Raw genomic sequence first — 288,358 nt, 5'->3', positions numbered from 1 at the left:
GCTATTCAATGTTCGTTGCTCACACTCCAAAACTAAAATAAACAACTCTTCAGAATGATTGAGGATTTAGTGGTGCCTCAGACCAATCAGACTCAGGGTACTCCTTCCCAAGGTCCCTGTGACACTACTCTATCTTCCGTTTTTATCACAAAGACAGATATGAGTATCACAGATAGGGGAAGACTCCTCTTTCTTTCTTCAATACCTTCCTAGGAAATGATCTTACTCCATCAGAAGGTTTCATCCTTTGTGGTAGGCACAGTCATCACCAGCGCCAGACCCTCTGGCTCTCTGTCAGAGTTCTACCCCACAGAGATTATAAGTCAGATTTACCTCTATTGGCTGACAATCTGGTTACTCAATTTCATTCCTTTACTCAAGGAACTGTACCAGATGTGTATAAATCTGCAATGACCAAAGCCTTGTTCAAAAGTCCACCCTTCCCAAGAACGTCCAGCCTATCGCTTTGCTATAACAATGTGTTGAATTTAATATACTACTCAAGCCAGCACTGGCTGTTTTCAGAGTAGGTGCCATCTACCAAAAGTGCCTGTGAGGTGTAACAGGCATGTGTGTCTGTTTTTTGGGCCTCCACGGATCTTAGTATTAAAGAAGGGACTACAGACCCTTCTGTAATAGACATCGCTCCAACACACATGCAGCCCAATCTCATGGGATGTTCCTTCATTTGCATGGGGGTATTGCCTCAGCACCTCTGCTATATGCAAAGAATCGGAGAGACGGGAGCGTTTTCACAAGAAGATCTTTTTCAATACTCCAGAATGCACATGTGAATCAGATGCACGCACTTTAAATAAGCCTGGATATACGAGTAAAGAAAAAAGACAAAAGAAACAAACAGACGCCATATAGCGATACCCAAGAGCTATACCGATAATGAACCTCCACCAAGAGTATCCTGTCAGAAAAGTCAATTGAACACTGTCCTACCTCATATCTACCTCACACTGACGAAGACCTTTTTTTAAAGTGATGGTCTAGTATCCACAAGGTCGAAACGTGTTTGCATCATTTATAGTGGATCAGAATTGAAAAAACAAACAAGGGACACTGTGTGACTCAGTTCAGTTCAGTTCAGTTCAAAAGCTTTATTCGGTTTGTAAAACAGACCATACAAGCGGAACACACATAAATGGCATATAAACTAACACAACAAAGTGACAAAAAAGGCATCAAGAACACGAGAGTTAAAAGTGATCAGGAGGAAGTCATGACATATATAATGGGATGGGGATACTTAAAAAGCATGGTTAGAGCAATATGGGGATTCAGCAGTACAAAGACATAGATTAAAAGGGGCCAAATTCATTTATAATACATGATATGTTCTTAAAACATTCAATATATGGCACAAGAATTAGTAGATATACTAGCGAAGCTAGATTAATGTACAGGCAGGAAACCAAAGTAAGGGAAGCGAGACGCAATCCAGAGTGTCATAACTATGGTTATCCTGGCAGCTGTCCATGAATAAAATGTACAGACAGGAAGCCACGGTAAAAGCGAAACACTATCTCAATTATCAAGAACCATGGCTCTCCTGGCAGCTGTACATTTTAATATAAATGTGGCAACAAAGAAGCAGATATTCATGTCTTCTAGGGAACTAAGTAGCCGTAATGCATTCCTCGTTGAACGAACCTTATGATTTAAAAAGATGGGCTTCAAATATATCACCCTGAGGAAATGGTAAAATTTACAAAACATTAAGAAATGACAGCAGCTTTGGCGGGAGGCATTGTCACAAGGGCATGCTAAATCCGATCTACAGTTCATCATAGGAAATGCAACAAGATGATGAACGATACCCAGTCGTAAGCGTGTCAGGACAAACCGGTGAGATTTCGGGTGACACCCAAGAGATAAGGTTGTAAGCCATCAAAAAGATTAAAATCCTGGTAAGACATCACAGTTTGCAACTTTCCTGACACCTTTGCTCGGCCTTCTTTCTTGTAGTTCAAAAACCTTTGTTTGATGTCTTTTTTTGGAATCGAAACCGCAGAAACAGGGTCAAGAAAAATGTCAAGCTGAAACAGAAGATAGAACCAATAGTGAATGTACTTAAGCCAGGTGATACGTGTAGAATAATCCAGCCTGAGACAGTCAAAAATAATCTCCTGGGTGAATTGGGTTTCGGACTTGGACCAAATTGAGCGCCAAAGCAGCAAGGGGCGCAGTGCAGCTAGATCCGAAATGAAGTCGATACTCACTTCTTCATGAATCAAGTCCACAGATGCAGAGGGTGGTACACATAACAATTTTCTGAGAAACTTATTTTCATCTTTCTGCACAATAGGACCAAAGCAATGCCCCCAGACTCCGGCACCATACAATATTGAGGGCACGCATTTTACATTATAGATATTCATCATGTCTTTAATGCTCCTCACCCCGAGTTTGGATGAAAATCTAAAGATACTATTAGATGATCTCTTTGTTTTTAAACTAATATTTTCAAACTCGGGGTTCCATGACCCACTATTGGCGAAAGTGATGCCTAGGTAGCAAAAGGTTTTTACTTGAACCATCCTGGCCTTGTCAATAAAAAAGCTGGAATGAATTTTCTTGGCTTTAGGCCCACAGGACATTACAAACGTTTTGGTTTTATTTACTAATAGCTTCCTGTTTGCAATAAACATCATAAAACTGTCAATGAGGCGTTGTAGGCCAATCTGCGTGCGGGACAATAACACAGCGTCATCCGCATATAATAAGATTGGCACAGGTTTACCTCCAATCAAGGGTGCATCAGCTGGGGTCTGCCTCAGTATAGAATCAATTTGATTAATAAAAAGGGAAAATAAAAGGGGGGCCAGAACACAACCCTGGCGAATGCCTCGTGAGACCTTGAAAAGGGAGGTACATTCGCCAAGGGAACCGTAACGCACCTTACATGACAGTCTCTCATATAACCTTGCCAGGAAATGTACAATTTCTTTTGGGGCTCCTGACTCTAGTAGGACCTGCCATAATATACTGTGGTCGACCAGATCGAACGCGCTACTCAGGTCAGCTAAACATAAAAACAAACTTCCCTCTTTGACTTCCGTGTATTTGTTAATTAATAAGTCTAAATTTACACACTGTTCAAGCAACCCCATACCTATTCTGAACCCGTATTGAACCTTCTTTAAAATGTCGTTATCATTTGCCCAGGTTTCTAACCTCATTAATATAATTCGTCTCATTACCTGAACAGAGGCGTCCAGTAAGGAGATGGGGCGATAATTGCCTGCCTCTGATTTACTGCCCTTTTTAAATATAGGAATTATGACTGATTGGCCCCATGATGGAGGTGGGCTACCCTCTGCAGCAGCATTGAAGACCCTCACTAAAATGGGTGCCCACAAATTCATTTCTGCTTTAAGGAGGTCTATAGGTACCCCATCGGGACCAGGGGCCTTCCCTCCTTTGCTGTCAGACAATCCTACATAGACCTCCTCCAATGTAATGCCTAGTGGTAGGGGCAACCAGGCTGAAACCTCCTGGGCGGGAATTTCTAGTGACTTCCCTTCCGGGTTAAAAATATCAGAAAAATGTTTAATCCATGTGTGGCTGGCTACATAAGAAGTGAGTTCTGGGATCCCCTCAGTGTTTAAAAAAGGACTGTTTATGGTCTCCCAATAAAGTTTGCTGTTATGGGTTTCCGCGGCTTGCTTAAGGTTATCCCAGGCTTCTTCTTGTTCACTGTGTGACTCAGTGTGTGACTCAGTGGGTAGTGCCAGATTATGTAGGCTCACCCTAATAAATCCCATAACCATTTCTGACCCCTAATAGGACCCCAAACATATAAAGTGCCTAGAAGGAAACAGTTCGGGTCAGGCAATAAAATAGTAGGACTCTTAAGAATCCTGAGGAACACATTTTGTTATTGATCATTTGATTGTTTTTGTGTATGTATTTAGATTGTGTACAAATTCGTCAATAATTGTTTATCAGATCCAGTAAAGTCTATGTTTGTATATACGTTGTGCATAATTGTGACATGAAACACTGTTGAGATCACTATATATTAGAAGCCGGGTTACCTAAGTTTTCAGAAAGCTTTGTCAAAGTAAAAGAAGTGAAAAGCTCAATCACAGAGTCAATAAAAGAGACATCTGTGTTTAAAATAAATTGCCTGATTCATGGTATCAGAGGTAAACCTTTTGTTAAAGTATTACAGATGTGGGCACAAAGGCAAAGAGGCCATCAGGAAGCGCACAGACTGTGTAACACATAGAGGTGGCACACCATCAAAAGGCCCCCCAAAGGTGCTCCTTAGAAGCAGCAAAAAGGGTCCTATTCATGCCCCAAGACACGCCCCCCCCTTTAGATGGGAGTAATCACTCACTCCACCCATCCGCAGAGGGCTCTCTGCCCCTCCTTCTTATGTATGATGGGTTGCCACCTGCACAGCGAAGGGTGAACTAGCTGCTTCAGTAATTTGGTGCTCCCGTGCAGGTATACATTTACATCTGTGCTGGGGACAGCACATTCACTGTAATAGAGCAAACCTGTAAATAGATGACCCGTGCACCCAGTGAATGGGGCGCCACAGCACAGACCCCGACAGAGCAGCGTGTGTGTGATATGGGTCCAGGCCACACTGCAGAGCTAGTTGAGACCTCAGTAGTGAGCGATCCATGCAGATTGATTGACAGCAGAGGAGTTGAAGCCCTGCTTTTGGACAGATTCAAAGTGGTGCCTAGACCATCAAGGCCATCAAATGTATTACTTGCTTACCTGATCAAGCACCATCAAAGAATTCTCTTCCTCAGAATAGATCATAAACCACATCTGTACAATGTGGTGTCCATCAGGGCACAGTGCTTTTGCTAATTTAATTCCATATCTATATGTTACTGCTTGCCCATTTCCTGCACAACATGGGCACACAGTTGTACATGTATGGTGATGACACCCAGCGATTAGTCAAGTCTCCATGTCTTAACCATGCCCACTGGCTCCAGCTCCAATATTGCCCCTCTGTTGATGGTAGTCCCACTCTGGATAGCAGCCAATGAGCTACAACTGAATCCCATCAGAACTGAGATCATTTTCGTCAGACAGTCACTTTCAAATGGATCTTGGATAGCTGGCCAGTGACCTGGGCTCACTCTCTCTCACTTCAAAAGCTTAAAAAATGTTCTTTCAACTATGGGACTTGTAGTCTTGATTTCAAAACAGTCCCAAAACTGAAAGAAAAAAAACCCTGGACTGGCGGAGTACATTGCAGATGGACCTGGGAAGTTTGCCAGCTATGCGTGATTTTTAATCTACAGTTTTATTTAATTAATAAACTACTACAGTAAAGAAAGATTTCCCTCTCGGGAGAAAGTAGATGCAGTTTTCAAAAGAGCCACAATGTCTGGTACATTTTGAGAGAAGTAACACGACTTCCTCCATCTCATCTTCCTGCAGAAAGCGCTGTGGATGTTTTAACTCTCAATGCGTGCAAATACCATGTATAGAACTCACGTCAACATGTCCAAAAGCACAGCAGGACATGAGGCCCACAGCCCCTCAGAGGTGCCACATCCTGTGTGCCTTTACTGGCCCCACACCTAAAACACGGTCTGCTGCTATTAGAGAAGCGGTGGCCACAAGTGATAGAACAGCGCCACCTTCTGGCTTCTAATGAGACAGCACGTGCGTCAGTCGAGCACTGGTGAACGGACTCTCCTTCTTTACCAGGTTTGTCTGTGTAATTATTTTAGGGCCGGTCCTAGGCTTTCTGAGGCCCCAGGCGAAAGGGAAGATGTGAGGCCCCTCTAATAGGGTGAACAACCGTCCGTAAATGTCACGGACAGTCCGTAATTTCGGCCGTCTGTCCGTTGTCCATGAAGGATTGTTTAACGGACGCCATTTGTCCGTAATTTTAACCTGCCACCGGTCGCCCCACCCTAATGCCTCCACAGCTTCCCCCCCACCTCCCTTCTTGACACCGAGGCTGTTCCAAAGCTCCTCAGACACTCAGCAGCATTGGAGCGTCACAGCGGGATGGCGACCCTCACACCTCCGGCCCTTGATGAGCTGCTAAGAGGTGCCTGAAGGTGACTGAGAGGGATGGGCTGCACCTTCAGGAGCAGGGGCATCAGATTGAGACGCAAACAGCCCTGAATGCTTCATGTCTCTGCAGTTTGTGTGAGACAAAAATGGCCAGACCTGCCAATGCTTGTTTCTTTTTGTTCACTGATCTGAGCTGTACAGATGTACACAAAAAACAGGAATCACAGAGAGAAACACCAAAGTCAAACTTTTGACTCTGCAGCTCAGCCTGGGCTCAGAGTTCGTATCTCCTGCAGGAGCACAGCGCCTCTTCTCAGGGTACTAGCAGGGGGGTCAGCGCCTCTTCTCAGGGCACCAGCGGAGGGGTCAGCGCCTCTTCTCAGGGTACTAGCAGGGGGTCAGCGCCTCTTCTCAGGGTACTAGCAGGGGGGTCAACGCCTCTTCTCAGGGTACTAGCAGGGGGGTCAGCGCCTCTTCTCAGGGTACTAGCAGGGGGGTCAGTGCATCTTCTCAGGGAACTAGCAGGGGGGTCAGCGCCTCATCTCAGAGTACTGGCAGGGGGGTCAGCGCCTCTTCTCAGGGTACTAGCAGGGGGGTCTCAGGGTACTAGCAGGGGGGTTAGTGCCTCTTCTCAGGGTAATAGCAGGGGGGTCAGCGCCTGTTCTCAGGGCACCAGCAGAGGGGTAAAAATAAAATGTAAATTGATACTTGTATAGCGCACTACTCACCCGCAAGGGTCTCAAGGCTCTTGTACGAATACCGCTGTGGAACCCATCCTGGCTTTCCCTGTGAGGTGTCCACTCCTGGGCACCCCCAAGGTGGAGGCCAGGCATACTTAGCATTGTGGGGGCCGTTGTGGAGATTAAGCAAGCTATTGCCCAGAGTTGCAGAGTGGGACTCCATGATTGGAATAGGCACCGAGGCGAGAATTATCAGGTCCGTGGAATTTTTGAGCCCAAGACCCGCCGAGGCGGGGAATTGAACCCTGGTCCCGGGCTAGACCTCTGCATCAGGGTCACACTTCTCCACTCTTCTCAGGGTACTAGCGGGGGGTCAGCGCCTCTTCTCAGGGTACTAGCAGGGTGGTCAGTGCCTCTTCTCAGGGTACTAGCAGGGGGTCAGCGCCTCTTCTCAGGGTACTAGCAGGGTGGTCAGCGCCTCTTCTCAGGGTACTAGCAGGGGGGTCAGCACCTCTTCTCAGGGTACTAGCGGGGGGTCAGCGCCTCTTCTCAGGGCACCAGCAGAGGGGTCAGCGCCTCTTCTCAGGGTACTAGCAGGGGGGTCAGCACCTCTTCTCAGGGTACTAGCAGGGGGGTCAGCTCCTCTTCTCAGGGTACTAGCAGGGGGGTCAGCACCTCTTCTCAGGGTACTAGCAGGGGGGGTCAGTGCCTCTTCTCAGGGTACTAGCAGGGGGGTCAGCACCTCTTCTCAGGGTACTAGCGGGGGGTCAGAGCCTCTTCTCAGGGCACCAGCAGAGGGGTCAGCACCTCTTCTCAGGGTACTAGCAGGGGGTCAGCGCCTCTTCTCAGGGTACTAGCGGGGGCGTTAGCGCCTCTTCTCAGGGTACTAGCAGGGAGGTCAGTGCCTCTTCTCAGGGTACTAGCAGGGGGGTCAGCGCCTCTCCTCAGGGTACTAGCAGGGTGGTCAGCGCCTCTTCTCAGGGTACTAGCAGGGGGTTCAGTGCCTCTTCTCAGGGTACTAGCAGGGGGGTCAGTGCCTCTTCTCAGGGTACTAGCAGGGGGGTCAGTGCCTCTTCTCAGGGCACCAGCGGAGGGGTCAGCGCCTCTTCTCAGGGTACTAGCAGGGGGTCAGCGCCTCTTCTCAGGGTACTAGCAGGGGGGTCAGCACCTCTTCTCAGGGTACTAGCAGGGGGGTCAGCACCTCTTCTCAGGGTACTAGCAGGGGGGTCAGCGCCTCTTCTCAGGGTACCAGCGGGGGGTCAGCGCCTCTTCTCAGGACACCAGCCGGGGGGTCAGCGCCTCTTCTCAGGGTACTAGCAGGGGGGTCATCGCCTCTTCTCAGGGTACTAGCAGGGGGGTCAGCACCTCTTCTCAGGGTACTAGCAGGGGGGTCAGCACCTCGTCTCAGGGTACTAGCAGGGGGGTCAGCGCCTCTTCTCAGGGTACTAGCAGGGGGGTCAGCGCCTCTTCTCAGGGTACTAGCAGGGGGGTCAGCGCCTCTTCTCAGGGTACTAGCGGGGGGTCAGCGCCTCTTCTCAGGACACCAGCCGGGGGGTCAGCGCCTCTTCCCAGGGTACTAGCAGGGGGGGTCAGCGCCTCTTCTCAGGGTACTAGCAGGGGGTCAGCACCTCTTCTCAGGGTACTAGCAGGGGGGTCAGCGCCTCGTCTCAGGGTACTAGCAGGGGGGTCAGCGCCTCTTCTCAGGACACCAGCCGGGGGGTCAGCGCCTCTTCTCAGGGTACTAGCAGGGGGGGTTAGCACCTCTTCTCAGGATACTAGCAGGGGGGTCAGCACCTCTTCTCAGGGTACTAGCAGGGGGTCAGCGCCTCGTCTCAGGGCCCCAAACATCCTAGAACCAGCCCTGATTACACCGAGGGAATGGAAAACAGGTGAGCAAACACACATGCAGACAGACACATGCTTTTCCGCAGGTGCAGCTATGATGACTGAAACCGGTAGGTTTCGGTGGCATTCGGTGAAGATATATATCCCTAACACAGACAGAGTACAAAACATGTTGGAAGTCCTTAAAGAACCATTCAAATTCTGGAGTAAAAAAAGAGAAACCAAAGTCAGCAGGCGCTGCTGTCGTGAAGATGCATGTATACGGGCCGGCTCTGGTCTCCACGAGCAATTACTTTGCATCTCTCCCTTCATGTCCCCTTACCCCTATAGGAACTGCATACCTTCTTCTCTGATTATTGGGTGGGAAACCATGTTGTTATCCCAAGTAGGGGTAGCTTGTTGTTAGAAAAGACCTGCAGAAAAAGCTACGCAGGCAACCAATCCAATTCTAACCAGTGCTGTGTTCTAAAGCAGACTCTGGGCCATGGGACACAAAATAAGAATTTTCTAAACTCTGAGACATTTTTACAGGGCTTTGCCAATGAACCCTAGAATTGAATGTGACATTCTGAACGCAGGATGGAGGGTGGCCCCAAAGTGTACTGCAGCACGTGGTCCCTAGGTTAGATGACAACACTGTCTATGCAGCACAAGGACACAAAAGCATGCAGCATACAACCACAATCCCATTAGGCACAAATTAGAAAGAAGGAGATGACTTCATTTATATTGGAATGGAGTGGATTTTGTTTGAGAAGGTGGGCAGACCGTACCCAGGGGAACAACGAAAAGGGCAATTATTCCTGCACTATAGAATCAGACACCACCAAATCTGCCTAGACTGGTGAGGGAGTCACCCATCTCTGTTGGTGGGAGTACAGATAGAGTGCACACAAGGTCCTGTAGATACAATCAGAGCCGTACTTTGATTAAAATTGAAGGTCACAGTCATGAGAGCAAGCAAGAGCTATTACCGCTATTAAACACAAATGTAGGTAGCCTCTATTTAATTACAAACAGTATCTTGAACGTTGCAAACGAAAAATGGGCAAACAACCTTATCAGGCAGACATCAAATTGCAGTGAAGACACAACCCCAGGACACTGAAAAGACACCTCAGTAAATGATGTGTGGAGTAGTCAAGCAAGAAGTAACCCGTGTCCTCACACGGGACTTCCAGGGCGAGAGGTCAGGCGATTGCTGCAGAGCCAGAGTTTGACTGCACCACCGGCAGTGGGCACACACAGGAGCAACTGCGGCGGGAAACGTTTTCGGACCCAGAGCCTTGACTGGGGGCAATAAATGAAAGGAGAGAGGAATCTCCGTTTACAAGTATCTGTAAAAAAATAAAAAAAGAGGCCTCACACTTTCAGAACTCTTTCATTCGCAATCATACCTTCTCTCACAAGTGGTGAGCCAGGAATGAAATGTCGAATGGCGGGGTGGGATGAGATCTGGCTGGCTTACTTTAAGGAAGGATTGGCAGCAGGCCCAGCAGCAGTGTGCAAGTATAGTATGTGCGTAGTGCAGGACAGGTACGGTACAGTATAGCAAGTAGTATGTAGTAGTATCTTGTATGTATTTATAATTTATTATAATATATTAGCAGGTACTGCGCACGTCACCACCACTAAGCTAGGTGGTGGGGTGGGTTGCGTGCGTGCGCAGACTAGTGACGGACTAGTTCCCTTCCTGCCTCTGTCTTTCTGCCTGGGGCCCTGCGCGAGCGCGAGAGTGCAGCACTGTGCTGTGCGCGCGCAGCGCTTCTGTTTCCATTACCATTTATTCCCCTCAACTGCGGGGCAGGCGGCGGGGCCCCCTGAGCGCGAGGCCCTGGGCAGCTGCCCATACCGCCCATGCCTAGGACCGGCCCTGGATTATTTGATAATAGGGCCGTCTAAGGGGTAGATAAATGTGTGTCTGTTTCTTTGTCAAATGTCGCCTTACGCACGTGCCGCCCCATAGGCCTCGTGCCGAGGACCACGTAACCAACAGCAGCGAGGGACGGGATGTACTGCGGCACCCCAGATACTCGCGAGACAGCTCAGCTGCAAAAAAAAAGAAGCAATCGAGGCATGTGTTTTTATTTCTGGTAGCATTTCTTATGTAAAGACCATTCAGGAAGTGGGTCAGGGCCATTCAAATGATAGAAACACATTATAGAAATGGACTTCAGTAACACTCTTTACCTAGGAAGCCCTGCACGGCTCCTGAAGAGACTACTGACAATACAAAAGGCAGCTGCAAAACCTGACCTCCCCAGATGGACTCACATCACCCTGCATCTGGCTCCGATCCAGAAGAGATGCCAGTTCAAGATGTTGACCCATGCATACCAAGCCCTGTATGACGAAGGACTGGCATACATCATCAAATGAATGACCTTCCACCAACCAACCAGACACCTGTAATCTGCCTCCCATTTCCTCACAGACACCCCCGGATCCCCCGATACAACAGCAGATGTCTCTCCTCTCTCACCTGAAGCCAAAGCCTGGAACGACCTTCCCCTGCATCTTAAGAACGCTGCATCGCTCTGGGAATTCAGCCAAACCTGAAGGTTCAACCCCGTGGTACCTAACCCGCCGAATGCCCATGTGGCACATCTTCCCTGACCTTTAGGTGAGTGGGGTTGATGCATGCTAAGACACTCCACATAGCGAGTGAAGCACCTTTTCACATGAGGTTTTTTACCCATAAGAAATGTATTGTAGTATTGTTGTTCCTCATGCAAGGCTGCTGTTATTTGTTATTTTTTAGATCTACTGCACTTATACACTGGTTTTAAAAAAATAGGCAGCACCATTTCACATACAGAGTTTTGGTGTGCTGCCCGCACTGCACGTTGCTACAACACGAGCATGTTGTATGTAAGCTAGTCGAATGTTCCATGTCACTAGCATGACACACTGTATGGAAATCTGGCACTGATCATATCTGTCTTTTAGATGGAATCTAATGCTATTGACTCTGTAATATTTTTCTTATTTCCAATCTAGGCATAGGATTATACCACAGAGGTAACTGACTCCCACACGTAAGGTGGTAGACACATGACAGTAGCATGTTGTTTGATTTATGTATTTTCTTTATCTACTATACCTGATAGGTCCTGATGAATCGCGGGTAATATCCCTACGCGAGAAACATGTTGACCAACTCCCCTCCTAAGCTCATCTAGGGCCAATACACCTAATTGGTTGGCACCAAGCGAGTTAGCTTCACGCTTTTAACTGCAGCGGGAAAACCCAGAATAAAATAGTTTCCGGCATTCCCACTACATTTTAATCACCCCCCAGGCTAGGGCACTAGCTGATACCGGACCTTCCACTTTTTCTAAGTGGTAAATAGTGTCCTCTTGATCAATTGATCACCCTCCCTTCTTTGAAATTAATTCAGGAGAGGACTCAAGACCTGGTTGTTCTAATGAACAGAACACTGCAAAGCAGCTAGCAACTTCAGCGCCTTGAGACCCTCATGGGTGATTTGCTATGCTTTGTAAATCCCTATTAACGTTATATATCATACCATAAATCTGCACCATCAGAATCTTAGGTACCATGAATCTGCAGAAATGAAGAACTGTTGGCAACTACATGCAATGCATAACTGGTGAAAAAACGATAGTACATTTGCCCTAAGTAAGTCAAACCAGTTCTTCATGTAGCCCACCCCCCAGATGAACGGCAGAGAAGGTCACGCGTTCGTGCAAGATTGCAGTTACTTTTTCTGCCTTTAGCCTTTGCTGCCCATTAGAAATCGGGACAAACTGGCTTCGGTGAACTCACTTGTGGTCTCTGCTGCACTCACGCAAGGCTGCTATCGATTCCAATGACAGTCAGAACACACAGATGCACAGATCAGGCCATTTTAAATATGAAGCGTTTATTGTCAAAAACTCATTACCTGTGGGTTCCACAGGTTAGAATTAGAGACCAGGCTGTAATACTGTGCTCATTCCTCAGTTCCAGGCTGCAGAGCATTTCAAGCTTTTACCACAGGCAAATGTTACCTGTATTACTTTGTGAACTTTATGAAGTGAAAAACCCACAGCCCAGTGTGAAAATGGCGCACAGAGTGTGGTGCTGATATGGGTGCATGAGCCAACTTGTGCCCAAGTGGATTGTACCATCCAATGCAGAAACACGGTCTAAGCATGGTTTATAGTCTCAAATATAGATGGACCCTTTGATACATACTGACTAACAATAATAATGTATTTTCCTATGTGTTCTAGCAAAAAATGTGCATGCATTCCTAGATTAGAACCTGGAACAATGAAATGAACAATACTCAGATACTGAAGCAGAAAAACTATCAAATGCAGCTCTTGAATTCACATAGCATTGAACAAAGAGGTTGGGTTTTAAGAGCACCTTTTGCTCAGAGTATAGTTTGTTTGAACCTATAACATACATAAGCATAGACTAATTTTTAGAAACCTTTGATAATGAAGAACTTAGCTTTCATTGCCAACTGGACAGACATGTGTAAGAGGTAATACATGTGTGGTAAACTGATGAATGACCCAGCATCTCTGACTGCAGCTGAAGCTGAGACCTGCTCTGTGGATAATTGTCTCGCTAATGGTCCTTGCTACGCAAACAAATGATGGACAGAATGCTGAATGAATCATACATTCACCCCCAGTCAAGGGATCTGGGTTAAATCCATTGTTCTTTTGCTATCCATGCCACCCCAGTTTAGACCCAGCCATATGGAAATCAGTCTTGACCCTGTGCCTCACGGGAACAGTCCAGACTGAACTACCAAGCCAGGTCCTCCCTGTACTGGAAACAAGCATCCTGGAACCGGTTTCAGGGTATGTCACCCTTCTTCAGCCAGGCTAGCTTGAATCCAGTGGCACAGTGAGCAAGGGACCCACGTCTGGGCATACCCATCCCACAAAGGGCGAAAAGTGCTATGCAAACAAATGATGGACGGAATGCTGAATGAATCTTACGTTCACCTCCCGTCAAGAGATCTGGGTCAAATCCATCGTTCTTTTGCTCACCATGCCACCCCAGTTTAGACCCAGCCATAAGCAAATCAGTCTTGACCCTGTGCCTCATGGGAACAGTGCAGCCCGAACTGCCAAGCCAGGTCCTCCCTGGACCAGACACAAGCATTCTGGGACCGGTTTCAGGGTAGTCACCCTTCTTCAGCCAGGCTAGCTTGAATCCAGTGGCACAGTGAGCAGGGGCCCACAACTGGGTATACCCATCCTGGCGGTTCTGCTTGTCCTAGCTCTGGTGGGATCTGGCATTTGGCATAAGTGAATAAGTTCACAAAAATATATCTTTCAGTAGATATTTTTTGCTGAATAAATGCAAAATAACCCCAAGATTATCGAATAATTTAATTTCCCTTATCAAGACCACAAGGTGAGTTTTTAATAAACTCAGCTTTACAGCTACGCAGCCTTCTCTTTGTCACAACCAACAGAACTATCAATCCTTTCCAGGACCCAAAACACAACTACACCCCACACACACAAACACAAATGCACGCACACACACACACACACACACCCACACCTGTGCACACACAGACCCATGCACATACGTATGCGAACACACTGACCCACACGCACACAGCACATGCATGCATGTTTGTGCACACCACTCCCACCATTCAATGTTGATCTACCTACCATCACCAGCACTGAACATATGTTTTACAGATAAGGAACAACAGTCCCTACTGAACCAATTTGTGCAAGGCTTGCCTTCACCGTTACCAGCAATGTTTAATAGCAGGCAGCAAGAAATGCTGCCATTAATCCAGTGGCCTAATGTAAAATGATACACCCAATAGAATGTTATGAGGGGCCTCCGAGAATGCCATATCCCACAAACACTCAAAGGCCCTAGACAGAATGGAGGCTTACTGATGCTAGGTCCCTCTTGTGTCCAAGGGTCTGCAGGGGCTTGGGTTACACCCCTGCACCAATCATTGATGTGCATGGATGTGTGTGACATTTAATAACAACCTTCCAGATAGGCTATTTGGAGAACAACACATAAATAAACACCTACTAATTCACTCAATCCTTTGTCCAGGGCTACAGTCATAAAATGTGGCATATCTTTGTAGACAGCTTCTACTTTTGTGTCAGCATCATATAATAAGCATTGGCAATGCCAATAGGTTTACCCTTAGAAGGTTGGTTAGATGGCTAATTTCTTTTTAGATTTTTAATCGCAAGAAAATGCCACAAAAATAAAAAAATAAAAAATTGAAGCCACCTCAAAGGGGTCACCATTGCTTGTATAAAACATTTTAAATTAAAAAATCATTCCTAAATGAGGTTGTTTTACTATTGATTTGTTTTTTTATTAAAAAAGCATTTCAGATGTGATATGCATTTTATTATTATTAATATGTGTAAAGGAGAAAAGAATAAATCACCAGCCAATCAAGCACTCATATCATAGGCAGCTCCGATGTTATGATGTCACCTAAAGACTTTATAACTTTGAAAAGAGACAGAAAATAAGGAGTCCATCAGATCTTCAGAAGCCACCATAATCCCCTAATGATGGCGGAGGTAAGGTTGGTTCCGTGGTTGGGATTCTAATGGTGTCTTTGGGGGGTTCTAGCAGGGCGCCCTTCCCCCTGGCCCACGGCTATGGGGCCCAGGGGCCACCTATGGTGCCCCCCTTAACATTGCTGCACTGTTTGGCAGGTATCATGAGGTACCTGCCATACGGTGCAGGGATGTTTAAAAACATCCATTTTACAATGGCAGCTGGTGCTGCGGGTCTTTTCCATCCGCCACACAAGCTGCCATTATAAAATGGATGTTTCCGACTGCCCTGTGGGCGGTCGCATCCAAATACTGAGGTTGGAACTGCCCACCTGAGTTTGGGCAGTTCCAGACCGCTACAGTGTGACAATCCCCCAACTCCGTAATGAGCCCCATAATGGTTATCTAAGTGGACATCCAAAGTGCAGGCAAAATAAATAGCCACTATCTAAAGATAATATAAAAATAACTAAAATGAAAAAGCACACTTGGAACCTGGTTTATCGCTGAAGCGAAAGGTACTATTTTGAGGTAGATGTGAATAAAGTGAATGGGTTTTGTGCAGTCACTCACCGAGAATCAACCCAGTGGGTGAAGTTGTCCTGACTGATCCATCCTGCATGCTGTTGTAGAGGGAAGCAAAGTGTGTGTGACAATTTAGTATAACAATGGATGAAGTCTGCTGACCAAACGCAGCCTCTATGTATCTGTATTAGGAATGGCATGTTTGGAAAAAACAGTGCTCTGGAAAACTATAACTATCTCACATGACAGACCTAAAACAGACATTGTCAAAGGCAGTAAGTCTGGCATTGGCTGCAAGCATTTTTGGTTTGTCAGTGCTTACTTTATCATGGCTATTGTAAAACGTTCTTTTTAAGGGAGGTGCCATGCTGTCTCCAAGATTAAAAAAAATAGCTAATACCGAAAATATGTTTTGTCTTAAAAATGCACACATTCACATAGAAGTCCGTTGTGTGTGGATGTACTCATTGTGAAAGAGCGGAATGATGTCATTCACAATTAAGTTAGCTTGTGGCTGAAGGGATTTGACCGATTGCCCCATGTTGTGTTTTGTAGTGGTGAGATGTCATCTGTGATGTCATTAGTGATGTTACTGACCATGTCATGAATGATGTAATATGTGACGTCTTCAGCAGTGCATTGCAGGGGCGGGAGTTATAGTTAGCTGAACTAACTATAACTGCGGAATTTCAAAGGTTTTGTACAAGTGAAATGTCCAACTACTTATAATGTCTCTGAAACCTATGTTTTTTTCAGTAAATTTCTAAGGTTTTTTAAATGCTAATTACTAACAAAGTACCTGAAACCTATGGTTTTTTCAATGAATTTCAATGGTTTTTTAAATGCTAATTTCTAACTATAAGGTCCCTGAAACCTATGTTTTTTTCAGTGAATTTCTAAGGTTTTTAAATGCTAATTTCTAACTATAACGTCCCTGAAACCTATGGTTTTTTCAGTGAATTTCAATGTATTTTTCAACGAAATTTTCTAATTATAATGTGCCTCATTCCTATGCTTTTTTCAGTAAATTTCTAAGGTTTTATAAATGCTACTTTCTAACAATAAAATCTTTATTAAGCCCCTTGAATCCTGAAGGTCCCTGGTGCCCAAGTAGCCCATCAGCTACCTCCAGTAGGCGCCACAGAGCTGCGTTGCAGAGACGCGTTAATACCTACACCACACACCTTTTTACACCACGCTGCAAACACAGCTTCTGGCGCACCGCTGCTCGGACGCTGAAGTCCACTTGTGTCCTGAGATCCTTTGGACACAAGAGGACCTCATCGCCCGACCAGCAGTGAACCAGAAGCCGTGTTTGCAGAGTGGTGTAAAAAGGGAGGTGGCCTTGGACCTCCTCTCTGCAACGCAGCTCTGTGGCACTTACTGGAGGTACCTCATGGGCTAGTTGGCCCCCAGGAACCCTCAGGATTCAAGGTGACTTAATCCCCCAATTTACAACGCTCCAGGGGGTGTGTTTGCACACTTGTAATATCTGGTCCCGCCCCTTCCCTGCACCACTGTGAAAAAGTGTCCCCTGGCACTTTGTAAGTTGGGGGGTTAAGTCCTCTTGAATGATGAGGGTCCCTGGGGCCTAATGAGGAAAAGCAGAGTTTACTCTGCGGCTTCCGCCCTGCCATAGCAAACAGCAGTGTCCCAGGGTGGGCACCCCAGGACACTGCAGGCGCTGGTCCTAGGGGGTGGTGGTTCCCAGGGCCATCATGGGCTCCAGGAGGGGGGCCGCGCACACCGGGTGTCCGCATTTGAATTCTAAATGCCCCAGGGAGGTGGTAGTCCCCGGTGCTCGTGCCCCTCCAAACAAAATCTTTATTACCGCCCTGGGGAGGTGGTGGTCCCCAGGGCTTCGGGGGCTCATGAGTCCTGCCCTTTTTTAATGAAGCCCTGGGCAGGTTGCAGTCCCCAGGGCAGCGTGGGGGGTGAGACCCCCTAAACATTATTTTCTAAATAAGCCCCAGGGAGGTGGCATTCCCCTGGGCTGCGGGGGGTGCATGCCCCGCACACATTCTGCTAAGCCCTGGGGAGGTGGCAGTCTCTGGGGCTCTGCTATTATTTTTTACCAACGTCCCTAGGACCTGGCCCACCTGGGAGCCTCATTAAAATGAAACGCGTGAGCCCGCGCTTCATTTTTAAAAAAATGAAAGCAGGATTCGCGACCCTGACAGGAATTCCACCAAAATAAAAAACAAAATGCTTTTTTTGCCCTGGAGGGTCATTGTGGGACCCCCTGAGCAGGCCAAAGGGGTCAGGGTGTTTCTATTCTGCCCCATTTTCTTGCTTTTTATCTTTGTTTTGCTTTTTTTGTGACTCGGTTCTACAGAGTCACAAGATGGCTGCCATCACTTCCTGGTTTAGAGTGTTGGCAGCCAATCACAGTGAAGCTGGTGCTTGGGAGGGTTTGCGAACCCACTGCTGTCCCAGATATCGAAACTTTTTCTTTTTCTAATTTCTCAGCAACTGAACGGATTTACACCATTTAACAAAAAGGGCTTTTTCTATACCAAGAGCTACCTTTTTGCCAAATTTGGTGTAATTCCATTTAGCAGTTCAGGCCGTAGCTTTGTCTAAAGTTTCCTATGGAAATTAACATGGGGGAAATGCATTTTGGAATCCCCTTTTTTCTCGGACCCCACTTGACAAATCACCTCAAAACTTTCAAGACAGGAGCTGACCGGAGCACCTCACTAGTTTTGAAAATGTCACAAATATTAGTCAACCGGAACAAAAATTATTGGGCAAAGAAAAAATGCTTTTTAAATAGAAACAAGGTCCTAACTATAACTACCTAAAGGCGACCACCAGTATGTAATATATATACATATTTATATATATATATATTCACTGAAAAAAAACATAACTTTCACACATGTTATAGTTAGGAATTAGCATTTAAAAAATCTTAGAAATTCACTGAAAAAACCATAGGTTTCACACATGTTATAGTTAGCTGGACATTTCACTCATCCAAAATCATTGAAATTCCCCCGTTATAGTTAGTTCAGCTAACTATAACTCGCGCGCCTGCAATGCACTGCTGATGACGTCACATATGACATGGTCAGTGACATCACTCATGACATCACTGATGACATCTCAACTAGTCAATTCACTAAATTGAATTGCTTGCAATCCGTCACCTCAAGTCCCACCCCCTCCCTGCACCACTCTGCAAACGCACCCCCTGGCGCGTTTGCAGAGGGGGAGGTAATTCCCCTTGAATACTGGGGGTTCGTGGGCGCCAACTAGCCCACCAGGTACCTCCAGTTAGCGCCACGGAGCTGCGTTGCAGAGTGTTGTAAAAAGAGGCGTGGCCTCATTACACCTCTCTGCAACGCAGCCCCCTGGTGCATACTGGAGGTTCTTGGTGGGCTAGTTGGCCCCCAGGGACCCCGAGTATGCAAGGGGAATTAGTTCCCCCTCTGCAAACGTGCCAGGGGGCTGCGTTGCAGAGAGGTGTAATGAGGACACGCCCCTTTTTACACCTGTCTGCAACGCAGCTCCCTGGCGCATACTGGAGGTTCCTGGTGGGCTAGTTGGCCCCCAGGGAACCCCTGTATGCAAGGGGACTTACAGCCAGATTCATCAACGAAAATTGCGATCGCAATAGCTGCGAATTAGCTATTGCGATCGCAATTAAAAGAAAAGCAATTCATGAACAAAAAACTTCCAAAATTGCGAACTCGCAAAAAATATATTGCGAATTCGCTAAACAAATCGCAGAATCTAGGTGGAACCCCTTTAGCGAATCGGAAATAGCGAGAAATTAAGGATTCTGCTAAATATTTTGCAAACTCGCTAAATAATCGCAAACGCAATTCATGAAATCTCGCAAATAGCGAAAAATGAGAAAATCGCTGTTTGCGACGCCCAATTTAAGGAGAACCCAAACCAGGTGGTAACCATGAAGTCAATACAAAAAAAAAAAAAAAAACTAGCCACAGGTGCAGGCCTGACCAAACACACTTAAGGAGACACAGTAGGAGCATGAGGACTCTCACAATGCCAGGACTCTACATGGTGGTCAGGCGGCAAAGGCTCCAGGCTACAGCAAGGAACAGACGCAGGATCCATGAGCGAATATTCCTACTGCGGATCACCCTTCTGGGCCAAACTGCGGAGCAAATCTACGCCATGTACCGCCTGAATGGGGCAATGATCACTAAGCTGATCCGGGACCTAGACCCCTTGATGCAGCACCCAACAAGGAGGACCAATGCCATGCCCACCCATGTCCAGGTCTTGTGCAGCCTGCACCTCCTGGCCTCCGGAAGCTTCCAGGGGGTAGTTGCCGTTGCAGGGGGATCTTGTAGTGTAGTTCCTATTATCCCAATCGGCTCTGCGCATTGGAATAATACCTTCAATAGTATAGGCCTAGACCAGACGTTAACTAGGTCTACTACTGTCGATATTAGACTTAAAGTTTTGGGTTTGCCAGCTAGCTCAGAGTTCACTAGAAACTTTCTCGAATAGGCAAGGAGGAGTTGAACCTCCCTGGATAGACAAGAAGGGATTTAGTTTCTGACAACCATAGAACATGACAACTTTGCTCTCCCCTAATCAAGAGTGTATCTCTAGAGTCGTGTGAAAACAAAAGATAATTTATTTTACTCAGTCAGTACGTGCATTCTTAGTCTCACCAGATTGTAGAGAAAAGGAAGAGACGGGCGTGTTCAATAAAAGATGGTATTTATTGATCAGTCTCTTTTCTCATACAAGAGAAATGGATCGATATTATTGCAATACTTATGGTTAAGTAAAGTGCATACAATAAAAGCAGAAGTATAAAATAATACTGTAAAAACATTTATATGGTTTCTAAGCCATATGAAGGTTTAAAATGAATAAAATAGATTACATACACATATATATTTGACTAATCGTACTCAACTGATGTTTCTAACTACGCCTACCCCGTGTACCTGACCTAAGCCTAATACGTGGGCGGGAATAGAAAGTAGCAGTTTAAGTTAAGTTTGTTTTGCCAAGTGACTGACTCAAGAATTCTCTGCGAGGGGTTATTCAGTTCTGTACCTGGAATTTAGGATGAATGAGGGATGGTATCTCTTGTCTCTGGTCTCGATATTCCAGGCTGCCTGCGAGGGCTACCCAGAAGCGCCGGAGCTGGATTTCTCGGCAGGAGAAAGGCAGCGTCTCGTTCTCAGCGCGTCAGGAAGGCGGGGCTGCGCCAGCGGGGTCTGCTCTGGGCTTCGGCAAGTCTGGCTGCTCCGATCTCGTCACCACCGCGTGTCTTTGCATAGGGCCATATCGGTAATATTTATACCTTTAAGGTGCCGAGATTGACGTAAGGATGGACATAGATACGTCAATAAGGATGTCATACGACCTGGTCGTTAGCACATTCTTTTGCTGAAGTTCTCGGTGAAATCAAAACAATGGCCGCAGGGTTTTTCCCAGGTTGTCATAGGGTTGATTTGTTTTGAGAACTCCGTATGCCTTATCAGGGGCTGGAGGAATATCGCTTGTCTAATTAGATGGCAAGCGTTATGACCTAATCAGATAACACGTTCCTGTGCCGTAGTGTGGCTTAATCAGATAACGGTTTCTGCATCATGGGGGTTTTCTGCATCATGGGATGGCTGCTAGTTAACTTGTTAACCAGAATAGGGTCAGGAATAGGGGGATCGATACAGAACCTATAGGAATACATCACACCCACTCCACGCTAACTATGGACATATTTACGAATCTAGGCATAGTAAAACATACTGTAGAGTATCGTGTATACCTTACCACCCCAAAATACATAAATGCATTTTGAAATTATCTAATATACGGAAAAAGGCAGTCACATGTATTATATGCACTCAAGCTGTAGAATAATGCTAAAGTAATCACGCATATCTATACATTATCACTAATTTGTATATGAGAATTTACACATGAAATGGCTCTTAATACAGAAAAAAGGTTCGAGACCATTCCATCACAGAATAAAATATTTATGAACATACCAGCGGGCAGATAATGTCTATAAAGTTTCTAAAAATAGAAATTTTAGTTCTCTAAGAATAGTTCTTACTTTAAGCAGAAGATAAGTGTCCCGAAAAATATGTAAAAAATACTTTGAGGCTGCTGAAAAAATTAGCTGTCCGTGAACTGGAGGGGAAATTGTTCATGTTACTTTATTATCAAAGTTGAAGGCCAAATTCAGGGTGTTGGGAACGCCGTGTGCTAGCTTGCTCAAAAGTCTCTATTACTGCTCTGGTGAGAACATCATATCATTTAGACTGTCGAAAAAGCTGTCAACAGCTTCCTGGGAGAGTTCCACTAACTCGGAAAAAGGTGTAACCATGCATTCATGCGCATGATCGTCTCCATTGACGTTTTGATTAGGATTGCTGACAGAAGGTCGTACCTGATCGATGCTGCTTTCATCTTGAACTTCACTACCCCTTAATCGTAGTGGTGAAGCTTCCACGAATGCCGTCATCAGGATTGGTAGCCGTTGAGGGCAGCACAAAGCATGAGCCTTTATTGGACTCAACAATGTCTCTGCATCCATTGGCGCATCCGATTGTAGCGTCAGACAGGTGTCCAACACGCATTCTTCTCCGCATAGCAAGCACCTTAATACAGGTAAAACACATCGATGCCACATTGGTCGAAATGATAGAAACCAAGTCATGTTCAGGTCTCTAAGCCGGGATAGTCCCAGGATTTTTGATATCCGGTCCCGGTATCCAATGGCTCGGATTGCTTCTTCCCTTGTCGCAGGTGTTTTGTCTGTGACACGGTTTGCCATAACGAAATATTAGGACCAAGAATAGGATTCCTGCAATTAGTCCCAAAATGAGGGGAAGTCCGCCAAAAATCGAATGGACGAAATCTGGAAAAATACCCAGTATGGCTTTGAATGGTGTTAATGCCATCGAAAATACTGTCTTAAATACTTTTGAGACTCCACTGGTATCAGAAATATTTAAGATTTCATTCAGGATTTCTGCGAAATGTATGGGGGAATTAGTTGATAACAATGAGTGAATCTCTGCAGTCGTCCTTGCGACTTGGAGATCATACGTTTCTTTTGATGACGTGAGCCTGGTCGGCGTCTGAAGAAGCACTGTTTTCATTCTGCTTAAAGTATCTATTCGAATAGAAGTAATTTTCAAGTTGGGCCATGCCCTTGCCTCCCTGTCTGGAAAGGAGCTGGGGAACAATGAGTGTCCACAGCACTTGACCTTCGCAGTCGTAGTTACGAGATAAGGAGTCCCGGGCATAAGACTACAACATCTGCGATCTACAATTAGAACGTAACTCCCATGATAGAGTCTTTGAAAGAATGGTTCTATCTCTGTTGCAGGTGCGCCTAGCTGGTGACATGAAAGGTTATTTGAGTTCCCTTCACAGGCTCCATGCAAACTAATTCCATTACACAGAAGTGTACCGCTTAGTAACATCGCACAATTATTGCCACTAAGAAACACTTTCTGTCCTTTATTACTGACACATGCATGTGAATAGGGCAAGTTCCATGTTGTTTTAATGTACCCTTTTCCCAATTTTTCGTACATGCCAGCCTGTATATATTTTTGGCAGTATTGAAACCTGAAGGTTGATATTGGAATATTAATTATCCCATGTATTATCCATTCACTGACAGGTCGTTCTGACATTGTCACTGGTAATCTTTCGAGTTTCTCAATGCTCAGGATTGTATAATCAGCACCCTTCTGTGCCATACTGATTTGTTTATCAGTAAGGTTAAAGATATTGAATAGTGACGTTGTGTTGATTAAACGCCAAGGCACATAGCCTGAACGCAGATTTTGTAACGTCCAGCCAAGCTGTACAATAGAACGCAATTGAGACTGACCGTATTGTAACAACAGTAAGTCTTGCGATAATATGTCGATTGGTGAAGACACAATGCTGTCCAAAGAAAAAATTCTGGAGGACAGAGTCATTAACCCATTGTCCACTACAGAAAGTGATTTTTCCAAATTAATACGGTCAATTTCCCGTATACTTTCTGCTGTTTCAATTTGAGTCACCTTCCAGGCCTCGTTGTAAGCTGCATATACAGAGGCTGCTATGAAACTTTTTTGACGCTGTTTGCGTGGTCCCATGATGAAATCACGCAAGTCAGCACCATCAGTAAGTAAAGTTAGGTGTTGCTTAATTTCTGCCAGTGTGGAAGTTTGTAGCCATTGAAGGCATAATTTGCCCACACTGTAGGTGGTTATTATCCCTGGGTGTTGTCTTTGGGAATATCTAGGGTCTGGCCTGGTCAATTTGAACCCCTGTGTTTTGTTCAGGAATCTGTCTTGACAGTTATTAGTATCTGTGGGCCAGATCAACCACTGTTTCCAATCAGGATGTGTTCTGTTTTGGTTTAATACATAGTTTACGTCTATCTCTTCATCTGTAGAGCTATTGCTGTTCATTGTTGGTTTTGGAATAGACGGTTTATTTAAGTCTTTGATTTTGGCTAGGCCAAGACAGGTAGTTTGTTGAACAGTGTCATTTAAAAATATAATTTGTTCTGGGATCATGCAGGCTCTAAACAAAGATTCTATACCTTGTACTTGCCATTCTTTTGTACCCCAAACACTTTTTACTTCAACATTTTTGTCCCAATAATCAAAACCAAAAGTATTCATTTGTTCAAAGAATGAGTCTGAATATATCAATTTCGTGTTTGTTATCATGGTTTGTGTCCCTGTCTTATTTGACAATTTGAAATAAAATGTTTCAGCATTACTTGTGTTAAAACCTGAAAAGTATGAATATTTGTCATAAAAGGTTCTTGAGCTTCCTTTTGGTGGGGTTGCACAATGTTCCCATTGATTATAATTTAAAACATTTCTAGGTTGTGCAGATCTATGTAGAAAATGGTTACCATAGTGGTTGTAACAGTACATACTATCATAATTTGTCAAACCCTGCAAATAATCATGTTTGGTAAATTTAGCAGACATCACTAGGTCAGACATCATATTATTTATACTTTCGAAGTCCCAATCATCAGCAAATGAGCTTGGTTTTACAAAGTCACTCAATGAGATCTTCATTTGGTGTGGATATTTCAGGATTTCAACCGGACCATAGATTTCGTAGTCAGTGTTGTCCCATGCTACCCCACCCGGTATAGGATTGGCTGTGAAGTTGACTGAAGAAAGTTCTCTTTTCTCGACGTGTGAAGATGTGTGTGGTTTGAGGATCAAGTTGATTTTCTGACTTGCTGTGTCCATTTTAGCATATTTTCCCTCAATGAAGCGTCCCAAAGTTAGTACCATGATGAGCCAAAGTATGAGGATAAATGCACCAAAACCCACCCAAAATTCGATCCATGGAGAAATCAGATATGTTTCTTTCAGTTGTTTAAAGAGTTCTTTAGCTTTATCTTTAAAGGTTTTTGTTGATGGCTGTGCTTTTGATTCACTGAAGCCTTCAGAGGAATCATCGAAGTTTATGAAGTAGCCGGATGCAGTTCTGTCAATTGTTCCAATTGCTTCAGGATTACTGTTTCTTGCATATTCGTTTGTTACTTCATTGTAGATTGGTGTGTCTCTGCTAAATGTTTTTATTTGGGTTTTCAGAGGTTTAAGTTCCATTGCATTGTTGCATAGTCCTTGTTGTTCTTCTGTGGGCGTTTCGAATGTGATTAGCCTCTTAGTTAGGACCTCTGTGTTGGTAGCAAACCTTGGTGTTCTGCTACTTATGGGGAGTCCACTTGGCCTACTGTTTGTTATCGGCCACATGATTGTGGTTTTACCAGGTCGATGGATACAACTCGGTTCTCCTTTTTACCAGCAAGCGGCGGTAGTACAACTGATCTTGTCCCGTTGATAGACAAGACAGGAACTGCTTTTCTGTAAGAAGGCCCAAATTCCTTCTTTACCGCGATCTTTTCTCTGACTAGATCCCCGACTTTTGGAATCCAGACAGGTCTTGCTGGGACAGGTGGTGGTTCTTCAGTGGTTGTTGGCTGCTGTTTCAACTTTATGTTGCTCAGGTCTTTTCTTGTTTTGTTTAAGTCCTGCAAAATAGCCAAACGGTCTTTGATATCAAAGCTTTTTTCCTTCACCACTGAAGTCTGACTGTCGAGGTCTAAGACTAACATCCTAGTTCCAAACAATAATTCGTACGGACTGAATCCCTTCAGAGAATTTCTTGGCAGGTTATTTAGACTACGTTGGACACTTATTAGATGTTTGACCCACCCAGCTCCCGAACCTAATATCCTTTCCGTTATAGATAGCTTTCTGCCTTGGTTTTTTCTTTACACCATCCCGTATCCCTCAGGAAGGAAGTGAGAAGAATCCCGCTGTGCTATGCTCATTTGGCCATGTTTCCACACAAGCTTGAGAGCTAAAGTGAAAACATCGCTCAAACGTAGCATGTTCCTAGCGTACATGCCATTTAGACTCGCAAATCTTTGTATAACAGTCCAGACGTCAGCCGAGTGCTGGGGATCTACATTATAAGTGGAAACTAGCCTGTATATGTTAATTGGACGCTTTGTTTTTTACTGTTTGTTCTTTCTGGAATGAAACGCCACGGTAGTAAACCGTTTCTCTCGCCACTGCGATCCCTGTTGCAGTTCGGGCATTTTTTTACAAAAATGTGATGCTGCAGGCTCATGCCTGGCCACCAGTACACTGATTGTAATTCTTCCAGAGAATCTTTTAGTTTGAGGTGTCCGAGACCCTCGCCCATATGTGCGTCTGCAATTAACAATGTTCTCCTGTCCATGTTTGGAATTACTCTATCCCCCACTCCAGGGATTCGAGCAAAAGGGACGGAGTTTGCATCGATTATGTATGTATAATTGAGTGGATAGTTGATCGGTAGTGCTGAGCAGTCGCCTTTTGATGACGTTTTCACCGCCAGCACTGTTTCACCGTCAATGTATTTTATTGTACGCTTTTTTCTGACTACGGAAGCCGATTTAGTTGCTGCCGCTGTGGCTGTCTCAGCCAATGAATTCCCTGCAACGTGAACGCCATCACGCTGATGACTCAGTGAGTGTGTCACGTGAGTCTTTGGTAGTTCTTTTTGTAACAGAACTATTTGTTCCCAGAGCAGTTTTTTCTTTATTGTTGCACCTGTGTCATCTTTGTAACCGTTTTGAATCCATGTCTGCAAATCGTTGTTATGATGATTTGATGCAGTAATATGAATCGGACACTATAAGTGTCGGGAATTCGCGATCCGCATTATCTAGCGCCATTTTCAATGCTAATATTTCAGTCTGTTGTTCTGAATTAGTTTCTACTGAGTGTGTCTTTGTTAATAGAGGTCTTAGTTTACCTCCGCGCCACACTTCTTTTGTAATCTCACATGTGGGGTTGTATGCTTGTTCTCCCCAAGCGGAGGGTTGAGCATGTCGGTCTGTATAGATTACACAAGCGTATTGTCGTAAGGGCAGAATGTCGATTGGCAGAGGGAATATTCTTTCATATTCTAGATTTTTCAATTCCTTTAATTCTTGATCAAAATAGTAGTATACTTTCTCCGTTGTAATTGAATTCACCCATTGTATCCATTCAGGATTCAATGCTGTTGTTGGTAAATTACATGGTGTTGTTAATGCCTCAAAGGCTGATTCTGCTGTTCTGACTGTGATATGTCTACCGTCAGCTTTGTCTTTTTCTCTAGCTATTGCGGTTTGAACTGCATGAACAATGTTTTCTTTAATACTGAACTTCTTTTCAGCTTCTGTGTACAAGTGTGATTTGAATGCAATTGGTACCTTTTCTCCCTCATTAGAGGTCAGGTATGTGAATCCGCATCTCCCTGGGATGACTCGAATCACAAGATTGCGTGTGTTATCACGTGTTTCTAATTTTGTTTTAATTAACATGTCTATTTGTAAGGATCTCAGAATTTCTGTGTGTATTTGAGTCCAATTGGTTCTTTTAAAATCTGGTTTTATTAGATCATAAAGATCATAAAGGGGTTTGACCCTTTCTGCGTAATTTGCAATGTATGTTCTTCCGAAATTTAGGAAGCCTAGAATTGACTGTAGGTTTTTAGTGTTCTAGGTGCTTGGAGTACGGCACATTTCTCTAGGAAATTGTCAGCCAGGCTTTTGCCTTCACCTGATAATTCATATCCTAAGAACAGGACTGTCAGATGGGCAATTCTGGATTTTTTAAAGTTGAATTTGTAACCCTCTGCTGTGAACCCAAGTATTATGGTGTTCACTCTCTTCAAGTGAGTATCCAAGTCATCATCTGTTAGGTATATGTCGTCAACATAAGATAATGCTTCGTCATCATAGGTTTGTAGTAATTCTGTTACTCTCGCTGAGAATACTCCCGGGCTGTTCTTGTAACCCTGGGCTAACCGACAGAATTGTTTTTGAGTGCCATTTATTGAGAACGCGGATAAATATCTGCTCTCTGGTGCTATGATTTGACAAAAGAATCCATTAGAGATGTCTAATGTTGTTTTGTATTTTTTGCGCACTATGTTATTCATTAGTGCAGCACTATGCGAGTTTTGCACTGCAAAAGTTTTGCAACATGAGTTAAGGTGTCGGTAATCCAAAACTAGACGATATGAATTGTCTGGTTTGGAGACCGGAAACAAAGGGTTGTTCATTTGTGAGGTGCAAGTTTCAATCACCCCCTGGTATTCTAATTGATCTAGGATTTCTTTTACCTGTTTTTTAGCTTCTTGCTTAATTGGGTACTGTCTTTGTGCAGTAGGTTGTGATTTTAACTGGATTTTGTGAGGAGGAGAGTCCTCATCCCATCCTACATGATTTTTATATAAAGCAGGAGCTTGAGCTACTGCCCACTTTCTAGCAAGTGTGTATTTTTTATGAATTGGGATATGATTTGAGGCAGGCATAATTATTTCTTCGCCATGAGGGCAGTCCCTGACAAACGCTGGTGGCCAGTCTTTTTCAGCTAGAAGGATGTCATAGCCCTTGGAGAGATTATCCCAAAATAGTCCCCTTATTTTTCTAGTCTTATCCCCTTCTATACGTAAAGTTATTTCATATATTTTGTGAGGTTTGCTAACTCTGGTGTCTGCAGTTTCCACTTGAAGATATTCATTCGTGTCCACTGTCTCCAGATGATTCATAAGGACTTTGCGAGCTATGCTCACTTCTGCTGCGCTGTCTAGCATTGTCTGAGCCCATTCTCCGTTTTTCAGTTGTGTCCTCAGTATTCTCGGCATTGTTAACTATTTTAATGCTGGCTACCTTCTTTTTTGGAAATTGTAATTTCTTTTTTAGATGAGCAGGTTCCTTGTCTTTGGACTTGGCGTGCTCTTCTCTTTGTTCTGATCGTCCTCTTCTTTCCGATTTCTGCGAGGAAGTCTGAAAAGATTGAGAGGGGCGTGTATCAATTTCTTGATATCTATCAGGTTTCTTTATATTATCCCTATTTCTAAGGTTATATCTTTTCCCAGAGGGATCACTTTGGGGTGACCTGCGTCCCTGGTTCGGAGATCTTTCTCTCCGCCGAGGAGACCTTCCTCTGGACTGGAATTTCTTTTCTTTAGGATTGGATTGTTTGTTTCCATCCCAGCTCTTTTTTTGTGATGTTGAATTATTATTAAAAAATATTTTTTCAGGACTTTCAATCAGTTGTGGTTTTACTGGTATACCACCTAAACTATCTCTACCTAGTTCCTCATAGGATTTTTCTATGATTCTGGCAATTTCAGCTGGTTGTTCTGCTATATCTATCTCTTTTAACCTCTGGCGGATCGCCACGTTTGCTGCTTCTCCCTTTATGTTGGCTAATAATATAGCCGAGACCTGCTTGAAGTCTTTCAGTAATTTCATACCAAGAGTTAAAGTGGGTTCTGGACCGTATTCGTCTTGAATTTGTTTTAGCACATCTGGTATTACCGAGATGGATGGAACACCATGTGTTTTTGTGTAAATGGAAGCAAAGACTGTACCCCAAGTGTCACAGTCCTCCACGTGTGGTGCGATTCCCATTGGAAGACAGATAGTCAGAATCCTGTGTTTTTCTAACGGGGTGGTGTCTGGAAACACCGCCTCTATTTGGGTGATTTTTTGTGCTAGCCAGAAAGGTATTTGTTCCCGTTTAGCTGGTACTTTACCTAGGCAGGACTGTATGTTCTGTGGTGTAATTTTATTTGTGTTCCCCTGTTGAGGGGTCAGCTGTGGAATTTTGATTGCTGGTTGGATTGTTGAAGTCCGCATCACATATTGGACTAATTGTCTATGTAATTTTATTAATTGTTTTAGCTGTGTTAAAAGCTCTGGTGCAGGCATTCTTTCGATGTCTGGATGTGGTGTGTATCCGGCTAGGACCGGCCACGTTGCTCCTGGTCTACCTAAGGGACCGAGCCTGGTGATGTGATTATTATGTTTTAGGGCGCCATTAAATAAGAGCAGGTGCTCTTGAAATTTAAGTGGTACTTCCACCTCCTCGAAAGGAGTGTACTCTTCAGGAGGTTCCTCTGTTTTGTAATAGTGGAAGTACTTTGTTACAGCATTTGCTGCTGGAAAGTTTATCCATGTGTAGAATACCTCTGTCTGCCGATATTCGTGTGCCTCAATTACGAATATGACTGTGCCATCTCTAGGTGCCAGTCCATTTTCTATAAGTTTTAAAGTTATAGATTTTCTTATGTTGACCGGGATGATTATTATATCCGGGTCTGCTTCCTGCATAGTAGTATCAGCTGCTATTCTAACTGTCTCTCTTTCATCATCACTGTCTACCATTTTTCCGACAGGAAGGTTATTTTTGTTTGTTTGCAGATCAGGTTTTTATGGAAACAAAGATTAGATGCACAATATTTTGGAACAGTGTATCTTTCAACGTTGACTAAACCAAGAACCATACATAGGAGTTTCCTCCTGCGAGGTTTGGCGGATATGACCTTTCACCCACTCCAGACGTCTTTGGAGTATTATGGGAAAAAAGGGGTCTGAGTGAAAAAGCACGACTGAGTTACTCTAAATGTCTTGCTTTAGTTTTATCGCCCTATCCAAACGCGTTGGGCGCCATGTAGTGTAGTTCCTATTATCCCAATAGGCTCTGCGCATTGGAATAATACCTTCATTAGTATAGGCCTAGACCAGACGTTAACTAGGTCTACTACTGTCGATATTAGACTTAAAGTTTTGGGTTTGCCAGCTAGCTCAGAGTTCACTAGAAACTTTCTCGAATAGGCATGGAGGAGTTGAACCTCCCTGGATAGACAAGAAGGGATTTAGTTTCTGACAACCATAGAACATGACAACTTTGCTCTCCCCTAATCAAGAGTGTATCTCTAGAGTCGTGTGAAAACAAAAGATAATTTATTTTACTCAGTCAGTACGTGCATTCTTAGTCTCACCAGATTGTAGAGAAAAGGAAGAGACGGGCGTGTTCAATAAAAGATGGTATTTATTGATCAGTCTCTTTTCTCATACAAGAGAAATGGATCGATATTATTGCAATACTTATGGTTAAGTAAAGTGCATACAATAAAAGCAGAAGTATAAAATAATACTGTAAAAACATTTATATGGTTTCTAAGCCATATGAAGGTTTAAAATGAATAAAATAGATTACATACACATATACATTTGACTAATCGTACTCAACTGATGTTTCTAACTACGCCTACCCCGTGTACCTGACCTAAGCCTAATACGTGGGCGGGAATAGAAAGTAGCAGTTTAAGTTAAGTTTGTTTAGCCAAGTGACTGACTCAAGAATTCTCTGCGAGGTGTTATTCAGTTCTGTACCTGGAATTTAGGATGAATGAGGGATGGTATCTCTCGTCTCTGGTCTCGATATTCCAGGCTGCCTGCGAGGGCTACCCAGAAGCGCCGGAGCTGGATTTCTCGGCAGGAGAAAGGCAGCGTCTCGTTCTCAGCGCGTCAGGAAGGCGGGGCTGCGCCAGCGGGGTCTGCTCTGCTCTGGGCTTCGGCAAGTCTGGCTGCTCCGATCTCGTCACCACCGCGTGTCTTTGCATAGGGCCATATCGGTAATATTTATACCTTTAAGGTGCCAAGATTGACGTAAGGATGGACATAGATACGTCAATAAGGATGTCATACGACCTGGTCGTTAGCACATTCTTTTGCTGAAGTTCTCGGTGAAATCAAAACAATGGCCGCAGGGTTTTTCCCAGGTTGTCATAGGTTTGATTTGTTTTGAGAACTCCGTATGCCTTATCAGGGGCTGGAGGAATATCGCTTGTCTAATTAGATGGCAAGCGTTATGACCTAATCAGATAACACGTTCCTGTGCCGTAGTGTGGCTTAATCAGATAACGGTTTCTGCATCATGGGGGTTTTCTGCATCATGGGATGGCTGCTAGTTAACTTGTTAACCAGAATAGGGTCAGGAATAGGGGGATCGATACAGAACCTATAGGAATACATCACAATCTCCCAGAGCACCATGTCCCGCTGCCTAAGGAGTTTCCTGGAGGCAATGCTGATCCGGCTACACCATCACATCACATTCCCGACCACCCAACAGGACTTGAATCAAACCAAGCTTGCTTTTTACAACATTGGGCAATTCCCACATGTAATCGGATGCATTGACTGTACCCACATCCACATCTGCCCACCTGCACAAACCGAATACATGTACCAGAACCGCAAGTCCTACCACTCCCTGAATATCCAGATGGCGTGCAACGCTAAGACCATCATCACGGATATAGTGGCACAATACCCGGGGAGCACACATGACTCCTTCATATTCCAGCACAGCAGCATGCACACACGATTGGCCAGGGGAGACTTTGGTGAAGGACACCTTCTAGGTAAGCACACATGCCTACCAAATAGTACATTGTGACCATGTAGCTGCGCATAACAGGCACTCACGCTCTGCTCCTTTCATTTAGGTGACAGCGCCTACGGTCTCCGTAGTACCTCCTTACCCCATACCTCAACCCTGCCACACCGCAGCAACGGCGTTACAATGCTGCAAACATCCGCACAAGAAATTGCATTGAGAGGACATTTGGGATTTTGAAGAGCGGATTCCGCATACTTCACAAGACTGGTGGGGCCCTCAAATACCAGCCTGAGGTCAGCTGCAGCATCGTGGCCGTGTGTGCAATACTCCACAACATTGCTACCAAGCGCAGGATACCTGTAGAGATCTCTGGCAGTGAGTCGGAAGGGGACAACCGCCCACCTGCACATGTGCGTCATGCACGCGGGGAGAAACCTGCTGAAGGACACCGGCGCCGCAACCAAATCACAATTAACTGTTTCTAGTGCACCCACTCCCCTCACCCAACACTTCACTCATGCATTACAATAGAAATAAAGACGTGAGTCAGATTAACTGGTACTGAATGAATATTATTGTTTTTTCACAATAATGTGGCATTTTTCCTACAGTTACATGAGAGCAGTATTGACTCATACATCCCCATGTATGTGAGGAGGGCATGATTGTTTCATCAGCATGGCCCTGCATGGTACACAATAAATTGTCAGCGGCGCCTCCGGGCAGACGCTCCAAGTTGCCTTTCCACCTCTTCCTCAGCATTTGCCTGTGAGGCAGCAGTGGGCCTGGTGCTGCGGCGGGGTACTGTCACCAGTGGCACCGACAGATTGCTGTGGCTTGAATTGCCCTCACTTGCGTCATCCCCCCCACCTGCCTGGCCATGGCCAGTCGCCTGCAGACTCTGCACTGTAGTGGTGACTTGCTCCAGTGCCCTAGCGACATCCTGGCAGCATTGCACCATTTGTATTTGCATGGCCAACGAGCGACGTGATAGTTGGGAGGTGGCATTCCCAATAATGTGGTTCGAGCGTGTGTACGCAGACAGGCGGGTCAGCAGCTGGCGGTGGTGGCGCCGGGTGACGTCCCGCTGGGTCAACATGGCCTGGGTGTTTTCCTCGACAGCCGCGGTCATCCTCTCCATTCTGTCAGACAGCTGTCCCACATTCTGGTAGTCTTGTGAAGCTGCAGGTGGATGGCTGCAAGGTGACGTGCCTGCTTTTGGTGTACGCGGAGCATACGTCGCTCAATTGACAGGCCAGGTACCCGCATATTCACCCCCCTGCCGGCGCGTGGTGTTGTGTCACGCGGTTCCCTCACCAGTCCGCTGGCCTGTGATCTCACAGTGGCTGTGCGCCTTGTTTGTTTCCATGCAGCAGCTGTAGTTGCCAGTGCCACTGGCATGGGTGTCACACGGGGTGGTTGTGGCGCGCCTGTTTTTGCTGGGGTGGCCCTGTCCACAAGGGCAGGTGGTGGTACTACTGCTGCTGCTGGTGCTGGCCCTGATGGTCCTGGTTGAGGGGAAGGATGGACGTCTCCCTCGGTGTCCTCAGGATTGTCGTCTATTGGCAGGGCCCCACTATCAGTGCTGGGTTCTTCAGCGCCACCTGTGATGGAAAGTGGACGTTGATTAATGACATGTATCTTGCACATGGAAGGTTGCTACATGCATGAAGGCTAGCATTCCCTGACTGTCTGTAGGATAGACTCTCACTGGACAGGTCTGGCTGTATGGGGCTAAATAGAAATTGTGGTCAGACTACATGTCCCACAATGCAATAGGGCTTTTCTGGTGTGCATGTGCTGCATGACTGGGGTTTCTAATGGGTAGCTCTGTGGTCATGGCCATTGTTAGGGGACAGGGTCGCAGTCGCATGGCACTTACCTTGGGATTCTTGGGTGCGTCGGGAGGAGTCCAGCCGGGTTACTCCCACGCATGCCTCAGGATTCAGGGTGTCCTCCACGAGGTCCTCCAGTGGGGTGTTGGGTGGTACGGTGGGCTCTACTCCTCCAGTTGCAACACGCTCCCCCAGCCTCTCTGCAATCCTTTCCTTGGCACGCCCTCTGAGGTCATACCACCTCTTCTTCAAGTCTTCTATGGAGCGCTGGGTCACTCCAACTGCATTTACTTTGGCGCAGATGCGCATCCAAATGCGCCTTTTCTCCGCCTCAGGCACCCTCCTTGAGTCCTTCCCAAAGAGCCGGTCATGGTGTTTGCTCACTCCCTCAATTAAGAATTCCAATTCTTGCTCAGAGAATTTAATTTTACGTTTCCTTCCTGTGGAACTGCTCCCAGCTGCTTCCTTGGACATTTTCTGCTGTGGGGTGTCTCCTGAATTTGAGCTGGAGGTGGTCTGGAGTGGAGCTCTGGCCAGTGCTGCTTCCACTTCAGACTCAGTATGCAGAATGAGGGAGGGAACTGCCTGCTTCCTGGTTGTGAGGTCATCACTGTGCTCAAAATGCGACTTCCCGTTTTTGCGATCTCGCAATTAGCGAGATCGCAATTTGCGATTTCGGTAATTGCGAGATAATAATAATAATCCACATTTGTATAGCCCACAATCACCCGTAAGGGTCTCTAGGCGCTGGGGGCCGTCGGGGAGATGAAGCGAGCTATTGCCCTGAGTCACATGGTGCTGGGCTAACCTGCCGCCGGAGCCGGGGATCGAACCCTGATCCCCAGATTCCAGCGTCAGTCGCCCTGGCCGCGGCGCCACACCTCTCTGGCGGGATCGCAATTTATTCTCAGAAAAAGGCCGATTCTGCGATTTATTTAGCGATTTGAGCAAAATCGCAAACAGCAATTGCGGCCGTTTGCGATTCGCTTTTTTGGGTCGCATTTGTTGATGAATCCCATTCTGCGAATTCTAAATTGCGATTTGGTATTTCTCACAATTTAAAATTCGGAAAATTTGGGTTTGATGAATCTGGGGGTTAATCCCCCAACTTAGAACACGCTATGAGGCGCATTTGCACAGTGGTGAAGGTAGGGGGCGGGGCATAAGGTAATATGTGTGCAAACGTGCCCTGTGTCACAATTTAAGTTGAGGAGTTAATTCCTCTTCAATCCAGAGGTCCCCTAGGGGCCAACTAGTCCAACAGGTACCTCCAGTAAGCGCCACAGAGCTGCGTTGCAGAGTGTTGTAAAAAGGGGGCATGCCCTCTGAACACCTCTCTGCAACTCAGCTCCATAGCGCATACTGGAGGTACTTGGTGGGCTAGTTGGCTCACAGGGGACCTCAGGATTGAAGATGAATTAATTCCCCAACCTAAAACGCGCCACAGGTCGTGTTTGCACACATGTCACCTCAGGCCCAGCCCCCTTCCTTCACTATTGAGCACAATATTCCTCTAAAATCAGCGGAACTACGAATTCCGATTTACTCACATGTTATCAGGAGAGATGTCAGTGCTGCATCTTTGAGCCCAGGACGGACCCTAAAAAGTAAATCTAAGCATACTTACCAGTAACTTGTAATTCCTTCCATAAGAATCTATTGTGTGGTTTTCACCATAAATGTTTCTGTCTATTTTTGAAACATACAAATATTCCTAAAATTAGCCGAACTACGAATTCCGATTTACTCACCTTTTATCAGGAGGGACCTCAGTGCTGCATCTTTCAGCCCACTAATGATCCTGAAAAGTAATTCTAACCGTACTTACAGTAACTTGAATTTCCTTCCATAGGCTAACATTGACTGGTTTCACTTGGAAATTCTTCTAAGTGTGGAGTTTTAGAACTTAAAATAATTCCTCTAAAATCAACCGAACTACGAATTTCGATTTACTCACCTGTTATCAGGAGAGACCTCAGTGCTGCATCTTTCAGCTCACTACTGATCCTGAAAAGTCATTTTAACCGTAATTACCAGTAACTTGAATTTCCTTCCATAGGATATCATTGCCTGCTAAATAAAATATATATAAATAAAAATAAATAAAAAAAAACCATAAATTATACAATTTCATTATTTTTTTTAACTTTTTTTTCCAATTTATAATAAAAATATGTAATAAAATTTAAACAATAAAATATCTAAAAATAAATACTTTAAAACAATGTAGTAAATCAGTATAAAAAAATATAACAATTAATACATTTAAAATTTATCATTTATAAAACCTTTGAAATTCACTGAAAAAACCTTAGGTTTCAGCCACGTTATAGTTAGGAATTAGCATTTAAAATACCTTAGAAATTCACTGAAAAAACCATAGGTTTCACACATGTTATAGTTAGCTGGACATTTCACTCATACAAAACCATTGAAATTCCCCCATTATAGTTAGTTCAGCTAACTATAACTTGTGATCGCGCAATGCACTGCTGATGACGTCACATATTATCACTCATGACATAGTCAGTGACATCACTGAAGACATCTGAAATGACATCACTGATGACATCACTGATGACATCATCCTTTAAAAAAAAAGGTATCCTCATTCGCCACCAACCTTTTTTCACACCCAGGATGTCTATACCATCCTTAACTATCCAGCCCTTGTAGGCAGCATAGAAGACATGAAATACTTTTGCCTACGGGTATCTTAACATACCTGGATGCTACTTTCAATGTGAGGTTCCTCTTTTTCTAGGCCAAAAAGAGGCCAATGATTATTTTCGCAATACTGCCACTTAGGGAAGCATCCAAATGAATCAAAGAGTGTAAGCGGCATAATCATAGGACTTCCCAGAAGAGGGGGAAAAAAAACGCTCACCAGATCCGGAGATCAGTCTGAAAGCCATTTTGTCAATATCAGATTCCAAAAGGCAATCCGCTTCCGGCTAACATCCCTTGCTCTATCTACTTTTATAGTCTTGCATAATGACGAAAGCCAATTAGAGTATGTTGGTGGGGACACATCTTTCCATTTCATACACATTTGCCTTGTAGCCAACAAAATTGCGTAGAAAAGTAATGATTTAGATGATCCCCGAGTTTGTGGTGAGAGGCCAAAATTAATCAAAGGAAATTCTATTTGAATCGCACACCCTATAGTTTCTGTCAAAAAATCTCAAATTTTCTTCCAATAAAGAGTGAGAGCGGGACACTCTTGAAACATGTGGACATCGGACGCTTCAGCTAAACCACACTTCCCACAGCAGACTGGTGCTCCTTTGGAAAACTTAGACAGTCTTTTGGGGAAGAAATATGCCCTATGGACTGTGAAATGATGATTCCTTTTCAACCACGCAGGTTTCACTATTTCATGCAACAGTTTACACGAATCCTGCCACAAAAGATCCCATTGTTGATTTGGCATACTCCCCCCATAGTTCCTCAGCTAGGGTGAAATCTCCGTCTACAGTCTCAAAGATATTCTGGTACCATAAAGACACCTCCTTCTTAATCACTGGTTTAGTAACCAGCTGCTGCTCCAGAATATTACAGACTCCTATAGAATGTTTCAGATATTTCTGTGTTTGGGCCCAACTTTCCAGTTGTAAATATTTAAATTTTGAAAGGCCTACTACCACCTTATCTTTTAGACCTTCCCAGGAGATAAGTGTACCTTCTGGTACCAAGTCTCCCCAGACCAATATTCCAGCTTCCTTAATGGGTCTTGTCAAAGCGTCCTTCATACATTCTGGGGTCCCGGGGGAGTCCCAGATAGGGGCCAAATTCAAAAAATAATTTAAACCCACTTCTTTTTTCACATTTGCCCATAACTTTACTAATCCCAAAAGAATTTCAATCTTATTTTCTTCCAAAACTTTGAATCTCCGAACTTAGAAAAAAAAACTCTTCCGGTAAGTTTGCACCCTTGATCATTGCCAGGAACATTTTGCCTGCTCCCATATTAAATGGCATTTTTAGAAGCATACGCAAATGTGACAATTGAAAAGCCCAGGCATAAAACTGCAGATCTGGTAGTGCCAATCCTTCCTTTTCTCTTCTCCGCCTCAACTTCTTCCATGCTATGCGAGTAGTTTTATATGCCAACACAAAATAATGTATTTCCTTCTGTAGCTTATCTATACCTTGCTTCCCAAAATGGAGGGGGATACAATTAAAAAGGAAAGTGACCTTAGGTAATACTGACATCTTTACATGATTTATTCTACCTACCAAAGTTAGCCGGTAATTGAGCCCAGTTATTACACTCAATCGCTACCTTGGCCATATTGACCTCAGTAATTTTATTATTATCCTGGACAATACTAATGCCCAGGTATCTTAGCTCTAAGCTGACTTGATGTTGAGTCCTTGCCATATTCCAAGACATTAGTTCCATCTTCTTTGCATTGATTTGATATCCTGAAACTTGGCCAAAATCTTTTGCCAAGGCAATCACAGTTGGAAATGCGGTAGACAGCTCAGTTGTGAAAACCAAAATATCTACCGCATAGAGGGATAGCTTTCTCTCCCACTCTCCATATGTGAGCTGAACTAACTATAACGGGTGAATTTCAAATGGTTTTGTATGAGTGAAATGTCCAGCTAACAATAACATGTGTGAAACCTATGGTTTTTTCAGTGAATATATATATATATAGTGGTGCTGAAAGAAAAAAGGGAGGTCCCAGTAAGCATTTTTGACAGAATTCTTTAAAATGGGCTACAGCAAAAACTGTTGAATGGAATTACACCAGAATCTGCAGGAAGCTAGATCGTGTTCCGCAGAATGTGCTTTTTGTAATTTGGTGTCAATTCATTCAATAGTTTTTGAGAAATTAAGGGAAAAAGAATATATATATTTGGACGGTTGGACTTGCAATTGTTTTAGAGATTCTTGCGGGAGTGCCAATTTAAAAATAGAGCATTCTGATTATCCCAGAGAGCTTTATTCCCCTTAGACCATCTCGCTCCCACAGGAATCAGACTCCTGCGAGAGCGTGCACGTTATTGAGTGCCAGGAACATGAGAAAAATGTAGCTGGCAGCCATTACAGGACTTGGGAACTTAGTCCCCTGTCCTGAGGTTCTAAAAAAATAAGGATATATGGAGCAGGGTAGGTATACCCTGACCTCATTGGCTCCATGAGAGAGGCCCAGAGGGACCACCACCTCTCCCCCCCTCCCCCTGGCAAATAACAAAAAAAACTCAGAAATGCTGTAATTGAAAAAAAGAAAAATGGTGGCCTGGGGAGGGGGCCAAGTGCTCCCCTCTCCCTGATAAAAAAAGTGGGGCCCCTGGTCCGAAATCAGTCTGGGGAGGGGGGCAGCGTAACCCACTCCCCATGAAAAGTGTTAGTGATGTCATCAATGATGTCATTTGAGATGTCATCAGTGATGTCATATAAAATGTCATTAACACAAACAAGAGGAACAGGGGCTTGGTAGGTCCAGCATACAGTCCGCTAATGAATATGGCAAGTGCTAAAGTATGCATTTCCATTCACAGTCCTCACTCTAGATCAGGAACTCCTTAGCCTTATTTACCCCTTTTCCCTTATTTTACTGCTCTCTCCCATACCACACACCCCATACTCCCAACCCCTCCCCATCTTAGGACCTGCTTACCTTTGTACTTGCCATATATAATGTCATAGAAAATGTCATGAGTGATGTCATGTGAGGTCATCCAAAACAATAACATGGAATCTGGTGGAGATCAATTGCAAAGTTACTTTTTCCACAGTGAAACATTAATTTACCACAAGGACATCAGCCTAAATCATATCAAACTGTTTATTCAATAGATTTCTGTGTAGTATTTACCACTTCACATACTAATTACATTCAAACACAATATCGCAAGCTTAAACACAATATATCAGGTCTTCAATCTTCCTTATAGTCTAACAAAATATGGTTGCACCCTTCACTTTGTGCAAAAAATGTTGATTTTCAGGTTTGTTTCTGAAAAATGGTGCTGAAGGGGCTGCTTGAAAAGACCCACTCTGGCATCACATTGTTGCCCAAAGTGCTCCAGCCTTCTCAGTGCAAGAACATTTCGGTGAAAACTCCCCTGTATAGTGGTGAGTACTACGCAATACATGGTTTGGGGGTCATTGTTGTCTCATTAGATTGGCAGTGCATACCCAAGGATTTAAATGACCCTTCAGTCTTTTAAAATAGGGGAAAACATAGTCAAGTTACAACTAATTTCCAAGTGCATAATATGTTAGACCTGGGTGTAATTCGCAGAGTTTTGCTACGTGGAACTCCGCAAAGTTCCGTGAGTGGCAGAGTACAGTGCAAACTGCAGTTTGTGCTGGTGTTCCTGCTGCTCAGGTAGAAATTCTACCCGAGCAGCAGCTAGCGCTCACAAACTTACCGTTCGCGAACTCGAACTTACCATTCGTGATTGCGAGCGGGGAAAAAACTCCGCTGCACATCGCGCAGCAGTGGTTTCTGAACTACGTGAGCTCCGCATAGTGTGGAGTACAGAAGACTGTGCAAACTCTGTGAACGGAGCGAAGTTCACCGCCCAGGCCTAATTATTATTAATGTATTGACCTAGCACCGAATCAGATGTATAGATTAATAAAGAATATAAATCTAATTGAAAGTATATGACTAGATTCCTTTGGTCAAAAGGAGAAAAACTATTCCATAGGTAAATACTAGCTCATATATATTAAAATAACAACAAGAAAATGCAGTAATTCTTCAAATCTTCCCATTAAAACCTTGTAATATTAATCACTCAGGTAAATAACTCATCTCCCATATATTCAAGTGTATATATAACAAGGAAGCTTTGTATTTATCCTCATTCAAGACCAGGCAATTAACATAAATACTTCTTGGGATGTGGATTCTGGTGGCGCTTTTAGCATTAAAAGGTCCGATTGATGGATCTTGCTATGTGTGAGTCTTTAAAGACTTGAGCCCTAAATTCATGTAAACCCAGAGAATTCACATGGAAATTCCACAAAGAAAAAAGTGGTATAACTTATGCCCAGGGCTGGAAATGACATGCTACTAGTGTCCCTGCAGGCCTCAACCAGTCCATAGCAAAACATTAACATGGTATGAAATGGGGATGAATCATATATTTCTTTGTACCACACTAAAATATTATTTTTTCACTGGGATAACAGCTTGCTTTATATTGAAAATGTTTATTTACTTTATTGCTGCATAGTAATCCTTACTCTTCTCAAATAATAGTATACCTGGAGCTTATACTGAAAGTAGATGAAGAAGAAATAACTGAGAAAAAGGAAAGAAATCACCATAAATCTGCACCCAAAAGTGAAATCTTAAAACAGAATCAATTTTGTTTCCAGTCTCCCTACAATTTTTAAGTACCGTCTATTTTTAGTACAATCCAAATAGGAGGTAGTCATTCAGTGGTGTCATATATAGATTGCAATCCTGCCACACGTTGTTTTAATTATGCGCCCATATAAATATTTCATTTTTGAAATTTGGATGACTCCTCCAAACGAAACAATTTATGTTTCAAAGTGGGTCAAAGAAATATATGATCTAGCTCCATTTCATACCATGTTAATATTTTCTAGTTTCATTCCCAGGTATAGTGGGATTATTTGGGCACACCCCATATGATTAGACTCAACAAGCCCAGAGGGAAGGTTGCATTGTATTTAAAATGATGGACATGAACTTAAAAACAATATTCCACAAATAAAACACCATTAACTCTAAAGTGTGAACTTTAATTTCACAATGACTTGCACAGTAACACAAAAATGGTAGTAGGTAATAACAATTAGGGGACATTGAATCAATAAATCATAATGTAATAAGTTAACCTTAATTGCTGTTGTCCATTTACATGTCAATGTCTCACGTTAGTGCCAGAATGCCTGTTTTCACGTTAAAATATTTGTTTTGCACAGTATTTTTGTCTCTTCTCAGCCTACTGCAGAGGCTGTAATTTTCCTGAAGTGTGTAGGCATTTTGTTATGTATTAGACACATGATAGCGAGTTTCTCACTGAGAGGAGAGGAGATGAAAGGAAGCACAACTCATGAAAAGAACTGTATGAGCCACAAGAATTGTTCAGAGTAACAGACCAAGGACATGATTGTGTAGACCATTGTGAATATGTAAGAAACTGGGGAGTTTACCTGCTCCCAGATTTTGCTGGAAACTGATTGGTTCACAAGAGTGGGAATGAGAGAATTGTTGCCATAAATGTTTTGATTAATTATACTAATGCGTGTCCCTCATATCAGTTAGCTTATCTTGCTGCCTACGCGCACTCACTAAGAGAAACCTTTGAGAACTTGCTGCAGTACTTAGGACACCTTACCTTGCTTGCAGAAATTGAATGCCCTTTTATTGCTAGACTATATTAATTTGGTTTAGGGACTTTCCTTTATGTAACACACTTGCTGAATACACTGCATTCTATTTGTAATTCTCACTAATGTACTATTTTGTATTATATTGAAATATTGACTTCTTGATTATTCGAGTCTGTAAATAATGACTGAAATTCAAATACTTATTGAAGTAATGATTTGATTTTAATTGATTTGCTAATAATCTTTCTAAACTCATACCAAATATCTGTTTGATTTCTGTGAAGTCCCAATTGGACTTCACTGTTCATGGTAACAGATGTAAATGAAAGCTCCTAACTACCGCTCCTTGTCGACTAACAAAATTCATATAACAAATGGCGAGGGTTATTTATTGATTTTACTCAGTTACTGAGATACAAGAATCCCTGATCCGACAAGTGGTAGCAGAGTGATGGTTAATGTCACAGGATAATAGGAGACAATTTGATTAATTTTCCCAAGTGTAGAATTTACCATGTCCCCAAAGTCCATGGCCTACTTTGAAGGGTGTAGATGTTCAGCTGTTTCAACGGCATTTGCTGTGGTGTAGGTATCAATAGGGCTGTGGGTCACAATTGTCTACGCTGAGTAAGTGGTATTGTGTTGAAGTTCTATGCCTTGTTTTCTGGTATTGTCTATAGTTTAATTGTGCAAATGTTCAAATGCGGTTGATGCTGAGCAGTTGAAGTTGTTATAGAGCTCGTCATAGCCCAAAAAATTATGATAGATAAGAGATATTGTGTTATTATTTGTCCTGGTTGTAGTTTGCAATCTCTCACTGTAGCAGAATTGCTATTACCGGTGTTAATATCAAGGTTTGGATTACCAGTTTCTCTGGATTAGGATCGTGAATCTCATTTCAACAATGAGGTCCCAAGAATGCTTTGTGTAGCATTACAGATCGAGCAGAGGTTACACTGTAGTTATCGACCAGAAACCTCTAGGATTGTTAAACAGCTAAATAGAACTATTAAGTCCAGATTGGCCAAAGTGTGTTCCTCCACATCACTGATTTGGCCTAATGCTTTGCCTTTGGTATTGATGAGCCTTCGAAGTACTACTGACAGGAAATCAGGGTTGTCCCCTCATGAGATTTTGATTGGACGTGCAATATGACTGCCTGTTGTACCTGCAAATGCACTTTTAAACATCACAGATGACATGATACTTGATTACTGCAAAGGATTGACTGATGTGGTGGGATCTTTTTCTCACCAGGTTGAAGCCACTACGCAAACTCTGTATCAGGAATAGTGCCATGACCTTAGTCCTGGCGACTGGGTGCTGATCAAGAAGCACATGCTGAAGACTCATCTGCAACTGAAATGGCAAGGCCCCTTTCATGTGATTCTCATCACGAACCCTGCTGTTAATTGTACCAGGGTACCAAACTGGGTGCAAGCATCACACATTCAGAGAATAAGAGGTCCATATGAAGAAATAGCGCTCCTTGACCAGAACCAAGAGAAACTAGTAGCAGAATCACCAGAAGCTGGACAAGAATACAAATTGGTACTGCAAGAGGCACAACAGCCTGAAGGAGAAAAGGGTGAAGAACAGCACGCAGTCTCACCAATGTACTTTCCTGTGGCATTGAAGTTTCTGGAGAAGAAGAAGAAGAAGAAGAAGAAGCAGAAGAAGAAGAAGAAGAAGAAGAAGAAGAAGAGACAAGATCAAGACCATAGTTGAGAGAACACCAGAACAAATATATGATCCAGGTTAAAGGACAATTACTGGATCAAGAATATTTCCTCACAATGCTGAATGGGCAAAAATAATGGTCGAAGCAAATAAGTGTGTCAGTTGAACTCATACCACCACCAACCACTGAGGAAACACAATTGTAGTGGTATAAGTGACACAAAAGAAGAAAATTAAGAGACACCAAGAAGATCAAAAAGAGCAAGAGTGCCTTGTAAGAGGTATTCTGCACATGAATGGGCATACTGCATTAATCAAGTGTTAAACACACCCATTACAGATTACTTGACCTGGGATCAGAACTGTTTAAACCCCCTATGACACCACACTAAAGAAAAAATTAAACAAGCAGTGAAAAAAATAAATTGGAGAAGAAACAAAATAATTGAGAAACATTGTTAAATGACAAATGTGCAGAGAGAATGAGGTTAACATTGACATTATTAAAAGAATAAAGGTTTCCTCAGTCCCAAGGTTGCTGTAGAAGCGTAGGGATAAGACGTTTAAAAGAAGGCGGAGGAGGGCTAGGGATGACTATATGAAGTCTGCTGCAACTAAAGCTAAATCGTCTAACTGCAAAAGAAAATACAGGAAACTGCTTAAAGGAAAGTCAGGTAACAGACTGTTTAATTATTGCTACTATATTTTTGTTTAATGTTCTGACTGTAGACAACCATGTGTTTACTAAACAGGGCTAGATGCCAGATCCTTCTGGGTATTACATTTTCAGAAGTAGTATTAGTAGTTCTAACAGTGTTATTAGTGATTTATCTCACACCAGAGAAAGAGAAGATCACTTCTACTGTGGTAAATAAATAAATAATACCTCTCTTTTTGAATGCATAAATGAATAACAGATAGCTCAATAAATAAGAGTCAAGATTCGAGGTAGTAGGAGTTTTGCAGGTTTAATACAGCATAAAGGACAGGAACAGGACAACCTGCACGGGAACAGAATGGCAAGCCCTGGCAGCGCTGCCGGGGTCAGGATCTGGACAAGAAGGCAAGGAAGGATAACTTTTTAATAACAGTACATGAGCATATATACATAGCGCAAACACATAGCATTACATTGCAATAGGCGTAGCAGTGGTGGAGCAATAGGCGTGACGCGTAGCAGTCGCGAAAGATAAGGGTGAAAAGAGGTGTAACAGGGCGTATACATAGACATGTGATGCAAACGTAACAGAATATGTCATGAATGGGGCGGAAACCATGGAGGGGGCTACCTGAGGAGCCGGGACCTCTAACCTGATGGTGCGCGCAAACTGGCAATGACGTATCACTAGGAGAAGCTGGGGGCTATGAACTCTGTGCTAGGAGCAGAGACTGAAGTCTGGAGAGTCAGGGCGACATGTACTTAAGCAGTATCTAGTATCTGATGTTTAGAGAACATGTTGATATAAACTAGAAGTCAGGAGGGGAAAGGCTAACAGACACTAAGACTGGAGCATGCATTATTCTACATGTAGTGCGTGATGAAGAATATTAAATGACCATTAAATGCAGTATTTCTCTTACATGGAGACGTAAAAGCTAGACAATGACGGAAACTATTGATGCGATTCAGTAGCTTAGGAATGCAGAGAAGGAGGACTGAACTGATAACTGGAATCATAACATACTCTTGGCAGACTCAGAGGCAGAGCCAGGCTGAACCGGGCACTGTGAGGCAGGAAGTAAGTGAAGGGTCGAGGATACAGGTGGGGGCTGTATCGCTCCTCAGCGAGGGCTTCAGGAGACAGGAGCTGAATCTGGTGTCCGGGCCCTTTTGAGGCCTAGAAACGGGGACTTTTCAATGTATTAACGTGCACACTGGGAAACGTGGCAACGTAGCTATACATAGGCCTAATATTCGTAGTATTCACGAGAACTGGAAATTGACATACTAGAGGTGGACACAACTATAATTGCGTCTTTAATCAAACATGGGGAATAACATATGCATATTAATCATGCACACATAACATATGATGGATGACACGTAGGGACACAGAACATGGCATAATTTACTTTTCCACATTCCCTCCTTGTCACTACGTTTCCATCAGGAAACATCAATATTCATGATACCATCTATCATTTCATACAGTATCATTTGCTCGTCTCGAATTTTCTTGGAACGGGATTTAGAACGGGACTTGGGACTAGGAGTTATACTAGGAATACAGGATGTAGCACAAATGCCGCAAATCGCAGGGCCACATTGTATACAGAGGCAGCAGCTGAATATGATCGCTACTGCAATACCTAGAAAGGACAAGACTTTCCATCCCCAGGCGGAAATTATACTCCAGAGCCAACCGGACCATGTCCAGGTGCCTGGATTTTGGTGTAACAGATGGGCAATTTTATGAAGTCTGGTTATAGCTGAATAAACAGACGGCGCGTTATTTGGAATGAAAATGCAGCAACTAGATCCGATGACTCTACATGCCCCGCCCCTATCGGCCAGTATGACGTCAAGGACGAGACGATTTTGCAAAACTACAAATCTCATAGCAGATTGCTCTTCGGTTAAGTTACCTAGAGCAGAGGCAGTCTCATTTACTACAGCTTCAAGGGTTCTTGTTAACCTACGGATTAGCTTACTATTCTGGATAGGTCCTATAAAGAAGAAGAAACCTCTATTGAAATCTGTATACTGTTCTAGAGCAGTTTCAGTATAATCGACAATTGGGGACTCGATCTCCCTTCTATGTCTAATGTGTACTAGATGTGTGTTTCTATGATAATCAGATGGGGCTAGGAAAACAGGTGGCAGTAGGAAGGCAATGTAACAGGTTCCCTCCCAATCGAGGGGCAGACGAACATATGCGGTCTGACCACAAATAAAATATGAATGACGTGAAGCTTTGAAAATAGATTTCCCACTGTCACTATACTTGACAATAGTAGTACAATCACTATGTCCTATATGTACGGAACCATTATTTCGGACACATAATTCGCCTTTGACTGGTAGCACTGAAATAGCAGGTAAGTCTGGAGTAGTATCAGACCGAACATTCAGGACCATGAAATTCGAAGAATAATTACCTAAATTATACACTTCATTTTCTAGATCTAACCCGGTTCTGTGGGGAAGACCTTGCTTGTCTGGAAAACATGTACTGTTAAGAAAAGACATATCTGTTGAGGATGACGTTAACGTGGACCATGCTCCACACGAACCATTATGTGAAAACGGATAAGGAAAGAGTGGCAGAACTCCCTTCGGTGTCTGGAAAGGGGGGAGTCGACCACATACCCAACAATTAGTGGCATTGCTGGTCTGGTGTGAATGATGTAACATGCGGATAAAAGAATTATTTCGCATAGCGAGGCGGTAAGAGAGTTCATGAGGAGGCAGATCACTAAACGTGTGCTCTGCTGTAACATTAGAAGACTTATTTTCATGAGAAACTGGAAAATACAGGTAAAATGCATAACTGGTGCAGGAAATCATAAGGCTGAGAAATAAAACGAAACTTAGAAAAACGATACATCGGATTGAGTTTTGACTAACTCTCTCACTATGGGGGTCTATTTTATACATGTCAGAAACAGTCTAACCGTTTCACCTAGGGGAGGACTTAGACAATCAAACTGGCTGACTTATTTTACTAGACCGGAGTTTCAACTTATACTCCTGTTGTGGAGTTTTCTCTAACAGGGAGGGTGCAGTATCATTGTTCTTTGCGGGACAGTCCTTAAGAATAGTACTTTGGCAATCCTTCAAATCCTGGGAAATGTTCTTTGAGACGGGTTTCAGTCCATAAAATTTCTTTACGTGCGAAAGGTGCACCCAGCCTTTGCGACCCTCCAACTTCACGGCTGTACGCGTGGCGAGGAGGACCTGTCGGGGCTCCTTCCAGCGTGGCTCCAGCGGACTTGAGCGATCAAAATTGCGAACTAAGACCATGGATCCGGGAACGATTTCATGCGGTGCCACCTCGGTATTGTCTGGAAATGCGGCGGCAACCTGTGAACGACAAGAGTTGAGGGCAGACATCAAGGAAGCTAGGTAATCTGTCAGCATATTACTTGAAACATCGGTACTACTTCGGGGTCTAGGAGTACCCCACAAGTTAGGGGGGCGGCCGAAAACGACCTCATACGGGGATAGACCTGATCTGGAATGTGCGACCATGCGCATATAGAACAAAGCGACTGGCAGAGCTACTAGCCAGTCCACACCTTTCTCTTTACAAACTTTGGCGATGCGGATTTTCAGGGTCTGATTATGTCTCTCTACGAGACCTGCTGCTTCAGGGTGGCGTACACAATGGAACTTCCACTGGTACCCTAACAAAAGGGAAACGTGCTTCATTAACTCAGATGAGAATGGCTGGCCGTTATCAGAATATACGACCCTAGGGAGTCCGTAACGGGGGAAGAACTCACGAACCAACTGCTTGGCAGTGGTCGCGGCTGTGTAATCTGGGACTGGATATGCTTCTGTCCACCTGGACAAAGCGCATACAACTACAAGGACATACTTGAAACCTCGACATCGCTCCATCTGAATGTAATCCATCTGGAGGACTTCAAAAGGGTGGTCAGGAGGTTGGAATCCACCTTGTTCCACCGGGACACTTTTACCTGGATTAAACTGACAACATATCATACAGGTACGGACTTTCTGCTTGGCTGCAGCTCGTAAATGCTTGTTAAACCAAATGTTCTGGATACTGTCTAACATTGCTTTTTCCCCTAAATGTGCTGGACTATGTGCGGTATTGATAATGACTTGAACCATAGAGTCGGGGAGAAACCATGTGGCTCTACCCTTCGTCACCCATCCTTGATCTGTCTGGACCCCTCCTTGTTCGGACCATTTCTTGATTTCATCGGGAGTAGCATGTAACTGGATATCTATGACATCCTGAGTAGGGTCCTTAACTGTCATACATGTAGTCGGATCTGGAGTGTGTGTCATATTAACTGGACTGTCTGGAGTCTGAGCTGTAAGCTTGGCTGTGCGATCTGCTAGATCGTTACCCTGGGAAATAATGTCAGTAACTTTCGTATGTGCTTTGCATTTCATGATAGCAATGGATGTCGGTAAGTGTATTGCATCTAACAGAGCTTGAATGTTGCAGCGTCTGATTTCTATGTGTGGCTGGAACAGTGTCAATTCATAACCTGTTAAACGTGCAATTGTCAAGTGCTGGGTTTGTGTTCGGTTTAGAAGAACTTCCACGGAGTGTGGAACTTGTACTGTCAGGGAGTGTCCTAATACTATGGAATCACTTTGTCTGATAGCTAGTGCTGTGGCTGCAACTGACTTGAGGCACGCAGGCAGAGCCTGGGCTACAGGATCTAATGTGCTCGAAAAATAAGCAAATGGCTTGTATTGTCCTGCTTGATCTTGTGTGAGAACAGATAATGCTGTACCTTCACGTTCTGTGACGAAAAGTGTAAAAGGCTTACTGTAGTTCGGTGTAGCTAGAACTGGAGCTTGGCATAAAGCTTTCTTTAACTCATTGAAACTAAGTGTATGTTCAGATGTCCAAGGGAGGACAGTCGGTGCGGCTGCCTCCTGTGTCGTTAACTGTATCAGTGGCTTGGCTAGAAATGCATACTGAGGAATCCATTGTCTGCAATAAGAAGTAAGGCCGATAAAAGCACGTACCTCCTTCTGGGTCTTGGGCTGAGGAAGACTCGCTATTAACTGGATACGGTCAGGTGTCAACTGCCTACCCCTCTTGGACAGTAAGTGTCCTAAGTATACCACTTGCTGGACACAGAATTGAAGCTTCGAAGGGGACACTTTGTGCCCCATCTCGGCTAGGAAATACAGAACCGTCAGTGACGCTCGCTCGCAGTCACGTTCAGAACGGGCTGTGATCAGTAGATCATCGACATACTGGAGCAGGGCAGTGTCAGTTGGCATGTGAACATTATCAAGTTGTCTCTTAAGTGCTTGACTGTAAATACTAGGACTTTCTGTGAAACCTTGAGGAGCTCGTGTGAACATATAGCTCCTTCCATTTAAACAGAATCCGAAAAGAAACTGGCTGTCTGGATGAATTGGAACACTGAAAAATGCGTTCTTGAGGTCGATTACAGTAAAGAACGTGGCTTCGGAATCAATGGCTGTTAATAGTGATGAAATGTCTGGGACAACTGGGTACTGAGGAATAATACATTTGTTAAGTTCTCGTAGGTCAATCACTAATCGATATACTGGGGGTGCATTTGGATCAGTACGTTTCATGACAGGAATGATCGGAGAATTGCATACATTGGAGTCAGTTTCTACAACTACTCCTTGAGCGATGAGCTCGTCAATAATTTTGGATAAGGCTGCTACAGCCTCAGGTGGCAATCTGTACTGTCTGATTCGTGGTAACACTACACCTGGCTTGAGAGTCACACGATGGGGTGTGATTTGCATGTACCCTACATCAGTTGGACCTTGCGCCCATAAATGCTGCGGAACATTGGACAATCTTGGATCAAAATCACGTAAAACATAGTGACCCTTAAAGTCACGTAGGAACAGTCGTATTCCCTCTGGGGAACAGCATATAACTGCACCTAACTCTTTCAGTGTTTTAATGCCTAATAGATTTTCTGGACATGACTTAGTAAGTAACAGATCAGTAGTACGGGACAATGGACCTACTTCTAGAGTAACTGGCTTTGATATTTCATTTACAATCGGTTTTCCTGAAAATCCAAGGGAAACATTTCTAGAGCCTGAGAGCGGAGCCCCTGGAACTTCGGCGTGACTAATTGTGGTCCTACTTGCCCCTGTATCAATCAAAAACTTTCTGTCTTTCCCTAATACTTGGCTATGAACATAGGGACCTTCTTGATCTACAGGTATCTCGATGAGAGGCAAGCCTACCTCCCTCTCTAGGCTGTTTCATGAATACTGCTGGTACTCTGGATACTCGGACTGTGCATACTGATACATTTGCTGTGTAACATGCTGTGTTGCAGCAATAGGCTGCGGTACTGTAACTGTCTGTGGTGCATTCTGTGGCTGAGGAGTCTGTGAAACTTGTTCTTGTCTAGGCGGACGTGGTCTTTCTTTAGTCTTACCGGTAGCTATGTTGTGTTTCAGAACTGCACACTCGTTTATAAAATGACCTGGCTGTTTACAATAATTGCAGTTCCCTTTAACGGGAGCTGCAGGATGACTGGCTTGATTCGGACCCCTCTTCTGACTGTCTTGAGGAACAGATTGTGCAACTAGTACTTTCATTTTCGTGTCTTTCATACGTTTTCTTTCGTGTTCTTGCTCTTCTCTGATTCTATTCTGGTGGTACTGGAGCATCTGTAACATCTGGGACGGGGTATTAGCTTGCCAGGTACTTTCGACTTTCAAAACTCGATTCTTAATTTGTGGACTTGAATTCTCGACTAATTTAGTAACAAAAAGGTGAGGGTATGACTCACTACTGGTCTTGAGGCCACTGTTGATGCTAAAACATTTCTCAAATCTAGAATAAAAATCACTAATGTCTTCATCTTGTTTCTGTTTACAGGCTGAGATTGCATCCCAGTCTTCCTTTTTTCGTTGTTAACAATCTGGGTAACACTTGAATCAATAATTCAGGTAATTCTTTACATTTATCTCCAAGACCGGTACCTGGTACTCGTATCTTATCTTCAGCTTCTAGAACTGCCCAATCTATCTTTTTCTCTCCCACCTCCCATTCTTTTTCCTTGAGCTTTTCATACACCCCTGCGGGCAACAGAACTTTTAACATTTTAATTATATCTGGATACGTGTATTCTCCCATACGGAGCATGTCTTTTAATTCTCGGTGGAACCCTGCTGGATCTTTATCATGACAAGGAATTAATGTTTTCATCTCTAAGAGTTCCATCTTTGTGATCGGAGTGTAAACAAACACTCGTTGCATTTCGCCACCCGTTCCTCTAACTGGGTGGACTTCTCGTAACGGGTTCTGTCTGTCTATGTAAAAGGGTTTACTTTCTGGGGGTGAGACATGAACAAAATGCGGGTTCAAAAACGTTCTATATTTGTGGCGCTGTTCTAGAATGACACTAATTAAATCGGTACCTAGACCTTTCCATCTATACTGGAGTAACTCGTTCAGGATATCATGCAACGGACCTGGATCAGAGTGCTGACCCTCATACAATGTAATGAGGTGCTGGATCATATACATACCCACCAGTCGTTGCTCGGCTGGGGGCAGTTTCAGAAACATTTGTGCCACTATTTCGTCTGGAAAAGTGGTAGAATCAGTAATCCATCGGACTGCTGATCGGGCTAGTTCTTGTTCATGCATAGTACTTAACTCACTGTAACCGATTCGTGATTTCAGAATGTGATCGGTAGCTTGAAACACTTGTTCTAGAGAACCTTGTTCTGGTGCTGGATGATGGAAAGTAGACTTGTGTTCTAGGCGCAAATGGCGATCTGGAAATCTAGGTTTTCCTACATACGCTATTCTGGCGGGATTCTCGTCGTCTACCTCTTCAGTATCAGAGTTACTTTCTTTCTCGCTTACTTGTGCAGCTTTACGCTGTTCGTGTAACTTTATTATTTCTTTACGGATTTTCTTGTACATACTCTCCATAGCACTGATGGTCTTGTGCTTACCCTCGGCTATATTATCACTCCACTTTGTCAGGATTTTCATTTCAGCCTGATCTTTGGACGGGTAATCTTGTTCTCTTATTAGACAATTGATCAGAAACTTTAATATCATAAGCTGGATCTCAGCTTTCCTTTGAGACATGGCTTCGCCAATGCTTTCTGGATCATCCCCTGTACGGATGAAACGATATATTCTGTCTAGATCTTCTTTCATATTCGGTAAGGTGACTAGATACTCGGCCACCTTTCTTACGCGTAATGAATATAAAACCATATTATCCTCGCCTGGGACTGGATCATAGCCGCATTCAGTAAGAGCTTTTCTTATTTCTGCAACAGACTGATGTCTGGGCGTACGCTGTGACGCTTGAGCATGTAATTCGACTGTCGTTAAACGCTTGTGTGGCGGCGGGGTCTGAGGAGGACCTCCCCCTGCGGCCCCTAAACTAGAATCGTCAACTGATACTCTTCGTACTAGTGTAGCGGGAAATTGAAATGCGGGCTGAACTGGTAGGGCGGGCTGGACCTGGGGGACCGTAACAGGTACTGCAAGGGGTACCCCGGTGTCTGGAGGAACGGGAAGTGCCTGATTTACAGGGACTGGCGGAGCGCGAACAGGATTTGCATATTCCGGGACTGTGTCGTCCAAATAGGACGAAATGAAAATATCAGCTGCGGTCGGTTTGTGACGTAGCTTGGTCGGAACTAATGGTGGCGGGAAATTACTGGATAGCTCCGGGGTCGCTTTTGGCAAACCCTCGGCAAGAAGAGGGTACATACCCTTAATAAGGGCATTCCTCTGTCTGTCTGACTGTTCGGCTTTAACTTGTTCACCTATCTCGATTAGTTCTTTTTCTTGGGCTCGCTCTTGGGATTCTCTGCTTAATTCTGACTTTCTGATTTCTTTTTCGGTTCTTTTATGAGCTTCTTTGCGCCATAACTCGATGGCATCTTTCTGTGACTGTCTGGCTTTCTTTTTCCATAATGCCTCTTCTACTCTCATGATGCACTCGGCATCCCACGTACCTGATACGGGCCATCTATACTTTTCTTCCAACTCTTTGGTATACTCTACCCATAAATCTAGATATAATATGGCACTTATGCCATGCTTCTGATACATAAAATGACCTGGACTGTCCCTAGGCGGGACAGGAACTGCTTCTTCTAACAAACCCTTTCTAGTTTTTAACTGACGTAATCTCGAAAAGAGAGACATTGTAAACTTGAATCGGAACACAATACAATAGACGAGGAACAATAACAATTGGGAGAACAATTCAGGCATACCACGACATTGGAAATACATTGAACAACATCATAACATAACAGTTCGGACAGAATATTACCTGGAATACTGAGAACAGAAACACAAGAATTTCTCGAGAACGGAACAGACTAGAGTTACTGGATGCACTGCTCAAACAGTACGGAACATACCGGTCCCATAAAGGGACGCATCAAGACCCGTGTCCACCTAGGTGAACACTTCGTTTGTGGGTCTGTGTACCACCAACCCACGGACCAGAGTCAATTTAGATTGACCCTGTCTAGATACTACCCCAGCGACGGTACTCACCGGGCAGCAAGAACGGAAGGCCTCGTATCGGACTGGACTGCTACGACGACGGACGACGAACTTCGGACTTCAGTTACGGGTGGACCTCCGGATACCTCGGACCTTGGACTCTCGGCTTGGGCTCTGGTCGGGACTCGCCGCGTTCCTCCACCGCCTCGTCTGGATGCTGGACCGCCTCCTCCGTCTCCTCCGTGGGCCTGAGGGATACTTGAAGCAGAAATATCTGCACGTGCACGGTATGGTTCCGTCACGGCTGCAGAGGGTCAGGGGGCCGGCGTGGCTTCACCGACGCGTGGGGAAAGGGCAAGTCCCTATTCGGGCGCCATTATGTGGTAAATAAATAAATAATACCTCTCTTTTTGAATGCATAAATGAATAACAGATAGCTCAATAAATAAGAGTCAAGATTCGAGGTAGTAGGAGTTTTGCAGGTTTAATACAGCATAAAGGACAGGAACAGGACAACCTGCACGGGAACAGAATGGCAAGCCCTGGCAGCGCTGCCGGGGTCAGGATCTGGACAAGAAGGCAAGGAAGGATAACTTTTTAATAACAGTACATGAGCATATATACATAGCGCAAACACATAGCATTACATTGCAATAGGCGTAGCAGTGGGTGGAGCAATAGGCGTGACGCGTAGCAGTCGCGAAAGATAAGGGTGAAAAGAGGTGTAACAGGGCGTATACATAGACATGTGATGCAAACGTAACAGAATATGTCATGAATGGGGCGGAAACCATGGAGGGGGCTACCTGAGGAGCCGGGACCTCTAACCTGATGGTGCGCGCAAACTGGCAATGACGTATCACTAGGAGAAGCTGGGGGCTATGAACTCTGTGCTAGGAGCAGAGACTGAAGTCTGGAGAGTCAGGGCGACATGTACTTAAGCAGTATCTAGTATCTGATGTTTAGAGAACATGTTGATATAAACTAGAAGTCAGGAGGGGAAAGGCTAACAGACACTAAGACTGGAGCATGCATTATTCTACATGTAGTGCGTGATGAAGAATATTAAATGACCATTAAATGCAGTATTTCTCTTACATGGAGACGTAAAAGCTAGACAATGACGGAAACTATTGATGCGATTCAGTAGCTTAGGAATGCAGAGAAGGAGGACTGAACTGATAACTGGAATCATAACATACTCTTGGCAGACTCAGAGGCAGAGCCAGGCTGAACCGGGCACTGTGAGGCAGGAAGTAAGTGAAGGGTCGAGGATACAGGTGGGGGCTGTATCGCTCCTCAGCGAGGGCTTCAGGAGACAGGAGCTGAATCTGGTGTCCGGGCCCTTTTGAGGCCTAGAAACGGGGACTTTTCAATGTATTAACGTGCACACTGGGAAACGTGGCAACGTAGCTATACATAGGCCTAATATTCGTAGTATTCACGAGAACTGGAAATTGACATACTAGAGGTGGACACAACTATAATTGCGTCTTTAATCAAACATGGGGAATAACATATGCATATTAATCATGCACACATAACATATGATGGATGACACGTAGGGACACAGAACCAAGCATAATTTACTTTTCCACATTACTATTGCTCCTATTACACCTGCACATACAGTAGATGAGGTGGAATGGAAGGCATCACCTGTGAGTCACATGAGCAAAGATTACTCAACAAACGTTTATTCTAGATTAGTTCAGGAATACACTCGGGCTATGATGCAAAAGACTGTTACGTCTGTGCGCATTTACCCTCATCGGCTGGAGAAGAGGTAACATGCCACCATATACATCATACGCAAACACATGAGGTATATTGCTTGGATTAGTTTGTACAAAGAGAAGAACAATTGATGGACAGAATGCAGAACAATGTCATATATTCAACCAAGTACAGAGACCTGGGCCTAAATCCACCGTTTTTTTGCTCACCATGCCATTCCAGTTTGTACCCAGCCATATGCAAATAAGTCTTGACCCTCTGACCAATGTGAACAGTCCAACCTGAACTGCCAGGCCAGGTCTGCCCTGGACTGGAAACAAGCATCCTAGGACTGGTTTCGGGCTTTCAGCCCTCTTCAGCCAGGATGCCTTTCAAAAGAAGAACCCAATGTAGAAAGTGATCAGTGGAAGTTAGTAATTGTGAGCTTACATATGAATTACGGGAGGTTCATGGCAAATCTTGCAAGAAGAATCAGTCATACCTGGAGTTTATTTTGTTTGTGGACAGGATGGCTATTTCCAATTGCTACCTGACTCAGAGAGTATTTGTTATTTAGCTTTGATGTTTCTAAACATGTATCCTATATAAAGTATAAATGAATTAACAATGACACCGTCACACTGACACACACTTCGTATAAGTGATGAAACCCAGTTAGCTGGAGACATTTTGGAGCTATCATCGCATCAGTGGGAGTTATCCTAAATGATGAGAAAATCAGAAAACGTTCAGTTGTTATTGATAAATTAGTAATTTGCCCTTCTGGAGCTTTACTGTTTGTTAATACTGAATACATGGCTACTAGATCTAGGGTTTGCAAAATTGCCTAGCATTACACATTGTACTTGCAGAGAAAGGCAGAGTCTGCGAGATATGAAATACCAGTATTGCTATTCATACATACCTGATGAGGGTAAGAAAATCATGGAATTCACAAAAAAATATTGCGGTCTTTAAACCTGAATTAGAACCATTAGAGACAAACAGTGTTTTAAAAGTTTAGCGAAAGGAGATTCTGCTGTTAGTAACTGGGTTGCAATTTATGGAGGAGTAAAATAAAAGTTCATTTAAATGTATAAAATTGTAGTAGGCAGCCATATTTATCCGTACTAGGCAACATTTCCCAGACAAGCTGACATGATTAAAAATGTTGAGTTCATATAACATTATATTTTCGTGAACTTCCCATGGACATGTATTTCTCAAAGAATGATAATTGCAGAAATGTTTTCATCTAATTCTGCAAATGTTTCTACTTACACAATGTTTTTTGATAAATATGAATAAGTATGCTATTTACAAAGGATAGATATATAAATTCCCTCATGGAAAAGTAGTTTTGAAAATGAAAGAGTTGCCAAATAAGACTAGAAGAAGCCACAGATTGATAAGAAAAAGTTGTTGCTTTCATAACTGTTGTGTAAAGTTATTGTGTTCCTGTGAGAAGATGAGGAGTAATCCTGTTCCTGTGAGAGCATCAAAAGTTGATTGACTGGCTGAAGAAATAAGACACTGCAAACTCAATTTATTTATTTAAAACATTTGTAAAGCGCGAACGAAGGCCCGGGGGCATCTCGGCGCTAGAGAACTGCTGTGTATAACCCAGGGAGGCAAGAAGTCCAAAAGTTAAAAGGGATCAGAGATTAAAAAGCCAAGTTTTAAGATTTTTTCGAAAAGACCAGAGGGAGGTGCTGGCCTTAATTGAATGTGGGAGTGTGTTCCACAATTTCGGTGCGGCTACTAGGAACCGCCTGTCGCCCCAATTAACAGTTTTGGTTCGGGGGACCACCAGATCAGATGAATTGGAGGAACGCAGGGGCATATTACCAACCAATAGAGATAATTTTTGTCTCTAACTTGTTTAGAGACAAAAATTATCGCAGCACATCGGCGATTTTTATCGCAGATAAACCTTGCTATTAGCAAGGTTTATCGCAAATGCGATAAAAAACGGCCGCAATGCATGAATATCGCTGAAAAGTCAGCGATATTCATGCATTATCGAGCAAATGCTCTTAGCCATGTTATCCACCTCCCATTGGTTAACATGGCTAAGAACTGCTCAGGGCAGGTGTTAGCTTTTGGAGATATTCGCGCTTAGCGCGAATATCTCCAAAAGTTGGTAATAGGAGATAGCGATGTTAGCGACTGTTTCCAGTCGCTAACATCTTGGCACGCCCACTTTGCATGTCATTAGTGATAAATATCACTGACATGCAAAGCGGGGCCCAAGATGGTCGCTATCTCCTATTAGCTGTCGCTAACTGGTGTTAGCGACAGCTTGGTAATAGGGAGATAATTTTATTTCCGCTTTCTTGGCTTTTAAAGCCAAAAAAGCAGAGATAAACCCCCTTGATAATATGCCCCGCAGTGTTCTCGAAGGGCAGTAGGGAGTTAAGTTTTGAGTGAAGAACACTGGTCCGGCATTATGTAAGGCCTTGTATGTCAAACACAGTGCCTTGAACTTTATCCTCTTTTTCACTGGGAGCCAGTGAAGTCGCCTTAGAGTTGGTGAGACCGATTGATATTTAGCGATTCGCCCTAGGAGCCTTGCAGCGGCATTCTGAACAGCCTGCATTTTAGCTAGCACTCTCTCCTGGGCACCTAGAAACAGGGCGTTACAATAATCTAGGGTAGAGAGAACCAGGGCGCTTACCAGTGTTTTTGCATGATGTTCAGGTAAAAAGGGCAGAATTTTTTTATAAGCCGGAGTTTGTAGAAGGCAGAGGAAGAGATCTGGTTGGCATGAGGCAGGAAGTTCAAACGATTGTCGAACAGTACACCCAGGTTCCTAACCTTGTCAACCGGGTCTGGAGGCTGGCCCATAGACGACGGCCACCATAAGGAGGACCAGTCTGGAGAAAGATTGCCGAATATTATGACCTCTGATTTTTCTGAGTTCAATTTTAGGCAATTATGGGCCATCCAATTGCCTATTGCCTGCATGCCTTGGTTAAGCACGTTGGCTTTTTGTGGCCCATCGTTCTTAACAGCTAGGATCAATTGGGTGTCATCTGCGTAGGACGTTAGGCTCATCCCAAATGCCCTGATGACTTTGGCAAGGTCCGACACATAAATGTTAAAAAGTGTCGGACTGAGGGATGAGCCCTGGGGAACTCCGCATGGTAATGACAATGGGGAGGACTCGAAAGGTCCCACAGTGACAACCTGGGTCCTGTTAGCCAGGAAGGAGGCAATAAGATTTTTAGCGTTGCCTCGGAAACCTATACTCTCGACACGGTCGACCAGAGTGGCATGATCAAATAATGGTAAAATGTGTTGTCTATAATAGTGTGTGTTTCTAGAGTAGGTTAACCCAGCCACTACCACATAATGTTGACACAGAACTCTATGCAAATTTCCTTTTTACCTGATCCACATTGCTCAGATGCTCTACTTAATTTCTTGAACCTCTCTTTATGAGAAGTTCTGCTTTTACTGACTTTTGATTTATATATTTGACTTTGATGACGAAGCTTTTTGCTTATGTTCTCTCTCTCTCTTGGTTAAGAACTCTTGAAGGTTCTGACTGACACCTTTCTGCCCATTCCTAGAGTATGGATTCTTTCCTTTATGGAACGCGCTTATTGCATTTAATGATTTTTAATTACTGTTTTTGAATAATGTCAAACAAATGATTGATATTGATGAATTTATATGCTGATGTTAATTAGGATGAGATACTAAAATATTTGATTACAAAAACCCTTTAACTCAAAACAAACTCCCATTATTGACTGATAATAGATTAGCTGCTCCCCTGCGGCCCCGCCCCCTTCCACCTAGGACCCTTCCCATTCGCCGCCCCGCTCCCGCCTCCCAGCTGCTCCTCCCTCGCTCCGCCCCCCTACTCTCCTCATATGGCAGAGTGGCAAACGCGCAGTGTTGACGCGCAGCGGGCGCGCCAAAGGTAAGCCCGTCCACGCCTGGACCGCGCCCAGGGCCCGAACCCCTGGCCCCCGCACACACCAGCCCCCCCGCCGGACCTACAACACCACCGAACTCAACGCACTCAACACCGGCTGAATCCCGGGACGCTACCGAGCCACCCCGAGACAAACCCACGGACCCTTCAGCTGCCACTCCTGCAAGTTCACCTGCATCCGGACCTGCACCTCACCCGCCAAGCTGAGCACCAGCAGCAACCACCTGAAGTGCATCCTGCTCAACACCCGCTCCGTCCACAGGCACGCCGTCAAACTCTGGAACCTCCTCGACACCACATCCCCAGACGTCGCATTCCTCACGGAAACCTGGATGAACGCCTCCTCTGCACCCGACATCGCCATCGCCATCCCGGACGGACACAAGATCACCCGGAGGGACCGCGGCAACCAAACTGGAGGAGGCATCGCCATCGTCCACAGGAACACCATCCGCATCACGACCAACACCAACGACACCCTAACAACCGCCGAACACCTGCACTTCCAGATCCACACCGACCCGAAGACCATCCTCAGAGGCACCCTCATCTACAGAACCCCGGGACCCCGCACACAATTCAGCGAAGACATCACCGACTTCATCACCCCGCACGCCCTCCCCTCCGCTGACTACATCCTCCTCGGGGACCTCAACTTCCACCTGGAGAGCAACAACGACCGCCACACCACCACCCTGCTGGACAACCTCGCCAACCTCGGTCTCAAGCAGCTGGTGACCACCCCCACCCACTACACCGGACACACACTCGACCCCGTCTTCTCATCCAGCAAGGACATCGTCTTCAGCCACGCCACCGGACTCCACTGGACGGACCACAGCTGCATCCACTTCAGCTTCAAAAGAACAACGGTCCACCACCACCAGCAACAGGGTGCACGCAGAAGCTGGAACAAGATCACAGCCGAACAGCTCGCCGCATCCCTGAGCCAGCACCCCCCCACCAGCTCAGCGAACCCCAGCCAGGCCGCCGATAACCTCACGAAGTGGATCAGCAGCTGCGCAGATGACCTCGCCCCACTGAGGACCCCACCTAGCAGACCCAGCAGCAAGAAAGCACCCTGGTTCACCGACAAACTCAAGAGCTCCAGGAAGCACTGCCGAGCCCTCGAGAGAACCTGGCGCAAAGACCTTACACACCAGACAACATAACCACCCTCAAGCTCGCCACCCGAAAACACCACCAACTGATCCACGCCACCAAGAAAACTGCATTCAAGGAACGACTGGACAACAACGCACACAACAGCAAGGAACTCTTCAACATCGTGAAAGAGCTCTCCAACCCCAACGCCGGAAACAACAACATCACCCCATCTCAAGCCCTCTGCAACTCCCTCGCCTCCTACTTCGCCGACATTCACAACAGCTTCAGCACTCAACCAAAGCTCCCCACGACCACACCTACACTCCCACCACCACCCTATGCGCCTGGACCCCGATCAGCACCGACGACACCATCCGCACGATGAACACCATCCACTCTGGATCTCCAACCGACCCCTGCCCCCACCACGTCTTCAACAAGGCCGACGCTGTCATCGCACCCCACCTGCGGGACATCATCAACACCTCCTTCGACACCGCTACCTTCCCTGAGAGCTGGAAGCACGCCGAACTCCGCGCTCTACTTAAGAAACCGTCAGCGGACCCCACCGAACTCAAAAACTACCGCCCCATCTCGCTCCTCCCGTTTCCGGCCAAAGTCATCGAGAAGAACGTCAACAAGCAGCTGGCCGCCTTCCTCGAGACGAATGGATTCCTCGACCTCTCGCAGTCTGGCTTCCGGGCCAACCACAGCACCGAGACCGCCCTCATTGCTGCCACCGATGACATCCGAGCCCTGCTCGACAACGGAGAAACAGCGGCCCTCATCGTCTTGGACCTCTCCGCGGCATTCGACACCCTCTGCCACCGCACCCTAGTGCAGCGCCTCAGCAACGTCGGAATCCAGGAGAAGGCACTGGAGTGGATCATCTCCTTCCTCGCCGGAAGGACACAGAGAGTCCGCCTTCCCCCGTTCAGATCAGAAGCCACCGAAGTCATCTGCGGCGTCCTTCAGGGCTCCTCGCTCAGCCCCACCCTCTTCAATGTCTACATGAGCCCCCTTGCGGCCATCGCACCCCAACACAACCTCAACATCATCTCCTACGCCAACGACACTCAGCTGATCCTCTCCCTCACCAACGACCCCGCCACCGCCAGAGCCAACCTACACGAAGGGATGAAAGACGTAGCCGAGTGGATGACGACCAGCCGCCTGAAACTGAACACAGACAAGACGGAAGTTCTCATCCTGGGCTCCTCTCCCTCCGCCTGGGACGACTCCTGGTGGCCCCCCGCCCTGGGCAGCGCACCCAAACCGACAGACCACGCACGCAACCTGGGCTTCATCTTGGACTCCTCCCTCTCCATGACCAGACAAGTCAACGCCGTCTCCTCGTCTTGCTTCAATATCCTGCGCATGCTACGCAAGATCTTCCGGTGGATCCCCACCGAGACCAGGAAGACGGTCACCCAGGCCCTCGTCACCAGCCGTCTGGACTACGGCAACACCCTCTACGCCGGAACCACCGCCAAGCTCCAGAGGAGACTCCAGCGGATCCAGAACGCCTCAGCAAGACTCATCCTCGGCATCCCCATGCACAGCCACATCTCCGGACACCTGAGAGACCTGAGATGGCTCCCGGTCATCAAAAGAATCACCTTCCGTCTCCTCACCCACGCCCACAAAGCCCCACACAACCAAGGACCAGGATACCTCAACAGCCGCCTCAACTTCTACACTCCCACCCGCCAGCTTCGATCGACCAGCCACGCCCTCGCCATTGTCCCCCGCATCCGAAGAGCCACAACAGGAGGAAGGTCCTTCTCCTACCTGGCCGCCAAGACTTGGAACTCCCTCCCAACCCACCTCCGCCTGACCCAAGACCACCTCGCCTTCAGGAAGCAGCTCAAGACCTGGGTGTTCGAGCAGTAGCGGACCCCCCCTCCCCAGCGCATTGAGACCCTCCGGGTGAGTAGTGCGCTATATAAATGCTTGATTGATTGATTGTGATGATTTATGTGAAGAACTGCTCCTGATTAATCTAATTCAACATCAATGATTCTTCGACCTACACAGTGGGGATTCCTCCCTGACCAGGTGACACTTTCTTTTGTGAATTGATACTTTAACTGAGATTCCCAACTTCAACAAACTATATTATATGTTTTATTAAAATACAATTACTTATCATCTCCCTTTTATTTTGCTCACAGTATCATGCTATAGCAACCAGTGAAGAGGTGACCGCACCCAAAAGGGCCAGACTAGCAATAAACACTGTTTTATCTTCTTTTCATCCACTTCCCCTTCCCCCTGCATACTGGCGCTGTCCAAGTTCTGGGTTTGGATGGAGGCAGTGGTTGGGTGGTTTAGGGAAGTATATTCTTGCTCCCACAGGATTGCACTACCAAAAGAAGAAAACTAAAGAACAGGTTAGTGACATAATGTTACAAATTAATTGCACAAAATGAAAAGACTCTTCTATTTCAGTGGATACTAATTTGGGGCCATTACCCGAAAGAAAAGATTTGGGGAAACTCCCTCTTTTAAAAACATCCTAAAAAAAACTGAGGACCTCAGAAGAAGAAATGTCCTGAACACATGCAACACACATGCAACCTCCACCCACCTTAAATATGAATCTAACAAACCCACTAAGTAAGTAGTTTGATCTTCTCCCTTCAATGGGCCAACAATCACAGTTGAAACTTCTTTCCAAGGATGATTAGGAAGCTTTCTGGGAATCATGGGTACTTGTCAGGGAGTCAAAATTAGTTCCACTTCAATATCCATACCAATCCACCAAAAATTGGCATGCAATAACTCTGGTCTTGAATCCCTTTAACCAAGGTGAGCTTAAGCCCAAACTCTACCCCCCCAAACATCGGAGAGAAACCAGTCTATTTCCTCTCAACAACATACTTCTGCCTGGAGACAGCTCTTCTTTTAATATAGACAATGGCTTGACTAACAGGCCAGCTTTATCAGGCTGAGAACGTTTTATAACATTCACCAAGTCCCAAGCTTTCCCAATTTCACTTCCACAGTTCCTCAGATAATGTTCCCAAAGTCACTTCTCACACATTGTCAGACCAACCATGCACTCTTAACTCTGTAGGTGCGTAGTTGAGTTTTTGCAGGGACGTTATGGACCAACTTCCCAGTACCCTACCTTCTAACTATTTTTTTTACTTCCACTTGAGCTATGCAATACGGTTCAGAGAGGAGGGCCGGATACTGGACGCTGGTGGGCTCTTGTTGTCGACCTGCGAGGCACCAATATTTAATTAACCAGGGTGTAACTGTTGACATTTTGGACACAGCTAGTTCTTCCTTCCCTTCCTAGTTAGTATACTATGGGGTAGATTTACAAGCCCCATGTGCCACTTTTGTGCCACTTTTCTCATGTTAAAAGTGACGCAAAAGTGGGGCAAGGGGCTTGTAAATCTGCCCCTATATTGGTTAACTTCCTACCTGTGCACTTGAACTGTTGGAGTTCAGTGTCCTAGTTGACTTGTGATGGTTCAATTTGCTCTCTATGTTGAGTTGTTTTAAGTGGGAACTGCTTTATAAGTGAGGTGTTCCTCAGTCTTCTCTTCTGCAGAAAACAAATAACAATGACTTCGAGAATCTAATACTACAAGATATTTTAAATACAATAATTGTCCTATGTCTGTTCTTTTAACTACACTTACTTTCCAAGTGTTCCCCTGATGTAGTCCATCACTAAGTATAAATAGACAAAGAAAAAGCAAAAGGAAAAAAACCAAACAAAAGCATTCTTCAATTTTACATGTGACATTAACAAGATGCAAGGTCTGGATTTGTTAACATATCCCTTATTGTGATAAACTCTGTGCTTCTTTGAAAAGCTTTGTTTCACTTTGATTGTCCAAAAATGCTTTTTTCCTGTGTGATAGAAAAAATGTACCAAAATTAGTTTTTACTATTTACATTAATACTCTAGCAGAAATAACTGTCTTGCGTTGGGCTCCAAAATAGATTAGGGGCCGATGTAGGTAAATCTAATTTACCGATTCATAAATACCGAATTTTACCGATTCGGTATTTATGATTCGGTAAATTAGATGTCGATAAAAAATCGGTAATTTTTACCGATTCGGTAGGATTCGGTATTTACTGATTCGGTAAAATTAACGATTCGGTAAAAATACCGAATATGTATGTTTTCCGCACCCCTACATAACAATGTCCAAATACCGGTCGGAAACGGCCGAAAATCGGTATTTTCGGCCGTTTCCAACCGGTATTCAGGCACCTACATCTGGCCCAAGTCACTTAACTTTCTTTCTTCTTTTCTCTACAGGATTAACAGCTGTCAAGAGCGGAAGAGCTGCAGTGAAGCCAAATGTTACTGGACGGAAAATCAGAGGCTGAAGAGATGCTGCGTCGGAATGCAGGTAAGCACCCTATACACAGTTTAGCCCTTTGCATCCGGTGGAAGACTAAGGGCCCGATGTAGGTAAATTGCATTTACCGATTCGTAAATACCGAATTTTACCGATTCGGAATTTACAAATCGGTAAATGCAATGTAGGTATATTTACCACATTTTTTACCGAATCTGTAACATTCGGTAATTACCTAATTGGTAAATACCGATTCGGTAAAATTACCGAATTTACAAGGGGGACAGGGTGTCACTTTGACACCCTGTTGCACCCCTGATTCAGGCTTGTGTGCCATGTGACACACATACATGCCCTCAGTGCCACATGGCACCGGTGTACATGCACAGATGTGCATGTACACAGAAATTCGTTATTTACCATGCAATAGTATTACATGGTAAATAACAAATTCTTAGGGGCCTGTGGCACTGTTTCCAGTGCCACCTACATATAGATTGACCCATTCGGTAAATATACCGATTCGGTATTTTACAGAATCGGTAAATTTACCGAATCGGTAAATTTACCGATTCTGTAAAATATAGACCCCCTACATCTCAATCACCATATACCAGTCGGTAGCGGCCAAAATCGGCTGTTACCAACCGGTATTTGGTGACCCACATCTGGCCCTAAGCACCTTCCTGGAAGTTGGGTGTGGCATTAAATAGTGATGCCACACCCAAGATGGCCGGTACGTCGATGCACGTTCTACTTTACATGACGTGTGGCGCTGCCTCGGTCCTTTCTCTTTACCTCTTGATCTCAGCTGTGGAACAGATGAGCAGCTGAGTTCGAAGCGAGTCACATTTTTTAAATTCTATTTCAGGACCGGAGGCTCCGATTATGCTTCTCATTTCTTTTCTAGAAATCTCAGCAGCCAATCAGAAAACAGTAAAAATAAAATAACACTACAATACCCATGAGCATACTGGGTATCACCTAACAACCATAGAGTAGCCCCTATAAAAGGTCCACAAGAGAATACCACATCCTCTTTCTTTGATGCTCCGCAGCCAGTTAAGTGCTTTCACACTATTACTTACTTGAATGTTTTTTTGGTGATCCTTGCATTCTGGATTAATTTTTGTGTGCCTTATCGCTCCAGTTTGCCGCGTGGCATCTGTGGCGCTTTGTTTGTCTTAGATTAGGCGCTCCGGCGTCTCGCTTCCATTCTCTTTCATTTCTGTCTGCCGTGTTACTCTTGCCTTAGTGTGGCATGTAAAGCGCATTGTTTTCTTTGGGCGCTCCGACGTCTCTGTTGGTCATTTGGTTTTGGGAGCGTGTGTTCACCTCCTGGGCTCCCTATCTGTGGAGCGGCAGTGCGGGGCTCGAAGACGCGCGTACTGTTAATGTGCTGTCCTCTTTCTAATGTGCATTGTGCACAGGCGGCCGCTCTACACATGCGCGGCGGCCATTTTCTTTATTTTTACCGACGTATTTGCCGATATTTCTTTCAAGAGCGCGGGAGCAGCGTAGCAATTGCTCTATTGCCCACAAGCCTGTCAAAGCCCTACCCTACGCCCAAAGGACCTAAATTACGGCTTTGGGCTGTATAATTTTGCATAGGCTTTGCCTAGAGTGGTTGTTGGCAAGCGCACCTTCCACGTTTAATTTGCATATATTTTCACAGTTCCTTTGTAGCTGTGTTGTTGGCTTGCCAGGGCTTTTCTCCACTCCCCCCTATATTCTGCCTGTGTCAGTTCCTTTATTTACACTGTTTCCTTCCTCCAGTGGGCAATATTTACACTTTTAGTGTTACCATGGATAAATATTATGATGAGGAGGAAGGTTTTTATGATGAAGGGGCCTCTAGGTCCATGGAGCAGGAATTGGTTGAGGCACTTGATGTGGGTGTCCAACATTCCGTTAATAAAGCGCTGGTCCGCGCTATTGAGCCTTTAAAGCGCCATTATGTTCATATGCTTTACAACAGGGCTGGCTGCCTTCTTCTTCTGGTCGTTCTTCCTCAACCTCTACAAAGGCTGCAAATCCTCATAAATCGGATTTTGCTAAATTTGCAAAGGCTTTATCTCCTGAGCATTCCTATGTTCAGTCCTCCAAAGATATTCTGGTTTCCCATTCTCGATATCGTGACAATGGGGACACTTCTTCTGACCATGATGTTTCTCCTCCTCCTGCAAAATAGGCTTGTAAAGAGAATTTGTTGATGCACCCTCTCACCCGCAACTCCTTACTTTTGACCCTAATGACATTGTGCATTCTAATTAATCTTCCTGGCTACCATCTGCAGAGGTAGCGGATTATGTCCAATCCCATATTTTCCAGCCTTTTCACAAGGATGTGAGGACACGTTCTGTATGTCCTCGGGCTGATTTGGCTGATAAATTGGTGGACACGCCTGAGGTAGACCCCTCCATGATAACCTATCTCAAGAAGTACGCTAAAGATCCAAAAAAGGGAATTGATAGAGCATGGAACTCTTGTCAAGACAAGTCAATAGCCTTGCTTGGTCCCCTCACAAAAAATTTGGAGCTGGGTTTTCGGGCTAAAGAATCCGCTTCCGCCATTGATACAGATGAATTGATTGGTTGGGCTCAGAGAGCCATATGTCATCTGGCTAACGCCAATTTTGCCATGTCCTGCGATCGCAGGCGTTCTGTTCTTTTGAAAAATATATCCAAAATTGGCAGAATTGTCCTTTTCTGAGTCTGGGCCGTTGGCTCAGGGTTTACTTTTTGGGCAACCTTTTCTCAAAGAATAAACCAAATTTGTTTCCACTTTCAGTGGACAGGATAAAGCTCAGTCCTCCCTTCGACAAGTTTTTCGCCCGGTTTTTGGACGGACCGGAAGATATAGGGGATGATCGTTTGGCCGCTGTTTTAACCGAGGCGCCCAGCGTGGCTCTCAGTCACATCGTGGAGGTTATCAGGACTCAGGATATAACAACAAATCCTCCTTCTACCCCACTCGCAAAGGTCGCAACCAGTTCAAGAAAGGACGTTATGGTGACAATCAAGGAGGTCATCATGATTTCTCAGCTTCAGGTGAGCTTGATCTCAGCTTCAGAAGTTTTGCTTGGGTGCAGGGTTCAGATTTTTCTCCCCAGTTGGCTACTAATCTTGAATGATGCATGGGTGTTGGACACTGTGAAGGATTACAAGATAGAGTTCTTCAGTCTTCCCATTCAGTCTCATCCTCGATCGCTCCTAGTTTTTTCCCTTCATGATCAGGCTGTAATTTCTGCATAAATATACTCTCTTCTAAAAAAGGGGGCCATAGTTGGACCACCCGTAATTTTCTTGGCTTCTCCAGCAACGGGGAGAGGGGTTGGCCTAACGGCTAAGGCGCTCGACCTCGGACCTGGGGAACTCGGTTCGAGTCTCGGTAACGACGCCAAAAACCCCCTGTGATTCTGGGCAAATCACTTAATCTCCCCGTTCCTAAAATGAAAGTGTGTCCTCATGTAACGTAACTGGTGCTATGTAAAGCGCTCTGATAACTGATTCGGTTCGGTTCTAGTTCGCGCTATATAAAACTCTGCAAAAAAAAAAAACGTCTTTCAGTTACAGAAAAAAGGGGGTGGTTCCAGACTAGTTCTCAACCTCCAGGACTTCAACGGGTGGGTTGTTTACCGACACTTCAAGATGGAGGGAATCCATCTTCTGTGGGACCTCCTTCAGGAAGGGGACTGGATGGTCCGTCTAGATCTGAAGGATGTGTATCTGTCGATTCCAATTTTCGGTCCTCATCGTCGGTTTCTGCAGTTCCCATGGCAGGGGGTCAGGTTCGAGTACAAAGTTCTCCCTTTCGGCCTCTTGTCAGCACCTTGGTGCTTCACGAAACTCCTGAGGCCTGTTGTGGAATCTCTGAGAGCCCAGGGTGTTTGTCTGATAATTTATTTTGACGACATTCTCATCATGGCTCGTTGCTCTCGCCTGTTAATGACTCATTTGGAGTGGTCAATAGATCTTTTACAGTCACTCGGATTTCTAGTGAATCCACAGAAGTCAGTTTTAATCCCTTTAAATCGATGGAATTCCTGGGTTTTCTAGTCATTTCCCTCACTTGCCAACTCCTCTTGCCCACTCAGAAGATCAGATCTATCAATAGGGAGTTGAGATTGATTTTACACAAACAGATTGTATCATTGAGGTCTGTAGCTCGGATAGTCGGCCTGCTAGATTCCTCGATCCAAGCTATATTTCCAGGTCCTCTCCATTACCGAGCACTTCAGCGACTCAAAATCCGTCATCTCCAGAAAGGCCTCAAATATTCAGATCAGATTCCTCTTTCGGAGGAGGCGAGTTGGGAGATGTTGTGGTGGTTAGAACACATGAAGTCTCCAAGATTTCAGCGATTGGAGGCTTTATCCTTGTGTATTCAGGTCCCTCACTTGCTTTTGGGGTCAGTGCCAGATCGATCTGTTCTCCTGTCGACTCAACAAGCAACTTCCAATGTTTTTCAGTTGGCGCCTGGATCTGGAAGCTTTGGCCACGGATGCACTTCTGCAGGACTGGCCGCCTCATCTGTGTTATGCCTTTTCCCCGTTTGTGATGATCCCCAGGGTCTCAGCAGGCACAAAGCATTATCAGTCGGAATTGATTCTGATCACTCCACTTTGGAGGGATCAGGCTTGGTTCCCGGTTCTTTTGGAGATGATTTGTGCAGTGCTGCTCCTTCTTCCCCAGCATTGGAATTTGTTGCTGGACCCTCTCAACAACCCGCATCCACTGATAGAGTCAGGTCAATTCCTTCTAGTTGCATGGCGGGTTTCGGGGATCGCTGGAAAATCCCAGGCCTTTCGCGAGACGCTACCAGATTTATCAGCGACGCTTGGGCTCCCAACACACACAAACGCTACTCCACAGCCTGGAAGCGATGGTGGAGTTGGTGTGATCAATGGGAGGTGGATCCCGCTTCAGCAGATATCTCTTTGATTCTTGCGTCGATTGCTTCTTCCGGTCTTGGTTATAGAATAGTTAATAATTTTCGATCTGCCATTTCTGCAGGCCACATAACGATCAATGACAAACCAGCTGGTGAGCACCCCTTGGTGTCCAAGTTACTCAGGGGTATTAGGTTGGTAATACCACCTCGCCCTAAATATGTTGATTTATGGGATATTTCCACTGTTTTGCGATTCATGGAGGCTTGGCCTTCCAATACTAATCAGTCCTGCGAACAGCTTTCGGAAAAACTAACTGTGTTATTATATGTCTGGTTTCTTGTAAGCGAGTTTCTGATATCTGTGCTCTGGATCTTGCAGGTCATAGATTTTCACTAGAAGGTGTCACTTTTGCTATCTCCAGATGCACTAAGTGTAATTCTGCCTCTGTTTCTTACCCGAGTTTTCCTAACAATCCAAAACTTTGTGTAGTACAATGTATCAAGGATTATGAGGTAAGTACTGCTGAGTTTCGACAGGATATGCATGTTCAATTGTTGATTGCTCTTTAAAAACCTTCTCGCCCTGTCACCCCGGCTACATTAGCAAGATGGGTGAGATGGCTCATGGGTGAGACTGGTATTGATGTTACAAAATTTGGTGCACATTCAGCTTGTGGAGCTATGGCTTCCAAAGCTTTTTCTATGGAAGTGAGTTTAATGGACATTATGAAGGCAGCTGATTGGTCAACTGATTCTATGTTTAAGACTTGTTATTATAAATCGATTGTGGATAATGCATCTGTATGGTGGCGCAGCTTTGAACAAGGATAATCGGAGCCTTCGGTCCTGACATAGAATTCAAAATTTGCGAACATACGTTACAAGAATTTTCAATTCTATTAAGGACACGGAGGCGAGGATTATCCCACCCATTTTTCTGTATTTCATATGGTTGTTTGCATTATCTGCCTTTGTTACATATGTATATTACATACTATGGACATTTTCCTTGTTGTTTCCCTCCCTTTCTACTGTATTTTCTCTGCCATGAGGGAACGGTGTATTACGACTCTATAATTCCTTGCAGGTTCAGATCCTAAGTGAGGTGCTTTACTCTGTCTCCATGGACTGTCTTATGGATACCTGCAGGTTCCGTTTTTTCTGAAGATGCAAGCATCAAGTCTTTTGTTGCCAGCCCGTTGGTCTGCTGTCCAGTGATCGAGCTGCTTTGTTTTTCAAAGTTTTTCACAAATGTTGGACTGTGTTCTTCACTTTAACTGTTATACTTACCAAAGAAAGACGATGTGATATTCTCTTATGGGGGTTACTCTATGGTTGTCAGGTGATACCCAGTATGCTCATGGGTTTTGTAGTGTTATTTTAATTTTTACTGTTTTCAGATTGGCTGCTGAGATTTCTAGTAAATAAATGAGAAGCATAATCTTCGCCTCCTGTCCTTAATAGAATTGAAAATTCTTGTCACGTATGTTTTTCAAATTTTGAACTGTTCTGTGCATTGTGCTCAAAGTTGAAAACCTTGCGTCTGCATGAAAGTTGTCAGTTGGCCTCATAATAAGTTGAGGACAAGTTTCAGAACGTTCTATTATTTAGAACAGCAAACAAACAATATGTTGAACTTCTTTACACTAAAACATGCATACAGATTATAATATAAAACAATGGTGCACTGTGCATATTTAGAACATACAAGAATACATTAATTATTACGGTAATACATAAATGCCGTTTGCTGGTTGCACAGGAATGGGGAGGGCTTTTTATGTATTCATAAGTCTGCAAGTAGCAGAAAAATTGTGACACACATCTACTTTTATTTACAATTAACTCATCTTGTATATCCTCCTCATCCAAATGAGATAGCAACTGAGACTGGCAATCTGCTTTAAAATTAGTTGTTCCTGGTAGGTATTTCACCACAAAGTTAAACTTCTGAAGTACAATTACCCATATTGTAATTCTTGAAAAGATGAAATCCATTCGTTCTTTATGAAGGCTTCCTTCAAAGGCTTATGACAAGTGCAAACCTTACATATGGTGCCCCAAACCAAATGTTTTAATTTTCTCAATGCCAAAAAATTGCAAGTTTTTCCCTCTCAATTACTGAGATATTTGACAATAGTGATTAGAGGTCAGAGAACATCCTCGGAGAAAGCTTTGATGAAGGACGAGGGCAAGACTTGGTCTTCATAAGAAGTGGCTTTAAGGGAGTTGAGTATGTTGACAGGATCTGTGAAAGGTTGAGGTTTGAAGAATGATTGTACAGAAAGGGGTCAGTTCGAAGAGTTGAAGCAGACTTGGTGCTGTCAATGTGATGCCAGATCATCTGTATTTTTTCAGTGAAGAAGAAGTTAATGGCATTGACTTTTTCTGGGTTTCGATGCAGCAAAGAACAGGTGGTGCGATGTGAGCTGTACAATGCAGTACAAAAGCAAAGTATGAAAAACAAGGAAAAGTTCAAACATTGGAGTAAATCCCTGTCTACGATTGTTTAGATATGAATTTATGTCAGAGCCCATGGATGCTTTCCTAGTAATGCCCTTCTGCCATCCATGGAATGCCCATTGATGCAAAGCACTTCAAAGCAAAAATAACTCTAGGCCAAAGTGTGGTAAACCCTACTGCTGAGAAGTGGAAGTACAGAAAATCAGACAAATGTCTATTAGGGAAGCATTCCAACAGTATCCTACACAAATGAAATGTGCGTGTAGCTAAGGGCAGTACAAAGATTATGTTAACATCACTGTCCTTGTGGTACAAAAGGAGATGCAGGTTCTCATATGTTCTTACCCAGGACTGCATTTCACTTTCTCACGATAACACCCAAAAGGTTGATAATGGAAGCCCTTAACCAAATTCGTAATACTTCCCATTTCCACTCAATGGATGTATGATGTTACATCACAAAATAATAAAATGCATACTTTTACAACATGGTTTTTACAACACATGCTATTACAACGAAAGCCATTACAATGCATGCACCATTACCATGTAATTTACTATTCTAACACCACTGGGTGCTTACCTCAGGGAAGGAGCTGGTCAGCGTTGTAATGGCATGCATTATAATAGCATGCGTTGTAATGGAACGTGCATTGTATGGGATGCATTGTAAAGGCATTGCGTTGTAATGCCTGCATTGTAATGGATGTCTCCCTATCTCAATATGTATTGACAAACGTTAAAAGATGCTATGGATGGTGATGTGAAAACGCGAAAAGTTCTGCTGATAAATACAGGTCTTCAATCTTTGTTTTATACAGGTGAATTTATGTTTAAATTAAATTTTGTAAAAGAGCAACAGAGTAATAGTACACCAGCAAAAGTACTGACAACATGATCTACAATATAGTGATAACAGGAAACAGTTTAATTTCTAGAAGCAGCCTTTAATCTGTGCCATTGAAAAAACATGAACTGGGGGAATCTGCTCTGGATTTTCCATTTAATTCTGAAATTTGCCCCTGATCGCGAAACCAGGCTCTGCCTGACTCACACTGCGGGCACTCTTGTAATTTTGAACCCTTCTGATATAAAAGGGAGTCTTGTGTAGCCAGGGCTACTCGCTATTTGTCAGGCCTACTGCAATTTTACACCCGACATGACATAAAACATGAAGATTCAAGGTGTGAAACATCAATTGCTTTAGTTCCTTTGATAGTTGTTCAGTGGTTTGTGGGCGGCTTGTCGTCATATGACACCTTCTATCTGAGGGCTGGTGGTTTCTAGTTCTTGTGCACAGTATAGAGAGCAGCGACAACGCCAAGCAGCTCTGCATGAAACCATTGAAAGCTCAGACCCTCTGTTCATGAGTCCAGTGTTATAAATTCAACTATGGAAGGCGAGGAGGGATACACAGCTCTGAAGCTCAAGGGGAGGAGGAAACCAGAGGACGAGGAGGGATACACAGCTCTGAAGCTCAAGGGGAGGAGGAAACCAGAGGACGAGGAGGGATACACAGCTCTGAAGCTCAAGGGGAGGAGGAAACCAGAGGACGAGGAGGGATACACAGCTCTGAAGCTCAAGGGGAGGAGGAAACCAGAGGACGAGGAGGGATACACAGCTCTGCAGGTCAAGGGGCAGTGGAAACCAGAGAACGAGGAGGGATACACAGCTCTGAAGCTCAAGGGGAGGAGGAAACCAGAGGACAGATTAGAAGATGTACTGAGAGGTGAGAACTCCCCTAATTCTGCCACCTTTCATTTTTTCTAACACATGTAAATATATTGCACCCGAAGGGACACTCAACATAATTTTTTTTACTCAGGGAAACCAACTTAAAACAGTAACTTCAATGGAGAGGAATGCATCAGGACCCTAGATTTCCAAAAGCATACCACGTTGTTGTGGTGCATTTTATGGCTTTGTAATATCTCTAATGGGCTACAAAACCTTCATAGCTATGGCAACTTCCACTCATGTTCTGGGTACTGCTATTGAATTTCCTGATATAGTGAACATCATCATTATGTGTCTTTAAATCAGAAGAACAATTTCTGCCTGTACCCGACCGTTAGTTTCTATGGTAGTGGTGTGAATCCTGTTGGTGCAGGACTACTCTTTGTTATGTATACTCATGTAACTGTAGTACAGTAATTAAATATAACCCTACACAAACACTGTAACTGAAGTGAGCAGAGGAAGAATATTTTCAATATGTTTAACATATATATTGCACTCTTACCTGGGCCCATTATCAAAGTAACAATGATGACAATGGTGTACACTTAGGCAGATGGGCATTTGCTCCATCACTACATCACCTCCCCCATGACGAGTGGGAACGTTTTTATATATAGAAGGTGTTATATGGTGATGAGCTACCCACAAACCACTCAAAACTATCAAAGGAAATCAAGCAATGCAAATTTCAGACCCTGAATATTAATGTCTTAAATTGTGTCAGGGGTACATTTGCAATAGGCCTTCTAGCAGGCAAGTAGCTTTTGCTACATAAGACTCACTATTGTATCAGAAGGGTTCAGAATGGCTGACGGCAAGAGTGCCTTTGGTGTAAGTAAAGCAGAGCCTAATTTTGAGTGACCTGGCGATGTGTTCACCTACTCTAAATCAGATGGCAAAACCTCATCTCTAAATAAGTCAGGTGGACCTTAAGTTTGGCAGAGAGAGTTCTCTGTTGCCTTAGTGATGGAGTACCCTTTCTTCCAAACTAAGAATCTGTCCCAAAGTCAATAAAGAGAATTTAGCCATTTACTCTTAAAAATATCTCACACTGTGAATGAGACAACACCATTCACATAGGCCAACCCCATGCCACTGGGCCAGCCAGTCCATCAGAAGCACAGTAGCCCAATAAATCACATCTATATCACAGTGTCTCCTTCATCCATCTTCAGTTGTTGCTGCCAGATGCTTGCCCACAGCCTTTTAAATATAGTCCACTTTTTGGTTCTATTTGAGCTTTTCTTTGACAATGCATTGGACTGTGACAGGGACATAGTGGGAGCCCCTTTAGACCACTCAAGTCAAAAGAGAGAGAATGTATTCAGGAAATTGTAACATCAAATAGGACACCCTTAAGTAGGGAGGAGGATACACTGGAGGAATTTCAAAGAATCTACACCTCTTTGTACACAAAAGAGGACTATTCAAGAGAGGATTTATATACACTGATAAGGGAAGAAGAGGTTAGGAAAGTGATAACAGCGCTTAAGCTTAATAAGGCCTTCAGACCAATTTGATTTCTTTGCTGATTTTTAGCTGGTTGCTTTTTTACGTGAAAGTGGTATTATGAGTTTAATGTCCTTGGAATGCTAATATGAGAATAGAGATTTTTTTTGTTGAGAAAAGATACATTTGAAATCTGGTTTCAAATGTAACATCTCCTAAAGTTTATCAATAAATGTTATTATCGAAATTTTGTGTGAAATAAAGTAAAGTGCACCTATGGTGGCAAACAATCTATGAGTACGGCCAATATGTCAGGATGTCTGTCATTATATGTTTAGGGTTAGAAGTGGGAAAGGTTGAGTGCAAGGGTGGCTAACCATGGAAAATGAATGGAAAATATAAAAAACATATAAGTTTGTGGGTGCTCAAAAATATTTTGTGTGACCATTCCAGTTAGAAATACATATAAGGGCTTCTCCCAAAAGTGAAAAGGAACAATGCTGGCAGGGCAAGCGTAGGGATAAAACTCCCCCAAATTTCATGCAGGTATGGGTACCTTCAAACACCAGCACTCCAGTCGTGGATTTTCAGAATTAACCTGAAGAATATTTGTTAATTCTTCTCCATGGGAGGAAGCCCAAGGGGGAAGAGTATTTTTAAAGGCTATTCATTTGCACGCACTATTCTCCTGCAGATCTCCCTGTACTCTGCACCACAGCAGTAGCCTATAGAAGAAAAAATCTTTAACATTACAAAGCATCATCTTACTCCTTGCCTTTATGCTCTTGCCGCCAAAGCACAGGCTTTGTCTTTGCATGTGACTGTTTGGGACCATGTGGTTGGAACTGGATATATGCCTAAATTAAGGGGATTTTAGTGAGCAGGGTATGGTAGCAGGTTTTATGTGAGACTGAAGGGTTTAGCCTCATTGGCATATCTGAAAGCCGACATCATGATGGAGGATGATAAGTTTAATTAGCACATTGGAATGCGGAGCACTCCATTGCAGACAATGGAGTGCTCCGTGCTTCTACAGGCCGGTAAAGGCCTGCAGAGTAGCATTCCAATGTTGTTTAAAGAAAGGTCTCTTGGAGCCCAAGGGGATTTTAATCACCTTGAGCTCCGAGAGGCCTTTGTTTAATTTGTTAGAACATTCTGCCCTCCAGTGGCAGAATGTTCTAATAGCCTTATAGCCCTTCTTAGCTGGGCTATACAAGCTATATTAAAGTCCCGCTCCCTTGTTAAACGCTGGAGCTGGTCTTTATTAGCTGTTATAGCCCCCTATGGCGGGCTATAAGGCTATATTAGAACACTGGGAAAATGAGAGCTCTATGGAAGACAATGTAGTGGCTCTGGGCTTATAATGGCTGCTATAAGACTTCTTTTCAAACAGTCCATTGTTTGTCTTTCTGTTTCTCCCTTTTTAATTAAGAATATTCTACACTTAGTAGGCGGAATGTCTAACAGCCTGATAGCCCTTCTGCCTCTGACTATACCTTTTGTTAAAGGCCCTCGCCCTTGTTATAGGCCTGAGCCACCGGTTGAGGGCCTTCCACAACCGGTATAGCCCTCGGAATAATATTTTTTCGTGGGGTAACAATGTGTAGGGGCCATACAGCTACTGAATATTTTAGCTGAATTCTAAGAGATGTGATTTTGAAAGGACAGTTCTACTTGTAACATACAATTACAGTAAAGAAAGGTTGCTATAAAACTTGAGAAAGATTAGTGCCTAATCTGAGCTGGTGGTTCGAGGTGGGGCCCACCGAAGCTGATATCTGGGGGATGAGTTTTATTTTTCTCATAAGAGTTTGACCCAGAACAAGAAAGAGCAAAACAGAAAAAGGAGAAAGAAAGAGAAAGATGGGAAAACTGTGGCAAAGTCAGAAAATGAAAGTTCAAGAGTGAGGTAAAAAGGTAAGGAGTGAATGTGGTGGGTGAAAGAGGTAACGTGGAATTCACACATACCTTTATTTTTCTCTAGTAAAATTCATCAGGTTTCACCTACAGAAATGTACCTGTGGAATTTTGTGAGGCATATGCTAACTACAACATAACTTGTAATGTTGATGCCTGTGCAAACAGTAGTATGAGCTGGGATCAGAAAACAATCGGCCTAATTATGGCCTTGGTATTCAGCAACCCTGTCATTTGGTAGGATCAGCGGTGGCTAGTGAAACAAAATAGCTGTGGGCCTGCCAGCCCTGCATTTAAGTCCTCATTACAAGTTAGGCAGGATAGTTGAAGTATTTACCACATGTTATGAATATCATTACCCCAGAGTGAAGCGTTTACCACAAGTGGGAAATTCCTCTTATTCTATTTTCTTAAGAAATGAGACATAACTTGCAGATTCGGTATTTAACACAACACATTTTGCATGTTTTGCCTTTTTATGGGCCTTTTCCCCCAGATAAATGTTGGCAGATTTGACCAACCATAATTTATCAAGAGAAGACTTTGATGCTTTGAAAATTATCACACAGCTCGTAACTTGCTTGAACATGGATAGGAAATAAGACCAGCACTTGTAATCAGGACCTTATTCTTCCGCAATTTAAGAACTAAAATGGTTAAATGTTGTATGACAGCTGATGCAACACTCTCAGCAGGGACAGCGCCTCCACGTGGGAAGAGGAGCGTCTCCCACTGCTTTCTCGCAGTGCGAGAATCAGAAACATAAAATGACATTATAAATACCATTTATTTATACCATTACCATTATTTATGGTTTGGTCAGCCCCACTGCTGGCCAAACCAGCTATTCGCACTCTCCCTTTTCTCCATGTATGCTGCATGCAGCCTCCATGGAGAAAATGGCCTCCCCATAGACTCCTGTGTGGGCGGTGTCCCAGCCAATCACAACGCTGTCATTGCAGCATTGTGATTGGCGTAGGGAAGGGGACAGAGGCTGAGACACACAGAATGAAGTGATGCAGGACCGGACCAGGCCAACGTATGTAAGTAAACTTTTTTTAAATTTAAAATTACACCCCTCATTCCCCCTGTGCGACTCCCCACCCCACACCCCGCGAGTCATGTCAGCTGCGACTGGCTCTTAGCCAGTACTTAGTTTGAGCAGTGCTGATGGGTTCCAACAGCACTTATTTTTCACTATCATGTATCTACAAGGGAGAATGAAAAGCACACAGAGGGTAAAGACAGACTAAGAGAAATACAGAATAATTATCACACAGGGAGAAAGGAGGAATCTACAAGAGAGAGAGATAGGAGCCGCAAGTGTCTGGTTGTGGATTCAAAAGGCATGATTAGGATTTATGAATACCTGCCTTGGAATTCAATGTACCATTTGAGGCACTGAGGTTTGCCTGCAGCAGTCGCTGGCTTCTGAGCAGAGCTTCGGGCACAACTCCCATTGGTCTAAAAGGGCTTCGGCCCAACTTCCCCTCCACCCAAGTCGTTTGCAGTATCCTGGGCTGCGGCAGCTTCCAGGCCACTTAAGATGTTTTAGCAATGTCTGCGCTGAGCTTGGGGACTCAATAGCAGCCTCACCCCAAGCTTTTATCAGGTCATCTAAAGCTTTTTGCAGGTCTTCCTAAGTTAGTTTAAAGCTACAGGAGGTTTTGTTTTTATTATTGCTTCTCGTGCCCCTCTACAGCCTCAGTTATTTGGCTAATTAAGGAATTTGTGAAGTGTTCACTTTAACATCCTGATATAAATGATCTGTAATGGATAAACTCAGCTATCATACACAGTCCATTGAAAATACAGAAAAGGCGAACTTTGTCATAGTTTCAAATTTTAAAAAGGACAGGTTACTGAGGTTTGTTTTATTCCCTCAGCCCCTTGAACCAGTTCTTTATGAAAGGCACTACTTAAACAGAAAGTGACCATAAAAAATGCAATATTCTGTCATTAGGTTCTATTATTGATTCTAATAAATAATGATAGAGCCCTCAATGCCAACTTCCTACCTTGATCCCAGATAATTGTTGCATGATGCAAACTGTATTTTGGGTGCCACAGGTCCCATTGTACTAGGACTTGCATGCAGGGCTCGTGGAATTATGAGAAAGTTGTGCGGTTGTTGCACTCTGGCTTTGGCCACCCCGCACTCCAAATGGGACAACTCAGAGTGCAACACCTGCACCACTTTCTTTTGCTCCAAAGGCAAAATTCCTGGTGTCAGGTCGACATTTCAAACCCCTGGAGACATATTTGGGACAACTCACCCCCGCGGGAGAATCTTCCTACCTGCCCCCAGGGGGAAGAAAGATTGTCTTTGCCCTTTTGGGTTGGGGGCATAGCCATGCCCATGGTCTACAGTCCCCACCTTTAAGTTTGTTTTGCCTGGTGTCTATTGGGCATTCTTTCCCTCCTGGGTAAAATACCCCCATCTGCCTCCTAGGGACATAAAACACCTAACACATTGTTTTTGGGGTGCGGGCATGCCATGGCCATTATGGGCAGCCACCACCCCAGTACTTTTTTAAAACAATCTTTTCCTAGTGTCTAGTTGGCTTCCTGCCCCCTCCCCCCAGGGGGCATATTGAGGGTAATCAAGTCCATCTGTCACCTGAGGGGGGCAGTCATTCTGTTGCTGTATTTTTGGGGTGGGGACATAGCCATGCCCATGGTGGGCAGCCCCTATCCCTATACAATTTTCTATCACTTTTTCCTGATGTTGGCTGTACTTTCTGCACCCGCTGAAGGGCAGATTAAGGTTAATCACCCCTCTTCCCCTGGGGAGTATAAAGGCTGATGTCATGCTTATTTGGGGCGGGGGCATTTCCACACCCTGGTGAGTAGAACCCACCCCTACACTGTAATAAAAACATAACCCCTGGTGTCTAGAGAGAACCCAGAGGGCCAATCATACTGACATTTTTAGGGGGATGTGTGGGAGCACAAGCGCTTCCCTAAGGGGCCGCGCCATTCATCCCTGGTACCTACTGGGTGGATCCTGGCTTGGGGATCTCTCTCTACTAGCAATCTCCAAGCAGCGCTCCATTGGGAGGGATTCCCTTTACAACAATACCTCTCCTAAGAGAATAAGTGCTCAGGGGGCTGAGACATGCCCCCAGAAAACTGATGCAGTGGAAGTAAAAGGAGCTCATAAGCTTGTTTTATTTTCACTTTTAGGAGTAATGACGTCAGCACGTCCTGCGCACTAATCGTCATTACAAAGGAAAAAACCTCTCAGGCTGCTGGGAGGCTATTCCTGAGCAACCTGATCTCCAGGAATGAAGCACCCTCCACAGTTTCGGCCAATGACAAACACACTGGTGAGAGAGGGCAATAAAAGGGTAAGATATTCCACTGCAGCCCGGAACTCGAAGGATATACTTGTATCCTATTCAGATGAGAACACAATTTTTGGCAAAGTAATTTTAAGATGACTACCTGTTCACTTCATGCCCGGTGGCTTCCTGCATGAATATAAATCAATCAATCAATCAGGGAATTGTGAAGCGCGCAACTCCCCCGTGAGGGTCTCAAGGTGCTGGTGAGGGGGGGGGGTGCAGCTCCGAGTCAGCCGAAAACCCAGGTCTTGAGGCTCTTCCTGAAGGTGTGTGGAGTAGGGGAGCATCTGATGTTGACCGGGAGCTCATTTCAGGCCTTAGATGCGACGTAAGAGCAGGCTCTTCCACCCTCTCTGGTTCTGCGGATGCACTCGGTTTCTGCTAGGGTGAGGTCGGCGGAGTGGAGTATTCTTTTGGGTATGCGGAGGGAGACTCTTTCAAGGTATTTGGGTCCGGTGTTGTGAAGAAATTTGTAGGCGTGGGTGAGTAGCTTGAAGGATACTCTCTTCTCGACGGGGAGCCAGTGGAGGGCTTGCAGGTGTTGGGCGATGTGCTCATGTCATGGGATGTCGAGGACGAGTCTGGCCCCAGTGTATAAATAGGCATTGCATGTGAGAACAGTTCCATATGAGGTGCTAACTGCACTGATTTTATTTTTATTTACTATAGCCGATAGTTATGGTAGAGAAATTAGGAAGTGGTACCAACTGAGTGCCACTCAATTACTCACTGGAGGAAGAAAATATTATATGGAAATCAAACATATGGTTTGCCAGTCACAATCACCCAGCATTGGGGGATATAAACCTGCTCATCTCAATGTTCTCTAAGACTGGTACATTTATGTGTAGCCAAACAACCATATGCTGCAACATCTAAAGAGCAGATTAAAAATATAGCTTTTATCAATATAAAGGCAAGGTTGCCTTTATGGACATATAATAATGCATTTTTAATGAGCAGACAGGATTCTCTTAGAATGTTCAAAAGGGCTGTAAAAAAAACTGGTTCTAATGTCTTTTCCTGTATCTATAGAAGCTTTCTCCTTTATGAAAACTTCTGACAGGAGCCTATAGATAGGGTTAAATACACAAAAACATGGGGGCATATTTATGAGCCGCTTGAGCTGCCTGTGGTCCAAACTGGAAAATCATATTTATGAGGTCACACAAAGACACTTATGGGCCCATTAGGATGTCGGACGGATCGCCACCGCCATGCGGGTGTTGGCGATCCGCCCGACATCCTTGCCCGCCTGCCACCCATTTCCCCCTGCCATATTACTATGGCGGTGGGGGGACCGTGGCGGGCGGAAACACCGTCTGCCGCTTTTCCACCCCGGTAGCCTTGCGACCGGGGCGGAAAATGGTTTATATAGTGGCGGTGTCTGCTAGACACCGCCTTAATATTAGGTTGCAGGCAGGAGGGTGCTTTTCCGTGGCGGCATTGAAGCCATGGAAAGGCATGCAGTCTTCTAGTTTGGGTGCAGCGTTGCGGGCCCCAAGGATGATGGGGGTATGGGGGAGGCACATAGGGGGTACCTATGGTACCCCCTACATGTGCATGCACAACATGGCAGGCACTGCGCGGTGCCTGCCATGTTGTGCATGCACATGCATGACATGCATTTTTAGCATTGTGGCGGGCGGTGCTAATTCCCCCCACGGGACCCCCGCTCTTATGGCGGGTGGTCCCGTTATCCGATATGATGGCGGGCGGACAAGTGATATGGAGTAAAGCAAGGCAGGGCAGATCGCTACGTTGCCTTACTCTGCACTAGGGAGGTGTTCCATTTGAATTACAATGGGTGGTCCCATGCAATACCCATAGATATTGACACTTCCCCAGATTTACAAACCTATGTCAACAAGAGGATACGGAAAAACCTTACACCGGCCCAGGGGAGGAGCAACAAGGAGAAATGACTTTATTTCTCCTTGTTTTTTCCTCTTTCCAAGTGTGCTGCAGAATGCGTAAGCGCTAGGCTGCCGAAACTGCAACAGAACAGAGGGGACCTTTGAAAGGGGATTGTTGGCTGACCAGACTATATTGCTCATTTGAGCAAAAGGATTTTAGATTTTTGGGAGTAATATAAAGGTAGTGCAGGGATTGGCATGGTGCAGGGTGCCTTTAAGACTGGTGTGAGGGGGAAAACACATATTTTTAGCATGAAGGTACATAAAAACAGCAACTTCAATTACGCAAGCAGTATAAAAATGTGGCAAATATTAAGGAGGAGCTCGTAGGTGCCATTGAGGCAGGTTCAAATATCAAAAACATTCAACATAAACTTGCACTTTCCGGGACTGCTATTAGTGACATTTCAACGGCAAGAGCTGCAGAGAATTTTATTGCATGGAAGCAGGAATGTCAAGAGTATAGCGAGAGAGTAGGGGATCTATTAGAAGTACAGATTAGACCGAAAATAATGATATCGCGCTTGATTCACAACTGCAAGGGATATCTAGTTACTGATTCTGCTGGAGTCCGCACAGACGTTTGGGAAATTTATGAGAAACTATATGTCAATGAGTGGGTTTTTAATGGAGAAGAAACTACTAACTATCTGTATTCTGACCAGGTAGAGAAGTTGTCCCTTGAAAATTGTGATTAACTAGAGGCACGTTTATGGAGGAAGAAATATATAGGGCCCTTAGGGACCTCCACATGAATAAAGCTATAGGAACTGATAGGATACCACTTGAATTTTATAAAGTGTTTATCACTATTTTTGGTCCTGTTCCAATCAATACATTATGCCAGGTTCAAAAGGGCCAATATGCTCCAGAGTCATGGGCTAAGGCCAATATAACTGAATTCTCATACAAGGGGAAACCAACTATGGACTCCGGGTCTTATAGACCTACTACACTGATGAATAGTGATGCAATAATATATTTAAAAGTTTTAGCCAACCAATTGAGTCAGGTTATTGGAAAGGTGATCACCCCTAGAAACATGGCTTCATTCCATGAAGAGGAACCATTGGCTCTATTGAAAGAGTTGTAACATTATTTGATGCTGCCTCTAACGCAGGGGACCTTGTGGTGTTAATTTGCTTGGACGCCGAAAACGCATCTGATAGTGTCGCTTGGGATTGTGGGCAGTGTTGGAATGGGTTGGTGTGGAAAAAAGTGTCACTGACACTATACAGGCAATGTATAATGCTCCTATAGCCCAGCTGCAACTGATGGGGGCAGTAGGATCAGGTATGGATTAAAAGGGAGACAAGACAGGGATGTCCATGTTTTCTGCTATTATTTGTGTATTATATCGATCCCCTGAACCCCAAGATTGAGGAAAATATAGGAATCAAACCAATGTTTTTTCAGGGGTGTAAGACAAACATACTGGGCTATGCTGATGATGTGGTAGTATCCCCTGATCCTAGTTTAGCATTAATTGAAATTGAAAAAGAAGTCTTGGCATTGGGGAACATATGTGGATATGCGTTAAATCAGCATAAAACACAATTAGTAGTAAAAAGGCTGGTAAAATTAGATGATTCAATTTAAATATATATGGGGTAAACATAGCAGAGTTGGATCAAAATATTGAGATGAACCTTGTTCCAGTTATTCAGAAGGGGAAGCAGGACTTTAAGTAAGAGGGACAATTTACACCTGTCTACTGTAGGTCACTGCAACATTGTGAAAATATTGTTTTGCCTAAAGTCCTTTATTGTTTTTAGAGTGATACCACTGTAGATAGAGAAGCTCTGGTTTAAAGTAATGGACGATATGATTTGTAGATTTATCTGGGCATATGGAAAGACGTGGAGTGCATTATCATATATGACACTTCCCAGGGAGAGAGGGGAGTGGACTATTCCAAATTTGAGGATGTATTATTGATCAGCAGTGCTCCAATGAATGCGTTCCTTAGTAGGGGGGAGACTTGACCACTCAATGAAGCAGTGATGGGACACCAGATACCTATGAACTTCTTCTTGGTGAAGAGGTCAAAAATTGTTTTCTTAGACATACTGATCCAAGCTATTACAAAAAAAGTTAGATTTGAAATCCTTCGGGCAGCATATGGGGTATGGTCTGCTAGGAGAAAAAAGAACGGCTTTGGGAGAGTGAAATTTTCATACTCCGCTTCTGAGGAACCCATCGCTTCCAGGAATTTTCTATAATGTAGTATTGTCATGCTGGGAAGATTTAGGTGTCAGAAGGGTAGGAGGCCTCTAGGGTGCAGGGACAATAGCTTCATTTAAGGAGGTTCAAGGTAAATACGGAGTTGACTGGAAATATTTGCATTAGTATTTAAAGATAAAGAATTTCCTATATAAAAAAACTGGGGGCCAAGAGGCTTTACTAAGGATGCTTTAATGGACGTGGTGGTAAATAAAGAAAGGTGCTCAATTAGTCAGCTATCTGTCTGAATCAACCATCGCAAGATCACCTTGGGAAACACAGTAACAAATGGGATGGGAAACTGGGTTTAACGAGCGCGAGCTTTTTAGAATCTCTGGAACTGGGCTGCACTCTTTTGTGCTCGGCTGGGCTGCAGGCTCAGTAGTTTAAAATGTGTTTTTATCTTTATTACTCACCTACTAAAACTGTTAATGCGGGGGTTCGGTTGGCGTTCATTGTCCCCGTTGTCAAAGTAAAGAGTCGACATAATACATGTTTTCTACCTGTCCACTCTTAGAAATCTTAAAAAAGGTTATAATTAATAAAATTTAAAAATTCCCTAAATCTAAAGCTTACTTTAACACCAGAATTAATGTTCTTGAGTGTGTGTATTGTGACTATTGGAGCAGATCATTATTTTCTGTTTGTGGCCCTGGCTGGGGGCAGAATCTGTATTTCTTCGTCCTGGCTGGATACAGTGGCTCCCTCTTGTCAACAATGACTAGCTCGGCTACTGTCAATATTTGATCGAGAAAAGGTGATTTACGAACAGACAGGAAGGTCGGAGAGCCAGAGAAATGTGGGACCATGTTTGGGCAGAATCAAGATGAAACATGATTTGAATAAGTTATCCTGTATTGTATGTAATGATTTGAAGATAGATGAAATGCACTGTTTTGACACTTTGTTAAACAGTGGGGGTTGTCCTGATGTGCTTGAAAGAATAAGGGTTGGTGATTTTTTAATTAAACAGCATTTTGATGAAACGTGCAAAGTAAAATGTTTGAATGTTGTCTTGATAAAATTAAACAAATTTACATGAATTAAGGACACATTGATAATCAATACCATTGGGTGGATATGGGTCCTCAGCTCCAATTTATCAGGTTTTTATTCATGGATGAATCTCCTCGTATTTATGTATTTATTATTGATATTCACAATAAAAATATATTTTAAAAAAAGAAAGGCGTTAGACAATTAAACTTTGAAAAACTAGCTTGAAAATCCTCTAGTCTAAAAAAGCAATGGATGAAATATGCAGTGGTCTAGAATTATGTTTTGGTAGATGTTGTAAATGGCCCAAAAAATAAAATAAAAAATGACAGAACTCTAGACAAGCTGGCAATGTATGTAGTGAATTTCAGGAACTCACTTGTGGTCTCTGTTATGTACGCACAAGGTTGCCGGACTACAAAAGCTAATCAGAGTTCAGGCTTTTGATAACTGGCTCAGCAAAAGGGCAGGGTGCCAACAAATATCCAACTGATATGTTTGCACCACGTGGAACACACAGGTTGACAGACTGGTTAGTTTTAACAGAGAAAAAATTTCTGCCTGAATATTCAATTTCTCGATTTTTGCAAATAAAGAAAAAGTTGGTCTGAACTAGTCCTTTTTTTGGATGTGGGAATAACCTCTGTGTAAATACAAATTCTGCAGGTTTTGTTTTTATCCAAATGCAATACTCCTGTGAAGGTGTTCCACAGATTAGAACAGGAGTCAACATAGTAATACTGCAAACTTTCCACTGTTCTGAGTTGCAAAGCATCTGGAGTTTTACCACAAATGTTTCCAGTGTTATTTAGGGAACTTTTCGGAAAAAAAAATAAAATACCAGGTCACTGGGAAATTTGAACAAAAAGTGAGACGATTCGACTGAAAACCTACTTGTACCCGAGTCAAGCAAACTCAGGATTAATGGGCCTATTTATAAAAAACACACAGTGCAGCAAGTCACCTTACTGTGCTGCACTAAGTGACACGGCAAGGGTAGGAATTCCACATATTTAAGGCAATACAGCACATTCCTGCCTTTTCCTCTGCACTGGCACCCTTTTGGCAGGCTAGCACCAACACAGGCACCCTTGCACAATGGAGCGTGGATGCCTGCGTTGCAGACAGAATCTTTTTGTGCAGGAAGGGACAACTTTCTGCACAAAAAGAATCCTCTGAGGAACTTTCCTCTTTCTATCTGTGCTGTAGAATGTATCATCCATAAAACAAGGCAAAATGCAGAGAAAGAACTAGCATTTTTCCACATTCCCAGGTCCACCAGTGGCAGTAAATCCTTGAATGTGGTGAAATCAGTAGGTGTGAAGAACCGGGTTATTTAGAACCCAGCGGTGCCAGGGGACACACCCGTAGTCTCCGGATTCACCTGTCTCAGAATTACAGAAACGCGGAAACTTCTTGGTGACGTCAAAGATCAAATTTATTGGCTGCAACCAGTAACAGAGGTCCACGAAGTACAATGGCTGTATATTCGTAGGAGACTGTTCAATCTTACAAAGCGTGTCATCCCTTTTATACCAAATATTGTGCTTCAGGCAAACATTCCTTATTTACAGCTGACCAATCCCATGTGTACATGACAAAAAGCATTGCATGACAAACCCACATTTCATTGTCCAGCCCACCATCAATTTTCCGGGAAGGCCCAACACTCTTCATCAGATAAGTGGACGGACCCCTAATAAAAACAGGCACCTCCTCATCGTAAACGGGTCATAAAGAAAGGAGCAGAGACAGGTGTGAGGAAGATAAGACATAGTTGTGTGCAATAAAAGGTTTATGATGTCCTGTGCCCTGATCCTCAATCTTGACCAGCTGCCGAACAAGGAACTGGTTCAACAAGTTTGGCCTCGGGCAACGGAGTCAGCTTGTCCAGGTCGCACAGAAGTCAGCTAAAGGTGTACGTGTCTCAAGGACTTGTTCGGCCTTAGTCATCGGCCTATGTGAGGGCAACCACAAAATGGCTGCCGTGCACAAAATGTAACCGACGGGTTCAGAACGGAATCCCTGATTTCATGGTGATCTCGTCACTCGAACATGACGAAAACACTCGTATATCTTACACTCGCCATTTTCGGTCCGCAGATACCAAAATCGTCATGATATGACGACATTTATGAAATGGGTTCAGAATCCACGGAACCTCAGCCCCTCCTTTTGCCCTTACATAGGCAATAACCTAAACCCATGTCAGTCTGAATCTAGGTCTATACTCATCAGATCATCAAGATGTTGCTGTAGCATCATCCTATTGCTTAGCACGTCTTTTGATACAGGTCTCCTTACACACGATGTAGCACAGAGGCCACATACAGCAGTGGCACACTGTACACACAGACAGAATAGGAAAAGGATGGCTAAGATCATCCCAATGACCATCAGAATCTTCCATCCCCACGTGGATAACAGTTCCCAAAACCATCCCATCAATTACCAATCTCCTTTATCCACGTGTATAGATTCGGAGATTTTGTGCAGTTTGGAAATGGCCTGGTACACTGTTGGAGCATTGTCTGGAATGAAAACACAGCAACTTGATTGGATCACTTTACATACCCCACCTCGATCTGCAAGTATGACATCTAACGCAACACTGTTCTGGAGAGTCATAAGGCGATCCGACTGGAGCTCAGCAGTCAAGTTACTAAGGGCACCGGCAGTTTCGATTACGGTGGACTCGACCACTCTCGTCAATTGCCGTATGTTCCTGCTGTTAACCATAGGTCCCCAAAACGGCAGAAAACCCTTTAAGAAATCGTCTAATTCTTGTCCTGCAGTATCTTCCTTACTGAAGACACCTCTAACAACTCTCGTCTTGTGGTAATCCACCGCAGCTGTATAGGTGGGAGGCAACAGGAACGAGACAAAACATGTGCCCGAGAAGTCAGGGGGCAACCATGTGTATGCTCTATCGTAACAGACAAAATAGGTACCCTTCACTGCTAGAAACGGTGGGGAAGTCTGGGACGCAAAAACGTAAGTGTCCTTGCAGATACTCTTCCCTAACTGAGCTCTTGGATTCTTGCCATTACCTTGCAGACACAGGTGGCCCTGATGGGGTACGATCCAGATCGGAGAGGATTTTTGCACTCGCTGGTTCTCACTCAGACTAACTCGGTATCCAGTCACGTTCCATCCGATATATGCTAGTGTCTCATCTTTCGGATAGTCTCATAGGAACTAAATCCTCTAATCATATCGACTATACCCTTAACTAGAGCACTATTCTTTGGATTGTCCTTCACAGAACGTAGGGGGTGGACTTCTCGAGCATAGATGAACATCGTTCTGTATGCCCACACAGAACCATTGTAACTGAATGGTAGGACCAGGTAAGGAATACCTTTATCATTAGTATGAGGCATTAGACCACACACCCAACAGTTAGTTGTATTCACTACTAATTGGTGCTGGTGCAGAAGCTGAACAAAAGAGTTATTAACGAATTCCAATCTCCTAATGGACTCATGTTCAGGCAGAGGATGGAAAGAATGTGAAGAAACAGTAGAAGGAGGTATGGGCTGTGTAGTGGGTGCAAACGTAACTTGAAAAGAGAATATAATATATCCCATCAAAAACATCATTAAGCTAAGCAACATAAAAAACACAAAATTAAAAAACATTTTCTGCTCATAATTCGAAACATTTTGCTCTTAAAAGTCAATTGTTCAACAGGTCTCTCCATCTTGAAAAACTCCATCCTCTAACCGTGCTGTTCGCGGCTGTTGGGTGTTCCGTGCTAAGGAATGCGTCTGTCAGTCCTGGGAACGCCCTAGGACCAACCAGAACCGTCGACCTTGTGTCTCTGGCTTGCACTCCAAAGACTTGACACCGCGACCTTACAGCTGAACCCGGATGGCGGTTCGAAAAACAAAAATCGGTCAAAACATTTTCTCAGATGGGAGAGCTGAATATTCAAAAATAGATCATAAAAGGAAATCTCTTTAGTTTATTTGTCCATGACTCTTGGTTGGAAATTATAACGGCCTTTCCCCGGCAATGTCTGATCTCAGACCAGGAGTTCAGGCTCAGTAGTGTCCAATCGCACTGATGGTGGCACAGCTTCTTGTAGAAGATCGTCGTTTTCACGCTCAGAATTTGTCCCAATTAACCGTGCGTCGCTAAAAGGCAGAAAACGAGGCACAGTCTCAGTTTCCGAATCAGGAATACCCTCCTGGACCCACAGGTCGTACGGCAGAGGCAAAGGGACCCTCTTACAGGGTACGCCGTGGATCCAGTTCTTTTTTCTTTGCACTCGTACTGCAGACCGCGTTGAGAGCAGCACTATGTAGGGGCCGATCCAGCGAGGCGGATCGTTCTTCGTCCGCTGGAAGTTCTTAATTAACACCCATGAACCAGGATCGTGACATGTCCTGGATCTTCAGAAGCCTGAGGCAGTGTATCATGAACCTGTTGGTGTAAGACACGCAATTTAGCCGTCAAATCATACAAGTAATCAAGCAGTACAGGGTGTTCAATCTCACTGAATTTCGTCGGCCTCGGCACTCCCCATATGTTTGCCGGGCGACCAAAAATGATTTCATAGGGACTAAGTCCCACTCAGGAATGCACAGTCATTCTAGTTGACAAAAGTGCTAATGGCAACGCCTCAGGCCATTTGACACCAGAGCTCGCCTGTGTCTTGGCAAGTTTCAGTTTTAGAGTGCCATTATAGCACTCTACTAGTCCAGCTGATTGGGGGTGGTTTGCAGCCTAACCCATCACACACTCTCTTCATTACTTGACCCACAAATTCACTCCCATTATCACTCCAGACCATTCTCGGCAAACCATACCTAGGGAAAAACTCCTTGACAAGGGCTTTAGCTGTGGACAGGGCAGTATTATCTTTCAGGGGATATGCTTCTACCCATCTTGAGAAGGCACAAACAACCACGAGTACGTATTTCAGGTTGTTGCATCTCTCCATGTGAATAAAATCTAGCTGCAAAACCTTGAACGGATACGTCGGAGGAGCAAAATGACCAGCTGGAGTTGGAGTTCCCTTACCAGGATTGTACCTCAGACAAACCATACAATTCTTGACCACATTCTCTGCACATTTAGGAATTCCAGCATTTTGCCATACTGGAGCCAACAACTTACAAATCCCTTTCACACTGATATGGGCCATTCCATGTGCCCTTGTAACCACTGCAAGCACATACGCATCGGGTAACAACCATCGCTGATGCTCTGACAACTCAACCCGACAACCCTTTGCATCCAATTTACCCGCGCTCTCTCTCCACACACTCAACTCTTTCTCTGTGGCTTCAGCTTGAATGGACTTCACACTCTCTATCGTATCCTCACACATTCCTCTATCCGGAACCCATCTTGCTGGGCCTGCAACATACATTCGACTCATCACATCCCTTGCCACATCTTTTGCAACTTCGTCTACAAATGCATTACCACGACCAACGTCATCGGTAATCTTTTTGTGAGCACTGCATTTCACAATCGCAACTTGTAACGGCAAGGTGAATGACTCCAGAAGCTCATTCACCAACTGACCATTCTGAATCTTCGTTCCATGAGACGTGAGGAACCCACGTTCCTTCCACAACCGTCCAAAACTATGAGCCACACCAAACGCATACTGGCTGTCGGTATATATGGTCACTTTCTTTCCTTTCGATAACACACACGCTCTCGTAAGTGCAATCAACTCTGCTGCTTGAGCTGAATTATGTGGGATACGTGCAGCTTCAACAATCGTATGCAGAGTCGTAACAGCATATGCCGCAGTCGTATCACCATTCGGAAGCTTGAAACATGAACCATCCACCCATAAGGTACCATCACACTTCACAAGAGGAGTGTCCCTAAGATCTATTCTCCCTTTTGTTTCTTCCTCTGTCCTGAGAAAACAATCATGCTGTTCAGAAACATCTGTCTCTACTGAAATCGGCAACAACGTAGCTGGATTCAACGCATTGCATCTCTTTATGTGCACATGACTCGCTAGAAGTGTCAATTCATAACCTGACAATCAAGCACTAGTTAAGTGCTGCGTCTTGGTCCTATTTAACAAAGTATCCACTGCATGTGGAACCATCACGACCAGCATATTATTCATTACCAGACCAGCAGACTGTTGAATAGAAACAGCTGCTGCTGCTGTGGCTCTCAAACAACTCGGCAACGCCCTAGCTACCAGGTCCAAAGTCGACGAGAAATATGCACATGGACGTTGCTTGTCCCCAAAAGATTGAGTCAACACTGCCAACGCACATCCCTCTCTCTCGTGGACATATAACGTAAAGGGCTTACTGTAGTCAGGGGTACCCAACACAGGAGCCGAACATAATGCATTACGCAATTCGGAAAAACTTTTCTGGCAATCATCAGACCACGGCAGGGGATTCGGTGTATCTTTACAGGTCAATGCCACCAGCGGTTTGGCCAGCAGGGAAAAAATTGGTATCCATTGCCTGCAATATGACGTAATACCCAGAAAGGCACGTACTTCTCTCTGTGTAATTTGCACACTCATTTTCGCAATCGCCTGAATTCTTTTTGGGGTCAATCTTCTTCCCTCCTTCGATAAGAGATGACCTAAGTAGGTCACTTCTTGTCGACAATACTATAACTTCGAAAGAGACACCTTGTGATGAAAATCAGACAAATGACGCAGCAATGAGAAAGTAGCTTTCTTACAAATGTCCTCAGTATCGGCAGCGACTAGCAAATCATCAACGTACTGAAGAAGAGCAGCACCATCAGGTAAGACAATCGTATCCAGCTGTGATTTTAAAGCCTGACTGTATATTGACGGACTCTCACAATAGCCTTGAGGAGCGCACTTAAACCGGAAGCTCGATCTCCTAAAGAGAAGCCGAAAATATCTCTACTCTCTTCGGCAATCGGGATCCTGAATAAAGCATTCTTCAAAGCAATCACCGAAAACCAGGTGGCCGAAGCTGGAATCATAGTCAATAAGGCAGTGATATCAGGAACAACAGGAAATTGTGGCACTACTATTTTATTCACCTCTCTAAGATCGATCACAAACCTGTAAACAGGTGGCTGATAAGAGTCAGTTCGTTTCAAAACAGGCAAAACAGGGATATTGCAAACATTACCTCTTGTTTCTTCAATTACATCTTTCTCAATCAAATCATAAATGATCGCTAGCAACGCTCTTTCACCATCACTAGAGATCCTATATTGGGGAATGCGTGGCATTTTAATGTTCGCTTTCAGCGTCACAACATATGGCGGTATTTCCAAGACACCCACATCATTAGGACCAGTAGCCCAAAGAATATCAGGAAGAGAAGACAATTCCGTTGAAAGTTTATCCTTCGATAAATACATCGGAGAGATCACTTTCTTACCTAATGTAAGTTGTACACCTGAAGGAGAACAATACAGTGTTGCATACAATCTTTTCAACAGATCTAATCCCAACAAGTTCTCACCTCAACCTGTCGTCAGAATAAGGGGTGCTTCTAGTTCGCGAGGTCCAAAAGAAAGAGATAAAGGGTTAGAAATTGGATTTCTAACTGGGGCGCCAGAAAAACCTACTGAAACATTCGTTAAGCCAGACAAAGGTGCGCCAGGGAGTTTAGAGTGCATAATAGAACTCTTCGTAGCACCAGTATCCAATAGAAAAGGCTCTGACACGCCTGATGTAATCACCTCAACATAAGGTCCACTCTGATCTACTGGAACTGAAACAACTCACTCTCTTTGTCCATGGCTGTCCTAGCAATCATTACCTTCCATATTCTCACCTTCAACATATTAGTCGTAAGCATAGTACTGAGTCGTCCTACCAAATGCACCATTCTGCTGATCAAAACTATTCATCGAATTTTGTGAAGGAAAGGAACGCGCATTCTGAGGGAACACACCACGTCCCCTACCTGTAGGAGCTTGCTGAAAGCCTCGACCTCTCACACCAGGGACACCATTTGTGCGCTGCAACAGAACTGGGCAACTTCCCTTAAAATGACCCTCTTCCTTGCAATATGCACACTGATTAGGGCCTACAGGAAAACGCGGTTGAGAAGGCTCAAACCTCTGAGTTTCTCTGAAACTGCTGAGGCTGCTGATATCACGCTGGCTATTACGGGGCGGGTACGCTTGCTGTAAAAGAACCTTCGTCTTCAACTCTTTAGTTTTCTTGTCTGCTCTATCTTTCTCGTCCTTATCCCTATTTTCGTAGTACTGCGCAGTAGCCAATATCTGTGCTGACGAGGAAACGGCCCAAGAACTCTCTGAATCTTTCAATTTCTTACATAACTCAGGAAGTAAATTATGCACAAACTTGTCAACGAACAACCGTTGACCACCTTCCGTACTCATGTCTTGACCACTATTGTCGATGAACGTCTCTTCAAACCTGGTGAAGAAATCAGACACTGTTTCCTCTTTCTTCTGTTTACATGCGGACAATTTGTCCCAGTTTACTCGCATAGCAGGCATTACAGTTTTCATATAGGTAACAATCTTACCAGGAAGTTCTGCGACTAAGGGCTCAGGTTTAGCGCCACCAACTTGTCGGCCATCTGCAGCCGCAATATTAGCCCATGTATCACCTAACTCTTGCGCATGATCAGTATGACGAATTACTCCCCATAAAGGCTGTGGGACCACATTTCCAAACAACATGTCTATATCGTCTAGATTCATAACACATGAGTCTGCGGTCTGTGATAACTCTTTATAATACCCTGCAGGACTTTTACGGGGGTCAGGTAAAGTCTGCTTAAGGGCCAAAACTTCAGCACGTTTCCACGGAACATGTACCCAAACACGTTGAAAATGAGCTGGTGCAGCTACAATACCAAGATTAACATTAGCCTGAACTGCTTCCTTCCATACCGGGGGAACCTCTCTCATTGGATACTGTCGCACCTTGCTCCTAACAGAAGGATCAGGCTCAACTAACGACCGAGAAGGAGACATCCCTGAACGAAAGTAGCGTCGCTACCGCTTTTTCAACATCGGGACCCACAATCGTACCTTTTGCAAATTCGGACTGTACACGAAGCAACTCAGACGGAGTCTGTCCCAAATCATCATCTTCCCATTCTTCACGAAGGAAAGTACACACCTTACGAAAACATTTCTCTGCTTCGGTTCTTCCCATTGACGGAAGACATCCATAACAGATTCTACATCATATCTTAAAGGACGGGTAACCCATTTACGCGCCAGACGATCATATATTTCTCTCTCTCGAGAATCAGGCAGTTGGCTACGCAACTGTTTACGTTCTGAAACGGGGGTCGTATTAAGCGACCCAAAGAAAGGAGACAAAAGACTAGTAACAGTATTAGTCATTCTCTGTCGAACAGAAGGAGAGGTCGACAGGTCAGGAGATAAAGCGGACTGAGAAAAGGTCAACGTAGGAGCAGTAGTAGAGGAGGTAGTAAGAATAGGTGAAAAAGTCACAGGAATGAAAGGCGGAGCAGGTAGCAAAGTCAGTGGCCCTTGAGAAGGCTCGACCATAGGAGTAGGGGCCAACTGAAGAGGAGCTGGCGGCTGTGGAGGAGCAGGAGGCAAAACAACCGGAGGTTGTGCAACTAAAGGTTGCGGAGGTGCTGTAGCACTCTGCGCATAAGGGGGTGGCAAATTCAACAAATGCGACATCAAGGGATCTTTCTCAAGTTCCTTCACTGCATCTTGCTGAAGAAGCGGCAAAGCTGGATAGCATTTATCAATCGCCATTTTACGTTGCCTGTGCAACTGCTCACTTGCCTGTTCTTCTTCATTATCTTTAAACTGCATAGCAGCTTGCATTATCGAGATACCCTTCTCTCTTTTATTTCTCTTCGCTAATTTAATTTCCTTCTGTTTGGCCTCCTTTCGCCATAGGCGGAAAGAGTCAAACATCGCCGGCCGGGCTTTCTTTTTAAAGAGTCTAACTTCTAAATTATCTAGGACTACCGTATCAAAACTACCATATTGGGGCCATTGTAGGACACCATCCTTCCTGGTGTACCTAATCCACACTTCATTAAACGTGATGGGGCCCACGCCATGTTTCACGTAGAGCTCATAGGTTGGAGTTCCAATCGGAGGAACCGGACACGAGTCCTCCAATCGGGAATCCCTGTTACAACCACAACAAAATATCTTACCAAGTCTGCTAAGACCAGGCATCTTCGCTCACTAGTCTAGCTTCAAACTTCAAAGGATTATCGAATACGATAGTCTCGTGAATACACGAGCCCCTCGGCTTTGGTACTTGCAAGTTCCAAATAAAAAAAAATAAAAATCAAAGATCCCAAGGGATACCCAAAAACTAAGGACCAAAAATAGGGCTGGGAGATGCTCCACTCATACTTAACTGAGGTATCGATGATGTCACCAGAAGATCCGTCTATCGTCTCGTTCTACAAATCGTCTAAGGCTCCAAGACAGGGCGACAGTCAAGGCAGCAGTCCTTCGTAGCCGTCGGAAAGCGGGGAACCTCGCAGCAAAGACTTTCGGACCACGACGACATACAGGGGTCGATGAAGTGGTTGGCCTTCCTCCAGAATTTTCACACGAAGCTCCTCACGTTCGTCAGGCTTGGACCGGTACCGCTGAAGTCGCCCCACACTGGGCACCAAATGAAGAACCGGGTTATTTAGAACCCAGCGGTGCTAGGGGACACACCCGAAGTCTCCGGATTCACCTGTCTCAGAATTACAGAAATGCGGAAACTTCTTGGTGACGTCAAAGATCAAATTTATTGGCTGCAACCAGTACCAGAGGTCCACAAAGTACAATGGCTGTATATTCGTAGGAGACTGCTCAATCTTGTCATCCCTTTTATACCAAATATTGTGCTTCAGGCAAACATTCCTTATTTACAGCTGACCAATCCTATGTGTACACGACAAAAAGCATTACATGACAAACCCACATTTCATTGTCCAGCCCACCATCAATTTTCCGGGAAGGCCCAACACTCTTCATCAGATAAGTGGACGGACCCCTAATAAAAACGGGCACCTCTTCATCGTAAACGGGTCATATAGAAAGGAGCAGAGACAGGTGTGAGGAAGATAAGACATAGTTGTGTGCAATAAAAGGTTTATGATGTCCTGTGCCCTGATCCTCAATCTTAACCAGCTGCCGAACAAGGAACTGGTTCAACAAGTTTGGCCTCGGGCAACGGAGTCAGCTTGTCCAGGTCGCACAGAAGTCAGCTAAAGGTGTACGTGTCTCAAGGACTTGTTCGGCCTTAGTCATCGGTCTATGTGATGGCAACCACAAAATGGCTGCCGTGCACAAAATGGAACCGACGGGTTCAGAACGGAATCCCTGATTTCATGGTGATCTCGTCACTCGAACATGACGAAAACACTCGTATATCTTACACTCGCCATTTTCGGTCCGCAGATACCAAAATCGTCATGATATGACGACATTTATGAAACGGGTTCAGAATCCACGGAACCTTAGGTGGATGTGTGGGAACATCCACGCTCCACCCCTGAAATGCTTTCCCAGGCCAGAGTAACATAATGCAGGGATTTGCGCTGTTCAAGTTCAAGTTCAGAGATTTGTATAGCGCACTACTCACCCAGAGGGTTTCAAGGCGCTTGGGAGAAGGGGGTGCATTATTTATCGAATAGCCAGGTTTTAAGTTCCTTCCTGAAGGAAATGTGGTTCTGGGTGAGGCTGAGGTGTGTGGGGAGAGAATTCCAGGTTTTGGCCGCCAGGTAGGAGAAGGATCTTCTTCCCATGGTGGATCTTTGAATGCGTGGGACTGCAGCGAGGGCTTGATTGGAGGATCTTAGTTGGCGGGTCGGTGTGTAGAAGGAGAGTCGTGTGTTGAGGCATTCGGGATTAAGATTGTAGAGGGACTTGTGTGCGTGTGTGAGGAGACGGAACGTTATTCTCTTGTTGACGGGAAGCCAGTGGAGGTCTTTCAGGTGACCGGTAATGTGAGCTTGGCGCGGGATGTCCAATATGAGTATGGCTGATGCGTTTTGGAGGCGTTGGAGTTTTTTCTGTAATTTGGAAGTGGTTCCGGCGTAGAGGGTGTTTCCATAGTCCAGTCAGCTAGTGACCAGAGCGTGGGTGACAGTTTTTTTTGTTTCGGTGGGGATCCAGCGAAAGATTTTTTTGAGCATACGAAGTACATTAAAGCAAGAGGATGTGACGGCGTTGACTTGTCTGGACATCGAGAGGGAGGAGTCTAGGATGAAGCCCAAGTTACTTGCATGGTCTGTGGGTATGGGTGCCGTGCCCAGGGCCGATGGCCACCATGAGTCATCCCAGGCAGAGATGGATGATCCTAGGATGAGGACTTCCGTTTTGTCTGACTTAAGTTTTAGGTGGCTGTTTTTCATCCATTCGGCTACTTCTTTCATGCCTTCGTGGAGGTTGGTTTTGGCGGTGTTAGGGTCTTTGGTAAGGGAAAGGATCAGTTGGGTGTCGTCAGCGTAGGAGATGATGTTGAGATTGTGTTGTCGTGCGATGGAAGCGAGGGGACTCATGTAAACGTTGAAGAGGGTGGGACTAAGTGATGATCCTTGTGGTACTCCGCAGATGACTTCGGTGGCCTCTGATTTGAATGGGGGGAGTCGGACTCTCTGGGTTCTCCCGGCGAAGAACGAGATGATCCAATCTAAGGCTTTTCCTTGTATGCCGATGTTGCTGAGGCGTTGTATGACGGTGCTATGACAGAGCGCGTCGAAGGCGGCGGATAGGTCAAGTAGGATGAGGGCAACTGTTTCTCCGTTGTCCAGTAGTGTTCGGATGTCGTCTGTCGCTGCAATAAGGGCTGTTCCGGTGCTATGTTTGGCTCGAAAGCCGGACTGTGAGGAGTCAAGGGAGTTGTTGGATTCAAGGAAGGCGGCGAGCTGTCTATTGACGGCTTTCTCAATGACTTTGGCAGGAAAAGGGAGGAGGGAAATGGGGCGGTAGTTCTTGAGTTCAGAGGGGTCCGCTGTGGGTTTCTTCAAGAGTGCGCTGAGTTCGGCGTGTTTCCAGCTTTCTGGGAAGGTAGTGGAGTTGAAGGAGCAGTTGATGATATCACGGAGATAGGGTGCGATGATGGAGTCTGCTTTGTTGAAGATGTGGTGGGGACAGGGGTCGGTTGGAGAGCCTGAGTGGATGGAGTACATTAGGCGGGTGGTGTCTTCAGTGGTGATTGGGTTCCAGGCGTGAAGGATGTTAGGGGTCGGTTTAGGTTCGGAGGTGGGTGGAGTGGACTGTTCTTTGGAAGTGTTCTCAAAGCTGTTATGTATGTCGGCGATTTTGTTATAGAAGAAAGAGGATAAGGAGTCACAGAGTTCTTGGGAGGGAGTGATGTCGTTTGAGGCTGTGGTGGGGTTGGTAAATTCTTTGACGATGTTGAATAGTTCTTTGCTGTTTTGGGCGCTGTTGTCGAGTCGATCCTTGAATGCTGACTTCTTGGTGGATCGGATCAGTTGGTGGTGTTTGCGGGTGGCTGTCTTGAGGGTGGTCATGTTGTCAGTGGTTGAGTTTTTTCTCCATGTTTTCTCGAGAGTACGGCATAGTTTCTTGGATTTCTTAAAGTCTTCGTTGAACCAGGGGGCTGTTTTGCTGCCCTGTTTGGTTTGGTAGTTTTTCAAGGGTGCTAGTTGGTCAGCGCTGTGAGTGATCCATTGTTTGAGTTTGGTGGCCGCTTGGTTTGGGTCTGATGGGAGGGCGGGCGGGTTTTGATTGAGCGATGTGAGGAGTTGGTCGGTGGTGATTTTGTTCCAGTTTCTTCGTGGAATATGTTGTGGGGGGTTGTGGGTCGAGGTAGTTCTGTAGCTGAAGTGAACACAACTGTGGTCCGTCCAATGGAGAGCTGTGGTGTGATCGAAGGAGATGTGTTTGCTGGTGGTGAAGATTGGGTCGAGCGTATGTCCGGCTAAATGGGTGGGGGTGTCAACAAGTTGCTTGAGACCAAGATTGGTCAGGTTGTCCAGAAGGGTGGTGGTGTTGCTGTCGTTTCCAGGTGGAAGTTGAGGTCTCCCAGTAGAATGTAGTTTTCGGAGGCGAGGGCATGTGGGCTGATGAAGTCAGTGATGTCTTCGCTGAATTGTTTACGGGTTCCTGGTAGTCTGTAGATGAGGGTGCCTCTAAGTGTGGTCCTGGGGTTTGTGTGGATCTGAAAGTGGAGGTGTTCGGCGGTTGTAAGGTTATCATCGGAGCTGGTCGTGATTCTGATGGTGTTCTTATGGACGATGGCGATGCCTCCTCCTGTTTGGTTGTTGCGGTCTTTTCGGATGATCTTGTAGCCGTCTGGGATGGCTATGGCGATGTCGGGCGCTGAAGAGGCATTCATCCTGGTTTCTGTAAGGAAGGCGACATCCGGTGAGGCAGTGTCGAGTAGGTCCCAGAGTTCAGTGGCGTGTCTGTGGATCGAGCGAGTGTTCAGCAGGATGCACTTCAGGTGGATAGGGTCGGGTCTGTGCGTGGGGTTAGTGGGTTTGGTGGGGGTCTTGTTGCAGGCGAACTTGCAGGAGTGGCAGGCGAATGGGCCGTGGGTATGTCCTGGGGCAGCCTCTTAGCATTGTGATGTGCGTCCGGTGTTAAGGGCTAGGAGGGTTGCGAAGTTGTACGTTATGCGGGTGGAGAGGGGTTCGCGGGGACCAGGGGGTTTGGCGCTGGGCGCGGTCCAGGCGCGGACGGGCGTAGACGGGCGCACCTTTGGCGCACCTTCGGCGCGACCGCTGCGCGTGAACGCTGCGCGATAAGACATCTGTCATATATAGATAGTGGAGGGGGAGGAGCGAGGGCGGAGCAGCTGGGAGGCGGGAGGCGGGGTGGAGATTCGGGTAGGGAAGGCTAAACAACAACAAGCTAAACAAGATGGCAGTCGGCCAAATACAATGCAGGGTTGGGGCACGCAGTATGTTTAAAAGCGCTAAGATACTTGGACACAATTAATCCAGAAGTGAAATGCAGGCACCACAAACAAAGCAGAGCGTTGCAGCGGGCTATGGACGGCTAGCGCTATGCTAATATGCTAATCAGCACAATTCGGACTAGCGCTACGCTTCTATGTCAATCTGCACAAGTTGAAATGTAATGGAGCGCTATGTGGCGATCTGGCTCACTAAGGTAAATACTTCTACAAATCAGGCGCAGTTAAGAGCAGGTCACGATACCACAATGAAGGTCGGGGGAGCAGCGTGAGGTGGAGCGACCGCTTCTGACGATTCAGGACTGTCTGTGTTGTGTTACTCTAGATTTAACAAGCCACACTGGGACAAGCAAATCTGACTTAGTAGTAGTATGGCGGAAGGGACACACCACATTGATAATTCTTTTTTTATGGGTTCTAGGAAAAAACATGCACTAGATCAATGGAATGAACAATACGCATCTCTTACAGCAGATGGATTACCATATGCAACACCAGGAACAGCATGACACTGAACAAGGAATCTAGGTTTTACGAAATAAGTTGATCAGAATATTTTTTTTTTACATCTCAGTAATACAAGATATAATTTGAAGAGATATTTGGCAATATAGCTTTTGTGACCAGCTGGGAGTATATGGGTAATATAAGTGTGGCAAATTGATGAGTGACCCTAGATCTCTGACTGTAGCTGGAGTTCTCTAGATATTCATTGCTTGAAAATGTACTCGTAATGATTTAAATTGTGCAGGATTGTGAGTTATTAGGACGATAATGGAATATTTGTTCATTGTATTTTCCAGCTGACGCACAAAGTCACCGATTCCAGAGACCTGCTCTTTGGATAATTGTCTCACTCAGTGTCCTGCTAGTCTTGGCTGTTGTGGGATTTGGCATTTGGAGTAAGTAAATCATTTCACAGAAATATATCACTGAGTGGATTTGTGTTGCTGAATAAACAAATAATAGCAGAAATATCCCTCAAGAATACTGAATATTAATACTTCACTTCTCAGGAACAGGAGGTATATTTAAGGTAAACTCAGCTTCAGAACCAGCTGGCTTTCTCTTAGTCACCACCAACGCATTATTAATCCATCCCAGAGACTTAAAACACACATGCACATACACACACATGTGCACACACAAGCATTACTTCTTTTTGCCACTGTTAGAAAGTGGCCATTTCTCTGTGCTTATGACTGTGCTTTGCAGCCTTACTCCAATACACGTGTAGGCCTGGATGACAGCTACACTTTCTGCATACTTCCTTTACAGCGATCACACAGGAAGGGTTTGGTGTGACAGGGTTATATGTGCATTCATCTGCATGCTGATGGCCTTCCTGGCCTGGGGGAGAGAAGAGCATTCATACTTTACATTTGTATAGGTTGTGTCCTGCCCTGTCCAGTGGTGAAAGGGATTGTGATGTACGTTTTAGGTTTCCTTTAGAGTTCCCCCTTCAACAAAGACATTTTTGAGTATTGGTACAGGGGCTCTGACCCCATGATTTGAGAAACTATGTGGGGATTGTAACTAGCCACTGCTGGCTCTGCAAATGCAAATTGCCAGACAGAACTGCTGTGCTGCCAGGAGGGACAGCCACTTTGCTAACTGCTTTGCTGTGTTGGCCTGCTGCATGCTGTAGGAGTGACTGCCACTCTGCTCCCTCCCTTTTGTGGCTGGCCTGCTGCCCGCTGCCTACTGCTGTGCAAGGACCCAAGTGCTCTCCAAGGGCTTCTGCCTTTTTTCAGGAAGATCCAGGGCCATAAAGGACTTCCCCTGCACACCAGATCGCTGCAACTTTGTCCCCATCTGACTGTGGGGTTCATACCAAGTATCTTAAGCCGTGTTTTATCAAGAAGGCATAACTGACAGTGTGTGCTGACAAGGTACTATCACGCTGACTTGGCCAATCACAACCTGCCGTGGTTAGCTGTTCTCCCCCAAAGCCCCATCACCGAAGCACGTTCAATGCACTCGACATGTCCCCCAGATTCACAGTGCGGGATAGTCAATCCCAGCACACCTCCAATGGTCACGTGGGCCCGCCGAGGGAAACCGCAGCCTCAACGTAACTCACTCCAACCACATTGTATGCGGAAGATGGCTCAGCGCAGTTTGGCAAACCCCACACCCCTTGAAGGAGGGAGACCGTTGCGTCTTCCCATGTGGCTGTGATACCCCACGTGACTCACAGTCATAAGGTAGTGTGTCCCCACAATGCCTCTGCGCTCTCATGCGGGTGACTAGAGCCTGCTGGTCACACCAATCGCGAGTGACCGGCCGTACAGACCTTGGAGTCGCAACTCTTGGGTGAGGTACTTTATTGACCACTCAATGACCGGGAACCTTACAAGCTCTCAAATTATTACTGCCCAGGGTGCAACCCCAGGATTTTTCCCTACATGTTTATAACTGCATAACTTAGGAAATACTTCTCTGATTTGTGTCATACTTACTTTGTCTTGTTCAGAATAATGAGGGCTTACCGTTATCTTTTTACTTTAAGCTCTGACATAGTGGTAGTGATTTTTGGCCTCTGCGCACGTCAGCACTGTGGCCCAGTGTAACGTGCGTGCGCTCTCTGAGTGCGTGTGGTGAGATTGGCCTGCCCTTACTTAGGAATGTATGGGGGATATGTGTGCCAATGCTAATTCCTGGTATGAGAGGAGTGCAGGGGCAAGTGTAGTATGTGCGAACTCGTGAGAATAAATGCTGCGCAATGGTGTGCTCAGATTTATGGTGACTGGTGGAGAAATGCCACTTTTAGAAGTTGGCATTTCTGTGTACTGTGTGTCTGCCTGACTGATGTGAATTGCATGTCTGGTTTGAGATTGACAGGTGCTGGATGGTGTGGTTGGCTCCAGGAGCCAGGATGGGTCTGCTAGGTGGTGAATAGGGAGATCTGCATGTAGGTGGGAGGGAAGAGTTGCACCTGGGACCTGAATAGGGCTGTGCCTTCCCTCCACAATGCTGTCTCCACCTCTTGTGGTGCGACTGATGTCCCTGGCCTGTCCTGTGAAAGGAAGAGAGGAGCTGAGCAAAACAAAGTGCTCAAAAGCTCCCCTAAACCAGTTGTATCCGATTGCCTACACTTTTAGACAATGGAAATGGTGTATAAAAGTTGGGGCTGTGACCCCATGAAAATGTTCTTGTTGTTGGACTCAAATCTGCCAGGGGCGTGTTGCTGCTAGGTCCCGGGGCCCGGGGGGGGGGGGTGCCATGAGGGCTTGCCTCCCTGGGCCCTGCCTTGCCCCTGATGCCTGGATGACTCTTGGAACCCCTTTTTGCTTTTATTATAGACCTCCAGGACTTCTTGTGTTTTTAGTGCCCTGTGAGCGCTCTACCTTGATCCTTCCCCAGGGAAGGGAGAGCCTGGGGGCTGCGCAGCACCGCGCTGCAGCCCTTGCTGGGGCAGCCCTAGCCTAGGGGTTCCCCCGTTGTGCTTTTATTGGGGGTGCCCACCCTGCTCATACTTTAATATAGTTATAGGGAGCATACCCCACATGGCAGCATTGGTTGCCTTAACGGCGGGTGCCCACCCCACTTATTTTGATAATTTACTGTGGGTGCCCACCCCGCGATGGCCGCCCTAGCGGGTGCGCACCCCGCTACTACCTTTATCTTTAACGGATATATTTATATATTATATACAACTGCTGGTATTTGGACAAGCTTGTGTGAAGATTAATCCCAAGCATCATTTTTAGTGGGAAAATCGCCTCAATGCACTTTACGGAGATCTGTGTTAATTTGTTTGTAGTAATGTATGTCTGTTAAACTTGCCATGCTACACTTTATATGCCTAATCCACTATGTATACAGGAATGTATATTTTTCAAATTGACTGCTTTGGTTCACTGTTTTATCTATGTATTATCTATGTTTCTGCTTATGATAAAATACAAAATAAAAAAAAAATATATTTTTTTTTAAAGTTGAGGAGTCAGGAAAAATGTTTGGGGCAGAACCACCCTAAGGCTGTCAGGTCTAACACAATCATAAGAGGCTTTGGCTTGGCCCTGTTTAGCTATTTGTCCGTTCAGATGCCATTTACATTTTGATCTCATCTGCCACAGCATACATCATAATGCAAAGAGTGATCTCACTTCAATCAATAGCTCTCTTGCGCTGCAACTTATGGTATTCTGCTTGATCATGTGTAGATGCGCCTAAAAAGAAGTGCACTTCCAGGGCACAGCTAATGGGCCAGTTATTTACTGCGCCAGTGCCGTTTTCTTTCTATCCTTTATCCTCTTTTACATTTCTATAGTCATTCTTTAGTGAACTATTTCTTTATGTTATGGTCATTTTTTAACTTATGTTTTTTCTTTGCACCAATAACAATCATAGTTTTCTGCATTGCAAAATAAATAAATAAAATATTTCTTTACCTGTTGTAAGTGCACCTGTCTGCTAGGAAGCAGTCATTCATTTCTACACAAATTATATGCAATGAATAATAATAATAAATACCTTTTGTTTTGTATTACAAGCCCTTGGCCTCCAGGTTTAGGCAGTGGTGTTTTCTCTTTTTCTCCATCTTTTTATTTTTGTGAAATATGCTTGCAGTAAAAACTAAAACAGATGCAACCATTTCAATAATTTGCCAAGACCTGAATTATTGGCTTTGCTAATAATTGTTTGAAATCACTTGGGGCATCTTCTGTAGCGTTTCTATACACAGCACTTCCGAGCAGGATGACGAATGTTCAGCGCAGCGCAGTCTTCAAGGTTGCTTTGCTACGCTACTGTGGGGGGAGAAACCATCGTAGAGCTATATCTACTAAAATATGGTGCTGCTACTCTCTTCCCAATCGCGGTACTCAAACAAAGGGCCATATTATCAAGACATGGAGGTAAAATTATCGCCGTTTTAGCGGCAAAAAACTACACGTTTGATAATATGGCCCTGTGAATTCCCATAGAACAACAAAAGGTCCTGTGCACACGTGCTGCTAGATACGTTTACAGAGTTATCAATGGTACAAGGCAAAGAAAAATCTAATGAAACAAGGTAGACCATATGTGAGGTTTCTTTCAAAATTGTAGAGTATTAACTCTTCTTTTCTGGAAGAGTGACATCAATGTAATCAATCAATCAATCAGTGAATTTGTAAAGTGCGCTACTTACCCCTGAGGGTCTCAAGGCGCTGCTGCTACTGTTTGAAGAGCCAGGTGTTGAGGAGCCTTCTGAAGGTCAGCAGGTCCTGTGTCTGCCGTAGATAGGTGGGGAGGGTGTTCCAGGTTTTTGCAGCAAGGAAGGAGAAGTATCTGCCGCCGGAGGTCGTTCGTTGGATGCGCGGGACGACGGCAAGGGCGAGGCTGGCGGAGCGGAGCTGGTGGGCGGGGGTGTAGAAGTTTAATCTGCCATTCAGGTATGCTGGTCAGGTGTTGTGGAGTGCTTTGTGTGCGTGGGTGAGGAGTTTGTAGGTGATCCTCTTGTTGATGGGGAGCCAGTGCAGGTCTCTGAGGTGGTGGGAGATGTGGCTGCGGTGGGGGACGTTGGGGATCAGTTGGACTGAGGTGTTCTGAATGTGTTTTGTCATCGTCGCAGGTGTTTGGCCAGGATTCTTGCGTAGAGTGCATTGCCGTAGTCTAGCCTGCTGCTGATGAGGTCTTGGGTCACTGTTATTCTTGTTTCGGTCGGGATCCACTTGTAGATCCAGCGAAGCATGCGGTGCGTGTTGTAGCAGGAGGAGGAAATGGGGGGACAATCCTTGCCGCAGTTGAACCGGACCCAGGCCAGGGGAGTCCTTTCCTGCTGCAGCCGCTGGACGCCACTTTGCTCCTGGGGCCCTGACGCTGTGGTCTCGCCGCCGCCGCTCCATCGCGGCTGGAGACTACAGCTCCCAGAGGGCTTAGCGGCCACTTCCGGCCACTTCCTGCCGCTGCGCGCCCGGAGGTGCTATTTGAACAGGGCACCCCCTCGGTGGAGCGGGGGGACAATCCTTGCCGCAGTTGAACCGGACCCAGGCCAGGGGAGCCCTTACATGCTGCAGCCGCTGGACGCCACTTTGCTCCTGGGGCCCTGACGCTGTGGTCTCGCCGCTCCATCACGGCTGGAGACTACAGCTCCCAGAGGGCTTAGCGGCCACTTCCGGCCACTTCCTGCCGCTGCGCACCCGGAGGCGCTATTTGAACAGGGCACCCCCTCGGTGGAGCGGGGGGACAATCCTTGCCGCAGTTGAACCGGACCCAGGCCAGGGGAGCCCTTACCTGCTGCAGCCGCTGGACGCCACTTTGCTCCTGGGGCCCTGACGCTGTGGTCTCGCCGCCGCCGCTCCATCGCGGCTGGAGACTACAGCTCCCAGAGGGCTTAGCGGCCACTTCCGGCCACTTCCTGCCGCTGCGCGCCCGGAGGCGCTATTTGAACAGGGCACCCCCTCCGCATCGCGGGACGCGCGGGGGTGTCACCGGGCGGAGCCCGGGCAGAGGGCGGGCCGTCTGTGGCCGTCAGGGGCAGACAGAGGCTGGGCTGGGCCACGTCCCTATCATTCAAGCCTGAGTTCAGTTGGGCCCGTGTGGCTCCCTTGGGTTTCCCTTCACCATGTCAACCCGTTCAAGTAAATTACTCAGGAGTGAGTGCGAAAGGGGAGCTGCTGGTGGGAGCCCAATGATTGGATCCATGGTCCGTTTTATAACCAGAGTGGCGGCAGTTATAGACAAGGAAATCGCAATGTCCGAACGCCGTCTCTCCGAGGTCTATCTCCCTTCCAGACGCTCATCACTGGGGGCCGTAGCACAGGCCTTGACACCGGCTTGTGAGCGGGCCCAATCTGCCCCCCATGTTGCTGTCCCGGGTTGCCCTATAGACTTCCCCCCGTTGCTAGAAATAAGACAAAACATAGATAGGTTGGAACATTTGGCCTCGCTTCTCCCTAGTGGCATTGAGGAGGAGGGTGGCTCAACTACACCACCTCTATCGGTACCACCTACGCCCCCAAATAAAGGTACAACTCAGTCACCGTTGCCAATACCGCCGTCCCTACCATAGTAAACCCAGATGGGGCGCCGCCTGTACATGATTTACGTAGGCAAAAGAAAAGGGCCAAAAGTAAAAAGGCAGCTAACCCCAATAAGGGTAGGCTGGTGAGACAGGCTGCGCTCTATAAACAAACAAAAAAGTCTTTTGGCCAGGGCGGGAAAAACACAAAGGGGCTGGTTTCAGAGGATAAGGCTTTGGTGGATGGGGATGCTGTGGTCTCACAAATGGGCTTATATAATTGCACGCCCCTTAGTAATAGTACTGATAATGCCCCCACAGTTATCGCCCCCATGACTATTGATACCATTCTGGAGAGGGTAAATAGCCTCTTGATGCCCTTGCTGATTCAGGTTAAGGGCCTGGGGGCTAGAATAGATAAATTAGAGCAATCTACCCTCAATGGTTTCTACTCACTTAAAACTACATTTAAACAGCTAAAAAGAGTGAGCAACAACCAGGATATGGGTCTAGAGGGGAGTGTGCCCCCAGTAGCTCTTCTAGCTTCCTCGCCACCACAGGCAGACTCTAATTCTCCAAACAGGTCAAATAGGGCTGAATCTAGCAGAGTGCGAGCTCAAGTACCTAAAATTCCTACTCCACCTGTAGTAGGGCCCCAACCTAAGGGAATGACAACGCACACAGGGGTTGTGAAAACTACACCTAAGCCAATTCCACAAGTGCAGCCCTTGGCAAGCAAAGGTAAAGCTAAAGTTAGTCAAACACCTGGCAATCAAGACAAAACTAAGGGATCAGCGACAGGATTGGTCGCCAAAAACGCCCCTCTAACTACAACCCCAGCTGCTACCACAGTGGCCCCCCGTAATTTACCACGGCAGACCCCCGCTATAAACCTCCCACCAGATTGCCAACCTTTTGTTGCCGTATTGGTCAATGTTCCCCCACTGAAGGAAGGCCAGTTGGAAAACCACCAGTCTCTTAAGAACAAGTGCATCCACTGGCTAAAGTCAAACAAGCCAATTTCGACTGGTGTGGATGGGCTTATTTTAAGTGTCCGCAGAGTAGGGTGGGTAGGGCAAGGGAAAAAAACACAGGAGGGGGACTGTGTAATAATAAACTTCCAAGATCCCAGAGTAGTGAGCTCCATCTGTGGCCCTATAAAAAGCATGGATTCACAAGGGGTTAAAGTAGTGGACTTAACCTTTTTTTACCCCAGGCAAATCGCTATGTCGCCTTGGGAGGGTCCTAGTACTCTTGGTTTTTCCCAAAATCGGGACCCACGCTGGGCTGGGGGTCTTGGGGCCAACGGGCTGAACCCGTGGAGTCCAGGGAGTTGCTGACTGGAGGAGGGCGACACGAGGGAAATTGCAGTTACAGATATGGTAACTGTTAATAGAATAGGCCCTATGGTAGCATCATCACCTCGAACAACTTCTCCCTCAACAGTAAGCGACAGTGGGTTGGTAGTCTCTCTGCCCACTCCTCTTGATCGTAACTTGTATGTTCCCCCTGTGAGGTCTGCGGACAGTAGTGTTCTCGCGACCGGCGACACATCAGCTGTGACGGACCAAGTCTTTAAGGTTCTCAGCTGGAATGTCGCAGGGATCGCAAGAAAGTTGGCCCTTCCAGACTGGAATGCTTTGGTTGATGAGCACTCCTTATGCATCTTCCAAGAGACCTGGAGTCTGGAGCCGGTACATAGGGTGGGATTTTCTTCCTACTCTGTGCCTGCGCTAACCTCGGAATCAGGGAGAGGACGCCCCTCGGGTGGCCTACTCGTATGGGTAGCAGCTTCCCTAGATTGCAGAATAGAGGAGCCGCAGATGTATTATTTTAAGACATCCCAGGGGACGAATTATACTGAATGTTTATAATGTGTACGCTAGAGGAACTAAGGGCGGGAGGAAGTCCACTGTATTATCTCTCCTAGAGACCCTTTTGAACACAACCCCACACAAGTCGTGTATCCTGGTCGCAGGAGACATGAACTGTACGTTCGAGCCCTTAGGCTCGGATGTTGCCCTAGACCAGGACGAGGAGGATGCTAGGTTAGGGATCCCAGTTCTGGAGATTCCACCCATCAGGAGATGGACAGAGGTGGCGTTACAGCTATACTCCCTGAGCCTTGAATTAAATTTAAGAGCAGTGAACGGAAGGACAACTTCAGATAGGGTGGGGGCCCATACATATAATAGACCAGGACACACCTCTAGAATAGACTATATCTTTCTAGAGGTGTGTCTCTGGAGCCAAGTGAAGGATATGGTTGTGGTCCCAACGGTTGAAAGTGACCACAACCCACTTTCCTTAACCATGGCCCAGTTGTGGTGTTCTTCTAAAAAGGGTCCATTTAATCCCACAGTAGTTCCCCCCGACGAGTCTGTAGTCTCTCTCTGTGGAAGACGCCTAAAATGGGCTAAATTGGTCCTCTCAGAGGAAAGAGTTGGAGAAATCTTAACCCTTTTAAATCAAGCTTTCCCGGAAGGGGTGGGTATGGCTAGTGGGGTCTTTGTCTCTTTAGTAGAGGCTTTGACTAACGTGTTTACCATCCCCTCTAGTAAGTTAGGAATCAAACGAGGTAAAAAGCAAGGTAATGGTTGGTACACACAAATATGTAGGGTCCACAAAACAATGCTCGTAGAGGCAGTGAAACATAAATCCCACAGTGACATACTGGAAGCAAGGAAGGTTTACAATAGATCCCTTAAAAGTGCTAGGATGGAGTGGGAAGAGAAATTTTGGGAGGACCTACTCCTTGCTAGCAAAAGTAAAGACTCAAGGGGCTTTTGGAACCTTGTAGGCTCCCGGAATAGGCCCGAGGAAACTATGAGACCCTGTAATATTCCCCCTCAAAGCTGGGTAAAACATTTTGGGGCTTTATACCTCCCGGCGGATGGGGAACTAAATGTCAGGGCGACCTTCCCATTGGTATCCGAACCCCATACCTATAATCTCTTTACACCCTTTGAGATCGAAAAGGTAATAGGGTGGGTAGCCCCCCGCAAGGCAGCAGGTCCAGATGGCCTACCGGGGGATCTGATGTGGGCAAATCCAGTGGTGTGGGGAAGAGTTATTGCAGCTCTCCTTAACCCCTTCAGCGCTAATGACAAGGGTAACTCGTCATGGAGTTTCCATTGATTTCAATGGAAAGTCAATGGAGCTCCTCGTACACCCCTTAGCATCCAAGTGGTTAATGACATTATGATGGGAGGACCAGTGCCCGATTCCTGGAAGGGGGCGGTGGTGGTCCCGATTTATAAAAAAAGATGCAGAGAAATCCCGGGAAACTACCGCCCCATAAGCCTCATAGACTCCACCCAAAAGATAGCAGGAAAAGCTATACTTGGGAGGATTCTCCATTGGGTAGAGGAAAATAAAATATTATCAGACTTCCAGGCAGGTTTTCGGGCAGGAATGGGGACGACAGAGCAGGTGTTTAGGTTGGCACTCCTTGGGTGGAAGGTGGTGGAGCTAGGCAAGGGCAGCCTATACCTGGCTTTTATAGACCTGAGGACTGCCTTTGACCTAGTTCCCCGGGAGGAGTTATGGAATGTGCTTTATGGGCTGGGATTGCCTCCCTACATCTTGTCCCTTCTTATAAGCCTCCACGCCCACACCTTTGCTCAGGTCCGCTGGGGAAGAAATGGAGAGCTAACAGAGAAAATTCCAGTGTCTAGGGGTGTGAGACAGGGATGCGTTTTGGCGCCCACCCTTTTCTCACTATACGTGAATGGGGTGGTGGAATATCTCCAGCAAGATCCAGCCGACGCCCCCTGTCTCGGAGGAGTGCGGATTCCCACCCTGCTTTTTGCGGATGACACGCTCCTGATATCTAAGACTCCGCAAGGCCTCCAGAAACTGTTAACTCGTTTCCAGGACTTCTGTGCTGCAAAAGGCTTAGTAATCAACGTGGATAAAACTAAGTTTCTAGTCCTAAATCCACCAAGGAAACTGGGCCGCCCCCCTATTCTCAATTCTGTTGCCTTGGAGAAAGTATCCGAATTTGACTATCTTGGAATTCGGATCACGGACAGCATGCACTGGTCACCCCACATTGCTAAGATGGTCTTGAACCATAAGAGAACAGGAGGTGCCCTCCTGAGGGAATTTCGGGCATCACCGAGGAGGTCGCTTGCCCCAGTAATTGACATCTACAAGGCCAAGGTAGTAACATCAGCCTTGTATGGGGCCGAACTGTGGGGGCATTGCTATCTGGACTCCTTGGCATCAGCAGAGAGCAAGCTCCTGAAATCCTTAATCGCCATCCCTCCGAGCACTCCAACAGTGCCTGTGCTGTTGGACACAGGATGTAAGAACATTAAAGATCAAGCCCGCCTTCGCCCACTCCTTTTATGGACACGCATCTGGAGGGGCGAAGAGTTAAAATCGTATGCTGAAGGGTTGGCTGAGATAATGAGCCTGGGCGGTTGGGCAAAAATTAAATGGCTGAGAGACACTAAAAAGCTTTTGGAGGAACTAGGACTGGGGAACTGTTGGTTATCTAGATCGGCTCCACCCAAAGAGGTTCTGAAAAGACTATACTGGAATTGGGTTGCGGACCAGCTAGCTACAAACTCTGGACACTGTAAATCTACGGCTGCCTTTTTAACAGTAAAAGATACAGTAGTTTACGAGCCTTATCTGGACCTAATTACCCTTCCAGTTGATCGATCATTGTATTTTAAATTTAGAGTGGGCTCCCTTCCAGTTGGAGCACTGGTGTCAAAGTGGAAATCAGGTGCTCACACGTCCCCTTTTTGTGCATGTTGTCCCACCAGGATAGAATCCATTACGCATATCGTGTTCGAATGCCCAGACTATGCTAATTCCAGGAGTTTTTGGCTTAAACCCCTTTGCCGCAATATGGGCACGCGTAGTTATCTAGTAGCTCTGCGCATCCTAATGACGGACACTTCCCCCCCCATTGTTTGTGGTGTAGCTAAATTTTTAAAGCAGTTTTGGCTGATCCGATGCAAGAGATTGTCAATAGCGGTTTAATTCATTTTTAGTTAACTTATTCTGACATTATATTTCTTTTTATCCTTTTAAAGCTACATTTAAATATTGCTTTTTAAATGCTTCTCTAGTTTTGTATTGGCTGTATTTTGTGTATGCTTACAAGATATCTTGCATATCGAATAAAAGCTTCATGACTGACTGACTGACTGACTGGAAATGGCGTTGACCTGCTTCGACATGGAGAGGGAGGAGTCAAGGATGAATCCTAGGTTGCGTGCGTGGTTCATGGGTGTTGGAGCTGCTCCCAGTGTGGTCGGCCACCAGGAATCTTCCCAAGCAGAGGGGGTGGAACCTAGGATGAGGACCTCCGTATTGTCAGAGTTTAGTTTCAGACGGCTGTTCCTCATCCAATCGGCGACAGCCTTCATTCCCTCGTGGAGGTTGGTTTTGGCAGTGTGCAGGTCCTTGGTGAGGGAGAGGATGAGCTGGGTGTCAGAATCCTGATCAAAGACATAACCCGTCTTATCCCCAGGCGCTACTCAGATCACTGTGAAGACGGCCGTACCTGCCGCTTTTCACCCAGTACCAGGATTATTCTTCTTTGGTACCATCCTTTTACCTGGAATTGCCGGATTGCAAATATACCCGGCAATGTGAGAACCCCTTAGTTTGGATTTGTACAGCCCTGAAGAGTCACGGGCCAAGAGCCCGCTTGACGAAACACATGTCGGAAGGTTGTTTTTTGGTCTTATATTCATGTCACTCTTCCAGAAAAGAGGAGTTAATACACTACAACTTTGAAAGAAACCTCACATATGGTCTACCTTGTTTCATTTGATTTTTCTTTGCCTTGTACCATTGATAACTATCTAAAGGTATCTAGCAGCACGTGTGCACAGGACCTTTTGTTGTACTTTACTGAGTGGGCCCTGGCCCCTCCATACAGAGGTTTCTTGAGGTCTCCTCTGACTTGTAGCACCGTCAAACAAGTTTTCTTTACATCTTATACTTACCGCTACCAGCACAGGCGCCAATTTTTCCTGTACATATAGAAACCCCACTCAGAACTCTGGACAATTCCCATGAAAGCCCATGTTCTGGTGTGAACCTGGGCTTCTATGGGAATTCACAAGAGCATATTATCAAGCCCATTATTGTCGCATTAGCAGCAGTTTTCCGCCGCTAAAACAGCGATAATTTTAACTCAGTGCTTGATAATATGCCCCAGAATGCCTATCACCGTGCACTTCTCTGCACATTCTAGCTCAGCATATGTATTCCCCTGGAAAGTTGCTATTCCAGTACATGATTCTATGCTTTTAAACTTTGGACACATTGGAAAGGTGCCGGAAAATGCAATAAGGATGCCTTATTTTTCACCACCAAGCCCTGTCTACCATTTTAGTAGATGGGTCTCTGCATTACTTTGCTTGACTCTGCACTGGGGCACAGTCTTGATAAAGTGGTCCCTATATGTTATGAGGACATTGTGCATCCAGTCCAGTGCAGTTTGTAGTACATGCAGTGTTGGCTTGCTTCAAATCCGGCTCACCTTTAGTGAAATGGCAGAAGTGGATAGATGACATCTTCCTGACAAGGAGTGACATTTGGTTAAATGCAATGCAGCAAAAGAACGTGCTGCGTCAAATGGTTCCAGGATGATTCTTTCGGATCCAGTCAGGACCGTGCCTGGTCGTGTATGCTGGACTGTTCCCATGAGAAGCAGAGTCAAGATTGATTTGCATATTCAGCAATTGTTATTTGACTGTTAAACCTACTCTTCATAGGTGTGTCCTCCTTTCCTGTCAAAGCCAACCAGTCTCCCACTGCTGTTCAATTGTATTGAAAAGGCTGGTTTGTCAGCTGCAGAACTTTGTGTTTCATGACCTGGTCTGAACAAGGCCCTGTGGTAGGGGCAGAAGTACCACTGCATCTTATCCCCTTCACCTTTGATCTTCAGCAGCAACAAAAGGGTACATGTGACAGTGCGCGACAATCTCACTGTACTGAAAGATTCCACCCATGGTTGTCAATGTATTATAGTAGGCCTAGAATAGATGTCTACTCCGCCTCAGCCCTGCCATGGTAGCACCACATTGAGTGGTGGAGAACCGCACCCTGAGCTCGGCAGCAAAATGTTTGGGCTGCTAAAATGCATTGTGTGGCATTGGAAACCAAGGTGCTTTTTGAGTGAAATTAGCAGAATACTCTGATGTCACTGAGGGTGCAGTGATCCAGTGCTAGTCTTTGTTTAACAAATATTTGTTTTCAGATGTGCAGTTTAATTGAATCACCTCCCAGGATTCATTCTGTTGTTAAAGTGAGCCTGACAAAGTGGAACACTGAGTCTTTGCTGACATGAAGCCGTCTGGTAATCTTATTTATTGGGGTTCATACAGTGACACATGAGCATAATCAGGGGGTCAAATGAGACAAGCAAAGTCTACGGAGACAATCACTCCCGCTGTTATGGATGGTTTTTAAATGAAAGAAAACAGCAGAATACTTCATTCTTCATAGAATAGGCAGACGAGGAACTGAAGGCAGCCAATCATAGGGGTTGTCTCTCTCAATCTTTCACCTTTGCATTCCACTCTTTAATGTTTCCTTCTCTCCTAACTCCTCTTGCTTCAGATTTCAAGTTGCACCGGGAGATCAGTGATCTGAAGATGAAACAGAAACAGAGAGATGATTGGAACTGCACCAATAAATCAGGTACATTCAGACAAAGTTTTATGTTACATCATGATCTCAAAAGCAGAATACATATCACAAAAGCCTATTTTCCACTTCATAGTTTAGGATTATACTGCCTGCAAGGGGTCCAGTGGGGTCCTGATGATGAACTTAGCCACTGAAGGGGCACTCAGCATCCTCTAAAAGCTCTATTTGGCCATGTATATCCCACAACTATCACATCCAGCATGTGCGTTGTCCCTGGACAGGCCAGTGGAGGCCCAGGGTTGACTACTCCACCCGATCTCCAATTCATTCATATATGGACAAACAGGAGGAGCCGGGGGTTCAGCTCACTCCCCTGACAGAAATAGCTTGTGTGCATTTGTAACCCTTACGAGATTAGACCCAGTTGCCCTGCAGGCTAAATTTCAGAGCAAGTTGGAGAACTCCCTGTGACCCTGTATGATAGGGGCTCATTTGCACACTTGGGGGCCCATTAAGATGGCGGGCAAATTGCCCCCGCCAGGCTGGCAATCCGCCTGCCATCCCAACCGTAATGTCCCCCCGCCATATTAGCATGGCTGGGGGGTCCGCAGCGGATGGAAAGACCGTCTGCCGCTTTTCCACCCTGGTCGCCTTGTGACTGGGGCGCAAAAGGTTTAATATGTTGGCTGTGTCTAATAGACACCACTAGCCATATTAGGATGGGCCTCTACAGGTGCCTTTCCGTGGCGGCATGCGGTCTTTAATATGGGGGCCCCCTGCGGGCCCCCGGAGTGAAGGAGAGGTGGGGGATGCACACGGGGGTTACCTGTGGTAACCCCAGCATTTGCATACACAAAGCGGTAGGCACCGCGCGGTGCCTGACGCGCGCAGTGCCTGCCACTTTGTGTATGCAAATGCATACATGCATTTTTAGCATTGTGGCGGGCGGTGCTGAGAGCACCGGCGGCCACAATGTTAAAAATGCAGGATGCACCCGCCACTGTGGCAGGTGCATCCTAATACCCCCCACAGGCCCACCGCCCTTATGGTGGGCGGTCCCAAGTACCCTGAGGATGGCGGGCGGGCAAAGTCCGCCCGCCATCCTAATGGCCCCCTAAGTTACCCCAAGGACAAACAATTGAACACAAAAGCCTGCCCTGATTGTTTCCTACTATCAACTAATCTCCTTACATCATCAGGAAAAACCAGGGCATACTGCAGAGATTAAGCTTACATAGATGGGCATTGAGCTTAGTGCAGACTGAAGCCTGCATTTCCCTGGAAGTGGCTGTCAATACTGGCAATCAACCTGGGAAAAGAGGTTGTTTAGGACCCCACAGACAGACACACTTTATTTTATTTGGGGGCTGGTTCATAGCCTCATGCTGCAGATCCAGAAGTCGACTTGGCTGGCTGGACAGATTTGATCATCCCTGGGGCTGTGGTGTGTTGACTGCCACTGCACCCTTTCAGCTTCAAATCCTAGAATCCTATGCTTTTCATAAACATTAGGTGCTGCATTGCAATCTTGGACTGTATCTACTGCAATTCATTAATGTGGCACATTTACTAATATTTGGTAGAATGCAATGCAGCAAAAGAACGTGCTGCGTCAAATGGTCCCAGCATGATTCTTTCAGATCCAGTCAGGACCGTGCCTGGTCGTGTACGCTGGAGTGTTCCCATGAGAAGCAGGGTCAAGACTTATTTGCATATTGCTGTGTTCAAACTGGGGTGGCATAGTGAGCAAAGGAATGGTGGATTTAACCCAAATCTCTTGACTGGGGTGAGTAGTGTTTGAAATATTTCAGCATTCTGTCCATCATCTTTTTGTGTTTGCCATGCTGACCCACACATGTCATGAGGGGGAACCACATAAAAGGTGAATGATGTTTATTTGAGGTCACAGTTATCTATGGATTGTCCCCACGGGTGTATTTCTCATTTTGGATGTGATAATGTACTTGCTGCTGCTCCTCGGGGCTTAGCCCTCCCACCTGTTAGATACCTGGATGGACAGGGGAAAATACATTCACATCTGCCATGTAAAAGTCATACTTGTAGCAACAGAATCCAAGTTATTTTCCTCCAGTGGTGTGCTGAAGAAAGGATAAAGAAGCTGACATAGATGAAAACAACAAAGGTGCAGGTCTTGGAGACCCGACATGAACTGGTTGACCATGAAACGTCAAGGACAACCCGAAAAAACTGCCAGATGCTATGTTTCAATCTTGACATTCTTATACTGGAGACCCAAAAGTGACACTGCACTTTCCTCTGAAAGTAGCCATGTTGTGGGTCTTATTCCTGCAGTGCGATCTCCATCTCTCCATTCTCCATAGCAGCCAATTTCTAGGAAGATAAGGTGTACGCCTAACTCGTGGCATATGGGTCCTGACTCTAGCCAAAAGTGCTCCCAACTTGTCTGTGGAAGAACTTTTGCCAAAAATTTCTTTGAATAGTGGCTAGGACCTGCAACAATGGCCTCGGGTCTCTGCGGTCAATTGGCTTCCAAGTTTACACCCTAGGGATTAAGGGCGAGACGTTAGAACTTTTTTTTTGGGGTGTCACAAATGGTCGGATTCACTGAGTCGGGGCGTTTGAGAGTACAAAAACAAAGCATTTTAGGATGTACAAAGGCCAAATTGCAATTGGGTAACCTGTCACCGAATCGCAATTTGGGTTTGCGATCCGGTAATAGGAAGGGCCGTGTTTAGGGCTTCCCTTCTTAATACCGAATTGCAGTGGTATGTATGAATGTTTTCCAAATTAAATGCAGTTGCAAAAAGTTTTCATTTCACCAGCAACTTCAATTTGGTGGTAACCAATTCACTAATAGGAAGGGATCCCCAAGGGCCTATTTATATTATGGACCTTAAAGAATTGAAAGAAAACTTTTCATTTTTCTTTGTCAAATGCATCTAATTTTCCCTTCAGGAAAACAGGCTGCTTTTAAACCAATGCTTAATTGTTAAGCAATCACAGACATGGTGGTCCGCTGCCCCCCATCAGGCCACCATTCCTATGATTTTTGCGATTCCCAATGGGTCACAAACCGACACATACTTCATGAATTTTAATGAGGTAGGTCTATTTGTGACCCACTAGGCATCAACAAATGTGTTAAAAGCAGATTAGTACATATATGTTTGGACTTTCCTAATTGTGATTTGCTAAAATTCACAATTAGGAAATCGCAAAAGGACTTTTTCGTACATCTGGCCCTAACTGAGCACGCAGTCTTTTAGGATAAGGCAAATGCAGTCAAGTTATGACTAATATGCCAGCACTATCATTATTAATATATCAGCCTAGTGCCTTTGATAAATATCCTAATGACGAATATGGATTTAATATAAATACACAGCATGTGGCTAGATTGATTCGGTTAAAAGGAGGCACTATTGCATAGTTATATACCAGTATATCATATATTGAAATAACGACAAGAATATTGTAAAAAAAATTCAAATCCTCCCTGTTGGACCTGGCCCTTTTTGGCAGGTTCACCCCGAAACTTTTTGCTTTTGCCTAGCCTGTTTCTGGAACCTAGTGTTGGTGATTTTAGGCCTCTGCGCACTTTTTCACTGTGGTACAGTGTAAGGTGCGTGAGCTCTCTGTGTATGTGTGGTGAGTGACCTGCCCTCCCATAGGAATGCATGGGGAATATGTGTGACCATGGTAGTTCCTGATGTGTGGGGAGTGCAGGGTCGAGTTTGGTATGTGCGAACTCGTGAGATTGAATGCTGCGTAATGATGTATGTGGCATGAATGTGTCTAGTGTGGAAGTGCCACTTCTAGACATGGCTGTGCGTGAGTAGTGAGTCTGCTGGCACGTGATTGGCTGGTGCCTGGCTCCAGGAGTGTGCCTGGGCCTGCTTGTGGATTGACTGTCTGGTTTGAGGGTGACAGGGGCTGGGGAGCCCCCAGGAGGTTGTCTGAGTCAGCCCTTGGTTGAATGACTGCATCTGCAACTAGAGTGGTGGGAGGAGATAGCACCTGGGAGTGAATAGGGCTGGGTTTTCCCCACACAATGCTGGCTCCGCCCCCTGTGGTGCGACTGATGACCCTGCCCTGCCAGTGAATAGAGTGAGGGGCTGAGCACATCCAGGGTGCTCCCAAACCAGCTGCGCCTGGTTTTCCCCCCACCTTGCACCTTTAGAGAAAGGTTTTTGCTGATCTCCTTCGGCAAATTCCATTCTCCTTAGCCCTCTACTTTCAGCGCCAGGAAGCCGCTTGGTCGCAGTGCGCTTTATTAAGAATTTTCTTCATTTCACATAAAAAGGGGCTGTGTCCCCTTACAAAATGTTCTTGTTTCTGACTTGAATCCTGCCAGGGGCGTGCTGCTGCTTGGGCCCGGGGGAATGCTTGCCTCCCTGGGCCCTGCCCAGCCCCTGGACTGCTGATGTCCTGGACTCTAGAGACCTTTTGCTGGGTCCCCCTTTGCTTCACTTTGCTGCTGGGACCCCTTTTTGCTGAGAGTTCCCCCTGGCGGGCTTGATGGACTCTGCCCCCTTAGTGCCTGGGAGAACGCTTCATTTCTGTCTGGACTTTCCTAAATGCCTGGAAGCACTTTTTCTCTGCCTTAGAGCTTGGGAGCGCTTTATCTGCCATAGCGCTTCGGAGCTTTATGCCCGGATTTATGTCATTTTTATGCACCGGTGCCAACCCCCTTTCTGGGTGCCCTTTGTGAGTGCCCACCTCGCTGCTATGGTTATTTTATGCTGCGAGGGTGCCCACCCCTTGTTATGGTGCCGAGAATGGTGCCGCTGCCGCCGCTGCGGCAAACCAGGAAGTCAGGCGATGCTTTGCCTGGCAGCGGGCAGGACTTCTGGTTTTGCGAGAGGAGTCTCGCGCCCGCCGCCGGCACAAGAGGAGTGAGGGGAGAGGTGTTGCGGGGCTCCCATGAGCTGAGGGAGCCCCGTGGTGTATAGAGGAGCCCCGGGTCCCAGGAAGGGGGCCCGGGTGTAGCACCGCCGCCGCAGCCGTGAAGGAGGAGGGGGCGCGAGGCGGCCCCTGTCGCAGGCGAAGAGAGGAAGCTGCAAGAGAAGCAGAGTCAGCCGCGAGTGAAGCCAAGCCCCCCTCGACCAGCCCGGTGAGTGTTGAAGGGCTGGGGGGTAGGCGGGGAGATCCGGGAGGATGTCGCGGTGAGGGCACAAGTTGGAGCAGCCCCATTTGGCAGTGGGCTGGCAGCATCCAGTTGAGCCCTGTGTGGCACAGTGATGGCGGTGCAATTAGGGCGGCCCCGGTTGGCAGCGGGTCGCCCCAAAGTTGTCTAGAGCCCCGAAAAGGCTCCCTGGGGGCATGTTTGTTCACGAGCCCCGAGAGGCTCACAGCGCCCCATTTGTTAAGGAGCCCACGAGGGGCTCAGGCGCCACAGTTGTTGAAGAGCCCACGAGGGGCCCAGGCGCTACATTCGTTAAGGAGCCCATGAGGGGCTCAGGCATTACTTAGTTTTAAGAGCCCAGAGAGGCTTGTGGCCGCATTTACTTTATTTGGAGCCCAGTGAGGCTCTTGAGGGCATTTTATATTTAGAGTCCAGAGGGACTCACCGCCCACATGATGTTTAGAGCCCCGTGAGGCTCTTGGGGGACACAAGTGTTTTCAGAGTCTGTGTGGCTCCCACAGTTGGCACAGTTCTGTTCTAGGGTCAGTGAGGACCCTGTCGCAGTTTTTGATTCCCTGCTGCCCAGCAATTAGTGGGCAGCTGCCACGTTTAGGCCCCTGACTTTTGGACACAGGGCGTCCTAGCCCCAACAAGACTGCCAAAGGTGGCGGCTTATGTGTTTTTGCGCTATTGAGTTGTGTTCTGGCACCTCTGAATGTTTTTATGCATCATGTGTCTTCCTTGTTCTTACACCTCTGAATGTGTTTTTATGCATCATGTGTTTTCCTTCCCTACACCTCTGAATGTTTTAGGCATCATGTGTTTTCTTTCCTTACACCTCTGAATGTGTTTTTATGCATCATGTGTTTTCCTTCCCTACACCTCTGAATGTTGTGATGCATCATGTGTAATGTGTTCTTGCTTATACCCCTAAATGTATTTTATTCTTAGGTGGTTGTGTTTTGCCTAGTAGAGTTTATACTAGAGAGGTTATGTGTCCAGGCGTGATCTAGGCCTATGGTTATTAGTATTGCATAGTGTGTACCTACCTTTACCAGTAGTTACTGGTTGTGACCTATAATTGTTCTTTTGTGTTACACTTATTCTAAGTTCTAGAAGTGCTATTTCTAAAAGTGTTGATTCTGACAGTGGCCCATGTGGCCCTGTCCTGTAAATAATCCCTTGTGAATATTGCCCGTGCCAGTTGGCACAATGTATATTGTGTGATTACTATCTGATGTGTTTTGAAAATACAAAAGTTATTTTTATTTAACCTTGTGTGGAGTTCCTTTTAAGGTGTGCCTAGGATGTTGTTGCTGTTGTGTGCGTGCGCAAATGCTTTACACATTGCCTCCGGGATAAGCCTGTCTGCTCGTGCCAAGCTACCAAGGGGGTGAGCAGGGGTTATCTTGGCGTGTGACTCCCTTGCCCTGACTAGAATGGTGGTTTCTGCCTGGCTTTGGCGTCAGCCTTAGCCTACGAGAAATCCCAGTTCTAACACTCCCTTTAACTCATCGTAACAATTTTAACTCAGTGAATAACTCATGCACCACATATTCAAGGGGGTGTTGTATTTATACTCAATCAAGTCCAGGCCTTTAATGTAAATATTTCTAGGAGTGAAGGTACCGTGAGTCATCTATCAAAGTAAGTAACACGGTCGCTACCATTCTCAAACATAACATCTATGCAGTATATACATATACATACGTCCACACACACCCATCACCAATAACCATTTCCAGGTTCAAATGCAAAAAAGAAAACCAAATTATATTAGGCAAATAACCAAACATCTGAGCTTAGTCATGCAGCAGATGAAATATCTTTAGTAATAATTCGTCTAATTTTAGTCTGCAATGCACAAATGATGAAAGGTTGACTTTTATTTTTTAGACACAAGTTCACAATCTAAACAGTGTAAGATGAACAGTGATGCTTGCAGCAATATTGGCCTAACTACAGTCCTATTAGCAGGAAACAAGAATCATTCCAAGTACCTGAACAGCTTTGGGCACCACCATTGAGGGCAAACGTATTGGGTCTCACTAGAAAAACAGAGACACATTTTGGATCTTAGAGAATAGAACGTCCCTTGCTTACCTCGTGGATAACTTCTTAATCCATACATGCTGGTTCCTGTTTGAAGTCTATCTAGGCACTTTTGAGTCACCGTTCCATACACACTCTTTTTGAGACACAGTTTTTGCATTTTGTCCATAGCAAATTATCCTGCAAGTGGTCTTGTAATTATCTTTCTCAAATGATTAACCCCATTGTCAGAACAAACCTGATACAGAGGAGCAGGTTCTCAACACAGGCTGCAATGGACTGTCCCAGTGTCCCAGTACATAGGTTTACGGTGTCATGTAGATGCCTTTCACGCAGCCAAATCAGACACCTCTTCCTGACTATATTTATCTTGCTTGGGTGACCAGATTGAGTCTCTTATCTCTGGCACCACGATATATTCCTCGCTTTCTTTATATGGTACACTAATATATATATTCTGCCCGATTATAGAATATTTTAATTATAGTTTATAATTTGACATATGATACATAAAGTACCAGTAATATATGTTTTCGCTTAATTGGCTCCTTTCCATTGGCAGTTTGCATAGTGTGGCTGAATGCCAAATAACATAAAATAACATAACCAAGCATAACACAACATAGCATAACATCAATATTTATGCCACCCTAACACTTCCAAACAGCCTAATGATTCCTTCCCTCCCCAACACTTTACCTACAAAGTGCTCAGCCTCAGTGGCTCTTCTGAATTGCAGCAGTGACCATTTGAATGGTAAAAGGCGGTTAGAGTTAGTGGTGATGTCATATTTAGCCACCATTTAGGTTTGCAGAATACCTCCTCTGACCTGCAGCTAGATTCTTGGTGTGCGGGTGTTACACACATGACGAATGAAAGTGGGTGTCATACCTGAGACCCTTTGTGGTGAGCTTGTTTATTGCTAGTCCTTCTTCGGTTTCTATTAGAACTTCTGGGCTTCTTAAAATAACTTTTCTATGACTCTGTCTCTGCTGTGACCGAGGCAGGGTGCATATTTCACACTTATTGAGCACTTTGTTTTAGACATTTGAATATGTTAGTCCAAAATAAATGTAACATAAAAGTTCATATTCTGCAGAAACACTTCGAAGGGTGAAATTTAACTTCTGTCTTTCAGAGTGATCATTGTTGGTTCTCTTGGGCCCCATCATCATCACTGCACTGGGTCAAATCAGAGCCAAGAGCTAGTTTTTAAACCTTAGCCATAAAGGCTTTCTTGTTATAAGTACTGTGAATAGCACTTTCACAGCTCTACATGTGCTGGCTTCAGAAGGATGAAAGGTCCGAATCAGTCCTGCCAGTAGCCTGCACTGTGACTCACAAGCCAGACACACAGACACAGATTTTAGCATTGATCAAATAATACTTTTGGAAACCTATGACAAGCTATTCATCTTTTTTTAATCAATAATTTAAATACCCAGTAACGATTCATTTCATTTCTTCTCCAGCTGGAGCTCATCCTACACCTTCTTGTCCTCGAGGCTGGCGGCAACAATTAGGAAGAACTGGAGCTCAAGCCATGAAGACTGCTCCTCCAGGGGCTCCCGGCTTGCAGTGATAGAGGACAAGGACGAGCTGGTAAGGCATCGGTGATAATGGAGCAGACAGAGCAGTCTGGGTGTCAGTGGAACAGGAGCGGTAGAGCGGGTAAGGCACCAGTGATACAATAGCAGCAGAGCTGGTAAGGCGGGAAACATCCTTTTGTACGCGGTCATTATACCGCGTACTATTACTAAGAGTGCGTTACAACGCATGCACTGTAATAACGCGTAGCCTTTAGTACGCATGTTATTACTTCGCATGCGCTGTTACAATGCATGCGTAGTAATATGGGAGTCGAGGAGGCAGCGATGACGGCTCCGAGAATGCAGCGGCGACGGCTCCGGGCACCCACCTAGGAGATACAGACAAGAGGGACTGTTTCATTTTGTAGGGTTTGTGTTTGAGGAGGTGTTTTTAGCTGAAGGGTAGTGTTGTGGGTCCTGTAGGGTAGTATTTGTGTGTAGGTACAGGAGTGGGAGATGAGGTAGGATCGTGCAGGGGTTAGTGTTTTAGGGGTTAGTGTAGTGTAGTGTCGTGGTGTTTGTGTAGTGTAGGGTAGTGTCAGTGGGTCGTGCAGGGTAGTGTTTAAGTGTAGGGAGTGGATTGGGGTAGGGACAGGGTTGTGCTTGGGATTTTGTTTTAGGGTTAAGGGTACTGTAGTAGTGTTTGTGTAGTGTAGGGTAGTGCTTTAAGGTAGTGTCAGGGGGTCATGTAGAGAAGTGTTTCCGTGTTGGGTCAGGACTGGGGGTCGGGGCAGGGTCTTGCTTAGGGTAGTGTTTTAGGGTTTAGAGTAGTGTTGTAGTGTTTGTATAGTGTAGGGTAATGTTTTAGGGTTTAGGGTAGTGTCGAGGGTATGCATGGTAGTGTTTCAGTGTAGGGGATGGACTGGGGGTAGGGGCATGGCCGTGCTGGGTTAGTGTTTTAGGATTAAGGATAGTGTAGTAGTGTTTGTGTAGGGTAGGTTATTGTTTTAGGGTTTAGGGTTTAGGGTTGTGTCAGGGGGTTGTGCAGGGTAGTGTTTAAGTAAAAGGGATGGACTTGGAGTAGGGGTAGGGTCGTGCTGGGGCTAGTGTTTTAGGGTTTAGGGAAGTGTAGTAGTGTTTGTGTAGTGTAGGGTAGTGCTTTAGGGTTTAGGGTGGTGTCAGGGAGCATGCAGAGTAGTGTTTAAGTGAAGAGGACGTACTGGGAGTAGGGGTAGGGTCATGCTGGGGGTAGTGGTTTAGGGTAGTGTTGTAGTCTTTGTGTAGTGTAGGGTACTGTTGTAGGGTTTAGGGTAGTGTCAGGGGGTTGTGCAGGGTAGTGTTTAAGTGAAGGGGACGGACTGGGAGTAGGGGTAGGGTCGTGCTGGGGGTAATGATTTAGTGTTTAGGATAGTGTAGTCGTGTTTTAGTAGTTTAGGGTAGTGTATTTGTGAGGGTTTTGGTAGTGTTTTTAACTTTGGGATGTGTAGTGTATTTGTATAGTTTATAGTATAGTGTATTGTATTTGTATGTAGGGTTGGGTTTTATTATTACTAGGCAAGTTTTTAGTTTGCATACAGTAATACTTTCAATTTAATGGTATGCAAACTAAAAACTTGCATAGTAACATTTTTTGCTAAGAAAAAAGCGCGTAGTAATGGCATGCAACCCAATTACATGCGAAATAACGAGTCATATTCGGTAAGGCACCAGTGATTAAGGGTGGGCGGCCAGCTACGCTCCGTGCACGGAGTGCACGGAGTGCCGTCTCCTACGCATTTTGCGTAGCGGGCGTAGCCAGGCGGCACTACGCGCGCTCCGCAGACGGTGCGTAGCCGGCCGCCACCCGCCTCCCTCTCGCCCTCCCTAAATACATCAATAAAAGTATGAAAAGCTATTAAAAACACTTACCTTGTCTGCCGCGTCCCCGGGGCTCCCTCTCGCCGTCCCGCGATTCTCGCCGCCATTTCGGGTCCTAATGCGCATGCGCGGGCGGCCGCGCATGCGCATTTCTCATGAGGAATGCGCATGCGCGGCCGCCCGCGCATGCGCATTAGTATCCGGGTCGGTGGCGGCGCGAATCGCGGGACGGCGAGAGGGAGCCCCGGGGACGCGGCAGACAAGGTAAGTGTTTTTAATAGCTTTTTATACTTTTATTGATGTATTTAGGGAGGGCGGGAGGGAGGCGGGCGGCGCGGAGTGGGGCTACGCGGAGTGCGCGGGTGGGCGTAGTTGTGTGCCCACTTCGCGTAGCCCCACTCCGCACACTACGCCCAGGGTTACCAGTGATACAGGAGCAGGCAGAGCTGGTAAGGCATCAGTGATACAGGAGCAGGCAGAGCTGGTAAAGCACCAGTGATACAGGAGCAGGCAGAGCTGGTAAGGCATCAGTGATACAGGAGCAGGCAGAGCTGGTAAAGCACCAGTGATACAGGAGCAGGCAGAGCTGGTAAGGCACCAGTGATACAGGAGCAGGCAGAGCTGGTAAGGCATCTGTGACACATGAGCAGACAACGCTGTCAAGGCATCCATGATACAGGAGAAGGCCAATGTGTTATTTGTTCAGTTCTTGAGATAACTTATTCTGGGGTGCGGCTCTTTGAAAGAATTACTGTTAAGCAAAATAATGTTTACGAACATTAGATAGTACAATTAACTGCACTGAAGTGTGGGGACATGAAGATCTTAAAGACTAGAAAGCATTGAAAGATCTTAGAGTGGTAACACATGTTAAAAACATTAAGAGAACACAAGTCATCAGAGGGACAGGAGAAAATTGCTGATATTGTAAGATTGGATGTGAACTCTAGTAATTTAACTCAACAAACCTGTGTAGCTTGATGTTTCCCTTGACCAATGCGATGAAGGAGGCCCTTCTGTTCTGAGTTGGAAAAAGATTTTCATTTAGCAAATCACCTTTATTAAGGTCACAAGTTAATTCTTATCAATCTCAATTATCGGATATGAAAAGAAATCAATAATCAGTGCTGATCAATAAAACTCAGAATAAAATGCACTAAGCATTTTCTATAAAGGAAAAAATCCCTATTCTACGAAGTAGGAAAAATGTGGCAGTCAGAACCCATACAGAGTTCCATTTTGTGAGACTGAGAGAAAAAGCATAAAGCTTTAGCATCACAAGTCAGCTCAATAAATCAAGAAATATATCAGAGCAGATCTCCTCTTAAAAGGAGGTTCAAGAAACTCAGTAGAGTCTCAAAGCAATATGAGGAAAAAATGGCACAAGCATCTGGTAGTAAAGGTCCCCCCACAAGTAGCTGCAGAGAGTGTCTAGGAAAGTGCCTGGGTAAAAAAATTCTGGGTCTGCTCTAGGAACATGCACTATTATAGACTACACAAGTTATCATTGTTGCAGCTTGTGGTTTTCTTCTCTCTTCAGTCTGCCAATCATCTTTCATGGGAATATGATCACTTCTAGTCTAAGGTTAGAAAAAAACAATTGCTTCTACATAGCAGCTTTCAATGTAGTTTATTTCTTATCATCTAGCAGTTACATCTTGTCTATCCGTAATACACTTTCTTGTTTAAAAACTACTTTCCCATGTGGGATTTTCACCTCTATATCATTCTAAATAACAAAACCTATTTATTTGTTAGCAGCAATCATTGTGTAAGAGGAAACATTTGTACAATTAGATGAAAGAATTTAGGCAACAATTGTTCACTATAAAACCTGTTCATGGAAAGGTCAAGGAATTTTTTTTTATCCATGTTAATCCTTTTCTAGTCAAGTCTGCTTGTCAGGCAATGTTGCTTCAGCCATTCGAGGCCTAATATGAGTAAATATGGTTACCTACTACAATTTGCGCATTTAAACACATAATTTTTCATTAAGGCATAGTCAATCATTCTGAACATTATTATAAACTGTATTATTTTCTTATTGTTTGTTGCCTGCTTACCTCTAATTTTTGCTGACATTTGTTTTTGTGGGTCTTAGGACTCTCTGAACTTTACCACTTCTTACTAGTGCTAAAGTGCTTGTACTTAATTCCCCTAAACGATATCATCATAACATGATTGTTATATACCTAATTAGCATATTTAATTTACTTATAAGTCCCTTGTAGAGTGACATGCCATATACTCAGGGCCTGTAAATTCAATTCTACCAGTGGACCTGCAGCACTTAGTGTGCCACCCACTTAAGTAACACCCTAAAACATGTCCCAGGCCTGCCATTGCATCCTGAATGTAGTTTTTAACTACCATGTAGACTTGGCATTTAACCCCTGTGTCAAGCCTTAAACTCCCCTTTTGTTACATATAGAGTCACCCCTAAGGTAGGCCCTAGGTAGCCCATAGGGCAGGGTGCTGTGTAATTAAAGGATGGACATGTACTTTTAAGTTTTACATGGCTTGGTAGTGAAAAACTCAGAAATTCCCTATTCTCTACTGTGAGGCAACCCCTCCCATAGGATACCATTTGGGATTCCTTATTACATTTAATAAGCTGTCGTTTTCAATTGGAAGCAGGAAGCTATGTCATGTTTGATGTCTTTGGAATGTTAATGGAAAACCTATGTAATGGTAAAGTTGGGGTTTTCTATACAATTTTGAAAATGCCACTTTTAGAATTGTGACATTTTTCTTCCATGTACCCTGTAGCCTGTCTTGTGTCAAATGAACGGGTGTAGCTGACAGTTAGAATTCATGAATCACCCCCAAAGACAGTAACACAATAGAGGGATTAGGTATGCTTCAATGGGCCATCTGATGGCAGAATGGCGGGCAGCCTGTGCTCTGCCTTCACACAAAGGGCCTAACTGCCCTGCATTGTCACTACAGCCAGTTTTGAGCCAGGGCAGGGAAGTGAGGATATTCCATGTACTTCAAAGAATGTTTCCGGTAGCTTCTTCCACCTTGTGGAAAAAGGGCATGGGGTGTAAAAATAGAACCTTTAGACCTACTCTTAAGTTCACTATTGGACCTTTGGAAGGACTTTGCTGCTGTGACCTGCTGTGAAATCTGCCAGACTGCTGCTGTACCTGGAAGGACTGCTTTGCTGCCTTGAGCCTGTCTTGAACCATCAGAGGCCAGCCCTGCATTTCACCTCCACCAGGATTTCCAGAAGTGTTTCCAAGGGCTAATTTTCTGGTTCCCTGCTCCTAGTCACAGGGACGTAAAAGAGTTCCAGCAACTTGAAGCTCACCTGGACCCAGCCTGAGTAAGTCCTGCATAACCAAGAGTTGTCACAGCAATCCTGGACCCTTGGTTGTGGTGCAAAGATACCCAGATGGTTAAATCCCCAAACAGCGAAAAATATATTGGCCATTAAACTGCTCTGAGAACCAGGAGGAGACTGGGATCAACCTGCTCACCTATTCACTCGAGGAGCATCGCTGGTCGGATTGACTTCACGACTTCTCCCGCTATTTTCTCAGCAGCAGCAAAAGCTTTTTAGCTGTCCTTTGCCAAAGGTGTAACCAACCTCCTGGACCTGTCTTTGGCTACAGCCCTCTGCCTCATTTGCTGGAGATTTTCGACTTCCGTTTCAGCACTAAGGGGCCAATTACGATGGCGGACAGACTTAAGACCATCCACCATCATTGCGGGAAGTGGGACCGCCCGGCTGTAAGGCGGCGGTCCTGCACATGTGACTACGATGCGACTGCCAACGTGGCGGTCACATTGTGCATGTTTAACATTGTGGCAGGTGCTTCTGGATGCAGCACCAGCTGCAATGCTAAAAAATGCATGTTGTGCGTTTCCCTGCACTACAAGGCAGGCACCATGCAATGCCTGCCAACTGGTGCAGGGAAATGTTGATACCCCCAGTGTACACCCACCTCCCCCAGCACAAGGGGGGTCCTCAATGGTTCCCCAAAGTCAATCCCCACCAACCTTTCCAGGACGGTTTCACTGCCATGGAAAGTCAGGCGGGGATGCAGCATCATAATCGGGTGGACGGTGCCTGCTAGGCTCTGCCACCATTTTGTTGATGCAGGGTGGGTCCGCCAGGCAATCATAACGGTTGCCTCTGGTGGACCAGTGTGTCCGCCAGCACACTCCCCGCCATTGTAATCTATTTTGTTATAGTATGATCGGTGCAGGATACTTATTGTATCAACTGCATCACAACCATGTGGGGGGCTCATAACGCTTTCACTCATTCTCCTTCCTCAAATAGTCCCACATCTGTTTCCCAATTAACTCTTAATTTCGATCATATGTCTGGGGAGGTACAGATAATCTTCCAATACATTAGTGATATAACTTTCTTTCACAAGAGTTCATCTAAGACTCTATCCTCTAGTGGTGAGGAGTCCGCCACAAGCACACTATGCTTGGTATGCAACCAGTGCATACCTGGATTGAACAGCAGCTTGCCTCAGTGTCTGCCAGCTGGTATTCCTGCTTAAGTGTTTCGAGTGACGCCATATAACCATTTTTCCATGTGTACCAAACCTTACTTATACCAATTAGGTGACAGCTAGACAATTCCTCAAGTTTCCTCATCTCTGCAGGGTGTTGCTGTCCTAAAGCAGGGTCTTCATGGAAATCACTCCTTTCCAACCCAGGAATGTTGTGACCTGTCTCCAGATCCTGATTACCGTCTGTGTAAGAGTTGGTAAGAACATATTCAACATTTTTGTGTTAAAGCGTCCGAGTATCCATTGGATTGCATTGCATGTTAATCCACCCTTATTGCTGAATCATACAAGGCTGCAAAGACCCATTCATTCACCATTACCAGTTTTGAGGCCCAATAATAGTTTTGTATATTGGGTAGAGTTATTCCTTTTCCTCTAATAAGGTTTCCCAGGTCAATATGTGGTGTTAACCTATACCCCTAAAGGAGTCCCACTTCTGTTTCTTGTTGCCTACGTTTTCAAAAGCGTAACATCTTCTTTATATGTATCTAAAACTTTATTTAGGTTTCCTTTGACCTTACATTGTACATCTCTTGTGACATAGATTCTCAAGTAGTCAAACCCCTCCATGCAGAGCCTTAGTGGCCACTCAATTGGGATATCTGGAGAATGTTACTGTTAACATACTAATGGAGAAGGGGAGGTAAGGCCACCCTACATCCTCCCTTGTGAGAATGCTGATACAAACGAGTACGGTAGCTCAAATAGTAGAAATATAGACTTCGTTCAAGTCCATCAGTAGGTTGAGTCCGCCCTGGTGGCAGTGTCCTACCAAGGTGGGGAAAGGTTACTGATGATGAAACATGACACAAACTGTATGTGAGACTTTCTCCTCCAAAAGAATGGTCTTCCTACGTATCCTGACAATTCCTGTGATGTCCAAATTGGGCCCGGATATGTTTCCCAAATAGGGTAACGGTCTATCTTTCTATGAATTGAGCTACCATACTCATTTGTAATGGAATATCTAGATGATGTCTCATGAGTGCATATAAATGGGACTTCTCCCAATGTATGGTGTACCCCAACTAGTTGCCCAAAATGAAACGGTTTCGACGACTCTAGGCCTGGTCATCACTGATTTTGCAATATATAACAGCACATCAGTCACGTATAGTAAAAGTTTTTCATTCCATGTGCTACCCCATCTCAGCCCCCTAACTAGTGCATCTTCTCTCGCCCGGACCCAGTTCATGTCTTATAGCTAATATCATAGGTGAGAGTTAACACCCCATCCTAGTTCCTTTTCCTCACTGAAAGTGCTTTGATCATGCTCCATTAACTCTGTTCAAGGATACTGGCTGTTGATTTAGTAGTTTTACCCAGTTTCAATGAATCTATAAATACTGCCTTGTAGATATGGAGTGAGCAACGCTGCGCAAGTCGCTGCATTGCCTCACATAACTTTAGGGAGGCGGGCATTGCATCGGCTGTTCCCACTCAATGCCTGTAGGTTTTGACACATTCCCAGATTTACAACATGGCGTAAAGCTAGGAATGGTTAAAACAGTTCACCTCCCCAAGGATGGCGAAATGAGGAGAAATAACATTATTTCTCCTAGTTTTCTCCTCTATCCATGTGTGCTGCATTCACTATGACCAGTCATGTTTCATGACAAAGAGATTAACAGGGTTCAACCTTCATAGGTTATATAATTGGCTTAAAACTCTTCAAAATAGGGAGGACCCTCATATTCTATTGTTCTTAGATGCCGAAAAGGTAATTGATGCAGTCTACTGGTCATTCTTAAGACAATTCCTAGTGAAAAATGGGTTTGGTCCTAAAATGTTGAGCATGGATAGCCCTGTTATACACCGACCCTGTTGCCAGAGTGTAAATATCCTCAGAATTCCCTATTCAGAGGGGCACATGCCACACATGTTATCTGTCCCCGCTATAATTTGCCCTAGTGCTGGAACCACTTGCATGCATTATACATACCCACCCTGAACACCTTCTTGGTAAAAGAAAATTACCTGGGAGATGAAGCAATCTCGCTATATGTCACAAACCCCCTGCGGACACTCCCTAGACTCTTCCACATATTTCATACATATGGGGCACATGCAGGCTACAAGATCAATTGGGATAAGTCCTGTGAACACATAAACAAGTCCAAATCTTGTATGTAGGCGGTGTATGGAGGAATACAATGAATAATACCTGATACCCTTGTGTTGTATCCTCCATATATCTATGAGCTCCCAGTTCCCTATCTAGTCCTGGAACCCCCGCAGTTGTTTTATGTGTAGGAGCTCCAGGCAGTGGGGGGAAGGAACGGTGCAGGGCGACATATGCCACCCAATTAACGTAACCCCAAGGAGGAGAGAGTCTGGGCTCAAGAAAGCCAATGATGAAAGGGAATTTAAGAATGAAACCTGTTCCTAGTTGGGTGCATAAATACTTCCCAGGGTAAAGTTGCATCCCAATAGCCTCCCCATCACCAGGATGCATCACCATCTTTATTTACGATGATGTGTAAGGATTCAAATGGGACGCCTCCTCTAATCCATAAGAGCACTTCGTGTGCATAGGCAGAACAGGAGGTAGCAAAAAACTGCCCTCTCCATCTACGGCGTAATTTCACTACTTCACTCTGTATGAGGTGGGTTTCCTGCAACATGGCCACTGTATACCTCGTCTATGTAAGTAACTATGTAACTCATGGCATTTGCAGCGGATCCCACCCCTTTAAAGTTCCATGATAAGAATTTCCGGTTGCAAGGAGTATTTGCCATGCAAGATGATGTAAACTAGGACACCCAACTCCCCCCAACAACCTGTACCTCCAGGAGATGGTCACACTGTCCTGCAAACAACATCATAACAGATATTAACATATAGTCCATAAAAATTAAACTCCCCACCCCACGTGCCGTTCAGCAACTGGCCAACTGCCCACACTGGAGACCCATCAACAATAGCAACGGAGATCCCTAACCTATCAGAGGTGAGAGTATCCGAAGGGAGCTAGGCAATAGATCAGTGGTAACCGGAACTTGCCCTTTCCACGCCCGCCCATTATGTCCACAACCTCCAGGTGTAGCGCCCAACCTGGACCAGTGACTGATGAGCATAGAAAAAAAATGATGAAAGAATATGCAATTATATATCAAATAGAAGGCACTGAAAACCATTGAAAGCTACAAAATACAGAGCACAGTAAGTATCAGTTCCATACAAGAACTTCCCTAAGCTAAATAAAGCATGCACAAATCCTCAGGTGTGCCCAATGAACATGGGAGAAGAATGCATGGCCTCGCCATTTGTCTCAAAGCCCCAGTGAGTGGAGTTGTGTCTTGAGAGGCCTGGAAAGCATCCCTGAACCCCCTCGATTGGAGCCAGACCTATAACAAGTATCACCCCCGGCTGTATCAAAATCCCCTGCAACAATGAGCTACTCCACAGCGAAGCCTGCCAGTGTAGGTATGAAATCAATGATACATTTGTTTTGACCCTTAGTAGTGGTGTAAACAGAGACAACGCTGACAGAAGAAGATTGCCACATTTCCCTGCAAGAATATATCTATCCGTAATTTAGTCTGCAATATGAAAGTGGGTATATTTATGAATACAAAATAGCCATCCCTTTGTGTTTCATAGAGTAAGAGGAATAAAGCACAGCTGGGTGTAATCTATGTTGCATTTTATGCTAATTCTATTTTGAGAGATGTGTTCCTAGAGAAATATAATTGCTGGGGAAGTCCACCGGAGTGACCTCAATACTGACAATCTCTTATTCGCGGAACTAAGCCCCTTCACATTGTGCAACATGGCTATCTTCAAAATGTATGTATAGGTGTATGAGTTATATCAGTAGTGGTGTCTTCACATACCATAAGCCAGTGGTGGGAGGGAAGGCGCCAAAAGACTCACCTTGTCATCCAAGTGGGACCAGAAATAGGTGCATGACAGGCATTGATGTCCAGAAGGTTGGGATGAACATTGACACGATAAACATAAACAAAAAAAACATAACTACACAAGCTGCAAACTGTGCATTGCAAGAAACAACATAGAGGGGTTGTACTATAAGCCCAAGAGAAGTAAGAGAAACTCCCCAAGCCTCAAATGGGGTTTGAGAGGTATTCCAACCCACACATGATAACATTGCAGGGATGAAGGCAACGTGTCCTTAAGTGTGACCCATGCACAAATGTATCTAAGCACTTGTTTAAAGGCTGTCCAATGAGATGGACCAGTTGAGCCCCACTCCTACTCACATGGTAGCAAACAACTAAGGGGCATATTAACTAGGAAGTGGCAGAGCACAGTGTATTTACAAGGATACGATGGAGCCCTCCGTTTCCTCCTGCGCTGGGGCTAATTTTAGCTGCCTAGCGCCAACACAGACACCATTGCACCATAGTGCAAGGGTACTTGCCTTGTAGGGGAAGATTGTTTATGTGCAGGTAGGTGTTCTTCATGCACATCAACAATCTGAAATGGCGTTTTGCAACTTCTATGTGTGCTGCTTAATGCAGCACACATAGAAGTTGCGAAATGTGATACTTTTTTGATTGTTTATGTGCAGGAAAGGTCACCTTCCTGCACATAAACAATCCATGGCCTTTTGTTGTTTCAAATTGTGTTGCATATTGCAGCACCCATAGAAACAGGAAAAACTGTGAGAAATTAGATATTTCTCCTCATTGCGCCTGTTTAAGACCAGGTTTTTCCTGGTCTTAATTTTGGTGCTGCCCCATATTTACGCTGCTCTCGTAAAGTGTGTCTCATAACGATATCAACCATGTGCGGAGAGGTGACTGGGTGGGGACCACGCCAAAAAGGGATGCTTTTGATTGTGTGGTGGTTACATTTAGAAATGAAGCCTCTGTAAGAAAAGATCTTAATAGGTTTGCAACATCTCAGTCACTCGCAAAGCACAATCGAAGCCTGTCTTAAGGTGATTTTTATAGGCTGTCTAGCGCACCTCAATATCGTCCCATCCCTCTAGCGCACCTCAATATCGTCCCATCCCTCTAGGGCACCTCAAGATCGTCCCATCCCTCTAGCGCACCTCAATATCGTCCCATCCCCCTAGCGCACCTCAATATCGTCCCATCCCTCTAGCGCACCTCAATATCGTCCCATCCCCCTAGCGCACTTTACCCGTTTTGCAGTTACAACTTTTGTTAGATTTGAACATATTGGCCCTTTGGACCAAATAGATTGAATTACCAGCCAAGCTGACGGGTCCCCTCCCGCCCAACCTTCAGGATTAACACGAGATGGTTCGCCAGACCCTCCAGCAGCTGTGGGATGTAATATTGCGCTAAATTAAACAATCCAGAATTTAATAACTCTATAAACAAGCATTTGAAATGCAGTAGGTCTCGCATTTACACGAGGTTCAGCTATTGGCATTGTAAATGACAATGGGCCCGATGTAGGTAAAACGCATTTACCGATTTTAAAATACCGAATCGTACCGAATCGGTATTTCAAAATCGGAAAATGATATGTAGGAAAACAAAATCGGAAAATTACCGAATCGGTAGCAATCGGTATCGTGAGTCGATACGTACCGAATCGGCAAGTACCGATTCGGTATAGACCGATTCGGCCACTACCGAATCGGTAAATATCGAATCGGTAATAGCAATACACCCCATGGGTCAAAAGCCCAATAGGAACGCATTATAAATACCGAATCGGTATTTTCCGATTCGGTAGTAGCCGAATCGGTATTATCCGAATCGGCATTTACCGAATCGGTAAATGCCGATTCGTCGAGCAAGGAAACTGAAACAAAAGACATCAGCCAATGAGGTGGAAGCACCCTCCCCCACAGGGTGTGGCAACCCAGGCAGGTGCAACTCATCAGAACTTTCTGGAGAGGCAGCCTGAGCTGAGCAGCCACAGTGAGCAGCAGTGGTAGCAGTATCCAATCCCTGTGAAACATGGCAAGCAGCTCTGAGAGGCAGAAGGCAGAGCGCAAGCGGAAGAGCAAATTCAGCACCATGGAGCTGCAAGTGTTGGTGGAGGAGGTGGTGAGGGTACACAGGCAGCTGTATGGAAGGCTGTCCCTCACTGTTCCAGAGAGCACTAAGAGGAAGCTGTGGATTGAATTTGGGGAAAGAGTAAACGCTGTTGGTGTCACCCACAGGAGCCAGGACGACCTCAAAAAGAGGTTCTACGACATCCGCAGCCTCACAAAGAGGAAACTGGCCAAGCTGCACAAGCAGGCTGGACTAACTGGTGGAGGCAAGAACCGGGCGCCACCCCTCACTGACCTGGAGGAACTTGTGGCGACTACCATTGAGAGCGCAAGTGTCGTGGGCATTGGGGACCTGGATAGCTCATCCCGAGCTACAGCTACAGGTAAGAAGCATGCGCAACTTGACACACCATACCAGACACCTCCCCTTTAGATCCAATGCACAGCCAAACCCCAGCCCAGTACTGCTAGCAACAGACATGAGCAATGCATCATGCTAAATGTAGTCAGCAAAAGTACCCAAAAATGCCACTGCAGAAGCATAATAAAAAGAACTGTAATACTGCATCAAAGTATTTGTAATGAGATGTGCAATGCTTTAATAGTAGTGACTGTAATACATTAGCACTCAGTTGACAAATGCTTCTTTATACCTAGGGGCACCATCAGGCGGGGGAGCAGCAGCTACTCAAGCACCAGCTCCAGCACCATCAGCCAGTGCGGTGGCAGTGCCAAGCACCAGTGTACATACACAGGAGGAGGACAATAGCAGTGACACTGGACATTCCCTCACCTTTCCACACTCCCCCCGACTGTCTCTGTCTCAGACGCCCCATTGCAGTTCTCCCCCGGAGAACTCACCACCACAGAGCCACCCTGCACCTGCCACATCTCCTGCCAGGAGGAGAATTGTTGCTCCATTAAACCTCATGGAGGGAGCAGCAGGTCAGGCTCCAGCACTAAACCCTGTAACACCTGTGTCACCCCAGCACACACAGCAGGGCAGCAGAAATCCCCGGAGGCCACGTGCATCCAGCAGTCCACTTCCAGCACAGGAGGGCAGGGTGTTCCTAGGGCTGGAGGGCAGTATGGTCAGAATCGAGAGAATGCAGGCAAAATCAATCTTGGCCTGCCATCGCCAGTTGCGGCTGCACAACCTGCAGATGGGGGAGATGGCACAGGGATTCAAAACATTTGTTGATAGCAACAAGGACAATGCAACAGGTATTGGGCGAATGACCACTGCCATCACCCAGCTCTGCAATAAAATGGATGAACATGAGCACTGTCGCCGCAGGGATGCCCGCGTGCAGAATAGGTCTATCAACTGCCTTGCTGCTGCAACCGCCCAGCTATGCCAACGTGGGGCAAACATGGAGGCCAGCCTCACCCAGAACATGTCAGAGGTGACTAGGGGCATGGCCCGCATTACCACCGCCATAGAGACACTACTTATTTCGAACACAGTTGTTAATCCTGCCCTGGGCCTGGGCGAGGCTGGGGACAGCAGCAGCCGCAGCAGCCCGGCCAGCGCAGTGTCTGAGCCGCGCCGGAGCAGCAGGCGCTCAGCTGAGGCTGCTGGTCATACAGAAGGGGGTGAGCCACATCCTAGTGGGGCTGCTAAGCGCAGCAAGAAATAAGACTGCCAGGGCGGGTGAGGCAACCCGGACAATTGACATTTAACCACATCTTGTTTACCTTTTCTTTTTTTGCACATCAGTGCAGTAACGTTGTTGCAACATTATTAAATTTCTTTTTTGAAAACATACATTGACCTGTCTGTGCATCTGTACTCACTCAGAAATAGTTGGCTGTTATCTCCTCACGCCTGTATCTGCCGTCACTTGGTGCAGACACTCCAGCAGGTTGTGGTAGTGGCACAGCATTGTCATCGTCAGGGTCCTCGTAGTCGGACAACTCAACCTCAGTGCCTTTCCTGACTGCAAGGTTGTGCAACATTGCACAGACAGCAATTATCTTGCAGCAGGTGATGGGGGTATATTGCCTTGCACCTCCGCTCTTGTGCAGGCATCGGAACCTGCTCTTCCAGATGCCAAAGGTCCTTTCCACTACATTCCTCGTGCTTTTGTGGGCACGGTTATACCTCCTTTTGCTGGGTGTTGAGGGGTTCAGGTAGGGGGTGAGAATGAACGAGCGGAGGGCATATGCACTGTCGCCTAGAAGGAAAAGGGGTGACATTACTCACATGCATACATGTACTTCACACTGCTATTTAGGTTATGGGGGTCTGACACTGTGTCTTACCTAGGAGGTATCCTTCACCAAATTCCCCTGCCATCAGCCGTGCATAAATTCCGCTATTCTGGAAGATATAGGAGTCGTGGGTACTCCCCGGAAACTTCGCAACCAGGTCAGTGATGACACACTTGGCATTGCAAATCACCTGGACATTTATGGTGTACCGTGACTTCCGATTGCGGTATACGTATTCCGTGTCAGCAGGGGGGCAAATCGGAATGTGTGTGCCATCTATGCAGCCAATGATGTGGGGGAATCCTGCCATCTGGTAGAAGTCTGCCTTGGTCTGTACCAGTTCTGCATGGGTTGCAGGGAAGGAAATGTACTGGTCCATTCTCTGGATCATGGCGTCAAGGAAGTTGTGGAAGAACCTTGACAGGCTGCTCTGGGTCACCCCTCCTGCCACAGCAACTACACTTTGATAGCTGCCAGACGCCAGCAGGTGTAGGCAGCATAGCACCTGCACATGCACAGGGATTGCGTGTGCCCTTGGGGTGGGGTGCTGCAACAAGGGTTGGAGGTCCCTAATGAGGTCTATGATGGTCTCTGAGTCCAGCCTGTACCTCTGTAGGATCTCTGCATCTGTGAGCATGGACAGGGTGATCCGCTCTCTATACACCTGCTCCTCTCTCTGCCATTCCCTCTCTCCTTCCTGCTGTAGCCGTAGCCGTCTTGCTATGACATAGAAAGCTGCCATGTTGCAAGTAGAACTGCATTTTGGGTCCTTTTTTATAGGTTGCACCTGGTTACCACCTGATTCCAATCCATGGTAATTACCGAATCTGAAATACCGAATTTGAAGCAAATTCGGTATTTCAGTGCTTACCTACATCTCAATCTTCAGCTTTTCACAACGAATCGGATTATCACCGAATCGGTAATTATACCGAATCGGTACGTTAACGATTCTGTAAAATCACCGATTCGGTAGAATTCCGATTCGGAAAAAATAAGGAATCTGAAAAATCTCCGATTCGGTATTCTACCGAATCGGAGATTTTTCAGATTCCTTATTTTTTCCGATTCGGAATTCTACCGATTCGGTGACTTTCCGATTCGGTAATATCACCGATTTTGTCGGATTTAGGCCTCCTACATCCCGATGGCTCATTTCCGATCGGTAACGGCCGAAAATACCGATTTTCGGCCGTTACCGACCGACCTACATCGGGCCCCTAGCCTTTTATTTATGTTTTAAAAACTAAAAAAGGCATTGTCATTTGCAAGGTCAATAGCTCAAACTCGCGTGAATGCGAGACCTATTGCATTGCAAATGCTTGTTGTAGCATGCCAGTCTCCCAGGGTGGCCTGCTCCTATAAATGCTGTATGGCTGACAGTCTTATGACTGCATCGCACTTACTGGAATAGTCCCAGTAGATGGGGAAGATGGGTGGGTGGGAAGGAGAAGCAATGGTCAAAAACAAAGGTGCAAAATTCAGCTCAGAAGTTTTGTTTGAAAGGCTAACCTTAAACCTTACGTCACAGCTGTTAACATCCCCCCGAACCCAAATTGACCATTCACAATCACTCACATTGTAGCCAACATTGCACTGCTTGTTAAGATTATGGCTAGAGCGGCCGACTTTGAAGCTGGGTACCAGGTTGGGGTCTGGCGGTAGGCTCTGGGCAAATCACTTTATCTCCCCATGCCTTAAAAAAAGGAGTGTGTCCGTCTGTAAGGCAGTCAGTGCTCCTGTAAAGCGCTTTGATTCCTGTGGTTCGATTTCGTGCTATACAAAACTGCAAAAATAATAATAAATAAAAAAAATGCTAAGAGTGATTTCACAACTCCGAGAATGTAACATTGCTGGTGGCTAATAACCAGACAACTGTCAGCAAGCTGGGACATGTCAAAGCATATATATGACTCTCACCCCCAAAGCTGCTCTTATCAACTGGGTGGATGGATGGATGGATATGTTTTTATATAGCGCAATATCATCGCCAGGTCTCAAAGCGCTTTGCATTGGGAACCCATCCTGGTTTTTCCCTGTGAGATAGCCCCAAGGTGAAAGCCAGGCCTCCCGCCGCGGGGGTCCGTAGTGGAGATTAAGCAAGCTATTGCCCAGAGTTGCAGAGTGTGAACCTGTGATTCGAGTAGGCACCGAAGCGAGAATTACCGAGTCCGTGGACATTTTGGGCTCAAGACCCTGCCGCGTCGTGAATTGAACCCTGGTCCCGGGTCTGATCTCAGCGTCCGGGTCTGCCTCCTCTAACCAGTGAGCCACACAACTGCGAGACATCCATCTACCTTGTGTGTTTTTCTGGCTAAATTCTAGTATTTTTTTATGTAATATCTGCTGTTCGAAATCAAGAGTACTCAGAAAACTTGTCTGTCCTAAAATACGGGATGGATTGCTAGAACCAGGAAGCCAAGAAATTACCCGAATTAAACGAGCTTCCCGACCGACATGGGAGAGTCATTTCTGTACAGTGCCTGCTGCATACGTCCTTATGTACAGGATGGTGTCTGGCCCCACGTGAAAAGCATTTCTCAAGTTTACTAAACTCCTAGGGGAGTCCCACATCCCGACAGTGCTTTTTCTATGCATTCTGGGAGTCGTAGTCCTATTATAAAAATCAGCACTACAAGCACCAGAATGCAAAGTGGAACTAGGACTGGATAGGCATGGGCTTGAAAAATGTGGACCTCGTACATGTGGGTGACTTCCCATCAGTGAATTTTAGGCATAAACAGAACTAGTACATGTAGGGCTCATTATTAATGGAAAAAAGACACTACAAATCCCAGCATGTGCAGCGCCGTTACTAACTGAAAGCTGCGAGCCTGGACAAGGGAATCTGTTAAAACGTGCATTGCGTAACAATGCTCTTTGCATTTTTTTTCGTGTTGGGAACCTATATTTCTTTTGCGATACTTCGATAGTAGAAAGCATCCTTTTTGCGGTCTTGTGCTTGTCACATCCGATTGGGCTGCTAATTGTCAGTAGTCCGTCTGGTGAATTTGTCATTGAGTTGTGATTGAACTTATCACTTTACTTATCACAATAGGTTTCAACGGTGATAATTGACGGCCATTGTGTCCAATCGTTGCTCCTGCTTTGCCTTACAGCAGACAGTGACCCAGGACCGGGACCGGGGCTCCAACACGGCTGTCCGTCAATTCGGATCAGACACGCGGTTCACACACACCCAGCTGTGCTTGCTTGCTCCTGCCTGACGTCAGAGCTACTGCTTGACATTGTGTCCAATCAATAGACGCACACACACCTCATGTGTCCCCAATGGTGAAAAGAAATGTGAGAGTGGGTGTTGCATATCACATATAACGAGCGCAGACACTTTGAAACCCATACTAAGTAAAAACAAGCATTTGCAATGCAATAGGACTTGCATTTACGTGAGGCCTATTGCATTGCAAAAGGGATTTCCGGGCGGGCGGGCAGCAAGGGGGCGACAAAGCATGAACAACGTGAGTCCTATGGGGGGAGAAGGCACGGACTACAGGAGGAGGGGGTAGCTGAAGGCACAGGAAGAAAATAGTGCTCACAATCTAAAAAAACATACCATGCAACACTCGAAGTAAAGGGGCCACTGGCCATGGGAGGATACAAATGACAATATGTCCGTCATAAGGAGGGACTAACAAGCCTAAAACCACTCGGAAGGCAGCATTTAGCAACTAATCCAATGAAAAAGATGGGAGGAGCTTCCAGGGAGCTTACACTTCATATTGAATACTACATGCCTCGCAAAGCGATCAGCGCATGCGCGCTGCCGCTTATGGCTCAACCTAAAAACTGGGACATTATCTGTGCCATGCAACCTGGATACAAGAAGCTGTGCACATAAAGGTGGTATATGTATTTTGGAAGCCTGCAAGTCCATCTCCAGCAGGCAGGGCAACAGGGGTGCTAGCTACACTTGTGTCTGTTCTGATCCCTGCCTCAAAAGTGTCTAAAGGATGCTTGGCCTGAACGATTTTGACCTCTTGATGGTCAACTATTATTATAATTATTTTAAAGATTTTAACCTGGAGGTAATGGTCCCCCCCGACGATATTATATCTTTTCTCCGCAGTACAAACTGTAAAACCGTGTTGATGTGGGCAGAGGATTTTAACATAAAGTTGTCTAAATAAAACGATAAGCGGGTGTGTTGTATAACAAGTGATGCTGCTCTTCTTTACCTCATTGTGTGCCCTCCTTCGTAGCCCGCTATATACCTGTTTATTGTGTTACTCTCCTTAAACCATTTGTCCTGTGATTATGCGATTATTCCTGTTTTGTATTCTTACTTGATGTCGATATTGCAGTTGTCCTTCTTTCCATCCTTTTGTAAAGCGCTCTGATATCCTTCGGGATCTTGTTCACGCTATATGAAACTTTATAAATAAATAAACAAACATGGAGAATGAAAATTGAACTCACTTTGCTCTCACTGTATGTGGGGAAGCCAAGAATACCCTGATTTTAGGCCTTTCTTTGCTTTCAGCGAGTAATGTGACAAAAAATGAAAATGAGGAAAGGGTACTCCTTATTTTTACGGGTTGCATTGTGGGTAGTACTATTGATTAAATCTTTATGTCACACGATCTGGCTTTCTGTTCCCAGAATTTCACAGTTGCACTAAATTGCTCGCCTAAGCTATGGTCACTGGTGGAGGAGATGGGGTAGCGAATGACCTTTTAATGCTACTTAAGTGTTTACATCAGCATTTAAGTGTGAAAGTGCTCTTTGGTCCGCAGGGTGAAATAACACCCCCGATAATTTCTACAAGAGGAGTCAGGCCGGGATGTATTTTTGCTCCAATCCTTTTCCTGCTATATATAAATGGCACTGCCATGCATTTAGCTGGTTTAGGACAAGATATCCCGGGTATGAGGGGCTATCAAATATCCATTTTATTATATGCGGATGATGCGGTGCTAATTGCACGAACCTTAAACTTGCAAATATTACTGGATGACTTTGTAACTTATATGTCCACTTTAGACCTTAAAATTAGCTATGTTAAATCTTTTGTAATGATATGCGAGCCACAAAATACAAACACTAAAACATATACGATGGGAAGTGCAATACTAGAGAAAGTTCATATTTTTACTGATTGGGATTTATTTTTAGCTCGGCTCAGTCATGGAAACAGCTACTAACTTTCAGGGTAAATCATTTCAGAAGTGATGCTGAAGCAATCTTTGGATTCTCTCAGACACTAGGACACAATCAAGTTTAAGAGCTCATTCATCTCTATAAACAAAAAGTGTTTCAGCAGAATCATATGGAGCTGGTTATTGGGGATATACAATAATAGACGTTTTGGTGGAAAACTCAATTTTGCGAAGACTGTATAGGTCCCCCCAAGTGTAGGGTAGTGTTTTAGGGTTTAGGGTAGTGCTGGGGAGTCGTGCAGGGTAGTGTTTGAGTGTAGTGACCAGGCTGGGGGTCGGGGAGGGTCGTACTGGGGGTAGTATTTTAGGGTTTAGGATAGTGTTGTGGTGTTTGTGTATTGTAGGGAGTGTTTTAGGGTTTAGGGTTGTGCTGGGGGGTCGTGCAGGGTAGTGTTTGAGTGTAGGGATTGGACTGGGGGTCAGGGGTCGTGCAGGGGGTAGTGTTGTAGGGTTTAGGGCAGTGTTGTGGTGTTTGTGTAGTGTAGGGTGGCGTTTTAGGGTTTCGGGTAGTGCTGGTGTCATGCAGGGTAGTGTTTGAGTGTAGGAAACGGACTTGGGGTCGGGGGAGGGTCGTGCTGGGGTAGTATTTTAAGGTTTAGGGTAGTGTTGTGGTGCTTGTGTAGTGTAGGGTAGTGTTTTAGGGTTTAGGGTAGTGTTGTGGTGTTTGTGTAGTGTAGGGAAGTGTTTTAGGGTTTAGGGTAGTGTTGTGGTGTTTGTGTAGTGTAGTGTTTTAGGGTTTAGTGTAGTGCTGGGGGGTCATGCAGGGTAATGTTTGAGTGTGGGGACCGGACTTGTGGTCGGGGAGGGTCGTGCTGGGGCTCTCGTTTTAGGGTTTAGGGTAGTGTTGTGGTGTTTTTGTAGTGTAGGGATTGTTTTAGGGTTTAGGGTAGTGCTGGGGGGTCATGCGGGGTAGTGTTTGAGTGTGGGGACCGGAATGGGGGTCGGGGAGGGTCGTGCTGAGGGTAGTGCTTTAGGGTTTAGGGTAGTGTTGTGGTGTTTGTGTAGTGTAGTGTTTTAGGGTTTAGGGTAGTGCAGGGGGGTCGTGCAGGGTACTGTTTGTGTGTGGGGACTGGACTGGGGGTCGGGGAGGGTCGTGCTGAGGGTAGTGTTTTAGGGTTTAGGGTAGTGTTGTGGTGTTTGTGTAGTTTAGTGTTTTAGGGTTTAGTGTAGTCCTGGGAGGTCATGCTGGGTAGTGTTTGAGTGTGGGGACGGGACTGGGGGTCGGGGAGGGTCGTGCTGAGGGTTGTGTTTTAGGGTTTAGGGTAGCGTTGTGGTGTTTGTGTAGTGTGATGTTTTAGGGTTTAATGTAGTGCTGGGGGTTCGTGCAGGGTAGCATTTGAGTGTGGGGACCGGACAGGGGGTCGGGGAGGGTCGTGCTGGGGGTAGTGTTTTAGGGTTTAGGTAGTGTTGTGGTGTTTGTGTAGTGTAGGGTAGTGTTTTAGGGTTTAGGGTAGTGCTGTGGGGTCATGCAGGGTAGTGTTTGAGTGTGGGGACCGGACTGGGGGTCCGGGATGGTCGTGCTGGGGGTAGTGTTTTAGGGTTTAGGGTAGTGTTGTGGTGTTTGTGTAGTGTAGTGTTTTAGGGTTTAGGGTAATGTTGGGGGGTCGTGCGGGGTAGTGTTTGAGTGTGGGGTCCGGACTGGGGGTCGGGGGAGGGTCATGCTGGGGTAGTGGTTTAGGGTTTAGGGTAGTGTTGTAGTGTTTGTGTTGTGTAGTGTTTTAGGGTATAGGGTAGAGCTGGGGGTCGTGCAGGGTAGTGTTTGAGTTTGGGGACCGGGCTGGGGGTCCGGGAGAGTCGTGCTGGGGTAGTGTTTTAGGGTTTAGGGTAGTGTTGTGGTGTTTGTGTAGTGTAGGGTAGTGTTTTAGGTTTTAAGGTAGTGCCCGGGGTCTTGCAGGGTAATGTTTGAGTGTGGGGACTGGACTGGGGGTCGGGGAGAGTCGTGCTGGGGGTAGTGTTTTGGTGTTTAGGGTAGTGTTGTGGTGTTTGTGTAGTGTGATGTTTTAGGGTTTAAGGTAGTGCTGGGGGGTCGTGCAGGGTAGTGTTTGAGTGTGGGGACCGGACTGGGGGTCTGGGAGGGTCGTGCTGGGTGTAGTGTTTTAGGGTTTAGGGTAGTGTTTTGGTGTTTGTGTAGTGTAGGGTAGTGTTTTAGGGTTTAGGGATGTGCTGGGGGGTCGTGCAGGGTAGTGTTTGAGTGTGGAGACTGGACTGGGGTCCGGGAGGGTCGTGCTTGGGGTAGTGTTTTAGGGTTTAGGTTAGTGTTGTGGTGTTTGTGTAGTGTAGTGTTTTAAGGTTTAGGGTAATGCTGGGGGGTCATGCAGGGTAGTGTTTGAGTGTGGGTAGCGGACTGGGGGCTGGGGTAGGGTCATGCTGGGGGTAGTGGTTTAGGGTTTAGGGTAGTGTTGTGGTGTTTGTGTTGTGTAGCGTTTTAGGGTATAGGGTAGTGCTGGGGGTCGTGCAAGGTAGTGTTTGAGTGTGGGGACCGGGCTGGGGGTCCGGGAGAGTCGTGCTGGGGTAGTGTTTTAGGTTTTAAGGTAGTGTTGTGATGCTTGTGTAGTGTAGGGTAGTGAATTAGGTTTTAGGGTAGTGCCCGCAGTCGTGCAGGGTAATGCTTGAGTGTGGGGACTGGACTGGAGGTCTGGGGAGGATCGTGCTGGGGTAGTGTTTTAGGGTTTAGGGTAGTGTTGTGGTGTTTGTGTGGTGTAGGGTTTTAGGGTTTAAGGTAGTGCTGGGGGGTCGTGCAGGGTAGTGTTTAAATGTAGGGCGGACTGGGGTCGGGAGAGGGTCGTGCTGGGGTTAGTGTTTTAGGGTTTAGGGTAATGCTGAGGGTGCGTGCATGGTAGTGTTTGAGTGTGGGGACCGGACTGTGGGTCAGGGAGGGTCGTGGTGGGGGTAGTGTTTTAGGGTTTAGTGTAGTGCTGAGGGGTCGTGCAGAGTAGTGTTTGAGTGTGGGGACCGGAATGGGGTTCGGTGAGGTTTGTGTTGCGCCATCTGGCTTTCCTCTCTTGTCATGGCTCATTAAGTGTATCGCTTGCCACTCGCCAGACGTGCCTTTTTAAAAAAAAAATTACTTTTAGCGCGGGGCGTGTGCACGCATGCGTACTTGTTTATGCTGTTTGCATGTCCTGGCCTATGTGAACCTACACATGAATCTGTTGTAAACAAATCTAGGACCTTGGTGTAATTTTCCCGATTTATGCCCTTATATAGGTATACTTTATCCTATCCCTATATAGGCATAGAAATCATTACCATATTTAGACTGAGCCTTGCAGCCCAAATACGGCATGGCTACTTCCATTAAGTTACGAGAATCAATAACGATTTCTTGGAAAAACCCGCCTTCAGCAGCTAGGGACTTCACCTGCTTGCATATTAATTTATCCAAGAGCTCCTGGAGTTTTCAAGGAATTGAACCTTTGAATGACGTTATTAAGTTCAATCATACGTCAAACTCGGCACCTTCAAGTATACATATGCCTACATTTGCCCAGACAAAAGCACGGTGGTTTGGAGCAGATCAACTAACTACTTGCCTGAAGCCCTGCAGCAGCAAGTGCCGAAGGAAGCCGACCCTCCAGCTGACGCACTGAGAAACTCTGTCTTTTCTCCTGCCGAGAAATCCAGCTCCAGTGTTTCCTGGCTACCCTTGCGGGTTGCTGGGAAATCGAGTCCTGAGAGAGAGATACAAGACCTCCTTCATTCTAAACCAAGGTACAGAGCTGATTAGACCCTTAGAGAATTCTTGATTAGATTATTGACAGAAACTACTAGACGTAAACTACTCCTCACTTACTTCTTCCCTTGTGCTAGGCTTAGGTCAGGTACACCGGGGTAGGCGTATTTTAGAAGCACCAGTTGAGTACTTTTAGTCATTCTTTTATCGCTGTATGTATTTTATATATTTTAGGCAATTTATGGCTTAGAAACCATATCATGCTCTTACAGTACTACTTTATAATACTGTTCGTATTATATGCCTTGTACTTTATAACCAGTATTACTGTTGTAGCAGTACATTTCTTATGCTTGAGAAAGAAGACTGTTCAATAAATACTTTTTATTGAAAACGCCCGTCTCTCTATTTTCTCAGCACCATCTGGTGAAACAAACATGCACGATTGACTGAGTAAAATAGTTATCTATTGTTTCCACGACTCTAGAGATTGATTTCTTATTCTTGGGAAACAAAGTTGGCATGTTTATGCGGTTGCCAGAAACGAATCCCTTCTTGTGAATTCAAGAAAGTTTCTAGTGACCGCTGAGCTAGCTGGCACTCACAATTAAGTTTAATATATTCGGTAGAGACCTAGTTGACCCAAGTCCTACGTCTAACCTACAATATATATTATTCCAATGCGCAGAGCCTATTGGGAATATAGGAACTACACTACATGGCGCCCAACGTTTGGTAAGGGGATAATTGAACGCTAGATACTAAAGTAACTCAGTCGTGCTTTTCACACAGACCCCTTTTTTCCCGTAAATACTCTAAAAGACGCCTGGAGCGGGTAAAAGAATAATATCTGCCAAAACTGAGTAGGACGAAAATCCTATGTATTAGTTTTTGGTTTGTTCAACGTTGAAGGATACAGTGTTCCAAAATATTGTGCACCTAATCATTGTTTCCTTGAAACTTGCTCTGCAAACTTTCAGTCAACTAAAATGACGGAGAGTGATGACGAGAGAGAAAGAGTAAGAGCAGCAGCACAAGCAGTTCTAGATGATCTGCTACAAAATGACCAGGATATTGTAATAATCCTGGCAAATGTAAGAAAAAGTGTAACTTTCAGACTCATAAATAATGGGGTATCATCGAGAGGTGGTAAAGTAATCTTTGTCGTAGAGGCACATGAATATCGGCAGACAGAGGTATTCTATTCATGGATTCACTTTCCTCCAGTAGATGCAGGAACACATGAGTTCCAATACTATAAAGCAGAGGAACGCCCAGAGGAATACGTTCCTTTCGAGGACGTTGAAATTCCACTAACTTACCAAGAGCATCAGCTCTGGTTTAAAGGCGCCCTAAAACATCAAGATCACATTACCAGGCTCGGTCCACTAGGTAGACCAGGAGCAACATGGCCGGTACAAGCCAGCTATACACCACATCCTGGCATTGAAAAAATTACAGGTCGAGAACTGTTTGCTCAGCTAAAACAGTTAATTAAAATACATAGACAATTGGTCCAATATGTTATGCGGACGTTAACAGTACAACCTACTGTAAGGATTCCACAGCACACCCCTCAACAGGGGAACACAAACAAAATCACACTACAGACTATACAATCAGTCATCGGTAAATTGCCTGCCAAAAGAGAACAAATTCATTTTTGGTTAGCACAAAAAATTACTTACATTGAGGCAGTATTTCCTGATAGTACACCTCATGAGAAACACAGAATTCTGACAATCTGTTTACCAATGGGGATTGCACCACACGTAGAGGACTGTGACACTTGGGGTACAGTCTTTGCTTCAATCTACACAAAAACACATGGTGTTTCATCTATGGCGGTAATACCAGACGTTCTAAGACAGATTCAAAATGAATACGGTCCAGAACCGGCCTTAAATCTGGGTATAGAAATACTAAAAGATTTCAAATAGGTCTCGGCTATTCTATTAGCCAACATTAGAGGTGAAGCAGCATCAGTGGCAATCTGCCAGAAATTAAAAGAAACAGTTATAGCAGACCAACCATATGAGCTTGCAAGAATTATTGAAAAATCATATGAAGAACTAGGTAGAGATAGTTTGGGTGGAAAAGCATTAAAACCCCAATTAACTGAAAATCCTGAAAAAGTTTTTATTAAAAATAATCTCACTACTCCTAAAGAGAAGTGGGAAAACAGTAAACAGACACTTCCTAGAGAGAAGCGATCTCAATCCAGAGGAAGGTCTCCCCAAAGGAGAGTTAGGTCTCCTGAACGGGGAGGGAGGTCTCCCCAACGGGAGTCCTCTGTAAAAAGGTATAACCTTAGGAATAGGGATACTTTGAGAAAACCTGATAGATATCAAGATACTGATACACGTTCCTCTCGTACCTTTCAGACTTCCTTGCAGAAATCCGATAGAAGAGGACGATCAGAACAGAAAGAGGAACGCGTGAAGTCCAAAGTAGAACAGCAAGTTCCAAAAAAAAAGTAAACTCAGTTTACCAAGAAGAAGGTAGCAAGCATAAAAATCAGACATGCCGAGATTCATGAGGACACAACTCAAGAACGGGGAGTGGGCGCAGACAATGCTAGACAGCACAGCAGAAGTCACCATAGTTCACAGGATCCTGATGGATGCATTCAAGTTGAAACTGCCGACACCAGGGTTAGTGTACCCACAAGTTATATGAAGTAACACTCCGGATGGAGGGGGACATAACTTGAAAAATAAAAGCACTTTTTTGGGAGGAGCTCTCCAAGGGCTATGACATTCTTCTAGCTGAACAAGACTGGCCACCTGAATTTGTTAGGGAGTGCCCACATGGCAAAGAGATAATTATGCCAGCCTTCTCAAATCACATTCCAATTCATAAAAAATACACATATGCCTGAAAATGGGCAGTGGCCCAAGTTCTAGCATTATACAAAAATCATGCAGGATGGGATGAGGACTCTCCTCACCATAAAATCCAGTTAAAAAATCAACCTACTGCACAAAGGCAGTATCCAGTTAAGCAAGTAGCTAAGAAACAAGTCAGGGAGATTTTAAATCAACTTGAATACCAAGGGGTGATTGAAACATGCACCTCGTCAATGAACAATCCTTTGTTTCCTGTCTCCAAACCAGACAATTCATATCGTCTAGTTTTGGATTACAGACATTTAAACTCATGTTGCAAATCATTTGCAGTTCAAAATGCACACAGCAGGACTGATGAATAACTTGTGCACAAAAAGTATAAAATGACATTAGATATCTCAAATGGTTTCTTCTGTCAAAACATTGCACCTGAAAGCAGGCTTTTGACTGCTTTCTCAATTATGGGGACACAGGGACAATTTTGCCGTCTTCCCCAGGGATTCAAGAATAGTCCAGGATTATTTTCAGCCAGAGTAACAGAGTTACTACAAATGTACGATGATGAGGCATTATCTTATGTTGATGACATCTATCTTACGGACGATGATTTGGACAGGCACTTGAAAAGAGTGAACACCATAATACTTGGGTTCGCTTCTGAGGGGTACAAATTCGGTTTCAAGAAATCACGAATTGCTCACCTCAACGTCCTATTTTTAGGGTATGAGTTATCAAGTGAAGGCAAAAGCCTGGCAGCAAACTTTCTAGAGAAATGTGCGCTGCTCCAACCTCCAAAAACGCTGAAAAACTTACAGTCAATTCTAGGTTTCCTGAATTTCGGAAGAACTTATGTTCTACACTACGCAGAGAGGGTTGAACCTCTCTACGAACTAATAAAACCTGATTTCAAACCAACACATTGGACTCAAAAAACCACAGAAATTTTGCGTTCAGTACAAACAGACATGTTAGCAAAAACACTGTTAGAGACACGCGACAATGTGCGCAATCTTGTGATCCGAGTCATCCCAGGGAGATGCAGATTCACGTACCTGACCTTTAATGACGGTGAAAAGGTACCAATAGCATACAAATCAAACTTGTACACACAATCTGATGTTGTGCTGTAATTTTGCGCCCCTGAAACCTTGCCACGTCAACTCTCTCCCTCCCTTGGCTGAGGTGGGCACCTGCACACGAAGACAAGCTGCACACACCCACCTTATCTCCCCTCTGTTGACGAGGTCACGAAGGACAAACTGCACGCACCCACCTTATCTCCCCTCCTCCCTCTCTGTTGACTAGAACAACATGTGCGGACAATCGATCTGTGGCTCCATGTCCGTCATAAGAAATGACCCCCAGCTGATTGCGTTATCTGGACATTGCAGAGGCTCCTGAGTCATCTGCCTTACAGCCTTGAGAGACCACCCCCGGTTGATTGCATTATCTGGACAATGTCAGAAGCCCCTGAGTCATCTGCCTTGCAGCCTTGGCCCACCACAACCCAAGACACAGTGACGCCTCAAACCTGATAAGGAGAACTCCACATCCTATAAAGACTGATGCATGCCCTGGAGAAAGACTCAGCCTCCGTAGACTCACCTAGGTGACTCTGGGACTCTGTCCGAGAACTCGAGTTATATTCTGTATATTAAAATATCTTGTTTCCCTCCTCACTCTAGAGTCTGTCTCACTTCTTTGATTAAAAGAAACACCAATGGACCCGTAGATTTTAGGTGAATCCCTCCACCGCTGGGGGTCCCTTTTGAACCCAGTTCTACACTGAAATGAAATTTACTACTACAGAATAAATTCTGACAGCGGTTCAAACTGCAGTAGCAAAAGAGAGAGCTCTTGCACAGGGTAAACGCATAAGGATCGTTACGCCTGTACCTGCCTCAAAGGCAGTGACGAAAGCAAGCATTCCCAATGCTAAAGCTGTACATCCGAGATGGATACAATGGGTTAACTCACTTGCTGCAACTGATGTTGAATACGTCTTTGACCCCTACTTGAAGACACTAGAATTCCTTCAATACGAATACGAATGTCCTCTGCCGACCGTAATTCTGCCTCTAGAACATTACGGCTGTATAATATATACAGACGGATCAGCACAGCCCGCAATTGGGGGTAAACAAGCCTATAGTGCTGCGTGCGCGATTGTTAAAGGTCGTTGGCGCGAAGGCAAATTCAGACCTATGGTCACAAAAACTCAATCACTCGGAGACTGTACAGCTCAGCGAGCTAAAATACAGGCTTTCAAAATGGCACTTGAAAATACCGATCGCGAATTCCCCACACTAATATTTATTTATTTATTTATTTTATTTATTTGTTGACATTTCTAAAGCGCAGCGTTTACCCGTGGGCGTCTTGGCGCTAAACTGCAGATTTTGTCATTGGGATAGCTGGGCAGCGTTGTAGGGAAGGCTACTGCTCAAAGAGCCAAGTCTTTAGTTGTTTGCGAAACTGGATGAGAGAAGGGCTTTGCCTAATGTGTCGGGGGAGAGTATTCCACAGTTTCGGGGCAGCTACCAGAAAACGGCGATCGCCCCAAGCAACTGTTCTGGCCCGAGGAACGGTTAACTGCTGGAGAGTGGCTGATCGGAGCGGTCTACCTGGTTTATAGAGTTGGAGTTGCTCTTTTAGGAAGTATGGACCTTGATCGTTCCGAGCCTTATAAACTATGCACAAAGATTTGAAATGTATTCTGTTCTTGATTGTAAGCCAGTGATATTCCTTTATGACTTTTGATGTGGGCTCAAACTTTGTTTTTCTCGCAAGTAGGCGAGCTGCCGCATTTTGAATGGATTGAAGTTTCCCTATGACTCTTGATTGTGCGTTGAGGAATAATCCGTTACAATAGTCCAAAGTGGACAGGACTAAGGAACTAACCAGAGTTTTGATGGCTGTATCTGGGAGATAAGGCCGAATCTTCCTAATCATCTTCAATTTAAAATGGGCTGTGGATGCTGTTTTATTGGCATGGTCCATAAAATTTAGTCCATCATCGAAAGTGATGCCCAAATTCCTCACCTTGGCTTTTGGGATTGGGGGAATGCCAAAAGTTTCTGGCCACCAGTTTGATGGCCAACCTGGGGAAAGAGGTCCAAAGATGACCACCTCAGTTTTATCTGAGTTCAGTCTTAAACAATTGCTGGCCATCCATTCTCCTATATCCAGCAATCCTTTATTAAGTTTTGTTGCCATTTCAGGTCCATCGCCTTTGATAGCTAGGACCAACTGAGTGTCGTCAGCATAGGAGGTTAGGCTCATCCCGTGTGCTTTGATGACATTAGCAAGGTCCGACACATAGATATTAAAAAGTGTCGGACTGAGGGATGAGCCCTGAGGAACTCCACACAGTGTGCGATTCGTACAGCTGCATCAGGAATTACAATGAATGTTTGCAGACATGGGTTCAAAACGGTTTAAAAAATAAAGGTAACACAATTAGGCATAAAATGCTTTGGGAACAAATAGTTCTTTTACAGAAAGAACTACAAAAGACTCACGTGATTCATACACTGAGTCATCAACGTGATGGCGTTCACGTTGGAGGGAATTCATTGGCTGATCAGGCCGCAAAGGCAGCTGTACAACTGGCTTCCGTAGCTACAATGAAACGTTCTAAAACAACGATAGATGGTGAAGCATTGCTAGCAGTAAAAGCCTCAATGACAGACAGCAATGCAGCGCTACCTATGAACTATCCACTCACTTATACATACATATTTGATGCAAACTCAGTTCCTTTTGCTCCATTTTGGGGGACAGAGTAATTCCAAACAGGAAGCCGAGAGGTGCTTTGGTTCAAGAAGCACATATGGGAGAGGGTCTGACACATCAAGGGATCTTAAAGTTTCTAATAGAATTAGAAGAGATGTACTGGTGGCCAGGAATGAGCGTAGATATTTACAAGTTTGGAATAAACTGTGATACCTGTTACAGAGATCATTGTTTTGAAAACCACCAGATACCTGACTACAGTGTAGCCAGCCCAGTTCAAATACCATAGTTAGACAGCATTAGACTATCTACACGCAAACGTCACAATGGACGAATGCGGTCCCACAACTACTAGGACAAGATTTATTTGGATATGCCCCAGCGCTCGGCTGACGCCAGAACTGTTATAAAGGATTTGCGAGTCTTTATCGGCACATACGCAATCGGCATGCTACATTCTGACCAGGGTCACACGTTTAGCTCTCGAGCTTAGCCATGGATAGCTTGGGCGTTGCATTGCGGTATTCTAGTTCCTTCCATCCTGAGGATAATGCGGTAGTGGAAAGAAAAAAACGTGACATAAAGCAATCCATAACAGCTAAGGTTCGGGTAATGGGTGGGTCAAACATCTAATAAGTGTCCAACGTAGTCTTAATAATCTGCCAAGAAATTCTCTAGGGGGAATCACTCCATATGAATTACTGTTTGGTACTAGAATGATAATCGAAGACCTCGATTGTCAAACTTCAGTGGTGGAGCAAAAACACTTTGATGTCAAAGATCGTTTGGCTGTTTTACAGGACTTAAATGAAACAAGAAGAAGTCTGAGTAACACAAAACAAAAGCCAACAGCCACTGAAGAAAAACCACCTGTCACAGCAAGGCCTGTCTGGATTCCAAAGATTGGGGATCTAGTCAGGGAGAAGATCGCGGTAAAGAAGGAATTTGGGCCTTCTTACAGAAAAGCAGTACCTCGCTTAGCTATCTATGGAACAAGATCAGTGTTACTACCGCCCCTTGCTGGAAAAAAGGAGAACCGAGTCATGTCCACCGACCTGGTCAAACCACAACATGTGGCCGATAATAATTACTAGGCCCAGTGGGTTCCCAAGATGTAGCAGATGACCAAACCTTGCTACAATCCAAGAGGTTCAAACTGAAAGACTTATCACCTTTGATAAACCTGCAGTAAGAAAAGAAGGACTATGCAACAAAGCCATGGAACTTGTGCCTTTTGAAAAACCAAATAACAGTTCGTCAAGAAACTCCTGTCTACAATGATGTATCATCTGAATATACAAATATGACAAAGGAAGAAGCAGCTCAAAAGATTAATAACAATCTGGTGCAATTCCAACAATTGACAAACCTGCCTCTGGCTATTTTATCAACTTTGATACATTTTCTGAGGATCCCAGTGAACCTGAAAATACGCCAGCAAACAAAACTTTCAAAGAAAAATTAACAGAACTCTTTCATCAACTTGAAACAACATATCTGGTTTCATCATGGGTTAAATTTTGGTTTATGTTAGGTGCACTTTTTCTCCTGCTCTGGCTCATACTTGTGTTAAGTTTGGGAAGGATGATAGATGGAAAATGCAGTGCAATGGACACAGCAAGTAAGAAAATCAACTTGGTCCTGAAACCTCACAAATCATCTCATCGTGAAAAGAGAGACCTGTCATCAGTTAACATCACAACAGTTCCTATACCTGGTGGTATAGCATGGGACAGAACTGATTATAGCATCTATGGCTCGGTGGAACTGCTGAAGATTCCACACCAATTTAAGGTTTCTTTAACCCCTTAGCTGCGGTGGCTATTCCGCCGAAGCGCAAAGGGAGAGGCGGGGCGGCGTGGCGCTCCCGTACTAATGACGGAACCGCTCCGTCACAGCCATCGGGTGGGCTGTGCTTGTGACGGAACGGTTCCGTCACGGCCTCGCCCGCTCTTTAGAACGTCAGCGCAGGCGCGGAATTCATGCCACGCAGGCGCGGCAGCCAGGCCGTGACGGAACCGTTCCGTCACCAGCACAGCCCACCCGAGGATCATGACGGAACGGTTCCATCACGAGCACACAAAGGGTTAAGTGACTTTGTATCACCCAGTACGTTTAGTGATGATTGGGACTTTGAAGCTGTTAACAACATGATGACAGATTTAGAACTGTCAGCAAAATTTACAGAACATGAATATCTAGAAGGTTCATCAGATTATGAACAAATGTATTGTTTTAATCACTATGGTCACCATTACTTGCATAAATTTGCAAACCCTAGAAATGTTTTTACTTACAATCAATGGGAACATTGTTCAACGCCGCCAAAAGGCCGCTCGAAAACATTTAATGAAAGGTTTCCGTACTTCTCAGGGTTTAATGTCACAAATCCAGAAACGTTTTATCTAAAAAATGTAACAATGTTGAACAATACTAAACAAATTTATTCTGCAAACTTTTATGCTCAACTGTCTACATTAGGTTTTGACTTTTGGAAAGACAACATTGAGACAAAAACTGTGTGGGGCACAAAAAATAGACAGGTGCAAGGTTTAGAAGCCTTGTTCAGAGCCTGCATTACACCAGAACAAATAATGTTTTTAAATGACACAGTTCAACAAACATCTTGTCTTTGCTTAGCTAAGATAAAAGATTTAAACAAACCGTCCATACCAAAGGCCACACCTGACAGTAATACCACTGTAGATGAGGAGGTAGACATATCCCATATTTTGAAACAAAACAGAACTAATCCTGATTGGAAAAAATGGTTAATCTGGCACACAGACACAAATAACTGTTAAGATAGATTCCTGAACAAAACACAGGGGTTCAAAATGAACAGGCCAGATCCAAGATACTCCCAGAGACAACATCCAGGGATAGTAACTACTTACAGTGTGGGAAAGCTATGCCTTGAGTGGCTACAGAAATCCACACTTCCAGAAATAAAACAACACTTATCTTTACTTAAAAAAGGCAATGATTTGCGAGATTTCTTAATGGGGCCTCGCAAACCACGTCAAAAACGTTTCATATACGCCAGTATATACGCTGCGTACAACAAAATTTGGAAAGTGACGCAAATGGAAACTGCAGAGAGAATACGAGAAATTGATTGTATTAATTTAGAGAAAAGTCTCTCTGTAGTGGACAATGGGTTAATGACTCTGTCCTCCTGAATATATTCTTTGGACAGCATTGTGTCCTCTGCCATTGATATAATAGAGCTGGACTTGCTAATGTTACAACATGGCCAGTCCCAATTACGTTCTATTATGCAGTTAGGCTGGACGTTGCAAAATCTGCGTTCAGGCTACGTGCCATGGCGTCTATTCAACACAACGTCATTGTTTTATGTATTTAACCTTACAGATAAACAAATCTCTTTGGCACAAAAAGGAGCAGACTATACAGTGCTGAGTATTGAAAAACTGGAAAGTTTGGCATTGAAAGTTTCTAAGAAGCCTGCCATTGAGTGGATAATACATAGCACCATAACAATACCAGTGACGATTTTCCAATTTCAGTATTGTCTACAGCATATACCACCAGGCCTGTATGAAATATTGCGTAAAGAATACATTAAGTCAACCTGGACTTTACCATACACACAAACATGTTGGAATGGGGGAAAGGAGGTATTCCTTAGTGGTAAAAATTGTAAAAACTCACTAAGTGGTACACTTTTGTGCCAAGGAATTAATTTACACGGAGACTGCGAAGGTTCTGCAAATAACCTCTCTTGCCATCTGCACGGTACACCCTCCACAGTGATAGAACCAATTTTCAGGCAGCTATCCAATGGCAGCTATGTTATGCTCAATGACCACAGCTGTTGTGGCATGTTGCCAGGAAAAGCTTATCTCGTTAGTGTGTCATCCAGGGTTACTTGTTGTATGCAAGTATTGTATCCAAAGAGCAAGACAGACAGAGGGACGGCGTTATGGCCTTCACTGAATATCTCTTCTATACGAATTGATACTTTAAGCAGAATGAAAGCCATTCTTTTGCAAAAAACTGTGCCACTGACCTCGTCTAGAGAAATGTATGACCTGCAAGTTGCAAGGACTTTGGCAGAGATACATGCCTTATTATCAACAAACTGCCCAGTACATTTCGCAGAAATGTTAAGTCAAATCTTAAACATGTCTGATACCAGCAGCATCGCACATGTATTTAAGACGATTTTTTCGGGACTGTAAGCACCATTTGAATCAGTCCTCGGCATTTTTCAAATTTCGTGCACTCTGTGTTCGGCGGCCTGCCTCTCATCTTGGGACTGGTAGCAGGAATTCTATTTTTTTTCCTACTGCTCCGATATGGCAAGAGCGGCCACCAGCGATGCTCAGACAACCATAGAACAAGCACTCCTTGCGATGAGATATCGTGAGCGCATAACACAGATTCTCGGCTTGGCTTGTTTAGGAGATCTGAACACCACCTGGTTTCTTTCGTTCAGACCAATCTGGCAAGATTGCATCTTACCTGTTCTAAGATGCCTGCTTTGCGGAGAAGAATGCGTGTTGGACATCTGTCTTACACTTCCATCAGTACTGCCATCGGATGTTGATGCTTTGCTATGGCTCATGCATCGTGTTGCCCCCAACGGCTTAAAATTCTGATGACGGCATTCATTGAGGTCTCACCGGCAAGTCTGACTGAGGTTGAGATACGTGACACTACAGGCGCACAGGTACCATCTGCTGTGGACATTGCTAATGCATCAAACGCTGACAGCGATGATCCTCACCGGATGGATGACGTTACAATGCAAACTTTTACAACACATACCTTTACAACACATTTTTTACAACGCAACATCCATTACAACGCATTCCATTACAAGGCATGCCATTACAGCAAATTTTTAAAAACTACCTTTACAACGCATTCCATTACAACGCATACCATTACATTGCATGTATGGTAAGTATTGGATAGTGTAGGGGTAAAAATTTATATTCTAACTCCAGGGGGTGCAACAGTAGGTTAAGTGTTGGATAGTGTAGGGGTAACATTTACTATTCTAACTCCAGGGGGTGCAGCAGTAGGGTAAGTGTTGGATAGTATAGGGGTAAAATTTACTATTCTAACTCCATAGAGTGCAACAGTAGGGTAAGTGTTGGATAGTGTAAGGGTACTATGCGTTGTGATGGTATGCGTTGTAATGGTATGCATTGTAATGACTGTGTTGTAATGACATGCGTTGTAGTGGTATGCGTTGTAGTGTCATGCATTGTAATGGATGTTGCGTTGTAAAAGTTTTGTTGTAATGGTAGTGCGTTGTAAAAGTTGCGTTGTAAAGGTTGTTTCCCTCCTCACCTATGCCCATTTGACATTCTAACTGAAGTGGTTGCACTTTCGCCCACTATGGTAGACGGTTTCTTTGCCAGCCTCGATGATCTGATTTTTTCTCCTGACTCTGAGAATAACTTTTGATAAATTCACACAGCGTTCCCTGAACTCTGAAATTAGGCCTTCATTTTTCAAAACAAATCATCCGACTTGGGCACTTTTCTGCAATACAATTTGAACTTTTTCCAAAATAGAACTTTTTTGGGCACAGAGTAATCTGCTTAAAGTAGAACTATTCATAGAGAACAAGATTTCTTTGTAAACTTCCTAGTGACAATATTTGGCCTAACCATCATAACAAAACGGTTCAAATATTATGCTATAGGATGGTCTCGAATTTTTTATGCACAAACTTAAGAGACATTTCATGAATGTAAATTTCATACTGCTTTATAGAAGCTGTGCTCTCGTATTATGCTTCATAGCTCATACAGTGTATACTCATATCATGTAAACAAGCCTTTTCAAATGCAAATTTGTATTTTGGGTGGGATTGTAAACACTTGCCTTAGATTTGTTCAGTGCTTACATGTTCTGTCTTATTGAACTTAAGATCGTGAAGTGGGTGTTGTAAACGAATCTAGGACCCCAGTGTAATTTTCCTGATTCATGCCCTTATATAGGTATACTTTATCCGATCCTTATATAGGCATATAAATCATTACCATATTTAGACTGAGCCTTGCTGCTTAAATACGCATGGCTACTTCCACTAAGTTCCGAAAATCAACAACGATTTCTTGGAAAAATCCGCCTTCAGCAGCTAGGGACTTCCCCCTGCTTGCATATTAATTTATCCAAGAACTCCTGGAGTTTTCAAGGAATTGAACCTTTGAATGACGTTATTAAGTCCAATCATATGTCAAACTCGGCACCTTCAAGGTATAAATATGCCAACATTTGCCCAGACAAACGCACAGTGGTTTGGAGCAGATGGACTAACTTGCCTACTTGCCTGAAGCCCTGCAGCAGCAAGTGCCGAAGGAAGCCGACCTTCCAGCTGACGCACTGAGAGACTCTGTGTTTTCTCCGGCCGAGAAATCCAGCTCCAGTGTTTCCAGGCTACCCTTGCTGGGAAATCGAGTCCTGAGAGAGAGATACAAGACCTCCTTCATTCTAAACCAAGGTACAGAGCTGATTAGACCCTTAGAGAATTCTTGATTAGATTCTTGGCAGAAACTACTAGACTTAAACAACTCCTCACTTACTTCTTCCCTTGTGCTAGGCTTAGGTCAGGTACACCGGGGTAAGCGTATTTTAGAAGCACCAGTTGAGTACTTTTAGTCATTATTTCATTGCTGTATGTATTTTATATATTTTAGGCAATTTATGGCTTAGGAACCATATCGAGCTCGAGCTTCATATTATATGCCTTGGACTTTATAACCAGTATTAATATTGTAGCAGTACATTTCTTATGCTTGAGAAAGAAGACTGTTCAATAAATACTTTTTATTGAAAATGCATGTCTCTCTATTTTCTCAGCACCTCTGGTGAAATGAAGCATGCACGATTGATTGAGTAAAATTGTTATCTATTGTTTCCGCGACTCTAGAGATTGATTTCTTATTCTTGGGAAACAAAGTTGTCATGTAATTATTCACACATTGGTCCTGACGAATGCCTGATAAATTACATCATATAGGCTGAAACATGTTGACCTGATCACCACACTAAAGGGTAATCTTGGACTTGTAATTTTGGTCCTTTATCCTTCACAGTTTTTACTCTGTCCAATTGGCAAACCAATAAAATTATTTTTTTTTGACCTAATTGTGACATTTTAATTTCTCACCTCACTTTCACGAACAAACCAGCTCCGCAGTAACTCTGGCGTCACAGCACACCAGGGTGGCATTCAGCCACTCCTGGTGGGGCCCTATGATGAAGCATGTCACCAACTAGTGGTGAGTGAGGGCCTTCTTAAAAACCCAACAAGGTTTCATTTACAAATGTCATAGACTGCGTACCAGTGCACTTGCTGACAAATTAACCTTTTGTCTTGCAGTCACTACAATTGTGACGCTCCTTTGTTGTTTATTGCATGATTACCCCAGGGGAGTAGGAGCGTCTTCTTTTTCTCCCTTACTCTCTTGTTGTTACAAATGTTTATGCAGTTGTCAGTAACTAATCCCTTCCTGTGAATTCGAGAAAGTTTCTAGTGACCTCAGAGCTAGCTGGCACTCACAATTAAGTTTAATATATTCAGTAGAGACCTAGTTGACCCAAGTCCTACGTCTAACCTACAATATATATTATTCCAATGCACAGAGCCTATTGGGTATATAGGAACTACACTACAAAACTGCTGCGTACCTGTGTAATTGCTGGACACCAACTAGATTATTGCATGTATACAATGCATTGGCAAAGTAGTTATTCCTGCGGTCGAGCCTTTGTTTAAAATAATTGTGTAAATAGAAAGCTACACTTTGGTGAAATAAATATAACACGATTCACTGTTCATCTATCACGTTCACTGAATTTTACACTTGTTAGCATTGTTTTTATGAATAAACCACATTTTATATAATATAGTGGTATGCTAGCGGGAGACAGCGGGGTAATCGAAATAGAAAATTACGTATGCTCATATGATGTGAACTTTTAAATTAAACAAGCAATATGACCTGTCTCAATATATTTAGATATTTGTAATTCTCCATTTAATTCTGGAATATCTATACACATTGTTCTTGAAATTTCATTGTCAATTTCAATGTAAATATACATGTAGGTAGCTGGTGGCAGACTCGTTCTTTGGCCCCAAGCACAAATCTAGCATTGAAGAGCAAGCCCCGGGGACACTCTATCAACCCATTGAACAGACAGAGTTAGATTGAAAAGAAATTCCTCCAATCAGCGATATCAGGAGGGCTGAAGCAGTGGATTGGTCAGCCAGCCATGAAATCATACGAGATAATGAAAGCAGACTTCTGATTGGAAGCTTTTGAAACAATTACATTGACTTTCCTTCATGATTGGAAGATGAGCCGGGTCACCTGCATCCTTAACCCGCCCTCGTGATATCGTTGATTAGAGGAATTCCTTTTGAATCTAACTCTGTCTGTCTGGCAGCGGGTAAGTGAAGACGCTGGTCTGTGGGAGTCCCCCGGACCTCCGGCTTGACCCCGGCTCGATCGTCGCCTAAAATCCTGTTGGGGCTGGGGCTGGGGGCTGAAGAGCAAGATGCTTCAGTTCTGCCGCTTTGCGCCCTCTTCGCGCTAATCCTGCTGCTGCTGTATAACTGAAGACATGGAACTGGGAATTTAGTAATGGGTGTTACTAGGAGGGTCTCTATGGCTGTACTTCATCGTTAATTCTATGTCAGTCCACGGAGGCTCTGATTATGCTTCTAATTGCTTTACTGCAAACATACAGCAGCCAATGAAAACAAGTTTAAACAGCATACCCCCCGGAAGTACAACCCCCTCTTTGGCATGCACCAATCACCATCAGCCCATATACTGCATATAGTCCATGAAGCACGTAAAACTTCCTCTTCCTGTAGCAGCGAGTTAAGTGGATTTACTTTATTGCTATTCTTTCTGGTGTATGATTAGATTTTCTGATCTTTTACTGAGCGCATTTGGCGCGCGCTTGCCTATGATTGATTGCAGTTTAAACTCGCTCGGCGCGCGATGATTATTTAATTGGTTGTTCATTCCTTCGTATGATCCTTATGTACGGCATGTCGCTTTCATGATTGAGCGCTTCTGAGCTTGGAGTTTTATTTGCGTGTTGCGCCTTTGTTTCTGCCCGATCTGGGCGTTGGTGACTTGTTTGGGCGTTCGGGGCTTTGGGGGCCACATTCCTGTGTGGGGTGGGAGCAGGACAGACGCGTGCTGCGCGATTGAGGGGGCAGTCCACTTTCTGTTGCCCTGCGGGCCGCGGATGCGCGAGCGCCCGTATCGGCTTTTTCTGTGCCGATCGGGTTCCGCGCTGCACGGACTGCCTCTGCCTCAGACCTCAGTCCTTTGAACGCCCAACGGGGTGCAAAAGCGTATTAGGGCACTGCCTGAGGGGGAAATAGGGGTGGCTCCCTCCACGTTTAAGCCTTCAGTGTCACCCCTGGGCTCCCCCCCCCTAAAGTTCTTCCAACCTCCTGAGTTATAAAGATGGCGTACTACGCCGAGGAGGCTGACCAGTTGGTGGAATATGCTGAAGATGTGCAGTATGATGAGGATGAGCATCAACTGGAGGAACAGCTTGTGGAAGCCCTTGATTCCCACGTCCAGGGTTCTGTTAATAAAGCATTGATTAATGCCTTGAAGCCCTTTACAAAACCATTGCAAAATTATGGCAAACGCAAATTCAAGTCGCACCATGGACAATCCTCTCATCACCAGTCTTCTGAGGTGCTTGCCAAGATGGCAGCGAATGTCCTTAATGACCATGGGGGCTATGGGAGTTCTCTTCAGTGTTCTGGTTCTTCTTCACAATACCAACACAATGACGATGACACCTCATCCTCCCTCCCTGACACTTCTGATTCCGACCAGTCGGAGGCGCCTAAGAAGGTATCGAAGAAAAAGCGCAGGTTGCAACCTGAGACTTCCCTTCCTCCCAGCAGGAATTTGCTTTCAACCCTAATAATATTGTACATCCTAGATCCACAGAGTGGGTGCCATGTGTGGAGGTGATACAAAAGGGGATGATGGACGGAGCGCTTGAGCAAATCAAACACTCACCCCCAGTTAACTGATCTGGGTTTAATCCATCACCATTCTTTAGCCCACTCAGCCACCCCAGTTCAGACATGGCTATATGCAAATCAGTCTGACCCTGTGCCTCATGGGAACAGTCCAGCCCGAACTGCCAAGCCATGTCTTCCCTGGACCGGAAACAAGCATCCTGGGACCGGTTTCGGATTCATAATCCTCTTCAGCCAGGCTATCTTGAATCCAGTGGCCAAGTGAGCAAGGGACTCACGTCTGAGCATACCCTGCCACACTTAGGGCGAACAAAGCGATACAAAAGGGGATGATGGACGGAGCGCTTGAGCAAATCAAACACTCACCCCCAGTTAACTAATCTGGGTTTAATCCATCACCATACTTTAGCCCACTCAGCCACCCCAGTTCAGACATGGCTATATGCAAATCAGTCTGACCCTGTGCCTCATGGGAACAGTCCAGCCCGAACTGCCAAGCCATGTCTTCCCTGGACTGGAAACAAGCATCCTGGGACCGGTTTCGGATTCATAATCCTCATCAGCCAGGCTATCTTGAATCCATTGGCCAAGTGAGCAAGGGACTCACGTCTGAGCATACCCTGCCACACTTAGGGCGAACAAAGCGATACAAAAGGGGATGATGTGTGGAGGTGGCGCACTACGTACAGAGCAATATCAGACAGGGCTTTGAGCGCGACGTGCACTCTGTTCTGAGATCAGAATGTCCCAGGCCGGCCCTTTTGGGCAAGGTGACGGAGACCTCTGAACTGGACCCCAATATGGCCACCTTCCTTAAAAAGTTTTCTAAGGATCCCAAAAAGGGATTGGACAGGGCGTGGAGTGTCAGGACAAGCTCGTTGATGTGTGCGGACCCCTCACGAAGATTTTGGATGCAGCGGTTCAGGCCAAGGAGTCCAACACGCCACTGGATACGACTAAGGTCTTGGAATGGGTGCAGAGGGCTCTCTGCTTTCTGGGGAATGCTAACTGCGGATTGACCCACAGCTTTGCCTATATGGCCACACCGGAGACTGCGATCATGGCAAATGGCTTGCTCTTTGGAGATAAGTTCGTAAAAGAACTAGGGAAATATGTTTCCACTTTTTTGGCTCTCGACAAGGCCCAAAGCAACATCAAATAGGTCTTTAATGCTGGCCTTTTTACTAGGGCCGGTCGCAACAGGGGTCGAGCGCCGGGCCGTGGCTTCAATCAGGCCTCAAGAGGTTCAGAGCAGTGTGCACGTGGGGGCTCCCATCGCTCCAACTTTTACCCAACCAGAAATCGTGGGGGTAGAGGCAGAGGCCAGAAAGGAGGATACAGAGGTCACAACAATGACAGAGACACCTCTTATTCAGGTAAATTTTCTTCAGGAGGGAGTGGTCAAAGTGGGGGGTTGGATTGCTGGTTTTACCCACAGGTGGTGAACCCTGACAAATGACCCTTGGATTTTACAGACACTGAAGGGCTTTCAGATAGAGTTTTACAGCACACCCAGGCAGGCTCAGGTTCCGCACCCACAGGCTCAGGTTCCGCGACCCACCCATGTCGAGAAGTCTTTCATAGACGACGAAGTTGCATCCCTGATGCAGAAAGGGGCTATTGTGCAAACTACGTCACAGGCCCACATGTTTTCCAGTACAGTGTTTCTCATCCCCAAAAAAGATCAGGGTTATCGTCTGGTGTTGTATCTCAAAGAATTCAATTCTTGGGTCGTGTATCGCCACTTCAAAAGGCATACACTTACTCTGGGATTTACTTCTAGGCGATTGGATGCGGCGTCTCGATCTCAAAGATGCCTATTTGGTGGTTCCCATATTTCCACCCCACAGGCGGTTTCTGCAGTTTCAGTGGGGAGGCGTTTGGTACGAGTACGCCGCGCTGCCATTCGGACTTTCGCCCGCCCCTTGGTGTTTCACCAAGCTCCTCCGGCCTGTGGTAAATAAATAATTAATTACCGGTACTATTTTTCTAGACATTAACTAAAACAGATAGCTCAATAAATAAGAGGCAGGATCCGGGGTATCTGAGTTGAACAGGCTTTAATCAGGCACAAGGGAAGGGACAGGATTGGAACAGCCTGAAATAGAATGGCATGGAATGGCAGCTGCAACGTCTCATTAACAGTACATAGTATATATAGTAATACATTACAATTGCGTTGAATACAGTAGGCGTATCAAGTGACAACGGGAGATAAGAACACATGGGCGTGAAAAGAAGGCGTGCACAGGGCGTGCACGAAGACATGTGATGAGAACGTCACAGAAATGTCATGAAATGGGTGGATACATGGAGGGGGCTACCTGGGCAGCTGGAACCTTTAACCTAGTGGTGCGCGCAAACGGGCTATGACGTGTACCTGGGGAGAGCTGGGGGCTCTGACTTCTGCACTAGAAGAGGAGACTAAAGTCTGGGATGTCAGGACGACATGTACCTATAGCATATCTGGTATCTTGTGTTTGGAGTACATGTTGATTGAATCTAAAAGTCATCAGAGCAAAGGCTACTTGACACTAAGACTGGTGCATGCATATATTCTTCATGTATTGCGTGTGCTATGAATCTTCTATGGATATTAATACAGTAATTTCACTTGCATGGAGACAGGAAGACTAGACTATAGCTGAAGATGTTTAAGCGGTTCGTTAGCTTAGGAATGTGAAGACGAGGAGCTGAACTGATAACTAGAGGCATAACATGTTCTTGGCAGACAGGCAGGCAGGCCGGGCCAGGCCGGGCACCACGTTGCGCGGCAGGAAGTGAGTGAAGGGTCAGGGATGCAGGTGGGGGCTGCATCGCTCCTTGGAGTGATTCAGGAGACTGGAGCTTGAATCTGGTGTCCGGGCCCTCATGAGGCCTAGAAACGGGGACAATTCGATAAGTTAACGTGCACAATGTAAAAGGTTGGCAACATAGGCCTAGAAGCCTAATTCACGTTGCTTTCACGGGGACTGGATAACTGGCACACTAACGTTGGACACAACTATAATTGCGTCTTTATTCGATCATAGGGGGAACATATGCATATTAATCATGCACATATAACATAGGATGGGGAACACGTAGGCACACATGACAAGGCAAAATTCAATTTTCCTCATTCCCTCCTTGTGCCCTACGTTTCCATCAGGAAACATCAATATTCATGATACCATCTATCATTTCATATAGCATCATTTGCTCGTCTCGAATCTTCTTGGAACGGGACTTTGGACTTGGAATACAGGATGTAGCGCACAAGCCGCAAATCGCAGGGCCACATTGTAAACAGAGACAGCAACTGAATATGATCATTACTGCTATACCTAGGAATGACAATACTTTCCATCCCCAGGCAGATATTATACTCCAGAACCAACCGGACCATGTCCAGGTGCCTGGATTCTGGTGTAACTGATGGGCTATTTTATGGAGTCTGGTTATAGCTGAATAAACAGACGGTGCGTTATTAGGAATGAAAATGCAGCAACTAGATCCGATGACTCTACAAGCTCCGCCCCTATCGGCCAGTATGACGTCAAGGACAAGGCGGTTTTGAAGCACGACAAATCTCATAGCAGATTGTTCCTCGGTTAAGTTACCTAGAGCGGAAGTAGTCTCATTCACTACTGCTTCAAGGGTTCTGGTTAGCCTACGTATTAACTTACTATTCTGGACAGGACCTATGAAGAAAAAGAAACCTTTATTGAAGTCTGTATACTGTTCTAATGCAGTTTCAGTCTGATCGACAATTGGGGACTCGACCTCCCTTCTATGTCTAACGTGTACTAGATGTGTGTTTCTATGGTAATCGGATGGGGCTAGGAAAACTGGTGGCAGTAGGAAGGCAATGTAACATGTTCCATCCCAATCGAGGGGCAGACGTACATATGCGGTCTGACCACATACAAAATAAGAATGACGTGAGGCTTTGAAAATATATTTCCCACTGTCACTATACTCGACCACAGTAGTACAATCACTGTGTCCTAGATGTACTGAACCATTCTTTCTGACACATAATTCGCCTTTTACTGGTAAGACTGTAATAGCAGGCAAATCTGGAGTAGTCTCGGACTGAACATTCAAAACCATGAAATTCGAGGAATAATTACCTAGATCATATACTTCATTTTCTAGATCTAACCCTGTTCTATGGGAAAGTCCTTCCTTGTCTGGGAAACATGTTCTATTCAGAAGAGACATATCGTTTGAGGACGACGTTAACGTGGTCCATGCTCCACACGAACCATTGTGTGAAAATGGATAAGGAAAGAGTGGCAGAACTCCCTTCGGTGTCTGGAAAGGGGGAAGTCGACCACACACCCAACAATTAGTGGCATTGCTGGTCTGGTGTGAATAGTGTAACATGGCAAGACGATAGGATAACTCATGCGGAGGTAGTTCACTAAACGTGTGCTCTACTGTAACATTAGAGGAAAAATGTACATGTGAAACAATAGGAGGAAAATACATGTGTAAAACATAACTTATGCCTGTAATCGTAAAACTCAGAAATAATAAAATTAAAAGAGTAACAATACATCGACTTCGGAGAGCTTTGTGATAACGTCTTTTCTTAGAATTTCGAATAACTCTCTCACTATGTGGGTCTATCTCATACATGTCAGAAACCTGTCAAACCGTTTCACCCGAGAGGGACTTAGACAATTAAACTGGCTGACTTACTAGACCTTAACTTTTCTTTATACTCCTGCTGCGGAGTTTTCTCTAACAGGGGAAGTTTAGAGTCAGTATCTGGGCAGTCCTTGAGAACGGGGCAGTCTTTGAAAAAAGTATTTGGACGGAGTCCATGGAATCGTTTCACGTGACTGGAATGCAACCACCCTTTACGGCCCTCCAACTTCACGGCCGTCCTTGTTGTCATTAAGACGAACTTAGGTTCTCTCCAGCGGGGCTCCAGCGGACTTGAACGATCAAAATTTCGGATCAAAACGAGGTCGCCTGGTATGACCTCGTGCGGTTTCACTTGAGTGTTGTCGGGAAAGGCAGCGGCGACCTGTGAACGACAAGAGAGTAGTGCAGACATCAAGGAAGCCAGGTAATCTGTCAGCATATTACTGTCAACATCAGTTATTTTACGGGGCCTAGGTGTACCCCACATGTTTGGGGGACGACCGAAAACTACCTCAAAAGGGGACAGACCTGAACGGGAGTGAGCGACCATTCTCATGTAAAAAAGGGCGACTGGCAGTGCTACCATCCAATCTACGCCTTTTTCTGCGCAAACCTTGGCAATGCGGATTTTCAGGGTCTGATTATGTCTCTCAACGAGGCCAGCTGCCTCGGGGTGTCGTACACAGTGGAACTTCCACTGGTACCCTAACAGAAGGGATACTTGTTTCATGAGTTCGGATGAGAATGGCTGGCCGTTGTCTGAATACACGACCCTCGGCAAACCATAGCGGGGAAAATACTCACGAACCAACTGCCTGGCACTGGTCGCGGCAGTGTAATCTGGAACTGGATATGCTTCTGTCCACCTAGACAAAGCACATACAACTACGAGGACATACTTGAAACCTCGACATCGATCCATCTGAATATAATCCATCTGTAGGACTTCAAAAGGGTGGTCAGGGGGATGGAATCCACCTTGTTCCACCGGGACACCTTTTCCTGGATTGAACTGACAACATATCATGCAGGTACGCACTTTCTGCTTGGCTGCTGCTCGTAAATGCTTGTTAAACCAGAGGTTCTGAATACTGTCTAACATGGCTTTTTCTCCTAAGTGTGCTGGACTATGTGCGGTGTTAATAATGACTTGAACCATAGAGTCGGGGAGAAACCATGTGGCTTTTCCCTTCGTCAACCATCCTTGATCTGTTTGGACCCCTCCTTGTTCAGACCATTTCTTGATTTCGTCGGGGGTAGCATGTGACTGTATGTCTAGTACATCTTGTGTTGGATCCTTAACTGTCATACAAGTAGACTGATCTGGAACTTCTGTCTGTGTCCTGTTAATTAGAATGTCTGGAGTCTGAGCTGTAAGCTTGGCTGTTCGATCTGCCAGGTCGTTACCCTGGGAAATGATGTCAGTGACTTTTGTATGTGCCTTGCACTTCATGATAGCGATAGCTGTCGGTAAATGTATTGCATCTAACAGAGCTTGAATGAGGGGGCCATGTTCAATCTTGGTTCCATGAGAAGTCATGAAACCTCTTTCTTGCCAGAGTACTCCAAAGTCGTGTACGACTCCGAATGCATAACGTGAATCTGTGTATATGTTTACTTTCAGGTTCTTGGCTCGTATGCAGGCCTGGGTCAGAGCGACGAGCTCTGCTGCTTGAGCAGACAGGGTGTCAATACGATGTGTTTCTATAACTTTGGTTTCAGTAGTCACAGCATACGCGGCTACTAGTTCTCCTGTACTTGTTCTCATACATGAACCATCCACATAAAGCGTCAGGTCCGGATCAGGTAATGCAATGTCTGTCAGGTCTTGTCTTGGCTTTGTCATGGTGTTAACAACTTCCACACAGTCATGTGTGGCAGGGCTTGAAGTAACTGAGGGTAACAGTGTAGCAGGATTTAAAACGTTGCAGCGTCTGATTTCTATATGTGGCTGAAACAGTGTCAGTTCATATCCTGTCAAACGTGCAATTGTCAAGTGTTGAGTCTGTGTTCGATTTAAAAGAACTTCCACGGAGTGTGGAACTTGTACTGTCAGGGAATGTCCTAACACTATGGAATCACTTTGTCTGATAGCTAGAGCTGTGGCTGCAACTGACTTGAGGCACGCAGGCAAAGCCTGGGTTACTGGATCTAATGTGCTAGAGAAATAAGCACAGGGCTTGTATTGTCCTGCTTGATCTTGTGTGAGAACAGATAATGCAGTACCATCACGTTCAGTAACAAAAAGTGTAAAAGGCTTACTGTAGTTCGGTGTTGCTAGAACAGGTGCATTACATAAAACTTTCTTTAACTCATTGAAAACAAGTGTATGTTCCTGGGTCCAAGGGAGGACAGTCGATGTCGCTGCCTCCTGTGTCGTTAACTGTATCAGTGGCTTGGCTAGATATGCATACTGAGGAATCCATTGTCTGCAGTAAGAAGTGAGGCCGATAAAAGCTCGTACCTCCTTCTGAGTCTTGGGCTGTGGAAGATGTGGTATTAACTGGATACGGTCAGGTGTCAACTGCCTAACCCTCTTGGACAGTAAGTGTCCAAGGTACACCACTTGCTGGACACAAAATTGCAGTTTCGAAGGGGACACCTTGTGCCCCATCTCGGCCAGAAAATACAAGACTGTAAGTGACGCACGTTCGCAGTCACGTTCTGTACGAGCTGTGATCAATAGATCATCGACATACTGGAGTAGGGCAGTGTCAGTTGGCATGTGAATACTGTCTAGTTGTCTTTTAAGTGCTTGACTGTAAATGCTAGGACTTTCTGTGAAACCTTGAGGAGCTCGTGTGAATTTATAGCTTCTTCCATTTAAACAGAAACCAAAAAGGAACTGGCTGTCTGGATGAATGGGAACACTAAAGAATGCGTTCTTGAGATCAATAACAGTAAAGAACGTAGCTTCAGAATCAATGGCAGTCAATAGGGAAGAGATATCTGGAACCACTGGGTACTGGGGTATGATACATTTATTAAGTTCTCGGAGATCAATCACTAATCGATAAACTGGAGGTGCATTTGGATCAGTACGTTTAAGAATTGGAATGATAGGAGAATTACATACATTGGAGTCAGTTTCTACAACTACTCCCTGAGCAATGAGCTCGTCAATAATTTTGGATAAGGCTGCTACAGCCTCAGGTGGCAATTTGTACTGTCGGATTCGTGGTAATACTACACCTTTCTTCAGAGTGACACGATAGGGTGTAATGTGCATACAACCTACATCAGTTGGACCTTGCGCCCATAAATGCTGTGGTACATTCAATAATCTTGGATCAAAATCTCGCAACACATAATGACCTTTAAAATCTCGTAAAAACAGTCTTACTCCTTCTGGGGAGCAACATATTACTGCTCCTAATTCTTTCAGGGTCTTAATACCTAATACATTTTTCTGGACATGATTTCGTGAGTAACAAGTCTGTAGTTCGGGACAATGGACCAACTTCTAGAGAAACTGGTTTCGATATTTCATTAACAATAGGCTTTCCTGAAAATCCAAGGGAAACATTTCTAGAGCCTGAGAGCGGAGCCCCTGGAACCTCGTCATGACTGATGGTAGTCCTACTTGCCCCTGTATCAATCAGAAACTTTCTGTCTTTCCCTAATACCTGACTGTATACATAGGGACCCTCTTGATCTACAGGAATCTCGATGAGAGGCAAGCCAACCTCCCTCTCTAGGCTATTTCATGAATACTGCTGATAATCTGGATACTCTGACTGTGCATACTGGTACATCTGCTGTGTAACGTGCTGTGTGGCAGCTATAGGCTGCGGTACTGTTACTGTCTGTTGTGCATTCTGCGGTGCTTGCGTGTTCTGCGGAACATGTTCTGGTCTAAGCGGACGTGGTCTCTCTTTCGTCTTACCAGTAGCTATGTTGTGTTTCAGAACTGCACATTCATTTATATAATGACCGGGCTGTTTACAGTAATTGCATGTCCCTTTAACGGGAACTGCAGAAGGACTAGCTTGAATCGTACCCCTCTTCTGACTGTCTTGTGGAACAGACTGTGCAACTAGTACTTTCATTTTCGTGTCCTTCATACGTCTTCTTTCGTTTTCTTGCTCTTCCCTGATTCTGTTCTGGTGATACTGTAGCATCTGGAGCATTTGTGACGGAGTATTTGCTTGCCAAGTACTCTCGACTTTCAGTACTCGATTTTTGACTTGTGGTAAGGAATTCTCAACTAACTTGGTAACAAAAAGATGTGGATACGATTCACTACTTGTTTTCAGACCGCTATTAATAATGAAACATTTCTCAAATCTAGAATAAAAATCACTAGTGTCTTCGTCTTGTTTCTGTTTACAGGCTGAGATGGCATCCCAGTCTTCCTTTTTCGTGGCTAGTAATCTTGGCAAGACTTGTATTAACAATTCGGGCAATGCTTTAGCTTTTTCCCCAAGACCGGTACCTGGAACTCGTGTGTTATCTTCAGTCTCTAATGCGGTCCAATCTATCTTTTTCTCTCCCACCTCCCATTCTTTTTCTTTAAGTTTTTCATATATGCCCGCAGGCAACAGGACCTTTAACATTTTAATGATATCTGGATACGTGTATTCTCCCATACGGAGCATGTCCTTTAATTCACGGTGCAACCCTGCTGGGTCTTTATCGTGACAGGGTATCAACTTTTTCATTTCTAAGAGTTCTATTTTCGTGATAGGGGTGTAAACAAATACTCGTTCTAGATCACCCCCCTCTCCCTTAACTGGACGTACTTCTCGCAACGGATTCTGTCTGTCTATGTAGAATGATTTTCTTACTGGGGGTGGAACAGGAACAAAACGTGGATTCAGGAACGTTCTGTATTTATGGCGTTGTTCTAAAATGACATTAATTAAATCGGTACCTAGACCTTTCCATCTGTTTAGGAGTAACTCGTTCAGTACATCATACAAGGGACCTGGATCAGAATGCTGATCCTCATACAGTGTGATGAGGTGCTGGATCATATACATACCCACCAGACGCTGCTCGGCTGGGGGCAGCTTCAGAAACATTTGTGCCACTATTTCATCCGAAAACGTGGTAGAATCACTAGTCCATCGAACGGCTGATCGGGCTAGTTCTTGTTCATGCATGGTACTAAGCTCACTATGACCTATTCGTAGTTTCAGAATTTTATCTGTAGCCTGGAATACTTGTTCCAAAGAACACTGTTCTGGTACAGGAGGAGGAAAAACTTTCTTGTAATCTAGACGTGAATGTCTATCGGAAAGTCTAGTTCTACCTACATACGCTATTCTGTCGGGATTCTCGCTGTCTACCTCTTCACTTGAAGAGTCATTCTCTTTCTCGGCTCCTCTTATTGCTTTCTCCTTCTCGTGTATAGTTAGAATTTCTTTACGGATTTTTCTGTACATGCTTTCTATACTATTTTGTGACTTGTGTTTTCCCTCGGCTATATTGTCACTCCATCTTGTCAAGACTTTCATCTCGTCTTTGTCTTTATCAGGTTGATCTTGTTCTCTTATTAAACAGTTAATCAAGAACTGTAAAATCATACTTTGAATCTCGACCTTTCTGTGTGCCATAGCTTCGTGAATACTTTCTGAATTCTCCCCTGTACGGATAAAATGATATATTCTGTCTAGATGTTCTTTCATGTCAGGCAAGGTGGCCAAAAAGTTGGCAACTCGTCTTAAACGTACTGAATATAATATCATGTAATCTTCACCTGGTACTGAATCATATATGCAGTCAGTAAGGTGTCGCTTGAGGTCTGCGTATGTAGTCAGTTTTGGCGTGCGCTGTAACGCTGCGTCTCTCAGTGTTAGTCGTTTTACTTGAGGCGGGGTGGTAGGAGCACCTCCCCCCGCTCCTCCTGAACTAGAATCGTCAATTAATACTGAATGTACTGGTAAAGTGACTGGCAAAACAGGCACACGTACTGTGGGCTGGTCCGGGGGTGCTGGCACATGGACAGGATTTCCGGGACCAGTGGCTGGAGGAACAGGAATTACATTATTTACAGGATGCTGATGGTGAGCAGGCAGAATAGGATTTGCATATTCTGGGACAGTATCGTCCAAATAGGACGAAAGAAAAATTTCAGCTGCAGTCGGTTTGTGACGTAGCTTAGTCGGGACCAATGGTGGCGGTAAATTACAGGGTACTTCCGGGGTTGCCTTCGGCAAGCCCTCGGCAAGAAGAGGATACATACCTTTAATAAGGGCATTTCTCTGTCTGTCTGACTGTTCTGCTCTAACTCGTTCACCTTCTTCTAGAAGTTCCCTTTCTTGGGCTTTTTCTGAGGATTCCCTACTTAATTCTGCTTTTCTGAATTCTTTTTCGGATCTTTTATGAGATTCTTTACGCCATAACTCTATGGCATCTTTCTGGGACTGTCTGGCTTTCTTTTTCCATAATACTTCTTCTACTCGCATAATGCACACGGCATCCCATGTACCTGATACAGGCCATCTATATTTCTCTTCAAGATTCTTTGTATAATCCACCCATAAATCTAGATATAATATGGCATCTAAGCCATGCTTGTGATACATGAAATGTCCTGGACTGTCCCTAGGAGGGACAGGAACTGCTTCTTCGAGTAACCCTTCCCTAGTCTTTATCTGACGCAATTTTGAAAACAGAGGCATGTTTGGACCGTACTTGAACTAGAACATAATACACAATAATCACAGTAATGAAATGGCAAAACAATCACTCATACCACGACATAAAAACACATTAATAACAGTTCGAACAGAATACTACCTGGTACATTGAAAACGTAACACTTGAACTTCTCGAGAACGGACCCACTAGAATTACTGGATGCACTGCTAAAACAGTACAGAACATACCGGTCCCATAAAGAGACACGTCATACCGTATCCACCTAGGTGAATACTTCGGACTGGATCTGTGTACCCAAACCCATCGGACCAGGGACAAACTAATGAACCTGTCTAGATACTTCCCCCGCAACGGTACTCACCGGGAAGCAGAAACTGAAGGCCTCGGACTGGACTGGACTGCTACGACGTCTGGTTACTGCTACGCATTACGCATTACAGACCACGCATGTGCTTCGGACTTCGGGCTTCGGGCTTCGGAAACAGGTGGGCCTCCGGATACCTCGGACCTTGCTCTCTCGGCTTGGGCTCTGGTCGGGACGAACCGCATTCCTCACCGCCTCGTCTGGATGCTGGACCGCAGTCTCCGTCTCCTCCATGGGCCTGAGGGAGACTTGATGAAGCAGAAATATCTGCACATGCACGGTAGGGTTCCGTCACGGCTGTAGAAGGGTCAGGGGGCCTGCGTTACATCGCCGGCGCGTGGGGAAAGGGCTCGTTCCTATTCGGGCGCCATTATGTGGTAAATAAATAATTAATTACCGGTACTATTTTTCTAGACATTAACTAAAACAGATAGCTCAATAAATAAGAGGCAGGATCCGGGGTATCTGAGTTGAACAGGCTTTAATCAGGCACAAGGGAAGGGACAGGATTGGAACAGCCTGAAATAGAAAGGCATGGAATGGCAGCTGCAACGTCTCATTAACAGTACATAGTATATATAGTAATACATTACAATTGCGTTGAATACAGTAGGCGTAACAAGTGACAACGGGAGATAAGAACACATGGGCGTGAAAAAAAGGCGTGCACAGGGCGTGCACGAAGACATGTGATGAGAACGTCACAGAAATGTCATGAAATGGGTGGATACATGGAGGGGGCTACCTGGGCAGCTGGAACCTTTAACCTAGTGGTGCGCGCAAACGGGCTATGACGTGTACCTGGGGAGAGCTGGGGATCCGACTTCTGCACTAGAAGAGGAGACTAAAGTCTGGGATGTCAGGACGACATGTACCTATAGCATATCTGGTATCTTGTGTTTGGAGTACATGTTGATTGAATCTAAAAGTCATCAGAGCAAAGGCTACTTGACACTAAGACTGGTGCATGCATATATTCTTCATGTATTGCGTGTGCTATGAATCTTCTATGGATATTAATACAGTAATTTCACTTGCATGGAGACAGGAAGACTAGACTATAGCTGAAGATGTTTAAGCGGTTCGTTAGCTTAGGAATGTGAAGACGAGGAGCTGAACTGATAACTAGAGGCATAACATGTTCTTGGCAGACAGGCAGGCAGGCCGGGCCAGGCCGGGCACCACGTTGCGCGGCAGGAAGTGAGTGAAGGGTCAGGGATGCAGGTGGGGGCTGCATCGCTCCTTGGAGTGATTCAGGAGACTGGAGCTTGAATCTGGTGTCCGGGCCCTCATGAGGCCTAGAAACGGGGACAATTCGATAAGTTAACGTGCACAATGTAAAAGGTTGGCAACATAGGCCTAGAAGCCTAATTCACGTTGCTTTCACGGGGACTGGATAACTGGCACACTAATGTTGGACACAACTATAATTGCGTCTTTATTCGATCATAGGGGGAACATATGCATATTAATCATGCACATATAACATAGGATGGGGAACACGTAGGCACACATGACAAGGCAAAATTCAATTTTCCTCAGGCCGGTGGTGTAATTTCTGAGAGACGGGGGGTCAGGCTTATCATCTACTTAGACGATATCCTGATAATGGCACAAAGTGTTGCTACAGTTCTTTGTCATCTGGCTCTGACAACGCAATCCTTTAGGAGTTAGGTTTTGTCATCAATGCAGACAAGTATGTCATGATGCCGTCTCAGTGGATTGAGTTTCTGGGGTTCCAGGTGGATTCAGTCGTGGCTCAGCTGTTGTTGCCTCTCAAGAAACGTATAGCCATCAAAAAGGAGTTGAGGAAAGCTTTGTCTGCGCAGACTATATCATTGAGGACTTTAGCCAGATTGGTGGGTCTTCTAGCCTTGTCCAGCCAGGCTATTTTCCCGGGTCCCCTCCATTACAGGGCACTCCAGAGATTGAAGATCTTACATCTCCGCAAAGGCCTCAGTTATACGGAACAGATTTTGTTGACGCAGGAGGCGAGGACGGAGATATCTTGGTGGTTAGAACACATGGATGCGTGGAATGGCAAGGCCATTTTTGCGTCAGCCACAGAAATAGTAATCGAGTCGGATGCGAGCAGATGGGACTGGGGAGCCCGGTGTGGGTCAGTGGAGACCGGGGGCCGTTGGTACCAGGAGGAGTTGAAACTCCACATAAACTGTCTGGAACTCTTAGCGGGTTCTTTTGCAATTCAGACTCTGTCACCACACAAAGCGAGTTGCTGTATAGTTCGAATGGACAATGTCTCAGCAGTACGGTATATCAATCGTCTGGGTGGCACAAGGTCACGATTACTGGTGGAAATAGCCAAGGATTTCTGGCATTATTGCCTTCAGAATCACATTTCGGTGACAGCGGAGTACATCCCGGGCTGCACCAATGTGGTAGCGGATTGGAACTCTCGTTTCCTGCGGGATTCCAGCGATTGGCATCTCCACCCCAGGGTGTTTCATCAACTCAATGCCAAATGGGGTCCTTGTACAATGAACCTTTTTGCCTCCAGACTCAATGCACAGCTGCCCCAGTTTTACAGTTGGCGGCCAGACCCTCTAGCGAGCAACTCGGACTCCTTTCTTCAGTCGTGGACGACGGGTATGCTTTATGCATTTCCCCCGTTCGCCATGATTCAGAGAACTCTAGCTCAGGTCCGAAGACAGAGGGCGGAGATAATTCTGGTATCTCCCTTTTGGAGAGCACAAGCGTGGTTCCCAGCAGCGCTGGCCCTGTCATGTGCCTTCCCAGTGCGTCTGTAGTCGTTTCCCGAGATTCTGACCGACCCGCTGGGTCATCCTCATCCTCTGATCCTTCAGGGTCTGTTGCCTCTCATGGCATGGAGACTTTCCGGAGACGTTGGCAAATGCCGGGAGTTTCGGAGGACACTTTGTATTTTTTGTCCCAGTCCTGGGCGCCATCTACACATAAGCGATATGAGTCTGCTTGGCGTAGATGGGTTAGATGGTGAACTGAACAGCAAGGGGATCCCTTGGGATCTGGCATCCATATGATCATTAACTTCTTGTGTGAAATGGCAAATATTTGTCTAGCATATAGGATGATCAATAATTTCAGATCGGCAATCTCAGCGGGTCACCCGCATGTGGATGGTAAACCAGTGGAAGGGCACCCGCTGGTCTGTAAAGTGGTACATGGTATCAGACTGGTTAATCCCCCCCACTCCCCGATACTCTCGGTTGTGGGATGTGAATGTGGTTTTACGTTTTCTTAAGAATTGGCCGGCGAATGAAGGTCTTTCGCGTAAGCAATTATCGGCCAAGTTGACTCTTTTGTTATATTTGGTCTCATGAAGATGTGTTTCTGATTTTCGTGCCCTGGACATAGCAGGTAGAGTTTTCACTCCTTCAGGGGTTTCGTTTACCATTTCTAAACGCACTAAATCTAATTCTGAGTGTATCTCTTATCCTGCATTCCCTAATCACAGGAAACTATATGTAGTTCAATGTTTGAAATGTTATGAGGACTGTACTCATGAGTTTAGGACTGATATTGCAGGACAGTTGTTGATTTCTTTACAGAAACCTTTCTGCCCAGTCTCTGCCCCTACGCTGGCCAGGTGGGTCTCCTGGTTATTGCAATTGGCAGGTATTGACACTTCAGCCTTTGGCGCCCATTCAGTGAGGGGAGCAATGGCTTCCAAAGCTCTGGCTACAGGTTCCCGCTTAGAGAATATTATGACTGCGGCAGATTAGTCTTCTGACTCTACGTTCAAAACGTTTTATCATAAACCAATTGTAGATGTTGCTACTAATGTGGTGGGTCAACTTTAAACTAGCATAATGAGAGCCTCCGTGGACTGACATAGAATAAAATTAATTCTAGCTATCGCGATAGAGAATTTTGGATTCTATTAAGGACACGGAGGCGAGTATTATCCCACCCATGAAACAGTATTCTATGATATGATGTTGATTTTGGTCATTGTGATTAATGATGTTGACTATGTGTCTTTCTGTGGGGTTTCATCCCAGCCATAGTTTTGCTTGCATACCTTTGGTGTAAGCGGTATTACGACATCTATTCTCATTTCAGGAGAAAAGAACAAACCGGCATAAGGCATTGATAGCAGCAACTCCACGTCTAGAGATGATGTTCCGTGGTCATGTTTGGACCCTCGCCGATGAAGGATTGGAGATCTAGTGTTTGGCGATCAAGTTTGGACTGTGTTAAAAGTTTTGTTGCAAAGAAAGAGAAAGTTATATGTGCTTCATGGAATATATACAGTATATGGACTAATGGTGATTTGTGCATACCAGTGAGGGGGTTGTACTTCCGGGGGGTATGTCGTTTAAAGTTGTTTTCATTGGCTGCTGTATGTTTGCAGTAAAGCAAAGAGAAGTATAATCCTCGCCTCCATGTCCTTAATAGAATCGAAAATTCTCTGTTGCGATAGCTAGAAAATAAATTATTCTGCGATTGCTAGAATTATGATCCACCCACAAAAGAAAACCATGCCCACCGTAAAGAAAATGCCCTGCTGCGCTACCGGAAAAGATCAAATGTGCTCTGTAACATGTAAGTTCAACCACACGTGAGCTGGAGTTTCACGCTCTTTTGCATTCCGTGGCCTGCAGAGACATAAAGAATGTTACTCTTTGTATTGTGCATTGCACACATGCACAGCCTGGCATCCACCGCCATGGACTCAAAGGTTGAGGCTTCAGGGAGCAGGAAGGAGTCTGGGGAGGCAGAGGCCAGAACCGAGCTTGGTGTGGGGGTCGAGGGGGTCCTCTTTCCGCACACCCTCATCCCTCTGCCATTACATCGCAGTTAAGGGCTTAGCCAAACATTCATATAATTTTAAACATTGTTCAGGGTTAATTTTACCCCTACTTTCCGCTGTAGCGGTGCTCTCTGCTGCTGCTCACAGATTTTTCAGATAATTTAGGGATGCGACAGAAGAGAGTGATGGACAGAGGGTCATCTGAGGTAGAAAGGGAGGGTGACAGAAAGAAGGATAGAGGCCTCAAGTGTGCATTTCTAAATTGGATGACTCAGACTGAGGGCGGTGAAAGAGAAGAAAAGCATCCAGGCAATTATCTAGAAATGCTGGTATTACACAGATTTGTGTTGGAAACATCTCTGGTGTAGGGCAGCACAGGGCAGCACAGGGCAGCTCGAGGTGCTATGATTATGTTATGAATACTTATTAGCTCCTAATAGACCTTGCAGTTTGGATGTGAGTGCCTGAAATGCTGAAGATTTGTGTACTGCCTGTAGTCAGTCATCAAAAGGCCTTGCAGAGGTACAGGTGATATTTATTTCCTGAAAGGGCTGACGAGATGGGGTTGGTCATGACTCAAATAATACAAAAGCTGGGCTGGGAAAACAGTTGAGACGAATAAGAAACCCGAGGTCTGCATTTATTTAGTGCACAGCTCTTATCGTTCATATAGCTTCTTAGCGATGCACATCAACCATGTCCTGTGCATGCACAGGTTGATGTTTGTGAAAAGATTAGAGGCGTAACCCGAGGCTTTTCATTTACCCATTGAGGACATCGGAATGTAAAGTAAGCTTTGGCAACTAGTTTGCCATCAAAAGTGCTCCTCTTTAGTGAGGTACTGGGTTTTTCAGAACCGGTACTAATCCGGTAACCCAGCGGTGCCAGGGTACACCCAAAGACCTCGAGTTCTTCCTGATTCAGACCACAGAAACTCAGAGTCTTCTAGGTGAAGTCAAAGATCAATATTATTGTCTGCAACCAAGGTAACAAGCGTCCTAGAAGTACAACACACAGGAAGTATGTTCTCAGGAGACTGCCGCAATTCACGAAGTCAGGCTTCTCTTTTTATGCAAAATAATAAGCTTCAGGCAAACATTCCTAGATTTTCAGGATACTATTCACATATTTCGTACACAAATAAGTAACAGAGTTATGATGACAAGCTCACATTTCGGTTGTCCAATCCATAATGAATTGCCCGGCAAGGTCCGGCATTTCCATCAGATATCGGTGTTCTCCCAATAAAACGAGCACGTCCCCATCATAAAACAAGTCACAGAAAAAGAGTGGGGCCAGGTGTGGGCAAGATTCGGCAGGGTGTGTGTGTGATGAAAGGGTTTTATGGCCGGTTGCGTCTAGATGCTATCTCGACCGGCCACTGGGTGAGGAACTGACCAAACGAGTTCAGCCTGGGGCGATGGTTTCAACCTTCCCAGGTCACGGGGAAGTCAATCAAGGAGTACGTGTCCTTTTGATATTGAATTAAGCCTATGTGAAGGGCAACACACAAAATGGCTGACAAATACAAAATGGAAGCCAAGGGTTCAAGGGACAAGTGACGATTTCGAGGTGAAGTCATCACTCGAATGCGACGAAAATGCTTGTGCATAATGTACTCGTCATTCTCGGTCTTTTGACACCAAATTCGTCACGATACGACAGAGTTTTTTCCTCGAGTCTAGAATTGTTACATGAGTTCGGGATTTTCAGTACTACATTAGTAAGATTAGCCGTGCATGTGACCGATCAATCCACGCCTGGCTTTGCATGCTGGGACTTGAAGGCCCTTTATCATCCTAACATTAAATGTAAAACAAAGTCCTCTAGATAACTAAAGCCCGGAACTGGTTTATTGTCTTATGAATGGTTGCTCCATTGGAAAGCAGTCGTAGTGCACTATCGGTATTACTTCTTCAAACATAGCAGACTGGTTCTCCCACCTGCGCAGTGGAATCCTTCCTTATCTTTGTATGCAATCAGAGTTAGAGTTATAAACACAGAGACTGTGAGTCGTGCCTGCTCCAGTACAACAGTCAAATGGCGCATTATAAATGTGCACAACTGTATCAGGTCACTTAAATGAAATACTTTTCGGTAGGACTGGTGTCAAAGATATTACAATGTTACTAAAGGTATATGTATTGCAGTCAACGGTTTTCATCATTGGTCTATTATTGTCATTCACATTTTTGTTTTACCCACCACATCATGGGATGATGGATGAGCCACCTTCACTGTGAGTGACAATATTTTTCCCTTTCACAAGGAGCACACTTACAAAATAGCTCCTTGTGCAGGGGGCTGTGATTTGTTTGATTGAGGTGCCAAGCAGTTTACCCTGCAATACAGTCTGCAAAAACCATCTCAAAATGAGCATTGACAGCACCAACTTTCTAGAGGAAAAGGTAGACCTATTGGCTTTGCCAACTTGCTTGTGGTGGGTAAAGAAAAAAGTGTAAACGTAGGCATTTTTTTCTAGAAGACTTTTGTTTTATTTGCCCATCAAATCGGGATAAAGTTCGTCACGATACGACGGAGTTTTATTCTCGAGTCTAGAATTGTTACATGAGTTCGGGATTTTCAGTACTACAAACCCTCCTTTTGCCCTTACATAGGCAATTTAACCTAATCTCATGCTAATCTGAGTCTAGGTCGATATTTCTAAAGTCATTGAGATGTTGCTGTAACATCATCCTAGTATATAGCTCGTCTCTGGATACAGGTTTCCTTATACATGATGTAACACAGAGGCCACATATTGCATGAGCACACTGCACGCACAGACAGAACAGGAAAAGGATGGCTAAGACCATCCCAATGACCATCAGAATTGTCCATCCCCAGCCGGATATCAGTTCCCAGAACCACCCCATTAATTACCAATCTCCTTTATCCACATGAATAGATTCGGAAATCTTATGCAGTTTGGAGATGGCCTGGTACACGGTTGGAGTGTTATCTGGGATGAAAACGCAGCAGCTCGATTGGATCAATCTACATACCTCACCTCGGTCTGCAAGTATGACATCTAAAGCAACCCTCTTCTGAAGGGTCATAAGACGATCCGACTGGAGCTCAGCAGTCAAGTTACTAAGGGCACCAGCAGTTTCAATCACGGTGGACTCAACTACCCTTGTCAATTGCCTTATGTTCCTGCTGTTTACCATGGGTCCCCAGAACGGCAGAACACCTCTTGCGAAGTCCCCAAATTCTTGACCCGCAGTGTCTTCTTTATTCAAGACACCTCTAACTATCCTTGTCCTGTGGTAATCCGCCGCTGCTGTGTAGGTGGGAGGCAACAGGAAATAAACAAAACATGAGCCCGAGAAGTCAGGGGGCAACCATGTATAGGCTCTATCATGACAGATGAAATAAGTACCCTTAGCTGCTAAAAACGCAGGGGAAGTCTGAGACCCAAAAACATATGTTTCTGTACAGACACTTTTCCCTAACTGAGCTCTGGGATTATTGCCAATACCTTGCAGACACAGGTTGCCATGATGGGGTACAATCTAGATCGGGGAGGACCTCTTCGCTTGCTGTTTTTCACTTAAAGTAGCTCCATATCCGGTCACGTTCCAACCTACATATGCAAGTATCTCATCTTCTGGGGTATTTTCATAAGAGGTTACTTCCTTAATCATGTCAACTATACCTTTGACTAGGGCGCTAGTCTTGAGGTTGTCTTTTACAGAACGTAGGGGTTGGACTTCTCGTGCATATATGAACATCGTTCTGTATGCCCACACAGAGCCATTACGACTGAAAGGCAGGACTAGATAAGGGATACCTTTATCCGTAGTGTGAGGCATAAGGCCGCAAACCCAACAGTTAGTTGTGTTCATTACTAGCTGGTGCTGGTGCAGGAGCTGGACGAAGGAGTTATTAATGAACTCTAATCTTCTATTGGATTCATGGTCAGGAAGGGAGTAAAAAGAATGAGAGGAGACAGTAGGAGGAGGAGGTGTAGGGGATGTAGTGGGTGTGAATGTTACATGAAAGGAGAATAAAACATATCCGATTAAAAATATCATCACACTGAATATCATGAAAATGCACAATATTAAAAAACTTTTCTTGGTCATCACTCTACATAATTTGTGTTCAGAGTTCGTTTGTTTGGCAGGTCTCTCCATTTCAGAAAATTCCATCCTCTCTAGAGTGCTGCCCGCGGTGGGAGGTTGATTCTGCTAAGGGATGCTTCTGTCGGTCCAGGGCAACTCCCTTAGACTAACCAGAACTACCGACCTAACGTCGTCAGCTGCACCCCAAAGACTTTTAGTCAACCGCGGCCCTAGCAGCGGAACCCATATGGCGGTTCTAAAAACAAAAATAAGCAAGTTTTCTTCTAATGGGAGAGCTGCGCTTTAAAAACAGTACTTGGAGGGAAAAAGGAATCTTTTATTAGTCCAGAGGTACTGGAGGGAAAAGGGAATATTTTATTAGTCCATAGGTCTTGGTCTCAAATTATACCGTTTTCGTCCTGGTACTGTGTGGTCCTGAAACAAAAGTTCAGGCTCCAAAGTGTTCAATCGTTTCGATAGTGGCACAGTCTCTTGCAGAATGTTCTCGTTTTCACGTTCAGAGTTAGTTCCTTTCACTCGTGCATCACTGAAAGGTACAAATTTCGGCACGGTGCCAGTCTCTGAGTCAGCGACACCTTCCTGGACCCACTGGTCATACGGCAGAGGAAGAGGGATCCTCTTACAGTGGACCCCGTGGATCCAGTGCTTCTTCCCCTCCACTCGGACCGCTGATCTTGTGGAGAGAAGGACGAGGTGCGGTCTGGTCCACCTGGGCTGATCGTTTTTCGTCCTCTGAAAATTCCTCACGAAGACCCAGGATCCAGGGCTGATGGCGTCGCCTGGAGTTTCAGAGACCGGAGGCAGGGTGTCGTTGACCTGTTGATGCAAAACATGCAATTTAGCCGTCAATTCATATAGGTAATCAAGTAAAACAGGGTGTTCTAGCTCGCTAAACTTTTTGGGCCTAGGCACTCCCCATATGTTGGCCGGACGGCCAAAGACTATCTCGTAGGGGCTGAGTTTCACTCGCGAATGCACAGTCATTCTGGTGGATAGGAGTGCTAGGGGTAGAGCGTCAGGCCATTTAAGACCTGTGCTCGCTTGGATTTTGGCTAATTTTAACTTAAGCGTGCCATTATAACATTCTACTAATCCAGCTGATTGGGGGTGATTTGCAGCGTGAAACTTCTGCCGAATACCGAGTCCTTCACATACATTCTTCATCACACGACCCACAAATTCACTCCCGTTGTCAGACCAGACCATTCTAGGCATTCCAAATCTAGGGAAGTACTCTTTCACAAGGGCTTTCGCTGTGGACAAGGCAGTATTGTCTTTTAGGGGATATGCTTCTACCCATCTTGAGAAAGCACAAACAACAACTAGCACGTATTTTAAGTTGTTGCACCTCTCCATGTGAATGAAATCTAGCTGCAAAACCTCGAACGGATACGTGGGAGGTGCAAAATGACCAGCTGGAGTTGGGATTCCCCTACCAGGATTGTGTTGCAGACCCACCATGCAATTCTTGACGACATTCTCTGCACATTTGGGAATCCCTGAATTTTGCCATACTGGGGCCAACAACTTGCAAATCCCTTTCGCGCTGATATGAGCCATTCCATGAGCCATTGTCACTACTGCAAGCACATACGCATCGGGTAACAACCATCTCTGATGCTCTGACAATTCAATCCAACAACCATTCGCATCCATTCTACCCGTACTTTCTCTCCGTGTTCAACTCTTTCTCTGTAGCCTCAGCTTGAATGGACTTCACACTCTCTATCGTGTCTTCACACATACCCACATCACCAACCCATCTTGCAGGTCCTGCAACATACATTCGGCTCATCACATTCTTCGCAGTTCCTTTCGCGATTTCGTCAGCAAAGGCATTTCCACGACCAACATCATCAGTCACCTTCTTGTGAGCACTGCATTTCACAATCGCTACTTGTAGAGGCAAGGTCAGTGATTCAAGAAGCTCATTCACCAACTGACCATGCTGAATCTTAGCTCCATGCGAAGTCAGGAATCCACGTTCTTTCCACAATCGTCCAAAACTGTGAGCCACACCAAATGCATACTGGCTGTCGGTATAGACAGTCACTTTCATTCCTTTCGACAACACACATGCTCTCGTGAGTGCAATCAATTCTGCAGCTTGAGCTGAATTATGTGGAATACGTGCAGTTTCAACAATCATGTGCAAATTCGCGACAGCATATGCTGCAGTCGCGTCACCATTCGGTAGCTTAAAACATGAACCAACCACCCACAATGTACCATCGCATTCAGCAAGAGGAGTATCATATAGATCTACTCTCCCTTTTGTTTCCTCTTCTGTTTTAAGGAAACAATCATGCTGTTCTGAAGCATCTAATTCTTCTACAATAGGCAACAATGTGGCTGGGTTTAATGTGCTGCATCGTTTTATGTGGACATGACTCGCTAGCAAGGTCAATTCGTAACCGGACAATCGAGCACTAGTTAAGTGCTGTGTCCTGGTTCTGTTTAACAATATGTCTACTGCATGTGGGACCAAGGAGACCAGGGTGTTATCCATCTCTATACCAGCAGACTGTCGAATAGAAATTGCTGCTGCTGCTGTAGCTCTTAAACAACTTGGCAATGCTTTAGCCACCGGATCTAAAGTCGACGAAAAATATGCACATGGACGCTGTTTGTTTCCAAACAACTGTGTCAGTACTGATAATGCACAACCTTGTTTCTCATGCACATACAATGTAAAGGGCTTACTGTAGTTGGGGGTACCCAACACAGGAGCCGAACACAATGCATCACGTAATTCAGAAAAACTTTACTGGCACTCTTCAGACAAAGGAACGGGATTGGGTGTACCTTTACACGTTAATGCCACCAAAGTTTTGGCCAATAACGAAAAATTTGGAATCCACTGTCTACAATACGATGTAATACCCAAGAATAAAATAATAATGGTTCTGTCGGACCGAAATACACAATGTTTTAGTATTTCAATGATTATTTGCGTACTTCGTTCCTAACCAGGATACAAAGATAAATGTATTTATACACATATACACAACCACACTGACCACAAAGTAAAAAATGAAAGTACATTTTTACTCATAAACTCTCAAAATTGAAAAACAAACTATTTCAAATGCTGTCCCTAAAGCATATTTAAAACACACATGGCACGTACATTTTGTGCTAAAGAATAATACATACTAAAAACAACAAGTAAAATTGTTAATTCATATACTTATTGGAATCGACAACTATATATACAATATTTCTGTAGGTACATCAATTCAATCTTGGATCCTACAAAGTTTTGAATAGTTGGTTCATGTCAAGAAAGGGATTGCGTTGACGTTTCGACCCTGGGAAACGATGCGGTGATTTGGCGCATCAAGGGCGGGTCTTCATCAGGACTGTATATATATATATGTAGGACAGCCTCTTGCAGACCTAGCTCCACTTGGAGTCCTGGTCTCTTTCAGTAGCGTACTCACGGTCCGTTTACTCAGGCCGGGTAGATGTTCAATGGACCTCTGTATTGATTAGTATATACAGTGGGTTGTAGCGTCGCTCCTTTGTATTTCAAACTCGCGTGGTTCGCGTCCTTAGCCTTCCGTTTGTTATGATCATAACAAACGGAAGGCTAAGGACGCGAACCTTGATGCGCCTTGATGCGCCAAATCACCGCATCGTTTCCCAGGGTCGAAACGTCGACGCAATCCCTTTCTTGACATGAACCAACTATTCAAAACTTTGTAGGATCCAAGATTGAATTGATGTACCTACAGAATTATTGTATATATAGTGGTCGATTCCAATAAGTATATGAATTAACAATTTTACTTGTTGTTTTTAGTATGTATTATTCTTTAGCACAAAATTTACGTGCCATGTGTGTTTTAAATATGCTTTAGGGACAGCATTTGAAATAGTTTGTTTTTCAATTTTGAGAGTTGATGAGTAAAAATTCACTTTCATTTTTAGGTCTTGTGACCTTAAATGCGCGCAAGCGCATTGAGGAACGAGAATTCAAGTGCTCAAAATGCTCATGAAACCACCAGCTTAATGCTGGCGTTTTCATGCAGTTCATGTGAACCACGTGTTCAAACATGAACGCGCATCAGCCTCCCTCCATTTGCCGCAGAGCACATCAAAGGGCTTCGCCCAGCGTGCGCTCTGCGGCTTCTCGGCTTCTCCTCCCCTAACTTCCTTGCATTTCTCCTCCCCCTCCCCAGCCAGCTTCCCCCAGGCCGTGTTCCCGAATCCCTCGCACCCCCTCCTCCTTCAGCTTATCACATTCTTCAAACTAAAAATGCGTCCCCGCTTGTAGCATGCAGGGGCCTAAAGTGATTGCATTAACCAAACTAGTTTTCCTACCCAATTTTTTTCCCGACAGATAAAGGTAAGTTGCATTTATATTTTCCATTTAAGGTATGTGCGTTGTAGTGTGTATGTCTGTACGTAAACATCTACCAAAATCCCCCAGGATCAGAGTTCACTTACTTTTATTTATGCACTTTGACTGCTGCCCAGAGCAGTGATGAGTGCTTGGCAAAGAATAAATAGTAATAATAAAATACATTTTCATGCAGATTTTAATAATGCTAATCAGTAAGTGGCCACATCAAAGGCTCTGTGCCACTTTCACCCACACAGCAACACTTACAGACACGCAACGCCACTCACACCCACGCAAGCCCGCTATCATCCACGCAACACCACACTCACCCACGCAACGCCACTCACCCAAACAACACCACTCACACACGCAACGCAACTCATCCACGCAACCCCACTCATCCACGCAACCCCACTCATCGACGCAACGCCACTCATCCACGCAACGCCACTCACACACACAACACCACTCACACACGCAACGCCACTCACACGCAACGCCACTCACACACGCAACGCCACTCACACACGCAATGCCACTCACCCACGCAACGCCACTCACACACGCAACGCCACTCACACACGCAACGCCACTCACACACGCAACGCCACTCACACGCAACGCCACTCACACACGCAACGCCACTCACACACGCAACGCCACTCACACACGCAACGCCACTCACACACGCAACGCCACTCACACATGCAACGCCACTCACACATGCAACGCCACTCACGCAACGTAATGCCACTCACGCAACGCAACGCCACTCACGCAATGCAACGCCACTCACGCAACGCAACGCCAATCATGCAACACCACTCACGCAACGCCACTCACGCAACGCCACTCACGCAACGCAACGCCACTCACGCAACGCAACGCCACTCACGCAACGCCACTCACGCAACGCCACACACGCAACGCAACGCCACTCACGCAACGCAACGCCACTCACGCAACGCAACGCCACTCACGCCACGCCACTCACGCAACGCCACTCATGCAATACCACTCACGCAACGCCACTCACGCAATGCCACACACGCAACGCCACACACGCAATGCCACTCACGCAATGCAACGCCACTCACGCAATGCCACTCACGCAACGCAACGCCACTCACGCAACGCAACGCCACTCACGCAACGCAACGCCACTCACGCAACGCCACTCTCGCAACGCAACGCCACTCACGCAACGCAACGCCACTCACGCAACGCAACGCCACTCACGCAACGCAACGCCACTCACGCAACGCAACGCCACTCGCGCAACGCCACTCACACACGAAACGCCACTCACACACGCAACGCCACTCACACATGCAACGCCACTCACATCCACACTGTGCAGTGCACAATAGGTCTCGCAGTAGGAAAGTTGGAGCTATTGGTTTTGTAAATGACAAAGCCCTTTATGTTTTTAAAATGAAAACAAAAATAAAAGGCATTGTTATTTGCAATTGTAATAGCTCCAACTTTCCTACTGCGAGACCTATTGGCAACGCCAGTGCTTGATAGATGAGCGTCAGCTTTTTTCTTAGTCTTCAATAAATTCGAAATAAATCAACGTGTGAAATACACTCAGGTTATTTACACTTTGTGTGCGAGCTAGTCATACGCACCAGCTTTAGCTTTACAATAAATTGTACAAACAAATCCAGTGTCAATATAAAAGCCAAGAGGAACAAGCATTGGCTTGGCCAATAGGTCTCGCATTTGGGACCTTATAAGTATTTAGTTATGCAGCACAATATCCCTGGTTCAACAACATCAACTGTTGCGTTGCTAAACACTTATAAGGTCCCAGGCACGAGACCTATTGGCTATGCTAATGCTTGTTTACTTTGTGGTCAGTGTGGTTGTGTATATGTGTATAAATACATTTATCTTTGTATCCTGGTTAGGAATGAAGTAAGCAAATAATCATTGAAATACTAAAACGTGTATTTCGGTCCGACAGAACCATTATTATTTTATTCATTACCCACCCAGGTTCTGAGGGTTACAGGGTTACCCCATTATATGTAATGTAATACCCAAGAAAGCACGCACTTCTCTCTGTGTTCTTGGCACACTCAATTTCGCTATTGCCTGAATTCTCTCTGGGGTAAATTTCCTTCCCTCTTTCGACAAGAGATGACCTCAGTAGGTCACTTCCTGTCGACAGTATTGTAGTTTGGAAAGTGACACCTTGTGATGCAAATCACACAGATGATGCAACAATGACAATGTGGCTTTCCTACATATTTCCTCAGTATCTGCAGCAATAAGTAAATCATCTACGTACTGTACGAGAGTGGCACCATCAGGTAAAACAATCGTATCAAGCTGTGTCTTTAGAGCTTGACTGTATATTGATGGACTTTCACAGTAGCCTTGGGCAGCACGTTTAAAGCGGAAGCTTTGTCCTCCTAAAGTGAAGCCAAAAATATCCCTGCTCTCCTCAGCAATGGGGATGCTGAAGAAAGCATTCTTCACATCAATCACTGAAAACCACGTTGCAGAAGCTGGAATCATAGTCAGTAGGGCAGTAATGTCGGGGACAACTGGAAACTGTGGCACGACTATTTTATTGACCTCTCTCAGATCAATCACGAATCTGTACACAGGTGGCTGAGAAGGGTCAGTTCGCTTCAAAACCGGCAGAACAGGACTATTGCAAATGTTGCCTCTTGTCTCTTCAATGACATCTTTTTCAATTAGATCGTAAATGATCGCTAGCAACGCCTCACTAGAAATTCGGTATTGGGGAATTCGTGGCATTTTAACATTGGCTTTCAATGTTACAACATATGGTGGAATTTCCAAGAGACCCACATCATTAGGACCAGTAGCCCAAAGGATGTCTGGAAGAGATGACAATTCTGTTGGAATTTTCTCCCTCGGCAAATACATGGAGGAAACCACTTTATTACCTAAAGTAAGTTGTACTCCTGAAGGAGAACAGTACAAAGTCGCATACAATCTCTTTAACAGATCTAATCCCAACAAATTTTCACCACAACCTGTTGTCAGAATAAGGGGTGCTTCTAATTCACAGGGACCAACAGACAGAGACAAAGGGTCAGAAATCGAATTTCTAACTGGGGCGCCAGAAAAACCTACAGAAACATTTGTTTCGCCAGACAAAGGTGCGCCAGGGAGTTTGGAATGCATAATAGAACTCTTAGTAGCACCAGTATCCAACAGAAAAGGTTCTGACACACCTGATGTAATTACCTCAACGTATGGTCCACTCTGATCTACTGGAACTGAAACAACTCCCTCTCTTTGTCCATGGCTGTCCTAGCAATCGTTACTTTCCCAATTTTCACCTTCTGTATAATAATCGTCAGCATAGTACTGAGCTGTCCTACCAGATGTGTTATTCTGCTGATCAAACGTATTCATAGAACTTTGTGGTGGAAAAGACTGCGTGTTCTGGGGGACGTTTCCACGTCCTCTACCTCTAGAGGCTTGCTGAACACCTCTACCTCTTGTGTTTGAACCACCATTTGCACGCTGTAACAGAATAGGACAATTATTCTTAAAATGACCTTCTACCTTGCAATATGAACACTGGTTGGGACCTACTTGGACACGTGGCTGATTATAATCGGCTCTCTGTGAGTTTCTCTGATACTGTTGAGGCTGCTGATAATTATTCTGAAAGTTGTTCTGACCATTACCACCACCGCGTGGCGGATAGGCTTGCTGTAACAAAACCTTCGTTTTTAATTCTTTAGTTTTCTTGTCTGTTCTATCTTTCTCGTCTTTGTCTCGATTTTCGTAATATTGGGCAGTGGCCAATATCTGTGCTGAAGAAGAGACAGCCCAAGAACTCTCTGAATCTTTTAACTTTTTACACAATTCTGGGAGTAAATTGTGCACAAATTTATCGACGAACAATCGCTGACCACCTTCCGTGCTCATATCTTGACCACTGTGGTCAACAAACGTTTCTTCAAACCTGGTGAAAAAGTCAGACACCGTTTCGTCTTTCTTCTGCTTACACGCAGACAATTTGTCCCAGTTTACACGTATCGCAGGCATTATTGTTTTCATGTACTCAATTATCCTACCAGGGAGTTCTGCTACTAAAGGCTCGGGTTTAGCACCACCAGTTTGTAGGGCATCGGCAGCAACGATATTAGCCGATGAGTCACCTAACTCCTGATCATGATCTGTATGTCTAATTTTTCCCCATAAAGGCTGTGGAACAACGTTCCCAAATAGCATGTCTATGTCGGCTAAATTCCTAATACATGAACCAACAGTTTGTGACAACTCTTTGTAATATCCTGCGGGATTTTTACGCGGATCTGGCAATGTCTGTTTAAGGGCCAAAACTTCAGCTCGTTTCCATGGCGCATGTACCCATACTCGCTGAAAATGAGGCTGAATAGGTGGATTAGCATTTGCGTCACCTTCCCTCCACTGTGGGGGGACTTCTCTCATGGGGTACTGTCGCGATCTTTTCCTACTGGTTGTATCATGCTCAGATAGTGACCCAGAAGTGCTTCCCTTACTCCGATACGACAACAATATTTCAACCGCTTTCTTGACATCGGGACCTACAATCATACCCTCTGCAAAATCGAACCGCGCACGACATAATTCAGGCGGGTTGCATTCCTGATCATTGTCTTCCAAATCTTCACAGAGAAAAACACAAATTTGTTCAAAAACGTATCTTTGCTTCGATGCTTCCCATTGACGGAAGAAATCCATGACAGAATCAACATCATATCTTACAGTGTCCTTAACCCATTTTCATGCTAAACGATTCAGTAAATCTCTCTCTTGATAGTCAGGCAGTTGACTTCGCAACTGTCTTTGTTCTGTGTTAGGGGTCGTGTTAGGCGACCCAAGAAAAGGTGAGAAAATATTAGTAACAGTGTTGGCCATTCTTTGTCGAATGGAAGGAGAAACTGACGGAAGAACGGGCGGAAAAATAGGCTGAGATAAGGTAGGAGCAGAAATAGCAGAAGGAGCATTAGGAGAAGTAGAAGGTATACTAGGCAAAGTCGTAGGAGGCATAGGCGGAGCAGATGTGATCGGTGAGCCTTGAGGAGGCTGCACCAGAGGAGTATGAGCCAGCTGAAGAGTAGCTGGTGGGTGCTGTAGAGGAGCAGGAGGCAATGCAATTATATGTTGCGGAGGTGCCGTAGCATTTTGTGCATAGGGGGGTGGCGAACTTAACAAATGCGATATTAACGGATCTTTTCCCAACTCTTTTGCTGCATCTTGCTTAGGAGTCGGCAAAACTGGATAGCATTTATCTATCGCCATTTTACGTCGCCTGTGCAACTGCTCACTCATCTGTTCCTCTTCATTGTCTTTATACTGCATAGCAGCTCGCATTATTGAAGTAGCCCCTTCTCTCTTATTTTTCTTGGCTAATTTAATTTCCTTTTGTTTGGCTTCCTTACGCCATAGGGGGAAAGAGTCAAACATCGCCGGCCGGGCTTTCTTCTTGAACAGTTTGACCTCAAGATTATCCAGGATTTCAGTGTCAAAACTACCGTGTTGGAGCCATTTTAAAACACCATCGTTTCTGGTGTATTTAATCCACACTTCATTATATGTGATGGGACCTACTCCATGTTTCACATACAATTCATAAGTTGGAGTTCCAACCGGAGGAACCGGACACGAGTCCTCCAATCGGGAGTCCCTATTATTACAACCAAGACAAAACATGTTTCTAAGTCTAAGACCAGGCATCTTCGCTCTCTAGTCTAGTTCCAAATTCAAAGGATTATCGATTACGATATTTCTCGTGAATACACGAGTCCTTCGGTTTTGGCACTTGCAAGTTCCAAATGTAATCCCAAAGATATCCAAAACTAAGAACCAACTAAGGACTGGGAGGCACTCCACTTATACTTAACTGAAATATCGATGACGTCACTTAGAAGACTCGTCTTAGTGTTTCGCTCTACCAAACTTCAAGGGTCCAAATCAGGGCGATAGCCAGGGCAGCAGTCCTTCGTAGCCGTCGGGAAGCGGGGAGCCTCGCAGTAAAGACCTTCGGACCACGTCGACATGCAGGGGTCGTTGAAGTGGTTGGCCATCCTCCGGAATTTCCACACGAAGCTCCTCACGAACCTCTGGCTGGACCGGTACCGCTGGAATCACCCCAAACGTTGGGCGCAAACTGAGGTACTGGGTTTTTCAGAACCGGTGCTGATCCGGTAACCCAGCGGTGCCAGGGTACACCCAAAGACCTCGAGTTCTTCCTGATTCAGACCACAGAAACTCAGAGTCTTCTAGGTGAAGTCAAAGATCGATTTTATTGGCTGCAACCAAGGTAACAAGCGTCCTAGAAGTACAACACACAGGAAGTATGTTCTCAGGAGACTGCCGCAATTCACGAAGTCAGGCTTCTCTTTTTATGCAAAATAATAAGCTTCAGGCAAACATTCCTAGATTTTCAGGATACTATTCACATATTTCGAACACAAATAAGTAACAGAGTTATGATGACAAGCTCACATTTCGGTTGTCCAATCCATAATGAATTGCCCGGCAAGGTCCGGCATTTCCATCAGATATCGGTGTTCTCCCAATAAAACGAGCACGTCCCCATCATAAAACAAGTCACAGAAAAAGAGTGGGGCCAGGTGTGGGCAAGATTCGGCAGGGTGTGTGTGTGATGAAAGGGTTTTATGGCCGGTTGCGCCTAGATGCTATCTCGACCGGCCACTGGGAGAGGAACTGACCAAACGAGTTGAGCCTTGGGCGATGGTTTCAACCTGCCCAGGTCACGGGGAAGCCAATCAAGGAGTACGTGTCCTTTTGATATTGAATTAAGCCTATGTGAAGGGCAACACACAAAATGGCTGCAAAATACAAAATGGAAGCCAAGGGTTCAAGGTACAAGTGACGATTTCGAGGTGAAGTCATCACTCGAATGCGACGAAAATGCTTGTGCATAATGTACTCGTCATTCTCGGTCTTTTGACACCAAATTCGTCACGATACGACGGAGTTTTATTCTCGAGTCTAGAATTGTTACATGAGTTCGGGATTTTCAGTACTACATTAGTAAGATTAGCCGTGCATGTGACCGATCAATCCACGCCTGGCTCTGCATGCTGGGACTTGAAGGCCCTTTATCATCCTAACATTAAATGTAAAACAAAGTCCTCTAGAAAACTAAAGCCCGGGACTGGTTTATTGTCTTATGAATGGTTGCTCCATTGGAAAGCAGTCGTAGTGCACTATCGGTATTACTTCTTCAAACATAGCAGACTGGTTCTCCCACCTGCGCAGTGGAATCCTTCCTTATCTTTGTATGCAATCAGAGTTAGAGTTTAAAACACAGAGACTGTGAGTCGTGCCTGCTCCAGTACAACAGTCAAATGGCGCATTATAAATGTGCACAACTGTATCAGGTCACTTAAATGAAATACTTTTCGGTAGGACTGGTGTCAAAGACATTACAATGTTACTAAAGGTATATGTATTGCAGTCAACGGTTTTCATCATTGGTCTATTATTGTCATTCACATTTTTGTTTTACCCACCACATCATGGGATGATGGAGCCACCTTCACTGTAAGTGACAATATTTTTCCCTTTCACAAGGAGCACACTTACAAAATAGCTCCTTGTGCAGGGGGCTGTGATTTGTTTGATTGAGGTGCCAAGCAGTTTACCCTGCAATACAGTCTGCAAAAACCATCTCAAAATGAGCATTGACAGCACCAACTTTCTGGAGGAAAAGGTAGACCTATTGGCTTTGCCAACTTGTTTGTGGTGGGTTAAGAAAAAAGTGTAAACTTAGGCATTTTTTTCTAGAAGACTTTTGTTTTATTTGCCCATCAAATCGGGATAAAGTTCCTTGAAACAGCCTAATGTGTTTTGTGGAATAAGGTCTTTGTTTAATTCAAGTTGTAATAAAGTGCCAGGTTATAGTATTAATGAAGCGGGGCGTGGCTTAGAGCCCGTGGGAGATGGCGCTGCCGGCGTAAGCGCTCCGCAGCGGCTGGGGAAAACAACCGGACCGCGTTAGCTTGCATCAAAACAAGAGGAGGTTTCTATCGTCGGAAGGTACCTGGAGCAAGATGCGACCCGCTGAGTGAGCTTCTTTGGTCGTTTGCGACCTTTTTCCGACCAACGTTGTTCGAGGCGCGGCTCCATGACGGCCGCGGCCGCCATTTTGTACCGTTCCTCCGTGTAACGCTTCTCACAGACATCCTGCCGACGCTTTCACCAAATACTCTGCCATGCCAGGAATCATTCTTCTCCCTCATGGTGGGTCCCATGTGCATGTTTAATGACTCTTTTTGGTTGGAACAGCCCCTCATTGTTATTTCCAAGAGGCATTCGTTTCTCTTTTTCTTCATCTCCACATAAGCGGCCATTTTGTTGTCCTGGTATTTTCTGGCTCCTTTAGTCCAGATTTACCTGCGCTATACCGCCTAATTTGCCTCTTCTGCGCTCTACAGCTGTTTTTGGGACCCTGCTGGCTGGTTTTTGTTTCGATATCCTTTTCACTGGCAGCCAATTATTTATGCTTTTTCTCAGCACAGTATGTTCTATGCATTTACCTGACTATACCGGACAGGAGACTGTCCCCTGTTGCGGATGGCTCCTTCATTTTTCGGACTAAGCTGTCCTTGTTTCTGGTTCTTGCTTATGCTATTTTTCCAACTATATGAAAAGTGACTTCAATCTTTCAACTCGTCACTGCTGTTGTTCTTCACTTTTCTCTCGCAATGGTGACTGCTGCTTCTGGCAATTAAGAGGTCTTTTCTCTCTTTTATTGCTCACCACCTGCCTGTGCTTCTGGGAATATTGCAATCCTGATGGGCAAACTTACAACGGCTTGCGCCAACAAAACCTCGAAGCACACTTATATCAAAAATTCAACGGTCTTCTCAGCTTTGGCCCAACTAGAAGCCTCTCAAGAACCTCCTGCGCTCATGTCGAAACCGGCCATGGATCCCCTACCTCAATCTAACGGGAAGAACACAGTTAAGCGACTGAAAAAGGATCCCCCCTCGCCGTCTGCCTCTGTTTCTACTCCTTCTGCTTCTATTGACTTGTTGTTGGAAGAGATAAGGGCGCTCCGCCCTTTTATGGAAGAGACCAATGCTAAACTACAGGTCCTCACCGACAACTGGACTCAAATGGAGGCACGGGTTGCCTCTGTGGAACACAGTGTATCTTCTCTTCAGGAATCCTCCGCTAAGACTGCGCATATGCATTCCCAGATCTCTTCTCTTCAAAAGCAGGTGGAAGACCTTGAGAACAGAAATAGGCGCAATAATCTACGAATCTACGGCCTTGCGGAGGGTTTTGAGGGGAGTGACCCTATCGCTTTCTTCAAGTCCTTTCTTTCTAAACTTCTACATCTTCCGGAAGATACCATGCTCAATATACAAAGGGCTCACAGGCTCGGTCGAGCCCCTTCATCTGCTTCTCCTTCGGTGAAGCCTAGAGGTGTCATCATGTATTTCCTACAATACACCGATCTTCTTAAGGTCCTTTCAGCAGCTAGAGCCTCTCCTCGCCTCACATGGTCTGGATCATCCTTGTTTTTTGCACAGGATTATGCTAGAGCTACGGCCAATCGCCGCAAAGCCTTTTTGGACATGAGACCTGCACTTCGATCCATTGGTGCTCGCTATGGACTTTTCCATCCTTGTCTCTTTAGGGTCACATACAACAACAAGACGACGACCTACGAGGATCCTATACGACTCCAGAGTTTCCTGAATTCCTGTCAAGCAGCTAACATGGATACTTCTGGTCCCTTTTCTGCATTCCCTCCTTGACCTTTGTGGCTAATGTCATTTCTCACTTATAGTCTAGCGCTCTATGCATACGTTCATGCATAGGTTTATTACTCTTATTACTTTTATTACAGGTTTTTTACTTCTATTACAGTTACTTCTGCTTCGTGTTTTTGCTACCTTTTTTCCTGTTGCTCTTGTTTTTATAATGCCCATTGTTTATTCTCCCCCATTTACGTATACTGCCTTTATTGATATGTCCTTCGCGTAGTTTATCTGTTTTTTTTTTTATTGTTGTTATCTTCCTCTAACGCTTTCCTCTTCTTTTTACAGATTATACATTATGTTTCGTGTTTCCCCAGCCGGTCGGTTCGCAAGCCCTGACCGTCTTGTCTCCTCCAGTTGGCTCTACCCCCCCCCCCGTCTTATAGGTTTGGTTCCCCTTCCAGCTTGTGTTCCTTTACCTTCCCTACCTGTAAGTACATTTCCTTCCCTTATTGACATATTCACTTCCGATCCTATCATTAATTCCTTTTCCCTTTTACCCTTTCTTCTTGTTCTATTTTTCGAGATGTCACTTTTTCTCTTCCATTTTCAATTTCTTTTTGCTCATATATTTTCTACTTTATCATCTTCTTTGCTTTTTCTTCTTTTCTCTTCATGTATTTTTCATACTCATGATGTTCGCTCTCATTGTAGTGGTTTCTTCTCTTTTCTGTCTCTTTAATGTCAGTACGTATTGTTTCATGGAACGTTAAAGGTCTTAATTCCCCCATTAAGAGACAACGTATCCTTTCTCACCTTGCTAAATTGAATGTAGATTTTGCCTTTCTACAAGAGACTCATTTAACTGAAGCAGAATCTGCTAAGCTTAGAAGAGGTTGGGTGGGAGATGTACATTTTGCTCCTGGGGATGGTAAGCGGAATGGTGTCGCTATTCTTATTCGTAAGTCTCTAACATATTCCATTTTAGATACTGACTCGGACTCTGATGGTAGATGGTCATTTGTCAAGCTTTCCTTAAGGGGTGTTCCACTCTCCCTTCTTAATATTTATGCCCCCACGGGTGATCACCCGAATTTTTGGCATGAGATGGCTACTCGCATCACTCGTCTCGTAGATGATCATTTCATTTTAGCGGGGGATTGTAACCAACCTCTCGACCCTTTCCTAGAAAGAAATTCCAAGACCTCGTTTATCCCAAACAAGCCCCATAAACTCTTCACTCATGCTATTTCACAGCATAAACTTATTGATGCCTGGCGTTTATGCCACCCAACTACCAAAGAGTTTACCTTCTATTCTCCCTCCCATCACTCCCAATCACGTATTGATTATATCTTTGTATCCCACCATCTTGCGCAATCCCTTACTCATGCAGAAATTGGTCCTTTTCTATTATCTGATCATGCTCCTGTCCATATTAATATTGATATCCTACCCAAAGCCACTGGACCAAAGAGATGGCGTTTCAATAACTCCCTACTTTTAGATCCCTATTTTACCACCTCTTTTACCGACTTATTTAATGAATATTTTACCTTCAATGATACTCCTTCTCTTCCTACCCATACAATTTGGGATGCTTTCAAAACCACGGCTAGGGATTTAATCAATCGTTTTGTATCTGCAAAACGGAAGGATGCACGTAAACATACTAATGACCTGCTCCGCAGGATTAAGTGTTTGGAGCACTCCTACTATACTTCTCACTCAAAGGAAAGTTTGACAGCGCTTATTGATGCTAAATTGAAATTTAACAAGAAATCTACAGAGGATGCCTCTCTTTACTTATTCAAATCTAGCTCAAAATTTTATGGTGGGAAAAATAAAGCAGGGGAAATTCTAGCTAATTATTTGAAAATTAAGCATAATAAGCTCAATATTGAATCTATATTTGATGCAAATGATGTTCCTCGACATAAAGACACTGATATTCTTCATGAATTCTCTCATTTCTATTCAACCCTCTATTCCTCTGAAACTCATCCTATTTCTCAATCCCTTTCTGACTTTTTCTCTACCATTCGTCAACCAGACCATTTCCCCATTGACTTAACCTCTTTGGAAGTGGATGTTTCCCAGCAGGAGTTACTTTTTGCTCTCAATTCCCTCAAAAAAGATAAAGCTCCGGGACCTGACGGTTTTACTGTTGAGTTTTATCTTCATTTCTCCAAATTGCTAATTCCCAAGTTACGCTCTCTTATCGATTCCTTTGTTACCCTGGGTGGCTCTTCAGGTACCTTTGCTGATGCTCACATTTGTATTATTCATAAAGAAGGAAAAGATTCTCGATATTGTAAAAATTATAGACCAATTTCCCTTGTCAACATTGACTATAAGATTTATGCCAAGTCTCTTGCAGCCCGATTGGACTCCCTTTTACTTGAACTGCTTGGCCCCGAGCAATCTGGTTTTGTTAAAGGCCGTTTCATTACTGATAACACCAGGCTTCTTTTTAATGTTTTGTCCAAATCCTCACGCTTTCCAGACTCCCTGGCAGCTATTGCCCTGGACGCAGAGAAAGCGTTCGATAGGGTAGAATGGACCTATCTTTTCTCTGCCCTTAAATGGTTTAGTTTTGGTCCCAAATTTATGTCCCTAATTTCCTTTCTTTATTCCAATCCTAGAGCAGCGGTTTGTGCAAATGGTCTGGTCTCCTCCTTTTTTAACTTGGGCAGAGGCATTCGGCAAGGTTGCCCTCTGTCCCCTTTTCTCTTTAATTTAGCTTTGGAACCTTTCCTTTCCAAACTTAGACAAAACCCTGACATTCATGGCTTTCAGACATCACATTCTCACATCAAGCTTGCTGCTTACGCCGATGATATTTTGCTTTTTATCTCTAATCCCACTGTTTCTATCCCCTCCTTACTTTCTGAAGTTCATGAGTACTCACTGATTTCTGGATATAAGTTGAACAATGATAAATGTGAAATTCTACCCCTCACCAAATATACCTTCAAACTAGATTTTGCTGATTCTAATTTCACCTGGAGCTCTTCTCATATCAAATATTTAGGTTTGCACGTCACTCCCTCCATCACGGACATGGTTTCACTTTGCCTCAACAAATGTATCCAGAAGTTGATTGATCTCACTACCAAATGGCACCCACTCTATCTTTCCTGGTGGGGACGCCTTGATACTATTAAAATGATGCTGTCTCCCATTGTTTTGTACACCATTTCCAATATTCCTGTTTCTATTCCCATGAAGTTCTTTAGGAAGATTAACTCTATTCTTACTCCTTTTTTATGGTCGGGCAAAAAAACCCGAATGTCTATTCTCAGGTTGACACATCCTAAATCTGAAGGAGGTGTCAATTTTCCTGATTTTCCGACCTATCACAAGGCTTTTCTTTTACGCCAGGCTTCCTTCTGGTTGCGAGACTCTGCTGAACCTTGTCCTCTTTGGGTTACTGTAGAACGTCTCTCTCTTTCTCCTTTTACTTTTGCTGAATTTCTATCTTTCTCCCGCAAACCGCAGTTACCATCCATACCCATACATAAATTCACAGCTAAGATACTCTTAGCCTCCTCCCCAACTCCCCCTTCCTCTGTTGCTGATTTCTTATCCTCTACTATCTGGCACAATAAAAATATCCTTATCAATAGCAAACCTTTCTACTGGAAATCTTGGCGGCAAAAGGGTTTAATTTGGGTTTCCCAACTCTTCTCTCAATTCACCTTTTTATCTTTTCCCTTGTTGCGCCTCTCTTTTGATTTACCTGCTTCCTTTGCCCGTAACTATCTCATACTAAAGGAAGCAATCATGCCCACTTATACCCAGATTCTGCATTCTCCCAATCTCTCTTCGTCTTCTACACCTGCTTCACAACTTTACTCTTTTCTGGCTGTCCATTCCAAGGCTTCCCTTATTTATGCATACCTTCGCTCCACTCCTCTGCCTCGCCTAAAGTCTAAAGTGGAAGAGCAATGGGAATGTGACTTTGACACTTCCTGGCCTACTTCATTATGGGATAAGCTATGGGTTAAAATTTGCAAATCCTCCAGATCCGCCACTTTAACCCAAACTCTATTTTTCATTTATAACAGGCTCCTTTTTACACCACATTTACTTTACAACAGATTTTCCTCTGTTCCTGACCTCTGTTGGTCCTGCTCCACTCCCACTGCTACTTTATTTCACATGCTTTTCTCCTGCACAATCATTCATGACTTCTGGAAGCGAATTTGGACCCAAATTAATGACATCTTTCACACCCAAATCCCTTTTACTTCTATCCACATTTTTCTTGGTAGTCTCTCCCCATGTTGGGACCATGTTACTTTTGATGTACGAATTATTGATTTACTAATAGCAGTCGCATTCCAACAAATCACTGCTAACTGGAAAGATTTCACGAATATCTCAATTAAAGCGTGGTGGTATAATGTTTGCCATAACCATAGGCTGGATACTGCTTTTGTTTTTCCTCCTCATATGGCAATGAAGCGCACCATTCAATGGCTCCCTATAACAGTATACCTTGATGCTTCTGCTAAAGCTTCATTTCATTTGTCGCCTACTCAGCAAGAAGTCCCCAAACCTCCTTGATTGACCTTATAGTTCCTAATTATTTTCATATTTGCCAGATTCCACTACTATTTTCCTTTTTTCTTTTCCAATGTAAGCTCTCACCTGATTTTCATATTCAATGTATTTTATTTTGTTTTGATATTTATGCAATATTTCTTTGACTTGTTTTGCTTCTTTTTTAATATCACTTGTTTTATTGTATTGACATCTCTTTTTGCTCAATAAACTTTGTTTTAAACTAAAAAAAAAATAGTATTAATGAAGCTTTTATGAATAATCCTGAACGTTGAAAGGGACACCAGTGAGATGATAAGGTGATGGTTTTATGCTTCAGGTGGGTGAATGATCAATGTCATTCCTGTTGGAGCTCTTGATGGCAGTACTACTGGATACTTACTAGGAGTGGGAAGGAGTCTCATATACTTTAGTATCAAAAGATTGGAGCAACTGACAGCGTAGATGGCTATTTGCACAACAGATTATTGTGATACTTCTACTAGATTCATACAAAAATGTGTAGGCTGTGGGTGCAGTTGTCTATAGTTGACATGTGGAGGGCACAGCCATTAAACTTTCTCATTTTCCTTTGACCGCCTTCTAATGCTCAAGAATGGATTATAGCAGTGAACCGGAAATTTGTCACCCCTCAACCTGCACCAGGTGCCCTTGATTCTTTGTTGGCAGTCACTGATATAAGGTTTGCATCTCCCCACAAAAACAAGCATTTGCAATGCAATAGATCTCGCAATTGCGAGAGTTTGAGCTATTGGCATTGTAAATAACAATACCTTTTAATTATGTGTTTTGAAAACCTGAAAGCGGTGCGTAAATAAGCACTTTGTACTTGTAATCCTTTCTTATGACAAGCAAGTCTGGCAGTAAACGAGGTGCAGTTACTGCCAGCCTTGGTTCTCGTAAGCAACGACTATAATTAGAAAAGTGCGTGTTTATGACCGCTTGCAAGTTTTTAAAACACATACATAAAAGGTATTGTAATTTTTAATTCCAATAGCTCAAACTCTCACAAATGCGAGACCTATTGCATTGCGAATGCTTGGTTGTGTTTACTGACACGTTTGCTTCATAAAGTAACGGACCTGCAAGCAGAAACTGTCACACATTTGAGGTTTTGAAATGTGTTTTCACAACACTTTTAGAGTGCCATAAAAAGAAGGAAGGGCAGCCAGATTCTTGGAACGAATGAGACTGCAATGACACTGTCCTACTACACGTTTCTTGTTCTGAATTCACAGAAGCGACAAAATGTAGGTTTTTGCAGTGTCTCTTGAGATCATGTAGTTAGCATATTTAGTTTGTTCCTCGAGGTCGGGAATGGGAACGTTGGAGCAATACTGTTTGCCTACTGAATGGAACAGTGCCATTTATTTCATACATTTTCTGTCACCATGCTGCGCTTACACGTTGCCCTTTTTTGTGTTCAGGGACATGCCTGCTTCATAAAGTAACAGTTTTTGTTGCAGATGCAGATGGTAGACTGAACCACAGAAACTCGGGGTGTGTCTTTCTTTCACTACAGAAACTACTCCATATGTATGCAAGTGCTGTGATTTTTACCATACTATATCGTTCTTGATGTTTAGGGTTGCCGTTTGTGTTTCAGAGAACGTGAGATGCCTGCTTTCAACAAGTAGCTTTACATTTTAAGTCTTTAACAGTGCTAAGCCTCTGTAGTTTGTACCACTCTTGTCGTGAACACGGCTACGTGGAAGGGTTAATCCTCTATCCGTCACTGCGACCAGTCAAGAAACTCTCCCAGCTTGTTCTTCGAATCTTCGCAGAAAGGTTTTAATTTGGAGTAAGCTCATAGAATTCCACCCCATGGAGAGCTGCGAATTATTCAAAGTATTTTTTCCCCAAAATGGTTGCAAATGTTGTTTTTATGTGTGTTGCTAGGCATAATGATGCCTAATAAAGATGAATGAAAAAGACATCTGGCCTACTTTAGTGGTGGGCAGTCAAGGAGAATCCGCACAAACAAGCATAGTTCTCACACATAGTGTTGCACTAGTTCTATTTACTGTTTACCTGGGGTGGACGTAGTACTGTAGGAGAATCCTCCAACTTCCCCAACAGTTTAGTCTTTTCAGAGTTAATTCCTTCAACATGGTAGCCCAGTTAATCCTGTGAAAACCTTACATAGGAAATTATTTTCAGACTTTCAGGGAAGGGTCAGTAGTGTCCTTAAATGCTTTAACAAAGTCAGGATGTTAGGTTGGGCAATTATGTGATCACTACTATGTACCCCACCCTGTGGGTGCTTTTCAGTTCCCCACATCAGATAACGGAGACTCATCAGTGATGGGCATTGGCAGAATTTCCATTAGAGGACTAGCCCTTCTTCTCCAGAGTGATTCATTCACACATTAACAATGGCAGAGAACACTCTGTCACCCAATTTTCATAATTGTAACCTGGTTGGAACATTCTCCCCAGGTATTGACCTAATGTCCTCCACTCACACTATAAATCAGTCTGATACTTAGTTTAAAGAAAAGGTGAAGTAATTTGTGGGAGATTTAAGCACTATTTTCTTCAATGAGTTTCTCCTACTGCAGTCACAACATGCTTTCCTGCAACATTAGCGCGCCATGCATACTTTCCCTTTCCGAGGAGCCCGGGCAAGTGCGTCCGCTTCTTTGAAAAGGTCTCACATTGCCAAGAGTTTGAGCTATTGGCATTGTAATTATTTTTTTGTGTGCGTTAATTAGCAAAACAGATAAATAAAAGGCATCGTCATTTACAATGCCAAATAATTTAAACTCTGGCAAAAGCGAGACCTATTTCATTGCAAAATCAAGTTTTTCATCCCACTTAAAACCCTGATGTCAAGCTCTTCCATTCCTGGTGCATTACATCAATTTTAAGATGATCTTAGAGTATCTTGTTGCTTAAATGGCTGCAATTTCTGAAATTTCTATGTTTCCCTCATCTTCATTGCTTGATTTTGCTCGCGAGAAAGTGTCACTCATAGTCATTGAAATGTCACTCATAATTGCACTGAAATTCAGAAAACGTCACACATAAGCAATCCGAAACTTTGGCAGATATGTTGGATCACATTATTTGTGGGCTTTTAGGAGGCTGCAGGGCATTCAATGTGGGACTTCCAATTGAGGCAGGGTGTATGAGATCCCCTCGCAACATTGGCGCTTCAGGCTCAAATGAATTACGTGCTCCTAATAAAAAGCATGTGTGGTAGCAATTGAATGTGGGAATTTGTATCGCTGTACCATCAATGGTATGGTCTTACAGTCACAACTGCTGACTTTGAAGCTGGGTGCCCGGGTTCGAGTCCCAGGGTCGGATCCCCATCCTCTGATTCTAGGCTCATCACTTAATAGCTGGATATCAGGTTATGCTTCAGATACTTATGCAGGAAAGTTGCGATGATAGGATGAGCTGTTTGGTCTTAGTTGCCGGATGTACGGCATTACGACGCGTACTGTTTCAACGCGTGCCGTTACAACGCGGTTTTTTCAAAGCAAGTCGTTACCACGATTTGCGTTGGAGGGGGTGCGGACTTTGGAATTTTTTAATTTACTATTCCAACACCAGCCTACGTACAGTAGGGAAGGTGTTGGATAGTAAATTAAAAAATTCCTTGTCCTGCAGCGCCCTCCAGCGCAAGTCGTGGTAACGACTTGCGTTGAAAAGACCGCGTTGTAACGGCACGGCGGTGTAACAGCCGCGTCGTAAAGGCTGTTCACCTTAGTGGCCTACTAAAACCTTGCTTTGCATGACTACCCCTCTTTTCTTTTTCTACCTGCCCCATGTCCAGTGGCTCAGAGTGGGTCACTGATAAAGTGTGCTTGGATGGCCACTGTTGTCCAACATTAAAAGCCCAAATTTAACACATTTCATGTGGAGCACTCCTGCCAATATAAACCTATAAAGTAACTCCTGATCTTTGAAATCTTCTGAACTTTTGTGAAGTGCATGAAATTTGAGAAATTTTGAAAAAACTTCACAATAATTCAGAGGAAAATTATGTAATGCTGAACACCCCTAAAAAGAATTGATTTGGTTATGAAGTTTGCCGGATTATATTTTGATTTGATGCAGAGCAAAACATAACCCCCAGCCATAACCAATTTGATTTTACACGATTCATTTGTTGGTAGCCTTTCCCATCCACAATAGTTTGTCCTGAGATCTACCTCCTTGTGTGTGTGTGAACAATCATCCACACAGAACACATGCCATTGGATCCTGTCCTGCCCTTTGTATGAGGTACCAAGGCAATGATTTGTACCACCTCTTTTACTGAAGTTGAACGTTAGGATTCTTTTGGAAGGTGTAATATTCTAGGTTTGTTTTATTTCTTCTATTACTGCATATTGATACCTTGTCCCTTTAAATGTGACATCTATGTATTCTTAGAACCTTGCTATGTTGATTGGGTGCATTCCACTAGGGAATCACTCTACCTAAGACTATGACTGAACTGGTTGGCTGTGTCTGTTATGCCATCTAATAAATCTATCTCCATCAACTGAACCGCCTCCCTTGGATTATTACATAAAAATATTGGCGACGATGCGTGCTGTGTAATCTCCTTGGGCCTGGCCATCAAGAGATAGAACTTCGTTCCTGTTTGTCGTTGACCACCCGTCACTTCGAGGATCGAGTCGGCATTTTCTACTTCAACACAGAGTTGTCACAAGCGGGCTCTCTGCAGACACGGAGGTACATTATCAAGCACTGAATTCCTACACATGCAGACATATCAGGAGGGAGTCTCGAGAACCACGTCCTTCGTTGGACTGAACTGACCGACATCAAACAAAGACTGCTTCAAAACTGTAAGACTAATTTTGTCTATTTATCTGTCTCATTACTTGTGGTTACTCGAACTTCTACTTTATTTATTTTCTTTTTCCCTGATATTCGTGCTCTACTTTGGCTTTGACCGTTGCCATTTCAAAAAATAACATTTCATACCTCGAGCCCTTCTGTGACTGAAGTTCTGATCTTCTGCGTTCTGTTTCCAGTCCTGTGACGTCTATACAGCCTCCTTGTCATCACGTTGTGAAGAGCGCTGTGAAGAACGTCGTACGTCATCACCCTACGTTTTCCATTGTGCCTTTCTATTGGATAAAAGCTTTGACCTTCTGGATTGGTCCTACGACTTGTCTTTATGACGTACTAGACGATCTTCACGCATTCACCGCTGATGCGCACAGCCCTTGTTTACAGTCTTCGCGCATTCACCGCTGATGCGCACAGCGTTCATTGCTTAGCAACCAATTTTTCGCTGATGCGCACAGCTCTCGTTTTCAAGCTACTTATGCGCACAGCTCTCCAGCAACAAATTTTTCGCTGATGCGCACAGCTCTCGTTTTCAAGTTACTTATGCGCACAGCTCTTCTCGTGTACTCACAACTCTCCTAAGTGGTTTTCAACATATCCATGTGCCCAGCTCTTCTTGTGTATTCGCTGAGGCACACAGTTCTTCTTGCTTAAATTACGAACAAAACACTATTTTGCCTCTATCCTATTAACACTTTATTTGACACTTGTTCCCATATTTATTACTTGTACACACAGTTTTATTGTACGCAATTTTGGTTTAATGGTACATATTTTGTTGTTCATACCATTAGCATTACTTTACTGATACTATTGATTCTATTGGTCAAATAATTTTCTAAGTATGTCTACTCTACAGTCAGTCAATCCACCTCCAGCTTTTCTGGAAACTCCTGGCGAACCTTCTATAAGGTGGGAAATTTGGCATGATGCTTTTGAGAATTATCTAGGAGCTATTGGAGCATCTAGATTTCGCCCTGAAAGGAAAAAATGTCTTCTACTACACTCCCTAGGCTTTGAGGGCAGGTCAGTTTACAAACATCTCCCTGATCTACCTATTACAGAAGGTGCTGTTTCTGATGAATATAGTGACACCATTCAGAAACTTCGAATACGTTTTGATAAACAACTTAATCTTATGGTTCGTAGACACACTTTCTTTAAGAGAAAACAAAATGATTCCGAAGATATTGATACTTATATCTCTATTTTACGTAGATTAGCATCTGAATGTAAATTTGAGAACTTCAATGAACAACTTATAAGGGATCAGTTTGTGTGTCATTGCAAGGATAAGAACATCAGACAAAAGTTATTAGCGTTGAGTGATCCGTCTCTTGACGACACTATTAAATTAGCTAAAAGTGTAGAGACATCCATGGTTTCTCTCAAAGAACTCGAGGACAAAGTTATTGAACCTATAAACGCCTTAAGTTTAAATCCTTCTTCTAGGTTCAATAAAAAAAAATCCTTATCTAATCTCACTAAAGGTAAAGTTTGGAATAAAGCTGTTTCCTCTCAAATGTGCATGAGGTGTGGCAACTCCCAACACCTTAAAGGCTCTTCTTGTCCTGCATCCAACGTTGTATGCAACTATTGTAAAAAGTTGGGACATTTTGCTAAGGTCTGCCTTAAGTTGAAAAACAAGAAAAGTTTCGATAAACCTGTTGTAGGTGTTGTGGATTCTGATTCTTCTTCAGATTCTGAGATAACAATTGGTGTTGTCTCTGATTTTCCTGATGAATCAATAATCGAAGGTGATCCTGATTCCTGTGTTGACCCCATTATTGATGTGGCTGTTGGTGATAAAATTTTGAAACTGCTTGTAGACTCTGGTGCTAAAATCACCATGATTGATAAGGGTCTATTTGACATTACATGGAATAACACTCGTCCTCTTCTTCCTCCAGACCGTGCTCCTGTGTCTTACGAAGGAAGGAAGATTAGTCTCCTTGGCTTCTTTGAAGACATCTTATGTTTTCAGGGAAGGAAGATTAGAGGGAAAATTTATGTTGCAATTAAAGGACTCAATATATTGGGCTGGTTCCATCAGGGTCTTTTCGGAATGACACTTAAACCTGGTGCGAGGGAACAAGTTTTTATTGCTACATGTTCTGATTATTTAGAAATGCTCAAATGCAAATTTCCCTCTGTTTTTAGTTCAAAGTTGGGCAAAATAAAAGGTTTCAAGCACAAGATCATTGTTAAAGAAGGATCAACGCCTGTTAAACACAAACTTAGGGGTGTGCCTTTCAGCGTCAGAGATGACTTGAAGAAAGAACTGGAAATGTTATGTGAGAATGGTGTGATTGAACCTACTGAATCCTCTCTTTGGCTTTCGCCTTTAGTCGTAGCCCGTAAGAGGGATGGGAAACTTAGGGTCTGTGTTGACCTTCGCTCAGTCAACAAAGAGATTTGGGTAGACTCCCATCCTCTTCCCCGAATTAACGATCTTTTTGCAGCTACCAAAGGAGCAAAGTTTTTCAGCAAACTTGATTTAGCCAGTGCCTACCACCAGGTTGAGCTACATCCCGATTCCCGCCACATCACTGCTTTCATTTCCCCTTTGGGTACGTTTCAGTATAGACGGATGCCTTTTGGTTTAGCGTCGGCCGCTTCGGTCTTTCAGAGAGTTATAGGTAATATTTTGCAAGATGTTAAGGGTGTGACAGTCTTCCAAGACGATGTTTTGATCTTTGGCAAAGATGTAGGTTCTCATGATTGTGTTTTGGATAACGTTCTTAGTTTGTTTCAGGATCATGGTGTTGTTTTGAAACTTGAAAAATGCAAATTTATGTGTACTGAAGTCGAGTATCTCGGCCATATTTTGACACAAGACGGAATTAAACCTAGACCTGGACTTTTGGACGCCATCTCTAAAGCTCCCACTCCATCTGATAAAACTGGAGTTAAATCTCTTCTGGGTATTTGCGAATACTACTCTAGGTTTATTCCCCATTATGCGACCATTATACGTCCCATTAGTAATCTGTTGAAAAAAGGGGTCAAATTTGTTTGGTGTGAAGATTGTGTCAAAGCTTTTGAAGAAGTGAAAGTTTCCCTAACGTCTGATTCTGTACTTAAGCCCTTTGACCCTACTTTACCTTGTTGTCTTACCGTTGATGCAAGTTGTGTCGGTCTTGGTGCCACTTTAACACAAAGCGAAGATGGTGTGGAAAGAACCATCAGTTTTGCTTCCAGAGTGTTGAGATCAGCCGAGATTCAATACTCTGTAATAGAGAAGGAGCTTTTGGCTTGCACCTGGGCCATTGAGAAGTTCAGACCGTTCATTTGGGGTAGACGTTTTTTACTTCAAACCGACCACAAACCTTTGGTTAACATCTTAGGGAGTGGCCTTACTAAGTGTTGTACACCCAGGATTTTAAGAATGGTCACCAGACTCTTACAATACAATTTTGATGTTGTGCATATTGCCGGAGGAAAAAACGTAAGGGCTGATTTTTTGTCCCGCTTTCCTCCTGCTGTGTGTGATGACGATGTCGACATCCCATTTTCAAATCTTATTGATGAGGATTGTGATGATTGCTTAGTTGCTTGCGTAGATATTCCTGAGTTACAAGTTTGTTCTGAAGTTGAGTGGAGAAAGGCTTTTGAGAAAGATAGTATTCTTCAAGATGTTTGCAACTTTGTTAAAATGGGTTGGCCACGTGAAAAAGTGTTGTCTGCTTCTCTTCAACCCTATTCTAAAGTTGGACATGAGATTTCCGTTGAGGACGGTATTTTATTGCGCAACGATAAAATTATCCCTCCTTTTGCTTTTAGAAAAGACATCATTGTCAAAGCTCATGAGGGCCATTTAGGTTGTTCTCTCACTAAACGAAGGATTCGCGAGATGTTCTGGTGGCCTGCCATGGATTCAGACATTGATAATTTTGTTGCAGAATGTTGTATATGTAAATCTTCTGATAAAAGTCTCAAGACTTGGGTTCCCCCTCTTATGCCAGTTGAATGCCCAGATCGTCCTTGGGCTAAACTGGGTATTGATATAATGGGCCCTTACTCTATGCTCAGTGGGTGTTTCAGGTTCATTCTGGTTTTAGTTGATTATGCTTCCAAATGGCCTGAGTATAAACTAACCAAAGACGCTGATACCAAGAGTGTAATTGAATTTCTTTGTGATGTGTGGAGCAGGGAGGGTTTTCCTGAAGTGTTGGTTTCCGACAATGGGAAACAATTTGTGAGCCATGAGTTTACCGAATTTCTCTTCAAGTCTGGTGTCAAGCATGTCAAAAGTTCCCTTTATCATCCTCAAGGGAATGGTCTCGTTGAGAGGATGAACAGAGTTGTTGGCGATTGTGTAAAGTGGGCTAGGAGTAGCAACGTTGAGGTCAGTAAAGCTTTGAAAAGCATGATTTGGTTTTACAGGACCACTCCTCACTCCTCCACTAAGATCTCTCCTTTTGAGTTAATGAGAGATCGGAAGCCTAACACTTCATTTTGTCCTGGGTGGATGTCCAAATGGATTAAGTCAAGTTCAAATGTTTCAAGTCTCATGTCCATTGTTAAAAGTAATGTCTTGCTTGCCCAGTCCAAACAAAAGGAATATTTCGATGTAAGGAAAGGAACGAAAGAAAGTGTATTGGAAGTTGGTGATTGTGTGCGGATTCGAAAGTCTGGGCATATCAGCAAAGGGGAAAGCAAGTTTGGACCTCCTGTAAAAGTTGTTAAAGTTACAGGTAATGCCATACAAGTTGAAGGTGGTTTCTGGTGGAATCTTAATAGAGTTGCAAAAATTGTCCGTGACTCTGATATTCCCTCTAAAGCTAGTACATCCTCACATGTTTCTGGAAATTCCTCCAATACATCTGTACTTTATAAGTCTTCCTCCGCTGACACTGGTACCAGGAAGAGTTCTCGCATTGTAAATAGACCTTTGAGATTTAGAGAGTAAAATTACAAATGGATGTTGAGAATCAGGCTGTGTTTCATTCTGCTTTCTTTTCTTTTCTCTTGTATTTTCTTTCTTTCATGATAATTCATTCTTTTAAGAAAAGGAGATGATGTAATATTCTAGGTTTGTTTTATTTCTTCTATTACTGCATATTGATACCTTGTCCCTTTAAATGTGACATCTATGTATTCTTAGAACCTTGCTATGTTGATTGGGTGCATTCCACTAGGGAATCACTCTACCTAAGACTATGACTGAACTGGTTGGCTGTGTCTGTTATGCCATCTAATAAATCTATCTCCATCAACTGAACCGCCTCCCTTGGATTATTACAGAAGGCTTATGCTATTTACAAGGTATGGAAAGCGAAGAAGTTTGCTGGGCAGTTCCTGATTTTCAAAGGATGTGTTTAGCACTTAGAAAGAGATAGGAACAGGTTTTATGCAGCTACCAGCTTATGTATACACAACAGCTTTTGAGCAAGAGCTTTGAGATGAAGTAATCATGGATATTTTAAAACGATTTTGTTAATAAATTTCACTTTCAAGCAGGAGGGCGAAATTATTGTGTAGTTGTGCTAAGGTTTTAAATGATGAAAGCACTGCTATTGTCTGCATACATATCTTAATTAATTACAATATTTATTGAATGATGTTTTAAATGTGCAATGAAATTCTGATCTGTGAGGAGGGAGGAGTCAAGATGGCGGGATGATGCCGCCAGGTGAAGGATGCAGCACGGATTAGCTCCCCTACCCAGCACGAAGTTATGAGGAAAGCGGGTTTGCAATAACCTAATTTTGAAGCTACTGAGATTTAAAAAGGTGGAACGGGAAAGAGAAAACGAAAAAACTTAAAACCTGTGTCACTTGAAGCTTGTGGGAGAAGCCTGGGACCGGCATGATGGCGCCAAAATTGAATACCCGCTCTACCTGGACGGGAAAGACGATGAAATTGGATGCTCCCAGCACGGTCCCTGCAACTAACCCGAAGGTAATTAACTGTGAAGCTAAGATACTTTCGGGTGTGGCTGTAGGAACTAAAGGAGCAAACGCTCATGCAAGCACCCCGGGTGCTCCCAAACAGCTGCTCCGCCCATCTATGTTCGACAATGGGAAAAGTTGTAATAACAAGACATTGGCTAATTGTATGGAGGAACTGGACAATGGCAATGTTAATAAACATCAAGGCGAGCTAACAGAGATAGTCAGCAAGGCACAAGAGGCAGTTACCTCTAAAGTAGCTATGACAACGCCAGAAATCCAACATGACAAGGATATTAATTTAAACACATTCAACCCACTTAATCCATTGAAGGCTTCTGAGGAAATAATAGAGATTACTGATACAGCAGCGCTTAACATGGAGAATCATCCTGTCCCTATTAGCGGAGGTGGAATTGGAATCGGAAATATAAATGGACATGAAAACGAAAAAGGGGCAGACAGGGAAAACGAGGAAGGGAGTATCAATGAAGATGACAATGCTACGACTATACCTTTAGATACGACCTCGTTAATACTAGCTGTAATGGTACTGAGCCTTCAGATACAGCAAAATTAACCCAGTCACTAACAGATTTTGCTATAATCGTACCTGGGGCAGAGAAACAAGATTGTAGTCTCCCATTTGAAAATAGCGGTACAGAATGCACCCTGACTGAAGAATTAGAGGCGGCAGAAGAGAGCTTAAATGCCGCATATGAAGAGTTGCCAGAAGAGAATGAGAGCGAGATGGAAATTACACACAATAGATTAAATACTACCAAATCTCTTGGTGCAAGAAAAGCTAAAATGAAAGCTAAAACCAGAATGAAGAAAATTGTTAGTAACTCTATGATTAAAGATCCCTCTACAACCAGAGCTGGGCGAAAGGTGAATATAGACGATAGCCCTCTAAGAAAATGGATCCAAGCAAAGGGGGGTTTTAAGAGTATGGCTTTGAGGCCATCAGGAGCTAGCCATGAAGAGGATTTGAATTCAAGGGATAAAATATCATCCTTGAGATCAGAGAAATCGAGAACACCAATTCCAGAGAGGGCGGATGCAACAAACCTGCCTATTAATACTGGGTCTAGCGATTCAGACTCAGTGGCGGCTACAAAAACCAGCACTCTAGTTTTAACAGACTCTGTGGATACAATCAATCAATCAATCAATGACACTTGTAGAGCGCGCTACATACCCGTAGGGTCTCAAGGCGCTGGGGGGGGGGGGGGTGCCGCTACTGCTCGAACAGCCAGGTCTTCAGCTTCTTCCTGAAGGAGAGGTGGTCTTGGGTCAGGCGCAGGTCGGGGGGGAGGGAGTTCCAGGTCTTGGCGGCCTGGTAGGAGAAGGACCTTCCTCCTGTAGTCGCTCTTCGGATGCGGGGGACGGCGGCGAGGGCGTGGTTGGCTGAGCGGAGGTGGCGTTTGGGAGCGTAGAAGTTGACTCGGCTGTTGAGGTAACTCGGGCCTCGGTCGTGTAGAGCTTTGTGTGCGTGGGTGAGGAGGCGGAAGGTGATTCTTTTGTTGACGGGGAGCCAGTGAAGGTCTCTCAGAGGTCCGGAGATGTGGCTGGTTCGTGGGATGTCGAGGATGAGTCTGGCTGAGGCGTTCTGGATCCGCTGGAGTCTCTTCTGGAGCTTGGCGGTGGTACCGGCGTAGAGGGCGTTGCCGTAGTCCAGACGGCTGGTGACGAGGGCCTGGGTGACGGTCTTCCTGGTCTCGGTGATCAAGTAAATAACATTTCCACTAGCCTACAAATAAACACCTTAAACTTAAACGCTGTGTCAGTAGAAACAATATCAGATACTAGATTACTGGGTACTTTAAGTATGGATAATGTGAATGCGGACATAGATTGCAGTTCCCCTCCTGTTGTTACTCCGGTCTTGGGCCCCGATCACAGCGCACTATTATGTACGGCACATGCGCAAACAAAGCTTCAGGAAACAGATAGAGCAGACCATTTAAATACCTCCTCCATGGACCTGATCATGCAGACTCTTATTGCTCAAAGACAAGAAGGTCAACAACATTTCTTGCAATTAAGAGAGGATAACACCAAACTGCATGCAGTTATGGGCGAAGTATGCAAAAAATTAGGCGGGGTAACGCAGGAGATGGAAGAATTAAAACAGAGTTGTGGAAGTTGAAGAAGTTGCAACTCGATCCGAATGGCTCACTAACTCTCATTCAATACGAATATCCAAACTGGAGGCCAAGGTGGAGGATATGGAGAATAGGGCACGTGGGCATAACCTTAGACTTTTTTGGGATCCCGGAGGCGGCAGAAGGAGCTGACCCCAGGTCTTTTGTGGTGAACTTATTTCAAAAGGCATTTGGCGATCTATCAGTTTGGGACTGGGATTCCCAATTACAGCGAGTTCACAGATTGCCCCTCTTTAAAAAGAACAAAGATAATACATTTCCCAGACCTCTTCTGATTTATTTTGGAAACTTTTTGCTGAGACAAGCAGTGTCTCTCAAAGCCAAGCCTAATAACCCTGTGACAATGGATAATATCAAATTTTTTGTACGCTCAGACTTGAGCAAAGGAACTATGGATAGACGCTGGGAGCTTCGCAAACTGATCGACTCTTTTAAGGCCATAGGATGTTTGGTCTATTTACAAGAGCCAGCCCGCCTTAAGGTGATTAGAAATGGGCGGTTCAGGCTTTAGAAAAATTTACACTTGAAAGGGGAAAATGAAGTGGAAATTGTGGTCAGAATGTCTATTTTTTTTTTTCAGGTAACATTTTTTTTCAGGTAACATAGACGGTTCTAAACCAATATTAAAAATCTGAACAAGCAAATGCAAATATATAAAGGGTTGTAATAGGATGATCTTTCTCCCAACTTGCCCTTTTTTTATATATAATTTTTTTTTCTTCTTATTTTCTATTATCTTCTTGCTTTTCCTTATTAATAAAATGAAGATTTGATGTTGGAGGTGGGTAGGAGATGCCTCTTTGCTTGCAACTTCACTTTGCTGCCACTCCAGCGGCAGCAGAGTATAGAGGGTTGCTCCCCCTTTAGGGACTCGAGGGAGGGAGGGGCGAGAGGGGTAGGAGGGTTTGTGGTCAAGGGTGGGTCAAAAAAAAGGGAGAACATTTTTATTGCAGGAAGGAATAATGGTTTATATAAAAGTAAGCTATACATTACTGACAAATTCTGTGTACAGAGGAAAGTCAAATGTATGAATATAAGATATGTTTATGATTAGACTACTTGTTTGGAATGTTGCTGGTCTCAATGGTAAACAGAAGAGGAGATTGGTACAAGAGGAGGTAGATATGTATAAACCTCATTTTGCGCTTATGACAGAAACACACATTGGCTATCAAGATAGAAAATTGCTGTCTCAAATGGGGTACGAGCTAGTGGTTTGTTCAACCTTGGGAGCCTCTATTAGGGGGGTGGCTATACTCAAACAGAAGCGATTAGGGATTGAAATGATTAAAACCGTATCAGATGCACGGGGTAGGGGGGCAATCGCTCAGGTTTAATTTGAACTTAAGAAACTTGTTTTGTGTTTGGTATATGGGCCTAACACAGACGATCCTAAACTGTATGAGCAGCTAAGTATAGAGCTATTGGAGTGGGAGGGGGAGGTATTGGTCATGGGGGATTTTAACTGCGTTATGGATTATAAAATAGATTCTACTGGACAAGGCACTTCAAGGAGGATGCGTAAGGTCAGGGCCGCAATTATGGAGCTCGGTAGACTGCATAATTTGAAGTATGTATGGCGCTCAAAATATCCTAATATAGCTGGGTACACATACTATTCAGCGCCGCATAGATCCTGCTCTCGAATTGATATGGTGTGGGCAACGGATCAAATTGCGGGAAATTGTAATATGGAATTATGCCCGAGGGTTACATCAGACCACAACCCGATACTATTAGAATTTGAAATTATCGATTACACGACTTTTTACTTTTCCAAGGTACTTATTTATACTATCATTTTGTCTCATTATTAAAAGAATACATTAAAGAATATATAGAGCTGAATGTTAATACGGCTACGACTAACGCAGTTTGGGACGCTTCTAAGTGTAGTATAAGGGGCTTTGCCCAGCATTATATTTTAAGGAAAAATGCTGAAAATCGCAGAGATACAAAGTTAACTACTTCTAACATCTTGTTAATCGAGCAGCAATTAGCAGAGGCAACTAAACAAGGAAAAGCAAAAATTGAAGAATTAAGAATGGAGTTGCTAAAACTACAATCATCTATTAAAAAGACTTTAAGAGAAAGATATAGTGCAAAAATACACAAGTACAAATTGGCTCAATATGAAGGAGGGGATAGAATTGGTAAAGTGTTGGCATACAAGGTAGCTGATAAGAAAGCTAGAACAAAGATTAGAATAATCAAAGGTTTAGATCAACGTAACTACGATCAGCCAGAAGAAATTCGAGATCAATTTACTAATTACTATCAAAATCTATACACACCAGATAACGCTCCTACTAAGGCTAAAATATTTCAGTATCTTAATAAACATATGCCTACACAAAGAGATATTGAAGCTGTTAAACAACTCAGCTCTAAAATAACATTAACTGAAATAGAAAAGGCAATCTCAGCCTTACCTTTGGGAAAAGCTGCTGGAGAGGACTGCATACCCCTGGAACTGTATAAAATTTGTTCACAGGAACTACTTCCACTTTTAGAGTCAGTAATTGATTCCATAGCGGAGTCAGGAAAGGCTCCCACATCTTGGAAAATAGCCAAAATAGTTTTTTTTCTTAAGAAAAATAAACCCCGGAGGAATGTGGCTCCTATCGGCCGATTTCTTTGATTAATTCTGACGCAAAAAAATTAGCAACATTTTTGGCCAATCGCTTAGCCCCTATTATGCCGGATCTAGTCAATATTCAGCAACATGGGTTCATGATGGGGAGAGACACTACGGCCCATGTCAACATGGCAATTACGTTTATGTATGATGAGGGAATGCACACCCTTCTTAAACGCGTCTATTTTCAAAACTCCATGTTTATCCTCCTTAGACAAGATTGCGTGCAGATTGGCTGAAGGCATGCCCTACTGCCTCCAGTTGCGAAAACATTAAGAGATGAGGGACTGAATAGCCCCAAAACCAAATGCACAGCATAGTGCCGCTTTTAGCGTGCACCTTTTAATTGAACAACTGGTAGCTTGTAATTTTTTATCAGTATTATTCCAAATTTCGTCATATGTTAACTTTAAGTTATCTCCATTTCATCCAAGATCCAGCATTCGGGGTATAATGCCAATTTTCAGGTTTCTTATATTCAAATCGTGCCCATCCAGGCCTTTCAAAATGAATACGAATGATACAAAAAGTCCATCGCAAGCAGTCTTTACTGTTTCATATGAAAATACCCAATGCATTTCGGGCTGCCATAAGCCCTTCGTCGGGGGTCACTGCAAGTAAATCATAACATAAATGAATTACTGCCAATTTTCCACTGCATAAACAACTTTAAGACATTTTTATCACTATTATATTCCCTTCGTTTTGTGAACAGACACTATCACGATATTACATAGACCCACTGAATCTCCCTCTCAGTTATATCAGTGTCCCATTCCGTGCCTCCATGCTCTGGGTAAAATTCAAATACCTAACACGCTGTTAATTAAATGGGTTAATCCTGATGCTACGTTCGTTTTTATACAAACATAATCCCATTTCCCAAAATACCTGCAGCCTAGCTGTTTCACCTCACGACGTACCTGCAAAATGTAGTTCTTTGTTTCGTGTTTAGAAAGGGAGGAACAGGAAGTTTCATGTTGTGGGCCTATGGAATGGGAGAATCACGGGATACAATGATTTAAAAGAATGGGCGTGATATTTTGTAACAGCTTGGAGCAATCATGACGAGGGAGGGAGACGATGTTTCATCAGTTAAGCAGGTACGTCGTGAGGTGAAACAGCTAGGCTGCAGGTATTTTTAGACAGTTTTGAAGGACTGTAAGCTGGAAATGGGATTATGTTTGTATAAAAACGAACGTAGTAGCACACATGGATACAAACTAACCGATTTGATGATGTTTAAAAGAAAGGGGGAGGGATTGTCTTAGAATAATATTTGCAGCGTTATGAGTAATGAATGAAAAGAACCGGAGGGGTGGGAGTAGCATCAGGATTAACCCATTTAATTAACAGCGTGTTAGGTATTTGAATTTTACCCAGAGCATGGAGGCACGGAATGGGACACTGATATAACTGAGAGGGAGATTCAGTGGGTCTATGTAATATCGTGATAGTGTCTGTTCACAAAACGAAGGGAATATAATAGTGATAAAAATGTCTTAAAGTTGTTTATGCAGTGGAAAATTGGCAGTAATTCATTTATGTTATGATTTACTTGCAGTGACCCCCGACGAAGGGCTTATGGCAGCCCGAAATGCATTGGGTATTTTCATATGAAACAGTAAAGACTGCTTGCGATGGACTTTTTGTATCATTCGTATTCATTTTGAAAGGCCTGGATGGGCACGATTTGAATATAAGAAACCTGAAAATTGGCATTATACCCCGAATGCTGGATCTTGGATGAAATGGAGATAACTTAAAGTTAACATATGACGAAATTTGGAATAATACTGATAAAAAATTACAAGCTACCAGTTGTTCAATTAAAAGGTGCACGCTAAAAGCGGCACTATGCTGTGCATTTGGTTTTGGGGCTATTCAGTCCCTCATCTCTTAACATGGCAATTACAGCATTCGACATAGCCTCAACTACTCTCACCCCACTTGGAATGGTCATGTTAGATGCAGAAAAGGCTTTTGACCGAGTGGGGTGGAGTACTTGTGGGAGATGTTGAAGAAGATCGGTATCCAGGGTCAATATATAGACTGGGTACCTTCGCTGTATGACAATCCAATGGCCAAGATCAGTTATGAGGGAACTGAGTCAGCAAACTTTTTGATAGAGAGGGGAAAGAGGCAAGGCTGCCCTCTATCGCCTCTGCTCTTTGCTTTATCTTTGGAGCCATTTTTAAATACATTGTCCGCTCAAGATAACATCATTCCAACACAACATGGCGGGAAGAGCTTAAAAATAACCGCCTTTGCGGATGACATAGCGGTATTTACTACGGACTTAGTTAGAGCCATTCCAGAAATAATAAAAGAAGCTGCTAATTTTGGAGATGTGTCAGGATACAAATTAAATGTAAGCAAGACGCAGGTTATTGCCAATTATAAACCTTTGGAACCGATTCCGGCAGGGCCGTAGCTAGAGCTTGTGGCTCCCGGGGCTATCCCTCAGATTGCCGCCCCTTGGAGGGGTGGGGTGCAGGGGGAAAAGGACGGTGAGCACTTGAAAGATGTCCGAGAGACACATAGTATTGCTGCCAATAGTTACCTCGATCTTAGATAAACATCCTGCTACTGTGACTTTATTCCAAGTTTTGTGATCACAAAAAATACACCGGGGTGCAAACACTATTTGAATGTGAATTTCCACCCGTGTTTTAGTTCTGCAGTAATCAATGGGGAATAAAGCGCTCAAATGTTTTTCGAGCATGAATTTTGTGTTTGCGCTAACCCTACTGCACAGTTTTGCAGACACAATTATTTATTTGAAAGGTTTTATATAGCACTGGCTAGACCCGAAGGTATCAGAGCGCTTTACATGAGTATCAGAATTCAAATGCAAAAAATACATTTATTCCAAAACTGAGACAAATGTTTTCAACGAGACGACCTATCAGAATAACCTCAGCTACACAATAAGGCTACATGCATTGATCTACACTGGAAAGCATTTTCAAGCCAGCAAATACACCTAAAGGTATTAGCTTTTAACAATTATTCGGACATGGGGCCAACGAGGTTCTCCCACATGCAGATCCATTCCCTGGTTTTATAGCAAAGAAACACGAATGTGGAAAGTCCACTCGAATTCATTATGTTGTAAGTCAGTGGGCTTAAGTGCCATCATATTCTTTTAATTTTCTCTTGCACAACTTTCAAACAGGTATGATGCTGCAATTTGCATATGCTCAAGTATAGCAAGGTTCTGCATTAGTAACTTGAAATACTGCGTCTTGGAAGAACGAGAACAGAATACCTGTCAAAGGCGGGTACAATAAACCGAACACATCCATGCTCTTGCCTAATAGGACCATTAGAAAACTACTCAATGTCCTCTTCTACAAGGTTCAACAATATGCAGCATCCTCGTTAGTGCCACATTCATCGTCCATTTACAACAAGCTATTCCAAACAGGTCAGTTTGGTTTTGAGTGAACAGAGACAAAAAGCGCATCACATGCACAAAATAACAAAACAGCAAGTCAATGAGAAGAATTGAAAACACAAGACAGAAGAGGGGCAGGCAGTGTGTTCAGTACAAAATAAAACGTGTGCCCCTTTAATTATACGTGTCACTGTTGCGATTTCAGATTTGATCTCAAAGTCATTTTCGCAAAGTGGTGCTGTTTCACGTACTCTTATCTCCTGACAGGCCGCAGTGGAAACTGCCTGTGCCAAAATCGGAAGCGAGAGATATTTACTCATTCCAATCCAATCTGAACATCGGGCTCTTAGTGTCTCCGTATTCGTAACGGGACATGCGGTGAGTTACTGGTGTTATGGTGGGCATAGTCTGTCAAAAACGTCCCCATTTCATTCTGTTTTCTGTTGAGGCTTCCTGCTGTCAGGGTTGGTCCCTAAAAACTGAGTGGCGGAATCAGTCATTGCAGTAACTGTTATTTGTTTTAGTTTGTCTAAATTGTAATGCTTTGGTGGCAAGCAGCAAAGCTGTTTGCTGGTTTTTAACGTGTTGCTGTGCACTCTGATTTATCGTTCATTTTTCTGGATATGTAGTTTTATCTGAGTGAAGGAAACTCACAGGTAGTGGATGTCCTCTGACACTATGCAACATAAGGCTCGGAGGGATTTACAGCCAGACTAGATGTTGTTAACTCAGAAACATTTGATTATATTTTTCTCCGTTTCTACAGTGACACTGAAAGCATACTGCTCAAGTACCAAAGTTAATTGTTTCTGACACTATGCCTTCCACATTCACTCTTACCCTGTTCGTTTTATAGAGTGGGAAACCTGGAGAAATATTGTCTTGGTGTGCCCCTTCTGGACTCTTGTATCCTCTCTGCTCTCCTCGTTCCCAAGACAATTTGTTCAATGTCACAGTCAATGGTGCACGATTAGTTTCTCGCCCCCTTATTTCATCCAGAGTCAGCAGTCTTGATATCTTGAAATGAGGTTTAGAAAACAATATTCATTATTTTGTGTGGAGCCAGTCTGCCGTTTTTCAGAAATGTGCGTTTAAAGAGGCACTCTGGGTGAGCATAAAGAGGTTAGAAATATAGTGAAATCTGGATGGTTGTTCCCACGGGCCTCTTGTGGTACCGTAATTTCAAGATATGGCCAGTCTGCTTTTTTGGTATCGTGGGGGAACTGGCGGCAGTCTCAGTAAACCGAGAGCTGATTGAATGGACACAAAAAATGGGGCTGCCATTATAGTATTCAGGGAGTAAGTTTTTGATGAAGTTATGTTTTTTTTAAAAACTGTGAGAAGGCAGGGTGAGGATTCTCGGACCCTCATAGCACGTGTGGAAAGGTTTAGAGGAACTTGCATGATTTATTGTGTGTGCGCTGTGGGTAGCACAGTACTCTTGTAGGACTCAGTGCGGATAGCCCTTGAGGTACTGCAGTGATACCATGGGAGTCGCAGCTGAAGCGTCCCTACGTAGCTGCGCGCTGTGGGGCTATTTTAGGTAAATGTAATTATCAGTAACTTACGGTTTTGCAGCCTCAGTGTGGCCGCGGCAAGTGCTCCAGTGGCAAGCGTCGGCTCGGCCATGATTATGCAGCCTGACTTCGGAGTGACCCGGTCGCGACCACACCCCCATGCTTGCAGCGTGCGTGGCTGCAAGCAGCAGTTGCAAGCAGGTGAGTTTGCTTGCACTTGAACAAACTGTGCCGCGGCGAGGGCACGGCACTGGAGGCTCGTTGCGGCAGCCTTAATAATTTTTTTAGGGGCTGGGAACACTGACTGACAAAGTGTCAGACAGTGAGTGTCCCCAAATAAATCACTAAGGCCGCCACAACGGGTCACAAATGAGTGCTTGCCACCTCCAAAACAGTGCCACCTGGGGCTGTCCGCCCCCCTCACCCCCCCTAGCTACGCTGCCGGATTCCGGGTCTATGCCAAAGTGCGACTTTTTTAGGAATTAAGCTGGCAGCTAACATCGATAAGGTAATAACAATGAATTATGATTCATTGCTAAAGGAAATCACTTTAACTTTAAAAAAAATGGCACAAGATACCGCTTAGTTTAGTGGGGCGCATACATTTAGTAAAAATGAAGATTCTGCCCAAATTTTGATATTCATTTAGATCCATCCCTCTACAACTTAATAAACTTTTTTTTAAGAAATTGGAAGGTATTTGTAGTAGCTTTGTGTGGGGCTACAAAAAAGCGCGCAGATCTATGAAACTTCTGGAATTATCAATTGAAAAGGGAGGTTTAACATTCCCTGATTTTAGGCTATATTTTTTTGCTACCTTTTTCCGTCGCATACGAAGTTTGTTGAAAAACGAGAGCTCGTTATTTTACCATCAGTATATGTTGGGACCTGACTGCAATACATTTTTATTTTGTGAACATGACCCAAATTACTTTAAAAGAGTAAAATTCAAGACAGCTAGACACATTAAGAAAATTTAGGACCAAATTATGACTATAGATAAGATTTCTTTTTGTTATGCCGAGCTTAGAATATGGGGCAACCCAGGACTACCTGGTATTTTTTCAGATGGGACAGGGAATCTTTGGGCCAGCCATGGCGTTAGCACTTTGGGGGATTTTTATGGCCCAAATGGCTTTCTAGATTTTGATACACTAAAACTTCTATTCGAACTAAATGATGATATGTATTTTAAATACATTCAAATAGAGACTTTTTACTTCGTAAGATGAAAATTGTAGAAGTGTCTCACTCAGTTACACTAGCATGTTTATATTCGGATAAAATAAAATCACTCATAAGCTTGGGCTATGGATATTTGGGCTCAGGTAAAATAGATGATAGTGGGAATATAGCGGCCAAATGGTCGTCTAGACTGGGAATAAATATCAACCCCAAACAGATATCATCTTCACTACGCCAAATAAACCAGGTAGTCCAATCTTCCAATCTGAGGTTGCAGCTATTAAGAACAATTACTCAGCTGTACTATACTCCTCAAAGAATATCAAGCTGGACACTAGGAAATCAATTAAATGATCGAACAAAATGTCCGAAATGTAATATGGAAGCAGCAGGCATTGAGCACATGCTTTTCTCGTGCCCGGAGCTAACTTCATTCTGGAAGGGGATAACGGATGTTCTAACTAGGAAACAAATTATCACTCCATCACTTTCGGCACATTTGATCTTATTAGACATTCAAGATGTTCATAGCCAGTATAAAGATTTAATAACTATAGTATATGCCTGTGCTAGGCTAGTCATAGCTAGATCCTGGATATCAAGGGATTCTCCGAAAGTAATTGAATGGTGGATTTTGATAAACGAAATAAATGTAATGGAACTATCGCTAGCAAGACTTAGAGGTCCCAAGGTTTTGATAAATAAGGAAAAAATGTGGGGTACTTTTTTTTTAACTGTGAAATTCAGGATACAAATGATAGAAGAGACCAGTTTAAATTTGTGTTCTTATCTTCTAAAGTATACTTTTGAAACTGTATAAGGTTGTCCTCTGTCTCAGTTGTTATTTGTTAGTCTACATTTGTTTTTCTTGTCTGTATTTGTTATATTATGTAAATTTAATGAAGATGTTCTTCTTGCAATAATAAAAATATAAAAAAAATGAAAAAAAAGAAATTCTGATCTGTGAAATGTTTGATGCTTTTTTGGGATTCATGCAATCTGAATAAAATTTGTATGTATGAATGAATGATCAGTCAACTTTTTGTAAAATGTCAAAGCACAATTATTTCTTTGAAAAAAGAAAAGCAAGATCAACGTGTCAATATAGTATACCCAAAATGTATATTTATTGTGGAAAATTACATTTGGAACAAATAATGTAAATACAATTTACATAATTGCATTGTGCAGCTAGGTTTGCCAGTGTTTTCATGGGGCATATGCCATGTTTCTTTTGGAGTTAGAGTCCTTGTGTGCTTGGCTGGAGTAATCCAATTATTTACTCATTTCCATCAATCCTGTTGCTCTGACGTAGCTGTGTCCATGAGGAGGGGAAGGTGAATGTGCGGTACCTAACTTATATTTGTGTTTATTGTGTCTAGGATTATCTCACATCTAAATGGATTGTGCCAGCTTGGATTGGACTTTTCACCACACCCGCAGGAAGACGCTGGACCTGGGTCAATGGATCTACCCTAAATGAACATGTGTACGTTTACCAGATGCATTTTTAACATTGTGACAGTAGACTAATGCACACTTGTGTACAAGTTGTGCATTTCGGTGTGGTAAATGTTTTCGTAGTGTGCAGAATCCCCAGTCAACAAAAGACCCCAGAGTTCACGCATGCTGCAATAAGTACATGTTTATACAAGGACTGGTGCCTTTCCTGCCCCTTGCACTCTTAACTACCACTGCCTTTTGGATTTCAGAGCTCCTTTTCTACCCCTTCCACGTCACTTGTGGAATGAGAGAGGCCCCTTAAAACATAGTGACTGCTGTGGAACAAACAAAAGGGTATCTTTGTCACACTCACTGCCTGTCCCAATGACACAGGAGGAGGCTGCCTCCATGACAGTGAAGCTGGGTCCAGCAGTGAGGCATCTGTCTTTAAAATATCACTGCTCCCGGGGGACATTTTAAAATTTGGCACTGGAGCCCCTAAAAAGAACTGAAGAACCTCTGGATAAAGGACCAGTATATAGTCCCAGATTTACCGACACATATCCATGTGAAAGGCTAAATTCTATGGGTAGGTGTTCGCTGCAGAATACCAACCCAAAGTCACATTGAAATTCAGGGAACATACCTTTGTGTCGTTGTAATAAATCACACCACAGTGGTTTATATTATGATTATAATGTATAATTAGCAATGCATATTTGTGTCTAAATTGTAGCTTTATTTGTATCAAAATGTGAGAGCGTTACATCAGCTTTAAGCATAACGGACAGAAGTGGGCTACTCTTGCATGGACCCCCCCTCTCCGCATACACAGAATCCCTTGTTGTGTCAGCGACTTAGGTACCAGATTGAGGAACTGTAGATCACCACCGATGGTAAAGCTATCATGGTGTCCTCGAGGAGACTGAGAGTCAGTGGGAGGCCGAACAGGCTAACCTTGCAGTTACAAAGAACAAGGCGCAAGTGGTGGTCCGATGCATGGGTGAAGTCGCTTCATAAATATCCAACAAGGACAAACAACAGGAGTATTTCCAAGATCTTAAGATCTGGTCCACTGCATCCCTACTGACAGTTACCATGTGGGATAAACTCCTGACCCCTTTGGTAATTTTTGAAAGGTCAAACTTCCCAGATTTAAAAAAACAAAGTCGGTATTTACCGTGATATGGGGTTTCGATGTGGGACGCACCAAAACTGCATGTTATTTCCCAAATGCCTATAGCAGGCGCAATTTATCACATGCGGGTGTTGGATGTTATTGGATGCAATAAAGTGCACCTTCCCTCAAAGCCACTCATAATAAGAACCTTAGTGCACTGTGGCTTCCAGATGGTGAGTGACTGCAGGAGAGGATGCAGCTATTCCAGGATTATGAGGTGCCTGAAGTGGTTGTGCCAGGTGTTGTTGGTGTAAGAAGGATGACAAGGGTTCCCATATGAGGTGTGGCTGAGCACTGAGGTCTGACGGAAGTCTGACTGAGTGAGGCTTGAGAGTACTGTTCTTCTCAGTCATGGGACGCTTTGTGTTGGCCAGATGTTACTCAGTAGGGGGTACCAGGAAAGACAGGAGCTCCGGTTGATTGGTCTGGAGTGTAGGGGTGTGGGAAACGTGGCACCTGGTTGGTTGGCTGCATTGTTGGGGCAGGCGGTCCTTCAATGTTGTTTCCCTTGTACACACCTGACACATGGCATATGATACCTGTATCAAGAGCTCCTGTGTGCTCTGTGGTTATTTTGAGCCGGTGGCTGCAGGTGTGAGCCACCAACACTCATTTCTAGGGACCAGCACTTATTTATCCTGATCCAACATTTCCCGAGAGCAAGAGAGAAAAACACACAAAGGAGATAGAAGGAAGAATAGAAAAATAGAAAAACACCGCCAGTGTGAGAAAGTATGAACCTGCAAGAGTGAGGTAGAGCAAGGGGGTGTCTGGTAGTGGATTGAAAGATTAAAGATTAAAGGTGGATTGAAGATGACGCAGCCTTGGTATCCAGTGGGCTAACATTAAATCCTGCCCGCCATGAGCTTATGGGCACCGCTTTTGGCACCTGCACTCATTCTTTCACAGAGTGAGCCCTGTGTATGGTTGTGGGTGGGTGGGGATCTGCAGCGGTTTCACCAGTGTTGTTTCACAGCCATGAATGGTGATCTGTCTCTATGTCGTTACTGCAGTTAATGCCCCTCATCTAATGACATCTCACCTGGCTGGTCCGGAGCCAATTAGTTTATTGTATTGTTGTGTTTAATTCAAACTGCCGCTTGTAATCTGCCTGAGGTAGTTTGAGTTTGCATGGGCTTGAGTTTGGACTCATTGTGTTGTGATATTTAAAGTTGTATCGGATTACCAAGGTGATTTGACAAAAGAGGTGGCAGTAAAATGGAGAGGTTTGCCCCCTGCTCCTGATATACCCTCAGGAAGACAAGGTGGCCTCTTTTTCTTGTTCGTCATTAAGTCTGAGCAGATTCCCATCCACTCTGGGGCTGACCAGCCGCCGCTGTAAGTGAAGGTGCACCTGTGCTGCAACCGGGTATCCATTATGACACTGAGGGTCCACGGGCTAGCCATCAGTGTGCAGGGGGGCCAGATGCTCTATGTCAGCCAGAGCTTCCGTTTCATAAATAAGTGCAATGTGGGTCTTGTAGTCTTTAAAAAAAAAAAAAAACTACTCGCACTAACACACCACATAACAATGACTTGTGTAAATAAAGCCAGGATTGCAAAGATTGGATGCAACAATCTGTCACCTGTCATGACAGTGTAGCTGGCTGAAGCTGGTTGCTCATCCCTGGCTTCAGGGTGCCGCTGTCCCCCAGTTTAGGGGAACACGCGCCCATCTTTACATATCTTGAAAGGATCACTGAAATAATATCGACTACCAAAATATCGACTACCCAAAATATCGAGCAAAAAATATCTACAACCAAAATATCGAGTTTGTATGTACAAACACGTAAGTACAAAAATATCGAGTACAAAATATCGTTTACAAAAATATTGTTGTAAAAAATATTGACTTTACTAAAACAATGTTTAATTACATTAATATAAAAAATTAATTACTAAAATATAATTAACAATACTTAAAATAACTTTTAATAATTAAATAATTAATGAAAGTAAAAAAAAATATTTTTTAATCATATTTCTTAAAACATATATATATAGTAACACAATTTAATTAAATAATAGGCAATATTGTATATGTACCCCAAAAACCCAAAAATGACCCTGAACCCTAAAAATACCCCTTTACCCAAAAACTAAAAACTGACCCTGAACCCTAAAAATACCCCTTTACCCAAAAACTAAAAACTGACCCTGAACCCTAAAAATACCCCTTTACCCAAAAACTAAAAACTGACCCTGAACCCTAAAAATACCCCTTTACCCAAAAACTGAAAACTGACCCTGAACCCTAAAAATACCCCTTTACCCAAAAACTGAAAAACTAAAAACTGACCCTGAACCCTAAAAATACCCCTTTACCCAAAAACTAAAAACTGACCCTGAACCCTAAAAATACCCCTTTCATTTAACATAATTAGCAATTAAATTAATTACCAATTACATTTTAATTAATTAACAAATATTTTTTAATTAATTAAATATTACTACCAATTATTAAATTTACATATTTAATTAATTATAATTAAATTACTTCCCACCCTATTCCCCTATAAACCCACAACCCGCTACAGAAAATACATTATTTTAATTTACATAATTAGCAATTAATCAATTAAATTAAATTAATTACCAATTACATTTTAAATAATTACATATATTATTTAATTACCAATTAATTAATTATTACTACCAATTAATACATTTACATATTTAATTAATTATAATTAAATTACTTCCCACCCTATTCCCCTATAAACCCACAACCCGCTACAGAATAAAATTACACAATAATTAGAAAAAATCATTAATTAAAAATAATTATAAAATGAAATGACACTTTTCACACATATTATAACATAAAAACACTATAAATAATTAAATATTATTTAAAAAACTATATTTTTTACTATCTAGATTATATACTTGGATATTTTCACTGTCTATATTATTTACAGTCGATATTACTTCACTTACCTTAAAAACGATATTTTGGCTGTCGATATTCTGTCTAGTCGATATTTTCTCCAAACGATATTTAAAACTCGATATTCTGTCCAAACGATATTTTGGAGTCGATATTATGTCTGTGCACCATCTTGAAACACATACAGGTGGCATCTTTTTGTTACAAAATTAGCCAATAAAGCATTTTTTAAATTTTATGTCTGTGAGCCCCATGTTCTATAATAAGAGTCTATATCACTATGATTGACAGCCTCCGCCTCACGTTAATGTCCCTGTTTCTGCAGGTTCCGTGTCTTTGGCTCTGCTGATGGAGACGGGTGTGGAATGGTGTACAGAGGCTCCATTGAATCCTCGCGATGCATCAACAGGTTCTACTGGATCTGCCAGAAGGAAGCGGAGACCTCCTGCTCCAGGGTGTGAAGCTGCAGTCAATGACTTCAGCATCAAGGAGCCCCCAGCAGGACGGGTGTCAATCCCTTGGGAATAAAATACTAGGAAAGCATTTGTCCCCTCCGGTTTAAAAGCCCAGGAGGTGTTGGGTGCAGTACCTAGAGATGTTAAATTGCCCAGACTTGAATTCAATTAAATTAAACCCCTGTCTTTCCACTTGTCAAACGTCACCAGGCTGGATGGACATTGTTCTAGCTGAATCAAAACCCAGTAACCGTGTTCAGGTACCAGCTTGTTTGCTTCCAAACACAGCAAAATAAATCCCAGAGGGCTTCTGTGCATCATACTTTAAGGCCCCGCAGGGTGCTGTGGGTCTGAAGAAGGGGCCCGTGTGGACCCCACAGATAATGTCCAAATAAAAGCATCAAAACACAAAACATGCAGATTTATTTATCACTCGTATTCTTTTTAATGCATATTTTCATCACAAAGTTATGGTCTACAAACATAGCAAGGGAAACAGAGAAGAATGAAGATGGCGCCTCTGTGCCTTACAATTCATCTATATATGTCCGTGTTTGATTTCCCCCTCATGGGCCTTATTATGAATCACCAGGGGGTCCAGTGACTTTGTGACCCTGCGGAAGGGTCTTGTTTCTGTGAAACTCTTTGGATGTTTAAAAGAGCTGAACACCCTGGGAAACTGGAGGAAGGAATAGGGGATTACTGGATGACTTGCACCTGGCATTAAAGATTCAAACAGTAATTCCCCATTTCTCAGTGGAGATTTAGGGTTCCCCCAGAATACCTGATAGTTCTGCACCCACACATTTAAGGGGACCCTCGTAAGGTCAATTGTAGGGGTGTGAACTTACCGGATGTGTGACTGGGGCCCTTCTAATGAGGCCGAATAATGTGTGAGCCTGATTTTAGATCACGGCTTAAAATGTATTTTAACACAGGTTCTCTGGTGTGAATCTGTAACCTGGACCACACTCCAGCAGGTATGAATCTAGTGACCGCCTGTGAATCTGCCCGCCTGGGGCTGGAGTGCACAGACTGCACGCGCCAGCAGAATTTAAAGCCAACATTAGCCCGAATATATGAATTACAGACTGGTAGAAAATTTTGTTTTTGCAGAGTCAGGTGGTGCAAATGTTCTTTCTCCTCCATTGGTGCCTGCTGTGTTGTCTAGTTCACATGCTTGTCAGCCTCACTGGAAGGAACATTAGTAGACACACAGTCCCACACCCACACACAACAAGCTACGTAGCCTCTTACCCGCCTGATACTGTTTCACAGGAGAGAGGTAGGGAACAGTATACAAGTGCGGTTATAGAAAGTGTGAGGCTGCTACACTTAGTGCTGGAACCACTGAGGGAAAGCCAAGTGTACCCCTCTATGAGATGGGCACCGACAGCATTAGGTGCTGCCCCACGAGAACCACTCAAAGATGGCTGCACTTTTCTGTTCAGTGCATCATGGAATGCGGACGTCACCAACTCACTGATGCCTGGTACTTTGCACAAATGATTCTCCAAGAATCTGCAGGTTTGAGACTACAACATGTACATGGCTGTGCAGAAGAGTACATTGCATTTCCAGAAGGGAGTCTTATTTGCTGTGGACTGACAAAGTAAATAAGTCTGGATTTATGTATTGTGGATTTACACACAGACACACAACATCCAAGTGCACATTTCCATCATACATCACACACTTGCTCATAAGCAAACATAACAACATGCAAGCATATATTAAACCATACAGCAACACCTGGACACATCAGTACACACGCAGAGTTACTGGAAAACATCAGCCACTAGCTCTGCAGGAGAGGATGTGGCCTAGCCATTAGAGCTGCCAGATTTGGGATTGGGGAGCCAGGTTTGAGTCTAGGCGTCAGCTCAGCATCCTGTGATTCTGTGTAAATCGCTTCTGTGTCCTTGTGCAATGTGACTGGTGCTCTTGTAAAGCGCTCAAATGCCTTCATGCCGAGTTTGCGCTATATAAGACTTAAAAAAACATGCCCGCAGACTACCTGACATGCAGTTACACATGTACACTGACTACTTGATACACATATGGTAGATGCCCTGGCTTTGGCTGCAATGCCCTACGATAGGACATCGACAACACCTCGCGGACACCTGAGAAGGCCATTCTAAATGCAGCTGCAAAAACATGAAAACACCTATTTTCAGAGGTGTCATATGGCTTTCATTCGACCCCACAATAAACTTAATACGCCTTGGCAAAGCAAAAAGGTCTGACCTTGGCGAGCTAATGCAATGTTTACATATTGCAATGTAATCATATGCCATAAAAATGAAAAGAAGAAGAAAAAAACAATAATAACCGTCACCTATAATGTTATCAAAACTTCCTAGCAGGAACATGTTCTTAGTAGAAGTACAGAAACCCTCTTCAGTTTGAAATGCACATAACTAGAACATATGATAATTACTATAACTTGAAAACATAGTTTACATACACGAGGATGAAAAAATAAAGAACGATAAAGAATGGAAAGGAAAAAGCATTGGCAAAGTTAAGCATTGACCCAATAGCCCTGGCACTTGAGTGCACTTCTTTTTACATGGAGGTGCACATAGGATCACCGGGCAAGAAACCTGCTAAAGGGAGGTCACAAAGTGATGTCAATGACATTTGGGTTGAAGAGCCGATCTACAAGATCCTGTACATCCAGTTTGGATTACACAAATACATTTACACACTTTTAGGCCCTGGGAGATTAACTGCTGAAGCCAGAATTAAAATCTATGGGCCATATGTAGGTAAATTGCATTTATCGAATCGTAAATACCGAATTTTATCGATTCGGTATTTACAATTCGGTAAATGCAATGTAGGTAATTATTCCTTAACAATTACCGAATCGGTAACAATCGGTAATTACCGATTCGGTAATTACAGAATCGTATTTGCCATTGATTCCTATGGGCCTTGAAGCCCATAGGATTCAATAGCAAATACCGAATCGGCAATTACCGAATCGGTAAAATTACGGATTTTACAAGGGGGACAGGGTGTCACTTTGACACCCTGTTGCACCCCTGTTACTGGCTTTTATGCCACAGGTGTACATGCACAGATGTGCATGTACACAGGAATTCGTTATTTACCATGCCATAATATTTCATGGTAAATAACGAATTCCTAAGGGCCTGTGGCACTGTTTCCATTGCCACCTACATCCCATATTACCGATTCGGTACATTTACCGAATCGGTAATTTACAGATTCGGTAAATTACCGATTCGGTAAATATACAGAATCGGTAATATTTTGGCCACCTACATCAGAAATTCAAAATACTGGTCAGTAACGGCCGGAATTGGCCGTTACCGACCGGTATTTGGCCACCTACATATGGCCCTATGTCATCAGGTTGCAAAGACAGCAGCTTGAGCCGCTGGGCCACATCACCTCCTTATGACCATTGCTTGGCGTCTTGCACAGAGCTAAACCCCAGAGGTTTGCAGTCAGGGGCGGCTCCTCTGCAATGACGGAAGAGCGTCGCCCAATTTGCAAAGAACCAGCAAGTGAAAAACAAAACGATAACTTCGTATCATTTTACTTTTCATTTGCCAGGTCTGAGCCAGCTTGTGCAGGGAGGGACGGGCAGCGGCATGGGAAGGGAGGGGAGCGCTATGTGCACTTAGATTTCTCCAGCCCGACTGCATTGCGCAGCCTGGCCAGGGAAACCCCACAGACCCCCTGACGTGAGCGGAGCGTCTTCGCAGCCCGCTCAGACCAAAACCAGGGTTTGTATGGGAGCCTGGTGATTTCCCAGGGACTCCAGGAACTGCAGCAGAGGAGTGAGAGGTGGACGGTAGCACCAGGCAAGTGTTTATTTTTATGACCTCCCCACCACGCTCTCCCCAGCGTGCTTCCCTTTTCCCCCCCACTCCTCCTCCGTGTTTCCCGCTGGCCCCCTTTTCCTTCCTCCTGCGCCCCCGGTAATTTATCATGTCGGCCGCCACTATTGACAGTGTCTCCACAAGGTAGGCTGACTTGGTGCTGTTTATAATGCTCAACAGTATATATGTTTCTAATAAAAATTTAAAATTTTTAACCATAATTGAAGCCTGACAACAATTCGGTCATATGTCTTTATTCAGATTGACTGACGTGCATGGTAAAACTAAATGGTGAAACTAACGTTTTACAGAAGCAATAAAAAACAAGCATTGACAAAGCCAAAGGGCTATCAGCCAACACCAAAACTATTGGCGTTGCCAATGCTTGTTTATGTTCCCAATAGAAGTGCCAGATAACAAGGAGTTCTCATAGAGCAAAAAAGCACCAATGATCGTTTTTTCTATTTTAGCTCTGTCCTTCTCAAGATAAAACAGAAATCCCTGCAATCATTTTAGATGATCTTTGGAGGAGGAGAGGACAGAAATGCTTCTAAACAAGTAGGCTGCATGAACGGCAAGCACTTCAGATATGGTTGTAACCCGCACACCCTGCTCTTTTAAGGTCAAGTCATGCTCTTTCTGTGCATCCCTTTTGAGGATCAACAATTCTATTCCACCAGTGGGCCTATCACAAGCACGGTGGCCAGACAAACAGGCAATCACTCTCCAACCTGCATGATTAGTAGTGCAAAATAACAATTGATGGACAGAATGCAGAACAATGTCATACATTCACCGCAGTACAGAGATCTGGGCATAAGTGCATCGTTTTTTTGCACTCCACACCAACCCAGTTCAGACATGGCCATATGCAAATTAGCCTTGACCCTGTGCCTCATGGGAACAGACCAGCCCGAACTGCCAAGCCATGTTTTTCCTGGACCGGAATCAAGCATCCTAGTACCGGTTTCTGGCTATCAGCCGTCTTCAGCCAGGATAGCTTGACTCCAGTGGTGTGGAGAGCATGGGACTCACGTCTGAGCATACCAATCCCACTCGGGGTGATAAATGCAAAACAACAGTTGATGGACAGAATGCAGAACAATGTCATACATTCACCCCAGAACAGAGATCTGGGCCTAAATCCAACGTTTTTTTGCACTCCACACCACCCCAGTTCAGACATGGGCATATGCAAATCAGCCTTGACCCTGTGCCTCATGGGAACAGTCCAGCCCGAACTGCCAAGCCATGTCTTTCCTGGACCGGAATCAAGCATCCTAGTACCAGTTTCTGGCTATCAGCAGTCTTCAGCCAGGATAGCTTGACTCCAGTGGTGTGGAGAGCATGGGACTCACATCTGAGCATAGCCATCCCACTCGGGGTGACAAATGCAAAACAACAGTTAATGGACAGAATGCAGAACAATGTCATACATTCACCCCAGTATAGAGATCTGGGCCTAAATCCATCGTTTTTTTGCACTCCACACCACCCCAGTTCAGACATGGCCATATGCAAATCAACCTTTGGTTTTTCTTTGTTCGCCCTAAGTTGGCAGGGTATGCTCAGACGTGAGTCCCTTGCTCACTTTGCCACTGGAGTCAAGCAAGCCCGGCTGAAGACGCCTGTAATGCCAGAAACCGGTCCTGGGAAGCTTGATTCCGGTCCAGAGAAGACATGGCTTGGCAGTTCGGGCTGGACTGTTCCCATGAGGCACTGATTTGCATATGGCCATGTCTGAACTGGGGTGGCGGAGTGAGCTAAAGAACGGTGATGGATTAAACCCAGATCAGTTGACTGGGGGTGAGTGTTTGTATTGTCAACGCTCCGTCCATCACCACTTTTGGTTTTTCATTAGTAGTGGGACACTAACCAGACTGAGGATAAGCAACAAGAGCAAAACACATGCTGGCAGCAGATACTACTTGTGGGAGGGGGAAGTGAACAGTAGAGCTGACCGTCAGATGGAGGCGACTGACTACTTTTCCCCTTCTTGCCAGTTCAAAACCACAATGCAATATGTATAACTTCAAATCAATATTATATTAAAAAGCCCTCTCTGCATTCTTTACATCCTCTTTTGTTCTGTACTCTGTGCTCTGTACTCTGGCAAACAACTAGAACTGTCTAGAGCCAGGCATAGAACCAACATTTTGTTTTCGTTCTTGCAAAGCCAATGGGTATCTATCCATACCCAGACTTTCACATGTACTCCCTGAATAAGTATTTCTATTTTTAGGTCCCACCTAACAGCGCTCATGTGCTACTTAGGAGACCTTTAGCCATCGTGCAGCTCTTTTTCAAAGCACATACTCGTGCTTGTGGCGGCATACACCATGCGGGAGTGCGCAGCGGTGCACCACAAGCACGAGTATGTGCTTTGAAAATGAATTGACTGCTCTCCCCAGCGTGCAAGCCCCACTCGCGGGTGCACCCCTCCGCCTCTTTCTCCCGCTGCAGCCTGCACACTTTTTTTTTTAACTTTCAGCGCGAGGCACACGCTTGTAATAAATATGCTGCTCCGCAGAGTCTTACTCCATCGTGAACTATGCTGGAGGTTATCCCTAGCATTGAATGGATGGGTAATAGAAGCACTTGATGTTTACAGTGCTTAGAAATCGCAAAAGGGTGGTGTGAAGCACTACTGTAAAACAAATAGCATTGTTGTCAGTCATACTCTGTCTTTAATTTCAACTCCAGATCCTAAACTATACTTTTAAGTAGCCTGGTTTATCTGTTAGCTATTAAAATGTAATGAGGAGAAATGACTTCTTTAATGAACCATTCCTCTAATTGTACTTCAGACTGGGAACTCGTCCTATTTCATTTTCATCCCTGCATTAGCTTTTTGCTGTTTATTGCACAATTAACACTCTGAAGCAGACTCGAGGCAAAATGTGGTGTGCCAACTTACAATCCTAAAACATACATTAATAAAAGATTTTTGGAATATTATTGACATACGTGTGTCTTACGTCAGTTAACAGGTGAGAAATCCAAATAAAATACATTTATGAAGCTGATAACATATTGGTAAAATTTCCCTGTAGCGCATATCATATACAATAGAGAATTGACCCAGAAAAAAAAGTAGAGCGGCCATCTGAATGTAACAAGCTGAGTTTTTCGCCTGTGTACTTTTCTGTAGATTTGCTAACATCTGCAGGTGCTGGCATATCAACCACTCTGTTTGTTTGGGCAGAAGTGCCTTTTGGGTGTCTGGGTATCCCCAGTTGTGCTATATGCGGCCATATAGTGGGTGTTTCTCACTCTATCAGCCCATGCTCTGTTGTCATGTGTGTCGGGCAGGCAGAGACTCGCCCTGTGTTGTGGGCTCTGTCCGGCTGCACTAACAGCATCAACAGTGGGGACGGTGCCCACTGGACTGCTTGATCCCTGAGTGTCGACAGCCAAACTTTGTTCCCCCTTAAAGGCACAACCTACGTTAAAGGTTGTTCTACTGGTGTTTTGCCAGGCTTCTGTGGGATGGAAGACTGTTTTGCCGGAACATGTTGAATTATCAAATAATTTTTTTCACTATGTAAGTACTGGGCTCCCAATACCTCCCGTTTGTGAAACTAATTTTTCTGTCGACACATGCAACGGGGCGTCCGTTTTCACATGCTGTGCCTCACACCTGAGTCACAGCTTCTGTGCACTGCTGGGTACATTCACAGCGCGCCACGGGACCTTGCACGCACCTTCACTGCTGAGCAAAGCACGTCGGCTCGTACGTGAAGGTTGTGTTGGACAAGCAAAGTGCAGGCCGTGACGAATAATGCCGCACCCACTTCAAAAGTGGCAGTTTTTACTGGTTTCTTGGCACATATTGTCAGATTAGGACCTACCCAATAAAAAAACAACGTTACATCATATTTTAGGGAACATATTTTCTCGGGTCGATGACCTTTAAGTTTCCCTTCCTTTTGTGACAGTAAGAACGATTATGTTTTTCAGTGTAATCTGCCCTTTAGTCCCCTCCATAAGCCCACCTTCCGGCGGGGGCAACATCGCTCCAAGGTGATGTCAGCAAGATATCTCAGTTAAGCGCTCTCTGCTGAAGTCAGGGTTGAACTTTAGATCACAAGTGCGAGTCCTGGTAAGTTTGTTTCAGCGTTCTATCCTGCCACAATTCAGTACATTCAATGCCAATAAAAAGTGAGATAGTAGCCCCCTGTTATATACAACACTTAGATATAGGGGTAGCCCCCTATCAAGAACCATAATTTTAAAAAAGTCCTTTTTTATAAGTGGAAGATATTAATGTCTTTATGAACTATCACTTGTTATTTTATTACAGGCGCAATTTGATCTCCTAATGCACCAGCAATAAGAAAAATGTAACAATTCGGTTGTAATAAGGTATCAAAAGCAAGCAGTGAAGTCGGTCCTGCTCCTCTTACTCCCTTGCCACTACTTTTGTTTGCCCCCCCTTCTCCATGACCTCACCCATGGAACGAGGGAGCCCGACACATCTTCAGGGCTCTGACAACGTTTTGAGCCTGGCCCTGTACTGGATCACCTTCTGCTGCCTGTCTCGGTGTGACTCTCGCAGAAGAGAGGGCAGGCCTGTTGCCCGTGAATTGTCATTGCACATGATTCTTTTGCTCCTCACAGGGCAAACTACATTTTCTGCTTCCTCTTGGGCCATACTTCAGGGATGTTGCTGCCTGCTGCGACCAGCTGACTTGCAGCATCAACAAAATGTTAGTTGGGTCTTCAGGGAAAGCGCCTCCTCTTTCACTGTGTATTACATGGAGTGACTAGGTTCTTGCCAATAGCTGTCTGTATGTTCCATGTGTATTCAGTGTACATGCTCTTCACATTGCACTGTATATTACATGGAGTGATGAGGTACATGCCTAGGAGTGCTTATATGTTCCATGTGCATGCTCACAGCGAGTTGATAATATGGTTCAATATATACTTGTGGAGATATGCTAAGCTGACATCATGGAATGTTATGATATCAGGCTTGGTAGAGAATGTTGGCAGATGAATTGAAGAAGGTGTTGAGCCGGGAGCTCAGCTGGGATGTTGCAAGCCAATAAAGTACTTTGAAGAATATATATACTGTCCTTTAATCTTTACACTGGCGACGAGGTGAAAGAACTGTGCAGGGGACAGTCCTGCAACCCCTGGATAAAGTATATCTGTGTGTGAAAACCAGAGGCAAGTCTTGGCATTGATGTAATAATTTATGTGCGTGATATTTAACCTTGGGAAATCTGCGTGAATATGTAACCTTTAGATTAACTCGTTTTGATAGGTTAAATTGGGTCAGTTTACCTTGCCCTAAATATATTTCACACTGTAAATCGATTGTTAACTGACATTATAAAGCTGTTAGAGAGACCATTTGGATGGGCGGCATGTTTACAAACAACCTTTGAAGCTTGAAACTGTGGGCTGTTTTATTATAGATTGATGGCATCAAGAAGACATGTTTTATTAACTATTTTGAATAAAACTGTCAAATTAGCTTGAGTTACACACCGGCGCGAGTAACCGACGCGCGTTACCTCAAGTGTGAGCTTTATCATTTGAAGTGCGAGGCAGGTACCGGTGCGAGTAATCGGAGCACAGCCGCAAGTGCGAGCAACCAGTCCACTAGCCTTACAATTTCTAGCGCGAAGCTGGTGACGTGAGTAATCGGCGCTCGGCTTCAAGCGCGAGCAACCAGTCCACGAGCCTTACAATTACTAGCGCGAGGTTGGTCCCGGTGCAAACAATCGGCGTGCGGTCTCAAACGCTAGTTAAGAGTGGAACGAAGTCTAGCTGCGTGCGTCTTTACATGACACACACCACTACAAGTGTTCAACATGATTATACTGATTTATGAGACCACCTACATGAAATTAAATCTAGAGGTATAAAGATTCGTCTCTACATAAATAACACACAACTCGTGGCTCAAGTTAACTTCTTTTCTTTATTTCCCGGAGCGCTGGGATAACACGACTGTCTTGGAGCCAGCCAACGCCACACAAGATGGCCGCCCTCTGGTTCCGGTTTCTACCCTCAGGTTCCGACGCTAGTCGGCGACTAGACCGTCACCACATATCTCCCCCCCTTTAAACAACCGATACAAACATAGATAGACACTCTTACTTATTGTCCATATTGTAGTCCTGGAATCTCTTGGGGGTTCTCACTACTCTTCCTGCTCTAGTCTTTATCACCCTTTTGCTCAGTTCATCCTCTCGTGCTCCCGAAATGGCAAGCGCGCCACGCGCCTTAGTTCCTTCCTTCTTTCAATACAGTCCTTCTCTCCCATCACCTTCATCGCTCACCACCTTTCCTACTTCTCTCTGTCCGGTGGTCCTCTCTGGTTCATTCTCTGTCTTCTCTACTTGCTGTGCCTGTCCTTCTACCTGCTCTTGCCTTCTTCCTCGACTTTCTTCCTCCAGTGTTTCTCCAATCCATTCCTCGTTCCCGTCATCTTCCACTCCCCATCTCAGAATATTACTGCATTTCGCCATCCTATCCTGCGACCAGACCTTGCCGTCACTGAGTAATGCCGACCTGGTGTATGGTTCCAACACCTTCAGTGGCGGTGTGAACTTGCTTTCTCCCTTTCTCCTCTTGGTCGCTACCTTCACTCTTACCCAGTCACCCTTCTCCAGTGACACTCCTTGCACATTGCGTCTCTTGTTGAAATGTTCAGTGTACGTCTCTTGTGCCTTCTCCAGATTCCTCCTCACTATTGCTGGTGACCATTTGCTCTGCACTATCATCTGTCTCCATGCAATGTTATCTTTCGTGAATGGTTCTCTGCCCCTCAATACTTTGAAGGGGTTATACCCTGTACTGCCAGGAGTGATGCGGTAGGTCCAGAGCATCTTGGGTAACTCCTTTTCCCAATCGTGTCCATCATTTATGGCGGCTTGGATCGTCCCCATAATCACCCGTTTAAAACGTTCCACCTGTACGTTTCCTGCAGGGTGGTATATGGGAGTGTGTTTGACCTCTATCCCATTTCTGGACGTGAAGGCTTCCCATTTTGTGGAGACAAACTGTGGCCCATTGTCACACGTTATGACCTTGGGGATGCCTTCCTTTTGGAATATTGTGTTCAAGAATGATAGCACGGTCTCAGTGTCCACTGTGCTTCTTATCTCCACTTCAGGCCATTTGGAGTATCTGTCAATCAAGACTATCTCACACTTTTGTATCCCTTCAATGTTCAGGACCGGCCCTAGTATGTCGAGGGACACCATCTCCCACGGTCCTTCAGGTACAGGGAACTTCCCTAGCTTTGGTCTCAGCATAACTTGGGATTTGTCCGCTTTGGAGCAGGAGTCGCACAGTCTTACATATCTCTCCACTTGTGCATCTATGGCCGGCCACCAGTATGCCTGTCTCACCAGGGCCTTGGTCTTTGCGATGCCCTGGTGCCCTTCATGTAAAAGCGCTAACAAATGTTCTATGAGTCCTTGCGGTGGGATGACTTTGTCACCTCTAAGCAGGAACAGGGGGTCCTCCCCCAGTGACAATTCGTCTCTCACTTCCCAGTATCTCCTCAATGGCTCTTTCAGGTGTCTTTTTTCCGGCCACCCGTGCATGACGTACCCTTTTATGACTTCCAAATCCTCATCCAGTTTGTAGGCTTCTGCCCACTCTTGCGCGCTGATCACCTTCTCCATGTCCTGCACCGTCGCTACTACGTAGCCTTCCCAACCCGGTGCCTCTTGTTCTTGCACTTTCTCCAAGGCTGCCGCCCTACTCAGGAAGTCAGCCACTTTGTTCTGAGGGCCCGGTATGTATTCCACCTCGTATACAAAGTCTAAAAGTCTTAATGTCATTTTAGCAATTCTCGGAGTGGCGTGTGCATGACCATTGGATGTTAGGACTTTGATCAGGGGTTTATGGTCGGTACGGACTAAGAACTTTGCTTCCCATAGGTATTGTCTGAAGCGTTCCATCGCCCATACCACGGCTAGCATCTCTTTTTTGATGACACTAAATCGTTCTTCATTCGGTGGTAGGGCTCTGGATGCAAAGCTGACCGTTGATATTTCACCATTGTCTGATTTCTGCATTAACACTGCCCCCAGGCCTCGATCACTGGCGTCAGTGGTGAGTATGGAGTCCGCAGCTGTGTCGAACCCTTTGAGAGGAATGGCACTGCTCATCTCCTGTTTTAAGGCCTCAAACTCTTCTTGTTCCTCTTTGCTCCACTTGAATCCATTCCTTTCCTTCAACAATTGACGTAGAGCATGCGTCTTAGTGGCAAAGTTTGGGAAGAACTTACTATAGAATTCGGCCATGCCCAAGAATGACCGAACATCTTCCTTCTTCCCTGGGGAGGGTGCGTTCTGTATCGCCTCCATGTTTGCCCTCTTGGGCTCTATTCCTTTCTCGCTGACTTCATGGCCCAGGTAAGTAACCGAAGACACGCCGAATCTGCATTTAGACCACACTGCGGTGAGTCCGTTCTCCTGCAACGTGCGCAGTACCACGTGCAGTTTCTCATTGTGATCTTGTTTGGATTTTCCCATTACCAGGATATCATCCTGGAAAAATTGGACTCCCTCTACTTTTGTGAAGAGTCTATGCATCAGCTTTTGAAATACGGCTGCCGCCGACGCCAAGCCAAAGGGCATTCTGATGAATTTGTAACACCCAAACGGTGCTATAAAAGACGTAAGGTTGCTGCAGGTAGGGTGGAGCTTTACCTGATGGTAGGCTGATGACAGGTCTACTGTTGAGAACCACTTGATGTCTTTTGTCTTGGCTAGCATCTCATTTATGCGTGGTAGCGAAAATTTGTCTATTATGATGTTTTTGTTGAGTTCTGTGAGGTCAACACACAACCTCACCTTCCCGCTGGGCTTTTGGGCCACTACCAAAGGCGAGAACCACTCTGCACTCTCTATGGGCTGGATTACTCCACTTTTCTCTAATCTGTCCAGTTCTTCTTGTACCGCCTCTCTACAGCCGAAGGGGATATTGCGGACCTTGTGAACGACTGGGTGCGCCCCGTCTTTGAGACGTATCATATGTTTGAACTTCGTTAGTTCTCCTATCTGTCCGCTGAACACCCTTGGATACTCTCGGCGCCAGGCATCCTCTCTTTGTTCTTCCTCCAGTTTCATCAACAACACTTTTTAGATGCCTCCGGGGTTTAGCTGGATACCCAGCGCACCTTGGTCTTTCCAGCTCAGTACCGACGGCCCCTTTTCTGCTACGTACAGTTTGCAGTTGGCTTTGCGCCCCCTGAACTCGAACGGTAACGGGCAGTATCGCAACATGGGTATTCCTTGTCCAGTGTAAGTGACGGGTCTTACATCCATGGGACGAAGTTCTTCCTTTATTGTAGGCCTGAATTTCTCTTCCCATATCTGCCTTTGAGCGATCGTGATGGGAACTCCTGAGTCCGCGATGATGTCAATGGGCACTCCTCCGATGTGCATTTTGAGCCGTTGTTTGTCTGATTGTTTGCATCCCACGTCTACAACTTGGGCATCGATGTAGAGAAGTTCCTCATATTCTTCTTCCTCTGACCTCGTTCCTTCTTCTTCCGGACTTCCTTGGTCTATGTACTTGACGATGGTTCCCTTGGGATTTCCGTCGGCACACCTTCTCATAATGGCCACATACTCCACAGAATGCACACTTTGACCTGAACGCAGGACATGCTTTGTCGTTGCCCAAGTGCGAGGTGCTCCCGCATCTGTAGCAATTTGGTCTTCCTCCCCTTCCTGTCTTGGGGTTTACCCCTCCCGGCTGTTGGCCTCTTCTGGTGTCTTGGACCCTGGGGTTGTCTCTTTGCTTGGGGCTGTCACCCTTGCTGTGTAGCATGACTCTGCATACCGGTTGTGTTCCTCCTGTGTATCCCCTAGCTGCCTGTGCGCATCGCTTGGACATCTCTGCCTTCTTCACTAGGGCCCACACCTCCTTCAGGGGCGCGTCGCCGTTGACCCAGAGTTTTTCCTGAATGTTTGTGCTCGACGTGTGCAATATAATTTGATCTCTCACCAGCTCGTCATGAAGGACGCCGAATTTGCACGTCAGCGCTAGCTTCTGAAGCGCTGCAACATACTCGTCGACTGTTTCTCCGCTTTCCTGCTTTGTGCGAAGTTGTGTCTGTCAATCGCCACACATACCACTGGCCTGTAGTGTGCATCCAGATCCTCTATGGCGTGACTGAACACGTTTGTGTCATTGGCATCTCTTGGCTCTTTGACAATGGTGTCGAATACTCTCAGCCCTTCTGGGCCCAAGTTGTGTAATACATTTTTTTTCCTCCTCTGGTCTGTGTAAGCTACTTCACTCTCTTCCTCCAATGCCTCTAGGTAATTCTTGAAGTATCGTTTCCAATCTTCCCAAGGCATTGAGGGTTCTCCGCGCTTGGGAAGGAAAGGCACCATGTGGGTGAGGGAAGCCGACGGTGTCGCCATCTTGCTCGCACTCCTTTGGCCTGCCTGAGCGGGAACCGCGTTGTTGGGCGGGCTGCCTGGTGCTTGTCTGGTGTCTCTATCCTGGTCACTCTCCCCTCTATTGACTGCACTCCCTGTAGCCCCTTCTGGCGTGGTGCTCACACGTGGTCTGATCCTGTCCGCATTTCGTGTCCCGTCACTCCGCTGCTGCAGGTCCGCCAGCGTGTCTAGGCTAAAGGGTGTTGGAGTGCTGAAATGCGCTCACCCTTATCACTTCCTCGGGTGAGGGGCGTGTCGCGTTGGCCAGGCTTCTTGCCCTGAGAGTACATTCCCGCTCTCCCGGTTAGTGGGTGGTCACTCTTTCGTTTTGTTTTCTTTCGTTTTCTTTTGTCTTTTGTTTGCGGTGCAGCGCTGCCCCTAGGATATGGAGCTCTGTGGGTACCTCCGTTCTGTCGGTGATCCGCTGCCGCGCTCCAGGAATGGTGCCACGTCCGCCTGCACGACGTGCACCTCCGATTCGGCTCGTGCTTTGCACGTGTGGACGTTCGTTTTCTTTTTTTCAGTTTCTTCGGTTTTTGACTTGATCCCGCCTCGTCACCATTAAGTTAACTTCTTTTCTTTATTTCCCGGAGCGCCGGGATAACACGACTGTCTTGGAGCCAGCCGGAGCCACACAAGATGGCCGCCTTCCGGTTCCGGTTTCTACCTTCCGGTTCCGGCGCTAGTCGGCGACCAGACCGTCACCACAAGAGTAAGCCACGGACTCACCTTTTGCATCCCTTGATTTTCTCAACTGCCACAAATGACAAATTCTCTTCCTAGTGATGGTAATAGAGGAAGGACGCATGAATTCTACAGTGCAAGAAAGAGAAAAAAGACTGCAAATACTGGTGAACAACATTGGAGTCTATCAGAAGGCTGATAACCTATGTTATTATTTTGCATTTTTGTGTTAGCTTATTATATGAACTTATTATATTAATTAATTTTGTTAAATTGTTATTTTAGCTCATTGTGTTATATTATTTTCAGGGATGGCAGATCAAAGTATGGCTTCACCTCCACCTTGTGACGGGTGAGAGGGTCAGCGACAGGGAATTAATAAATGCACCAGACTGGGGCTTATTACAACGAGGCCCACACTATCAAGGGCTCACAACAGACCACCACACAGATTGCTAGTTGGGACCGGACGTCACGAGCGACCCCGGCCCATTTATTTATAGCTCTCTGGCCACGCCTGGCCAGAGAGTGATACATTGTGCGGTAGTGTTTCCGGGGTCTCGCCCAACCGGGCGAACTACTAGAACGCTACATCCCTTATCAGGTTGGATTTTGAAACAAAATAAAGTCATCATAGTCTAGCAAATAAAGTCTGCTAGTTTCTGGTTAGGTTTTGGATTTCACCCGAGACCATATGGGTGACGGTGCATGTCTCGCTGGACACGTGGGCTTGGATGTCATACGCCCGCAGCTTGGTGTTCAGGGCTGTGGGCTTCAGGCACCTGTGGCCTCATCGGGTAGTATGGCACGCTTGCCTCTGCTGCCTGCTCAGCCTCATTCAGTGTTGTCTCCAGGAATTCTGGCTGCTCCGCCAAGGTCTGGTCTCTGGCCTTGTTTGGGACCTTCTTGAACCATGAGATGTTTCTCGTCACGATCTAGCCATTTCTCTCCGCCGTGACAGCCGTTCCACTGGTTGACGTCACGACCCACACGCCTGGTTCATAGGGGGTTCGGAATTTTCCAGTGTTCCAGTGGTTTCTGATTAGCACCGAGCACCCAGGGTGTGGTACACGGGTCTTCGCCTTGCGTCTTCTGCTTGCTTGTCATTGGTGTTGTGTCTCCTCACTTGGGCCATCGTTGGGCTTCTGTTTCCAGCATTGGGCTCTTGGAAGCATGTCACTGCGGGCCCAGCCAGCATGAGCGACCATGGGGAGACTTGGGTCGTGCAGTGAGGTGTACTGTAGTAATCCCTCAGGAATCGCTGCAACGTGCATTCTGGGTTTGCACCTTCAGCTGTGGCAATCCGTAGCACCTTGTTGATAGTTCGCATAAACCGTTCCACTTCGCCGTTTGCCTGTGGCCACTGTGGAGTTACTCGGTGGTGCTTAATCCACAGACGTGTCAAAAAGTCCCTGAACTCACTGCCCTGCAATGGGGGCCCGTTGTCGGTTTTGATGATGTGTGGGATGCCGAAAAGGACGAAGGATTTCTCTAACACTGGCTGGAGGTTGTTGAATGACGTGGATGGGAGGACCTCCACGATTAGGTATTTGGTGTAGCTGTCCACGATGACCGCAGTGACTCTTCCATCTGGGAAGCTCCCAAAGTCAAGGCTTAGCCATGCCCATGGTGATGGCACCAGATCCTCAGTAATGACGGGTGCTGGAGCCTCGGTGTTTCCAGTAAGTTGGCACCCACAGCAGTTGCGTACCACAGATTCGACGTGGTCTTCCAGGTCCGGGAACCATACCTTCTCCCTCATCCGGGACTTCATCTGCCAGATTCCTTGGTGCCCTTCATGGGCAAGGACTGTTGCTCGTTACTGCAAGCTAAGTGGCATTACAATGCGTGAGCCTCTTAGGATGATTCTGTCTTCTGTCGAGCTGAGCTCGTTCCTCACTTTTCAAATTTTCCCAAAACGATTTCGATCAGATTCCCTCCACCCTTGGAGGTCTCGGAGAAAATGGTCCCACGATCCTCCTTTCAGCACGCTTGATACCCGCTGGAGACAGGCATCTTTTTAGAGGTGTTCTTTCACTTCTTCCAGTGAGAGTGCTTGGGGGCATGACCACTGTGACACCATGTTGATGAAATCCTCTGTTTGCGTTTCTTGTTCCACGTTGATTGCCGTCTCCGCCACCGGATGGCGTGACAGGAAGTCTGCTGGATTCTTGGCGTCAGGTCAGTACACCAACTCCATTTGATAATGTTGCAGCTGAATCGCCCATCTCTCAATTCTTGGAGGAGGATGCGGGGCTGTCCCTTTGAATAGTGGCAGGAGTGGTTGGTGGTCAGTTACTACCCAAAATGGGTTTCCGCTCACGTAAAGGTGAAAGTGATTACAGGACCATTTGATTGCGAGCGCTTCCCGCTCTATCTGGAAATAGCAAGTCTTGGTTGTGGTGAGCGACTTGCTCGCAAAAGCAAGAGGGACCCATGTCCCTGGTTCTGTCTCCTGGGTCAATAACGCACCCAAACCGACTGGGCTGGAATCCACAATTAACTCCTTGGGATGAGAGGTGTCAACGTAGGCCATTGTCGTGCTGTCCAGTAGGGCCGTTTTTACTTGCTTGAAAGCCTTTTCCTCTTCTGCGGTCCACTTCCAGGGATTTTCTTTTTTCGTTAGGTTGCGCAAAGGTTCCGCGATGGTTGCTAAGTTCGGGATGAAATGACCGCAATATGACGCCATTCCCAAGAAGCTCCTCACCTCCGATACATTCCTTGGTGCAGGGGCAAGGTGTATTGCCTGGGACTTTCGGCCGCTTGATCATGGTGTGAAGTGAGTGCCGCCTCCATGGCCGTCGCTCTGACGTCTGAGAGTTCATGTGAGTGGGCAAGTATCAGTATTTCCTCTAAGGTTATTCGGGGTTGACGTAGTATCATTGTCCGCAGTGTCTTGTTTCGACACCCCTGGATGAGTTGCGCCGTCACCTCTTTGGTTTGGTCGTCCTCGGTGCACGTGCTAGCCAGCTCCCTGAGGCGTGCATGATACGTGCCCATTGGCTCTCCTTCGCGTTGTCTAGCTTGCCTGAGCTTAAATTGTTCGTAATGGGGGTTGAGCTGGGGGTCAAAGTGTGCGTTGAGCGTGGTGAGGGCGGCGCCGTAGTCATTGCCGGCGCCGGTGTTCGAAGGTTTTCGAAGAGCTTATACATTTCATCACCTGTGAAATGTAATAGTAGTGATCTCTTGACCGCTCCGTCTGTTTCTCGCATGGCCACAAAGTAGTTATTAAGGCAGCCAACCCGTACTTTCCACCTTGTTGATGCAGTGGCCGGGTCAAGGAGCTCGCTGAATGGTGGGAGTGCCGCAATTTGGGAATGCACCGGGTGTGTTGCCACTGGTGGGGCTGCTGGTTGCTGGGCTGCTGTTCCTGGCACGTTCGACATGACCCTTCCTCTGCCAATAGGTGTCTCTGCGCCTTGCAGGGCGTGCTCGTGGCTCTATCTATCTTCACCCTTGGGATACTTATCCCCTCTTCAGCTCTTCTCACCCTTGGGATGCTTATCCCCTCTTCAAGATTTGTGTTGTCTTGGGCTTGCCAATGCTTGTTATGCTCTGTTGACTTATGGGGCCCTTGTCTCCAGTTGTGGGTCTGTTCCTTTGAGTAATGGTATGCTTCCGCCCTCTTTGTATTACACTACGCGTTTTCTCAATGGTTGTTTGTCTACGCTGGGCATTGGCATTAGCCTCAGCTTGTTGTGATGGGTTTGCACTGTTTTTGTCCTGTCGAGCGTTAGCAGGCTCAACCTTGTGGTCTGCTCTCCCTTGGGGCTGTTTTCGTGGCCTGCAGCGCTTCTCTCAGTCTCTCGCGCTAGGCCGCTTGGCTCAGGGGCGTCAGTGCGGACTCTCCGCTTCAAGCGCATGCGCGCGCCAGGTAATTGAGCGCGGCGTTCCTCTGACGGGCCTGGGGCGCTGTGAATGGAGCGTGCGAGCGTCATCCTGGCCTTACTGGCGTGTGCTCGCACCGACGTGGCTCAGCGCTCAGGTCGCTCCGCAGCTCCCGACAGGCTGCTTCCCCGATTCAGCGTCGCTGCGCTGCTGGGCTTGGCCGGGTCCTCTCACGAGCCTGTGTCGTCGCTGTGGGGTAGGTGGATTCTTTTTGCTCGGGGTCATGAACAGGATCCCACCCTCGACGCCAGTGTGACGGGTGAGAGGGTCAGCGACATTAGACCGACGAACGGGCTGCCGGAGAGGTCACACAACCTTCGCGCACAGTCAAATAAATGCCGGTTCACAGTTCCTTCATAACGCTGCATTCACTGTGAGGAAACGGGCCCACCTCACATCGGCTGCAGTCAAGATACGATTCAGTCGGGCACAGCACTCCTCTCGTTAGCGACGGGGCTCTCAGGGGCTCCACGGACCTCCCTCCGACTTCCGCATACAGGGGGGTTCCCGCCCACAGCTACAGCTCCCGGGTCACTGGGGAGTAGCAGAGACGCTAGTCCCGCCCAACGAAGGCCGGCCTTTCCCCGCCCCGGCGCACCACCTCACATTCTATCTGCGCAGGAAGCGCTCTACGCTGGTGGGGCTCGGAGACGTCCGAGCTCCCCTCTAGAGGCACCTGTCGCAAAGGGGGCACAGCTGACGATCACGGTCGCGGCGAACTTGCTCTCTCCTCCCGACTCGATAAATCGATCACAGTTCACCACCGGGGGGGCGGGGAGGCACACGAATCTGGCCACAGTCTTTTGGGGGCAATGAGGTACTCGCTGGGCAGGCGCTGTAGGCGCTAGATCACTTCTCACGTAGCTGACTGGAACGCCAGTCAGATACAACGCCAGCAACCCTTTGCTGCTCTACTGCCTGCGCTACCAGCCACCTCAGGGGTCAACAGGGCAGGTGTCAATCTGGTGTCAAGTCTGGAATCTCTTCACTAATCTGAACTTCATCATCATCTTCATCTAAAATGGCCGCCAAGGACTGGGCCTGATATAGCCAGTGCCCTGGGGTACTGGCACGAGCCAGAAGGTTCTAGAACCTTCTCTGGCTGTGACAATGACAAGGCACTCTTGAGGGGTATTTAGGACACTCACAGCCACCGTACTGGGGTTCTAGAGCAGCCGTTTTGTGTACCTGAGGAAAATAAAGGAATTCCTGTCAGAAATGCGCGCCAACCAAAGGGCGCCAAAACCTCAAAAGGCCAGGGTTCATGAAGGCTCCAATGGGAGTCACTTCACATGAGGAAAAAGGGTGTCCACCATTTTAAGTTCATTTATACAGGTTGACAACCCCAGTTTGTAATGCCACAGGTTTGGGCCAGGCGCCTTGTAAATAGGTGCCACAAACCTTGTGAGCAACTGGGCATCAAGGAACATCTAACCCCATGAGACAACACATAAAAAGTCCTGGTAGACAAATAAAAAGCGACAAATTTTGGGAGGTACAGTGGAACAAAAGAAATCATAGTGGTGAGGGGACTCTCGGAAGCAGACTGGTCTAACACGCGTCCCCCCCAGCTGAAAGTGGGGAGAGCTACCCAACCCCTTGGGAGTCCTCAACACTAAGGCGGAAATACCTGGAGAGACCGTCTGCATTGGCGTGGTCAACTCCGGGCCGGTGTTCCACCCGAAAGTCCATTCCCTGCAGGGAGATAGACCACCTCAACAGTTTGGGATTTTCCCCCTTCATTTGCATGAGCCAACGAAGGGGTCGGTGGTCTGTCTGAACAAGGAAGTGTGAACCAAACAAATATGGTCGCAGCTTCTTCAGTGCCCAGACCACCGCAAAGGCTTCTCGCTCGATGGTACTCCACCTCTGTTCCCGGGGAAGCAGTCTCCGTGACAGAAAGACCACGGGTTGATCCAGACCCTCTTCATTGAGTTGCGATAGCACCGCCCCAATGCCAATGTCGGATGCATCTGTCTGGACAATGAACTCTTTTGAAAAATCTGGAGCCTTCAGGACTGGAGCTTTACACAATTCTTGTTTCAGAGTGTCGAAGGCTCGCTGGCAAGCCTCCGTCCAAATGACTCTCCTGGGTTGCTTTTTGGCCGTGAGTTCTGTAAGGGGTGCCATGATAGTGCCATACCCCTTCACGAATCGTCTGTAGTAACCTGTGAGGCCCAGGAAGGCTCGGACCTCAGTCTGGGTCTTGGGGGGTTTCCAGGCCATGATTGCCTCAATCTTCGCCTGAAGGGGCTGCACCGTTCCCCGGCCCACCAAGTGTCCTAAGTACACTACCGACCCCTGTCCAATCTGACATTTGCTGGCCTTGATCGTCAAGCCAGCCCGTTCCAGGACCTGGAGAACGGCTTGCAAGTGCTGCAAGTGATCCTCCCAGCTGCTACTGAAGACAGCTATGTCATCCAAGTAAGCAGCAGAGTATGACTCCATCCCGGTGAGGATCGTGTTCACCAGCCGCTGAAAAGTGGCAGGAGCGTTCTTGAGCCCAAAGGGCATGACGCAAAACTGGTAGTATCCATCAGGTGTGGAGAAGGCTGACCTTTCCTTGGCTCCATTAGACATGGGAATCTGCCAGTACCCTGCAGTGAGGTCAATGGTACTGAGATATTGGGCAGCTCCCAACCGGTCAATCAATTCATCCGCCCGAGGGATTGGATGAGCATCCGTTTTGGTTACCGAATTAAGTCCTCGGTAGTCCACACAGAATCTCAAATCTGGTGGGGGCAACATCGCTCTAAGGTGATGTCAGCAGGATATCTCAGTTAAGCGCTCTCTGCTGAAGTCAGGGTTGAACTTTAGATCACAAGTGCGAGTCCTGGTAAGTTTGTTTCAGCGTTCTATCCTGCCAGAATTCAGTACATTCAATGCCAATAAAAAGTGAGATAGTAGCCCCCTGTTACATACAACGCTTAAATATAGGGGTAGCCCCCTATCAAGAACCATAATTTTAAAAAAGTCCTTTTTATAAGTGGGAGATATTAATGTCTTTATAAACTATCACTTGTTATTTTATTACAGGTGCAATTTGATCTCCTAATGCCCCAGCAATAAGAAAAATGTAACAATTCGGTTGTAATAAGGTATCAAAAGCAAGCAGTGAAGTCGGTCCTGCTCCTTTTACTCCCTTGCCACTACTTTTGTTTGCCCCCCCTTCTCCATGACCTCACCCATGGAACGAGGGAGCCCGACACATCTTCAGGGCTCTGACAACGTTTTGAGCCTGGCCCTGTACTGGATCACCTTCTGCTGCCTGTCTCGGTGTGACTCTCGCAGAAGAGAGGGCAGGCCTGTTGCCCGTAAATTGTCATTGCACATGATTCTTTTGCTCCTCACAGGGCAAACTACATTTTCTGCTTCCTCTTGGGCCATACTTCAGTAATGTTGCTGCCTGCTGCGACCAGCTGACTTGCAGCATCAACAAAATGTTAGTTGAGTCTTCACGGAAAGCGCCTCCTCTTTCACTGTGTATTACATGGAGTGACTAGGTTCCTGCCAATAGCTGTCTGTATGTTCCATGTGTGTTCAGTGTACATGCTCTTCACATTGCACTGTATATTACATGGAGTGATGAGGTACATGCCTAGGAGTGCTTATATGTTCCATGTGCATGCTCACAGCGAGTTGATAACATGGTTCAATATATATTTGTGGAGATATGCTAAGCTGACATCATGGAATGTTATGATATCAGGCTTGGTAGAGAATGTTGGCAGATGAATTGAAGAAGCTGTTGAGCCGGGAGCTCAGCTGGGATGTTGCAAGCCAATAAAGTACTTTGAAGAATATATATACTGTCCTTTGATATTTACACTGGCGACGAGGTGAAGGAACTGTGCAGGGGACAGTCCTGCGACCCCTGGATAAAGTATATCTTTGTGTGAAAACCAGAGGCAAGTCTTGGCATTGATGTAATAATTTATCTGCGTGATATTTAACCTTGGGAAATCTGCGTGAATATGTAACCTTTGGATTAACTCGTTTTGATAGGTTAAATTGGGTCTGTTTACCTTGCCCTAAATATATTTCACACTGTAAATCGATTGTTAACTGACATTATAAAGCTGTTAGAGAGACCATTTGGATGGGCGGCATGTTTACAAACAACCTTTGAAGCTTGAAACTGTGGGCTGTTTTATTATAGATTGATGGCATCAAGAAGACATGTTTTATTAACTATTTTGAATAAAACTGTCAAATTAGCTTGAGTTACACACCGGCGCGAGTAACCGACGCGCGTTACCTCAAGTGTGAGCTTTATCATTTGAAGTGCGAGGCAGGTACCGGTGCGAGTAATCGGAGCACAGCCGCAAGTGCGAGCAACCAGTCCACTAGCCTTACAATTTCTAGCGCGAAGCTGGTGACGTGAGTAATCGGCGCTCGGCTTCAAGCGCGAGCAACCAGTCCACGAGCCTTACAATTACTAGCGCGAGGTTGGTCCCGGTGCAAAAAATCGGCGTGCGGTCTCAAACGCTAGTTAAGAGTGGAACAAAGTCTAGCTGCGTGTGTCTTTACATGACACACACCACTACAAGTGTTCAACATGATTATACTGATTTATGAGACCACCTACATGGAATTAAATCTAGAGGTATAAAGATTCGTCTCTACATAAATAACACACAACTCGTGGCTCAAGTTAACTTCTTTTCTTTATTTCCCGGAGCGCCGGGATAACACGACTGTCTTGGAGCCAGCCGACGCCACACAAGATGGCCGCCCTCTGGTTCCGGTTTCTACCTTCCGGTTCCGGCGCTAGTCGGCGACTAGACCGTCACCACATATCTCCCCCCCCTTTAAACAACCGATCCAAACATAGATAGACACTCTTACTTATTGTCCATATTGTAGTCCTGGAATCTCTTGGGGGTTATCACTACTCTTCCTGCTCTAGTCTTTATCACCCTTTCGCTCAGTTCGTCCTCTCGTGCTCCCGAAATGGCAAGCGCGCCACGCGCCTTAGTTCCTTCCTTCTTTCAATACAGTCCTTCTCTCCCATCACCTTCATCGCTCACCACCTTTCCTACTTCTCTCTATCTGGTGGTCCTCTCTGGTTCATTCTCTGTCTTCTCTACTTGCTGTGCCTGTCCTTCAACCTGCTCTTGCCTTCTTCCTCGACTTTCCTCCTCCAGTGTTTCTCCAATCCATTCCTCGTTCCCGTCATCTTCCACTCCCCATCTCAGAATTTTACTGCATTTCGCCATCCTATCCTGCGACCAGACCTTGCCGTCACTGAGTAATGCCGACCTGGTGTATGGTTCCAACACCTTCAGTGGCGGTGTGAACTTGCTCTCTCCCTTTCTCCTCATGGTCGCTACCTTCACTCTTACCCAGTCACCCTTCTCCAGTGACACTCCTTGCACATTGCGTCTCTTGTTGAAATGTTCAGTGTCCGTTTCTTGTGCCTTCTCCAGATTCCTCCTCACTATTGCTGGTGACCATTTGCTCTGCACTATCATCTGTCTCCATGCAATGTTATCTTTCGTGAATGGTTCTCTTCCCCTCAATACTTTGAAGGGGCTATACCCTGTACTGCCAGGAGTGATGCGGTAGGCCCAGAGCATCTTGGGTAACTCCTTTTCCCAATCGTGTCCATCATTTATGGCGGCTTGGATCGTCCCCATAATCACCCGATTAAAACGTTCCACCTGTCCGTTTCCTGCAGGGTGGTATATGGGAGTGTGTTTGACCTCTATCCCATTTCTGGACGTGAAGGCTTCCCATTTTGTGGAGACAAACTGTGGCCCATTGTCACTCGTTATGACCTTTGGGATGCCTTCCTTTTGGAATATCGTGTTCAAGAATGATATCAAGGTCTCAGTGTCCACTGTGCTTCTTATCTCCACTTCAGGCCATTTGGAGTATCTGTCAATCAAGACTATCGCACACTTTTGTATCCCTTCAATGTTCAGGACCGGCCCTAGTATGTCGAGGGACACCATCTCCCACGGTCCTTCAGGTACAGGGAACTTCCCTAGCTTTGGTCTCGCATAACTTGGGATTTGTCCGCTTTGGAGCAGGAGTCGCACAGTCTTACATATCTCTCCACTTGTGCATCTATGGCCGGCCACCAGTATGCCTGTCTCACCAGGGCCGTGGTCTTTGCGATGCCCTGGTGCCCTTCATGTAAAAGCGCTAACAAATGTTCTATGAGTCCTTGCGGTGGGATGACTTTGTCACCTCTAAGCAGGAACAGGGGGTCCTCCCCCAGTGACAATTCGTCTCTCACTTCCCAGTATCTCCTCAATGCCTCTTTCAGGTGTCTTTTTCCCGGCCACCCGTGCATGACGTACCCTTTTATCACTTCCAAATCCTCATCCAGTTTGTAGGCTTCTGCCCACTCTTGGGCGCTGATCACTTTCTCCACGTCCTGCACCGTCGCTACTACGTAGCCTTCCCAACCCGGTGCCTCTTGTTCTTGCACTTTCTCCATGGCCGCGACTCTACTCAGGAAGTCAGCCACTTTGTTCTGAGGGCCCGGTATGTATTCCACCTCGTATACAAAATCTAGAAATCTTAATGTCATTTTAGCAATTCTCGGAGTGGCGTGCGCATGACCATTGGATGTTAGGACTTTGATCAGGGGTTTATGGTCGGTACGGACTAAGACCCTTGCTTCCCATAGGTATTGTCTGAAGCGTTCCATCGCCCATACCACGGCTAGCATCTCTTTTTTGATGACACTAAATCGTTCTTCATTCGGTGGTAGAGCTCTGGATGCAAAGCTGACCGTTGATATTTCACCATTGTCTGATTTCTGCATTAACACTGCCCCATGGGCCTCGATCACTGGCGTCAGTGGTGAGTATGGAGTCCGCAGCTGTGTCGAACCCTTTGAGAGGAATGGCACTGCTCATCTCCTGTTTTAAGGCCTCGAACTCTTCTTGTTCCTCTTTGCTCCACTTGAATCCATTCCTTTCCTTCAACAATTGACGTAGAGCATGCGTCTTAGTGGCAAAGTTTGGGAAGAACTTACTATAGAATTCGGCCATGCCCAAGAATGACCGAACATCTTCCTTCTTCCCTGGGGAGGGTGCGTTCTGTATCGCCTCCATGTTTGCCCTCTTGGGCTCTATTCCTTTCTCGCTGACTTCATGGCCCAGGTAAGTAACCGAAGACACGCCGAATCTGCATTTAGAACAATCTGCGGTGAGTCCGTTCTCCTGCAACGTGCGCAGTACCACATGCAGTTTCTCATTGTGATCTTGTTTGGATTTTCCCATTACCAGGATATCATCCTGGAAAAATTGGACTCCCTCTACTTTTGTGAAGAGTCTATGCATCAGCTTTTGAAATACGGCTGCCGCCGACGCCAAGCCAAAGGGCATTCTGATGAATTTGTAACACCCAAACGGTGTTATAAAAGACGTAAGGTTGCTGCAGGTAGGGTGCAGCTTTACCTGATGGTAGGCTGATGACAGGTCTACTGTTGAGAACCACTTGATGTCTTTTGTCTTGGCTAGCATCTCATTTATGCGTGGTAGCGAAAATTTGTCTATTATAATGTTTCTGTTGAGTTCTGTGAGGTCAACACACAACCTCACCTTCCCGCTGGGCTTTTGGGCCACTACCAAAGGCGACAACCACTCTGCACTCTCTCTGGGCTGGATTACTCCACTTTTCTCTAATCTGTCCAGTTCTTCTTGTACCGCCTCTCTACAGCCGAAGGGGATATTGCGGACCTTGTGAACAACTGGGTGCGCCCCGTCTTTGAGACGTATCATATGTTTGAACTTGGTTAGTTCTCCTATCTGTCCGCTGAACACCCTTGGATACTCTCTGTGCCAGGCATCCTCTCCTTGTTCTTCCTCCATTTTCATCAACAACGCTTTTTAGATGCCTCCGGGGTTTAGCTGGATACCCAGCGTACCTTGGTCTTTCCAGCTCAGTACCGACGGCCCCTTTTCTGCTACGTACAGTTTGCAGTTGGCTTTGCGCCCCCCGAACTCGAACGGTAACGGGCAGTATCGCAACATGGGTATTCCTTGTCCAGTGTAAGTGACGGGTCTTACATCCATGGGACGAAGTTCTTCCTTTATTGTAGGCCTGAATTTCTCTTCCCATATCTGCCTTTGAGCGATCGTGATGGGAACTCCTGAGTCCGCGATGATGTCAATCGGCACTCCTCCGATGTGCATTTTGAGCCGTGGTTTGTCTGATTGTTTGCATCCCACGTCTAGAACTTGGGCATCGATGTAGAGAAGTTCCTCATATTCTTCTTCCTCTGACCTCGTTCCTTCTTCTTCCGGACTTCCTTGGTCTATGTACTTGACGATGGTTCCCTTGGGATTTCCGTCGGCACACCTTCTCATAATGGCCACATACTCCACAGAATGCACACTTTGCCCTGAACGCAGGACATGCTTTCTCGTTTCCCAAGTGTGAGGTGCTCCCGCATCTGTAGCAATTTGGTCTTCCTCCCCTTCCTGTCTTGGGGTTTACCCCTCCCGGCTGTTGGCCTCTTCTGGTGTCTTGGGCCCTGGGGTTGTCTCTTTGCTTGGGGCTGTCACCATTGTTGTGTAGCATGACTCTGCATACCGGTTGTGTTCCTCCTGTGTATCTCCTAGCTGCCTGTGCGCATCGCTTGGACATCTCTGCCTTCTTCACTAGGGCCCACACCTCCTTCAGGGGCACGTCGCCGTTGACCCAGAGTTTTTCCTGAATGTTTGTGCTCGACGTGTGCATTATAATTTGATCTCTCACCAGCTCGTCATGAAGGACGCCGAATTTGCACGTCAGCGCTAGCTTCTGAAGCGTTGCAACATACTCGTCGACTGTTTCTCCGCTTTCCTGCTTTGTGCGAAGTTGTGTCTGTCAATCACCACACATACCACTGACCTGTAGTGTGCATCCAGATCCTCTATGGCGTGACTGAACACGTTTGTGTCATTGGCATCTCTTGGCTCTTTGACAATGGTGTCGAATACTCTCAGCCCTTCTGGGCCCAAGTTGTGTAATACAATTTTTTTCCTCCTCTGGTCTGTGTAAGCTACTTCACTCTCTTCCTCCAATGCCTCTAGGTAATTCTTGAAGTATCGTTTCCAATCTTCCCAATGCATTGAGGGTTCTCCGCGCTTGGGAAGGAAAGGCACCATGTGGGTGAGGGAAGCCGACGGTGTCGCCATCTTGCTCGCACTTCTTTGGCCTGCCTGAGCGGGAACCGCATTGTTGGGCGGGCTGCCTGGTGCTTGTCTGGTGTCTCTATCCTCGTCACTCTCCCCTCTATTGACTGCACTCCCTGTAGCCCCTTCTGGCGTGGTGCTCACACGTGGTCTGATCCTGTCCGCATTTCGTGTCCCGTCACTCCGCTCCTGCAGGTCCGCCAGCGTGTCTAGGCTAAAGGGTGTTGGAGTGCTGAAATGCGCTCACCCTTATCACTTCCTCGGGTGAGGGGCGTGTCGCGTTGGCCAGGCTTCTTGCCCTGAGAGTACATTCCCGCTCTCCCGGTTGGTGGGTGGTCACTCTTTCGTTTTGTTTTCTTTCGTTTTCTTTTGTCTTTTGTTTGCGGTGCAGCGCTGCCCCTAGGATATGGAGCTCCGTGGGTACCTCCGTTCTGTCGGTGATCCGCTGCCGCGCTCCGGGAATGGTGCCACGTCCGCCTGCACGACGTGCACCTCCGATTCGGCTCGTGCTTTGCACGTGTGGACGTTCGTTTTCTTTTTTTCAGTTTCTTCGGTTTTTGACTTGATCCCGCCTCGTCGCCATTAAGTTAACTTCTTTTCTTTATTTCCCGGAGCCCCGGGATAACACGACTGTCTTGGAGCCAGCCGGAGCCACACAAGATGGCCGCCTTCCGGTTCCGGTTTCTACCCTCCGGTTCCGGCGCTAGTCGGCGACTAGACCGTCACCACAAGAGTAAGCAACTGACTCACCTTTTGCATCCCTTGATTTTCTCAACTGCCACAAATGACAAATTCTATTCCTAGTGATGGTAATAGAGGAAGGACGCATGAATTCTACAGTGCAAGAAAGAGAAAAAAGACTGCAAATACTGGTGAACAACATTGGAGTCTATCAGAAGGCTGATAACCTATGTTATTATTTTACATTTTTGTGTTAGCTTATTATATGAACTTATTATATTAATTAATTTTGTTAAATTGTTATTTTAGCTCATTGTGTTATATTATTTTCAGGGATGGCAGATCAAAGTATGGCTTCACCTCCACCTTGAGACGGGTGAGAGGGTCAGCGACAGGGAATTAATAAATGCACCAGACTGGGGCTTATTACAACGAGGCCCACACTATCAAGGGCTCAAAACAGACCACCACACAGATTGCTAGTTGGGACCGGACGTCACGAGCGACCCCGGCCCATTTATTTATAGCTCTCTGGCCACGCCTGGCCAGAGAGTGATACATTGTGCGGTAGTGTTTCCGGGGTCTCGCCCAACCGGGCGAACTACTAGAACGCTACATCCCTTATCTGGTTGGATTTTGAAACAAAATAAAGTCATCATAGTCTAGCAAATAAAGTCTGCTAGTTTCTGGTTAGGTTTTGGATTTCACCCGAGACCATATGGGTGACGGTGCATGTCTCGCTGGACACGTGGGCTTGGATGTCTTACGCCCGCAGCTTGGTGTTCAGGGCTGTGGGCTTCAGGCACCTGTGGCCTCATCGGGTAGTATGGCACGCTTGCCTCTGCTGCCTGCTCAGCCTCATTCAGTGTTGTCTCCAGGAATTCTGGCTGCTCTGCCAAGGTCTGGTCTCTGGCCTTGTTTGGGACCTTCTTGAACCATGAGATGTTTCTTGTCACGATCTAGCCATTTCTCTCCGCCGTGACAGCCGTTCCACTGGTTGATGTCACGTCCCACACGCCTGGTTTCATAGGGGGTTCAAAACTTTCCAGTGTTCCAGCGGTTTCTGATTAGCACCGAGCACCCAGGGTGTGGTACTCGGGTCTTCGCCTTGCGTCTTCTGCTTGCTTGTCATTGGTGTTGTGTCTCCTCACTTGGGCCATCGTTGGGTCATAGGGCTTCTGTTTCTAGCATTGGGCTCTTGGAAGCATGTCACTGCGGGGCCCAGCCAGCATGAGCGACCATGGGGATACTTGGGTCGTGCAGTGAGGTGTACTGTAGTAATCCCTCAGGAATCGCTGCAACGTGCATTCTGGGTTTGCACCTTCAGCTGTGGCAATCCGTAGCACCTTGTTGATAGTTCGCATAAACCGTTCCACTTCGCCCTTTGCCTGTGGCCACTGTGGAGTTACTCGGTGGTGCTTAATCCCCAGACGTGTCAAAAAGTCCCTGAACTCACTGCCCTGGAATGGGGGCCCGTTGTCGGTTTTGATGATGTGTGGGATACCGAAAAGGATGAAGGATTTCTCTAACACTGGCTGGAGGTTGTTGAATGACGTGGATGGGAGGACCTCCACGATTGGGTATTTGGTGTAGCTGTCCACAATGACCGCAGTGACTCTTCCATCTGGGAAGCTCCCAAAGTCAAGGCTTAGCCATGCCCATGGTGATGGCGCCAGATCCTCAGTAATGACGGGTGCTGGAGCCTCGGTGTTTCCAGTAAGTTGGCACCCACAGCAGTTGCGTACCACAGATTCGACGTGGTCTTCCAGGTCCGGGAACCATACCTTCTCCCTCATCCGGGACTTCATCTGCCAGATTCCTTGGTGCCCTTCATGGGCAAGGACTGTTGCTCGTTACTGCAAGCTAAGTGGCATTACAATGCGTGAGCCTCTTAGGATGATTCCGTCTTCTGTCGAGCTGAGCTCGTTCCTCACTTTTCAAATTTTCCCAAAACAATTTCGATCAGATTCCCTCCACCCTTGGAGGTCTTGGAGAAAACGGTCCCACGATCCTCCTTTCAGCACGCTTGATACCCGCTGGAGACAGGCATCTTTTTAGAGGTGTTCTTTCACTTCTTCCAGTGAGAGTGCTTGGGGGCATGACCACTGTGACACCATGTTGATGAAATCCTCTGTTTACGTTTCTTGTTCCACGTTGTTCGCCGTCTATGCCACCGGATGGCGTGACAGGAAGCCTGCGGGATTCTTGGAGTCAGGTCAGTACACCAACTCCATTTGATAATGTTGCAGCTGAATCGCCCATCTCTCAATTCTTGGAGGAGGATGCGGGGCTGTCCCTTTGAATAGTGGCAGGAGTGGTTGGTGGTCAGTTACTACCCAAAATGGGTTTCCGCTCACGTAAAGGTGAAAGTGATTACAGGACCATTTGATTGCGAGCGCTTCCCGCTCTATCTGGGAATAGCGAGTCTCGGTTGTGGTGAGCGACTTGCTCGCAAAAGCAAGAGGGACCCATGTCCCTGGTTCTGTCTCCTGGGTCAATAACGCACCCAAACCGACTGGGCTGGAATCCACAATTAACTCCATGGGATGAGAGGTGTCAACGTAGGCCATTGTCGTGCTGTCCAGTAGGGCCGTTTTTACTTGCTTGAAAGCCTTTTCCTCTTCTGCGGTCCACTTCCAGGGATTTTCTTTTTTCGTTAGGTTGCGCAAAGGTTCCGCGATGGTTGCTAAGTTCGGAATGAAATGACCGCAATATGACGCCATTCCCAAGAAGCTCCTCACCTCCGATACATTCCTTGGTGCGGGGGCAAGGTGTATTGCCTGGGACTTTCGGCCGCTTGATCATGGTGTGAAGTGAGTGCCGCCTCCATGGCCGTCGCTCTGACGTCTGAGAGTTCATGTGAATGGGCAAGTATCAGTATTTCCTCCAAGGTTATTCGGGGTTGAAGTAATATCAGCGTCCGCAGTGTCTTGTTTCGACACCCCTGGATGAGTTGCGCCGTCACCTCTTTGGTTTGGTCGTCCTCGGTGCACGTGCTAGCCAGCTCCCTGAGGCATGTGTGATACGTGCCCATTGACTCTCCTTCGCGTTGTCTAGCTTGCCTGAGCTTAAATTGTTCGTAATGGGGGTTGAGCTGGGGGTCAAAGTGTGCGTTGAGCGTGGTGAGGGCGGCGCCGTAGTCATTGGCGGCGCCGGTGTTCGAAGGTTTTCGAAGAGCTTATACATTTCATCACCTGTGAAATGTAATAGTAGTGATCTCTTGACCGCTCTGTCTGTTTCTCGCATGGCCACAAAGTAGGTATTAAGGCAGCCAACCCGTACTTTCCACCTTGTTGATGCAGTGGCCGGGTCAAGGAGCTCGCTGAATGGTGGGAGTGCCGCAATTTGGGAATGCACCGGGTGTGTTGCCACTGGTGGGGCTGCTGGTTGCTGGGCTGCTGTTCCTGGCACGTTCGACATGACCCTTCCTCTGCCAATAGGTGTCTCTGCGCCTTGCAGGGCGTGCTCGTGGCTCTATCTATCTTCACCCTTGGGATGCTTATCCCCTCTTCAGCTCTTCTCACCCTTGGGATGCTTATCCCCTCTTCAAGATTCGTGTTGTCTTGGGCTTGCCAATGCTTGTTATGCTCTGTTGACTTATGGGGCCCTTGTCTCCAGCTGTGGGTCTGTTCCTTTGAGTAATGGTATGCTTCCACCCTCTTTGTCTTACACTACGCGTTTTCTCAATGGTTGTTTGTCTACGCTGGGCATTGGCATTAGCCTCAGCTTGTTGTGATGGGTTTGCACTGTTTTTGTCCTGTCGAGCGTTAGCAGGCTCAACCTTGTGGTCTGCTCTCCCTTGGGGCTGTTTTCGTGGCCTGCGGCGCTTCTCTCAGTCTCTCGCGCTAGGCCGCTTGGCTCAGGGGCGTCGGTGCGGACTCTCGGCTTCAAGCGCATGCGCGCGCCGGGTAATTGAGCGCGGCGTTCCTCTGACGGGCCTGGGGCGCTGTGAATGGAGCATGCAAGCGTCATCCTGGCCTTACTGGCGTGTGCTCGCACCGACGTGGCTCAGCACTCAGGTCGCTCCGCAGCTCCCGACAGGCTGCTTCCCCGATTCAGCGTCGCTGCGCTGCTGGGCTTGGCTGGGTCCTCTCACGAGCCTGTGTCGTCGCTGTGGGGTAGGTGGCTTCTTTTTGCTCGGGGTCATGAACAGGATCCCACCCTCGACGCCAGTGTGACGGGTGAGAGGGTCAGCGACAGGGAAATAATACATGCACCAAACTGGGGCTAATTACAACGAGGCCCACACTATCAAGGGCTCACAACAGACCACCTCACAGATTGCTAGTTGGGACCGGAAGTCACATGCGACCCCGGCCCATTTATTTATAGCTCTCTGGCCAAGCCTGGCCAGAGAGTGATACATTGTGCAGTAGTGTTTCTGGGGTCTCGCCCAGTCGGGCGAACTATTAGAACGCTACACACCTTTCTTTGCTTTTCCTGGCAATTCACCAGTACCCTGGAAGCAATGGAAAAATGGTTTCTCATGTATAAACGAGCTATAGGTGGAGTTTGTTACATTCCACTCAGACATCAAGCGATCCTTCTACACCACTTAGGAATTGAAGGGAGAAGAATTTATGAAGGTTTGCCTGAAGTATCATTGGGAATGGGAGACGGGCAACTAAACAATGTTTTTGAGATGTCTATGCAAATGATAGATATCCAGTTTACCCCCAAAACTAATTTGGTATTTGAGCGACATAAGTTTTTTTCCAGAGTGCAAAAATCGTATGAAGACATAGCGTCTTATGTTGCTACTTTGAGAGGTTTAGCTTTATCCTGTCGTTTCAAACAGTTAACAGATTCCCTTATTAGGGATCAAATTGTAAGTTGCACCAATGACAGGAGGATTAAGGAGAAATTATTAACAAAAGAACCAAATTTACAAGAGACCATTAAAATTGCTGAAAGGAATGGAAAATACTGCAATATGGTTAAAGGAAATAGATAGTGCAAGTGAAGAAATAAAGAGTAGTGTTGTGGCTGAAGTAGAAGCTTCTCAACCAGTTAAAAAAAAGTTTTGATAAGAGTGCTGATGTTAAAAAACTAACCGACTGAAACAAAAAAGGGAAATTAGAAATGAGGCAGGGAAATATGAATTGGAGAGTGTTGGACCTGCGATGGGCAAGCCCAGCACAAAGGGGGTAGCTTGGCTCAAGTGACAAGGCAAGTGAAGGCTGTAGTGTTAAGCCGGCTCTGACCCAATAATAACTCCTTGTACATCCACACCAAAAAGAAGGACACCACACCACTGCTGTAGAAAAATACGATTCCTTTATATAAAAGTTCTTTGTTGTAAATAGGGTTGTCTGGGAAAGCACATATACATTTCTTTGGTCATACAGTTCTGGTAATAAATAGTATTAATAAATAGAATAACTTCAGGAATGAGTATCAGAATAAATATCAGAATAAATATCAGAATAAATATCAGAATAAATATCAGAATAAATATTGGTTCATTTAAATAAACAACCACATGTTTCTTCTGGTATCATTGCCACCAAATAAATACTTTCGAATCATTACATCTGCAATACGTTTCAAATGAGAAAGATAACTCTTACAGTTTATGCTGTTTTCAATGACGGCTTCTCTGAGCACAAAATAAGGTTTGGGACTCTTTAATAATCACTCAAGGCGTATGCGCGTATATCTAGAAGGCAAGGAAACACAGTAAATACATCATTTGCACTCGGCGGTCACCGGGAGAGGATCTCTGCTTTTCCGGTGAAGTCTATGCGCGCCTACGGGCTTTAGCACCACTTGAGCACAGGCTGCCGGAGAGGTCACACAACCTTCGCGCACAGTCAAATAAATGCTGGTTCACAGTTCCTTCACAACGCTGCATTCACTGTGAGGAAACGGGCCCACCTCACATCGGCTGCAGTCAAAATACGATTCAGTCGGGCACAGCACTCCTCTCGTTAGCGACGGGGCTCTCAGGGGCTCCACGGACCTCCCTCCGACTTCCGCATACAGGGGGGTTCCCGCCCACAGCTACAGCTCCCGGGTCATTGGGGAGTGGCAGAGACGCTAGTCCCGCCCAACGAAGGCCGGCCTTTCCCCGCCCCGGCGCACCAACTCACATTCTAATTGCGCAGGAAGCGCTCTACGCTGGTGGGGCTCGGAGACGTCCGAGCTCCCCTCTAGAGGCAGCTGTCGCGAAGGGGGCACAGCTGACGATCGCGGTCGCGGCGAACTTGCTCTCGCCTCGCGACTCGATAAATCGATCACAGTTCCCCACCGGGGGGGCGGGGAGGCACACGAATCTGGCCACAGTCTTTTGGGGGCAATGAGGTACTCGCTGGGCAGGCGCTGTAGGCGCTAGATCACTTCTCACGTAGCTGACTGGAACGCCAGTCAGACACAACGCCAGCAACCCTTTGCTGCTATACTGCCTGCGCTACCAGCCACCTCAGGGGTCAACAGGGCAGGTGTCAATCTGGTGTCAAGTCTGGAATCTCTTCTCTAATCTGAACTTCATCATCATCTTCATCTAAAATGGCCGCCAAGGACTGGGCCTTATATAGCCAGTGCCCTGGGGTACTGGCATGAGCCAGAAGGTTCTAGAACCTTCTCTGGCTGTGACAATGACAAGGCACTCTTGAGGGGTATTTAGGACACTCACAGCCACCGTACTGGGGTTCTAGAGCAGCCATTTTGTGTACCTGAGGAAAATAAAGGAATTCCTGTCAGAAATGCGCGCCAACCAAAGGGCGCCAAAACCTCAAAAGGCCAGGGTTCATGAAGGCTCCAATGGGAGTCACTTCACATGAGGAAAAAGGGTGTCCACCATTTTAAGTTCATTTATACAGGTTGACAACCCCAGTTTGTAATGCCACAGGTTTGGGCCAGGCGCCTTGTAAATAGGTGCCACAAACCTTGTGAGCAACTGGGCATCAAGGAACATCTAACCCCATGAGACAACACATAAAAAGTCCTGGTAGACAAATAAAAAGCGACACATTTTGGGAGGTACAGGGGAACAAATGAAATTATAGTGGTGAGGGGACTCTCAGAAGCAGATGGGTCTAACACGCGTCCCCCCCAGCTGAAAGTGGGGAGAGCTACCCAACCCCTTGGGAGTCCTCAACACTAAGGCGGAAATACCTGGAGAGACCGTCTGCATTGGCGTGGTCAACTCCGGGCTGGTGTTCCACCCGAAAGTCCATTCCCTGCAGGGAGATAGACCACCTCAACAGTTTGGGATTTTCCCCCTTCATTTGCATGAGCCAACGAAGGGGTCGGTGGTCTGTCTGAACAAGGAAGTGTGAACCAAACAAATATGGTCGCAGCTTCTTCAGTGCCCAGACCACCGCAAAGGCTTCCCGCTCGATGGTACTCCACCTCTGTTCCCGGGGAAGCAGTCTCCGTGACAGAAAGACCACGGGTTGATCCAGACCCTCTTCATTGAGTTGCGATAGCACCGCCCCAATGCCAATGTCGGATGCATCTGTCTGGACAATGAACTCTTTTGAAAAATCTGGAGCCTTCAGGACTGGAGCTTTACACAATGCTTGTTTCAGAGTGTCGTAGGCTCGCTGGCAAGCCTCCGTCCAAATGACTCTCCTGGGTTGCTTTTTGGCCGTGAGTTCTGTAAGGGGTGCCACGATAGTGCCATACCCCTTCACGAATCGTCTGTAGTAACCTGTGAGGCCCAGGAAGGCTTGGACCTCAGTCTGGGTCTTGGGGGGTTTCCAGGCCATGATTGCCTCAATCTTCGCCTGAAGGGGCTGCACCGTTCCCCTGCCCACCAAGTGTCCTAAGTACACTACCGACCCCTGTCCAATCTGACATTTGCTGGCCTTGATCGTCAAGCCAGCCCGTTCCAGGACCTGGAGAACGGCTTGCAGGTGCTGCAAGTGATCCTCCCAGCTGCTACTGAAGACAGCAATGTCATCCAAGTAAGCAGCAGAGTATGACTCCATCCCGGTGAGGATCGTGTTCACCAGCCGCTGAAAAGTGGCAGGAGCGTTCTTGAGCCCAAAGGGCATGACGCAAAACTGGTAGTGTCCATCAGGTGTGGAGAAGGCTGACCTTTCCTTGGCTCCATTAGATATGGGAATCTGCCAGTACCCTGCAGTGAGGTCAATGGTACTGAGATATTGGGCAGCTCCCAACCGGTCAATCAATTCATCCGCCCAAGGGATCGGATGAGCATCCGTTTTGGTTACCGAATTAAGTCCTCGGTAGTCCACACAGAATCTCAATTATGGTGGGGTGCCAGGTGGGGCAGTTTTAGGAACTAACACCACTGGGCTAGACCAAGGGCTACTTGAAGGTTCGATGACTCCTAGCTCCAGCATCTTAGCTACTTCGCTTTGGATACTGGCCTTCACCTTGTCAGAAGGCCGGTAAGACTTTGACTTTACAGGTGGGCTGTCCCCTGTGTCCACGTCATGGGTACACAGATGGGTCTTACCCGGGACAAGGGAGAACAGAGGAGCGAATGACCCCAAGACCTGGCGACATTCCTCCTGCTGTTCAGGAGTCAGGGTTGGCGAGAGTTTCACTCCCTCCACTGACCCATCTTTTTCTTGAGACGCAAAAAGGTCGCGGAGAGGCTCCGTGTCCTCTTCCTCCGATCCATCATTCACCATAACCAACATGACTTCGGGCCTCTCGTAGTGGGGCTTGAGGCGATTGGCATGTAACACCCGATGCGGATGCCGAGGGGTCTTTACGTCCACCAGATAGGTAGACTTGCCCTTCTTCTCCAATACCTCATAGGGGCCTGTCCAATGGTCCTGGAGGGCACTCAGCTCTCCAGGCTCCATCACCCACACCTTCTGGCCAGGCTCCAACTCCACTGGGTGAGCGTTGTGGTCATACCACGCTTTCATGACTGCCTGACTGGCTTCCAAGTTGTCAGAAGCTTGCTTCCACAACTTAGCCATTTGGCTTCGGAAGGCCAGCATGTAGCTCACCACATCCTGGGGAACTTTCCGGGGAGATTTTTCCCAGGAGTCCCTGACCAGGCTGAGAGGTCCACGTACAGGCTGCCCGTACAAAAGCTCGAAGGGGCTAAAGCCCACTCCCTTTTGCGGCACTTCCCTGTAGGAAAAGAGCAAACAGGGTAGGAGGACGTCCCATTTCCTCCGCAGGCTTTCGGGTAGACTTCTGATCATACCCTTCAAGGTTTGGTTGAACCTTTCCACAAGACCATTGGTCTGTGGGTGATAAGGAGTGGTGAACCTGTAAGTCACTCCACACTCCTTCCCCATGGCCCGCATATATGCTGACAGGAAGTTGGTCCCCCTGTCAGACACAACTTCCTTGGGGAATCCCACTCGGGTAAAGATCCCCATCAGGGCCTTGGCCACTACTGGTGCAGTAATGGTTCTCAGAGGAATTGCCTCTGGATACCTTGTGGCGTGATCCACCAGGACCAGGATAAACCTGTGACCGGATGATGTAGGTGGATTTAGGGGCCCAGCAATGTCGATGCCCACCCTTTCAAAGGGGGTGCCAACGACGGGAAGTGGTTCCAGGGGAGCCTTCAGCTTCGTCCCTGTTTTCCCACTGGCTTGGCATGACACGCATGACCGACAGTATGTGTCGGACGCCACCCTCATTCGAGGCCAATAAAAGTGGAGGACAAGCCGGGCAAAGGTCTTGTCCTGACCCAAGTGTCCTGCCAAGGGAATCTCATGAGCCAACTCTAATAGGAAGGCTCGGTAACACTGTGGGACTACCTGGGCCTGTGACAATCCGTGCACTGGCGCCCTGGGTTCACTGTAGAGGAGACCATCCTCCCAGTAAACACGATAGTTCCCAGACTCGTTACCTGCTGCCTGGGCTTCAGCCTGTTGCCTCAGACCCTCGAGGGTGGGACATTCCCTTTGTCCCTTGCTCAGTTCCTCCCTGGATGGTCCTCCTTCCACTCGCCACTCAGCGGGGATAGGCAAGTCCTCCAACGGAACCATGTCCTCCTCCGCGGACTCCGGGTCCACCTCCACAGGTGGCCTATCCGTCTCACGGGGCATGGACATCGAGGCAGGCTCCTCCTGTTCTCGAAATGTTCCCTCATCAGCAGCTGGGTGGGCCATTTTTCCAGGCTCCAACCCACGCGACTTCTCCTCCCGAGCAGCCGCAGACCTGGTACTCACACAGGCCCAATCAGGTGTACCCGGCATCTCAGTATGAGTCCGGTATTCCACCTCCTTCCAAGCATTGTGCTCCATATCATTGCCCAGCAGACAATCGACTGGCACGGCGGGGCTTACGGCAACTCGAAGTGAACCTGCAACCCCTCCCCACTCAAAGGGAACCTCGGCCACAGGATAGTGGCCCATTCTGCCGTCAGCCATCGCGGCTGGATGAAGTACGCCTGGAATCACCTGCTCTGAGGACACCAGATGACTCCTTACCATAGTCATACTGGCTCCTGTATCTCTCAGAGCTTCCCCTCTATGGCCATTGATGGTGACCCAATGCCCATACTTGGTAGTATTTGAGGGCACCTGGATCTTTGGAACCACCTCCCGATCACCCAGGGACACTAAGGTGACACCCGCCCACTTCCCCCCTTAACTAAGGGCATCTCCTCCCCGAGCGCTACACTAGCGACTCCCGGGGCCTTTCCTCCAGTGGGAGGGGGTGGTCTCTTTGGGCATTTCACATCTCCCTTATAATGTCCAATACCACCGCACTCATAGCAATGGATAACCCTTGGCTGCTGACTCTGGCCAGGATTAGGGTTCTTCTGCGGGTTAGCCTTAGAAGTGGAGAAGAAACTTTTCCCCTTAAAGGTATTTTGGGGGCCTTTGGAGAACTCCTGCTTCTTGTTATATCCCCCCTCTTTCTTCTGAGAAGCGCCCTGTCCGGACTTCTGAGAATCTCCTCCCGTCCCCTTCGTGGACACTCGGGTACTTGCCCAAATGTCCGCCTCCTCAGCAAGCTTAAGGGGGCAAGTAAGTTTGCTGTCTACCAGGTGTTGCCTCAGCTCGGGAAGACATTTCTCAAGTAGATGTTCCTTGAGTATCAGGTCGTACAACCCTCGATAGTCCTCCACCTCATTACCTTGTACCCACCCATCCAGGGCTTTCTTAGCAAAATCCAGGAAGTCAACCCAATTCTGTGAGCTCAGCTTGTGGCTGCCCCTAAACCTTTGCCGGTATTTCTCGGGGGTCAACCCAAACTTCCTGATGAGCGCCACCTTCATGGTGGGGTAAATAACCTGTTCCTCCCGGTCTAGGGCCAATAGGGCATCCCTACCTGTCGGAGGCATGTACCGGTATAATCCACCACCCCAATGCTTCTCATGGATCCCATGGGCTCTTAAGGAGACCTCATAGGCTGCCAGCCACTTGGCTATGTCGTCTCCAGCGGTATAACTGGCGACTACGTCTTTGGGTAAATGGGGCCTGGGCTCCCTGGCAAATTCCTTTGACTCGACACCCTTCGGAGTGATGTTAGGGGCCTGGAATTCGAGTTCTTGTAGCTTGAACTCGTGTTCCATCCTTTTCCTTTCCATCTCCAGCTTGGACTCATGTTCCAACCTCCTCCCCTCCCTCCTTTCTTCCAACTCCATTTTTGCTATTTCCCACCTTAACAGTCTTTCCTCTCTCCTGTCAGCTAACTCGGTTTCTGACAACCCTCTCGATGACACACTGCTGCCCTCCCGTGAGGTTGCCTTGGGGCTGATTGACATCTCACCCACCCCCGGGGGACATTCCGCAGTCCTATCAATGACAGTACCTCTGTCCGATTCCTCCTCCTCCACCGTTCCCTACGTGTGTGCTTTGACCCATGCTCGCAGACTAGTACGGAGCTCCTCTCTTTTGGCCCCTCACCTGACAAACACCCCCCTCTCCTGACAGAAATCCTTGAGCTGTGCCACAGTATAGGTCTCCAGCTCTGACATTTCGAATTCCATCTTGTCAGTGAAAAGTGTGGACAACCACCCGAAGTAGGTGACCAGGATAAGAACTTTGAGGGTCACTTCCACCCACCTCCAGGAAAGAATTTGAAAAAAACAAAACGTTGAATTGGAGGGCCGCTAGGAGAAAACTCCGGGTGTGTACCTGTGGTGCACACTGAATTATTATGGGGTTCAAAACAAGCACGGCTCGCAATCCCACCGCTGTGCCACCAATTTTATGTTGGACCTGCGATGGGCAAGCCCAGCACAAAGGGGGTAGCTTGGCTCAAGTGACAAGGCAAGTGAAGGCTGTAGTGTTAAGCCGGCTCCGACCCAATAATAACTCCTTGTACATCCACACCAAAAAGAAGGACACCACACCACTGCTGTAGAAAAATACGATTCCTTTATATAAAAGTTCTTTGTTGTAAATAGGGTTGTCTGGGAAAGCACATATACATTTCTTTTGGTCATACAGTTCTGGTAATAAATAGTATTAATAAATAGAATAACTTCAGGAATGAGTATCACAATAAATATCAGAATAAATATCAGAATAAATATCAGAATAAATATCAGAATAAATATTGGTTCATTTAAATAAACAACCACATGTTTCTTCTGGTATCGCTGCCACCAATTAAATACTTTCGAATCATTACATCTGCAATACGTTTCAAATGGGAAAGATAACTCTTGCAGTTTATGCTGTTTTCAATGACCAGGTATACGGCTTCTCTGAGCACAAAATAAGGTTTGCGACTCTTTAATAATCACTCAAGGCGTATCCGCGTATATCTAGAAGGCAAGGAAACACAGTAAATACATCATTTGCACTCGGCGGTCACCGGGAGAGGATCTCTGCTTTGCCGGTGAAGTCTATGCGCGCCTACGGGCTTTAGCACCACTTGAGCACAGGCGGCACCAGTTCAAAGTCATTAGACCGACAAACGCGCTGCCGGAGAGGTCACACAACCTTCGCGCACAGTCAAATAAATGCCGGTTCACAGTTCCTTCATAACGCTGCATTCACTGTGAGGAAACGGGCCCACCTCACATCGGCTGCAGTCAAGATACGATTCAGTCGGGCACAGCACTCCTCTCGTTAGCGACGGGGCTCTCAGGGGCTCCACGGACCTCCCTCCGACTTCCGCATGCAGGGGGGTTCCCGCCCACAGCTACAGCTCCCGGGTCACTGGGGAGTGGCAGAGACGCTAGTCCCGCCCAACGAAGGCCGGCCTTTCCCCGCCCCGGCGCACCACCTCACCTTCTATCTGCGCAGGAAGCGCTCTACGCTGGTGGGGCTCGGAGACGTCCGAGCTCCCCTCTAGAGGCACCTGTCGCGAAGGGGGCACAGCTGACGATCGCGGTTGCGGCGAACTTGCTCTCGCCTCCCGACTCGATAAATCGATCACAGTTCACCACCGGGGGGGGTGGGGAGGCACACGAATCTGGCCACAGTCTTTTGGGGGCAATGAGGTACTCGCTGGGCAGGCGCTGTAGGCGCTAGATCACTTCTCACGTAGCTGACTGGAACGCCAGTCAGACACAACGCCAGCAACCCTTTGCTGCTCTACTGCCTGCGCTTCCAGCCACCTCAGGGGTCAACAGGGCAGGTGTCAATCTGGTGTCAAGTCTGGAATCTCTTCTCTAATCTGAACTTCATCATCATCTTCATCTAAAATGGCCACCAAGGACTGGGCCTTATATAGCCAGTGCCCTGGGGTACTGGCACGAGCCAGAAGGTTCTAGAACTTTCTCTGGCTGTGACAATGACAAGGCACTCTTGAGGGGTATTTAGGACACTCACAGCCACCGTACTGGGGTTCTAGAGCAGCCATTTTGTGTACCTGAGGAAAATAAAGGAATTCCTGTCAGAAATGCGCGCCAACCAAAGGGCGCCAAAACCTCAAAAGGCCAGGGTTCATGAAGGCTCCAATGGGAGTCACTTCACATGAGGAAAAAGGGTGTCCACCATTTTAAGTTCATTTGTACAGGTTGACAACCCCAGTTTGTAATGCCACAGGTTTGGGCCAGGCGCCTTGTAAATAGGTGCCACAAACCTTGTGAGCAACTGGGCATCAAGGAACATCTAACCCCATGAGACAACACATAAAAAGTCCTGGTAGACAAATAAAAAGCGTCACATTTTGGGAGGTACAGGGGAACAAAAGAAATCATAGTGGTGAGGGGACTCTCAGAAGCAGACGGGTCTAACAGAGAGAAATAAAATGTTTCAGGTGTGGTGCCCAGGGCATCTTGCTTCTAGTATAATGTGTGCAGCTAGAAGTGCACTGTGCAGGAGAGGACATCTTGCTAAGATGTGTAAAACCAAAATGGAGAATGGAGAGTTCAGTTGATGGATCAAGAAGGGAATGACATTTGTGAAAATGTTCAGGAAATACATTTAACTGTGGAAGGTGAACAAAAATACCATGTGGAAGTGGAATGACTGTGCTCAAGTCATCAGGTGTAAAATTAGAGAGCACAGACAAATTGGAAAAACTGCATTGTGATATTTTCCTTGATGGACGTTCTGTAAAAGTATTAGTGGATTCTGGAAGTTTATTCACTCTTATTTCCAGAGAAACCTTAAAGAATTTTAGTGACTCCTCGTTGTGTAAATGTGATATAAAGGCTGTAGGGTGTGTTGGAAGAAAGATAGAAATGTTGAAATGGACAACGATAGGTTTTAAAGATAGGAGAGTGTTTGGAAGAATATATGTAACTGATTATGTATCGGATCTTGGTTGGGGCCATCAATATGATTTGGGCATAATTATCAATCCTTGCGCTAAAGAACTTGTAATGCTGATTGAACAAGACAAGGTAGGAAAAGTTTCTCCAGAAAGTCATGAAGCACTGATGAAGAAATTTCCTAAAGTGTTCTCAAATGAGTTAGATTTACTAAAGGCGTTTTCTCATAAAATTGTTTTGAAACAAGGTGTAAAGCCGGTGGTACATAAAGTGAGAAACATGCTTACCATGATGAAACAAGCTTTGAAGGAAGAACTTGACATGTTGCTAGAACAGCAAATCATTGAACCAATAGAAGCTTCAGAATGGTTGGCCCCTATTGTGGTGGCACCCAAGGGAGATGGAAAGATCCAATTATGTATTGACTTGCGCAATTTAAATAAGTACATCTGGGTTGATAGACAACTGTTACCAAACATTTCTGAAATGTTAACTATGGAGGGTAAAGGAGCTGTGTTCGGTGTTCTGGCCATGTCATCCACTTATCATCAAGTGAATCTACACAATGATCACGTGTTCTAACTTCTTTTGTTACTCCATTGGCTGCTTTTCTGTATGAAAAGAATGCCTTTCGGACTAGCATCAGCTTCGGCTGTTTTTCAAAGGGTGATGAAGAACATTTTTTGGAGACTTAAAGCATGTATTATGTTTGCAAGATGATGTGCTCATTGTGGGAGATAGTAACCATAGTCATGACAAATTGTTTGAGGAGGTGATGTTGAGATCAGAAAAGCATGGTTTAGCTGTGAAGAAAGAAAAATGCCAAATTATAAAGGAGGAGGTTACGTATTTAGGTCACACTATTAATGCTAAGGGAATTAGTCCAAAAAAAATATTGTGGCAGCTGTGGAAAATGCACACAGACCTGAGTCCAAGGATGAATTTAAATAGTTTTTGGGCTTAGCAGAATACTGCTCTAAATATGTAAGAAATGTTATAGAAATTGTTGAACCTTTGAGGCTATTGATGAAAAAGGGAGCAGAGTATGATTGGACAGTAGAGTGTAAGAGTTCTTTTACCAATATAAAAAAGTCTATAATGAGTGCCCAACCTTAGGTCATTATGATGTAACAAGGAAAACACACATTACCACCAATGCTAGTAATTTTGGGATCGGTGCTGTTCTTACTCAAGTTAATTGTGGGGTTGAAAATGTGATTGGGTTTGCGTCAAGGAGACTACAAGGTGCTGAAACTACCTACTCTGTGATCAAAAGAGAGGCTTTAGCCTGTTGTTGGGGAATTAACCATTTCAGGTTCTATGTTTGGGGAATTTCTTTTAGATTAAGAACTGATCACAAACCTTTGACTTACATTTTTAAGGGTGGACGACGTTTGGAAGGAAATGTTACACCTCGCATTACGAGGTAGTTATTAAGCGTGTTGGAATATAATTTTGAGATTAAGGGGCTTATTAGGATAGCGGATTTTCCGCATCCTCTGGGCCGGCGGAAGCCACCACCGGCCCGGAGGATGCGGAAAATCCGCTGCGGACCCACCAAAGACCCACCGCCACATTAGGATGGCTGGTGGGTCCTGGTTTCCGTCCGCTGGTTTTCCGCCGTGGTTGGCTTACAACCGCTGCGGAAAAGCTCTAATATGGTGACGGTGTCTCTCAGACACCGTCAGCCAGATTAGGATGTGATGAGAAACATGGTTTTCCGCGGCGGCTTTTCCGCCGAGGAAAAGCATGTGTAACTTCACTGCGGGGGCCCGTTGCGGGCCCCCTAGGTGAAGGGATGGTGGGGGGTGCACATGGGGGGTACCTATGGTACCCCCCTGCATTTGTATGCAGAAAGCGGCAGGCACCGCGCGGTGCCTGCCTCTTTCTGCGTACCAATGCAACACCTGCATTTTTGACATTGCTGTGGGTGCAGCTTGAAGCCGCACCCGCCGCAATGTTAGTAATAGAGGATGTGACCGCCAGGGTGGCGGTCACATCCTAATCACACAGGAGGGAACGCCGCAGCCCATGTGGACGTTCCCTCCTCCTCAGTGATCGCGGACGGACGAAAGTCCGTCCGCGATCATAATCGGCCCTTACATTTGTGAATAGCAGTAACAATATAGTTGCAGAATAATCATCCAGGATGCCTGTGGATTGAATTGTTTCTCAGGTTGACTACAGTAAGGTGTTTTCAATTGAAGGGGAATTATCTATTGTTGCTGATGAATGGGCTGCTGCTAGAGAGGATGATGATGTTATGAAAAGGGTTGAGGAGAAGATTGTGCATGGATGGGAAGATAGGTATGCACGAAGAATGGATATGTGTAAATTCTTCAAGGTCAAAGATGAGTTAAGCATTGTTGGCGGTAAGTTGAGAAGGAGAAATCAATTTGTTCCTCCCATTGGCATTCAATCTAGAATTATTGATATCATTCATGAGGGTCATCTTGGACGTAGTGCCATGAAGATGAGAGTAAGAGAGGCATTTTGGTGGCCAGGTGTCGAGCATGATGTGGAGGAAAGAGTGAAGAATTGTGTGGCGTATGCTAACAGTGACAAAACTAAAGTAATTAGACACCTTCCATTAGAAGTTTCAAGATTTCCTACAAAACCTTGGGAGAAGGTAGCAATTGATTTTTTGTGTCCTGTGGTTAAGTTAGGACCTGCTAACAAGTTTATTATAGTGTTAATGGATTACCATTCCAAATGGTTTGTGATCAAATCTGTGCCAGTGGTGAACACGTCTGTGGTTATTGATTTCATGGAAGAGACTTTTATGGATGAAGGCTTACCGAAGACTATTGTTTCTGATAATGGGGTACAATTTGTGTCCAAGGAAATGGTGACTTATTTGACTGGGTTAGTAATTGTCCATGAAAGAGTAGCTCTTTTCCGTCCAAAAGCTAATGGTTTAGTGGAAAGAGTGAATCGTTTGATTATGGAGAATGTACAATTGTCATTGACCAACCAATTGTCATGGAAAAAGGAATTAAGAAGAATGATGTGGTCACATAGAATAACGGTGTGACTAGTGTTTCACTGTTTGTTTCCCTAAAAGGGAGGGTGCCAAATACTAAGGAGTGTCCAGTATGGTTGAAAAATGATGTGGAAATTGTTGTGGATCGTGAAGACATAAAGAAAAATGTGTTGAAATCATACGGTAAGAATGTTTCGTTCTACAATAAGAGAATGGGTGTGAAAATATCTTGTTTGGTGTCTGGAGATTGGGTTGTTTTGAGAAGGAAGGGTTTTGTTCATAAAGGTAAAAGTAAGAATACTGATCCTTAGAAAAGTGAAGGAAGTCAAACGAAATGTTGTAATTTTGGAAAATGGAACTACTAGGAGTATGGTCGATGTTTGTAACGTTATGAGGTAGCTTTATAATCAGTTATGAGGAAACTTTATATCCTTTAAAGTTATAGCATGATCACCTTCTGTATGTTGGGTATGTTCTGTTTTGTTTTCATTGACTTACCATGACTGTGTTTGTATGTTATCCTAGTTTTGTTGTTGTATTGTATAGTTCTTCCAAGAATTTAATTTATTTGCTTGAAATTTCCTTCTCAAGGTAATGTAAGGGGGAGATGTGTGGAGACATGCTAAGCTGACATCACGGAATGTTATGATGTTAGGCTTGGTAGAGAATGTTGGCAGATGAATTGAAGAAACAGTTGAGCTGGGAGCTCAGCTGGGATGTCGCTAGCCAATAAAGTACTTTGCAGAATATATATACTGCCCTTTAATCTTTACAATATGTTCCTCCGTATTGCAATGTATATTACACCCCGTTGTGCAGTGGCTTCCTGCTATGGTTACACACAGTATTATGACACCTCATCAGTCTGACGCAGTCACTGTGCATACCAATCACCAGTGTGCCTACGGGTGCACGCGCCCAGTGGATACTACCTTCTTGCTGCCCTCTGCATTACCTGGGCTTGTGCACTCCTTGACTAAAAGGGCCTCTGATGTTTAAAAATCTATCTGATTCTTGAAAATGAACTGTCACCTTTTACATTCTGAGGCCCTTGCTAATTAACTGAATGCCATGCTCTTATTTTGGTGTAGCACCGTAAATTTCGAACCATCCTTGATGTAGAAAAGGAAAATTCGATCTTACTACATCTTCAAATATGCTTTGCCAAAGCCAACAGGTCTGGCTTTAATATGTTCATAAAGGAAGAGGGACGGCTTTAGCACTTTAGGCGCCTGGTGTGTCAATCTTTGTTTGTGGTCAACCCAGTGACCTCCTTCTCCATGGATTACCTCACTCCTACCCTCCGATGGTGCGTCCCATCACGTTACCCCCTCTCACATTTATTTTACTACTCATCCCAACATAGACTGCCATAGCACTTTACATCACAAACACTTTAAAGAGAGACAGAATGTGTCATACAAGTGTGTAAATCAATGTATAGGAAGTGTTGCTTCAAACAATGAGGACTATAAGGTTTAAGAGGCATATGTTGTGTCCTCACAGTGCCCTAAAGCTGGAACAAATGCAAAGATACTGTATCTCTTTGCAATGTGTCTCTCACTGTGCTTCATGTGTCTGTGCCCTATGTTGTATTCCCCAAGCTTGTAAGCTTGGCAGCAGCATCACAAGTTTCAGAAATTGAAAACAGCAGCAGCTCAAGCTTAGGGAATAAAAACAAGAATTAGCATAGCCAATAGGTCTCGCCCTTGGGACCTTATAAGTGTTTAGCCATGCAACAGTTGATATTGTTGCACAAAGGAGATTGTGCTGGATAACTAAACACTTAAAAGGTCCCAAAGGCGAGACCTATTGTTTATCCTAATGCTTGTTTAAAATGTGATATGATACTGTGGTGAAATGATGTACCCCCCCCAGTCAGAATGTCATGAGGGTTCCCTGATTTTCCTACATCCCACATACATGCATTGACCTGGGCTGAATGGAGGACCCCTTAAGTTTTCTGGGCTCCTTCTAAAGTTGGGGACCACCCTGCACCACAGGGGATTCAGGTGCCTGTGTCACACCCCTGATGCAACAAATTGAAGATATCTTGGCCACCTTCAGCAGAATTTTGAAACCGTACTTAAGTTTCAGCAACAGGTAGTGATTTAGCGTTAATGTTAAATAAGAAAGGAGAGATGTAAGCTCCTGAGTAACCCCATACGTTAAAGGCATTGTTTGGACACTGTACTGCCCCTACACCCCAGTATATAACACTCTACTCCACCCTACGACACTTTCCAACACTTTACAATATATCACTCCACTATACTGTTTAGTCGCCTCTACACTATGCCTGTCCACTCTAGTGCACTCCAAGTGACTATACTATACAACACGCCACTGCACTATATAACAATTTACTCCACTGTATGCTACGCCCCTCCATTCTACTACTCTCCACTCTACTCTAGGATACTCCACTCCACTGTACAACACTATACTCTTCAACAGTAGTACACTGAACACCATTCTCCTCCACTCAACTCTTCTACACTCAATTTAATGACACTCCACTCAACGACAGTAAATTCTATGATTTGAAACAAATTTGTATTAGAAAAATAAAATATTGTGATTCAGCGAAAAAAACTAAGTTTAAGCCTTTGTTATAGGTAGGAAAACGTTAGTTATCCTTTTTATATAAGCAAACTTAAAATACACAAACATTACAAATTCTGGTAATACTATAACTTACACAACACCTTGACTCGTGCACCTCCATACACAGTGTATTCAACTCAGTGACCACACGACATAAACTATAAGCAGGGCCATTAAAATTATACGGCAGGAGATAGCCAAAGTATGTGGCAGGGTTGAGTAAATTATGCAGCAAGAAAAGGCAAATAATGTAGGATAATGTGGCACATTTTGTAACAGTATTACTTCATTATTTCGTCATTAGGTCAAGCATTCGAGACCTCTTGTATATACTTTAGTATAAACTTATATACTTTTTTATATATTTATATTTTTATGTACATTGTGGGCTCCGGAGATCAGCCCAAGGACTTGTCTGCTTCCGCTTAGGGACTTTTTTTCTGTTCAACTGCCTCTATTTAACTGTCTTGATAGAAAACGAACAGCAGAGGTCAGTAAAATACCAGAATTGCTTTCTGCTGACGGACTTTCTTTTTTTCTATTTTTCTGGCATCCTCCTCTATTTAACTTTCTTGATAGAAAACGACGAGCAGAGGTCAGTAAAATACTGGGATCACTTTAGCATTCTCTAGATTCTAGTCCATAGAAATTGTGCTCCACCCACGGAAAATAATATGTTTTTCAAATCTTGTATTTTAAGTGATATGACCACCAAACGCCCTAATTTTATATTAACAACAGAACTTTGGACTATACCATTTCCCGCTGAAAGGCAATATTTCTCTCCATGTGTTCCCATACCTGGTGCTTACTTTCCCTCCATGTTAAAGAACAGTAGATGTTTCAGCACCCAGGCTAATGTGCTGCATTGCTAAATACATATAAGGTCTCAAAGGCGAGACTGATTGCACTGCAAATGCTTGTTTTTAACTTGGTAACACTGTCTTCTAGGCATTGGTTGCAGTACCAATTAAACACCCAAATATAGCAATAAGCAACAGAAAGTTGAGATTATGCAGCAGATGATGGATTATGTGACAAATGCAGAAAATCTATAATAATGCTAAAATCACTCCAGCCGCACAAAAGGCATAATTCCAGTGGCCTGGAGTATAATTTGAAGCTTTACCATGCACTGTGTATTCACAAAAGATGTAATTGCAATGTCATCACTGTTCTTGTAAATACTACTATTTTAGATGGTATAGGAGATATATTATGAAAGGGTATAAGCAGGGCATGGAGAAGGCTCGATTTATAGTTAATGTAGTGTGTGGCTAACAAGTTGAATACATTATGTATGGAGGTGTGCGAGATATAAATATATGAAGGCTTTGTGTAAATTATACATTAAAGGTATAACAATAAGTTAAGAAATTAAAATGTTTGTGAATTTTAAGTTTGAATTCGAGATAAAGTATAATAAAGTTATATTAATTTAAAGGTGGCATGTAAATCATAAATCTAGCCCATGAGTTATTTGTGATCATTAATCAGCCAAGACCCCAAGATTTAGAAAATAGCAAGTTTGCCTCTCCCCAACTCCTTTGTGATGCTTCTCGGTTACCTAGTGGCTGCGGGGCTATTGAGGAATAACTATTATCATTAAAGAGGTTGGGCAGCAATAATGGAAGATCTCAGTTGGGACTGACTTTCTAACTGCAGCATTCTTGAATGAGCAGATGGTGAGAGAGAACATTCATACCTGCTCTGTGGTAATATCTACCTCTCTAGGAGTGTTAAGGATGAAATGAAGATTTTGCGCTTGAAGGCTCGCAGTATAATATAGAATGTTCTACTTTGCTTACATGGCAAGAATAACATTTGCTAAGGGGTTTGTAAAGTAATGCAAAAGTTAAAATGTGACCGACTCCTTGTTCAACCATCGCCACCTAAAATGAGATCTCAGGAGCATCCTTTCCCTCCGCAGCCTTGAAGCAGAGGCGCCTTGAAGCTGAACAGATCTGATCATATCATTTTTGCTGCAGGGAAATAACAAACACAGGCTATAGGGGAGGAAAACTTGTCAGTAACAGATTAGTTTACATATCTCTTACACTAAAGCAGGCAAAAAGAACAGCAAATTTTAATTTACCATCCCTGATTTGGACTGTATTGTGTGGTTTCGTGGTTATGTTGACCATAAAGATCTCAGACAACTGACAACTAATGAACAGAAACTTAATGTAATATCCCTACGCCCTTACAATATTATGATTAGACCAGTATAGAATAAATCCCCAGTTTGGAAAAAGCGGGCGATCATTCCGTTTGGCAAGGCACACAGTGGATTGCTCATAGATCTCTTGGCAAAGGCCAACTCCACAACCAAATCTACGCATGGCCGAGGGATCCAGGGTTCTTGTCCCGCATCACTAGTGCTGTCTGTTGAGGACAGTCTTTGTCTCATACATTTGGTGATACAATTGCAGCAGCATAGAAGTTTTACCAAGGCATGGGCTTGTCTTCCATCACCTGGCTGCCATTGAAACAGTTATAATGGAGGAGTTGATCTTGAACACTCCTCCCCTGACCCTTGGTTCAGGTACTTGATAAATACTGTAGGTGCTGCAGGGGGCTCCTGGTACAATCCAGTGATACCTTCATGAAAGCGTCACCTCTTCCTGATAGATACTCACTGAATGAGGGGTTCCTCAGTAGCTTCTGTTGAGGACCGCCTCCCTTACCAAATATTAGGGCACAGCAACTTGTGGTTCTGACCTGCCGCAATGATGCCGCTTTGACAGAAGCTCAGCTGAAACCTTCCAGGACTTTGTCATTTACTTTAAACCCTGTACCAAGTTGGGATCCGCACTCCTCGCACCCATAGTGGTGGCCACTTGGATCCATCAAAGGAGACCAACATTCCTGTTTTTGCCATTTACTGAAGATTGTTTTACCTGTTTAACAATTGTTTTCACAAAACTCGAGAGTAAGAAGCATGATACTCTGCAGGATGAATGTATTATTGTATTGGAGTGATTAGTGCCACTTGCTAAAGAATGTTGTCTCTTTTTATTAAAATATATCAGTGAATATGTGCCTTGATTGATTGATTTTAGTTTACAGTTTTCTTTTTTTTACCTTTAAATTGTGAAATAAATATATTATTACCATTACTATCACTTAATGGCGAGCAGAATTCTTTGGAAGGGGGCTGCACTCTCTTCCCCTCTTCCAGGAAAATACCAATAGGACAGGGTTCAATTTACTAAATGATTCCGGGTTGGCGGCATCAGAATGAAGTATGATATATGGTATCAGAGTTTCCACATGTGTGTACTTCATTGTTTTCCTTTTTCAGGCCTTACTTCCCAATTCAAGTTCCCCAGGATTTCCAGTTGAATTTGCCTTGGAAAGCAGCTGCTTAGTGCAGTAAATCTGCATTAGTTGCAATCCAGAATTGGATGCAAAAACCCATGTATGTGTGAATCAGAATTTACGTGATACTTGGTATAATTGCCAAGGTCTTTTTCAACTGAAAGTTACATATGCATAAACAAAAATTGAAGAAACTGACAGGACTCCAAAACCCTCTCAAATAAATCACTCTTGAAAACCCAAAAAGTAAACCCCAGCGAACAGTGGGGCATATTATCAAGGGATTTATCTCTGTTTTTTTGGCTTTAAAAGCCAAGAAAGCGGAGATAAAATATCTCCCTATTACCTAGCTGTCGCTAACACCAGTTAGTGACAGCTAGTAGGAGATAGCGACCATCTTGGGCCCCGCTTTGCATGTCAGAGATATTTATCACTAATGACATGCAAAGTGGGCGTGCCAAGATGTTAGCGACTGGAAACTGTCGCTAACATCTCTATCTCCTATTACCAACTTTTGGAGATATTTGCGCTAAGCGCGAATATCTCCAAAAGCTAACACATGCCCTGAGCAGTTCTTAGCCATGTTATCCAATGGGAGGTGGATAACATGGCTAAGAGCATTAGCTCGGTAATGCATGAATATCGCTGACTTTACAGCGATATTCATGCATTTCTGCCGATTCTTATCGCTTAGGAGATAAACCTTGATAATAGCAAGGCTCCTAAGCGATCAAAATTGCCGCAACACGGCGATACAATTATTGCCGCTAAGCCAACATAGCGATAATTATCGCTATTTGTTGGTAATATGCCCCAGTGTTTCTTGGCACGTAAGTGGAAGTTTCATTTGCAAATAGCTCGCCACTGATCTGCAGTTGCTTGATCTTTCAGGGGTCTTCAACCTTTTCGGTACTTAGAACTATTAATGGTCAATGAAGCACTTTGAGAGCTACTGATATTATTAGTGTTGTATAATTTAATTTTTGTTATATGTATTGTGAGAAGTTAGCCTGGCATATGTTGTCCACTATTCTAGTGGGAACCTTGCACCAGTCTAAACGACCCTTATGATGGTGGTTGTAAAGTCAACCTTATAGATCAGCTATCCTAGTGGTAGCATGGACCAGCAGTCTTAGGCTAAAACTTCAGAGAGCATGTAAAGAAAGCTGTTTTACCCATTATAATCCCTTGAATACCAAATGAAAGGACACCACACAAGGTATATATCAAATATATATGTATTTATTACTAACACATCCCCTCTGAACTCTTTATTAGGGGTGGGCGAAGCACTACGCTACGCTCGCGGAGTTTGCGAAGTTTTCGCAACTTCGCACTACGCGAGCTGCACGTAGCACAGTGCGAACATGCGTAGTGCAGCGTAGCGTAGTGCAGCGGTCATTTTTTTCTTGTTCGCGGTCCTGAACGTCATGTTCGCGACCGCGAGCAAGCAAAATGACATCCCGGCGAGATATTCTGAACGCGAGGAGGTCAGGTTTCTCATTGTGAGTGGTTGCACATGCTCGCGACTGCTCTCAATGAGAAACTACCTGTTCGCGTTGAGAAAGCTGCCGCTCGAGTAATAATCTACTCGAGCAGCAGTAAACTACAGCTCGCACTGTGCAAGATGCCGTTTTCAATGCTTGCAGAGTGTCGGATGCTTGTCCGCACTGTGCAATCATTGAAAACGCATCGTGCACAGTGCGAACATGCTACTACGCAGCTCGCGTAGTGCTACGTGAAGTTCGCGTAGTGCGAAGTGCACTTCGCGTAGCTTCGCGTAGCGCTACTTCGCGAACTACGCCCACCCCTACTCTTTATGAGGTCAGAGATCGAGATACATCACAAGTTACTCATTAAGCATACTATAAGTTGCACAAATACAATTCTGCCCTAGGGGCCAAACGAACCATATACTAAGTAAGTGGTATAAGAGCCACTTCAGGATTAGTGAATAGGCCTAGAGCCTATGGAATTGCTGGGAGTACTGGAGTTACCTCATCCAGGGAAGCTGGGTACATAGGTGTCATTTCGTGTCGGGTTTCTTCACTGTTTCCTATGGAGAGCTAAAAAGAAGTGCTGCAGGCGACCAGGAGAAAAGTGTCCAGGTGGATCCAAGGGTGGATCGAAGATGTGAAGAACCTGAAAGCAGAGGGGACAGAGTCTGGTTCACTAGCCAGTGACCAGGAAGGAACCAGGAAGGAAGCAGACGATGTCGAGTGTTTCAGGTGAAGAAGGTGAAGCTTGTCTCTGCAGCCACGAGGACCAGGAGGTGTCGACGATGACCAGGAGCAGGATTCAAGCTTTTCTACAAAGGATCTAGTTGACTGCAGTGTCGGTATCCAGATTGGACCCAACAAGCCTTGGCAAACGCAATCCACGCAGGAAAGGAAGATTGGCTTCAGTTCAGGCCAGCAAGGTCTGGCGAACTTTTCCTTTACATGGAAGCTGGAGCAAACCTAGAGCAACCAGGAAAATGGTATTGTTTCAAAAGAAAGTCTTCGGAGGGCTAACTAGCCAACGGGCTAGCAACTGAGAAGACGCATCAAGCTGAAATGCAAGAGCAGGCCCCACGCGGCACTCGTGGAGTTTGGAGGGCTGAGCTTCAGTGCAAATGGCGCTCGGGACTGGGGCTTCTCCAACCCCAATGCACAACTTTAAGGGTGCCTCGGTAGTTGCACTGTTAGCAAAGTGCAGGTAGTCCAGGGTGTCCAGTCCCATGTCTCTCGTCTCCGCCATGGGTCTCAACTTTGGTGTGGATGTGGATCGAAGTTGGCGAAGTCTGAAAGTCTAGTTCTTGATTCACTGAGTCTTCGGGTTCTGGCGGGAGCTTCAACAAAGCAAACTGGCAAGTTACTGGTGGTGCCTGTTTGCACAGGGTGGTCACTCCTTGACCACAAGGGAGATGTCTTCAGTCTTCTAGTCTGTATCGAACGTCGAAGGTCCAAGAGTTTCATTTCAGCGTTTCAGTCCAGGATAATCTAAAGTCTCTAGACTCAGCTGCTATCTTTATACTGATTTTAGGGGCTGGATTACCTGCTAGGTCCCTCCTGTGGGTGGACCCTGAGAAGGGAGTGGTTACACCCCTTTCCCTTTGTCCAGTTTCATGCCAGAGCGGGTTTGTCGTGCCCCAGCAACTGGTTTGAAACGGGCTATGCATGGAGCACCTTGTGTGCCCCAGGCAGTGTCTGGAAAAGCATCTTTCCATTCAACCCAACCTGCCCCAATACACTACAGGCTGTCTGGGGTTTCGACAGGAAACCTATTGTCCAGGCTTCCCTTGCTGGAGTTTCGTCCAGCTGCAGGAGGTCAGACTCGTGTTTGTGGCAGCAGCATCCATTTTGTGATGCTAAGGCTCTGTTTAACTTTAACCGATTAAAGCAATAACTACATGTCTTCTCCCTCTAGAAGGGTGGAATGCTACCCCCGCCACCAGAACTGGCGGGGGGGGGGGTAGTATTCCAAAGTGTTTGACACCTTACACAGCATGTTTTGATAAAGCCAAACCAAAGTTAGCATTAACCGCGAGGATTATAATCCACTTAAGAGTATATGGTATGGCTATATCATAGAACAGCTATAAGGACAAAAGCTGCAGAAGGGCTCAGCTCATGCTAGCGCACCCTCTCACATAAAACCAGGCACTCTGCCTTCAGGATTGTCAAGGCCTGCCATAGAAGTGACTTAAAGGTATATATGTGACTATATATAAGGGTAGATATAGGTATACTATATCTAAGCAAGGGGTGATTACACCACCTTGCCCAGGCTGAGTGATCAGCCTGTGGTGTCAGTTTGGCTGGCCATTCAAGGGTGGCATAATACATGCTGCAGCCCCTGGTAGGCCTGGGATGCACCGATGCCCTGGGTGCCTATGGTACACTATACAGGGGCTCACAAAGGTGACCCAATCCCCAATTAGGTATGTAACTAAAGTACATGGTATCAATTTATAGAGAGAACAACTGGGCTGTGGGTCTGATTAGCAGGCCCATAGCCACACTAAAGTCGAACAACCACAGTAGCACAGCAAAAAATGGGTGTGACCATAGGAAGCAGATCATACTCTCCTACATGTATATTAATTCAACCAAGCAAAAGCTTTCCAATTGAATTACCGGGCTGCACACGAGTGACCTACTCACAGATAGCTGGAAAGCTACAGTATCTCACGAGCTACTGGTTGGAGACTCCTGATGGGATCACTAGACACTTCTGGGCAGAGGAGGAATATTCGCAAATGCACAGTTGTAGTGAAAGTGCAGTGGGGTACATGTCAGAATATTGACAACTAAATTACTGTCCTGCAAAAAATTGCTATCAGAATTTCGACTACCACAATATCATAAGGGTAAGTCTATAAAAGTAAATACTCTTCTTGACTTCAGATCGATGCATCTTAAATGTATACATATTACAAAGATACAGGGATGAGAATTTAAGAATAAAAAACTCTACGCTTCTCTATGTAGACTTATTTTCACAATATTTTGGTATTCAATATTCTGGTCACAATATTTTTGCAGGATGATATTTAAAATTCGATATTTGGTGGTATCCTGGAAAGGTGACATTTTATCGGGTGAGGTTGTGCATCTGGCAAATACACTGTATTTTATTCTTGTTAAGAGCTAGAGTAAGTGACTTTGCAAAGTAGACAAGGATTGTCTATTGTTGGACTTGGACCTCTTTGCAGGGTCATCCGAGAATGTTTTGCCTTCTCCTGTATTTTTTCTGACCTGTTGTTGGTGGTTTTATGACTCTGGACACTTTACCACTGCTGATCAGTGCTAAAGTGCATATGCTCTCTTTTGTGAATTGTGTTATTGATTATTGCTTTCATGATTGGCTATTTGATTTACTTGTCAGACCCTAGTACAGTGCACTATGTGTGCCCAGAGCCAGTAAATAAAATGCTGCTGATGGGCTTGCAGCACTGATTGTGCCATCTACAGACGCGACTTGTAAAATCTCACTCAGGCCTCCCATTGCAGAGCCTGTGTGCAGTCTCGGACTGCCATGTCGACTTGGCAAGTGCACACAGTTGCCAGTCCCTAAACCTTCC

The 288,358-nt window shown here is 45.2% G+C and overlaps 1 pseudogene; it reads left to right on the top strand.

The window, feature by feature from the left end:
• The first annotated feature begins 74,165 nt into the window (after positions 1-74,165).
• On the top strand, positions 74,166-231,315 carry LOC144769747 (killer cell lectin-like receptor subfamily B member 1B allele A; annotated as a pseudogene).
• Positions 231,316-288,358: the final 57,043 nt, after the last annotated feature.

This window comes from Lissotriton helveticus, chromosome 7 (genome assembly GCF_964261635.1).
Source record: "Lissotriton helveticus chromosome 7, aLisHel1.1, whole genome shotgun sequence".
In the NCBI taxonomy this organism is placed as follows: domain Eukaryota; kingdom Metazoa; phylum Chordata; class Amphibia; order Caudata; family Salamandridae; genus Lissotriton; species Lissotriton helveticus.
The sequence above is the reverse complement of the archived record's forward strand: the minus strand, read 5'-3'. Positions and strand labels throughout refer to the sequence as shown.